General features: G+C 42.0%; 2 protein-coding genes and 1 pseudogene across 4 annotated transcripts; all 3 read left to right on the top strand.

Moving 5' to 3' along the window:
- The first annotated feature begins 9,398 nt into the window (after positions 1-9,398).
- RPL6 (ribosomal protein L6) lies at positions 9,399-15,619 on the top strand. 2 transcript variants are annotated; one of them, XM_060120798.1, is made up of 7 exons: positions 9,399-9,416; positions 10,368-10,592; positions 10,683-10,781; positions 12,609-12,752; positions 13,309-13,357; positions 14,381-14,565; positions 15,430-15,619. In XM_060120798.1, the coding sequence occupies exons 2-7, from the start codon at positions 10,368-10,370 to the stop codon at positions 15,580-15,582; spliced, it is 855 nt and encodes a 284-aa protein (XP_059976781.1). In that variant the 5' UTR covers positions 9,399-9,416; the 3' UTR covers positions 15,583-15,619. The 2 variants fall into 2 exon arrangements, with proteins under 2 accessions (XP_059976781.1, XP_059976782.1); XM_060120799.1 differs by lacking the exons at positions 9,399-9,416; positions 12,609-12,752.
- An 18,715-nt stretch (positions 15,620-34,334) lies between these two features.
- HECTD4 (HECT domain E3 ubiquitin protein ligase 4) lies at positions 34,335-225,279 on the top strand. 2 transcript variants are annotated; one of them, XM_060170214.1, is made up of 76 exons: positions 34,335-34,614; positions 82,966-83,483; positions 87,647-87,736; positions 88,399-88,529; positions 91,652-91,760; positions 92,431-92,569; positions 95,443-95,613; positions 105,629-105,821; positions 110,022-110,180; positions 115,428-115,541; positions 116,280-116,420; positions 120,671-120,903; positions 121,309-121,454; positions 122,277-122,347; positions 123,246-123,351; positions 123,947-124,067; positions 124,754-124,882; positions 126,890-127,014; positions 128,578-128,731; positions 129,190-129,290; positions 130,879-131,077; positions 133,193-133,312; positions 134,438-134,542; positions 135,619-135,782; positions 136,386-136,619; positions 137,617-137,809; positions 138,003-138,107; positions 138,577-138,665; positions 139,052-139,227; positions 141,684-141,819; positions 141,913-142,054; positions 142,144-142,310; positions 144,791-144,937; positions 145,621-145,805; positions 147,830-147,983; positions 149,092-149,372; positions 149,604-149,793; positions 150,752-150,833; positions 151,839-152,041; positions 152,746-152,881; positions 153,689-153,871; positions 154,338-154,502; positions 154,899-155,068; positions 155,978-156,093; positions 164,275-164,378; positions 165,550-165,711; positions 165,831-165,979; positions 166,266-166,345; positions 168,426-168,589; positions 171,019-171,256; positions 172,040-172,176; positions 172,665-172,791; positions 180,401-180,538; positions 182,109-182,245; positions 183,835-183,995; positions 194,745-194,926; positions 196,159-196,364; positions 196,651-196,781; positions 197,073-197,278; positions 198,894-199,073; positions 201,406-202,712; positions 203,722-203,929; positions 207,588-207,811; positions 207,901-208,052; positions 209,424-209,530; positions 210,244-210,367; positions 213,271-213,461; positions 214,583-214,729; positions 215,802-215,921; positions 216,584-216,739; positions 218,377-218,480; positions 218,733-218,954; positions 220,893-221,059; positions 221,344-221,539; positions 222,102-222,324; positions 222,896-225,279. In XM_060170214.1, the coding sequence occupies exons 1-76, from the start codon at positions 34,438-34,440 to the stop codon at positions 223,030-223,032; spliced, it is 13,257 nt and encodes a 4,418-aa protein (XP_060026197.1). In that variant the 5' UTR covers positions 34,335-34,437; the 3' UTR covers positions 223,033-225,279. The 2 variants fall into 2 exon arrangements, with proteins under 2 accessions (XP_060026197.1, XP_060026196.1); XM_060170213.1 differs by having other exon boundaries at positions 133,166-133,312.
- Positions 114,274-114,637, top strand: LOC132504383 (large ribosomal subunit protein eL36-like; annotated as a pseudogene).
- Positions 225,280-230,143: the final 4,864 nt, after the last annotated feature.

Raw genomic sequence — 230,143 nt, 5'->3', positions numbered from 1 at the left:
TGCTTCCCCAGTTTCTCCAGTGTTCTGTACACTCCGCAGCTAGAATGATCTTTCTACAATACAAATCTAGTCATGTCCTGTTCTATGAAGGAAGTTCAAAGCCTTTAGCACTGAATGAAGATCCTTCTGTTAACACATCAGGCCCTTCTAAAAGTGAACTATGCCTACCTGTTCAGTTTCCTTTACCTCTACTTCCTCACATAATCTGGCAGTTTCCAAAGGCCTCTGGCTGTTTCTTGTATACCTGTCTTCCAAAGTTTAATTCCTTCTGTCTGGAATACCCTTTAAACTCGTCTCCATCTGGAAAACTAAGTGTCATGCAAGATTCAGCTCCAACTCAACTAGCTCCTCTAGGAAACATTCACTGCGCACACCATTTGACTACTTCCTGAGAATAAAATAGAAACCCTGTCCCTGGGAATTCCCTGGAGGTCTTCATCTTTATATGCCCAGAGCCTAGCACAGGGCTTGGCATATAACAAGCTTAAGAAATATTTATTTAGATACACTTTATTTTAATTTCTCTCTCAGCTACAAAAACAACACGAGCTCCTTGAAACAGGTCAAATAAAAACAGTAATTTTCCCTGCTCTACAATGTATATAACCTCCCTTCTCCAACCCCCACCAGGGTTAATGGTTTGGTGTGTATCCTTCCACACTTTTCTCTATGCTTACATGAACCCACACACATATCCCACACCCACGCTCACTCAAACACGTAACATATATAGGGATATTTTTAATGCAGTCATAATATGTGTATATATTTATGGGTTCATAATATGTATATATTACACATACATATGTGTAATATGTACATATGTGTGTATATATGTATAAAAATAAAACTCTGTGATTTATTTTTTTCTCTTAAAATATAATGAACATCCCTCTAGACCAGCACTGATTTTCCAATACAAATATAATGTGAGTCATACATGTAATTCTAAAGATTCTAGTATTCACTCTTTTTTTAAAATAAATTTATTTATTTATTTTTGGCTGCACGGGGTCCTCGTTGCTGTGCACGGGCTTTCATCTAGTTGCAGCGAGCGGGGACTACAATTGTGGTGTGTGGGCTTCTCCTTGTGGTGGCTTTTCTTGTTGTGGAGCACGGGCTTTAGGCGCAAGGGCTTCAGTAGTTGTGGCACATGGGCTCAGTAGTTGTGGCTTGTGGGCTCTAGAGCGCAGGCTTAGTAGTTGTGGCGCACGGGCTTAGTTGCTCCATGGCACGTGGGATCTTCCCGGACCAGAACTCGAACCCGTGTCCCCTGCATTGGCAGGCGGATTCTTAACCACTGCGCCACAAGGGACATCCAGTACTCACACTTTTAAAAAGTAAAAAGAAACAAGTGAAATTAATTTGAAAAATATGTTTATTAACCCAATATATCAAAATAATATCGTTCTACATATAACTAATAAATATAAAAAATTGAGTTATTTTACCTTCTTTTTTTCTTGTTAAACCTTTGAAGTCCAGTGTGTATTTTTTTTTTTTTCTGTACGCGGGCCTCTCACTGTTGTGGCCTTTTCTGTTGCGGAGCACAGGCCCCGGACGTGCAGGCCCAGCGGCCAAGGCCCACGGGCCCAGCCACTCCACGGCACATGGGATCCTCCCGGACCGGGGCACGAACCCACGTCCACCACATTGGCAGGCGGACTCTCAACCACTGTGCCACCAGGGAAGCCCCAGTGTGTATTTTACACTTACAGCCAATGTGTAAAATCTCAGTGTGAACTGGCTACATTTCCAGTTCTTAATAACCACATTCGGCCGATGCACCCACTCTGGACAGAACACTGAGATGTAACCCAGTCTTTTCCATATCTGCATAATATTCCATAGTATGGATGTTCACTATTTAGTCAATTCCTGTGCTAGTAGATATCCAAGTTATTTGCAGTGTGTTTTTGTTGTTGTTGTTTTGGGTTTTCTTGATGGTGTTTGCATGAACTTCCTTATGAGAAAATTGAGTGAGGGAGTGAGCCATTATGTTGATCTTAATATTAACATTTAGGGAGGAGGGTTCGTGGCAAGAATCATGCCTTGTAGGCCACCCTGGGCGGTCTCGTCTTCCTGCAGTTTGTAGACCCTCAGGCTTAGGAGCTGTTTCAAGCACACAGCCTTGAGAGAGTAAGGTGTTCTTGAGGCCATCTGTACCAAATCCGTGACTGAACCCAGTGAAGACCTCTGTATAAACATTTAAGATTCTGGCATCACATGCGGAGACCTACTCTTTTAGCCACCAGCTGCTGGAGACAGCCTCGTAGACAAAGGGCTCCCAAGTCATCCTCTTATAGCTGAACAGCTACTGTAGACCCTCATAATCTGACTTCAGAATGGAGACTGCCACATTCACAGCCGTGCAGCTAACAGGGCCTTGGTGCTCCTGCTGGGTGTCAGGCCTGAGCCTCTGAGGTGGGAGAGGTGAGTTCAGGACACTGTACCACCAGAGACCTCCTGGCCCCATGTAATACCAAATGGTGAAAGCTCTCCCAGAGATCTCTGTCTCAACGCTAAGACCCAGCTCCACCCAATGGCCAGCAAGCTCCAGTGCTGGACACCCCATGCCAAACAACTAGCAGCACATTAACACAACCCCACCCATTAGCAGAGAGGCTGCCTAAAATCATAATAAGTTCACAGACACCGCAAAACACACCACCGGACGCGGCCCTGCCCACCAGAAAGACAAGATCCAGCCCCACCCACCAGAACACAGGCACCAGTCCCCTCCACCTTGTGTAGGAAGCCTACACAAGCCTACACCAACCTCACCCACTGGGAGCAGACACCAAAAACAATGGGAACTATAAACCTACAGCTTGAGAAAAGGAGAACCCAAACACAGTAAGTTAAACAAAATGAGAAGACAGAGAAATATGCACTAGATGAAGGAGCAAGGTAAAAACCCACCAGACCAAACAAATGAAAAGGAAATAGGCAGTCTACCTGAAAAAGAATTCAAAGTAAAGATAGTAAAGATGATCCAAAATTTTGGAAATAGAATGGAGAAAATACAAAAAATATTCAACAAGGACCTAGAAGAACTAAAGAGCAAACAAACAATGATGAACAACATGCTAAATGAAATTAAATATTCTCTAGATGGAATCAATAGCAGAATAACTAAGGCAGAAGAACGGATAAGTGACCTGGAAGATAAAATAGTGGAAATAACTATCACAGAGCAAAATAAAGAAAAAAGAATGAAAAGAACTGAGGACAGTCTCGGAGACCTCTGGGACAACATTAAATGCACCAACATTCGAATTATAGGGGTCCAAGAAGAAGAAGAGAAAAAGAAAGGATCTGAGAAAATATTTGAAGAGATTAGACTTGAAAACTTCCCTAATATGGGAAAGGAAATAGTCAATCAATTCCACGAAGCACAGAGAGTCCCATACAGGATAAATCCAAGGAGAAACACACCACGACACATATTATTCAAACCATCAAAAATTAAATACAAGAAAAAATATTAAAAGCTGCAAGGGAAAAGCAACAAATAACATACAAGAGAATCCGCATAAGGTTAGCAGCTGGTCTTTCAGCAGAAACTCTGCAAGCCAGAAGGGAGTGGCAGGACATATTTAAAATGATGAAAGGGAAAAACCTACAACCAAGATTACTCTACCCAGCAAGGATCTCATTCAGATTTGAGGGAGAAATTAAAGCCTTTACAGACAAACAAAAGTTAAGAGAATTCAGCACCACCAAACCAGCTTTACAACAAATGCTAAAGGAACTTCTCTCCTCAGGAAGCACAAGAGAAGGAAAAGACCTACAAAAACAAACCCAGAACAATTAAGAAAATGGTAATAGGAACATACATATCAATAATTACCTTAAATGAAAATGGATTAAATGTTCCAGTCAGAAGACATAGACTGGCTGAATGGATACGAAAACAAGACCCATATATATGCTGTCTACAAGACACCCACTTCAGACCTAGGGACACATACAGACTGAAAGTGAGGGGATGGAAAAACATATTCCGTGCAAATGGAAATCAAAAGAAAGCTGGAGTAGCAAATCTCATATCAGACAAAATAGACTTTAAAATAAAGACTTTTACAAGAGACAAAGAAGGACACTACAGAATGATCAAGGGATCAATCCAACAAGAAGATATAACAATTGTAAACACTTGTGCACCCAACATAGGAGCACTTCAATACATAAGGCAAATGCTAACAGCCATAAAAGGGGAAACTGACAGTAATACAATAATAGTAGGGGACTTTAACACCCCACTTTCACCAATGGACAGATCATCCACAATGAAAATAAATAAGGAAACACAGGCTTTAAATGACATTAAACAAGATGGACTTAATTGATATTTATAGGACATTCCATCCAAAAACAACAGAATACATCATCTTCTCAAGTGCTCATGGAACATTCTCCAGGATAGATCATATCTTGGGTCACAAATCAAGCCTTGGTAAATTTAAGAAAACTGAAATCGTATCAAGTATCTTTTCCAACCACAACACTATGAGACTAGATATCAATTGACGGGAAAAAAAAACTGTAAAAAATACAAACACATGGAGACTAAACAATATGCTACTAAATAACCAAGAGATCACTGAGGAAATCAAAAAATACCTAGAAACAAATGAAAAGGAAAACACGACAACCCAAAACCTATGGGATGCAGCAAAAGCAGTTCTAAGAAGGAAGTTTATAGCAATACAATCCTACCTCAAGAAACAAGAAATATCTCAAATAAACAATCTAACCTTACACCTAAAGCGATTAGAGAAAGAAGAACAAAAAAACTCCAAAGTTAGCAGAAGGAAAGAAATCATAAAGTTCAGATCAGAAATAAATGAAAAAGAAATGAAAGAAACAGTAGCAAAGATCAATAAAACTAAAAGCTGTTCTTTGAGAAGATAAACAAAATTGATGGAGCTTCCCTGGTGGCGCAGTGGTTGAGAGTCCACCTGCAGATGCAGGGGACACGGGTTCGTGCCCCGGTCCGGGAAGATCCCACATGCCGCAGAGTGGCTGGGCCCGTGAGCCATGGCCGCTGAGCCTGCGTGTCCGGAGCCTGTGCTCCGCGACAGGAGAGGCCACAACAGTGAGAGGGCTGCGTACCGCAAAAAAACAAAACAAAACAAAACAAAAAAAAACTACACTGAGGTATCACCTCACACGGTCAGAATGGCCATCATCAAAAAACCTACAAACAATAAATGCTGGAGAGGATGTGGAGAAAAGGGAACCCTCTTGAACTGTTGGTGGGAATGTAAACTGATACAGCCACTATGGAGAGCAGTATCGAGGTTCCTTAAAAAGCTAAGAATAGAACTACCATATGACCCAGCAATCCCACTACTGGGCATATACCCTGAGAAAACCATAATTCAAAATGAGTCATGTACCACAATATTCATTGCAGCACTATTTACAGTAGCCAGGACATGGAAGCAACCTAAGTGTCCAGCAACAGATGAATGGATAAAGATGTGGCACATATATACAATGGAATATTACTCAGCCATAAAAAGAGATGAAACTGAGTTATTTGTAGTGAGGTGGATGGACCTAGAGTCTGTCATACAGAGTGAAGTAAGTCAGAAAGAGAAAAACAAATACTGTATGCTCATACATATATATGGAATCTAAAAAAAAATAATAATGGTTCTGATGAACCTAGGGGCAGGACAGGAATAAAGATGCAGACATAGAGAATGGACTTGAAGACACGGGGAGGGGGAAGGGTAAGCTGGGACGAAGTGAGAGTAGCATTGACATGTATACACTACCAAATGTAAAATAGATAGCTAGTGGGAAGCAGCAGCATAGCACAGGGAGATCAGCTCAGTGCTTTGTGACCACCTAGAGAGGTGGGATAGGGAGGGTGGGAGGGAGACGCAAGAGGGAAGGGATATGGGGATATATGTATACATATAACTGATTCACTTTGTTATACAGCAGAAACTAACACAACATTGTAAAGCAATTATACTCCAATAAAGATGTTCGAAAAATAATGCAATAAATATAATATTTCACTTTCACATTTTTCAATAAAAATAATTGTAGTTTCTTCAAAAACTTTAGGGAGTTATTATTAATATTGTCAATATCATCCCCATTTTATAAAAAAGAAAACTCACGTGCAGAGATTTATCATAAGATCAGATAGCAAGTGATCCCCGGCTAGAAGGATAATACCCTTTCTGCAGCACAACTGCCTACTGGTTTTCTGTCTTTCTGTAGCACAAAGAGATACGATTCAATGTAAATGTATGCGTGACCTCGGCTAAGACATTTATTGTAATCAAGCCTCAGTTTTTTCATCTTAAAGTCCTACCTCATAGGAAAGTCGTGTTGAGGCTTAAAATGATTTAGTGTCTGCAAAAATGTTTACTTTGTAATTAATAAAGCACTGAACAAATTTATGAGCACTTTATAGTGGCAAAACCCGGTGCGTAATCATACCGTTTATAACAGAGTGATGATATTTTTCCCAACTAACGAATGCTAAATTTTGCAATACCTCAAAAAAACACAAGAGGGTGTTCATTATATTTTGATTTCAATGGCAAGTCATTTCACAAACATTTTGGGGCACTGACTATGTGAAAGTCTCTGAGATTGTCAGAATTTTTGAGGGGCTCAAGTAAACAATTCTGCACTTTATTCACTCTGATACGTTTTCTAAAGTTGCAGTTTCTAAGAGGTGTTTTGTTCAGGAAGCTGGACAAATAAAGGTGCCGACATTCCCAGTCTCAAAAAAGAGCTGTGCCTAAGCTTTTCCTTGAAAATATTACATGCATGGACAGTGAATAATCCTAAATGGGTATGAAATGGAGCAGGACCCTATGGTCCTTGCCCCACTTGTCCTCAGCCTGCCTTTTGTCTGTGGAAAACCTTTAGACAAAGAATAAGTTTAATCAGAGAAGTGAGAAAATGCAGAAGCAAAGAAAATCGGTCAAACAGGAGAAAACAATAGTAGTTTAGTCCGTAAGCAAAGTCAAGGACCTTTAGTTCCTTCTCAAAGACTACAGATGATATTCTGAGCCATATCCTGTGAGTGTCTTATAGATACTAAAACCCCCACCAGGTGGAAGAAGTTAACTACATGATGACCAGACTGTAGCCATGACATAAGCTGCCATGATTCCAAGAATTGGCCTCAAGAAAATGGGAACAAACCAGTCCTGGAACTGAGGATTCAGTGTACTTAAAACAATCAAGATGACACTGTTCAGACCACCGAAAACCCATTTCAAGATGACTGTCAGAGCTGATTGTGCTGTTTCTATATGTAGCCCCCTCCCTCAGCCTATAAAAACTCTTGCCCTTGATTGTCAGGGGTGGGTGGGGGCAAAGTCGGCCCTTTGGATAGTTCCCCCCTCCCCCTCCCCCTGCCCCGTTGTCGGCATCCAAAATAAAGCAAGCTTTCCTTTTCACTAACCTTGCCTCTTTAATGGCTTTTGAGCGGGGAGCAGCTGGACCCAATTTGGGTTACAGGTATAACATGCAGCCTATTAAGATCACACTCATCCTTAATCTGTATGGGAGGCAGACATGTTTAGAAGTCACATGTTTCAGCAAACGTGGCAATTCTGCCTTTACTATAGTCTGAAGGATCCCACTGGAATCTCTGAGGCTTTCAGAAGCATCTGATCACTATGTATGTATCCTCAGTCAACCAGAACCAGAAAAAGGCTACATGATTCCAGGGGACACGGAAACGATGGTTTGGATACATCAAGGTGAAAAGCTCTAGCCACCAGCAACAAATGGAAGAGAATGGAAAATTCAAGCCAAAAGATGTCACATTGTGTACATGTTACCTTAAGGACTTTGATGCAGTTAAAAAACAAAAACTATAAGATATACTGTGCTGTTTGTTTTGCAAAAGACAATAACTATTCTTATTTTTAATTCTAATATGAGCAAAGAACTCTCTTATTCACGTTCATTAGTCAGCTCTTTAATCTTTACAGACTGTTGATTAAGAGTGCACTCTGGGCTTCCCTGGTGGCACAGTGGTTGAGAGTCTGCCTGCTGATGCAGGGGACATGGGTTCGTGCCCCGGTCCGGGAGGATCCCACGTGTCGCAGAGCGGCTGGGCCCGTGAGCCATGGCCGCTGAGCCTGTGCGTCCGGAGCCTGTGCTCCGCAACGAGAGAGGCCACAGCAGTGAGAGGCCCGCACACCGCAAAAAAAAAAAAGAGTGCACTCTATGGATCAGATCCATGCTGTGGGCAAGTTACTGCACCTCTTTGAGTTCCAGTTTCCTCATAATAGTATCCTCTATAGAATTTTTGGGAGGATTAAATAAAATAAAGCAAGGCTCATAGAACAGTTCTAGGCACATAGCATACAGCATTGCTCTTATTTATCCCTAGTGTATAACTTTTAGCAGAATACTTGGCACATAGTAAGATCCCACAGGGTCCTGCTCCATTACATCATCCACAACCATGATGTACATGGTGATGCTGGTGGTGGTGACAACAAGAACTAACATTTATTTAGCCGTTACCATGCATCAAATACCATTCTTAGTGATTTTTTTTTTTTTTTTTTTGTGGTACGCGGGCCTCTCACTGTTGTGGCCTCTCCCGTTGCGGAGCACAGGCTCCGGACGCACAGGCTCAGCGGCCATGGTTCACGGGCCCAGCCGCTCCGCGGCATGTGGGATCTTCCCGGACCGGGGCACGAACCCGTGTCCCCTGCATCAGCAGGCGGACTCTCAACCACTGCGCCACCAGGGAAGCCCATTCTTAGTGATTTTATGTACATTAACTTATTTAATCTTCCCCCAAACCCTGTGAGGTAGATATGGTTATCTCCATTTTAGAAGTGAAGAAATAGAGTACAAAGTGGCCAGAAATGCTTGTAGAGGGAATAAACAACCATGCTCTTTGATGCCTCCATGCCTCTTGCATTTATTGTTCCAATTGACACTTTCATCTGCCAAATTTGTATCTATTCTTCCAAATCCAACACAAAAACAAACTCTGGTGCAAAACTTTCCTAAATCTCCCAGAAGAAATAACTTACAATTATTAATTTACCTGTTTGCTTTTCCCTTGAATGTGTGTTCTTCAGAACAGGAATATATTTTATTCATTTTAAATTCTAGCTTTTTTCCTATTGTATAGCACAGGTAAGCAAATATAAAAAGTTTCAACTTTATGCCGGTTCCCAAAAGTACTTTGAGAATTCTATTGGTCTATAAAATGAAGCATTTTCAGGAAAAAATTTCTCCACTTTCGCCTCCTATTGAGAAAATTAGCTCTGTTTACAGTACGAACGAGGAAAAACTACATTTCCCATGATGCCCCTGACCCGGAAGGAAGTGAGACTCGACACCTCCCGTGATTGCTTATAGACCGGAAGCCGGTGTCTTAGTTCTTTTTCCCATCTTGCAAGGTAAGAATGGCGTCCCGTCTCTGCAAGACTCTATTTCAGGATCCCAATCCTTCGCCATCTTAACCAGGAGGGTATCAAGTCGACAACTGCAGGGGTCGGACACGCTCAGGGCCATTTGGGAGGCCTCCCAGACCCTTCATTTCTCTCGCTTGGGTTTACGGTGGGGCACGAAGAGGGTGCTGTGGGGCACGAACAGTGTGAGGTGGAATGCTGCAGAGGCTCCGGGGCTCCGGTTGCTCGCCACCCTCCCGGGCTGGGGAAACAGGGCCCCTCCAGGGATTCGTAGCGGGCCAGTGGGGCAGCAGGGACAAGGGCGGCGGCGCGCGCTCTGTCTGAATTCGGGACCTGCGTTCCAAAAGACGACGCCGAGCTCGTCTCCGCCACGTTGTGGATTTGAGACTGAGCACAAGTGCAACTTTTCCCGTCTCCCGACGTCCGCGGCCGGAAGTCGCCTGCTGGGCTTCGCTTTTTTCAGTTTGGCCTGAGTTTGGGCCATTTGTGTGTGTGTGTCTTCGCCTCCTAAACGGAATTTCTTGAGTGAGACAGTCTGATAAGAGCAAAAGTCCTGAAAGCAAACGGTTTCAGGTTACAGCCTCGCTGCTTTCTGGCTGTGGAGATTGTTAAAGCTAAGTCTAGGATTTCTAATTCGTAAAACAAATAATGGAATAGGGACTTTTGACCTCTAAATATATGTAGCGAACAAATAATAGTTGTGAGATATATTCAAATCGTCAAGAATGTTATACGGTATTGGGGAGACAACCTAAAAGTTAACCATTTATGGATATTGTTGCAGATGTGTGGCGATTTGGAGGAAGGCCTGTATCTTATAGTGGGAGGGGTGTAAAGGATGGAGAAGGAGGACAAGGACTTGCAGTCTGGGAGGCCTGTCGATGTATAGCTATGAGATAATTGGTGAAATGCCTTTTTAAAAAATATATGTATTGGTAGATGGCGGGTGAAAAGCCTGAGAAGCCAGATACTAAGGAGAAAAAACCTGAAGCCAAGAAGACTGATGCTGGTGGCAAGGTTAAAAAGGTGAAGCAGGTTAAGAAGGGGAAGCCCCACTGCAGCCGAAACCCTGTCCTGGTCAGAGGAATTGGCAGATATTCCCGATCGGCTATGTATTCCAGAAAGGCCTTGTACAAGAGGAAGTATTCAGCAGCTAAATCCAAGGTAAGGGATGAGGGGAAGCCCTGAGCATTATGTCTTAACATTAAAACGTTTGTCTGCCTCTGACTTTTTGACGCATTTGTGTCCTACTAGGTTGAAAAGAAAAAGAAGGTGAAAGTTCTTGCTACTGTCACAAAACCAGTTGGTGGTGACAAGAATGGTGGTACCCGGGTGGTTAAACTTCGCAAAATGGTAAGATTTGGAGGAGATTGTAATTTGGGTGTTTAGTTGAAGCTTGAATCCTGTGAGGGTTATTTATTTATTTTTTGGCTGCATTCAGTCTTGGTTGCTGCTCTCAGGCTTTCTCTAGTTGCGGTGAGCGGGGGTACTCTTCGTTGCGATGCGTGGGCTTCTTATTGCGGTGGCCTCTCTTGGTGTGGAGCACGGGCTTCAGTAGTTGTGGCTCGTGAGCTGTAGAGCACAGGCTCAGTAGTTGTGGCGCACGGGCTTAGTTGCTCCGTGGCATGTGGGATCTTCCCCGGCCAGGTCTCAAACCCGTGTCCCCTGCATTAGCAGGCGATTGTTAACCCCTGTGCCACCAGGGAAGCCCTCCTGTGAGGATTTTTGTGTGTGTGCTCAGGTTTTAGAAGTGTATGTTTACCAGAGGATTATTAATGGAGGATAGTTCTGGGTTTGCAACTTCGCTTTATTATTTACTGTTCTTAAGTAGAGTTACTTTTCTGTGCTTTTGTTTCTTGTAAAATGGGAATAAAGTTTTGATTCACAGGGTTGTTGTGAGACTTACCATACGTAGAGCCTAGGGTGCGCCCAGACCTGTAGAACATTTGTCCACTAGAGTGGGTGTTTCTTGGCCCCTCTTTACCATGCATAAGACCCAGCGTTTTCTCTGTGAAAAATAAAGGTTTGCTCTGTGATTTCCATTATGGGACTATTGCAGATGTATTACACTCTTCACAGTTGAATATTACTGCACCAGAGGGAAAATGGCGCTTTGATTTCTTCTTGTCACAGGTTTTGTGAGCTGATTTTTCTATTAGGTATTAATGTTTGTGGTAAAAGAAGGACCGTCCACTAAAATGATACGGTTAGAAATAGATTATTTTGAGTTACTTGTCATAAGCGAAAGAGTCTTTGTGTGGGGTCTTTTTAAAAAATTAATTTATTTATTTTTGGCTGCATTGGGTCTTCGTTGCTATGCGCGGGCTTTCTCTAGTGGAAGAGAGAGGGGGCTACTCCTCGTTGCGGTGCAGGGGCTTCTCTGTGGAGCACAGGCTCGAGGCGCGGGGGCTTCAGTAGTTGTGGCTCGTAGGCTCAGTAGTTGCGGCTTGCGGGCCCTAGAGCGCAGACTCAATAGTTGGGGCGCTCGGGTTTAGTTGCTCCGCGGCATGTGGGATCTTCCCAGACCAGGGCTCGAACCCATGTCTCCTGCATTGGCAGGCGGATTCTTAACCACTGTGCCACCAGGGAAGCCCTGTGTGGGGTCTTATTTTTACAATAAATGAACTGGCAGTCTTGATCTAAACTAATGTCTATGGTTTTATACAATTTATTCTTTATGGATAAGATGGAAGTGATGCATGTTAATGTGAAGCATATGAACACACTTAATTTGAGTTGGAAAACAAGCCATGCCTTTTTTCATAACATACAAAATTGTGTCAGGCGTGTGTTTCTGGAGAAGTAGGGACCCCAGAGGGTCAGGGACCCCAGAAAAACTTGAGAATCACTGCTACACAACAGTATATAATGATAGCTTGCCATGTAATCTCTAAAGTTTGGTTTATTCCAAATTTACAAAGGTAACTTGCTTGATGCTTTCTCTCTGCTTGGACACAGCTCCTTCAGTTAAATGGATTCCACCCTATGTTTTGCATGTAAAGCTATTGAAGCAGTGTTGATCTTTTCTACCTTTAAAATATTAGAAGTGAAAATGCAGTAGTGTGAATAAAGTGGTTCAAGTAACTACAGGATTGTAGTGAAGGTTTCACTGACCTCACAACCAGCTCTACTGACTTGATTAGATTATTTAAATAAGTTGGACCTATGGGCTCTCTCCAGCCTAGGTATTATCCTACTGAAGATGTGCCTCGAAAGCTGTTGAGTCACGGCAAAAAACCCTTCAGTAAGCATGTGAGAAAACTGCGTGCTAGCATCACTCCTGGAACCATTCTGATTATCCTCACTGGGCGCCACAGAGGCAAGGTGAGCAGAGCATGACACTTGAGGTACCTGGAGTACTTGATCCTAATAAGTTTGTTCTCTGGATAGGATTTGTTTACCTGTGTGAACTGCAGTTAGTAGCAAGAGGTTCTGTGGGAGAGGTGAGAGTGATCCATAACAAAACCAACAACCCAGTCACTATCATAACGTGTTTAGTCAATAATAGACAATAACTTATTACCAATTCCTGTCGTTGGTTATACTGCTTGTTACAGGTGATTCAGATGTCCCTGTACCCAAAAATGTTTATGTATTTGAGTTAACTTCTTAGGATGGATTTGCAGGGATAGAATTACTGAGTTAAAGGGTACTAGTTTTTTTTTAATGTTAAAAGTAGTGGCTGCTCATTAAAAATCAAGCACACAAAAGTACTGCTCGTCACCCCTGTTATTAGTTTGGTAAGTTATTTCCAGAACTGCTGCACATATGCATATGTAGAAATTTCCTTTTTTACCAAATTTAGGAACCTGTGATTTGATTAATTCAGAAGTCAGTTTCTAATTTGTGGAACCATCTAGCATTTCTTTTTAATCTACAGAGGGTCATTTTCCTGAAGCAGCTGAGCAGTGGCTTGCTACTTGTGACTGGTAAGAAGATCCTTGGATTTAATATACTCTGAAATTTGCAGGTCTCCCCACCTTCAGTTTTACTGAGAAATAATTTATATGCATCACTCTTGGGAGTTTAAGGTGTACAACATGATGGTTTGATTTACATATATTGTGAAATAATTACTACAATAGGTTCAATATCCATCTTCGCATTTAGATAAAAGAAAAAACTTTTTTCCTTGTGATGAAAACTCTTGGGATTTACTCTTTTGAAGGTTGTATTTTTATTAAAAAAAATTTTTTTTTTAATATTTATTTTGGGTGTGCCTGGTCTTAGCTGTGGCATGTGGGATCTTCATTGTGGCACACGGGATCATTAGTTGTGGCATGCTTGTGGGATCTAGTTCCCCGACCAGGGAACGAACCCAGACCTCCTGCATTGGAAGCGCAGAGTCTTACCCACTGGACCACCAGGGAAGTCCTGAAGCATGTGTTTTTAAATGCTTGAAGTATACACTTTGCTCCCACCTAAATAGAAGTTTCAGTGTCATGAGATTCTTTGCCCTACTTCATTGCCTTATGTGCACGGGAGTTCTGAGGAAGCAGGTATTTAGAGTTTGCGTGGCAACGTATCACCAGGTATAACTGCCACCTAAAATGCAGAATGGTTGGCTACTAACTCCTAGGAATGCATCCTTCATAAGACTTGTAATTGGTCTGCCCTTGGCACCAGGATGGAGTTCCTGGATAGGGGAAAAGTGAACTGTTTACTCCAAAAAACAGTGCTCAGTTTAAATTTGTCCTCAAGGACCAGTGATTTTTGACCAATCTGTATAAGTGACTATGCTCTCTCCTAATCCGGGTAACTTTAAAATTTGAGGATGGGGGGAGCCTTGGACAAACTGAGATCTTGAAAAAAGCCTTGATGCTGACAGTAGAAAGCAGTTTGGAATTTCTTTGGATCCAGAGAAAAGTTAGAACTTCAACAGGTTTCTTCAAATCCAGTCAGTTCTTGAATCTTTGTATCCCCTTTCCCCTCACTATATTTTCCCCCCTTAGGGCCTCTGTCCCTCAATCGAGTTCCTCTGCGGAGAACACACCAGAAATTTGTCATTGCCACTTCCACCAAAATTGATATCAGTGGTGTGAAAATCCCAGAACATCTCACTGATGCTTACTTCAAGAAGAAGAAACTGCGTAAGCCCAGACACCAGGAAGGTGAGATCTTCGACACAGAGAGAGAGGTAAGCTATTTCTGTCTTTGCCTCTAATAGCTCTGGCTCTCCTACTTGGGAGTGAAAATAAACAAGGTTAAGAACTGTTGGAAAAAGAAAAGCTGTAAATAATGAGGACTATCTGGGAAATAATATTTTTCCAGATTCTGCTGATTATTTTATTTTTGGCTGCATTGGGTCATCGTTGGCTGTGCATGGGCTTTTCTCTGGTTGTGCCGAGCGGGGGCTACTCTTTGTTGTGGTGCATGGGATTCTCATTGTGGTGGCTTCTCTTGTTGCGGAGCATGGGCTCTGGAGCGCAGGCTCAGTAGTTGTGGCACATGGCCTTAGTTGCTCCACGGCATGTGGGATCTTCCCTGACCAGGGCTCAAATCCGTGTCCCCTGCATTGGCAGGTGGATTCTTAACCACTGCGCCACCAGGGAAGCCCAAGAGTTGCTATTATTATATTAAAAATAGGTTGTATTTCACAGCCCTCCGAGGAAAGAATTATCAAAGTTGACTTCTAGGGACTTCCCTGGTGGCGCAGTGGTTAAGAATCCACCTGCCAATGCAAGGGACACGGATTCGAGCCCTGGTCCAGGAAGATCCCACATGCTGCGGAGCAGCTAAGCCCGTGTTCTGCAACAAGAGAAGCTACCACAATGAGAAGCCCGCGCACCACAGCGAAGAGTAGCCCCCGCTCGCCACAACTAGAGAAGGCCTGTGTGCAGCAACGAAGACCTAACACAACCAAAAATAAAAATAATTCATTTTTAAAAATTGCCTTCTAAATATTCCTGGGATTGAGTACTTGTGATGTAGGATTTCTTAGTTAATGTGGAGTTTGGTACTTGTGCCCTTTTTTTTTTTAATGATTTTTCTTTTTCTTTAGAAATACGAGATTACAGAGCAGCGGAAGGTTGATCAGAAAGCTGTGGACTCACAAATTCTGCGAAGAATCAAAGCTGTTCCTCAGCTCCAGGGCTACCTCCGCTCTGTGTTCGCTCTTACAAACGGAATTTATCCTCACAAAGTAGTGTTCTAAACTTCTTACAAAGAACCTAATTAAATAATTGGGTCCATTTCCTTTGTGTCTTTTTTCTTTTTTTAATCTGCCTGAAGGTGTGGTATGGCTCAGCCAACTTGATGGGATGTTAGCCTCTACTAAGAGGAGTGGGATTGGAGGGGAGTGCTATCAGCTGCAGTGGAATCCCCTCTTTGGATCAACATCCTTAGCTTCCTAAGTGTCTTCTCAGCTTTTTCACCCGGCACCTACCAATACAAAGTCGTGGCATTTCCACAGCCATCACTGAACAACAGGTCAGTACTAACGGTACATGGATAAGAAACAAGTGTGGGCTCTCAGGCCACAAACTTTCCTCCCTTTCCATGACTTAACATCCATTTCTGCCCAATTCAGCCCCTCTCCATAGTCATTACTATTAGTTTCTTGTGTATCTAGTTTCTTAAAGCATACACAACAAATTAGTATAATTATTTACCTTTCCCTGTTTTTAACCAAAAACCCCATGTGCAGTACATGCTGTTATATAGATAACAAATGAATTTGATTATTCCATAGGAAGTGTCCATCTTTACTGCTGCATAGTGTAGTAGTGCATTCTATGGATATTTGGGTTTCCGTCATTTGTAATTATACTGGTTTCCCCTGCTATCCAGAAGTAGAGTATGCTTCTGAAACTTTTTGTAAGCCAAATGGCATAAAGTGAAGAAATTACCTTACGACACATCTTGCTAACAGAGGCATAAAATGGGATAAAACACAGATGCTCACAGTTCAAAGTGACGGCTCTGGATGCTGAGATGTCAGAGTGTAGTTCCAGGGAAGGAGCTTGCCGGTGCCACTCCCACTGCCCAGACATGCTGCCGTCTCTAGTGGCTCTCTGCAAAACAAAACCGCTCTTTTCCCCCTTTGCCTTTTTTCATAAAAGTGAAAATCTTGATTTTTTTCCAGTTAACAAAGACAGGTACAAATGAAGTTCTTTCGGTTAAAGCAAACTTTCAGAAAGTGCTGGGTAACAGTGCGATGTAGTGAGTAACTTGCAGTGTGCATACAGATGAGCAAGCATCAGGTAGGAAGTAGCTTTTTGCTGAGTCAGGATTTAGGCAGTTTTGGTAGGTGGTGCCAAACTGCCCTCCATGGAGGTTGTACCAATTTATACTCATGTATAAGAGTGCCCGTTACCCTACAGTCTCCCTAAAATGATGTGTCATTAGACATGGGTTTTTTAAGTTATTTTATTGATAATTTACATTTGGTAGAATTGATTTTTTGTGTGTGCAGTGCAGTGGCCTCTGCAGTTTGGGAAGCACCACCAAAGTTCCTTCCAAAAGTCAGTTTCCACTCCTAGTAACCACTGATAAAATTTTTGTTTTTCTAGTTTTGTCTTTTCCAGAACATCATGTAATATGTTCTGTGGCATAATATCTGTGACATTTGTTCACATTAATGGTTCAGTAGTTCTTTTGTCAGTCAGCATTCTATTGTATCAGTGTGTCACTGTTTATTCTAAAATAATACCCATTGAAAGATATTTGGGTTGTTTATAATTATTGGAGATTATGAATAAAGCCACTATTAACATTCACATACAGGGTGTTGTGTGGACATATGTTTTCATTTCTCTTGGGTTAGAATACTTACAAGTAGGATTGGCTGGGTTGTGTAGTTTAACTTTGTAAGAGTTTCAAACCTATTTTGTATCCCACCAGCAATGTGTAACAGTTCCAATTATTCCACTTCCTTCTCAGCACTGGCTATTTTCAGGTGGTTTTTTTTTTTTCAATTGAGATATAATTGACAAGTTAATTTTAGGTGTACAGCATAATTTGTTATTTGTGTATATTGCAAAATGATCACAATAAGTCTAGTTGACACCCATCACCATACATAGTTATAAAAATTTTTTCTTGTGATGAGAACTTTTAAGATCTATTCTTAATGACTTTTAAATATACAATATAGTGTTATTAACAATAGTGATCGTGCTGTACATGACATTCCCATGATTGTCTTTGTTAATTCTAACGGTTCCAGTAAGTTTGTACTGATAGGTATATAGTGATAAGTTCTGATGCATTTTTTGAAACAAACTCCAACTTCACTTCTGACTAAAGCCCCTTAAGTGGCTCCTTATCACTCTAAGGTTTGGCTCCAAAATTATGGCCACGAGTCCTGATTGGCCCATTTCTCCAGTCGACTCATTTTTACTCTGCCCCTCAACATATTAAGTTTCTTTTAGTTCCTCAAATTGGGCTGTTTTGCCTGCTTCAGAGCTTTTGCACACCCTGTATGTTGAACTGCCTTTCCCACCATGTGACTGGCCCCTTAACTAAATAGTAATGATAATTTGACTTGTCACGTAGGTTACCCAGGAGCAAGGAAACATTGCTCAGGCCAATGCAAGCATCTGGTCCACTTGACAGATGTATTACGATAAAGAAAAGGTATTTGTGATTTATCAGTGTCTGTGAGCTTAGGGCTAGAGCTACCTTCAGGGTGTTGAAAAATAAGGTTTCTGTTCGTGCAGATTCACACCAGTTCTTAGGTATATGCAAGGATGTTCATTGCAGCACCAAAGGTTCCATCAGTAGGGGATCAGTAGTTTACATCCATACGTTGGAGTATGATGTAGTGTTACAAAGAGTGAAGTAGCTGCATAAGAACTTGTGAAGGGACTTCTCTGGGGTCCAGCTGTTAAGACGCCGAGCTTCCACTGCAAGGGGCCCAACAGGTTCGGTCCCTGGTCAAGAAACTAAGATCCCACAAGCTGTGTAGCGCGGCCCCCCCCCCAAAAAAAGAAAACGACAAGATTGACACCCACAAAATATAAATTGTTAAAAATTCAGATTGGTAAGAAAAAGACAAATCTTGATAGACAAAAAGGCAATTCACAAAAGAAGACATATATTACTAGTATTTATGGAAAAAGATCTAGTTTCCCTAGTAAAGAAATGTACATTTAAAATGAGATACTGATTTTACCTATTAAGATTAGCAAAATATATTTTAACACGTCATGTTGTTGAAGATTTGTTGAAATGAACATTCATGAACTGTTTGTGGAATACAGATGGGCAGAATATTCAAGACAGCAACTTTATAATATGTATCAAGACTCCTAGGAATCTTGAAGAAATCACAAATATACAAAAAAAAAGTCATGTAAAGTACATAGTATCTCATTTTGATAAAAAAGATTATATGTATGTGGTAGATTGTAAAAATGGCCACAAGAAATCTTTCTGTACATTAAGCAGTGGTTCTCAACTTTTTTTGGTCTCAGGAGCCCTTTACAGTCTTAAATTATTAAAGATATGAAAGAATTTTTTATTTATGTGGGTTATGTCTATTGATACCATATCAAGACCAAATAATTATTAAAAGATTTGTTTTTAAAGACAACAAACCATTCCATGTTAATGAAATATTTTTGTGAAAAACATTTTCCAAAACAAAAATGAGAAGAATGGCATTGTTTTACATTTTTGCAAATTGCTTAATGTCTGGCTTAATAGAAGACAGCTGGCTTCTCATATGTGCTGCTACGTTCAGTCTGTTGCATTATCACATATTATGTCCTGCAGCCTCTGGAAACTATTCTACGCTCGTGAGAGAATGAAAGTGAAAAGACAATATCTTAGTAGCAGCATGATAAATGGATTTCACTTCATGGGTTCATTTTAAGAATCTCAGGGATGCTAAGGATTCCCAGATCATACTTAGAACCACTGCACTAGTCCCTTAGCAAGCAAGGTTCCAGAGGTGGAATCCAAATCTCTACCTTTGAGATGTCCTCCTTTCCAGTCTACCTGCTTCCTACAGCTCTGGCGCATCTGTGCAATGCTTGGGGCAGGACTGCTTGTTGCGGACAAGGCTGGGAACCTCATATTCATTCACCAGTTTGCTATAAAGGATACAACTCAGGAACAGCCAAATGGGAGAGAGAAGTAGGGCAAGGTAAGGGTGGTGCCTGGAGCACCATACCCTCTCTGGGTGCACCACCCTCTCAGCTCCTCTTGATGTGTTCACCGATCAAGAAGCTCACAAGTATTTATGGAGCTTAATCACCAGCACTACCACCCCTTCCCCACTTTTCCTTAAGTCTGGGTAGGGCTGATATTTCCAACCTTCTAATCCCTTGGTCTTTCTGGTGGCCGGCTAGGGGTCCCAACCCTAAGTCACCTCATTAACATAAACTCAGGTGTGATCAAAAAGAGCTCCTGGGGCTTCCCTGGTGGTGCAGTGGTTAAGAATCCACCTGCCAGTGCAGGGGACACGGGTTCGAGCCCTGGTCTGGGAAGATCCCACATGCTGCGGCGCAACTAAGCCCGTGCGTCACAACTACTGAGTCTGCGCTCTAGAGCCCGAGAGCCACAACTACTGAGCCCACGTGCCACAACTGCTGAAGCCCACGCGCCTAGACCCATGCTCCACGAGAAGCCACCGCAATGAGAAGCCCAAGCAGCACAACGAAGAGAAGACCCCGCTCGCCGCAACTAGAGAAAGCCCGCGCGCGGCAACAGACCCAATGCAGCCAAAAAAAATTAAATAAATTTTAAAAAAGAGCTCCCTATGAATAATAAAAGACGCTCCCATCACTCAGGAAAATTTCATGGGCTTTAGGAGCTCTGTGTCAGTAACCCAGGACAAAGACCAAATATATTTTTATCAGGTCTTTAACTTAATCACACCTGCCAAGTACCTTTTGCCATATAAAGTATTGATAATATCCACAAATTTGCGGGATTAGGACAGGGACATACTTTGGGACTATTATTTAGCCTACACCACCTGCCAAGCTCCGGTTACAAGGGTTTGGGGAGGGTTCCTGCTCCATTCCAAGGCCTGATTCTCACCTTTAGAAGCTCTAAGTGGCTTGTTTGTTTGCTTTTTGGCCACACCTCGAGGCTTGTGGGATCTTAGTTCCCGGACCAGGGATCCAACCCACGCCCCCCCCATTGGAAGTGCAGTCTTAACCACTGAACCGCCAGGGAAGTCCCCTAGAAGCTCTAAGTGTTGAACAGACCCCAGTGCTACCCTCCATGTATATAATTCAAAATAAAAACAGTGTCAAAGTGGAAAATACATGTAAGGAAAGGCAACCATGTTCTGAATTTCCCCATAGATTGTACAAGTATAAAGTTGGAATTTCTTTGGGAAAATAGGGTGTGGAATAATTCATTCAAAAACTATTCATTGAGTGCAGGTCAATTGAAAGTGGTGTAGAGGTTAAAGTTATAGCTTTGGGGGATCCAATGGACTTGGATTTGAATCCTAATTTTGCTGCTTATTCATTTACCTTTCAGATAATCAATATGCTAATAATGGCAAATGATGTGGTCCTATTTGCTAAGCAAAATATATACTTTTTTTTTAGAATTGTTTTATTGTGGTAAATTATATATAACAAAATGTACCATTTTAAACATTTTAAGTATATAGTTCAGTGGCATTAAGAATTTAATATAAGGACTTCCCCGGTGGTGCAGTGGTTAAGACTCTGAACTCCCACTGCAAGGGGTGCAGGTTCGATCCCTGGTCGGCGTACTAGGATTCCACATGCTGCATGGTACCCACGGCGTGGCCAAAAAACAAATAAAAAATATGAGAAAGTCACTAAAAAAAGTAAAAAAAAGTTTAATATGCAATATTTAATATATATGTATTTAAATATATAAGCATTAATTAATATATAAGTATTTGATTAAATAAGTATTTACTATATTTAAAAATACATTTAATGTATACAGTCTAACAAAAGAGACAGGCATCTAAATTTTTATTAATAATTATTTAATTGCAGTTAAGATAGGTACAACGAAGAAAAAGTATAGTGTGCAAAGAGATTGAGAAACAGGAAGATTTGTCATGTTTGGGGGAGCCAAGGAATTTCCCTATGAGGTAGCTGAGACCTGAAGGATGAATAGGAGTTTGCCAAGTGAAACAGGTGGGAAGTGCAATCTGGCCAGGGAACAGCATGTGCAAAGGCCCGGAGTAGGAACAGTTGAACAAGTGGTAAAGAACTGGAAAGAAGCCAGGGTGACTTTCTTTGATCAAGATTGACATTGGCTTGAGGTGAGGTAAAGAAGCAGATGAGGGGTGGGAGCAGGGGGCGCTGCAGTGGCTGCAAAAGGTGATACAACATTGTGAATTCATGTGTGAACTATTTTTGTAAGGCACCTTCAAAGTCATTTAGCACTAAGAAGGCTTTACAAAGCAGCTACTTTAAGCACCATGCCAGGCACTAGGGACTTAGGGTTAAAAACTCAGTGGCTGATAATAACAAGCATGTAGTGGACCCCTCCAGGGTCTGTGGGTTGGCTCTTCTTCAAGGATGAGATCTGCAGGGCTTGGCTCCAGGCTGGTGGCTCAGGCCTCCCCACATGTCCAATTCTGTGGCCAGCAGCTCCCGGAGTGTGTGCTTTTATTGACAGATGACAAATTGAACAAGAATGTTTGACCTCTGCTCACATCACGTCTGCTAAAATGCCATTGACCAAAGCACGTCACAAGGCCAAGCCCAGCTTTATGGGTCAGGGAAATTTACTCCACCTGCTCTGATGGGAAGTTTGGGAAAGACCCTGTATTTGCTTCCTAAGGCTGCAGTAACAAAGTATGACAAACTGGGTTGCTTAAAACAACAGAAATCCAATGTCTCACAGTTCAGGAGACTGGAAGTCCAACTTTAGGGTGTCAGCAGGGTTGATGCCTTCCAGAGGCTCCAAATAAGAATGTATTCTATCCTTCTCTCCTAGCTTCTGGTAGTTGCCCACCAACCTCAGTGTTTCTTGTCTTGTAGAAGTATCACTCCAATCTCTGCCTCTGTCATCACGTGGTCTTCCCTCTATGGCTCCTCTATATCTCTGTGTCCAAATTTCCCTCTTCTTAGACAAGTATCATATGATATCATGTATATGTGGAATCTAAAATGTGATCCAAGTAAACTTATTTACAAAACATAAACAGGGGCTTCCCTGGTGGCACAGTGGTTGGGAGTCCGCCTGCCGATGCAGGGGACACATGTTCGTGCCCCGGTCTGGGAGGATCCCACATGCCGCGGAGCGGCTGGACCCAAGAGCCATGGCCGCTGGGCCTGCGCATTCGGAGCCTGTGCTCCGCAACGGGAGAGGCCACAACAGTGTGAGGCCCACGTACCGCAAAAAAAAAAAAAAAAAAAAAAAAAGAAAGAAAACAGAAACAGACTCACAGACATAGAAAACAAACTTACGGTTACCAAACAGAAAAGGTGGGGGAGGGATAAATTAGGAGTTTGGGATTAGCAGATACAAACTCCTATATATAAAACAGATTAAACAACAACATCCTACTGTATAGCACAGGGAACTATATTCAATATCTTGTAATAACCTATAATGGAAAAGGATATGAAAAAGAATATATATATGCATAACTGAATCACCTTGCTGTACACCAAAAACTAACATAGCATTGTAAATTAACTATACTTCCATAAAAATAAAAATTAAAAAAAAATTATCATAAAAAAAATTTCAAGACTTCCCTGGCGGTCCAGTGGTTAAGACTCTGCACTTCCAGTGCAGGGGGCATGGGTTCGATCCCTGGTCAGGGAACTAAGATCCTACGTGTTGCGTGGTGTGGCCAAGAAAAGTTTTTTCTTCCTCTTCTTAGAAGGACACCAGTCTTTGGATTAAGGTCCACCCTAATCCAGTATAACATCATCTTAACTTGATTACATCTGCAAAGGCCCTGTTTTCAAATAAGGTCACATTCACAAGTTCTGGGTGGACACGAAGTTGGGAGACACTATTCAACCCCCAGTATAGTCACATAATAAAGGGTATGGATGTATGACTTTAATAAACGGAGAAAGTAAAGAATTGAGAACGCTTTCCAATCTACCACAAAGTTACAGCAAAAGCCCAGAAAAGGGAAAGCCCAGAAAAAGGGATGATATATGTGAACTCTAAGTATTTTAGCACATTCAGTAGGTGGAAAGGGGCTGAGGACTGTGAGAAGTGACACTTTTGCCCAATAAGAGCCTGATCCTGAAGATTTTGTGGGGACCCAGAGGAAATCAAGAGAGATCACTACAGGATTTTTTTAAATTAATTAGTTATTTTTTTCTGCGTTGGGTCTTTGTTGCTGCGCGTGGGCTTTCTCAGTTGCGGCGAGCGGGGGCTACTCTTCATTGCGGTGCACATGCTTCCTTATTGTGGTGGCTTCTCTTGTTGTGGAGCACGGGCTCTATGTGGGCAGGCTCAGTAGTTGTGGCGCACGGCCCACGGCACGTGGGAACCCATGTCCCCTGCATTGGCAGGTGGATTTTTAACCACTGCACCACCAGGGAAACCCCTCAGTACAGGATTTTAAAGCCAGGAAGTGACTTCATAATCACGCTTGCATTTTATTTTTATTTTTTAAAAAATTCATTAAAGGGCTTCCCTGGTGGCGCAGTGGTTGAGAGTCCGCCTGCCGATGCAGGGAATACGGGTTCGTGCCGCGGTCTGGGAAGATCCCACATGCCCCAGAGCGGCTAGGCCCGTGAGCCATGGACGCTGAGCCTGTGCGTCCGGAGCCTGTTGCTCCGCAACGGGAGAGGCCACAGCAGTGAGAGGTCCGCGTATCGCAAAAAAAAAAAAAAAAAAAAAAAAAAAAAAAATTCATTAAAAAAAGAATTTTGTTTATTTGGCTGCACCAGGTCTTAGTTGCAGCATGCAGGATCTTAGTTGCGGCATGTGGGATCTAGTTCCCTGATCAGGGATCGGACCCGGGCCCCCTGCACTGGGATCATGGAGTCTTAGCCACCGGACCACCAGGGAAGTCCCCACACTTGGATTTTAGAAAGATCACTCTAAATGAGGACTGGTTTAAGGAGGACAAGGAAAAACTAAAATACCATAGCAATGTGAACAGTGGCAGGAATCTGATCAACAAATTGATTTTTTTTTTTTTACTAATTACAACATTCAATGCAAATTTTTATGAAAAAGAAACAAGCTCTGATATAAAAATAAGTAACTTCCAGGGCACAGCCTAAAATAATCCTAAAATTGTGGGGAAAAACCCCCCACAAGTGTGATCCTGGAGTCCTAGTGCTGCTTTAGATTGAGTTCCTTCATGACAAGAATATTAAAATGAAAATATCCACCCGCAGATTCTCCTCCTTACATAACAGTTTCCTCCTCTGCACTTTTTTCAAGTTATTAGATGCACACATATGTAGTCCATATTAGTGTAGGTAAACTCCTGTGTTTTGATTTTCTTCATAGACTATTATTTCATAAATGTTTATATTGCTGTCAAAGTTTCTTAATTATCCTTTTTAATGGCTTCATACTATTTCATATAAATGTACATCATTATAAATAAATAGGCTTTTGAATACAACTGTTTTCTTTTGAATTATAGTTTCTTGCTCTGTTCTCCCACTCATTTTCCTTCCCTAAAACATCCTATTTCAGGGAATCATAGCTCCATCTCTGTTATGGATTGAATTGTGTCCCTTCAAATTCCTATGTTGAAGTCCTAACCCCCAGTACCTCAGGGTCTGATCTTATGTTATGGAGTAGGATTTTTACAGAGGTGATAAATTAAAATGAGGTCATTAGAGTGGCCCCTAATCGATAAGACTGGTGTCCTTATAAGAAGAGGAAATGTGGACACAGATCCGCATTGAGGAAAGACGATGGGAAGACACAGGGAGAGGACAGCCAGCTACAAGTCAAGGAGAGAGGGCTGAAATAGTTCCTTCCTTCACAGCCCTCAGAAGCAACCCACCCTGTTGATTATAGACGTCTAGCTTCCAGAACTGTGAGACAACTTTATGTTGTTTAAACCGCTCAGTTTGTGATACTTTGTTATGACAGCACTACCAAACTAAGAAAGTCTCCCAGGCAGATGCCCAGCCTTTAATCCTCATAGCCCCCCTCAGCCACTCCCTAAACTCCCATATCTTCTCAAGTGCTTTTGAATTCACCCACTTCATTCCACGCCACTAGACACTCACCTAAGCCCAAGTTCAAGTTCACGTCTGGATTCCTATGACAGCCCAAGTAGTCATCCAGCCTATAGGCTGAGCCATTCTCCACAAGGCAACCAGAGGATCTTTCTAAAATGCAAAGGCAAATAATAATAATAATAATAATAGTAAATTAAAAAAATTTTTAATAAATATGCAAAGGCAATTCTCTCATTCTCCTCAAATTTCTCCGCTGATTTCTCATTGCTCTTTCAGGAAAATTCCTTTAACATAGCTCACAAGCCCCTTCCTGATCAGATTCCTGCTTTCCTCTCAAGCTATTTCTCTCCAATCTGCACCCTATACCCTAACAATCTCTGCCCTTCAACTCTTCAGCTAGAAAGGGCAGCTTCTGGCACTAGTTTGGGGTTCAGAGGACTGGTTCCAGAATGAGCTTCCCTGGGTTCAGATCCCAGCTCTGCCTCTTCCTAGCTGTGAGAACTTCCTCCTTCAGTGCCTTGATGTCCCCATCTGTAAAATGGGATAACAAAAGTGCCTACCCCGTTTGGTTGTGGTGAGTATATTTGAAGCATCCCTGGCGCATGGGAAGTAACAAATATGAGTTATTATTCTTCTGGTCTCTAATCTACCCTTTTCTCTCTCACCTCTGAGATTTTGCACATGTTCTTCTGAAGCCCTGGAATACTCCTCTCTGCTAGGAGCCTTCCCCCACTTGATTAATTTCAATCATCCCTTTGGATCAGTTTGTGAGCCTCAGCACTATTGATATTTGGGGCTGGATAATTCTTTGTTGGGTGCAGGGGAGGTTGTCCTGTGGATTGTAGGATGTTTAGAAGCGTCCCTGATCTCTACTCATTAGATGTCAGTCGCATCCGACCCTAGTCATGATGATAATTATCATTTTCAGACGTTGCCAAATGTCCCCGGGGTCGGTGAAATAACCCCCAGTTGAGAACCGCGGCTCTAGCTCTTCTGTGCCCCTGCCCCAAGCCTCATCCCAAATACAGATCAGGTGCTCCTGGTCTGTACTCTCAACCTGTCCCATCACTGACAGGACTTCTTGCCCTGCAGCATATGTTCGGATTACTTGTCTTCTCCCCCATTAGATTTTAAGCTCCTTGAGGATAGGAGCTATGACTTAGTTATAAGAGCCTAGCAGAGAGTAGGAACTTAATAACTCCTTGTTTTGTTTTGTTTTTAATTTATTTTTTTAAAAATTTTTGGCTGCGTTGCATCTTTGTTGCTGTGCGTGGGCTTTCTCTGGTTGCGGCGAGCGGGGGCTACTCTTCGTTGCAGTGCGCGGGCTTCTCATTGCGGTGGCTTCTCTTGTTGCGGAGCACGAACTCTAGGTGCGCGGGCTTCAGTAGTGGTGGCACGCGAGCTCTAGAGCGCAGGCTCAGTAGTTGTGCCGCACGGGCTTGGTTGCTCCACAGCATGTGGGATCTTCCTGGGCCAGGGCTTGAACCCGTGTCCCCTGCATTGGCAGGCGGATTCTTAACCACTGTGCCACCAGGGAAGCCCCAATAACTTCCCTGTTATTGGATGAAAATTGGATGAAAATTTTCTATGGGTAAATTTCTAGGAGTGGAACGATGGATCAAAAGGCACGGTCCTTTTATGCTTTTTGGATACGTGTGGCCAAAGTGCTTTCCCCCAAAGACCATGCTGATTTAAAGTGCCACCAGCAATAGATGGTGTGTTTACCCCAGAACTTCACCATGCCTGGGTTCAAATGAAAATCTTTGAATTAATAGGTAAAAAATGGTGCCATATTTAATAATAGCTCATATGCATTGAGAGCTTCTTCATTCCAGGCATGGTGCTAATGGTCCTGCCTGTATTAACTCATTTAATCCTCACAAAAGTGCTATGAGGTCGGTACCATTACTATCATCCTATTTTAAGGTGGGAAAATGCAGCACAGATGTGAGGAATAAGTTGTCAAAGGTAACACACAAGGGAGGTAGGACCCAAATCCACGCAGGCCATGATTCAAGCACTACGCATCCTGCATTTCATGCAAATGCTTTTCTTTGGTTACTAAATCTTCCCACCCACCATCCTCACGTTCCTTTAGCTAACTCATACACACCAGTTACCAGCATTAAATGTGACATCATGGTGGTCATTTTGTAATGTGAAGAAATATCGAATTACTATGTTGTGAACCTGGAACTAACATAGTGTTGTAGGTCAATTATGTTTCCAAAACAAACAAACGAACAAACTCATAGGAAATGAGATCAGATTTGGGGTTATCAAATCTGTGGAGGTGGGAGTTGGAAATGGGGGTGGGGGAGAGGGAATTGGATGAAGGTGGTCAAAAGGTACAAACTTCCAGTTATAAGATAAATAAGTACCAGGGATGTAATGTACAACCTATTAATATAATCAACACTGCTGTATGTTATATATGAAGGTCGTCAAGAGAGTTAATCCTCAGAGTTTTCATCACAAGGAAAAGACATTTTTTCTTTTCTTTTGTTTGTATATGGGATGATGGATGTTCGCTAAACTCATTGTGATAATCACTTCATGATGTATGTAAGTCAAATCATTATGCTGTACACCTTAAACTTACACAGTACTGTATGTCAATTATATCTCAAAAAAACTGAAAGATCAACAACAACCCCCCCCCCAGGACATCCTCAGGGAACCTTCCTCATTTCTCAGATCAGGTCCCTGGACTTCTCATCCCCTTTGGAATTACTTGTTCCAAGTCATTTCCCCATCCTAAGCTTCTGGAGGGAGGGAAGCTGCCTTTTTCCTAGAGAGGAGTGCCAAACCTAACATTTTGCCAGCACAAAGTAGGCACTCAGTGAATACTGAATGAATGAAAACATAGAGTGTTTGCTTTTCCTCTTGTGCAAACTCTAAGATTGTGTCTTTTGTCCACTTTTCCTTTGTGAGGGCTACCGTTTTTTAATGTAAGTTTTTGTTTGCAGCAGGGAAGTGCTTGCAAATTTGTTAAGTAAGAATTGGAAATTCCAGTGCGGTACGGCCTCTGATGTCCACAAGGGGGCGAGAGAGGACGTGGCATCTTTCGGAGCTCCAAGGTGCCGATTCCTCCAATGACAGTTGCACGTCATGCTGCTTCATCGTTGGGCTTTTCATCGTTTAGCTTTTCATCAACGTGGAGGCTTGTCCCTTAAGTTACCGTAATCAAGGGAGCTCTAAGGAGAATTTCTCCCTCTTCATTTTCAAAAGCTTTTTCATCCGATTTCCTTTCTCTGCTGCCTCGTAGACTCACCTATGAGCTGACAGAATCTTCCTTGAAATAAATTTAAAAAAAAAGAGAAGAAAACAGGGCCGACCAGATCACTTGGAAAAAAAGATTTTGAGTAGGTGTGTGTGCTTACTCTTTGAGACTGTGATTAGTGAGATGGAAACACTCAATCTCCCCCACAGGTTCTGTCAATGTGTGTGCACGTATTTATTTAGCAGATGTAGGCATGTGTTTTTTTCCTTGGTGTTCTGAAAGGCTTTAAAAATTAACATGGCTGCTTTATTTAAAGCTATTTCAAGCTCTATTAAGGCTTATCAAGGACCACTTATCTCCAGGCTACACTCGCATTTTTGTGGGCCTGGTAAGGATTACAGACTCATTTTAGACAGTCAGCTGGTACAGAAAAGCCAGCAGAAGGGAGAGATATTGCAAAATCCCAGAGGGGCCCCAGCTTGAGCCAAGGCCAGTGAACACTGCGTCAGCAGCTGGGGCAGCGGAGAGACAGTCTCCATCAACAAGCTTGCTCTCTCCTGGGGAGATGCCTCCAAGGGGAAACTGAAGTCCAATCTACTCATAGCTCTTCCTGCTTTCTCATGCTTCCTCCAGAGGGTTGCCGAAGAAAATAAGTCATAAACCATAAACCTTTCCTTTCTATGATTCCATGAATGGATGTTTCCTGTGTGTACGGTGTGTGTGTGTGTGTGTGTGTGTGTGTGTGATCTTGACTAAATTTGGATTCTCTGCCTCCAGGCTTCCAGCATAGAGTTCTTTTGAGCAGGGACTTTCTTTGTCTTGCTGATCTGTTCTAGAAATTCCCAGTAAATGGTCTTTTTCCAGAGGGGGTTCTATAAATACTAATTCATCAGCTGCCTCATCGTGGTACAGTGGCAGCCATGCAGTCCTATGACTAATTAATTACTGTTGCTAAAATATTAAATAACTATTTTTTTTGGAGGTGATAAAAAGACTATTATTTTAAGGTTTTTCCATTTTACAGAAAATGGTAAATATTAACTCTATGTAGACTGTGAAAGTTTAGATACCTATATTATAATCCCTAGAGTAGCCCCTAAATATAATACAAAGAGATACTAGAAAGGCTAATAGATAAATTAAAACGGAATAATAAAAGTTTTTCAAATAACCAAAAAGAAGGCATCAAAAGAGGACCATAGAAACAAAACACAAAGGGACAAATAGAAAACAGCAAAATGGTAGACGTAAATCCAAGCATATCAATAATTGTATAAAATGTTAATGCCTGAGACACTAAAATTAATAGGCAGAGGATGACTGAGTGAATAAAAATAAGACCCTACTACATACGATGAGACATACATAGTAAATATGAACACAGGTGGAAAGTAAACTGTGGGACAATATATACCATGAAAACAGTAAGCATATCAAGACTAAAGTGGCTTTTTAAAACTTCAGATTTAAGTAACTATTCAGTATGCAGTCTAAAGACTTTCAGCCTTGGATATGTGCTGTTTTCATTAATTGAAGTGAAGGACGATACAGACTGTCCCCGACCTAGGATGGTTGGACTTATAGATTTTTTGACTTTACAATGGTGCGAAAGTGATATACATGCAGTAGAAACTGAATCTCAGATTTTGAATTTTGATCTTTTTCTGGGCCAGTGATACACGGTAAGATCCTCTCTCGTGATGCCAGGAAGTGGCAGCAAGCTTCCACTATAGATGAACAACCTATATACTTACAACCATTCAGTATCTATGCAACCATTCTGTTTTTCACTTTCAGTATAGTATTCAATAAATTACACAAGATATTCAATACTTCATTATAAAAGAGGCTTTGTGTTCGATGAGTTTGCTCAACTGTAGGCTAATGTAAGTGTTCTGAGCACGTTTAAGGTAGGTTGAGCTAAGCTATGATGTTCAGTGAGACTTTCTACTTTTGATATTTTCAGCGTATGATGGGTTTATCAGGGCATAATCCCATCATAGGTCAAGAAAGATCTGTACTTCTTCGGCATTTAGACTCCTGATCTTGAAATATAAACAATATGAGGAGGAGAATTTATTTTGAGCCACACAAGAAGGTTATTTAGATTCCGAAACCGGAGCATTCAAAAACTGATGGTTGCCGTTGGATTTGGAAGGTGTGAGACAAAATAAGGAAGCTGGGATTATAGAATCAGACAGACCTGGGTTCACATCTGAGATTTGATGTTTACTGTCTGTGAGATATTGAGTAAAGTATCCAACTGTGCATCAGTTTCCTAGCTGAACGTGGGGGTAATAATATCTCCATTCTGTACACCTCCCAGGATTTGACACCTGCTAGGAGCTTAGGAAATGCGTGTGGGATAAATATCATGAAAATGAAATTAACAGTCATTGTAAGGCACATGAGATTGTTGTAACAGTGCAAGGTATATGAATTACTTATTTGGGAGGGAGGCAGTACAGGATGGAGCCAGCTATGTGTTCAAATCTCAGTTCTGCCAATTCCTAGGCAGGTGCAAGTCACTTAATTCTGAGCCTCAGTTCCTTATAAAATGGGGCTATTAATGAATACTTGGAAGGGTAGTATGATGGTTATATGAGTGGAGACACTTTGACTCCTAGGTGTTCAATAGATTTTTTTTTTTTTTTTTGCGGTACGCGGGCCTCTCACTGTTGTGGCCTCTCCCGTTGCGGAGCACAGGCTCCGGACGCACAGGCTCAGCGGCCATGGCTCATGGGCCCAGCCGCTCTGCAGCATGTGGGATCCTCCCGGACCAGGGCACGAACCTGTGTCCCCTGCATCGGCAGGCAGACTCTCAACCACTGAGCCACCAGGGCAGCTCTTTTTTTTTTTTTGCTTTTTTAAAAAGTAGTGCATGCTCTAGGAGAAAACTTGGAAAACATTGCAAAGCCCAAATCACAAATCCTCCAGTCACCTACCTGTAAATGCACTGCTGAGATTCATCCAAATGTTATCAGACATGCTACCTTCCCTGTCTTTCCTTCTACACCTATAGTCATACATCTGTGTAATTTTTAAAATGCAATCATACAGTAAATACAATTAAATTTCAAAATTTCCTTACTATTTTAGCCTGACTTTTTCCATTCACCAATATATCATGAACTTTCACTTGTATTAATATTCTTCATAAACATTATTCTGAATGGCTCCATAATATTCCATGTTATGGATATACCGTTATTATAGTTAACCAGTCCCACACTGTTGGATATTTAAACTGATTATAATTTTTCCTCTTACAAACAATACTGAGCTGCACATCCTTGTATGTACATCCTTGACTATGGGTCTGATTATTTCCTTTGGACAACTTCTTCAAAGTTGAATTGCTGGATCAAAGGGTATGCACTTTAATGTTCTAATGTATTCATTCATTCATTCTCTATTAAAACTTTATTTTTTAGAGCAGTTTTAGGTTCACTGAAAAATCGAGAAAGTGCAGAGATTTCCCACATACTCCCTGCTCCCATGCACGCATAGTTTCCCCCATTTTCAACATCCCCTGCCAGAGTGGTACATTTGTTGCAGCTGATGAACCTAACTGACAGGTCATAATCCCTAAAGTCCACAGCTTACACTGTAGCTCCCTCTTGGTGTTGTATATTCTATGGGTTTGGACAAATGTATAATTTCATGTATCCAACATTATGGTATTATACATAATATTTTCACTGCCCTAAAAATCCTCTGTGCTCTGCCTACTCATCCCTATCTTCCCAAATCCACTAGCCACCACTGATGTTTTTATTGTCTCCATAGTTTTGCCTTTTCCAGAATATGACAGAGTTGGAATCATACAGTGTATAGCCTTTTCAGATTGGCTTCTCTAACTTAGTAATGTGCCTTAAAGTTTCTTCCATGTCTTTTCATGGCTTGATAGTCACTTCTTTTTATTTTTATTTATTTAAATATTTATTTATTTTGGCTGCTCTGGATCTTAGTTGCAGCATGCAGGATCTTTGTTGTGGCACTTGGGCTTCTTAGTTGCGGCATGCGTGCGGGATCTAGTTCCCCGACCAGGGATTGAACCCAGGCCCCCTGAACTGGGAGCTCGGAGTCTTACCCATTGGGCCACCAGAGAAGTCCCAGGTAGTCATTTCTTTTTAGTGCTGAATAATATTCCGTTGTCTGGATGTACCACAGTTTATTTATTTTATTTATTTTTAAAATAAATTTATTTATTTATTTATTTACTTTTGGCTGTGTTGGGTCTTCCTTGCTGTGTATGAGTTTCTCTAGTTGCGATGAGCAGGGGCTGCTGTTAGTTGCGGTGTGTGGGCTTCTCATTGCGGTGGCTTCTCTTGTTGTGGAGCACGGCCTCTAGGCACACGGGCTTTAGTAGTTGTGGCATTCAGGCTCAGTAGTTGTGGCGCATGGGCTTAGTTGCTCCGTGGCATGTGGGATCTTCCCGGACCAGTGATGGAACCCGTGTCCCCTGCATTGGCAGGCGGATTTTTAACCACTGCGCCACCAGGGAAGCTCCTGGATGTACCACAGTTTATTTACCCATTCACTTACTGAAGGGCATCTTGGTTACTTCCAAGTTTTGGCAATTATGAATAAAGCTGCTATAAAGTGCCCTATGCAGGGTTTTTTGGTGGACATATGTATTCAAGTCCTTTGATACCAAAGAGCACTTTATTATTATTATTTTTTAAGTATAAAAGCAATACAAAGATAATCTCACCTCAACCATTCCAGGCTGGTCCTACTTTGCGTGGCAATTCACATTAACAATTTGGTACTTATTCTCCCGCACATTTTTCTCTACACACATAGTTCTTTCTTGTTTTAGTAAAAGTGGGATGGCGGGCATATTTTTAAGGTGTATGTCAATCAGTGTTGAATACTGATGGAATATAACAATAGTTTTAACTCCCTCTCGGAGCGTTTATTAAGTGCCAGACACTGGACATCAAACACTGTGACCCATGCTTTATTCTCACCAGATTTTGAGCGCTTATTGGGTACTAGAATTTGTAGTAAATATGAAGCACCTACCGTGCACTTCTACCAAGTGCTTATGAACAAATGTGCAGCGCTTATTCTGCGCCAGATTTTTGCACATATCTCATTTAAATGTGAGAGTGAAAGTGAACCTCCAGGCTCTGCCCAGGGGCCCAGGGTGGGGGCTCTGGCGGAAGAGAGAGGAGTGCACACCTGAGCAGGTGGGAGGAGGGGAGGCGGTGCCCTCTTCTCTTGGTGCACTGCAGACCCAGGGCGCCCTCGAATCGCAAGGGGCGTGGGAGGTCACTCTAAGGGGAAGATGCAGTGGCAGGCGAGGCAGAGAAGGTCCTGCTGACCCGGCTGCCCCAGGTCTGCGGGGAGGAGGGCGGGGCCAAACGGGTGGGCGGGACCGGTATTGTCCGCTCCGCGGGGCATGCCGGGAGCTCCGCCCCCAACATGGCGTCTCACTGACAGTTGGCTGCCGAGAGGCAGAGGCGGATCTTGCTCCTCAGGGCGGCGGCGGCGGCGGTGGCGACGGGGCCAGGGTCTCCGGGGCCAGGGGTGGGAGGATGGCGGCTCGGACCTCCTAGGGCGGAGCTCCACGGGCGAGGCGGCGAGCGGGGTGCTGCAGGCGGGCGCGGCGGCTGCTGCCATGGACTGGTGATCGCGGCGGCTACTGCTCGCGTCTCCCCTGGCCGGGCGGCTGCTCCTCACCGCCAACCCCTCAGCCGGAGCCATGGGCTCGTCGGCGGCCGCGGCGGCTGCGGCGGCGGCGGCCGCGGACTCGGCGCAGTGGCTCTCGGTGAAGGAGGAGACCATCTTCCTGCACGACGGGTTGATCCGGGTCACCGACCTGGCCGAGCTGCCCAGCGAGATTCTCGGGGCCCCGGAGGCCGCCGACACCGACTTGGAGGTGAGCGAGGCTGCCCCTGGCCTCCGCCATCAGATTAGCCCACCCGCGCCGCATTCCCGGGGTCGGGCCCTCTCATCTCCGCTTCACCCCGACCCCGAGGCCCACGAAGGCTGCCCCAGCAGGTGTGTGTGGGCGCCGGGCAGGCAGGTGCGGGCCGCGCCGCGAGTCTGCAGACCACCCGCCTCCCTCCCTCCTCGGGGCCTCAATCCCCGCCGGGGATTTCATTTGTGGGTTCATTTTGAACGTTCCGACTACCAACATTTTATTAGACCATCACCCGGCACGGCCTTGAAGCCCCGAAGGAGCCGCAGCCGCCTCCCGGGCCCGGTCTCCCTTCCCCCACGGACCCCTTGGACGCACTTACAGGGCACACCCAGGCTGCTTAGCTTTGGAGACATTTTAATTTTAACGCTCTACACCCCCCCCCACCTCGTCATTCCCTAGTGCTGTGCGTGTGTGTGTGTATGTGTGCGTGTGTGTTTTGTTTGTTTTTCTCGGGAGAAGGTAGTGGCAGCTGCCGGTCCGCGATGGGCAATCCAGCAACTACTCCGTGTCGTGCCTCGGATTGACACGGGGCCTTTGTCAGGGAAGCGGGCAGTGTGGACAGCGAGGGGGATGCTACAGCGGCCCTCGGTGCGCTATCCGCAAGGGTCACGGGCGTTTTAGGCCGCAAGGCCTTTTTATGAGCTTGGGGGTCGCGGAGAAGCCCAGGCTTAGGAGCCGTGGCAGGTGCAAAAGCAAATCTCAGCAATTGTGCCGCTGGGTTTGGGGGCAGAAGGAAACCAAATATGCTGGATGGATGGGAACTTTCCACCGACTTCTCTTGGTTTCGTGTTTGCCCAGGGGTGGCAGTACTGGCAGGATCGGTTCATCGAGGCACTGCTCCCCCTCCACTTTGTGGGGTGACATTTTGATGTGTAGGTAGCATGGGGTGTCACGAAATTCTTGTCGCAAGGAGGACTCTCTGGGGTAGGGCGCAGAGAGGATGGCTTGTCTACTGGCTATAAACGGTATGCGAGGAATCTTTTGTGTTATGCGGTTTTGCGGGCACTTTGGCTTTCAGCACAACGAACATTTATAGAAATGGATTAAAACCCATTTCTATGTGTTTCTGGAAACGGCAGTGATGGGATCCCGTTGGCGGAGACATTTGGACGTGTCTGAGATGCGAATACGTTCCTCTATATTTTTGTGTATGGATTTGAAGTTGAAGTTGCGGCTGCGGCATTCCCATTGTGAACTCTTAATGACTTATTTTACAGTCTGACCACCAAAAAATAAGGCATGTGCAAATTGGTAGGGAATTCTGAACATGGAATCATAGTTTTATTATGTCTCATTTGGGCCTTTTCTATAAAAAGCAAGGTGTGTCTGAGTGTCTTATATGCTTAAAAACTCAAGGGGCATTATGCTATGATGGTGGAATCTTTTGATATAATTGGTTCTCTTGTATGTGAAATGAGGAAGGCAGATGCTCTTTGTTCCTTAGAGACAAAGTTCACAGATCCAAAATTTCCATATGTATGTAATTTATTTATTATTAAAAAGTGTAGGATTAGTTAAAAATACCTGAGCTGTTAAGCTGGCTTTCCTAAGATGTTTACTGTACAAATGTACTGAGTAGTTGTCAGGTATTTCCACAGATGAATGATTTAATAGAAAGAATCTCTCTGGCCTGGAAGATTTTTTAAAAACTTAAAAAAAATTTTCATGGTCTGACCTCTCAGAAACCAATATGTATACGGGTGATAAACATTTCTGAATGTAGTCAGAACTTTTTTCATTTCTTTCCATATGTTATACAGGCAACATAGTATCAGGAGAAATAGCTAAGAATGTTTTTGTGGCTGTTAGGTTTGTGTTTTGCATATTTAATGATAATAATATTGAGTAAGTGTATCCTATATGTCAGGCATTGTTTTACTAAATTCTCCAAGGGATCCTGGTTTAAAAAAGAGTGGGGAGGGATCCTGGTAGCTAAATATTGTTACCTGTTGTAACAGTTGTAAATATTGTACCCATGTACAGGTAAGGCAAGTAAGGTACAGAGCAGGTATGCAACTTGCTCAAGATCACACATAGTTGGAGAAGACAGCCTGGACTTTAACCCAGGTCTGTTTGGCCTCAAACATATCTGCTCCTAATCATAATATTCCACTACCTTCATGCATGTATGATACTCATATTTGTAATTGTTTTAAGTTTAATAACTGGGTAAAGATAGGGTAATAAACAGGTATCTTTATTTCCTTTCTAGTGACTTCTCTTTTTACATCTGAGGAAGATTAGAGGTTCATCAACTTTTTAAAAACTAACTTTTGAAATGCTACTACCCCTGTGAGGCTCTTCCAAGCCTCTCCTTCCACTGGACATCTGGGTGAAAGTGACCAATTTTTACAGGATTTTATAGTTATATAGAATCTTTCAGTTAACAATTTTGGATTAAGAAAGATGAGACTCAAACTGAGGTGACTAATTTATGATTGGCAACCTTAACGCGTAAGACTGCACTAGCTGCAATAGAGTCTCAGAATTTTAGAGCAAGGAGGAACCTTAGAGATACTTGTTTCCCTCATTTTAGAGAGAAGTTATCTGAGATCAGGAGAGGTTTTGGCTTGGTAGCATAGCTAGTTATGGAAGGACAAGTGACTAGACCCTGGCTTTCCTGGCTTTGAATTCCAGTGTTCTTTTCGCTATGTAAGTGCTGCTCAAAGATAAATGTGAATCCGAAAAAAGAACCCATCCTAAGAGGTAGATCAGCGTTAACTTAGCATTTTAATTTAAGCAATAGCAGAGAATTGGAATTAAAAATTTTCTTCTCAGTGAATTTCAGAGGGAAGGTTTTTTTGTTTGTCTTTCAGTCAATAGTGTTTAATCAACAAATTCATTAACAAGTGTTTGTGGAATTCAGAGGTGAGCTGAGCCCACTGTCGTGGGTGTTGGGGACATGGCAGGGGATAAAATAAAATCCTTATTCTTAAAAAAGCTTTTATTTTAGTGGGGGATATAGACGATAACAAATTGTCAAATATAGGACATGTGAATAATATGTCAAATGATAAGTGCTATGGAGAAAAGTATAGCTGGGTAAGAGGGATGGAGAGTAATGGTGTGGGGAAGGGTCTGTTTTACATACAGTGGACCGGAAAGGAAAGACCAGGATGGCATTTGACACCTGAAAGAAATGAGAGTGTACCATATGGCTACTGGGGGGAGCGCATCCCAGACAGAGGACAGCAAGAGCCAAGTCCCTGAGAGGGAAGCAACCTTAGCATCCTTAGTGTGGAGCTCTGAGCCCAGTAAGCAAAGGGGGAAAGGAGAGTGAGTGATAGGAGATGGAGGCCAGGTCTGCAGATCAAGTAGGGCCTTGTAGGTAAGGACTTTGAATCTACTTGAGCGGATTAAAGATGCAGAGTGAAGCTCTTTCTTGGCCTTTGAAATAGCTATCTGTATTTAATTTTATGTTTTTCGCAAAAAGTGAAAGCATGCAGGAAATTAGTTTTTAAGTGTTGAAATAAATATAAATTCAAGAGAAATAAAAAAGCAATAGCTCAAAAATGACAAATATTATTGAATTTTGCATTACATTTCATAGACTATTAGTCTTTTTAAAATTAAGGTAATTTACAAGAAAAAAGCATTAGTTTCTTTGTGGAAGTTCCAGAAGAATTCAGCTTCCTGTCTCATTTTTCTTTACAAATTCCAGGTGGGGACAGGCGTCATACATCTGGATGTTGATAGAGAAGCTAATTGACTTGCTCAAGGTGGCCAAGATATTTTTTACTCCGTAGTTTAGATTAATTTTGTACCCAAGCATTTTCGTTAGTGTTTCTCATCTTTCATTGTGTTTGTTTATAAGGACCCCCCACCACCCGCCCCATTCAAAGACTTGAACATGTATGTTCATGGCAGCTTTATCTGTGTTTGCCAAAAACTGGAAATAATCAAAATGTCCATCCACAAGTGAATGGATAAACAGGTGTGGTACATCCGTATAATGGAATACTAAGCAATAGAAATGAATGAGTTGTTGATACTGACAACTTGGATTTATGCTGAGTGGAAGAACCCAGTCATACAAGAGTGCATACTGTAAGATTCCATTTATATGATGTTCTAGGAAGTGTAAACTAATCTGTAGTTATGGAAAGCATCTGCTTTCCATAGACGATAACAAATTGTCAAATATAGGACATGTGAATAATATGTCAAATGATATGTGCTATGGAGAAACGTATAGCTGGGTAAGAGGGATGGAGAGTAATGGTGTGGGGAAGGGCTCTGTTTTACATACAGTGGACTGGAAAGGAAAGACCAGGATGGCATTTGAGACCTGAAAGAAATGAGAGTATACCATATGGCTACTGGGGGGAGCACATCCCAGACGGAGGACAGCAAGAGCCAAGTCCCTGAGAGGGAAGCATCCTTAGCATCCTTAGTGTGGGGCTCTGAGCCCAGTAAGCAAAGGGGGAAAGGAGAGTGAGTGATAGGAGATGGAGGCCAGGTCTGCAGATCAAGTAGGGCCTTGCCAGTGGCTGCCTGGGGATGAAGGCAGGCAGGAAGGGTTGGGAGAAAGGATTACAGAGGTGCATGAGGAAACTTTTGGGGTGATGGCAATGTTCCCTATTTTGATTGTGGTGATGGTTTCATGTTGTATGTATACATATGTTGAAACTCCTGAAATTGTACACTTTAAATATGTGTAGTTTATTGTATGCCAGTTATAGTTCAGTAAAACAAGCAAAACAGGCAGAAGCCCAGAATGCTTTACTGATGTGAAAAAGGCTCAATAGGTCTTTGGGTTTGTTTTTTGTTTTTAATCATGTAAGGGAAGGAACCTTTGGGTTTGGAGGTGATCAGCTTAAATAGTCAAGGCTTTGAATACTTATGTTACACTTAAGTGAAAGCTTTGAGGTGATATTTAAATTCATAAATGTTGATCTGTTTTCCTAGGAGGATACTACCACCTGTTTATCCTTTGGTCATAATTCTTTAGAAAGTGTTTAGGTACTTTTAGAGAATTCCAAATTCTAGATTTGGAAGAGTTAATGAATAAATGAATAAACTGCCTCTCTTCACTAACAGAATTAATTATCAGGTAATTAATGAGCACTAGAATAAGAGTCGCTGAATCTTGGTACAGTGTTCTGTGACCTCAGCAAATGGCTCAAAATTTCTCAGGTGAAAGAATATAAAAAAAGAATGTATATATGTTTATAACTGAGTCACTCTGCTGTCCAGCAGAAATTTGCACAACATGGTAAATCAACTATTCTTCAATAAAAAAAAAAAAAGAGAAAAAAAGTTCTCGGGTATGACTGGCTAGCTGTAAAGTTAGGACGAAGTATTTGAAGACTGTGGGAGGCAGTATTGCCTAGAGGTTAAAGTCAGGTTTAAAGAGTCAGACTGGGATTGAAACTCTAGCTCTGCCCGTGACCTTGGGCAAGTTCAATTACCTTTAATAATCCCTGGTTTCTTCCACTGCAACTTCTTTGTCATCATTGTCACCACCTCTACCACCACGAGGACAACAGTGTCAGCATATTGCATGCCAGGCTCTGTGCTAAGCACTTCCCACCCGTTATCTCATTTAATCCTCACTGCAACTTCATGAGGTTGGTACTATTGTCATCTTTATTTTACAAATAAGGAAGCCATGGCACAGAAGTGAAGTTGATGAAGGTCATACAGTTACTAGTAAAGCTGAGGCTGAAATAGATCTGTCTGATTCCAGCCCAGGGTCGAGGCTTCAAAACCATTGTTAGACTGCCTAGTCATCTGTAAGAGTGGGGTAATAATAGGGTTAATGTAAGGATTAGTTAAGGATGGTTGTGATTATGTACTTACAGTGTATGAACTCTCTTTGGAAGGTGCTGTGTTGCTGAGAAGTTATTTTATGTATATTCAGTTAGCTGCCCAGTGTATATGAAAGCAAAACTATCCCATCAACAAATTTTTTTTCCTAGTAGTGAATAGTGGAGATAGTGCTTTTTTGGTGTGTTTGTGATCCCTTTGGAATTTTCTTCCTTCCCAGTTTGTTTGGAATCTTGCTGGCAGATGAGATAATAGTCTTCATTTCAGTTTTCCTCCAATTGTATGCCTAGGGTCTTGCTAAATAAATCAGTTTTGATTATTATCTGTCTTCTTGGCTTCCATATTGGCTGCCATAAAATACCACCTGTTGGCCGGGGCTACTGGGGGGATTGTCATGCACCTGTTCTTTCCTAAGTCATATAAGGTACCTGTGGTGATAATTATGAAAGGACTGTCAGTTCCTGAAGGTGCCCCATGCTTTCTCCTCCCTCCACCCCTCTTTCTGGCTTTTTTTACAGTGGTGATGGTGGGGTGAACACAAGGAGTGTAGTCTGCTTTACAAGATGTTTAGTCAATAGTTGTAGACAAATGTAAATAACAGCAGGTGATCAGCTATGGGACAAATGCATAATTACTTCAGAAGGAGAGAAGACTGCAGAAATTGTATCACTATTACTTTGATGCTGCATTGTTAACATTTTTATGTATTCATTAAGTTCTTTAAAAACCAATACATAAATACATTCTTATAAAAAAATGCAGGTTAAACTGAAGTTCCTTTTGACTACCATCACTAGTCCTGTTTCCATCTACTCCCCACCCTGGTTAAATCAATGATAAATTTTTTTGGTATATTCTTCAAGACCATTGTTGAATGTGTATGTTTATGTGTGTGGTGTGGTGTGTGTGTGTGTGTGTGTGTACATAACACTTTTTATTATTTTTTCTTTTTTGCGTAATAGATTTGATTCTAGGGACTTCCCTGGTGGTCCAGTGGTTGAGACTTTGCCTTCCAATGCAGGGGGCGTGGGTTCAATCTCTGGTTGGGGAGCTAGGATCCCACATGCCTTGTGGCCAAAAAAACAAAACATAAAACAGAAGTCATATTGTAACAGATTCAATTAAGACTTTAAAAATGGTCCACATCAAAAAAAAAAAAGATTTGATGCTAGACATATCATTCTATAACTTGCTTCTTAGATTCAATGATATGTTTTGATTTTTCTATGTCTCCACATATAGATCTATTGCAATTTTTTAAGGGCTGTACAAGACTCCGGAAATACCATAGCTTATTTAGCCGTTCTCCTACTGATGAGTGTGTTAGTTTCCTGTTGCAATGCTAACACACTATTACAAACTTAGTGGCTTAACACAACACAAACTTATGCTCTTACATTTCTGGAGATCAGAAGTCCTAAGTGAGTCACATTGGGTTAAAGTCAGGTGTTGGCAGATCTGGTTCCTTCCGGAGGCTCTAGGGGAGAATGCATTCCCTTGCCTCTTTCACAGCTTCTAGTGGCCACCTGTATTCCTTGGCTTGTGGCTCCTTCCTCGAACCTTTAAAGTATATCACCCTCGTCTCTGATCTGTCATCATGTCATTTTCTCCTCTCACTGACTCCTCTTGCATGCCTTTTACAAGGACCCTTGTGATTACATTTAGAGCCCACCCGGATAATCCAGGGTAATCTCTGCATCTCAGGATCCTAATTTCATCACATCTGCAAAGTCCCTTTTGCCATCTAAGGTCACATTCACAGGTTCCAGGGATTAGGATGTGGACATCTTGGCAAGGGGGGGGTAGTGGTTATTATTCAGCTTACCACGATGGTTATTTTTGTTGTTTGAAATTCAGTTTTTCACTGTTAAAAATGGTCCTTCAGTGCACATCCTTGCATGCCTGTTTGTGCATATGTGGGAGTATTTCTCTAGAGCAGATCCTGAGAAGTAGAATTGCTGAGTCATAGGTGACCATTTTACATTTGAAGAGACACTGCCAAATTGCTCTCCACAGTGGCTTACGCCAATTCATACTCCCAAGTAACAGTGCTTGATAGGACCTCTTTCCCTCACACCCTCATAGAGACCATTTTAGAACTTATGGATTTGCTTAAATTTATCATTTGCTTAAGTCAATGGCTTTCACTCCAAAAGATCAGTCCAATAGATACAATTGGGTACCTGGACCTGCATGCCAAATCATGCTCAGCTGAAAGAAGCCAGGGTTTTCTGTTATTGCTGCCTGGCTGTTATCACTTCACTTCAGAGGACTTCTCTTGTGGCTTGATCGCCTTCGCCTCCTGGCATGTACTCATGTTAGTCAGTAATCCAGTTAATACAGACTATGTCCATATATAGGCAGGAGAGAACAACAACTTTGTATTCTGATGGTCTGGGGATGCTGCCAGAGGCCAGCAGAGCCAGGGAGCTGCCCACCCTGGGAAGAGATGCACTGGCCCCTGAAGTGTGTTCAGAGTGCATAGCATTTGTTAGGCAGACTATCTGGACTCAGATTGTCTTAAAATTTTCTCTCTTATATGCCAGTATAAGGAGTAATTCTATGTTTTTCTGACCTATATAGAAATAATTGATAGTTCATCATATATATATATTTTTTTGCGGTACGCGGGCCTCTCACTGTTGTGGCCTCTCCCGTTGCGGAGCACAGGCTCCAGACGCACAGGCTCAGCAGCTGTGGCTCACGAGCCCAGGTGCTCCGCAGCATGTGGGATCTTCCTGGATTGGGGCACGAACCCGTGTCCCCTGCATTGGCAGGCGGACTCTCAACCACTGTGCCACCAGGGAAGCCCAGTTCATTATATTTTTATGCTGTCAAAACTTTTTTGATTATAAAGAAGTAACACATGGATGTTGTAGAAAATGGAGAAAGCACTAAAGGTGTAAAAGAGAAAAGAAATATCCTTTGATTGCATTATCCAGAAATAGCCATATTAACTAATTTTTTTACTATTTCCTTCTTAAATTCACATTTATATATATTATTATAAATAAACCCAAAAGATTTTTAGTGTTTGGAGTGTCATTTTCTTCTTTTTCTTTTTTGCAGTGTTATTTTCTTGATAAAGTTTGGTAAATTACAAATTTGTGGTAATTATTAAAGTGTGTTTCAATCAACTATACTTCAATAAAAAATTTAAAAGCAGGGACTTCCCTGATGGCTCAGTGGTTAAGAATCTGCCTACCAATGCAGGGGACACGGGTTCGAGCCCTGGTCCAGGAAGATCCCACATGCCGCGGAGCAACTAAGCCCGTGAGCCACAACTGCTGAACCTGCGCTCTAGAGCCCGCGAGCCACAACTGCTGAAACCCACTCACCTACAGCCCAAGCTCCGCAACAAGAGAAGCCACTGCAATGAGAAGCCTGCATACCGCAACGAAGAGTAGCCCCCCGCTTGCTGCAACTAGAGAAAGCCCACACGCAGCAGCGAAAACCCAACACAGTCAAAAATAAATAAATAAATGAAAATTAAAAAAAAAATTAAAAGCAACAACAACAATAACAACAAAAAAGTGTGTTCTTACAACCTGTTATTATCGGCAGTTTGTAATTAAAAAGGATTTTTATAGTGCTGTTATAATTCCCCTCCCAATAATGTTGAATATTTGTGTGGAGCTTTGAGTTTATGAAGTACTATTAAGCATAGTTGTAGAATAATTAATTAATGTTCCATGATGGGACACTTTGAAGTGGACACAACTTGAATCCCTGGTGTTTCTACTGAAACCTGCAGTCGGCTGAATTACCAGGTCAGAGCACAACGTGTAGCAATTTTAGATTAACAACAAAGAGATACATAATTTGCAAACTATTTTATGCAAATTGTAGGTTTAGCAACACTAATAACTACAGATGTGTGGTTCAAGTAGTGGTTTTATACCAAACAAAATATTAACATTCAGCTTGTATTTGTAATGGATCTTTTCTGTGTTTACTGTATTTTCTTTGAGCTCTGTGGTTTGCTTTACTGATTTCAAATGAACCAAGTCTCATATAAAAGATACAGCTATTTACAGGACAGACTAGAAAATCTGGACCTCCTATTTCTATTGATATATTTGCTTTTCTTACTTCTGAAATAGAATCATTAAGAATGTTAAAGGAGAATCTATCAACATATTTTCATCAAAACAGTGGCCTATAATAGAATAATTACCTTCTTTATTTCTTGATACTGATTCCTTCCTGATCATCCAGTTGTGGTGTGGCTGAAAGACAACTTACTGGTTTGTTTAATCTAGAAAGGAGCAAAATGGGTGGTGGAAAGGTAAAAATACATTTGGGGAACTTTGGAGGGAGAATTTTTTTGGATGAGCTTATAATAAAAGTTTGCTTTCCCTCAGGGATTCTGAACCTGAATAGAATTCAGGGCGGTCTGTGAACTTGGATGGGAAAAATTATATGTTTATTTACACATACCTTTAGCTAGAACGCAGCATTTCCTTCTATTATGAATGTAGTCAACAAACTCTAGTAGTATTGGCAGTACCTGTGACCTTGTAACCAGTAGAAATCATAGATATTTTCATATCATATTACATTTGTTGAACATATCTTGAAATACTGTTTATGCTCATCTCACCACCACTTAGAAATTATGGCAAGTATTAGATCTTGTTATTCAATGTACTAATAGTGAAGTTCCTATGTTGATATCACAAATTTGTTTCTTAAAGTATTTTGGTACCTGTATTTTAGTATACTGTAATTGGTTTCTTATAATTCTGTGTATCTTGTTTTATGCATTTAAAAATGTAACTGGAGAAGGGTTGGTAAGCATCACCAAACTTGTGAAGGTTAGAGGCCCCTGAGATAGACTCTCTTTCTGCCAGCATCTCTCCCTTTTTTGGTCGAAGTTTGCTGACGACTAGCATAGTTTGCAATTGTTTGAAAGAAAAGTGAACCACATTTTGGAAAATCCCTTCTGTGGTAGAATATGTTATTCTTCTACAGTTTTTCCCATTATCTACTAACTGTAAGCTATTAGCGAATAATAATTTTCTTGGGTAATCTGATCTTTGCCCATTTGCTAAATGTGGTATCATTAACCAGGAAACTATTTTTCTTAAGAAAATTAAATACTTGCTAAAAAGTGACAAACAGTTCTTTTGAAATAGAACAATTTTTTGTTCACCAAATATTTTGGTTTTTTCCCCCTTGTCTGGTCAACTGAAACTATGGGAATAAAAATTCATCAACATACTTTATATTGGTATCTTATACTGCTATTAATGAACCGTTTTAAACAGGTGGCCTCAAGCAGTAACAGTTGGTATCCCAGGAGAACATTATTTTTCACGTTCGAAATTCATTTTGCTTTCATCTTCTCCATAGAGTACTGTTATGTGATTTTGGTTTCATTTATTGTTCAAATTGTTATTTTATGCTTGAATTGTCAAAGTTTAGCAGTTTTACTTAAGTAGCCACAAGAACTGTGCTGTCCAGTGGGTAGCTACTACCCACATGTGGCTATTGAGCCCTCGAAATGTGGCTCGTCAGAAGTGAAGTGTGCTGAAAGTGTAAAAGACACATCAGATTTTGAAGACTTCACACAAAAAGGATGTAAAATATCTCCCTAATAATATTTAAATGGATTAAATGTTGAAATGGTAATATTTTGGATATAATGGGTTAAATATGTTATTTAAATTAAAATATACTAAAATTAATTTCATCTATTTCTTTTTACCTTTTTAAATGTGGCTACTGGAAAATATTAATTTCCATATGTGTTTCACCTATTTCTGTTGGCCAGTGCTTCTGTATACGGAGGGCAGCAAGCTATGGTCCTCATGGTCATATCCAGCTGTCTGTTTTTGTAAATAAAGTTTAATTGGAACATAACCAGTACATTCATTTACATATTATCTGCCTTCATGCTACAATGCAGAATTGAGTATTTGTGACAGAGACCTTATGACCAGCAAGCCTTCCAGGGGCTTCCATATATACTATTTTCATTTCATCTTTTCAGTGGCTCCATGAGGCAGTAGAGGAGATATTTATTATTTTAGAAAAAAAGGCTTAGAGAAGCAAAATGATTTGTACAAGGTCATATAATTAGGACTCTTTCATTTCTTGAGTGATTTTCCACTATACCTCTGCTTTAGGTTGCACTTGATCTTAATAACCTATTGTCTCTGAGACAGTAGTTAATGGCAGCTATTTTAAATAAGAACTACGCAGCCCAGTCTACACGTGGCTGCCAGAGTAATCTTCCTAAAGCAGTTATGTTACTTTCTTGCTCAAATTTTCAGTGGCTTCCCATTTCCTGCAAAATAAAATAATAATTCAACGTAGCTATGCTTTGGCTCCATCTACCTTTCTAGTCTTATATCATTAATCCTTGCCCGCCCCCCCCACCTTTCCCCATGTTTTACAAACTCACCACATTTACTCCTACAACCTTGGTTTAAGGGGTTCCATTGCCCTGGGGTACCCCATCTCCACCTTTGGAACACTACCCTTTATCCTTCAAGTGGCAGATCAAATGCCACTCCTCAATGAAATTTTCATGATGCCTACAGTTAGCAGCAGTCATACTCTCTTCTGTATCTCCATAGCACTGCCTTATATATATTAAAGTTATTTATTTGCATCTTGATCACCCTTACTATATTATAAGCTCTTTGAGAACAGCCATTTCATATTGTATGTTGAGTACCTACTAATATAGTAGGAGCTCCAACTTTGGATATTGATTGAACTGAATGTTAAAAGGGGCATTTAAAATGTGTGAAAGAGTGTGATTTAATGAATTATATCATAAGTTGAGGTGAGGAAAATTTTTCCTCATAGGTGAGGAAAAATTCATTAATAGAGAATAAGAATAGATAGTTATTTTTGGTGAACTAAAAGTAGTTCCGGTGAGACTTTAGGAATTTTAATAATTGCAGTTATGCTTTGCATTTTAGATACGAAGAGAGAACACATCCCAACAGTTGTCGTAAATGTTGTTAATGCTTGAATGTGGATAATATGGGGTTAAGACCTTTGATTTTGTGTAGAGCGTAATGAATTTTGCGTAGAGAATGATGGATTCCCAAGAGATTTCTGAAAACCGCTAGATTAGAGGGAGTCAATTGAAAATACCTGGTTTTGCTCATCATTCGAAAAATCTTAATGAATTGGAATGAATTTTTGTTTAACTTAGTTGTTCTACAGTTAGGTAGTGAACTGGAGCACTGTTGTGTATATTTGGAACATTTTCATGTAGAGATTTTTTTTTTCAGGACTTTCAGTCAGCTGTGTCCATTTACCAGCTTTTATTGAGTGGCAGTGTCTTGAGGACTGAACTGTCACAAAAGTTATAGGATTTAGCATAATCTAGTTACTGATTAGCATAATAAGGCTTGTAGTCATAATTTAAAACATTACAAAATGCTTAAAATTTTAAAAACTAAAATGTTAGAATTTTAGAAAATTTGCAAAATGTAAAAACAGTATAAAGAAGAAAATAATATTACCACCTAGAGATGAGTTTAGCTTATATTTTAATGTGTTTCCCTTGAGACTTTTTTCTATGCATGTACACTTACACTTCTGTCTCATGTACCAGAGAATATAATTTTAAATACCTGCATAGATATTAAAGTCTGCATGGTGTTTCGTTATATGGATGTTCAATGATTTATTTACCCATTCCTCTATTGTTGGATATTTAGTCAATTCTGTTGAAAAGTTTTTAAAATTAGGGAAGTGGTTTTATAAATAGTGAGATTCTTCTCTTTAAGTATGCTACGACACACATGTATGACCATCTAGGTTTATTTACCATAAGTTAGAATGAGAAACTTCAGAACTGTGCCATAACTGTATAAATTGATAGGATTGTTTCACTGTTTAATTGTACATTTTTATATGCATAATCAAGTTCATATATCTGATCATGTAAGTAATACATAAATTACATGTGAAGTCTGTGGATTCATTAGGTGCTTTATTAAAAATTTTAGAAAAGCAACACATGGTTCAAAATTCTTAAGGTTCAAAAGGGAGTTCAGGGAAAACTCTACTTCTGCAGGAGAGAGTGGTTCCCCCCAGAGGTATTTAATGCACATAGAAGCTGATGCATAGCGGATATCTCTGGACTTCAGCTCCCACTACACCCACCCTCCTTCCCTTAACTCCACTACAGCCGTCTTGGCCTCCTGGTGTTCATCACAGGTCAGGCTGGCGGGTCCCAAGGGCTCCCTTCTTCAGGGCCGCTCTTCTTCCCTTTGGATGAAATTAGCTTCCATAGGGCAACAATCCACAAAGGTGATAGAAGTGGTACTTCTGAGAATATTAGAGTATGAAAAAATTAGAAACTTAACATATTAGAAAACAAAAATAGCCATATTACCAAGGGTGGCTTTAACTCTGATAGCAGACCAGTGGGAAAACTTTGAAACAACTGAAACAATGAATCTTTTCAAACAGATACGAACAGTTACATATGTGTAGCACAGTTCCAGAGAGTACAGATAGAAACCGTACTTTGAGTACCACCCGTAGCAAAGGAGACAGGACTTTTTAGTTCAAAGGTTCTCTGGTTGCAAGACTGTGTGGTAATTCCACATAATTGGGACATACAGCGTTACCCAGAACTAGAACGGTTCTCCCCAAATTCTGATCTACTGATTCACCTTTCTCTAAGTAGTTCTGTTTGGTGCTAAAATGTCACCCTTCCTGCTACTAGAGTCAAACAGGCACTTACATGATAAGCAACTATATATTTATCTTGCACAGGACTGGTTTTTAAATGTGTATAAAGTACTATATTTTATGGCTCTTTCTTTGCCTGTTGCTTTTAGAATGAATGTTAATATGTGGGACCGTACAGAATATCGGATTTAAAGAAGGGTGGTATATTGAGTCAGTGACAGATCTGGGACTTCTAAATGCAGGAGTCTTTAGGGCATGTGTTGACACAGAGGGCGAGCCCAGTGGTTAAGCCTTTAGGCTTCGGCATTGACACACATATCTAGCCAACTTTTGATCACCTGTCAAAACTTCCATTTCTTGGTTATATTTTAATCTTTTTTTTCATGACTTAGATTTAATTATTACTACGTCCAGTTTATAGAAACTGATTTGTTTGTAGGAGAGTTGCACCCCACCCTGAATGCTCCCAAATAAAAGCTGTGGTAGTTGCTGTTTATCCCTCTTACTCGGCTACATCTCCTCACTTTCGGTATCTGCCTCCCAGTTAAATTCTTATTCCTTTCTCTGAGCTTATTCTTCCCTCTTCTTATTGCCTGTCCTCTTTTAGTCACTCCACTGAGGTGACAGAAGTGGCTGTCATTAGGTCGTTTATTTGCTGGTCACATCACATCTTCAGCATTCAGAATCATAGAATTTGTGGGGCTGAAAAGGATCTTGAGATTATTTAATACAGCTTTTTTTTCAGAAGACACTGAGTTCCTTTAGCCTATTGTGGTCATTTACTAAGAGTTAGGAGACTTTGGAAAATTAAATAGGTTGTATATAGAGCAATGCTACTCTAAGTGTAGGCCACATACCATGAACTTTCATCCGTAACAAAAAGGTAAATACAGAAATTGAGAGTAAGCACTTAGAAACTTAATAACAGATTGCTAGACTCGTTTTATATCTGTTGAACGTAATAAAACTTGGGACTTGAATTTTGTGTCTTTTTTCACTTTTTTGGAGGTGCTAATTGATTTTATTGTATTTTACAAAACTTTTTTTCTACAATGGATTGGGAAAAACCAATCCTCCACCCAAGACAGTTTAAGAAGCACTGATACAGAATATCTAACACAATGTTTGGCACATAGTACGCTCTCAAAAACTAATAGCTTCCTTGTTTCTTAAAAGTTTGCATTTATTTTGGGTGAGGAAGCTAGAGATCTGAGTAGTAGATAAATGAAACATTACAGAAATGGGGTGATTAAAATCGACACTGCTTGTTTTCAAATACAAGCCACTCGGTTTTTTCCTTTTTAAACTTAGCCTATGCTTTGAAGAGAGATTTATACACAGTAGAACTGTAATATATATTTGCACTGATTCTTGGAGATACTTTATAACATTTAATGTGCTACTAAACCCTTAGCTCAGCAAGGGTGAAGGAACTTAAACTCTTTGGTAGCTAGTCATATCCATAAATATTTGAGTACATCATTATGCAGTATGCATATATCAATATTATCTCCTTGGATAAGGGAAGGAAAAGATCTAGTGAGAAGCACTGGGGCTTCTGTCAGTTTTCTCATGTCATTCAGCTTTTGGAAAGTACATAGTTGTAATATTTTTTGGCATTCCCATTTTGAAGCAATTTAATACCACATATAATAGCCCTTATATTTTTAGCAATCCTTGGCTACTTTTTGAAATTATTCTTGTCCTGATTTTTTAATTGAGTTAAATTGTAGTTAAACTTACATATGACACAGTAAATATAGACTATCAAAGGCTCTTAGCTTACTGTGGTTTACAGGTTTGAGGGACATTTTTCGTATTACTCAAGATCGTGAAACTGCCACTCCCTATTTAAGGATAAAGAAAGGTCAGTGACTGAGCCAAGTGACTCTCCTCAAATGTCACCCCTTTAAAAATTCTGTTTGTAACCAATAATCCTTAGAAATGAATCCCTTTGATTTATGCAACTTCATTTTGGCAAATTTAAAAAAACTATTTGAATGTTAAGAAACCTGAAAGGATTGCTTTTTGCTTGGCAATACCATCCACCTCCATATGATACCATACACATAATGTAATAGGACAAATCTTTATCCATATAATGGAATGGAATGACACATTAAAAAAATCCTATTTGGGCTTCCCTGGTGGCGCAGTGGTTGAGAGTCCGCATGCCGATGCAGGGGACACGGGTTCATGCCCTGGTCCGGGAGGATCCCGTATGCCGCGGAGCGGCTGGGCCCGTGGGCCATGGCCGCTGAGCCTGCGCGTCCGGAGCCTGTGCTCCGCAACGGGAGAGGCCACAACAGTGAGAGGCCCGCGTACCGCAAAAAAAAAAAAAAAAAAAAAATCCTATTTGGAACATCCTTAATCTTATGCTGATTTAAATGTAGAATAAATATTTGGTCTGTAGGGCATATCACATATTTTCGTTTTGAGCCTCGTTTTTATTTGGACAAGGCTTACTTTTTGGTTATTTCATGTCTTAAAAAAATTAATTTTTAATTGTTTTAAATTGAAGTATAGTTGATGTACAGTATTTTATACAGGTGTACAATATAGTGATTCACAATTTTTAAAGGTTATAGTCCATTTATATTTACAAAATATTGGCTATATTCCCCATATTGTACAGTATACCCTTGTAGCTTATTTCATACATAATAGTTTGTACCTACTAATCCCCTACCCCTATTTTGCCCCTTCCCCTTCCCCACTGGGAACCACAGTTTGTCCTCTATATCTGTGTGTCTGCTTCTGTTTCGTTGTATTCATTAGTTTGTTGTATTTTTTTAGATTCCACATATAAGTGATATCATACGGTATTTGTCTTTCTCTGTCTGACTTATTTCACTTAGCATAATACCCTCCAAGTCCATCCATGTTGCTGCAAATGGCAAAATTTCATTCTTTTTTTAAAATCAAATTCTTTTTTTAAAGATTTATTTTAAAAAATTATTTTAATTAATTAATTAATTTATTTATTGGGCTGCCTCGGGTCTTAGTTGTGGCATGTGGGATCTTTCATTGCGGCAAGTGGGCTCTTCATTGTGGCGCACGGGCTTCTTTCTAGTTGCGGTATGTGCGCTTAGTTGCCCTGACCAGGGATTGAACCCTGCATTGGAAGGTGGATTTTTAACCACTGGACTACCAGGGAAGTGCCTCAAATTCTTAACATCAGTGGTGCTTGAGACTGAGCTAGGATTTGAAATAACCAGCATATACCATGTTTGAGAGTAGTTTTGAAGTGATGACTTAAAACAATTTGAGATTTGAAGTGTCACTCCCTGGTTTTAGTAGGAGCATTTGAATAACACATCCAGGTTTTCCTCTCTTTCTGTTTCTTTTAGGAGTCAGGCTGAAGAACTTCAGAAGAAGAACCAGTATTATTAATCCTGTCGAGCACATATTACATTTTGGCAAATTTGGCTGATGAGATTAAAATTACCCTTCACATTTTAAAGGTTATAGTTCTATAATGTCATTAGCAAGCAGGTAGATCTTAGGGGGATAGGAAATGAATGTTCTTTTAGCCTAACTTTTCAAAGTCAAGGTTTAGAATTTATTTTGGCATTTTGCTTTGACGCATGAAAAGATCTGGTTGTAGTTTCTTAAAATAACTAAATTTATCTCTGTTCAGCAGTCATGTTGAAACTCAAGGAAGAGCCACATTTTGGAAAATATGAAAGACAAATAAGAAACTAGAGCTCTTTTAGTGGTATATGTTCTTCTGTGAGAGAGCCGATAAGCACTAAATAGTCTATAATATAGACTAATATATATAATAGGCTACTCTTCATTGCGGCGTGTGGGCTTCTCATTGCAGTGGCTTCTCGTTGTGGAGCACGGACTCTAGGCACGCGGGCTTCAGTAGCTGTGGCACGTAGGCTCAGTAGTTGTGGCTCGCGGGCTCTAGAGTGCAGGCTCAGTAGTTGTGGTGCATGGGCTTAGTTGCTCCGCGGCATGTGGGATCTTCCCAGACCAGGGCTTGAACACGTGTCCCCTGCCTTGGCGGGCGGATTCTTAACCACTGTGCCACCAGGGAAGTCCCTCCGTTTTTTTTCTTTTAATATTTATTTACTTATTTGGCTGCATCAGGTCTCAGTTGCAGCACGTGGGATCTTTGTTGCAGCATGCGGGGTCTTTTGGTGTGGCATGCAGGCTCTTCATTGCAGTGCGCGGGCTCAGTAGTTGTGGCAAGTGGGCTCTAGAGCGTGTGAGCTCAGTAGTTGCAGCATATGGGTTTAGTTGCTCCACGGCATGTGGGATCTTAGTTGCCTGACCAGGGATCAAACCTGCGCCCCCTGCATTAGAAGGCAGATTCTTAACCACTGGACCACCAGGGAAATCCCTAGATTCTTATTTATCGAGTTGTGTTCTTGGATATTAAGGAAAGACTTTGGCTAGTAGTTTATGTTTCTCTAGCAAGGAACTGTCGAAGGATTTTTGGGTCTTGATTTCAAGATGTTAAATGTTCTGAAAGAGTGAGTTTTTCTCCCCCTTTCTTAGATCATAACCCATCCTGTTTAAATTTCAAAACATAGTTCAAAAGCTTTGGAACTTTGAATGTATTTCTTACCATTAAAGTGAATCTAAATGAATTTTGTTTTGAGAATTTTATAAACCTACCTTGAGATAACGGGGAATAGATGGGGATTCTTGCTTTAAATCATAGTTTGGCAGCTCAGAGATGCCGGATGATCTTTACCATTTCCTCTTATCCTTTCATCAGAGTTTCTCATTGTTATCCTATCGTATTTATTTGAATGGATGCAAGTAAATAGCAGAAAGAAATCAAGAAGTGAAAGACCAGCTTGAATATAGCCTTATCATAAGGTGTAGTTTCTGTGCATATAGAAACTATATATTTCTATACCATCAAGAAAACAAAAATATCATCCTCATCAACTTTACAAAGTAAAATCTACTCTCAAAAGCTTGTTTACAAGCTTTTCCTATTTTATGTAGTCTAATATTCAGTGAGTGACAGTAATTCATTCATCTAACATAGTAAGGTGTTTTTGTTGGATGTTTCTGTTCCAGCCCTACGATTTTTAGGCTTTTCCATAGGCTTGCTAGCCTCCTATTATTCCTAGGCCAGCAAGGATTGTACCTAGTGATCTTATTTTGGATTATTCTTTTTCTTTTTCTTTTTCTTTTTAAGGGACCTCATGTGGCCAAAACTAAACAGATGTCTTATGTTTATTGGTGATTTTCTTATTTCTAAGTCATATTGAAACTATGACATATTTTAAGTTTCCTGATATATTTTAAGAGCTAGGCATTCTGTAAAATAAAAAACAAAAACCTACTTAGTGGGAAATTTCTCAGTTTCCCCATAACTGCATGTACATTTGTGAATGAGAGCCCCTCAGCCTACTTACTATCCACAGTGTGGTATGTTTGCTGAATATTTGTTAAATTGAACTAAAGCACCAATATATGATAGAGAATGGGCATATTAGACATGTACCTTATTTAGTCACATTTCTGAAAGGTAGCCAGCTATGGGTCATTCTGTCTTTGTTTTAAAGGCTAGGAAACTGAGGAACGGGAAGATGAGTGACTGACATACCTTGGATTAGACTTTTTGCCTCTTAAACACAGTAAGTGTGTCTTCTCTGTTAAGCTGTGTTACTGAGTAAGTATATATGATGGCCTTGGTAATGAAATCTTTCTTGTGAGTTGGCACAATTTAAGTCAGGCAATATAGCATAAAAAATATGTAAAAGTATTCTGTTATAATCTTTCATGATTTATCTGTAGCTTTTAAAAAAATAAATTTATTTATTTTATTTATTTATTTTTGGCTGCATTGGGTCTTTCGTTGCTGCACACAGGCTTTCTCTAGTTGCGGTGAGTGGGGTCTACCCTTTGTTGTGGTACACTGTCTTCTCATTGTGGTGGCTTCTCTCATTGCGGAGCACGGGCTCTAGGCACGCGGGCTTCAGTAGTTGTGGCGCACGGGCTTAGTCGCAGGCTCTAGAGCACAGGCTCAGTAGTTGTGGTGCACGGGCTTAGTTGCTCCACGGCATGTGGGATTCTCCCGGACCAGGGCTCGAACCCATGTCCCCTGCATTGGCAGGCGGATTCTTAACCACTGCGCCACCAGGGAAGCCCCTATCTGTAGCTTTAACGGGGAAAAAACCAACTAAACCTGCTGAATTAAAAACTTTCACATTTTGGACTTCCCTGGTGGTCCAGTGGTTAAGACTCCATGCTTCCATCTCTGGTTGGGGAACTAAGATTCCGCATGCTGTGCGATGCAGCAAAACAAAAAACTTTCACTTTTACCCCTTTCTCTAGAAATTTCTAGGTATTGAAGCATGAGATTCATTTGTATCCATCAGTTTGTCACTATGAATAGTCGATAGATCTAAAAGTCTCCAGAGTTGTCTTTGTTGGGGTACCTGCTTAAATAGTCCTCTTTCCTAAACCCCTCACCTGTTTTTTTGTTTGTTTGTTTTTACTATTAAAAGATTCTATAAATTGGTTACCTAGAGGAGAGCTCCGTGGCATTGTGAGCCATATTCTGAGATAGCAGAAGGAGGGCCAGCTGTACACCCTTATCTGTGTCCTGGCAGACACTAAACAAACTCCACCCTGGCGTATTTGGTGAGAAGTGATAGTGTGTCAGAGCTGATGATGACCTCTGGCCTCTCCTTGCACTGGGGACCTCTGTTCTCACAGGAAGCTTGATTTACTTTGGAAGCAAAGAGATTTGAGTTCTTTGTAAACACTGATAAAGTGAGGCAGGAGGGCTGTGCAAGGGCTGGCTACTTGATGCACCTACACAGAAAGCTGGGTTCAGATCATTTAGATCTGCAAGGTATAGAAAATAAACCCTTACCTGAATTGAACTGATGACTAGAACAGGAAACGAGGTGGCTGATAAATGAAGGTGATGATTTATGCAGCCATTCACACTCCATTGGATTTCTGACACAGGATGGAGCTTTTAGGAGACTGACAGGCCCTTAATGTATTGGGTTGGCCAAAAAGGTCGTTCGGGTTTTTCCGGAAAAACCCGAACGACCTTTTTGGCCAACCCAATAGATTGAACCACAACTTAGTATTTGGTTCCAACTGACTGAGCTAGTCATGTTAGCCCGAAGAGTTGATCCAGCCCTCTCACTGAAAGGTCTAATAACCAGGAGAGCAGAGGGTGGTGTGATGTGTGGCCAAAGTATTGGCATCATAAGTCAGAGCTGATTGCATGTGGACGTAAAAACTGAGGGTGTGTCTTGCTGACAGCCTTAAACTTTTAAAATTGGATTATTTTTTTATGATGAAATAAAGTCGTATTCACTTGAGGGATGCTGTAAAGATGTTTGATTCTTTTGAAGCCTAGAAAAATGAATCCATCCAAAAACACTAAAACATAAAGTTTATTAGATAAAAATATACTGAGAGATTGGGGAGGGCCTCTTCATTGGCTTCATATCCTTAATAAAGAAAAACAAAATAGACACTTTAAACCTCTAAGAAGCAAAGTCTGGAATTTGCATTAGACTGCTTAGAAGCTTAGGAGAGTATGACAGTATTGCTTCCTAAGTCAGTGAAATCAAAACAAGAAAAGTTACACAGAATAATAATTTTTTCTAATAACATATGCTGTTTCCTCAGAAATGATCATTACCTTCCTCCTTTCAGCATGTTGTGAGAATGGCATGTTTATTTTGGGTTTTGAGTCTAAAAAGACATTTGATACCAAAATTAAAAGTGCTGTATATTTATTACCAATAGCCTTTCCCCCCAAATAGAAACATTTTGAAATATAAAATAATTTGAGGTATTCTCAACATTATTGCTTTTCTAGAATTAAGTAGGTTTCTTTAGTCAATTCGTTTTTCTCCTTTGCACTCAGACCTTGCCAAAAATAAAATCTTCCTACACTTGCTCATCCAGTTTTACTCCATAACATTCCAGGCACTGTTTCTAGGAAAAGGTTGAAATTAAGAATAATGTATTTCCTGCTGACCATCCTGTTGGTACTGCCTCAGCTGAAGTCTGCGCCAATTTCTTTTGCCATCTGTTCTCAGCATGGATAAGTTGAGATTCATGCAACGAGAGAGAGAAGCAAAACTAAATGTTTTATCTGACTTGTCCCCAAGAAGCATGCCTTATCTTTGACAGTTAGAGTCTTCACTGGAGAATAACTTGACATGGAAATATCATGCAACAAACTTTTTAAAATTTATTTTTATTTTTTTATTTTGGCCACGCCGTGCGGCATGCGGGATCTTAGCATGTGGGATCTTAATTCCCTGACCAGGGATCGAACCCATGTTCCCTGCATTGGGAGCATGGAGTCATAGCCACTGGACTGCCAGGGAAGTCCCAACAAATTAATAAAAAAATTTTAAAATTTTTTGGCTGTGTTGGGTCTTTGTTGCTGCGCACAGGCTTTCTCTAGTTGCGGCAAGCGGGGGCTACTCTTCGTTGCGGTGCACGGGCTTCTCATTGTGGTGGCTTCTCTTGTTGCAGGGGACAGGCTCTAGGCATGCGGGCTTTAGTAGTTGTGGCACCTGGGCTCAGTAGTTGTGGCTGCAGAGCTCTAGAGTGCAGGCTCAATAGTTGTGGTGCACGGACTTAGTTGCTCTACGGCATGTGGGATCTTCCCGGACCAGGGCTTGAGCCCATGTCCCCTGCATTGGCAGGCGGATTCTTAATCACTGCGCCACCAGGGAAACCCAATCTAGTGCATTTCTTAATATCAAAGCAATCATAACTTGGTGCTGCAGTGATCTGAATAAATAAAAGATAAAGTTTTTCTACTTCAGTTAGAATGCTTGGTCTTTAAAAACATTCAACCTTTATGTTCACTGTACTCCACTGTTTTATCTCTGTGGTTTGTCCAAACTAAGAAGTGAGCTGTTTCTGCTCAAGCCTGGGGCAAGGACTTGGCAGAGCCAATGAAGTGACAGCCTGAAGAAGCTCAAGCAGGGAATTCTGTGTATTGTACACGTCATCCATATAAATGGAATGTGTTTATAGTTCATATGGCAAGCAATTGGCATGAGAGCGAACACAGCTTGGGCCAACATACTGTCCTTATGTTCTAAATCAGCAATTCTTAACACCTGCCGTGGGGCCCCCTCTCCTTCTGCCCCGAGCATCACTGTGTTAGGAAACCACGGTGACTGGGGTGACTGTGATGTATCTCTCAGCTCTGGAATAGAAGGAAGGTTGTGAATCGTAGCTCCAAGTTCTATCCACTAGGTGTCTGATATTATTCCTAATATCAATGTGTGTATTGATGATTAGTGGTAGGTAAGTGAAGTGCAGGTAAATTCCTCATTTTATCTGGCTTAGTATTTCAATCACTAGGTGATTCCCAGTCCTGAGTTTCATTTTTCAAAGAGCCTACTTGACAGATGCCAACTCATTTATCATCAGAGGTTTTTTTCAGCTTTATTGAAGTATGATTGACAAACAAGAGATATTTAAATTCAACATTTGTCCCCTGCATGAAATATAAATATATATTTTATATAATAAATGATACATATTTTTAGAAAAAGAAACTGAGGTAACAAGAATTTGGGCCCACAGGGATTGCAAACTGTAGTCAGAAGGTCAGATTCAACTACAAAAAGGTTTTGTTTGGCATTCAGAGTTTTACAAAATGTTTGAATGCCTTTAGGAGGAACTCGCATTTTCCAGTTTGTGGTGGACCTCACCATTGCCTGTATATATGTATGTATGAAATAATAATTCAAATAATTGATAACCTGTTTCTACTAGGAAGGCTCTTATTTAAGAATATGAAATTCCACATCCATATTTCATTTTCTCCTAGTTTCAAAAATGAGAGCAACAGAGTAGGTAGGTCACTGAACTCATTCTCCTGCTCCTTCCTCCTTTCCTCAGCCACGGTTTCCCCAGTTTGTGGTTGGGGAAAACAAGCCACCGGTGACTCTCATCAGAACACTTGCAGAGGCTGTAGAAATTCAGAAACTATGGCAGCCTCAATACAAAAGCTTTACCTCCTGCTTTATGTTATAAAGTAGTCATTTTCTCTGTTTGGAAACCCAAGAGTGGCTTCAATCAATAGACTGTCTTGGTTTTCTTTTGTTTTGTGTTTTGGAGAATGTAGTATCTGGCGTTTAAACAGTTCATAGAAATTAGGGCCAGTTTGTATGCTGAAATAAGCTTCATCCTAAACAGAAAGTTTGAGTGGTAGCAGAATGGATGGGTTTTCCAAGTTATAGCTGGTACGAATTACTGGGACACCTATTAAATATAAGATTTCCAGGTCCTCTGATAGAAGGTGTAGGGGGGTATGTTTTTTTAACTAGTGCTCAAGATGATTCTTTTTTTTCTTTTTATAAAATTTCTTTTTTTTTTTTAGCTTTGCTGCGTTGGGTCTTTGTTGCTGCACATGGGCTTTCTTTAGTTGCAGTGAGTGGGGGCTACTCTTCGTTGCGGTGCACAGGCTTTTCACTGCAGTGGCTTCTCTTGTTGTGGAGCACGGGCTCTAGGCACGCAGGCTTCAGTAGTTGTGGCATGTGGGCTCAGTAGTTGTGGCTCACGGGCTCTAGGGTGCATGCAGGCTCAATAGTTGTGACGCACCGGCTTAGTTGCTTTGTGGCATGTGGGATCTTCCTTGACCAGGGCTTGAAACTGTGTCCCTTGCATTGACAAGCAGATTCTTTTTTTTTTTTTTAACATCTTTTTTGGAGTATAATTGCTTTACAATGATGTGTTAGTTTCTGCTGTATAACAAAGTGAATCAGCTATATGTATACATATATCCCCATATCCCCTCCGTCTTATGTCTCCCTCCTACCCTCCCTATCCCACCCTCTGGGGGGACACAAAACACCGAGCTGATCTCCCTATGCTATGCAGCTGCTTCCCACTAGCTATCTGTTTTATATTTGGTAGTGTATATATGTCAATGCTACTCTCTCACTTCGTCCCAGCTTACCGTTCCCCCTCACCGTGTCCTCAAGTTCATTCTCTACATCTGTGTCTTTATTCCTTTCCTGCCCCTAGCTTCTTCAGAACCATTTTTTTTTTAGATTCCATATACATGTGTTAGTATACGGTATTTGTTTTTCTCTTTCTGACTTACTTCACTCTGTATGACAGTCTCTAGGTCCATCCACCTCACTGCAAATAACTCAATTTTGTTTCTTTTTAGGGCGATTAATATTCCAATGTATATATGTGTCACATCTTCTTTATCCATTCATCTGTTGCTGGACACTTAGGTTGCTTCCATGTCCTGGCTATTGTAAATAGAGCTGCAATGAACATTTTGGTACATGACTCTTTTTGAATTATGGTTTTCTCAGGGTATATGCCCAGTAGTGGGATTGGTGGGTCGTATGGTAGTTCTATTTTTAGTTTTTTAAGGAACCTTCATACTGTTCTCCATAGTGGCTGTATCAATTTACATTCCCACCAGCAGTGCAAGAGGGTTCCCTTTTCTCCATACGCTCTACAGCATTTATTATTTGTAGAGTTTTTGATGATGGCCATTCTGACTGGTGTGAGATGATATCTCATTGTAGTTTTGATTTGCATTTCTCTAATGATTGGTGATGTTGAGCATCCTTTCATGTGTTTGTTGGTAATCTGTATATCTTCTTTGGAGAAATGTCTATTTAGGTCTTCTGCCCATTTTTGGATTGGGTTGTTTGTTTTTTTGATATGGAGCTGCATGAGCTGCTTGTATATTTTGGAGATTAATCCTTTGTCAGTTGCTTCGTTTGCAAATATTTTCTCCCATTCTGAGGGTTGTCTTTTGGTCTTGTTTATGGTTTCCTTTGCTGTGCAAAAGGTTTGAAGTTTCATTAGGTCCCATTTGTTTATTTTTGTTTTTATTTCCATTTCTCTAGGAGGTGGGTCAAAAAGGATCTTGCTGTGATTTATGTCATAGAGTGTTCTGCCTATGTTTTCCTCTAAGAGTTTGATGGTGTCTGGCCTTACATTTATGTCTTTAATCCATTTTGAGTTTATCGTTGTATACAGTGTTAGGGAGTGTTCTAATTTCATTATTTTACATGTAGCTGTCCAGTTTTCCTAGCACTACTTATTGAAGAGGCTGTCTTTTCTCCATTGTATATTCTTGCCTCCTTTATCAAAAATAAGGTGCCCATATCTCCATTGTATATTCTTGCCTCCTTTATCAAAAATAAGGTGCCCTTTATCAAAAATAAGGTGCCCATATATATGTGCCCAGGTTTATCTCTGGGCTTTCTATCCTGTTCCATTGATCTGTATTTCTGTTTTTGTGCCAGTACCATACTGTCTTGGTTACTGTAGCTTTGTAATATGATCTGATGTAAGGGAGCCTGATTCCTCCAGCTCCATTTTTCTTTCTCAAGATTGCTTTGGCTATTTGGGGTCTTTTGTGTTTCTATACAAATTGTGAAATTTTTTGTTCTAGTTTTGTGAAAAATGCCATTGGTAGTTTGATAGGGATTGCATTGAATCTGTAGATTACTTTGGGTAGTATAGTCATTTTCACAATCTTGATTCTCCAATCAAGAACATGGTATATCTCTCCATCTGTTTGTATCATCTTTAATTTCTTTCATCAGTGTCTTATAGTTTTCTGCATACAGGTCTTTTGTCTCCTTAGGTAGGTTTATTCCTAGGTATTTTATTCTTTTTGTTGCAGTGGTAAATGGGAGTGTTTCCTTAATTTCTCTTTCAGATTTTTCATCATTAGTGTATAGGAATGCAAGAGATTTCTGTGCATTAATTTTGTATCCTGCTACTTTACCAGATTCACTGATTAGCTCTAGTAGATTTCTGGTAACAGCTTTAGGATTCTGTATGTATAGTATGATGTCATCTGCAAACAGTGACAGTTTTACTTCTTCTTTTCCATTTTGGATTCCTTTCATTTCTTTTTCTTCTTTGATTGCTGTGGCTAAAACTTCCAAAACTAAGTTGAATAATAGTGGTGAGAGTGGGCAACCTTGTCTTGTTCCTGATCTTAGTGGAAATGGTTTCCAGTTTTTCACCATTGAGAACGATGCTGGCTGTGGGTTTGTCATATATGGCCTTTATTATGTTGAGGTAATTTCCCTCTATACCTACTTGCTGGAGGGTTTTTATCATAAATGGTTGTTGAATTTTGTCAGAAGGTTTTTCTGCCTCTATTGAGATGATCATATGGTTTTTATCCTTCAGTTTGTTAATATGGTATATCACATTGATAGATTTGCATATATTGAAGAATGGCAGGCAGATTCTTTTTTTTAAAATCAGTTATTTATTTTTGGCTGCGTTGGGTCTTTGGTGCTGCGTGTGGGCTTTCTCTAGTTGTGGCGAGTGGCGGCTACTCTTCATTGCAGTGCGCGGGCTTCTCATTGTGGTGGCTTCTCTTGTTGTAGAGCGCAGGCCCCAAGCACGTGGGCTTCAGTAGTTGTGGCACGTAGGCTCAGCAGTTGTGGTTCACGGGCCCTAGAGCAGAGGCTCAATAGTGTGGCGCACAGGCTTAGTTGCTCCGTGGCATGTGGGATCTTCCCGGACCAGGGCTCAAACCCATGTCCCCGGCATTGTTAGGCATATTCTTAACCACTGCACCACCAGGGAAGTCCCGGCAGGCAGATTCTTAACCATTGCGCCACCAGGGAAGCCCAAGATGCTTCTTAAGATGTGTTGGAAACACTGGTGTTGTGGTTCAGAATGTGGGCTCTAAGTTTACAGACTGCCTTTTAATCCCAGTTCACCATTTACTAATGAAGTGATTTGGTCATTGGTTTAACCTTCTAAACCAGCCATTTTCCATTCATTCATTTATTTATTGAAGTATAGTTGATTTACACTATTTCAGGTGTACAGCAAGTGTTTCAGTTTTATATATATATATACACACACACACACACACACACACACACACACACACATACGTACACACACACACACACACATATATATATTCTTTTTCAGATTCTTTTCCTTTATAGGTTATCACAAGATATTGAATATAGTTTCCTGTGCTATACAGTAGGTCCTTGTTTTTTTATCTGTTTTCTGTATAGTATTGTGTATCTGTTAATCCCAAATTCCCAATTTATCCCAACTCCCCTAAACCAGCCATTTCCTTATCTCATGGGGACAGCACTACTACTTACCTGCCTCATGCTATGATTTTCCAGATTAAGGACCACAGTGAATGGAAACTTTTTGGCACAGCTTCTGGCATGTAAACATTTGGTAAATTTTGTAAATGTAGTTCCCTCACTACCAAACAGTTCTCTTCTGTGAGCTCCTGAACTACAGCTTTCTAGCGCCTTTAGGAAAGACATTTGCTTTCTACTCTTTCTAAAATAACTTCTTACAGAGAACTATATTCAATATGCTATGATAAACTATAATGGAAAAGAATATAAAAAAAGAATGTATGGGGATTTCCTGGTGGCACAGTGGTTAAGAATCTGCCTACCAATGCAGGGGACACAGGTTCGAGCCCTAGTCCAGGAAGATCCCACATGCTGTGGAGCAACTAAGCCCATGTGCCACAACTACAGAGCCTGCGCTCTGGAGCCCACGAGCCACAACTACTGAACCCACATGCCACAACTACTGAAGCTCGCATGCCTAGAGCCCATGCTCCGCAACAAGAGAAGCCACCGCAGTGAGAAGCCTGCACACCTCAACGAAGGTAGCCCCCACTCACCACAACTAGAGAAAGCCCGCACACAGCAACAAAGACCCAATGCAGCCAAAAATAAATAAATAAAATAAGAATGTACGTATATGTATAACTGAATCACTTTGCTATACAGCAGAAGCTAACAACATTGTAAATCAACTATACTTGGATTTTTAAAAGTGAAGAAAGCTTAAAAAAAACTTCTTACAAAAGTAATACATGTCCTCTGGAGAAAATTTGAAAAGGCAAAAGGAAGAAAAATATAAATTACTCGTACTCCATAATTTCATGAATTTACTTCCAGTCTTTGTAGACAAATGTTATAATGTGATTAATATATAACTAGTAATTTTCTTTTGTAAAGTACTTAATTGCCCTTGAATTGCTTATTTTGCTATTTACCTTTGTGTTTCTTATATCATTAAGGTTTTGATTGGTTAGTTTTTGTTTGTTCTTATAGATAGCGTTTAGAGTCTTGTTTATTGTTTTTATATTGTTTGATTGTTTGTGATTTTTTCTTAATGCAAAAATTTTGTTATGCAATAGGAAAAACTCGAGATAGTCCAGAGACCTACAGCCATTTTTGTTTCCAGCCTCCTTTCTTTTCTGTTATTACCTATGTGCCTCTGCTGTGTTGAGCTTTTTATGAACTCTGAGTTAAGCTAGGCTTGGAATTTGTATTTTGAACAGAGACATTGCTGTTTTGCTTAGTTTCTTACAGTGTGGCTGTTTACCAGGCCGTGTTCTTTATGCTGAACACTCATCCAAGTTGTTTTAGAAATCACAGGACCAGTTATAACTCCCCTGCAGTTTTGGGTTTACAGCTTCAGTTGTTTCACTAAAGCAGGACATTGTAGGATGCTTCTGTGGCTGTTGATTTTTCTCCATGAAGCCATTAAGAGTTGGAAATGCTTTGGAGTTAAAATTTTAAGTTTTCCCAAGAGTGAAAGTTCTACGTAAATGGAAATCAAAATTTATTACAGAAATTGAAGTGATCTGAAATTGCCTCAGGAATTCTTTGGAGAGATACTTAAGATTCACATTCAGCCCTATTCAAATCCCATTCCATTGTCCCCCTGCCATAATTGGCCTCCTCCAGGCATGTTCATCTCAGCTCTTAGCTTGTTTGTTCACGGAGCCTGAAGATGCTACCTTTAGAAGATGTGTAGTATTGTTTTTTTTTTAAATTAATGTTGTTATATGCATGTTTTTTTTTAAACATCTTTATTGGAGTATAATTGCTTTACAATGGTGTGTTAGTTTCTGCTTCATAACAAAGTGAATCAGCTATACATATACATATATCTCCATATCTCCTCCCTCTTGCGTCTCCCTCCCACCCTCCCTATCTCACCCCTCTAGGTGGTCACAAAGCACCGAGCTGATCTCCCTGTGCTATGCGGCTGCTTCCTACTAGCTATCTATTTTACATTTGGTAGCGTACATATGTCCATATATGCATGTTTTTGCAACTTGTTTTTTTCCACTCTGTGTATCTTAGAGCTTAATTCATGTATGTGTGTGTGTATGAATTATATATGTGAATGTGAACTATATTGAGTTATATATAATTGTATATGAACTGTGTATATATGAATATATGGATTATATATAATTATATTTTATATAATTCATTATTATATATAATTATGTTTTATATATACAAATTGCTTATTTATTTATATGAATTGCTCAGCTTCGTTCTTTCAAACTTCCTCACAGATTATTTAGCCTTTCTCCTGTTGATAGACATTTTAGGTTGATTCCAGTTTTTCTCCAGTATAATGTTCAATGTCTTTGTACCTCCAAATGTTTCTGAATCCTCACAGTGCTTATCAGTACTTTGTACATTGGAAACCACGTCAGAAATAAAGTTTGTTGAATTGAATTTGAAGAATGTGGATTTATTTATTTATTTATAAAGAGAATTCAGTAGTATTTGTCAAAGTAGCAGTATTATCAAAAATTTGAAGTACAGTTTTAAGAGAATGTCAGTATCACTAGCTACCTATATGCTCTAGGACATCATGCTAGTTGAACCCATTTACAACAAATCTATGTAACAAATATATATATATATATATTTTAAATTTTATTTATTTATTTATTTTTGGCTGCATTGGGTTTCATTGCTGCATGAGGGCTTTTCTCTAGTTGGGGCGAGCGGGGGCTACTCTTCGTTGCCGTGCACGGGCTTTTCATTGCGGTGGCTTCTCTTGTTGCAGAGCACAGGCCCTAGGCACATGGGCTTCAGTAGTTTTGGCATGTGGGCTCAGTAGTTGTGGCTCATGGGCTCTAGAGCACAGGCTCAGTCGTTGTGGCACACGGGCTTAGTTGCTCCATGGCATGTGAGATCTTCCTGGACCAGGGCTCGAACCCGTGTCCCCTGCATTGGCAGGCGGATTCTTAACCACTGCGCCATCAGGGAAGCCCAACAAAAATATTTTTAAACCTAGTTGGTGGTAATTTATTTTCTGTTAAATTTGGTCCAGCACATTTTCCGTGCAATAAAAAAAAAAAATTAAATGTATTTGGAAGTGATTTTGTCTATAGTTTTAAGAGTTTTAGTGAAATTCGAAAATTGCAGTTACATGATTTTGAAGAAAAAGAAGGAACCCCATTTTTCATTTTATCGGTAACCCCTGGGTAGCATGGAATGTTGTAAGTTAAATACACATTGCATTGATGTGGTAAATTGTAGTGTTTTTGAAATAAATTCCAAGATGTAAATTTTTTTTTTTTCAGTACGCAGGCCTCTCACTGTTGTGGCCTCTCCCGTTGCAGAGCACAGGCTCCGGATGCTCAGGCTCAGCGGCCATGGCTCATGGGCCTAGCCGCTCCACGGCATGCGGGATCTTCCCGGACCGGGGCACGAACCTGTGTCCCCCGCATCGGCAGGTGGACTCTCAACCACTGCGCCACCAGGGAAGCCCCCAAGATGTAAAATTTTTAATGCTTCATCTTGTTGTCTGTTTCATTGTTTACTAGAGAAAGGATTTCTTTGGTAAAAAATCATGTTGGAAAGAAAAATTGAACTTTAGATATTTTTTGATGTTTCAGGACGTAAGTATAACATGGTATAACTTGGTATATGTGGCTTTGGCAGCAAAAATTAATCAATCCAAAACCTCACAGAAGCAACTTCTGGCTGTTAAAATCCATAATGCGATAGGTCTTTTTCATGTGTTCCTCCTTTATCATATCTAGGCAAGGACTTAGTAACTCAGCAGTGATAATAAAAGTTGCATTAAGAGGGGGAATTTTATGTATTTTGCTGTCATAATTTATAAAACTCTTAGAAATTTGAAGTTGTAGGTTCCAGATAAAGGCCATAAAAAGTGGATTTTTTTCTTATGTTTTTCTGATCATGGGACAGGACCAATAGCTCAGCAATGAATCATCCGTATTTTAGATATCAAAAGTGAAGCTATAGGGCTTCCCTGGTGGCACAGTGGTTGGGAGTCCGCCTGCCGATGCAGGGGACACAGGTTCGTGCCCCGGTCCGGGAAGATCCCACATGCCGCGGAGCGGCTGGGCCCGTGAGCCATGACAGCTGAGACTGCGCGTCCGGAGCCTGTGCTCCGCAACGGGAGAGGCCACAACAGTGAGAGGCCCGCCTACCGCTAAAAAAAAAAAAAAAGTGAAGCTATAGATTTTGAGCCAATTTAGGTTTTCTAATGTTCAGATGAGAGGAAAATGGACGAGCAAAACTTTGGGGTTGATAGCCCTATGTAATTATTTTGGAAGAGCAATGTTTGACGTGTAAAATTCTCCAGAAAGTTGCCTTTAGACATAAATCTTTTTTAGCCACGAGTTTCTGGATTTGTCCCTGATTTGCTAAGATAGGAGTTGCATATCTAATATGTAATCTAATATGGTTAAGTATTTAATATAGTTAAGCTTTGTGTTACCTTTTTTTTAATAATGATTTTTTAAAAATTAATTTATTTTTGGCTGTGTTGGGTCTTCGTTGCTGTACGTGGGCTTTCTCTAGTTGCGGCGAGAGGGAGCTATCTTTGTTGCGGTGCGCAGGCTTCTCATTGCGGTGGCTTCTCTTGTTGTGGAGCACGGGCTCTAGGCGTGCGGGCTTCAGTAGTTGCGGCTCACGTGCTCTAGAGTGCAGGCTCAGTAGTTGTGGCGCATGGGCTTAGTTGCTCCAAAGCATGTGGGATCTTCCCCGATCAGGGCTGGAACCCGTGTCCCCTGCATCAGCAGGCAGATTCTCAACCACTGCGCCACCAAGGAAGCCCTGTTACCTTATTTTTTTAGTGGTTTATCCTTATACTCCTTGCTCCCTGCCCCCAACAGCATATTAAGTCTTAACTACAAAAGGTACATTTAATTTTAGCTAGCTGGTTAGTTTTACTGAACATTTGTTCTTTGCAGACTGAGGGAGACAGATGGATTTGAATTCTAAAGTGGAATCTTGATTTAGTAGAAAAAATAGCCAGTAAAGTGATAGACGAGGTTTCCAGGCAGTTTTAATTAGGCGCAGCTGTGAGCAGGAATTGATGAGAAGGGCAAGATTTCGTGGCATAAAAGATGCAGCATTTCTCATGTTTCTTAGAGGTATTTAGGGGTCAGCCATGGTTATCGGTAATTTTTACTGAGTAGTTGTTTGGTGCCTATTCATGTTCTTGCCTACCCCAGCCAAACAATTACAGGCTACAGGTTTAAAATTAATGTCTCTGATCTTATAATCAAAGTATGGATGACACTGATTTCAGCTTCTTTGTTCATGTTGACTAAAGAAGTCATTGGAAGTACTGATCTAGGAGTGTGTTTGCAAACGGTGCCTTATTGTGTCTATTGCTTTCTGTTGTTTGTTTTGTTTTGTTGGGCACGTATGTGCACTGTCAGGTAGCATCTTTAGTCATTTGCTCATTCAGTAAATATTTATTGAGCATCTGTCATGTAACAGGTTCTCTGGTGTTTGGGATACACTAGGGAACAAAATAGACAAAGTTGCAAGCCATAATGATAGAGTTTGAAATAAATTTGAAAAATGTTTTTCAACGAATATTAACTAATGTTATTGAGTGCTTACTACATGCCAGGTGCTGTGCTCTGTGCCTTATTTCAGGAGAAAGAATTCAAAACATGCTGAGGTTTTAGTGCAGAAGATAAAGAGATGAATGAATATAAGTATGCACCCTTGAGAAGTTTACGATCTATCAGAATCCCTCTGGTAACAATAATTATCTGTAGAACTTGTATTTTAATTGAGTATATGATTAGAATCCCTCCTGTGCACAATTCTGAGGATTGACAAATTTTGCAAACCGGGACTTCCTATGTCCCTAATGGGAGGTTGTTCCTCACACTCAATGTCAGGTGGCAGTAGTTAGGCTTATTGCATGCATTCAATCAAATGGTTACTATAGAGCAGTATTTTTTCACCCTCAGCTAGATGATTCTCTGCTGCGGGGGCTTCCCTGTACATTGCAGGATGTCCGTCCCTGGCCTCTACCCACTAGATGCCAGTAACACCTCTGTACTTGTAACGACCCAAAATATTTCTCGGCATTGCCACACATCCCCTGGGAGGCATCAAGAGTCTCTGTCTCCCTAGACAGTCTGCACATCCTCCAGGAGGCAGAGCCAACTGCAGCATCATCCAAAGCTTAGCTTGTGCCACCCGCTCACACTCTTCCTACAAATGGGAAGTGCTTGAGCTACTCACACCTGATACTGGGAGTACTCTCGTTAGACTGTGACCGTGTTTCTAGAGAAACCATTAAGTGCTTATCAGCAGTGGGGATAATGATCTTGGTCTGCTTTACAGAGCTAGAATAAACAGTGGGAATTACAACATTTTCATTATTAAATATATCATGAATTCAAATGGTATATATGGAAGGTATGTATTTTTGGGTAGAACTTTTGAATATATAAATTAAACTAAATTAAAAAAATATATTCTGTTATTCCACCAACCAGTTAAGAAATGGGTCCTTACCAATCCCTTTAAAGACCCCAGTGGCGCAGTGGTTGAGAGTCTGCCTGCCGATGCAGGGGACACGGGTTCGTGCTCCGGTCCGGGAGGATCCCACATGCCGTGGAGTGGCTGTGCCCGTGAGCCATGGCCGCTGAGCCTGCGCGTCCGGAGCCTGTGCTCCGCAACGGGAGAGGCCACAGCAGTGAGAGGCCCGCGTACCGCAAAAAAAAAAAAAAAAAAAAAAAAAAGACCCCTGCATGCTCCACAATTCAGCCCTCCCTCTCTCCCACGTAGGATACCACTATCTTGAATTTTGTGTTTGTTTTTCTTTTCTGTATTGTTTTATAGTATGCACACAACTCTAAACATTACAGAGCTCAGTTTTGTGTGTGTGTTTTGGTTTTTTTTTTTTTTTTTTGCGATACGAGGGCCTTTCACTGCCGTGGCCTCTCCCGTTGCGGAGCACAGGCTCCGGACGCGCAGGCTCAGCGGCCATGGCTCACAGGCCCAGCCGCTCCGCGGCATGTGGGGATCTTCCCAGACCGAGGCAGGAACCCGTGTCCCCTGCATCGGCAGGCGGACTCCCAACCACTGCACCACCAGGGAATGCCCCAGTTTTGTGTGTTTTAAGACCTTATTATATAAATGTAGTATGCCATATGTAATTCTTGTGACTTGCTTTATTTTCTGCTCCACATGTGTTACATGATTCTTCCATGCTGATGTGTGTAGCTGTACTTCTGTTTTCACTGCTGTGTAATTATATGAATACATCACAGTGTATCCATTTTGTTGATGAATATTTGTTTCCAGTTGTTTTTTTTGTTGTTATTGTAAACAATGTTGCTGTAAATATTCTTGTACTTGTCATCTGGTGTTAATGTGCAAGAGTTTGTGTAGGGAATTACGCAGGAGTGGATTGCTGTATTGTAGGCTATATGCATGGAGCAGGCTGAAGGATGGCCCCTAAAGATAATAGGTCCTAATACCTGGAACCTATAAATGTTACCTTATGTGGAAAGAGGATCTTTGCAGGTGTGATTAAGTTAAGGATCTTGAGCTGGGGAGATGATCCTAGATTATCAGGTGGGCTCTAAATGCAGTCACAAGTGTCCTTAATAGAGGAGAGGCCAACGGAAGTTACACCGAGTATAAGAGGAGAAGGCCCCGTGATCACAGAGGTAGAGATTGAAGTGATGTAGCCACAGCCCAGGATGCCAGCAGGCACCAAAAGATGGAAGAGCCAAGAAACAAACTCTTTCCTAGAGCCTCTGGAGGGAGTGCGGCCCTGCCAGCAACACCTGGAATTTGGCCCAGTGATACTGATTTTAGACTTCTGGCCTCCAGAACTGTGAGAAAATAAATATCTGTTGTTTTAAGCCACTAAGTATGGTGATTTGTCATAGCAGCCACCAGGAGCTAAAACATTCTTTATTTTTTTAATTTTCATTTTAACTGGACAATACCAATTGTTTTCTAAGGTGTCTGTACTAATTTATGTTTCCACCAGAAGTGTCTAAGAATTACTGTTGTTTCACATTCTTCTCAGTAGTTTGATTCTTTTGCATTTTACCAGGAGATTTTTCTAAGCAATTTTATAAAATGTAGTACAAACTTAAAAAAATTTAGTTCAGAATGCAAAAACAAACAAAAAACTACACTAATGAGAAGGTAAAAATGTTGATATTGAATACTGTAGTAATGTAGAGAAGGGGTTTGGTTAAATTAATACATATGCTACAGATACTGTGTTATATGTATTATTTCTCTTGCCTTGTCTCCTAACCACTAAACTTAATATTTTCTGCACACATTCTTCCTTCTCCTGAAAATAATCCAGTGATTCTTTGGTACTCATTACATGATTTGGCATGCTTTTTAGGTTTCTGTTTGGTTTGTTTCTGTTTTTACTCTATCCCATGTTAAATCTTTTTGGCTAAACATAAGTTGGTAAAATAGTATTTTGTGGGGGGAGGCAGTAACTATAACCTAGCTGCTCAGGAAGATAGTATATTTGTGCATGTATTTTGAGGGAACAGATGTTTAGTCATCAATCCCAGAAAATGTTATCATGCCCTTGTTTCATGAAGTATATTGTTTGATGATAAACATATTGCACATACTAACAATAATTGTACCTTAGGGATGAATTGCATTTGGCACTTTAAAAAGTAATTTTAGGGCTTCCCTGGTGGTGTAGTGGTTGGGAGTCTGCCTGCCGATGCAGGGGACACGGGTTCGTGCCCCAGTCTGGGAAGATCCCACATGCCGCGGAGCGGCTGGGCCCGTGAGCCATGGCCACTGAGCCTGCGCGTCCGGAGCCTGTGCTCCGCAACGGGAGAGGCCAAGACAGTGAGAGGCCCGCATACCGCAAAAAAAAAAAAAAAAAGTAATTTTAAAATGTATATCCTCATTTGATTAATTTGTTTGTTCTTTTGTTGTGCTCCTTAAGGGTAAGCATTTAAGCAAATATATTTACTTAGGAAACTAGATTAATCATAGTTGTTTTTACACAATTTTGAGAGTCTATTAGCAAAATTAAGTTTTTATTAAAGTTTCTATTAGCAAAATTAAGTGGCTAATTGAGGTGATTTAGCTAGTCTTTTTAAAGACTGCTCTCTTTAATAGAATCCTAGCATTTGAAGAAGAAATCCTTGTGTGTCATTTATATTACAAGAACTGTAATAAAGAGCCATCCAGTTTCTTCTTGATTGTGACCAGTGGAGGGGCTCTTAGAACCTCTTAAGCTTTTGGTTTTGGCAAGCTTTTTTTTAAAAAACACTTTTCTCATAAAAATTTGGAAAATTGCCCCAAAATATTGAAGTAGACAGAATTGCATAATGAACCCTTATGTACTCATCACCAACTTCGACAATTTTCAACTCATGGCTGACTTGTTTCACCTATGCTGCCACCTATTTCTCTTTCCCATATTATTCCCATATTATTTTAAAGTAAATCCATGACATCCTATCACTTTATCCATAAGTATTTCAACATGTATCTAAAAGATGAGGACTCCTTTAAAAAAACATAATCATAATATTTCATATCTTTAAAAATTAACAATATTTCTTTAATATAATTAAATACACAGTCAGCATTCACATTTCCAATTGTGATTGTGCTAATATTTTTAAAAGGTTGTTTGGATGAGGATATAAATAAGGATATAATGTTTTTTAAACTACATATTACTTCTCCTTCTCTTCTCTTTTTTTTTTCCTCTCCCTTGCAATTTATTTGTTGAAGAAAGTTGGTTCTTTGTCCTGTTGAGTTTCCTATGGTCTAGATTATGCTTATTGCACCCCCTTGGTATAGTTTAACATCTTTTTTCTGTCCTCTCTATTTCCTGTAAATTCATATTTGAATCTCACTTCTAGACCACAGTTCCATCATGTTTAAGTTTTTTTGTTTTTCCTTTATTTTTTGGCAAGATTGCTTTACGGGTGGTGGTGTATATTTTCATCATTAGGCACATAATGTCAGCTTATTTTTGCAGCTGCTAAAGCTCAATGCCTAGGTCTAGTACACTGAGATTGCAAAATGGTGATAGCCTGTCATTCCTTCATTTATTAGCTGGAATTCTTCTATACAGAGTTTTCTTTTATCAACTGTTTGCTTACCTAGGTGGACAGGTTATATAAGAAAGGCAGGGTAAATGATTGACTCTTTCCCTATATTAACCAGTTTACCAAAAATAGGGTTGGTTTGCCAACATCCTCCAATGGTGGGTTTTTAAAAAAATATTATAAATTTGTGGATTTAAATGTATTTGATGTGTTTCTGTCCATTGAACTTACTGTCCTTACTGGCTTGGCAAAATTATTGATTTTTAAAATGGACTGTCCTTTTTCCAAAGAAGATATGTGAATGACCTTATGAAAAGATGAAAAGCTTATGAAAAGATGCTCAACATCATTAGCCTTCAGGGAAATGAAAATCAAAACCACATGAGTTACCACTTCAAGCCCCCTTGGATGGCTCTAATCAAAAGACAGCTAATAACAAGTGTTAGCAATAATGTGGAGAAATTGAAATCTTTATACATTACTGGTGGGAATGTAACATGGTGCAGCCACTTTGGAAAACAGTTTAACAGTTCCTCCAAAAGGTAAACAGAGTTACCATATGATTTGGCAGTTTCACTCTTATGTTTTCATCCCTCTTGGTTATAAAGCTATGTCCATACAAAAACTTGTACTTGAATGTTCATAGCAGCATTGTTCATAATTGCCAAAAAATGGAAAGAACTTGTGTCCATTAACTGATGAATGGATAAATAAGATATGGTATATCCATTAAGTGGAATATTATTCAGCAATAAAAAGGAGTGAAGTACTGATACATACTACAACATGGACGAATTTTAAACAGTATGCTAAGTGAAAGAGGGCAGTCACAAAATACCCCTCAGTATGATTCCATTTCTATTAAATGTAAAGAAAATAGGTAAATCTATAGCAACAGTAGATTAGTGATTGCCTAGGGCTGAAAGATTTGGGGGGACATGGGGAGTGACTGCTAATTGGTACAGAATTTCTTTTGGAGGTGATGCAAATGTTCTAAAATTGTAATGAATGCACAACTGTCAATACGCTAAAAGCCATTGGATTGTATACTTTAAGTGGATGAATTTCGTGGTGTGTGAATTACATTAAAATAAGCCTTTTTATAAAGGTCATTATATTAAAAAAAAAAAAGGACTACCCAGAGTCATCCAGAGAGCCTGCTTTAGATGCAGATTCCGGGGTAATCCTAGACCTTTTGAAACAATGTTTATAATTGGATCCCAAGAATCTTTTTTGAAGAGTAAATACATCCAGGAATTCTGTTTGAATTATTATCAAGTTGTTTGTTAGGCTGTGCATCCCAGTAACTTCCTGTTTCTGCCTCTCCTGGAGCAATAAGGGACGAGAGTAAGTCTTCCTCTTCCACATGACAGCCCTTGAAACTTATGAAGGCAGCACCCCCTTCCAACTCACCTTTGTAGGCCACGCATCCCTAGTTCCTTACCATTTCTCATGTGACGTGATTGCCAGATTAGTCAAATCACCTCTTCTGGACACCCAGTCTGTTTAAGACCTTTTAAAATGAGGTACTTTGAACAGGATATTCCAGTTATAGTTTGCCCATTGCAGAATATAAATGGGATTATTACCTCCCTTGCTTCTGACACTGAAATTCTACTAATGTATTAAGATTATATTAACATTTTTAAAAATGGTGATGGCTCAAATGAAGCATGTGTTTAATTCAAACCTCCTTTACCCCACCCTCAGCACTCCCAGGTTTTATCTAGTTGGGTCTTCCTTTTAGGGTTATCTGGAAAAGTTCCCTTTCTTGGTGGTGACCTGGTCCAAAATAAGGAAGCATCTTTAATGTCCTAACAATTATTTAGCAGTTTCAAGTTTTTCAGAGCACTCCCTATACATTATTTCCTTTGACCTTAACAGTGTAAACCTGTCATTTTATAGATGTAGAAACACAGACTGAGAGAATTTAAGTAAAATGCATAAGGGGAGAGTTATTTGCAGAGGCTGGGCTAGAACCTAGTTTCCTTAACTCAGTGGTTTGTAATCTTGGCTGCACATTGCATTCACCTGTGGAGTTTAAAAAAAAACGAAAACGAAAACTAGGTTCCATCCCTAGATATTTTGAGTTAATCGGGTTGGGGTGGGACCTATTCGGTATTATTTAAAAGCTCTCAAGGCAGTTCTAATGTTTAGCCAGGGTTGAGCAACTGCCCTAACTCATATCCTCATGTTCCCTTCCCTGTCACATATATTTTCTTCATCTAATTGAAATAGTCTTACGTGGAAGAGGAAGAATTATTTTCCATTGCTCCAGAAGGCAGAATCACAATTAGTCCAAGTGAGAGAAGGTTACTCAGATGTACAGTGGGAACCAGGTGTACATCTTAAGAGAATTATTCTTGGAATTTATGTATCTTCTTATTCATTAATTTATCAAACTTTTATTTGCCAGACACTGTGCTAAGCTCTGGGGGTACAAATATGAATAAGACATGGTCTCCCCCTTTCAGAGCTCACAGTTGAAAGGGGGGACAGATTTAAATAACATTATAGTAGAGTGCGGTATGTGTTACACATATTGGGAGCTCTATAATTTCCTTCTTTGTTATATTTTTGTATTTGTAAATTGTCAACAGTGATTTTCTTACTAAGATATATTTATGCTAAGCATTTGGTGAATATGTCACAATGATAGTCTTTACATTAAGTACGTAATTCAAGCAATAACAGGTAAAGTTAGTCCTTGCATAGATATCTTTTTTTAAATACTCCTAATAATAAAATTTATAGTGTTGAAACCATTTTGAGAGTTCATTTCTACATCTTTCTCCGAATTTTATTTTGTTGATTACTAAGCATAGGAAGTTGATCTGTATTGGCTTTGTCAAGATATTGTGTTGGTGAAAAAAATGATTTTGTAACAGAGAAATTTTTAGATTTGAACTCTATGCCTCAGATCAGCTTTGAAGAATCACTCTATATACCACTCACTACATTTCCTTTATGGACATCATTTATTAAAAACAAATCATTGATACATTTCCTATTGAAATACCAGACACATTTATCCTTAGAGTTTGTATCTGACCCTCTGATAGAGGTATCTGACCCTCAGATAGAGGTATATCCTGGACAATACGGGAACACCAAAAAGTTATTCTGGGGAGGGGAAGAGGGAGGAAGAGAAGAGGGAGGAAATCAGAGTTTTTCAAAGTTGGCGGTGGAGCAGAGCTGGGTTCTGAATGATAGGTAGGATTTAGACTGAGTGGTATGGACATTCAGGCCACATCAGCAGGGAGATGGAAAAATGGGACCCTGATCATGGAACATGACAAAAGATGAAAACTGGGCAGGGACAGGACAAGATGGAACTTCTATGAAAAAGAATCTGAACAGTGATTTCTTATATGTGGGAGTCCTCAGAGTCCTAAAAATCCTGCTCTCAAAAGCAGTTGGACAGAGATCTGGGAAAAATCACCATGTGCTGGAGAAAGCTTTATAAGGGCTGAGCCACAGCTAATTAGTCTGGTGACAAGTCAGGGTCCACTCCTAGTTTTGGCACCAAGCTAGGGGCTAAAACTCGTGAGTTAAAGTGTGAAGTTTAATTGTGGTTATCATTTAAGACCCTTAAAGCCCCTTTTATTTTATTTTATTTTTTTAAACATTTTAAAAATTTTTATTTATTTTTGGCTGCATTGGGTCTTCGTTGCTGCACGCGGGCTTTCTCTAGTTGTGGCGAGTGGGGGCTACTCTTCGTTGTGGTGCACGGGCTTCTCATTGCAGTGGCTTCTCTTGTTGTGGAGCATGGGCTCTAGGCGCGTGGGCTTCAGTAGTTGTGGCTCGCGGGCTCTAGAGCGCACGCTCAACAGTTGTGGTACCCATGTGTAGTTGCTCCCCAGCATGTGGGATCTTCCCTGACCAGGGCTCGAACCCATGTCCCCGGCATTGGCAGGTGGATTCTTAACCATTGAGCCACCAGGGAAGTCCAAGACCCTTTAAAAAAAATAGGTGATGTTGAGAGTTTGAACATGTATTTCCAAGATTGGATAAGGTCATGCAGCTTCAGGGTCTAATTTAATTGATAAGGGATCCACTCTTGATTTAGGCTTTCGTTTTAGAGATAGAATTTCATCCTTCTATTTGTGATTCATTTACTTTGTTCACGTGAAATCTTTCTGATCTTTCAGTTGCCATATGCAATTCAATTTGGCCATGATTGCCATCTTCATAATGTAAAAATGGTAGGAAAATCTGTAGAAGGGTTTAAAAACTCACTCTAACATTTGAGAGGGTTTCGGTATTCTATAGACTCTACTGAAGTTTTGTCCTGGGCTTGTGAGTTTTGTCCTGGGCTTGTGAGTCTGGCCAGTTGATCTGCTTTGGAATAATCCAGGTATAAATTCCTTTTATGCTGACAGGTTCATATAATGAATTGAATCAGTTAATGTACCGTACTAGGGAGTATAGTAATTTATTTGGAGCTTGAGTGATCCTGAGTTTTAAATATCATTTCTTTTTGGAGAGTGAAACGTTTTATTGTTTACTGATAGTTCCCAGCATCTGTGGTGGTCTGTCCCATCCCACCACCAGTCCTTCAGTGAGAGAAACTGCTGCCAAAATTCAATAAATGGGACTAGTGAATTGATTTAAGGAAAGCACTTCCTATGGTACTTGTGATTGTTCTTTGTCAGATATGTCCCCCAAATGTTGATTATATCAATTGTGTCACTATTTGTTTGACTAGCAGTTATTTAAAGGTAGTGTTTGCTTCTGTAAAATACCAGCTCTAGTTAAGACTGCTTTTCTTCAATATAAACTATTCAACTTGTCATCACTATTTCTTTTTTTTTTAAACAGAGGAAAAAAACCCTCATGTTTCTATTACCACAAATACCAATGACATTTCAAAATTGAATAAGCATGTTTTACATAGTCCTTTTTATGGGGCATATACAGTTTGTTTTTTTTTTCCGGTACGCGGGCCTCTCACTGTTGTGGCCTCTCCCGTTGTGGAGCACAGGCTCCGGACGCGCAGGCTCTTCGGCCGTGGCTCACGGGTCCAGCCGCTCCACGGCATGTGGGATCCTCCCGGACTGGGGCATGAACCCGTGTCCCCTGCATCGGCAGGCAGACTCTCAACCACTGCGCCACCAGGGAAGCCCCATATACAGTTTTTATACTCCTTTTTATTGTGTAGTTTTAATTATTTTTTATTTATTGCATAATATTCCATTGTGATATGTTATAATTTAATTGAACCCTTCTGAATATTGAGATTGCTTCCACTTTTTCCACTATAATAAGACTGCAGTGAAAATCTCTGTGCATTTTTATTTCTGGAATGTTTCTTCAGGATAAATTCTTGAAAATGGGATTACTTTCTGTTTCTTTCAGAGGTAGGAGATAATATATCTTTTAGTGTCTATCTTGACCCTTTTAGAGGATTACATCTCTTCTATTCTGAAGAGCAAAGTAGATGGAAATTGAGATTAACATTTAGGGGAATATTGTAGTTCATTCCCTAATCTTGATTTTTCTACTAATTATTAGTCTAGTTAATTTCCTTATGCGTTTATACAGTATTCTCTATTACTTGAAAAGCCTCTATATTCTTATTCTCCCTACCATATTTACTTGAAATGCATGTTGGCGTTTTACATTTCTCATCATGGCTGACAGGTATATGTTCTGTGTTTTCCCAAATGAAAAAAAAATTGGCTAAAAGATGATCCTCTATACTTCTTTTTTTTTTTTTTTTGCCGTACGTGGGCCTCTCACTGTTGTGGCCTCTCCCATTGCGGAGCACAGGCTCCGGACGCGCAGGCTCAGCGGCCATGGCTCACGGGCCCAGCCTTTCTGCGGCATGTGGGATCTTCCCACATGGGAGGCGCAAACCCGTGTCCCCTGCATCGGCAGGCGGACTCTCAACCACCGCGCCACCAGGGAAGCCCTGTAGTTCTTTTTTTAAAAAATATTTATTTATTATTTATTTGGTTGCACCAGGTCTTAGTTACGGCAGGCGGGTTCCTTAGTTGTGGCACATGGGCTCCTTAGTTGCAGCTTGCAAGCTTCTTAGTTGTGGCTCGCTGGCTCCTTAGTTGCAGCATGTAGGCTTCTTAGTTGTGGCATGCATGTGGGATCTAGTTCGCTGACCAGGGATCAAACCGGGGCCCCCTGCATTGGGAGCGCAGAGTCTTAACCACTGCACCACAGGGGAAGTCCTGATCCTCTGTACTTCTTATGTCAAATATTGGAGTCTTGTTCAAAGCCAGATTTAGCTGGCAAAGAATATTTTGCCTACCTTCTCTTAGCTTTCCAGAATGATTGTTGTTTAGCTTAAAAATATGTATGTCATGTATGATAAAATTATATTAAGGCTACGAATTGCTTTGAGTGTCGTTCCCTTAATCGGGGTGACTTCAGCATTATCACCAAAGTACAGTTAGCAAACCTGTCTTCTGATTAAGGGTGACAGGGATCTTCCCTTTTCCTTAAATAGCCTTTTTCCTTTTTAAAGAAAAAGTATTAATTTTATAATGACATTACAGTTTTTTATCTTGGTCAAGAGCCATTACTAAGAGCAGTGGTTTTATATGAGGATCTGAGACAAATCATTTATTTAATATTCATAAATACCAGAATAGATCCTCCATAGCTGACTTACTAAAACCCAAAGGTATGATATCTTTATAAAATGATTTTAGGCCATGACCTTCAAACTTTAGAATTCTTAAAAACAGCAGCATATCAGACAGTTCTTAGTTTTCATAAGGCCATTGAAATGGATAATGCTGAGTAATCTAATGGATTTCTGAAAGCATAGTGTGCTTTAGTTACTGTTAAATCAATAAACATAACAGTCACTTAAGCGTGTATATTATATAATATTTGGTTAATTATATTATAACTCAAATCCTTTCAGAATATTTGTCTTTCAAGTGGAATGCCAAAAATATAACTGAAGTGCTTGTAAAAATAGAGCCATCAGAAAAATACAGAAGTATAGTATATATTTTTTCAGATAATCTTAATATTTGGCGTTAGCTACAGATTCTGTCATATACATCATTTTATGAACCATGAAGTATCATATTTCAGAAGCACTTATGTTTGAGATTGGTAATAAAACTAAATATCTGGGTTTAATATTACTGAATTGTTCTTTGATTCTTGTGTCCAATAAAAGCCTGTATTGAATTTTTTAGTAGTTGCTTCATATAACATAAGTTGCCGCTCAGCGTAGCATGAGTAAAAATGTATTTGGAGCACATATGTATTTAATTAATTAATTAATTTAAAAATAATTTTTTAAAATTAATTAATTAATTTATCTTTGGCTGCGTTGGGTCTTCGTTGCTGCGCCTGGGCTTTCTCTAGTTGTGGTGAGAGGGGGCTACTCTTCGTTTTGGTGCGCGGGCTTCTCATTGCGGTGGCTTCTCTTGTTGCAGAGCACAGGCTCTAGGTGCAAGGGCTTCAGTAGTTGTGACACGCAGGCTCTAGAGCACAGGCTCAGTAGTTGTGGCACATGGGCTTAGTTGCTCTGTGGCATGTGAGATCTTCCCTGACCAGAGCTCAAAGCTGTGCCCCCTGCATTGGCAGGTGGGTTCTTAACCACTGCGCCACCAGGGAAGTCCATATATGTATTTTATATCAAAGAGTTGTATTGGGTAGAGATCACAAAATCAGTATTGAAAAGCATTTAAAAAAATGCAACAAAATTTATTTGTTTAGATCTTCATACCTTGAGATGATCAAATTTAAAATTTTTTCATTTTTCACAACATTAAAAGTATCTCAGTCTTTGGTTGTTGATCGTAATGGTGGAAGCTGGTTACTGACTTTTTTGGGGAGCGATCTTAAAAAAAAAAAAAGATAATCTAGCTTCCTTAGATACAATTACTTAAGGGTAGATGGTTGCCCTTGAAATGTGATCGTTTTTAAAGGAATTTGTAGTTATTTTATCTGCTGTCATGCAAAAAATAATCAAAAGGGTAATTTGTGTTTGATGAATCGAGACAAAAGGGTAGGGGAATACAATTTTGTATGACTTGATGATAAAGGACATTTAATCAATCATTATTTGATACTGTTGTATTAAAAACTAAATTAAAATGTCCCTAGTTCTTATTTTTAATAATATGATTTGCAATATTGCTTTGCCCAATGATACCTAGTTGAATACAACCATAGCCTGATTAGAACTGTTTTAAATTTTATTTTAAAATTGTCATATGGTAGAATTGACCTTTTTTGGAGGAGTGGGTGTGCAGTTCCATGAATCTTAACACATGTATAGATTCACGTAACCACCAGCACAATCAGGATATAGAACAGTTTGTTTGCCTCCTCAAACTCCCTCATACTATCCCTATATAGTCACACCCTGCCTGTACCCCAGCCTCTGGCAACCACTGATCTGTTCTCTATCACTATAGATTTTTTTTTTCCAGAAAGTCATATAAATAGAATAATGCAGATGGAACCTTTTGAAATTGACTTCTTTCACTCAATAAAATGCCATTGAGATTCACTGAGGTGGTAGATATCACTGGTTCATTTCTTTTTATTGCTACGTTGTTGGTTGAAATTTTATGGCATTTGGATATTATTTCTGATCTCACACACTAGGACTGAAGTTTGAATTGGTTACTTTTTAAAACAATGAATATTTTTTCAAATCAGTTAAATGAGATACATACATAGTTAATTTTTTGAATTGGAATTTGTTTTCAAACTGAACATTTTTTCAGTTCAGTTTAGCGACTTGCATGTATAGCTAAGCTAGGCAGCTACAGGGATTACATTTCTCTGGAAGTTCTTGTTGTTTTATTGGGCTAACAGTTTTAAGGGCAAAATTTGAGATTAAAAAAAATATTTTGCAGTTTTATGAGAGAAATAAAGTGACCTATGACCCTTTAAAATTTCAGTGCCAATGACTTGACAGAATTTTTTTTGCTTTTATTCCAAGCCTCTCCCCACCCTGACTTTCTGGTCTACTGAGAACCAGACACCTCTGGCGCCTGATAATCTGTTTTAATGTGCTTGTTCCAAGAGTGGCCTCTTATTTGTTGGTTACAACAGTCTGTTCATTTTAACTTAGTCACACTTATATGCGTAAATTATTTGCATCATGAATTTAGTTTGATTCTTTATCTTCATAGCTGTTTCCTTTCCTAGTTGATTGAGGATTTAATGGTTTTATCATTTCCCCAGCTGCTGAAAATCTCAAGGAGGTCTCCTGATACTTGTATGTTCTTGGTGAGAAAATACGGGTGGATCCATTATCAGTGTGAACTGGATAAATCTATACCATGTTACCAATTGAAAGAGTGGATTAGCAGTAGTAAGAATGGAGTGTTCTCCAAAATCAAAGAATAATAAATAATCATTTATTAGTTGGTATATTAGATCTTGAAGATGAAACTTGTTCTGTTTTCACTGACAACCTACCTGGTAATAGAAGTTAGAGACATAGATTTATAACCTGAGCATTGAATAAATATTTACACCTCAACTTTCTAAAATAAGCTACTCAAATTAACTTTTGACCTCCACACTTAATTATTTTCATGATTTGGGTTCTAATCTCACTTTTAACAGGAGCATTAGCAGAAGTGCCAAGGAGAAAAATCTCTATCAGCAACCTGGCTTTGGCCACAATTAAAAGATTTTTTGATGTGGACCATTTTTAGATACCACTGGATAGATTTGCTTCCATAGATGAGAGCAGTGGTGAAAGCAATACATACCAACTTTTCTATTGGTTCTTTCCTTAGATTTTAACATTTGAAACCAAGAATCCGACGGAATTAGCAGAACGTTTGCGCTCTGTTTGTGGGAATCAGAGCAATGCGTATGCCCGCCTGCTGGAATACCGCCTGAACGCCTTGCGAGGACTGTGGAATGCCCAGCGCCAGCTGGCCTTGGAAGAACAGCATGAAAGGGAAAGTTCAGGTGATGAAGAAACTTTGGCCCTGCTCAAACGCCAGGGCTTGTTGCAGCAACCCGAGCAAGCTCCCTTCACGTCAAGGATGGGGCTCCTGCTGGTCTTCCCCCTTATTCAATCCCAGAGTAGAACAGACCCCTCTCTCTGTAACATAACTGCTGAGGTGCTATTGAACTGCCTTCGCGACTGCCAGCCTTTGAGCTTGACCAAGGAGCCTGCTGACTGTCTGAATGGAATCGAAACTTTGCTGTGCTCTTGGCTAGAGGAGACTTCTGACACAGGCCGACACATCCCACATAAGCAAAAAGAAAATGCTGCTGCTGCCCTGGTGGCTTTGGCATGTGCCAGGTAAGGAAAATCAAAGGTGCTAACTGGTGACCTTGTGATGGCTGCTTCCTGGGTGGGTGAGTGAATAAGAGGGCAAGCGTATTTGTTGGAAGTCTCAACATTCAGAAGTCCTTCTTCGTTTTCAGTATTGAATTTTGCAGCCTTGACAATGCATAAGATGCTTCCACCAAAACTTGGTACCAGGAGCTGGAGTTGAAACCCAAGTTCAAGTTTTTGCTTTCTGTTATACCATGATAACAGCTTAAACAGTTTAAAATGGAGAATCAGCACTTGCTATTGTCTACTCACCCTTAGATGGTTACTGTTTTACATCAGGTAGTTAGTAGAGGATGTTGTATCTGTATTTCTCCTGGAAGGACAGTCAAAAAATATGTAGAGCTTTTAATTTTTTTTTCCTGCATGTCTGTAAGGAGTATGTCAGTGAGTGAATGGGTTATTACTCACCTGGACTCAGTCACACAGACTTGGTCACAAATTATATTTCTGGACCTTGACGCTTGGCTCCATCAATTTAACTGATAGATCTCTCTGTGTGTAGCAAGATTTAATAGTGTACTGTCCTTCATTTGTAAGTTGATGTTACTGATGTACTGTCAATAGGAAATGTGCTTGGAGTTACTTTTCCAGGAGAGGATTTCTTACATTCTCCTGCCCAGTAAACTGTATGATCACTCTCACATATTTGTGAGAAAAAGTTTCACTACCTTTGCTTTCTTCTAACCTAATTGTCTAGGGACCAATTAGGACCACGGTCTGATAGATTAGTGTCACTAATCTCTCTCCCTTCATAATTTTTTCTTTGATTGAGTTATTCCTTTTGTTAGCAAAGAGAATGTGGAAAAGTTCTTCTTGGAGGATTATGAAGTTCCTAGCTTTAAGACTCCTTTCCCTATTTTTATGGTTTCAAAGTTGACCTTCAAATGGTTGAATCTGAAGCTATTTTTAAGGCACAATGGCACCAGCATTTATTGTCAGTTTCTTTGCCCTCAGCAAACTGTCATAGCCTAGTTTTAGATCCTTGAAGACTGTGGTTGATTATGGAAATCCTGACATGAGCTTAATTCTGGAGACATTATTGGGTGGTACTGAAATAAGTTTCCCTGTAAAGGCTTTATATTGGACTGATTTATTTTTTTTGGATATGCAGAAGACAGTTTTGAGCCCTAAATAGATTTGTTATTAATGCAAAAGTCCTACTTTGGGAAATTTTGCTTTTAGATAGTCCTATCTTTAGACAGATTTAGGATGTTTGGAATAATTATCAACTCTTTTTTTTGTGTGTGTGTGTGATATGGGGGCCTCTCACCGTTGTGGCCTCTCCTGTTGCGGAGCACAGGCTCCGGACACACAGGCTCAGTGGCCATGGCTCATGGGCCCAGCCGCTCCGCAGCATGTGGGATCTTCCCGGACTGGGGCACGAACCCGTGTCCCCTGCATCGGCAGGCGGACTCTCAACCACTGCGCCACCAGGGAAGCCCAATTATCAACTCTTTAGTTTCAAATGTTTTTAATGAACATGGGATCATAAAACTCACTTTTTTATTATGTACCCTAATTTAGTCTGAACCAAGAGAGAGTTATTGAAATCGCTTCAGGTACTTGAGATTCCAAATTCCGTTCAGCAGAAACGTTGAAATGAGTGTTTTTTATTTTCTTCTTCTTGGGTGTGTATTTTTGTTTTTGTTTTAGATGGTGCCTACATTATTGCTAATATTAACACCTTGTTCTAGACTTTATTTACCTCAGTCACGTACTTTTCAGTGTTAGATCATCTCCTTCAATGAAGTTATTTAGGAGCATATTATTGAACTTTTGAGATTGATGCTCTCAAAGACAGAACAGCGTTTCCAAAAAAATATTTTGAAGATGTTCATTCATTTCAACCAACTAACATTTATCGAACATATCTGATGTGCCAGGAACCTTGCTAGGTCTTAGGGAAATAATGACTCATGGTGACTCATGGTCTCTAATCTTACAGTTGAGTGGATTTCATTTTGTCAGTCATTATTGCTCATTTACCACGTGCAAGAGACTCTACTAGGCAGTGCGGATACAGCAGTGAGCAAGGTAAATGGTTCCTAAAATTGCAAGGTTTACATGAGACTGAGAGAGTCAAACAACTAGCAACAAATGCATATATAAGATAATTTCTGAGAGGGATGTTCACTGTAAGAAGACAAATCAGGATATTTTAATAATAGAGAATGACTTAAGTGGAGGTGGGGGCCAGCATTAGCTAGAGATACCAGGGAAGGCCTTACTGAATAGGAGACATTTGAGCTGAGGCCTAGATGATGAGAGCCAGCCAGCCATGCAAAAAAGCCAGTGACAGGGAGTTCCAGGCAAGAGGAGCAGCAAGTGGCACAAATCTGATCCTCTTTCTGTGCTTGGGGTAGGACAGCAAAGTGAGCAGGGTGGCTGGAATGCAATGGTAGCAGGAGACGGGCAGGAGATGAGAGTCCAGACCGTGTAGGGGCTTAGGAGCCATGGAAGGCGTTTCAATTTTACTATTTATTTATTTAGGCTGTGCCAGGTCTTAGTTGCAGAATGAAGGACCTTTTTAGTTGCAGCATGCAGACGTAGTTACAGCATGCATGTGGGATCTAGTTCCCTGACTAGGGATTGAAGCCGGGCCCCTTGCATTGGGAGCATGGAGTCTTACCCACTGGACCACCAGGGAAGTCCCTAAATTTTACTCTTAAAATCTGAATCTGGCAGCTAATAATATCTTATATTTGGTTTAATGTCTTAAATGTTCCATTGTGCCTTTGCCCCTTTCTTTTAACCTCGTTGTACCCCAGGGAGGTATCCTTATTGGACAGATGAAGAAGTAAAAACCCATAGGAATTTGGTAACAGGACTGAGATGGTGCCGCTGGTGAGTGGCAGAGCCGGGTTTCAGAGCCTGTGGGTCCTGACTCTCAACTTGTGCTTTTATACTGTGTCTCCTGCCTCCCTGCCTTATATGGTTCTTTGGTTTTGATTCTTTGAACACCAGAGATAGTGAAAGGGGCAATTAAGAGGAGGACTCGGGCTTCCCTGGTGGCGCAGTGGTTAAGAATTCGCCTGCCAATGCAGGAGACACGGGTTCGAGCCCTGGTCCGGGAATATCCCACATGCTGCGGAACAACTAAGCCCGTGTGCCACAACTACTGAAGCCCGTGCGCCTAGAGCCCGTGCTCCCAACAACAGAACCCACCACAATGAGAAGCCTGCACACCACAACCAAGAGTAGCCCCCACTTGCTGCAACCAGAGAAAAGCCCACGTGCAGCAACAAAGACCCAATGCAGCCAAAAATAAAAAATAAATAAAATTTTTTTTTTTAAAAAAAAGAGGAGGACTCTAGGCCTTCTTGGTCCTGTGTTAGGTATTCCATTTCTTTTTGGGGTTTAGGCACATGATACCTAGCAATTAAAGACTTGGCTAAGAGAATAAGGTAGCAATCTGAAGTCAGCCCATCTGATACTGGCGATCGTTTAGCTCAGGAAATGTTCTTGTGGTGATTTATACTTGGGATCTGGCCAGGTAAGTCTCGTGCATCTTAAAATCACCTTCTTTTAGATCCTGCTGACCAAAGTATAGACTTCCCAGAGCCTCAAGCTTTGGGAACCAAAAGGAAATTGGGTCTTAGTGAGCTCTGCAAGCATTACGGTCACATACTGCACAGCAGGGGAAAGCAGAAGGGACACCTCTCAGCACAAAGTATTAATTATTTGAATGTTTTCCTCTTCAGTCATATTTAATGTGTGAGATGTTTATGTAAAATGGATGAACTTAACAAAGAGATTAAGAAATTAAGCCTAGAAATACTGCTACACTTTTAAATATAACCTTTTCCTATGAAATATCTCCTTCAGCTAGAGATCAACTTGATGATGAAACAGTATCAGGCATAATAGCCACACATTCTTTGTGCTTGAGCTTTATGTTTTGAACTTTTATGTTAGGGGAACATTATTTACCTTTGAAAATACAAGAAGAATATCATAACTGGCATGGTAAGAATCACGTCTATTTTGACATTTTGTACAACATATCTACTGATTGGCAGAAGCAGACTCAATTTGGAAGCTCCCCGTGTGGTTAATAAAATTGACATTAACAACCTCATTTGACGTTTCAGTTGTGATGATTTTCTGTTCCTTCCTTTTATTTTTAGGGGATCATTGAAAACTTTTGTTCATACAGTCCATCTATTACAGAAGCAGACAGATCTAGGGTCCCTGCCTGTAGCCGACGTGCTGTATAGGTAAGTTGTCACTTTGGATCCTCACCCTCCTTCTACACAAGGGAGCCTTGTGCATAAAAGCTCTTTTAATAAGTAAATTGCTAAACTTTTTTTTTTTAATCAATTAATGACTCATTTTTAAATAGGTATGTTATTTTCATCTTAAGTAAGAATTTTGTTTCTTTCCTTCTTGGAAGGTGTTCCTAGAGCATGTTATTTTTCATTTTTTAATTTTTGTGGTAAAAAAAATGCAGTAGCTTGTCATGAATTCTTATTGTAGGTTTCAAGATAATAAGATGTTAAGGTATAAAGAAAAAAGTGAAAGTCATAATCTCACTACTCAAAGATAACCACTCCTAATGTTGTATGTGTTATATGTGTTTCCTAGTTCATACCCCTTTCTCTCCATCCCACCCCTTCTCTCTATCTCTCTCTCAGATATGTATACATGTAAAATATATGCATTTTACACACAGCTACAATTTTATTATAACATTTCCATAAGCACTACTTCGTAATTTTCTAATTTAAAAATACACGTATTGTTAATGTCTTTTCAGATGTATAGTATTTGTGTAGAACTATTTTAGTTTTCTGCTCTTTGAGATGTTAAGTAGACCTTTATCTTCTTGCTGAAATGGATAGTCTCGGTGTCTTTATGATTCTCTATCTCCCCTATTTAGGCTGTTGCTTTTGGAAGGGGGACCTGGATCCCCCTCCTGTTTGCTTGGTGGCAAACACATAGTATCATGGGGGTATGAAGACATGTTGCCTGCACCAGATAGCAACACTGGCTCCAGTTCTGAAAATAAAGGTAATGCAAGGGTTTTGGTCCTGTGATTGAAATTAAGATATGAAAAGAGTGGTTTTAGATAATTGTGGAAAACAATTTAGATATAACTCTGTATTCCTTTTAATTAAGAGCTCAAGGTTCCTATACAGGGTAATCATTGTCTGCTTTATCAGTAAAAGTATAAAAGCTGATACTCGGTGAGGTAAGAAAATGGATAGGTTTTACTATCGCAAGGGAAAAGGATCATCCGTACAGTCCTGCCAAGGAAGCATGAATTACTTAAATTCCTAGGTATTTGAATTTGGGCATGGGAGCCTTAAGTCCACGAATAGAGTATCAGGTCTTGTTGCCTGATGCTGTTGCTTTTAGTAACTTATTGTGTGTGTGTTGGTGAACCTCCTGTCCTACAAGCAAAAAAAAAAGTGTTCAAAGGAGCATGAATTGTTAAGTATCCCCTTTAAATAAAGGAGACTAGATTAAAATGTTTTTACAGTTTTACAGGTATTACATATCTGTTTATTCTATGATCTCAGTGAAAATGGCAGAAGGTCTCTGAAATGACCTGCAGTTAACTGACTTACCAGGTGAATTAGGCCTCTATTCGCTTGGTAGATGTACTGACCGGTGCCGTGGCACACAAAACCCATGAGGCCAGTAGGCTCTTCTTAGAGTCTGTGCATTGCTGCTCCCACCTACGGAGTTGCAGACTTGCCAAGAGTCTGCCTTGCTTCCAAACGTGTTTGTTATTGTAATTGGTACTTGTGATTATATCATTAAATATTACATAAGTGATAAAATAGGAATTTAAAAAACCCTAGGGAATTATTTACATTTAGAAATGGAAGGCTTTTAGGGCTTCCCTGTTGGTGCAGTGGTTAAGAATCCGCCTGCCAATGCAGGGGACATGGGTTCGAGCCCTGGTCTGGGAAGATCCCACATGCCATGGAGCAACTAAGCCCGTGTGCCACCAACTACTGAAGCCCGTGCGCCTAGAGCCCGTGCTCCGCAACAAGAGAAGCCACCGCAATGAGAAGCCCACGCACCACAATGAAGAGTAGCCCCTGCTCACCGCAACTAGAGAAAGCCTGTGTGCAGCAACGAAGACCCAACACAGCCAAAAAAAATTTAAATAAATAAATTAATTATTTTTTTTAAAAAATGGAATGCTTTAGAATGATTCAACAAAGCCAATCTCTAAGAAATTGGTATTCTCTAAGAAATTAGAGTGGGATTCAGAGTCTATTCTGCCCACCCCTTCTCACACTTTTGATGGGGACAGCTTTCCTAGGTAACTGTAAGGGAATGGGGTTCAGTCTAAGCAGTGGGCCATCCCCACACGTCTCATCCAGTGCCTGTGCCTTTTCACGGTCCATTGTTTCTTCCAGACAGTCATGTGAAAGTGGTGAGAGGAACAGAGGCAAGACTTCTGGATGTGAGTTACTATCTTCACTGACTCAACTAGAGTCAATAGGAGAAGCAAAAAGGCTCCAATGCCCAAGAAGTTCTTAAACATTATAGGTGGAAATTTATAAATTCATACAAAACCAAAACTCCTTTCTTTACTCTCTCCTTTTACTCCTTTTAGTATCTCCTTTGGAGTAATTTCTTACTGAGGATGATGGTATTAAGCTGATCTGTATGCTTTTCACTCTCTTGTACCTTTGGTTTTGCTCCTGGCTAGAGAATGTTTTTCTTATAAAAATTTAAAAAGTAGTCTTATTTAATTTTTAATATGTGGAAACATTCAACATACCCAGATGTTGAAAGCATACTACAGTAAACCCTGTATACCCATCACTCAGCTTCAACAAGTGTCAACTCTGGCCAATCTTGTTTTACTCTGTTACCTTGACTCTCACTCCTTGTCAGATCCATACTCAAAAGGCCTTGGCCTTAATCTAAAGAGTGATGAATAAATGTATATTTATAAGTTTTAAGTTAAAATAAAATGTTTAAGGAATGAAATTAATATTTTGAAAATGATTACCTACTTTTAACTGTTTTTTGAAGAACTAATAGGAACAAGTCTTGGTTATCTTGGATTAGTAGACTGAATTTTTAAGATAACCACATACTGAGTACTAATTTGAGTGCTGTTACACTGGATTTCTTATAATATGGCAAATAGTAGAGAAACTCCACTTAAACATAGTAAGTGGATTGATTTTGAAAATAAAAACAAAGTTTTATTTGTAAGCTCTCTTATTAAGGTAAATTCTCTAGAATATGTTAGTAAACCATTTACTATCATTCAGAGAGATACTATTTGTTTTAAGCTTGGGGAAGATACCCCTAAGGGTAAACATACTTGCTCTTTTTAAATAGAAATGATATTATACTTTTGTGCTGTGTCACTCCAGAAATTTAAAATTAGGATCTCTAGATGGAAAATCCACAAGGAGTAGATTTTAGTTCAATGTATATCATCAGTCTATCAACATAAAATCATTTGCCATTCATGGGGCCCTGGCTTTGTACCAGAGAGCACTGTGGGTGTTTACCTATGTTGTCTCATTTAACCATCACAGTAACTCTTGAGGTACATATTATCTTCATCTTACAGATGAAGAAACTGAAGTTCAAAGAGGCCCAAGGTCAACTAATAAGTGCCCCAAACTCTTAAATCTCACACCTTTTTTATTACACAATCCTTAGCGAAAGTATTGTATGCTTAGTCATTTCAGATTGGAGTTAGGAATGTATTTTTGCTTTTCAAAAAAAAAAAAGGAAAAAAAATCTTTGGCAGAGACTGAACCAGGTTCTTCTGCTAATAACTGTCTGACCTCTTTCCCTGATCTTGGTCTCTAATCCTACATGCATTTTGGAGTTTTGTTTTAGGTGTTCAAGCCATCTTCCCTGGAAGTCACGTTGAAGCACTTATTTTATTATTTTTATTTCTGGCAGTACTGTGCAGCTTGCAGGGATCTTAGTTCCCCGACCAGGGATCGAACCTGGGGACCGGCAGTGAGAGCACTGAGTCCTAACCCACTGGACTGCCAGGGAATTCCCAAGAAGCACTTATTTAAGAAATGGAAGATTATCTTTCATTCAGCCTCCTAATGGCTTTTTCATTCGAAAAAGCACGTTTATAATTTCATTAGAAAAAGCATGTATATAATTTACTTGTGAAAAAACGATTTCAGATGCTGACTTGGGACGCTGTGTCACGGCAGATGGTCTTTACCTGTATACTACTAACTCAGTTGGAAGAGGAGTAAGCAAATTGGGGTCTGGATTACATGGTACTCTCAGGTCAGTTGCATGGAACTTGCTGAATGATTTGGCTGGAACGTTTTCCTCATTACCTAAATCTGTGATGAAGACACCCGGGAGTGCGTGCTAACTCCCCATAGACTGATGAGTGACTAAACAAGTCTGAATGACTGGTTGTCTCTTATTGTCACTTTCTTTCTCTGGTTCTGTTAATGCATTTCAGCTTTGTTTTGACTCTATAAAGAGTTTGGTAGCCCTAAAATCATTGTTTCTAGCTTCTAGCCAGAAATTCCTCTGTGATCAGAATTTTTATATGAATGACTTCTCCATGTTGATAAATGGGTATTTTTCGAGTTAAGTCTTTTTGTTCTTGGATTTGACATTGGATCAGTGGTGATTTTTTTTTTCATTTGGGATATAAGATCTATGAATTGCTGCCAAAAGAAACCACAGTTTGAGATCCTTATGTATATTTAATTAGACCGTTTCCCCAACTTTTTCTCCTCTCCAATTTGTTGTGGGAAATTAATATTTGCCATAGTTTGTCAGTCTCAAAGTTAATATAATATGTTTATTCTCCTTCAGATGTTTTGCATACTTAGTTATTGAAAAGAAATTAGGAGGGAAATGTTGTTTTGTCTGTTGTAACTCATTGCAGGGTTTCAGACATGACCTGGTGACTTAGCCTGTATACCGTTTTTCCCCACAGAGGTTTTGTGTACTGCCGGAATGAGGAGCTGGAACCAGGATGGATTGCTTTTGGCAGTGGCAGTCTTCTCCACCGGCCTGTATCTTTTGACAATAAACCTCACTCTCTTTTCCAGGTCATTGACCAGAATACCCTTCAGGTAAACAGAACACCAAGGCTTTGTGTTTTATATTTTGGCGACAGTAAGGAATGTTTGTGACATCATCAGAAGGAATAATAACACAGCTGATATAGTTTCCTGCCGGAGTGACATCCTTTTAACTGTCATCGTTTGGGCATTCTGTTTTTTCTCTAATGTCTTAAGTTTTCCCACATGATCTGAGTGAATGTGCTCTCTAAGAGTTACTAAGGCCAACAAACTTTTTTTAGGATTAAAAAAATTTTAGAGAGTCAAAGATGGTATAAATCCCAGGTTTTTTTTTTTAACTAGATCTATTTTGGGAAGGCATTATCTCCCTATTCAATTTGTTCTAAACAGCCTTTCTGTGGGAATGGGAGCTTTGAAATGAGTTTAGATAAAAGCATTGTGCGCTTGGGATTGAGCTCATCCTTGGTGCTCTTAAAGCGCTCTGTGATGGCACTTGCTATATTATACTGAAATCGCCTGCTGTTGTGTCGAACTCCTCCCCAAGACCACACACACACCTTTAGGTCAGGACCCAGTCTTACTCATCTTTGTGTCCTTAGAATGTAGCACAACATTTGATTGATAATTGATAATAACAGTGTCTCTCTTTGCCAGGCTGTGGGTTTGGCAATTTACATACACTTCCTCTCCTTATCTGTGAGGTGTGACTACGGCAGTTTCATCTTACAGTTAAGGCACCTGAGGCTAGGCACGTTGTAAGCCCTCAGTAAGTGTTTGTCCTTCAATGAAGGAGTGAGCTTAGAGAGGTTAAGTATCTTGCCACACAATAATGGCAGCATGAGAACTTGAACCCATCTGCTCTAGAGTTTGAGCTCTTTATGCTACAACTTTCTGCCTTTCAACCAAAGTCAAACTGAACGGTTAGAGTTACTATCTGTGGAGTGAGTGCCCTGAGAGTAGTCACATCCAGGACTTAAGTGGGATGTTACATCTTTTCTTGTCTGTCACTCAACTGTGCCTTTCCTGGAGAACAGTCTTGCTCACCTTTGCATCTGCAGAGCACATAGGAGGTGCTCAAAAATTGTTTGTTTTTTTTTAATTTTATTTATTTTATTTTTGGCTGTGTTGGGTTTTTGTTGCTGCACGCGGGCTTTCTCTAGCTGTGGCGAAGGGGAGCTACTCTTCCTTGCGGAGCACGGGCTTCTCATTGCAGTGGCTTCTCTTGTTGCGGAGCATGGGCTCTAGATGCGCAGGCTTCAGTAGTTGCAGCACGCGGGCTTGGTAGTTGTGGCTCACGGGCTCTAGAGCGCAGGCTCAGTAGTTGTGGCGCGTGGGCTTAGTTGCTCTGCGGTATGTGGGATCTTCCTGGACCAGGGCTCGAACCTGTGTCCCCTGCACTGGCAGGCGGATTCTTAACCACTGCACCACAGTGGAAGCCCTCAAAAATTGTTAGATGAATAAAATAACAAATAGATGCCAAATTAACTTCATTTCTTATTAGTAATGCAGATAGATGAGAACATTGCCTGTTCTCATTTGAACAGGCAATTTGAAATAGCCTGGGGACTTAAACAGATGTTAAATCTTGGAACGTGGTTTACATTTGAAGTAATGTCAGTATCCTCTGTGCTTTTGCAGAAACTTTGATGCCCAAGAAAGCAGTGTTCTCACTAACTAGATAGGTGCGTTGGAACAATTTGTGGGTAGCTTAAGCCATTCAGTAGCTGTCAACTTTCTAGATGTCTTGGCATTACAGATTTCAAAGTGTGGTTATAGCAACTAAATGACTTTTTTAACTTTTGAGGTAGCAAAAACAAGTCTGGAAAAAAGTTCATATGAAATGAGTTCAGGGGTCTAAAGTAACCTTAGGAAAACTAGTGACCCACCCAAAGGGATGGAGTAACTGAAGGTCATTCTTACTGTCTCCTAAAGGCACCTGACCTTCTCTAATTATTTTTATTTGGGGATTTTCAGTTCTGTTTCTATTCTTGCATTTTTTTTTTTAAACCTAGTCAGCAGTTCTCTTGATTCTCATTTTCTCTTATTTTAAGTGCTTTTCTCTGGCAGTAAAAATTAGTATGTAATTGCACATTTAATATGAAATATGCAGAACTTATTCATTACACTGAAACTGAAAGATGTTTAGTATTAGAAACACATGCTTCATGTCTAATACAGAGAATGGGTGTTTGTCTTTTTCCTTCTGCTGGTCGTGGTGAATTTCAGTAAGCCCTCATGTGCTAAGTGAGGATCTGTGTGTACCTTCATCTCTTTACTCCTTCTCCCTCTTCTCTGCTTTCCCTTTTGTTTTTTTCTCACCTTTGCTTTTTTCCTTCCTTCCATAATTATTAATTTCTGGGTTAGACTCTGAATTAGGTGCTGGGAATATAAAGATGAATAAGATATAGTTCCTGTCCTTTAAATATACTTAAGCCTTAAATTTATATACTAAGGGAATTTCAGAAAGTACTGTTTCTCTAAAACTTTATTTTTTTCTTTTTTTTAACATCTTTATTGGAGTATAATTGCTTTACAATGTTGTGTTAGCTTTTGCTGTGTAACAAAGTGAATCAGCTATATGTATACATATATCCCCATATCCCCTAAAAAACTTTGTTTTTAATAAATGTTTGATAAAACACACATGCATAGCAGATTCAAAGTGTTTAGTAATACTTTTTCCTATTAAAATGTAATGGGAATTAATCTCAGGAATCTTTTAATCTATTGCATGGCCCATTGTATGAACTCTTATATTTCTGTCATATAATTTTCATATATTATTCTTAGAGGTAAATGTCAGTTTTATTTTGACCAGGAGGCCTATTGAATTCTCTTCTTGGACTTAATGGCATTAATGATGAACTGATAGAATCAGAATTTACATGTCACACTAATGAAGTTTTCCTCCCTTTCATGTTCAGGTGTGCCAGATGGTGCCAATGCCAGCCAATCACCTCCCTGTGGGCAGCACTATGAGCACCGTGCACCTTTCTTCAGATGGTACTTACTTCTATTGGATCTGGTCTCCTGCCAGTCTGAATGAGAAAACACCTAAGGGACATTCTGTCTTCATGGACATTTTTGAACTTGTGGTAAGTTTCAGTTTCTCATTTTATGTCTTTGCAGAGACATTTTTTACTTGCTTTCTTTTTATAATTGGTTTACAAAGGACCTAAGAAACTTGGAGTACTTCTACAGTGTGTTCACTCTTGCCTCAAAATTGACTTCTCTCTTGGATGTCTTTGAAGATTTCTTTGTTTGGAGTTGTATGACACAAATAAAGGCAAGGTTTTTGAAGGTTAATCTAGCAACAGAGTGGAGATAAGGATAGTTAATGTGTAGACAGTGGGCTTTTAAGTAGAAATGCTCATAAGCTTCTTGGAAATTTGGAACTAAATTGCACTAGCAAGATTGGGTCTACAGATGGATATTGGGAGTCCCCAAGAGAGATGACAGTTGATATTGTGAGAAGGCAGTCATTCATTCATTCATTAGATATTGGCTAAGTATCTACTGAGAACCAGGCATGGTGGTATCTAGGTGGTGGGAATACAGTGATGGGCAAGGGGGACAGGACCCTTGCTCAAATGGAGCTTGAATTTTGGCGGGTGGGTTGAGTTGTGGTGGTGGTGGAGAGACAAAACATTAACCATAAACAAGTGAACAGATACGTGGACAACATAATTTGAGGTAGTGAAGGAAAAGTAGTAGCTAACCAGATGAAGAAGTTGGGGAATAGGGAGGAAAGAACATAGTAGGAAAGGGAGACCACAAATGGAAAAGCTCTGTGGAGGGAGCGAGCATGTGTTTTATTGGAAATGACAGCGGGCCAGAGTGGTTGAGTGCAGAGAGAAGAGCTTGGGGCAAGGAGAGACTGGAAACCATGATGGTCCAGATCTGCACTGTCTAATATAATAGCTAGTAGCCACATGTGGCTATTTAAATTAATCAGAATTAAATACAATTAAAACTTCAGTTGCTCAGTTGCATTAGCCACGTTTCAAGTCCTCAGTAGCCACATGTGGCAGGCTAGTGGCTACCATGTTGAACATCAAAGATAGAGAACATTTCCATCATTGAAGAAAGGTCTGTTGGACAGCACTGGTCTAGATAATATTTGTAGAGACTTGTAAAGAAAAAATTGCCCCAAGCCAGGTCTGTGACAAAACCTTTTTATATAATGTAATTTACAACCTCCTTCTGGGAAGAAATTAGCATTCCTGAAGGAAAAAAAAAACACTGAAGCAATTTCTGATAAACTTTAATGGGGTTAAAACTTGTTCTGGGAAAGAAGTCATCCATCCTGCCAGTTAACTGTCAGTCTAGTAACCTTTAACTGTACATTCTTTTTTTTTTTCTATCTAGTTTCTCAGTATTCTCAAATCATTATCTTTTCTTATAAAATGTCTTAGCCAGAGTGAGTCTTTGAATTGATCTGCTAGAGATTGTACTACTAGAAGATGCGTTCATAATTAAATTGTTAGAAATGCCTTTTTTAAAAAGTTGTTTTTAAACAGACCTAACGAGCTAGTTAAAAGATTTATTAGGTCTTTGTCCTAAGAATAATGGGAAAACATCAAAGAATTCCCCTTTCCCTTATATGCTTTTGTTAAATTAAAAAATATCTATATCAAAGAAAAACATGTACATGGATTAAAACTTGAGGTAGCACATCTAGGCTCATAATGAAAAGTGAGAGTCTCTTGCCCCATCCCTAGCATGTTCCTTATAGACAGTTACTTTAATGGTGTCAGCTTTTCCTTCTTCTGGTGGCTGCTTTCATATTTCTAAGTAAAAGGCTTATATTGCTGTTTCTTGGTTTACTAACCCTATATATTTTGTGTGTGTGTGTGTGTGTGTGTGTGTGTTGTTTTTTTTGTTTTTTGCTGTGATAGATGAGCATTTGGCTCAGTTCATCCGCCTTTCTTTCCTCCTTCTTCCTAATGTATTTATTTCATTCATTTTAATTCCTCTTTGGAGGAGAATATCTTTGTAACTTATAGTTAACCTTTTATTACTTGTTCCTCAGCTCTAGGTAGTAGTAGTGTCCCTTCCTGCACGAACCCGTGTCCCCTGCATCGGCAGGCGGACTCTCAACCACTGCACCACCAGGGAAGCCCTATTCTTCTTTTTAAAATATGATGATGGCATTGTGATTATATAAGAAAATGTCCATATTTTTAGAGATGTGTAGTGAAGTATTCAGAAGTGGAATTACATGATGTCTAGGACATGCATTATTTATTTTTAAAAATTTTTACTGGAGTATAGTAGATTTACAGTGTTGTGTTAGTTTCAGGTGTACAGCAAAGTGAATCAGTTATACATATAAATATATCCACTCTTTTTTAGATTCTTTTCCCATATAGGCCATAACAGAGTATTGAGTAGAGTTCCCTGTGCTATACAGTAGGTCCTTATTAGTTATCTATTTTATATATAGTAGTGTGTATATGTCAGTCCCAAGTCTGGGATATGCTTTAAAATGCTTGAGCAAAAATAGATGGGTGGGTTAAACAGATTTGGCCGTATCTGGTTAATAGTTGAATCTGGATGATGGATATATGGAGGTTCACTATACTATTCACTATTTTTGCATTTTTGAAATTTTTCATCATAAGATAAAAAATTCTTAAGCATCACCGGCCACTAGTTTAGCAGCTTCTAAAATGCTGACTTGGGGGACTTGGTGGTCCAGTGGTTAAGACTTAGCCTTTCAGTGCAGGGGGTGCGGGTTCAATCCCTGGTCAGGGAGCTAAGATCCCACATGCCTTGCGGCCACAAAAGCAAAAACATAAAACAGAAGCAATGTTGTAATAAATTCCGTAAAGACTTTAAAAAAATGGCCCACATCAAAAAATATATTTAAAAAATAAAATAAAATGCTGACTTGGGAAGGTAAACATATATATCTATCTGGCTTTCTGCCTATGGTACTTTCACAGAAGGGAACACTGTGTAGCCATTAAAAAGCATGGGGCAGATCTGCATCGATTGAAGTAGATTAATTTCCAAGTTATATTGTTTACTACAAAAAGCTAGGTTCAGAGCACTGTGTGTAATCACTACCTGCTGTATGATAAAAGTTGTGGCTGGCGGGGAGGCGCGGATTCTCTCTGGAATTGTCCTTCTCCTATGATAACAGCTCTCCTCTCTCAGTGGATCACTCACCACAGCGTACAAATACATGAGAGGATATCCAGCCTTGAAAAATCAAAACCAACTCCCTTGACCCACACCCGCCTCCACTCCCCTATTCTTTGGCTCCCATTTACAGCAATATGCTTAAAAGAGTTTATTTTTACTGTTCTGTGTTCTTTCCTCCCATTCTCTCTTGAACCTGCTCCAATCAGTTTTGTATCCTCATCACACCACCAAAACAGCTCTTCCCGAGTTCATCAGGGACTTCTACAATAGTCAATTCAAGGGCAACTCAGTTTTCTTTTTACTCGACCTTTTAGCAGTATTTAACGTGGCTTCACCCCCTCCGCCATTCTTGAAAAGGTTTTCACTTGGACTTTGGGACACCCATAGGACTTCTCCTGTCACTGGTTGTTCCTGCCCAGCCTGTCTTCCCTACCTCTCAATAGTCACGGGCACCAAGACCTATTTCCAGGACCCTTTCTCTCTATCTGCTCTTACTCCCTTGTTGATCTCATCCTATCTTGTAGCTTGAAACACACCTCTATACAGATAATGCTCAAATTTGCTCCTCAGCCAAAACCTGTCCCCTGAAGCTCTAGATGCGTATTGATGTGGATGGGTGTTTGTATATGCACAGAATATGAGACTTTTCCGGTTGGAAGTCTGATAGTTCCCTCACGCTAGACATGCCCTCTACCAAACTCATGATTTTACTCCAGACCTGCTTCTCCTGCAGGCTTTCCCATTTCAGTTCATGGCATCTGTGTCCTTTCAGTGCTGGCCAAAGTCCTTGGTGTCCCTCTCTATTCCTCTTTCTTTCCTTCCCAAATTCCATGTCCAGTCATCATATGCTGTCTGCTTTACCTTCAGAGTGTCTCCCAAATCCCATTCACCTCTGTAAAGGTACTGTGTGATTTGGGCCCCCTCTCACCCAACTCTAGCCACACCTGGTCTCCTTGCTGACATACAAACACACTGAATGTGCTCCCCCCTCTGGACCTTTGTGCTGGGCTGTCATCGCACAGGTAACCAGATGGCTTGTTCTCACTTATTTTAGGTCTCTGCTCAAATATCACCTTATCAGAAAGACCTTTCTGACAATTCTTTATAAATTATTTTATGTAAAATATAATCCTGTCCCTCCTTATCCCTTTTACCTTGCTTTTTCTTTGTGGCTCTTATTACTGCCAGTTTATTTGCTTATTTATTGACTGTCTCCCTTGCCTAGAATGTCAGCTCTAGGGCAGGGATTTTGTTCTCTTTTATGGACTGCTGTGTCCCCAGCACCTAGAACAATGTGCCTGGCACACAATAGGTGATTACTAGATACTTGTTGAATGAGTGGAAGCATCACAAGAAACTGGAAACATTAGTTGCGTCTGAGGAGGGAACGTAGTGGGGAAGGCATTGCTTTCCACCATTCATCTTTCTATGTGTTTTAAAAGTTTAAAAAGGGGCTATAAAAAGTTAAATTTTGGGGACTTCCCTGGCAGTCCAGTGGTTAAGACTTTGGCTTCCAATGCAGGGGATGTGGGTTCGATCCCTGGTCGGTGAGCTAAGATCCTACATGCCTTCGTGACCAAAAAACCAAAACATAAAACAGAAGCAATATTGTAACAAATTCAATAAAGACTTTAAAAAAATTAAATTTTTATAAAGTTTTATAAATTTTTATAAGAAGGAGAACTTGGTTATTAACAGCATTGAATTCTGTTCAGAAGTCAAGATTGAGCCTGAAAGAGGTCTTTTGAATGGAGAATATGGAGGCTATTGGTGGTAGCCTTAGCAAGAGCTGTTGGGGAGGGTAAGGGGTGGAAGCCAGATGGAGCTGGCTGAGAAGTGAGGTGGAAAAGATGGTGGTGAAGAATAGATAATTCTCTCCAGACGTTTGCAATGAAAAAAGGAGAGAAATCAGCGGGGAGGTAGTGGAGTAGACTGTGGGGACATGGAAGTATTTTTAACTTTGCTTTTTAAACCTTAAATTATTATTATTATTTCTTTTATGTTTTTATTGGAGTATAATTGCTTTACAATGGTGTGTTAGTTTCTGCTTTATAACAGAGTGAATCAGTTATACATATACATATGTTCCCATATCTCTTCCCTCTTGAGTCTCCCTCCCTCCCACCCTCCCTATCCCGCCCCTCCAGGTGGTCACAAAGCACTGAGCTGATCTCCCTGTGCTATGCGGCTGCTTCCCACTAGCTATCTACCTTATGTTTGGTAGTGTATATATGTCCATGCCTCTCTCTCGCTTTGTCACAGCTTCCCCTTCCCCTTCCCCATATCCTCAAGTCCATTCTCTAGTAGGTCTGTGTCTTTATTCCTGTCTTACCCCTAGGATCTTCATGACATTTTTTTTCTTAAATTCCATACATATGTGTTAGCAGATGGTATTTGTCTTTCTCTTTCTGACTTACTTCACTCTGTATGACAGACTCTAGGTCTATCCACCTCATTACAAATAGCTCAATTTCATTTCTTTTTATGGCTGAGTAATATTCCATTGTATATATGTGCCACATCTTCTTTATCCATTCAGCAGATGATGGACACTTAGGTTGCTTCCATGTCCTGGATATTGTAAATAGAGCTGCAATGAACATTTTGGTACATGACTCTTTTTGAATTATGGTTTTCTCAGGGTATATGCCCAGTAGTGGGATTGCTGGGTCATATGGTAGTTCTATTTGTAGTTTTTTAAGGAACCTCCATACTGTTCTCCACAGTGGCTGTACCAATTCACATTCCCACCAGCAGTGCAAGAGTGTTCCCTTTTCTCCACACCGTCTCCAGCATTTATTGCTTCTAGAGTTTTTGATGATGGCCATTCTGACTGGTGTGAGATGATATCTCATTGTAGTTTTGATTTTCATTTCTCTAATGATTAATGATGTTGAGCATTCTTTCATGTGTTTATTGGCAGTCTGTATATCTTCTTTGGAGAAATGTCTATTTAGGTCTTCTGCCCATTTTTGGATTGGGTTGTTTGTTTTTTTGTTATTGAGCTGCATGAGCTGCTTATAAATTTTGGAGATTAATCCTTTGTCAGTTGCTTCATTTGCAAATATTCTCTCCCATTCTGAGGGTTGTCTTTTGGTCTTCTTTATGGTTTCCTTTGCTGCGCAAAAGCTTTGAAGTTTCATTAGGTCCCATTTGTTTATTTTTGTTTTTATTTCCATTTCTCTAGGAGGTGTGTCAAAAAGGATCTTGCTGTGATTTATGTCATAGAGTGTTCATGTGTTCATAGAGGTCCATCTCCCCCTTCACCTGATGGGTTTATTATTTCCTTTAAATTATGATCTGGCTGACTGAGATGCCCTTCATTCATCCTTCCTGTGTTAATCCAGTGCCTTGTCTGGGTAGCAGGGTAATAAGCCTTTGTTTTCAAGGTGCTTACATTAGAGTGTGGGGAATGAGTAAGAAAGGAAACAACAAGAACAAAATAATTTCAGCAAGTGATAAATGCTGGGGAGAAAATAAAACAGGATAATGCGATAGAGAGTGAGGGGGCATGGAAGTGGGGAGCCGCTCCAGTTTGCCTGGCAGATAGGGCCATTCTGAGGAAGGACATTTGAACTGAGACGAGAATGATGAGAAGCAGCCATCCATCCTTCCAGAGAGGGCAACCAACCATCCCCGTTGGCCTGGGCCTGAGAGATTTCTTGGGACATGGGACTTTCAGTGCTAAAACCAGGACAGTCTCGGGCAAACCAGAACTAGTCCAGTCCAGGAAGAGGGATCAGCAAGTACAGGCCTAGCGTACAGGCATTTTGGAGGGGCGACAGAAGGCAGTGTGGCTGAAAGTGTGGTGAGAAAGGGGGAGCAGAGGCAGACCAGCCGGGGAAGTCAGTGGATGTTGGACCCTGTGGACCTTACCAGTAGGTTGGATTTTATTATAAGTGTGTTGGGAAGCTGCTGCAGGGTTTCAAACAGGGAAGGAGATGGTTTTATTTACATTTGTAAATAAATGGCTGGTGTGTGGAGAGTAAAGCATATGGGGCCAAAGTGGAAATGGGGAGACCAGTTGAGAGGCTGGATGGTCATCGGGCTTGAGGTGCTTGGGCCAGGAAGGGAGCCAGAGGGAAGCTTCTCATCGTTACTAACTCTGTGCTGCTTCTTACTCCTCCCAGGCTCTTCCCCTCCTTTCTAAATCAGTAGTAGCTTTTTCATCCCAAAGAGCTTCTTAGCTAAGTACAGAGGTTCCCAGATTTACCACTTGGGCACCAAAGCCCAGTCCTCCTTGCTTCTCACAGGCGCTTTATCAGGTTTTCTTTTCAGTATTTTCGAAGTACTTGAACACAATGATACGATTTTTTTTTCTTAAGCTATCTACTGTCTTTCTCATAGGGCTAGTCTGGGTAATGCTTCTGAATGCCAAGTGATTGCTTTTTATCTGGATGCCTTTGAAGGGTCATATTTAGAGTCGTGCAACATAACTAGAGCTATACTTGGTAAAGGGTAATCTAGCTGGGGTGTGTGTGTGTGTAAAATGACGTGGTAAGATGTGGACGTGTTAAATTTTAGGCGACAGAAGGCTGCTGCAGTCGAAATGCTGGGGAGTGGGAGGCAGTTGGAGAAGCGGCACTAGATCTCAGTAGCAAGGCTGGGTCTGTATATAGAAACGTGGGAGCCACCTCGGAGAGCTGGTATTGGATTTGGGCCAGGGCACCGATTTGTTTACTCAGCAAAGCTTCGAGTATTTACTGCGTGCCTCTGAGTGCTAGAAATGTTATGGTGAACAAGGCAGGCAGGATCCCGGCTCTCAGGGAGCCAGTATTCAGTTGGGGCGGGGAAGGTAGAAGGTCAAACAATCAATGAATTAATGAGTAAAATAATTTCAGAGAATGGTAAATGCTGTGCAGATAAAACTGGGTGATGTGCTCTGGCTTGTGGGGGGTGGGTGGGTGGATGGAGGAGATTCCTCTTTAGATTGGTAATCATAGGAGGCCTCTTTGAGGCGGTGACATTTTACCTGAGACCCGAATGATGGGAAGGAACCAGCCACACATAGGAGGATCTAGGGACAGAATGTTTCAGGCAGAGGTCTTAGACACCAGAGGCTGGGTCTAACTCTAAGCAAACTCCCATTTAGGTAAGTGGAGATGGGAACCAGCAAATAAGAGGAGAACAAGGAGGGCAGGAACTATCTTGGCTTTGCTCATTAGAAGAGTCCCTTACACATAGGTAAGTGTTCATGTTAAAAAGAAACAAACTGGGATTGTGTTCTACCACTGAGACTGAGGAAGGACAACCTTAAGAGTTCTGGCAACCGTGGCACAACCTACACGGAAGTCAAGAAAAAGGTTGATTTTGGTTCTAGGTTACTCTCGGCCCATCAAGAATGTCCACTTGTTAGAGGGAGCTGAGTTAAGTAGCTGCAAAGTGTTAAAAAGCAGAGGGGAGGAAATAGAAACAGCATTTCGAACTCTCTAAGAAACTCATTCCCTTACCATTTGTGAATGTCTTGTAAAAGCCTCCCCCCACCAGGTCCAGCCCTTCCGGGAACCTCGCCTGGCTGTGCTCCTCAATTTGCTCTCTTTCTCTTGCCTCTTCTCTGCTACCACCCTTTCACTTTGTACTTCTTTTTTGTTTTTTTATTTGCTTCTGGAAGCCTTGCCGCTTTATACTCCTGTTCTCTCTTATCTCTAGTCCTGCCCACCTTCGCTAGTGGCATCTGTTTCTGAGACTGCAGCCAGATCCAGGAGCCTGGGTCTGGAGGGGGCAGTGGGTACAGAGGCTGCATGAGATACATTTGGGACATTTGATAGTGAGTGGGAGTGGTGAAGAGGGATGGTATTGCAATGGGCCACCAAGGTTTTGTTTAAGATCCCGGAGGCCTGTGAATGCCTGACACCAGGAAATCAGAGAGGGAGACCTTGAGCGTGAAGGGGCAGATGGGAGATAACTGAGGGAGCAGTTAGAGAGGAGGCAGAGTGCTTCTTCCTTAAATAACATGAGGTGAAGTGCTTCTTCCTCTGGGTTAAGAGGAAAGGAATAGGGCTTCCCTGGTGGTGCAGTGGTTGAGAGTCCGCCTGCTGATGCAGGGGACACCGGTTCGTGCCCGGGTCCAGGAAGATCCCACATGCCGCGGAGCGGCTGGGCCCGTGAGCCATGGCCGCTGGGCCTGTGCGTCCGGAGCCTGTGCTCCGCAACGGGAGAGGCCACAACAGTGGGAGGCCCGCGTACTGCAAAAACAAAAAAGAGGAAAGGAATAAATGAGGCTGAATACAAAGATTCTTGAGTGGGAGCAGCTTACAGTAAGTGGTCTGGATCTTTTTAGCAATAAAGAAAGCCAGGTGGTCTGCTTAAAGCCAAGCTCAAAATTTGGTGAAGGAATTTTGGAATCACCACTCCAGAGATTTTTCTGGGGAATAATCAAGTGATGAAGGAAGAACTGCCAAGTACCAGCAAGGATCCAGTTGAAGCTGGCGTATATTTTTAGCAGACAAAGTCTGCCTTTCTCCACGATTGCTCTGCCAATACCCAAGCAGCTGGGGCTAGTGTTGACTGCTGTTAATACAGAGTTTGGATTTTAGCCAATTATATTTCAAGAAGACATTATCCTCATAGTTGTACTTAGTGGTAAATCAAGATCTGATTGACTTGTTTTCCTCTCATCTTACTTGTACCTGTCAGAAGTTTGTAATTAGTGAGAGCTGCCTGTGGAATTCAATATAAGGAATTTTAATCAACAGCCTTCCATAGAACCTATTAAACTTAGCTCATTACTTTTAAAATCTGGGCTATTATGAAAAATGAAAGCTCTCAAACTTCTTGTAGCCTTCCTTTTGTTCTCAGTTTCTGTAGAGCAGTTAGGTTTTGAGGTATACACCTACTCAGGTACAATTTTGGGAAATGTTTTTGAGTAACCAGATGACAATAATACACTTCTCAAGTAAAAATTTGCTAAATGAATGGAAACAGATATCATTTAAGGACCTCTTTTTCTTTAAATATTAGGTTGAAAATGGTGTATTTGTAGCCAACCCGCTTCAGGAACGCACAATTCTAATGAGAAAAGAGGGCGAATCTGCAAAAAGCATTAATGAGATGCTTCTGAGCAGACTTTCACGCTACCGAGCCTCGCCATCCGCAACGCTGGCTGCCCTTACCGGCTCCACCATCTCCAACACCCTGAAAGAGGACCAGGCAGGTAGGCTGCCCTTCGCTTTTTCAGCTATATATATTTTTAAGACCTTATTTTTTAGAACAGTTTTAGGTTCGTAGCAAAAGTAAAGGAAGGTGCAGATTTCTCGTCTACCTCCTGCCCCCACACATGCACAGCCTCCCTTATTATCAACATCCCCACCAGAGTGGTCCGTTTGTTACAACTGATGAACCCACCCTGACACATCATAATCACCCAGAGTCCATAGTTCACCTTAGGGTTCACTCTTGGTCTTGTACATTCTGTGTGTTTGGACAAATGCATAATGACATGTGTGCATTATTATGGCATCATATACAGTGCTTTTATTGCCTTAAAAATCCTCTGTGCTCTACCTGTTCATCCCTCCCTACCCCCCAAGCCCTGGCCACCACTGATCTTTTTATTGTCTTCATAGTTTTGCCTTTTCCAGAATGTCATGTAATTGGATTTATACAGAATGTAGCCTTTTCATATTGGCTTCTCTCACTTAGTAATATGCCTTTAAGATTCCTCCATGCCTTTTCATGGCTTGGTACATTCAGCTTGTGATTAGTGCATGCTGCCTGTGGAATTCAGGCAATACTTGTTATTGAGCATTTACAGTGTGCCATACAAAGCACTTTGCTTTACGTAGTTCACCGTTTTTAATGTCCTTCCAGTCATTTTTCATTTTTTTTAATTCCAAGCTAATACATACTGTTGGCTGTGGACATGAATTAGCATGAATCTGTAATAATTCAAAGCAGCTCTGTGTTTAATGGTAAATACCTTATCATTACTGTTAGTATAAACTGTTTTCACATTTAGCATCTGCTTCATGAATGTAAAAAACTCATTTAGCATCATCTTCACTAAATACATTCTTTTTTTAACATCTTTATTGGAATGTAATTGTTTTACAATGTTGTGTTAGTTTCTGCTGTGTAACAAAGTGAGTCAGCTATATGTATACATATATCCCCATATCCCCTCCCTCTTGCATCTCCCTCCCACCCTCCCTATCCCACCCCTCTAGGTGGTCACAAAACACCGAACTGATCTCCCTGTGCTATGCAGCTGCTTCCCACTAGCTATCTATTTTATGTTTGGTAGTGTATATATGTCAATGCCACTCTCACACTTCATCCCAGCTTATCCTTCCCTCCTCCCCCGTGTCCTTAAGTCCATTCTCTACATCTGCGTCTTTATTCCTGTCCTGCCCCTAGGTTCATCAGAACCATTTTTTTTTGACTCCATATATATGTGTTAGCATACGGTATTTGTTTTTCTCTTTCTGACTTACTTCACTCTGTATGACAGACTCTAGGTCCACCCACCTCACTACAAATAGTTCAATTTTATTTCTTTTTATGGCCAAGTAATATTCCATTGTATATATGTGCCACATCTTCTTTATCCATTCATCTGTTGCTGGACACTTAGGTTGCTTCCACGTCCTGGCTATTGTAAATAGTGCTGCAATGAATATTGTGGTACATGATTCTTTTTGAATTATGGTTTTCACAGGGTATATGCCCAGTAGTGGGATTGCTGGGTCATATGGTAGTTCTATTTTTAGTTTTTCTAAATACATTCTTGACCAAGAAAATGAGAGGCAAATCTTCCACAACAGAGGTTGCTTTTTCTGGAATTTGGCATTTAGTGTTTGCACTTTAATATTTGAAAATAGTATGTTTACAGAGTTTGAAAGTGAAAACAATATAAAAGGTATATGCAGAGAAATCTTACTCTCGTGTCCTGGTATATTCAGTATTTGCCCCACCCTACCCCCTATAGGTAGCTCTATTTATTAGTTTTTGTTTATCCTGTCAGAGTTTTTTAATGCAAAGAGAAATTAAATTAATTTAGAAAGACAAATTTATGTATTTTTATTGTCCTTCTTTTCTCAATAAAAGGTAGCCTTCTAAACACACTGTTCTGTACTTTTAAAGCAGAAATTCTTCATGGGGATAAGCCTTTCAGAGGTTCATAAATATGCTCTCCCAAAGTTTTAAATAACATATGTATCATCGTAATTTTTATCAGATGTTCAAGGCCATTTATGACCCCCCCAAAGTCAAGAACCATTATTCTTGAGGAGTTTTCATATTACATACCAACTACATGAATTTATAACAAATCATGACCTGTAGTAAAAGATCAGGCTAGAAAAAGAGCCATGTATAGAAAAATGAATCTGAATTAATATATGTTTAATGAACTTAATGCAGTTTTATGCTTTAATCCTTTTATATATTGAAATGTTAGGAAGAGAAAATATTTGTGATTAATTCATTGTGAGACTATCAAATTTTAAATACTTATTAGTCCGTATTAGAATTTAAGGATAGTATGTTATTTCCACAGGTCTCCATTGTATCAAATGCAAGTAGGGAATTTATTAATAGTTGTTATAACTTGGGTATGTGGATAATTTGAATTATAGGAAATAGTTTGTAGAGGACAGTCCTATTACCTAAATAAACATTTTCCTGACAAGCTGAAGGCTTGATCTGGATTTGTCCCTTGGGAGAAAATTGAATACTAGCCTGCACAATAGAAATACTAAAAGGATGTTTGTTACATAAGAAAACATGGGTGATATCAGAAAGTGGACTCAGAAGGCAAGGGTATATTTAGAATCCTGTGAAAACTGGTATCTGTAACTCTAAACATGTGATTTCGCTCATACTTTTATGCACATTCTCTATGTATTCATTTAACCTGAGGTTGCTACATAAAAATTCACCAGTTATAGGCTAAGTGAACTTTTGACAATTAATTCAACATTCAGCGGGTCTAGGATTTTTAATTCTGTGATAAACTAATACCTATTACCATGTTAATAAGAGTATGTATATTAAAAACATCTTGGTGAAAACCACGATTGTGTGGTTATGCTCTTTGTGTGGTTATGCTCACAAAGTTGCTAGTTTTTCAGTTGTTGCCCCTTTTGGGTTTCTTACTTATGGAAATTTATGCTACTGGATTTATGTCCTAAATGAAAAATATACTTGTTGGCGGCTTGGAAGTTTAAAAAATGGAGCTTTTTAGAACCACAGGCATTCAAAGCAAATGACAGATTCGGTTTCACTTGTCTAATTTTTCTAATCTAAACCATCTAAAGATAATTTTATGTCTATGTAGGCAGTCATATTTTATACCTTGACAGCTTCCTAGGTAAAGCACTCTTTCTGTTGCCATCGTCAATCTTCACTGGACTAATATATAGAAAATCGTTAAATTCACCCTACATTTTCAGATCTGCCAGTGAGTAAGGGAAATTAAAGTACATTTTATACCTCTTGATTAGATACAATAATTATTTTCCTAATGATAGTTTATGTCACTGACCCTAAAAAAAAGAAAATACATCATGGGTTATAAATTCTGTGGACATAAAGTTATTTTGTGATAGACATTGTGAAAGCTTTTATTAACTAGTTATGGGTTGAAATTTCTAGTAGATTCCATGTTCAGAGCTGTTTATAATAAATTTAATATCACAAACCTGTTAATAATTTGTTCTATATAAAATGAAAAGATCTCTACTGGAGCACAGTTTCCTAGGGGGAAACATAAACAGTAGGATTCTTCTTTTATTTTGAGATTTAGTCCATGTGAGGGTTCATTCTTTTGAAAGATCTTTATGTTATTTATTTATTTATTTTAACATCTTTATTGGAGTATAATTGCTCTACAATGGTGTGTTAGTTTCTGCGTTATAACAAAGTGAATCAGCCATACATATACATATATCCCCATATCTCTTCCTTCTTGCGTCTCCCTCCCACCCCTCTAGGTGGTCACAAAGCACCGAGCTGATCTCCCTGTGCTATGTGCTGCTTCCCACTAGCTATCGATTTTACACTTGGTGGTGTATATATGTCCATACCACTCTCTCACTTTGTTCCAGCTTACCCTTCCCCTTCCCCGTGTCCTCAAGTCCATTGAAAGATTTTTAAAAGACATAAGGACATATTGAATACTGGGAACACCTTTGAGAAATGTTCAGGTCATGTAACCAGGAGGCTTGGGACCAGGCTGTGGAGACAGAAGATCATTATTTTGCCCTTAGCTTATTATTTCTTGCTCTGTATTTTGAGTCTGAGTATATTATTGTTAGAATTGGGGGCCCCTTTGTTATACTCTAATTTGGCTTGGTAGTCAAATTAATCTGTGTGTCAACTATTTCTGCTCACCATTTTCATTCCTTTTTACCAGCGAATACTAGCTGTGGCCTTCCTCTAAAAATGCTTCGGAAGACGCCCATTTACACCTGTGGTACATACTTGGTGATGCTGGTCCCACCTCCAGGGGGATCAGGCAGCTCTGCTACCCGGTCTCTTTTTGGTGGAACAAGTGGTTTGTCATCTTTAAAAAGTAAGTGAACTTTATTTGTGGCTCTTTTCCCAATTTGTCCCTAACTTTGAAATTTAAGGTTTTTCCTAATAGTGATTTTACACTTGCTCTGATTACAGATGCTCTTTGATAACAACAAAAAACCTTATCAGTATAGTTATAGGCTAGGAGGAATTAAAAATAGAATTTTTGAAAGTGGTATAATAGTACACTTCTGAAAACTATTGTCCTGTAAAATTACTAGAAATAATAATGAGGTCAGGAAGATTTTAGGAAATAATCTGTTGCCACTTTATTTACTGACACTGCAAGAACTCTACCCACTGGAGAGCTATGAAAATACGTCTGTGAAATACCTCCATTTTAGGACACATAAAAATGTATATGATACAAAATAATATATGCAAAAATTCATTACTGTTAAGTGTGTTAAGTGTACATGTATATATTTTTTATGTATTTCTTTTTTTTTAACATCTTTATTGGAGTATAATTGCTTTACAATGTTGTGTTAGTTTCTGCTGTATAACAGAGTGAATCAGCTATACGTATGCCGCCGCATAGCACAGGGAGATCAGCTCGGTGCTTTGTGACCACCTAGAGGGGTGGGATAGGGAGGGTGGGAGGGAGACGCAAGAGGGAGGGGATATGGGGATATAAGTGTACATATATTTTTATGAAAGAGGGAGGCATACTATAGTAATTAAAGCAATGTGATTTTGGCTTCAGAGTGGACAAATAGTTAAATTGAAAATAATATAGGGCTTCCCTGGTGGTGCAGTGGTTAAGAATCCGCCTGCCAATGTAGGGGACACAGGTTCAAACCCTGGTCTGGGAAGATCCTACATGCCACGGAGCACCTAAGCCCGTGCGCCACAACTACTGAGCCTGTGCTCTAGAGCCTGTGAGCCACAACTACTGAGCCCGTGTGCCACAAGTACTGAAGCCCATGTGCCTAGAGCCCATGCTTTATAACAAGAGAAGCCACCACAATGAGAAGGCTTCACACTGCAATGAAGAGTAGCCCCTGCTCTCCGCAACCAGAGAAGAGCCCTTGGGCAGTAGCAAAGATCCAAGTCAGCCAAAAAATAAATAAATAAATAAAATAAAAATAAATCAATTAAAAAAAAGAGAAAATAATATAGAATAAAAAAATGTTCCTTTTACATTGCCATTTTCTGTCTTTCTTACCTTAGGGACCTCATTTAACCCCTCTGAGCCTCAGTTTTCCCATCTGAAAAAATAAAAGGCTAATAGTATCTCACATCATTGTTTGGTGATTATATGCAATAAAGTATGTTAGAGTATTTCTAAAAACAAAAACAAACCCCAAATATTCCTTTTATATATGGTAACACCTTTTTTTTTAACATTCCTTTTTTCCTTAAAGTTTGTTTAGGCACATAAAATTAAAATGTTTTAAAATCAGTTTACTTATTTTCATTTTCCAAAATTTCATATTCTGTCTTTTAAAAATAATTTGCTTTTTTTTTTACATCTTTATTGGAGTATAATTGCTTTACAATGGTATGTTAGTTTCTGCTTTATAACAAAGTGAATCAGTTATACATATACATATGTTCCCATATCTCTTCCCTCTTGCGTCTCCCTCCCTCCCACCCTCCCTATCCCACCCCTCTAGGTGGTCACAAAGCACCGAGCTGATCTCCCTGTGCTATGCGGCTGCTTCCCACTAGCTATCTATTTTACGTTTGGTAGTGTATATATGTCCATGCCTCTCTCTCGCTTTGTCACAGCTTACCCTTCCCCCTCCCCATAATTCCATTGAAGGATTATATTTCACATTTAGATGTTTAAAAAAGCATTTCTTACCCAAACTTTAACCTGCAGATATAAATTTAACCTCAACAGCTTAAATAAAACCATTTATCTAGTATCAACTTAACTTTTAGGCCATTTCAAGTAGTGCACGTGTTTGGGATTTAGATACTGATAACAACTCCAAAACTGTTTTGTCTCTACTTTTTAAAAATTTATTTAAATATTTATTTTCTTTATTTGGTTGCACCAGGTCTTGGTTGCAGCAGGCGTGCTCCTTGGTTGCAGCTTGCAGGCTCCTTAGTTGCCGCTGGCTGGCTCCTTAGTTGCGGCCAGCAGGACCCTTAGTTGCAGCCAGTGGGCTCCTTAGTTGCGGCTCGCTGGCTTCTTAGTTGCGGCACATAGGGTCCTTAGTTGCAGCAGGCGGGCTCCTTAGTTGTGCTCGCAGGCTTCTGAGTTGCAGCTCGTCAGCTCCTTAGTTGTGGCATGCGAATTCTTAGTTGCGACATGCATACAGCATCTAGTTCCCTGACCAGGGATGGAACCTGGGCCCCCTGCATTGGGAGCGCAGAGTCTTAACCATTGCGCCACCAGGGAAGTCTTTTTTGCTTTTAGAATCAAATGGGTTAGACTTTTTCTCAACAGCCTGTTTTCTCTAATATGTGACCAGGATGCCTCCTTTAGCCCTCGGGTAAATGATGTAAATTTACTACTCACTTCAAAAACAAAAAACAGCTTTATTGAGTTATAACTTACATACCATAAAATTTACCCCTTTAAAGTATGCAGTTCAGTGGTTTTTAATATATTCAGAGTTGTCCAGCCATCACCACAATCTAATTCTAGAACATTTCCATCACTCTAAAAAGATACCCCATACCCATTAGCAGTCAGTCCCTTTATCCCCCCCTTTCCCCAGCCCCTGGCATCCACCAATCTACTTTCTGACTCTATGGATTTACCTATTCTGGACTTTTCAAATATATGGAATTATACAATATATGTGCTTTTGTGACTGGCTTTTTTTTTTTTTTTTTTAAGCGTAATGTTTCCAAGGTTCACCCATGTTGTAGCACAAATCATTACTTCGTTTCTTTTTATGGCCAAATCATACTTGATTGTATGAATATAATCCATTGACATTTGAGTTGTTTCTGCTTTTTGACTGTTTTGAATAATGCTGCTATAAACATTCATGTACAAGTTTTTGCGTAGACATGTTGTCATTTCTCTTGGGTATATGTGTAGGAGTAGAATTCTGGGTCATGTGGTACCTGTATGTTTACGCTTTGGAGGGACTGCTAAACTGTTTTCCAGAACGGCCGTACCATTTTAGAGTCTCATTAGCAATGGCTCCAATTTTTCCACATCCTCTCTGACATTTGTTATTTTTCTTTTTTTTTTTTAATAGCTGTACTCCATAGTGGGTATGAAGTGGTATCTCATTGTGGTTTTGATTTGCATTTCCCTAACAACTAATGATGTTGAACATCTTTTCTTGTGCTGATTGACCATTTGTATATGTTCTTTGGAGAAATACCTATTCAAATCCTTTGTCCATTTTAAAATTGGGTTATTTGTCTTTTTATTCACCATTAATCATCTGAAACTCTTTTTTAGTCTTTTTGGCATGGTTTTTTCCACTCACCTGAGATTAGCCCCATTTGATTAAAACAGGCCTTCACGGTGCCATTTTTTTCATGAGGATATAGCTTACCCAGTGATTCTATTTTAGACCAACAAATAAATAAATGCTTAAATTTCTTCTATGTCCTGTTCCACATTGATCACTGTGGTGGCTACTCAGTGAGTGGGAAAAGTGGTGCTTGCCTTGAGGAGCTCATAGTCTGGTTGGGAGAAATGATGCAGGTGTGTGAAACAACTAGAAAATGATATACAATGCTGTATCACTGCCTGAACCATGGGGAGCAGATGTAAGTGCTGCAGAATCAGAGGAAGAAAGGATCATTGTTGAGTGGGGTAGAGGGGAGAGATTTCATGAAGTTTTGAGTTTAAGTCATGAAAAATGGCTATTATTCATATAAGTGGCCACATAGGGGAAAGGCATATGCATGGTAAATACAATGAAAAAGAGATTTGGAGAAGACCATTTTTTGGTGTGCAGGATAGAACAATAGAAAAGAAACAAAGAGTACAGTTTAGATCATAGCTCAAGTCAGGCGTGATGAGAATCCGGATTACTAGGGTGATGGGAATAAGAAAAAGGAACTTGAGAGACAGTGCTAGAATTTTCTGTTGGAAAGTGGGGAAGAAAGTTATATCAATAATAGCAGCTAGGCCCTTCTGCCATGGCAGCCATTGAAGAGCAGCCGCCATGGCTTCTTGCTGCCCCATGGCCGTGGGCCTCAACAAGGGCCACCAGGTGACCAAGAACATGAGCAAGCTGAGGCACGGCCCTGCAAGATGTGATCCAAAAGGTGTGTGGCTTTGCCCCTTAGGAGCTGCATGCCATGGAGTAGCATGCCAGGGTCTCCAAGAACAAGCAGGCCCTCAAGTTCATCCAGAAAAGGGTGGGGACATACATCTGTGCCAAGAGGAAGCAAGAGGAGCTGAGGAGTGTCCTGGCCGCCATGAGGAAAGCAGCAGCCACGATAAAACCTTCTCAGGAAAAAAAAAAAAAAAGCAGATCCTTGATATATTTAAACTCATTTAATCTTCACAATAACTGTATAAAGTAGGTAACTTTTATTATCTCCACTTTACACATGGGGAAACTGAGAGGTTCGATAAATTTCCCAGGGTCACACAGAAGTGGTAGAGCTGGAATTCAAATTCAGAATCCTAAAGCTCATGCTTGTCATCACTACACTTCCCTGTGTTAAGGGAAAAGGCTGAAGTGTTTCCAAGTTTTAGAGCCAGGGCTTGGAAGGATAGCAACTAAACATCCACTAACCTGTTTTAAGCACCAAATATATGTAAATATTGTAAATATTTCTTGTAAATATTGTTACCTTGTGATGTTAATAATCATAACCCCGTTTGCAATTACCCTTTTGACAATCTATCTTGAAAAAAACCTGTATGTAAAAGTTGCCATTTTAAAAACACTTTCAAAAATATGGTTCACCGTATTGGAAAAGGCTTTATGACAGTTTTCTTTTTGTGGTCTTAATGTGTGTCTTTTGTCTCCTCATTGTTACCACTGATAGACAACCAAAAAAGATGTGAATTTTTTTTTTTTTTTTTGGCGGGCCTCTCACCGCTGTGGCCTCTCCCGTTGTGGAACAGCAGGCTCCGGACGCGCAGGCCCAGCAGCCATGGCCCACGGGCACAGCCGCTCCGCGGCACGTGGGATCCTCCTGGACCGGGGCACGAACCCGCGTCCCCTGCATCTGCAGGCGGACTCCCAACCACTGCACCACCAGGGAAGCCCAAGATGTGATTTTTATAAAGTCTTGTTAAGAGGCTAAAGTTTAAGCTAACCATCATCTTAAGGCTTATTAAACAGCTTAATATTTGTTTCTGAAGTCCTAGCTTCTAGCTTGGTGTATAATATTTCGGATGGTCAATTCACAAGTCGTGCCGATCTCATAGATGCTGCTGGAAGCTCATTGGGGCGTGGTGCTCTTGTACCAGGATTGGGTAAGAAATAAATGCCCACATTTATTTTCCTTGGAAAATTCAAAATTTAAGCAATTTCTCTTAAAAACTCTTGCTAGTTCTCTATGGTATTCTAGTTTCCTTGAAAGAATTTTTTTATGCTACTCTTTAATTGTGAGGATTAGTATAAGAAATTGTCATATGTGAAATTCCTCTGCATAAATTACTATTGAAGATACTGTCCATTAGGTTGTGTAATGTTGTCTATAACAAATTCTTCTTGAAGTTTATGCCATTAAAGAGGTTTATTTCCCTTGAGGGATTAGTATACTTCTTATTGTTAGAAAATGAGCATTATGTTAGCGCATTGGATTTTCTCTTTGCCTTGGCACCTAGGGAGCTCATATCTAAGTTTTGGGCTCAGTTACTAAGGCTTTTACTGTGTGTTAATGTTAATTAGTCCTGTTGTACCTGGGTTTTACTGTAAGCCACTTAAATCCTTTTTGGAATTAAAAAGGTCACATGTAAGTCAGTTACTAAAAACTTTCTATTCCATGAGGCTTATTCCATTCTCACATACGAGTTAAGCCGAGTAGACATTGAATCCTGCCTTCCTACTGAGCCCCAATCTAATGCTTTGCCAGCATTGGGGGGATGTGGGATGTGGCTTGCCAGCACTGGGGAGAATCCTTGCCCTTTCATTCTTTAGCACTGCTTATGAGAAGTATGTATCAAGCAGTCAATGGTATGATAGTTGAATAAAGGATGTTCTTTTTGCAGGTGCCTGTTACGATACAGTGAACAACATGCTATGGACATGCTCGAATGACTATATCGATCAATGGTGTAATCCTGGGAATCAGGCCTTCCATTACGTCTGTCAGAGACTTGGAGTCAGCCATATCATCACTGAGCCCAAAGGTAAGGTGCACTCATAGTCCTACAGGAAGAGATTTTTCCCCCATGAAATAGGAGAGAGTACAGCAGCATTAGTAAGTGGCAACATAGCCCAAGCAGCAAAATGTGTCAACAGCCTTCCCTCTTTGAATTTAGAAACCTAGAATTCTTATTATCTGATGGGTTTATGATTAAGTAAATACGTGTGTAAATAAATAGAGCTTTTGAGGTGGTCCACAGACTTTTTTAAAGGAAAATTGTTATGTCCCTTCTGAAATTGTCAGAACTTTGGGACAGAAGTTCGTTCTTTATTTGTACTTGGTGTGGGATTATATATGCTGTTATAATGTTTTGTATTAATAACAACTTACTTATACACAGACTTACAATTTTGGTAGACTATCTGGTAAAGGACCTTTATATTTGTTAATATTAAGATTCTTAATATAAGTTAATATTAACGTAAAATCTTTTGACTTCAAAGTCAACTATAGTGGTATATATGGTGTAGTGAGTAGCTCAGCAAATCCTCTCCTGATAAAGCGTTGATAAAATGGACTGAATTACCAAAAATAACTATTTCTATAAAGTTAAAATGCCAACTAAAAAAAAATTAACTATTTCTAGGCTCTGGAAGTTGACCAAAGGCATATACCAAATTGAGATGCGGTATTCATAAAAAAAAAACCTACTGAACTTTGGCTAAGAACAGTAGAAGTCTGTGATGTTCTTAGCTGCGGACACTCCTGTCCCCTACCTTAAGCTCGGTCAGTGCAGTAATTCCATCAGGGTGGGGCAGATCATGGAAGCCAGCAGCTTGGCTGCCAGAAGGGGCTGACTGATTTGGAGCAGAGCATGGAAAAAAACTCACACACAGCAGCAATGTCCGTAACAGTAGTGGTCTTGGTGGCAAACAAACAGCAACAACCAGTGGCTTAGCTAGCCTGAGGTTGTGGTCCTGGTTAGGGCAAGCATCGAACCAGCAAACTAGCCAGAAATTTACTAGTGAGATGTGGGTAGTGAGAAAGCTACAAAGGGCCTTTGTAAGCTCCCCAAACATCTGCAGAGAAGAAGCCAGAGAAGGCCCAAGCTGTTCACACAAGCCTGGCTGAAAATGAGCCTGCATACACATGCAGAGATTTGAGAGGGCCCACAGAAGGTGAAAAGCACAGAATAGTTTAAAACTGCCTAAACTTTGATGTGCTTCTCCCAGAAAACGTGGCTCCATCCAGGGTGGAAGTATTACTGGCTCAGGGTGTTTGAGCACAACCTCTGACTCAGACAAGGTAACCACTAGGAAGGCAGGCTTAAAAATAAAAATGACAATAATAAAAATAAACAAATGAAAGAAAGTAAAAACGAAAATAGAAATAAGAATTTAAGAAAACAAAGTGAGCGGAGGAGAAATCAGTAGCTAAACACTGCAGGCAAAACTCAGATATTAGACTTAGCAGATGAAGACTCCAAAGCAGCCTTTAGAAGTAAATTCAAAGAACTAAAGGAAACCATGTTTAAAAGATTAAAGAAAAGTATGATGACCATGATTAAACAGAGAATTTCAACACAGAATTTATTTAAAAAACAAAAAAAAGACAAAAGAACCAGTTGGAAATTCTGGATTTGAAAAGTTCAATGACTGAAGAGAAAAAATCACGGGAGTAGCTCTATAGCAGATTTGAGATGGTGGGAGAAATAATCAGCAAACTTGGATATAGATGGATAGAGTTATCCTATCTGAAAAATAGAAGAAGACACTTTTAAGGAATACCAGTCAGATATTTTGTAGAATTTCCCTCAGTTTGCGGTCATCTGTTGTTTCCTCCTTTAAAACTGAGGTTATAGATTTGGGAGAAGAATACCACAGAGGTGAAGTGCTTTTCTCATTACATCATATCACAGGGTACATGATAGCAACATGACTTATTACTAGTGATATTAAAATTGATCACTTGGTTTAAATGCCAGCTTTCTTCACTGCAGAGTGAAGAAAGCTTCTTCCCCTTCCATATTCAATTTGTTAGAAGCAAGACATTAAGCCCACACTCATGGGAAGGGGAATTAAGCTCCACCTCCTGGAAGGAAAAACATCAGAGACATATGTTAATTACCACAGTAATTAATATTTTGGAGGAGGTGATACTTTGAGACTTTGGAATTATCTATTAGATTTTCTGTTTCTTCTTGTGTTTGTCTTGGTAGTTGTGTCTTTCTAGAAATTTGTGCATTTTATCTAAGTTTTCTTTTTTTTCTTTTTCTTTTTTTTTTTCTTTTTTATTTTGCGGTACGCGGGCCTCTCACTGCCGCAGCCTCTCCCGTTGCCGAGCACAGGCTCCAGACGGGCAGGCTCAGTGGCCATGGCTCACGGGCCCAGCCGCTCCGCGGCATGTGGGATATTCCCGGACTGGGGCACGAACCTATGTCCCCTGCATCGGCAGGCGGACTCTCAACCACTGCACCACCAGGGAAGCCCTGAGTTTTCTTATTTGTTGGCATAAAGTTGCTCCTAGTATTATAATTAGTTTAATTTTTATAGGATCAGTAATAATTTCTCTGCTGTCACTCTTGATTTTGGTATTTGTATAAATTTACTAAAAAACATTGTTTTGTGCACTTAGAATGGGTGAACTTCATGGTATGTGTAAATTGTATCTTGTAAAACAGCAAAAAAGAAGAAATTTATATATTGTGACTCCCTAATTATTATCTCCAAGCCTCTTGCTTCAACTCCAGTCTATGTATTTGTCTCTACTTGGATATCTAACATCTTCAACTTAACATGTCAAAAACAAACTCCCTGTATCTCCCCCCTACAAATCTACACCTACCGAGTCCTCCATATTCCAGTGTATGGATCACTATTCTTTCATATGCTCAGACCAAAAAATTACAGTTATCTTTGACTTTCTTTCTCTAATACCCCACATCCAAATGGACATCAGCAAATCCTGTCAGCTCCCATCTTCAAGATGTATTCCAAGTCTAACCATTTCCCTCTATCTCTGCTGCTACAACTCTAGTCTAGGCCATCATCTTCACCCAGATTATCATAGTAGCCCCCTCACTGGTCTTCCTATTTCCCCTGCAGTCGCCCTCCTCCACCCTGCTTAGGCTTACCTCCACACAGCAGCCAGAGTCTTTTACAATATACATAGTCAGATCTGTCACTCTTCTGCTCAGACACCTCCACTGGCTTCCCATCTAACTCAGAATGAAATTTAAAGACCTCAGTTATTTGGGTAGATCCCAAAGCTACCTTTCAAAAAGTGTTCGGTGAAGACAAACAATACTAACCTGAATTCTGTTGTTGTGAGATCAAGGACTCATAAAGGCACAGAAGAGAGGGGGACCCAGCCAGGCCTTAGGGTTAATATGCAATTGAAAAGTTTAGTTTTGGCAGGGTTTACCTTCTGATAGGTTTTCCTTGAGTCCTTTCCTCATAGCTCACGGTGCCCACAATCCTTTTGCAGCTCTAAGGTCACCCCACCCAAGCCTGACTCTCCAAGGTTACCTACTTTCTTGTTTCTTTTATGCAGTTCATTTCAGCTGGTTTAAGGGAAAAAACAATCTTTTTTTCCTGTACTTTGCCTGTTTAGATTATTTTCACCTCCATTCCCTGAATGTCTATAACTATCATGAGGCATTTATTGTTATATAAGAGGATGCTTGTCAATTCTCTTTAACCAAGGTTGAACTGATGTCTGTCTAGGCTGTGGTAACTAAATGAGATCAAAATGTGTAAAATATTTGAGGTACCATGGGAGGAGATATCTCTCGGCTGGAGAGGGTGGTGGGTGTTACCAGAGAGGAGGCATAGAAGATGAAGAGATTTTTCTAGAATAGTTACCACCATGGGATCTGAGCTGAGATGGCTTGAATTCAAATCCCAGCTCTACCACTTAGTAGCTGTGTGACCTAGGGCGAGTTACTGAACCTCTCTAATTCTTGAGTCACTCCTCTACAAAACAGGGCTAAAATAGTCTAAGTTGATAATGATATTGTAAGGTAAAGCATGTAAAGCATTCAGCCCATTGTCTAGCATATAGAAAGGACTCAAGAAGTGGTAGCTACTTATGCTCTTTAAAAAAATGGAAATTCCCAGGTGTTTTCACCCCAGCATTCTGTGGCAGGGAAAAGGGTTCTCCAGCAGTAGTGGGAGAGATTGGAGGCAAGATAGTCTCTTCTGGTGTGCGTGCACCTTTTGCAAGTCAGAGGTATGTTCCTTGGTGGCCACCCAGAGATGTCTTTCCTCACTGACTTTCCTTTTCATCTTCTAGAAGAGGCTATAACCACGAATGAGGTTATAAACCAATTATTGCACCATGTTGGTGCGATGTGCATACACCAACTCAATCTTCTTGCTACCAACCCCAATCTTCCAATCACAAGTGTCTTGGGCAAGCAGCATCCAATTGAAGCACACCATCTTAGCAGTATTTGTGACATTATGGAGAAGGCCATGGTTAATGGAGACACCTGTATCATACGCTGCATTCTCGTTGTCTTTCAGGTAAATACACTGTTTTGAGATAAATAAAATAGAGAAAAAGAAACACAAACCTTGGCTTCAGTCAGCTAATTTCTACCAGAAGAAAAATGTAATAACATTCCTGTTTTGCATCTTACCACATTCTAATCCTGTAATTAGAATTATCATTATATTCCTAGCACTGCAGTTAATGGAGTATTGCTATATGTACTGATAGCTCATTGCAATTAATATATGTAAAATATTTACTATAATTATACCATTACACAGTAGAAGCGATTGTCATTAAAAATCCACCTGGGTATTTATTCATAAGAATAACTAGCGTGAAAAAAAAAAGGATAACTAGCGTGTTCTTTCTTCATAGGGATAATTTTATCCCCAGTAGAATTAGCATTTTCAGATATACCCCTTATGTTTCTGTAGGTGGTGTTTAAATTTTTCTTCAGCCCACAAACTGAAAGGAATCGAGACATCATTCGACGGTCGGGGTTGCTTCTTTGGCAGTTGTTGATGGCACCAAAAGATAAAATTTGCCCTGAAATTCAGAAGGAAGTCTGCCTTGCCATCAGGTAATCAGCACCTGATTTTCTCAGTGCTCTCTACAGAGGGCTTCTCCTGCACTGCATTGTAACTTTCCCTTCAGACTGGTTGCCTGGATGTCTCTTATCCCATCCCACAGTCAGGACCTCATGTGTAGAGGATAATTTAACTGGAGAGAAGTTTGTGGCCCCACTCCCAGAGGACTCAGGCTGTCCATGTACATACACTCCTCATCTCACTTTCGGATCTTAAAACAAGACCAGAAAAAAATCCCTTTAAATAGATATTTTGGTGGTTTGCAACTGGATGTTCTTCTCATATGGGTCAAAGTGTGGCAAGGTGGTTAAGAAGCAGGCTTTGGCAGCAGATCGACCTGGATTCTAGTTTTTGCTCTGCCACTGACTTCCCAAATGATTTTTTGGCACATTCTGCATATAGCTGGTTTGACTACATCGACTTTTTTTTTAATTAATTTTTATTGGGGTATAGTTGCTTTACAGTGTTGTGTTAGTTTCTGCTGTACAGCAAAGTGAATCAGCTATACGTATACATATCTCCCCTCTTTTTTGGATTTCCATACATTGACTTTTTATAGCTCAATTCTCTTTAACCAGTTCTGCATCTAGCCTCAGATAAGTTATCATTTTGGTAATTCACAAATATGAGAAGGAGAGGGATACTGTTTATCAGGGAGGTCATTGGACTACATCACAACAGTGACTTTAGTTTCAGTTGCTTTCTTAGTGGTGAAACTGTACTCAAACTGGCATCTTTTAATAAAAATTTAAATATTTAGAATTTGGATTTTCTAGAACGTGTTTAAAAGCTTTTCGACTTTTCTGTCATTTCAGCTCTGGTTTAAATATCTTGTACCCAGGTGAAACTGAAATCAATAACTTACTTAAGCTGGTCTTAACAGAAGGTGAGAATTATCCTTTAATTACCCTTGAATAAACAACCTTTTTTGTCCCTAAGGAAATGACTGAATTTTATTTTTCTTCATATCTGTTGGTCAACGTTATTTTATAAACTTCCCTCTTAGGACTGCTTTTGCTGCATCGCATAAGTTTTGGGTTGTCATGTTTTTGTTGTCATTTGTTTCTATGTATTTTTTGATTTCCTCCTTGATTTCTTCAGTGATCTCTTGGTTATTTAGTAGCAGATTGTTTAGCCTCGTGTGTTTGTGTTTTCTACAGTTTTTTTCCTGTAATTGATTTCTAATCTCATAGTGTTGTGGCTGGAAAAAATGCTTGATATGATTTCAGTGTTCTTAAATTTACGGAGGCTTGATCTCAGTGTTATTTTTAAAATGCACATATGCCAACACTTAAACTAGATGGAAAGCAGAAACCATGTTCTATGCATTGTCAAGTTTTATAAACCTCTTTCTATCCCCACTGTGTAGCATAATGTACCTCACTGTAGATGTTTAATGAACATTAAAGATAATGATTTCTTGGGATTTCTAAGCCAGTTTTTTCCCCACACATTAAAATCCAACTTTTAAAGTTAGACTCAATGACAATGACAAAATTCACCATGTTAAAGACACCCTGCATTTATAAGCAATATTAGTTTGAGGAATTAGAAATCACACTTCCTGAAATGTCAAGACAGTAACTACACTTAAATCAGGATGTACTGGTTAAAGAAAGTCTGACTGATTGTGATATAGTTTTTGCTGCTGTTGTTTGTGTAAGTACATATGCCTGGTGCCCCTAGGTTGTCGACAGTCTGCTCATTTAAAAACTTTTTTTAAATAACATCAGTTTTCTAAGTGTAATTATCAAGGTAGTTTATGGAGCTTTGTTCTGTGTTAGGAGAGAGAAATAGCGGCCTCTCCCAGCTGCGGGATGTGATCCTAACCAATTTAGCTGAACAGCTTCAAAACAACCGATTTGGCAGTGAGGAGGATGATCATTACAGGTGATGTGATGTCATGTTATTCACTGCTAGCCTTTTCTATGTGTTTTTCTCAGTAATTAATTTACAGTTAAATGTGTTTGATCAACTTTAGTCTCCTATAATATCCTATATGATAATTGGCGTGTTAAGTCTAAACTGTGGATCAGTTGAAAGATAATAAATCCCACAGTTGCCCTAAGAAATGATAATAGCACATTTCAGTTTAATGAGTAAAATAACTTGAGCCTGGAAGAAGGGTACTTAGCAGAAATAACAGGTGGAGCTTCTTTAAGAAATCTTGGTGGAGGGTGTCATCAAATTGCTGGTCTGTGAGAGAGGGTGAAGGTGTGGTTCGAGCTGGTGAGGGGAAGAAGGTGTGTCTCTCAAGCTATTTATAAAATACTTGAACTAGGTGCTTAAGTACCATTGTGTTTCCATAAATTTGATTTAGATAATATACCTAGTTGTTAGAATCATCACTGAGTAAGATGGTTTACTTAGAGAACCAGTGAATTTTGTATCTTCTATTTGTCATCTTGTACCCATTGTATAAATTTTATCCTTTTATTATTAAACCATTAGTATCTTATTGTTACATTTTTCCTGCATTTTAAAGACTAAATGACGAACTTTTACACTACATTCTGAAGATTGTTGTACGAGAATCCTGTATCTTAATCACCAAGTGCCAAACTGTCTCTAAAGATGATTTTCAAAAACTCCTTTCAACTGTGCCTGTAAGTAAAAATGTGTTTAATGAAAGCAAAATTATATCAAGTTTCCCTGTTTTCATTTTACTGTGTTGAAGTGTGTGTGTACACACATACTTTGCAAGGACAGACTTAATTGATGAAAGTCAATGAATGACTGTGCTTGTCTTAGAAATGTAGAAAAGACAAATCCACTTCAAGTACTTTCTCGAAAGACTTTATTCCTCCTGCTTAAATGTCTTGGTGCGATAAATTGTTAGACTGAATTTGGATGTTTTCATTGTGTTTAAAATACTGGGTGGGGATTTCCCTTCTATTAATTTTTAATTTAACATTGTTTTCTAAACCATCAGTATTTTACAGAGACTGATAAGAAATAAAAGATTCTTTTAAGGGTTTGGGTAGAGTCTTCTCTCATGGAGATGCATGTGAGGGGAAGAGTGGGTAGGAAGAATTAATTATTAAGAGGCAAAAATTCAAGTATTGGAGTGATTAGTGAGAAATATGTAGCAGAAGGCAGAAAGTTATGGTAAATGTGTCAAATTATGTATCAAAAGCCATGTGGAAATAAGTCACCTGAGAAACTAACTTGGTCTGTTTTCTGTACTTTCTCTTTTGCTTCCCTTGTCGAAATCTTTAAAAAACATGAGGATTACATGAGCCCTTCTTTCAGTAGGGTTTAGGTCATTTAAACGCCCTTATTTGTATTAAAGGCTGCATCCTCCTGCCTGCGCTATCTGATGGCAGTTCAGAACCACCTTCTCAGTAACACTGTTTTGATTAAACCTGATGAGAATGATGACAGTGACAACTCCTTGCAGGGAGAGACATTGAAGGTACAGGTAAACACCAAGCTTTATTCTAACGATGCTTTCTACCCAGTGTGTAAAGCACAGCTTAAATGGCTAAATTTCTGTGTATTATGACGTCAGATTTCACCATGTGGCTTATATTTTTGTGCGAGGTAATATTAGGTTGCTCATTTCATAGATTTTTATGTCACTGCACAGTGGTTACCATATTTGTGACACTCTCATAATGTGTTATCCACGTGCTCCTGTCAGTCTTTTTGTGCCTTTGTTTATTTTCATCTCTTTTTAAGAATTATAAAATACGGCACTTACAAGTGATCTCATACGCACCTGAAAGTTTTATATATAAATATATATATATATCTGTATGTATATGTATATATGTATATAGATATAGATAAATCAGGGAGCATAACATTTTAAACAGTTTTGACATTTTGGCTGGTTTATTATGTCCTCTTGATTCAAATAATTTTAAAAGGTGATAATTTTCTCACAATCCTTATGTTGAATAATTTCTGAACCTATAGTTCATTCCATTTTCTATAATTATTTTTAAGTTAGCTTCTGTGTAAACTCAATAATTTGTTCCCACATGGCAATTTATAGCAATCCACAGATTTTTTTTTTTTATAGCCGTGGTTGTTATAATTTTGACAGATGCTTGAGGCTGTTGTTTGCATTGTTCTTCAGAATTTTATCTTTGTGGGAGAATTAGAGAAATCAATAACTTGATTCTTCCTTAAAATGTTGACTAAAACACACTGAAAAATTAACTAAGGAAGCCATAGTTAAAGACAAAAGCCACTATAGTTTGCCCTTTTCTTACCCCTTTTATGCATATATACTATATAAATAAGAGATTTTACATACCTGCTAGTTCATATTTATGGGTTTATCTCATTATGTAATCCATTTTTAAACAGGCAGAAATACCTGAATTAATCATTTAAATTGCTGACACTATTTATTAACTTATCTTGCCTTAGTTTCCTAATCAGTAAAAAGGGGCCATAACATCTCCCTTGTGAGGCTGCAGTGAGGATTAGAGCTGAGGCCTGTGCAGTAGCTGGATGTGCTGTTGCCGGCATGTAGTCAGTAGGTGAAGGCCGATAGGATTGATTAGTATGACTTAAGCCATGATTTTTCTCGTCTAGTCAGTTCAGAATTCCTTTTCTCTTAATGATAAAAATATCTAAATAATACCCCAAAAAGACTCCAGAAAATTCCAACAATGAAAACCAATGTTTTTTATTTGAAAGGTTAAATGTTATAAGTTCTTAATTAACCCATGAAAGGAAATACTCTTGGTAAAGGCAGAGTAGGCTGGCTTATCTAGGAATTCTGGGAAAAATAAAAGATATAGATTTCACCTAAAGGGTTAGTCTGGTTGTATTTTTTTTTTCCCTAATAGAAAATAACTGTAAACTAAACATTTCTATGATCTTAACTAGTGTTTCTTAACACATTATTTAGTATTTGTACTCCCGTGAACTCTCCAATAGTTATTTTTAATGTTTAATAGCCTGTAACTGCCTGCTACTTTAGTTGAATTTTTTAACTTGCCTCTTTTCAAGTGTAATGGTTTAAATCATTAAGTAAAAAGGTCACTTGTACTGTTTCAGAATGTTGTGTTTTTGTCTCATTTTATTCACCGCCTATACATGCGCCTTTTACTGTTCTGTTTTTCTCTTTAGCTATCCTCATACCACCCAAGGCAATCTTCCACCTGGACATTTTCTGGGCTGGCCACCGGGAGCTCTCTTGTGCTGGAGGGGATGGGAGAAATGCCTTTTCTCCTGGGGACTCGGTGTGCTCCCCGTGAAATACTGCGTATTTCTGTCAGCACTCCAGACCTTAGCCTCCCAACTCAAATTGTTACTTGCCATCCTAGCGGAACTTACTGCTTTGGGCTTATTCTGGCCACCTCATTATTTAATTTGGAAATGCATCATTAAATACATCATTTCATGTTGTCATTGTAAGTGTATATTCATCACAAAGCTTAAAAATAATTTTATGATATTTTCTACCTAGGAGCTAAAGGTCAGTATTTTGGCTCTTGCCACCCAAATCCTGACTGGATGTGATGAAGTGTTGGAAATGCTACAGCAGGTCACAACTGCCCTCATAAATAGTGACATAGCTGACCGGGAGCAGAGGTGAGGAAATGGGTTGTGAACTGTGACCTGCTGCCATTCAGGAAGAAGAATTTGCTTATGAAAGGGAAATCTTTTAGAAGAGAACATCAAATGTTCATTTAATATAGAGGGATCTTTGTGAGAACAGATTGAAATGGCAAGTGTTTCAAAGCCAAACACAGTTGAACTTTCAATTAATGGTGCTTTTAGGTGGGACTGGGCTGACAACCACGATCTAAGGGTAGCAAGGTAGTGACAGACCCATCGTCTCTGTCACTTGGGTCTTCTACCATCAACACTCCCAAATTGGCCTTTCCTTTAATTATCTAACTCAGCACTATGTGCACTTAGTTCCCTTATGGTAAGTACTTTAGGGAGGTAGAAGTGACTTAGTGATACAGATAATTAACTGCTATGCAAAAGACGACACTGACATGATATCTCAAGATTTTACGGTAATTTTATTTCTCCAAATACAGGAGTAATCTATGTATAGGGTAAACTTCTCTTTCCTGGTATTAAAGCTCTTTCTCCATACTCCCCATTAAAATTTCTGCTGTGGTTTGTTGTCAAAGATGAGTTACATCCTGTGTTCATTGATGATTTCAGTGTTGAGATACTGATCTGAAACAATCATGCAGTGTGTTTTTCCTCCAGTAACCCTGTCTGTCCCATGTCCCTGTTTCTCGCCTACTCCCAGAGAGTAGGTGGGCAGGTTGGAACTGAGAACAATATAATCCAGAAAGGTGTTGCACTGGGGCTTGTTAGGACATGTAAGGTTCACTGCTGGCACGTGGTGCAGATCTGCCCTGGGGAGGAAGTACAGTCTGAGAGCTGGGGAGACGTGGGGGTTGTTTCCGGTTCCAGCCCCAGTACCCTAAGCAGTTTTAGAGAATTTACATAACACACATGTTTCTTCGGGTGAGTCATATACCTTAATTCTTCTAGCAGAGGATTGGGATATTAAGAGTGTGATTTTAGGTGATCATTTCATAATATACACATATATCAAATCATTAATTGTACACCTTAAATTTATACAGTGATGTTAGTTATATATCAATAAAACCAGGAGGGAGAAAAAGAACGTGATTTTAAAGGCAGATTAAAAATCTGCCTGCCTCTGTCCCCGACAGGAACCAGTTTCTCTAGGTCAGAAGTGGGTATCGCTGCTCTGGGCAGCTGAGTCAGTGTTGTAGCCATTCACTGGCTCCTTATCAGAGACTTAGTGCAGCACTGTGACCTGCAGCCCCAGAGGCAAGGAGACTTGGCAGGTGGTAACTAGAGTAGCTGTTTGCATTTTAGAACCCATTTATAAAGTGCTTCGAAGGTGCTGTGAAATGCACCATGTAAACTTTTTGGGGGGCAAAATCACAGGTTGGAGGTGAAATCTATTACTAGATTTCTGTTCTCTCCCTGTCCTTCATGGTAGGTGGGAAATTTGTAGACTGAATTGCTGTAAAGGTAAGTGCTTAGCTAGTTTAAGGAGGTGCAGTTTAAGAGAATTTGTCAGATAAGAATGATAATAGTTTCTTTACATGCTTGGGAACTGCTTAAGCTGTGTGTTTTCTTGAACTTTCGTAGGTTAAAAGGCTTGGAACAAGTTACTAAGGCTACTATGCTCGGTCACCTTCTTCCTGTGTTACTGACCTCCCTGATGCATCCAAATTTACAGACTCTGACCATGGCCGATGCCCTGATGCCTCAGCTAGTGCAGCTGGTACTTTATACCAGTCAGGTATGATCCTAGGCGTGCCAAAGTGAACTGCTCTTCAGGAGCAGGAAATAAAGCGAAATAAAGGTGGAATGAAGAAAAACACTGTGTCGTAAAAATAAGCTGAAATATTAAAGGAAAACATTTAATTTGTTTGACTGAATTACTTACTGCAATCTTTTAACAAATACTGATTGCCGGTCAGCTGTAAAAATGCTGTCTACGATGCAGCTGAGATCCTTTCATTATATTTAGTCTCCTGAGCCCTTGCTGGATATTGGTAACTAATATAAATGATATATTCCATTCCAGTGTTAAATAAAACAATATTAAGTGGTCTAAGTAGCAAAGCATTTCTTAGTGAAAGAGAGCAGGCTAGGATTGTAAAAAGATGATTTAAGTGAGAATTCTGAGTTTGGCTGTAGTACCATCCCAACAACTGACAAGTAAGCACTTTAGGACATGATGATTTTGTGTTTCAGACGGCTTTGCTGCTCAAAACCCAGTGTCCGGTTTTTGCTGAGGTGGGCTGTTCCCCATGTGGTGCATCAGACCAGAAGGGCAGGCTGTTCCCTGATGAGAGGTAAGGGATGCTGCTTCCTTGCAGGAACCTCTGCCACGTTTTCTTCTGGCGAAAGCCTAGTACTCCTTTTACAACAATGATTTTTCTAACTGGGAAAAGAAGGAGACTTCAGGGGCAAAATTTTACAGATAATTAGAGAATTGCTTTGGAGATTATAGGAACAGGTTAGAACAAATTTCCCCACAGATCAAGAGATTAGTTCAAAACTGAAAAGTTCTCATATACAAATAATGGAGATGTTTGACTTTGGCAAACAGTTTGACAGTTTTTTAAAAAGTAAACCTACATCTACCATATGACCCAGCTATTCCACTTCTAGGTATGTGCACAAAAGAAAAGAAAGCACAGATTCTTTGTGAAGGTTCATTAACAGCTTTAGTTAGAATAGGCCAAAACAAGAAACAACTCAAATGTCCATCAACAAGTAAAGGGGTAACACACTGTGGTATAGCCATACAATGGAATCCTACTCAGCAATAAAAAGGAATGAACTACTGATATTTTCAACAACACAGATGAGTCTTAGAATACTTATGCTGAGTGAAAGAAGCCAGAGCCACCTAAGAAGTACAAACTGTATGATTCTATTTATGTAAAGCTCTAGAAAATACAAAGTAATTTCTAGTGAAATAAAGCAAAGAAGTGATCACCTGGATTACCAAGAGGATGGAGGAAACTTCACAGGTGTAACATATGGCCAAACTTACCAAATTGTACACTTTAAATATATGCCACTTATTATATGTCAATTACATCTCACTAAAGCCGTCTTTAAAAACATTGATCAGAAAGGAAGGACTTCGAGTTTCTCTAGAGCAGCGTGCTGTCCAGTTGAGCTTTGTGCGGTGATGAAAATTTGTATCTTTGTTGTTCGATGCTGTTGGCCACGGCCACGTGCTGTTACTGAGCACTTGCTATGTGGCCAATGTGAACAAGAAACTGAATTTTACACTGTGTTTCATTTAGATTCAACTTAAATGGCCACATTTGACGAAGTAGCCCCCACATTGGATAGCGCAGAGCTGAAAGGGAGTAAGAGAAATCCACAAGAGCTAAGTTTAGGATACAGGAGTTTGTATTCCACAGTCTTGGGCTGTGAAGTCCTTGAGAGTTCAAAGACAGTAGAGAAGAGGACCTTTGAAGGCACTTTAGTAAAAATTATAGTAAAAGTAGTCATGCAGTCTCATGGGTTTTTCAACAATTGACATTTAGATATAAACAAAGGAAACTTTACAGGACACTTCCTGTGGGATTTGGAAAGTGGCCAATCTTAAAGGTCCTTTAGAGTATCTTCCCCCCCCCACCCCCTACCCCCGAGGAATTTTAAATGAGAGTTGGCAAGATCTTCTCCTGGATATGAATTGGGATTCCCCCTTGAAAAAAGGGGGGGAAAATGCAAATATATTGTCTAACAAAGAAAAAAGAACCTTAGATACAGGAATGTTAAAAATGTTTCTGGTTACAGTGCTGTCATACTGTATGTTGTGGAAAATTAGAGCAAAATTTCTTAACCTTTTGTATTTTATTGTGTATACATTTTCCTTTCCTTGCTGTTAAGTTCAATCACTTTCTCTTTGTCTGGTTTTAGAATGCTGGAAGAGAAGGAAGAGCCAGGGTTTCTCACTGGTTTAAAGATTCCTGCTCCATGGGCTGCTGGGAAGACTGTGGAAACAGTCCATCCTGTCAGAGACAACTATAAATTTAAAGAAACTGTCCATATCCCCGGAGCTCGCTGCCTATACCTTAGATTTGATAGCAGATGCTCTTCACAATATGACTATGACAAAGTAAGCAAGAACTGATTTAGTATTGGTTTCACCTCTAATAAGCTGATTTCTTAGATGCTTCTTATTTTTCTTTGCTGCTGGTCACCATTCTTGACTTATTTCTGTCTGCAGATACCTCTTAGGAGAGCTTCTTAAGATAATGCCTTGAAGGGTAGTGACTGGGGGAGTCAGAGCCAGCACCTCTGCAGTCTGAGAACAGTGTTTTAATGATGTGTTGAAAGTGGACTTTTGTAAGCTTTCAAAGATGTAGATCCAAGTCAAAGGAAATTTTCTTTTCCATGCTGTTTCACTCTTGCCTTCCCTCGGTGCTTGGAATTCCTGTAGATGTGGGTGTCCACTCATCTAAAAAGGTCTTACTGCCCAATTCTTGGGGCTTCTCATGTATCTTTTGGGAGAAGGTGGCTTTTTAGAAGGGTTTCAGATGTGCCTAGGATCTGGTTTATATTTATTTAAATTATTTGTTCTTCTTTGCCATTACCTCAGGGCCCACATAGATTTTGAGGAAATATAGTTTCCAACCTAGTGGCTGAACAATTATAAGTAAAAGGAATCATGTTAGGGGTTGAAGTATTTTCTTCTGTCTCTAATTGTTGCATTGTAAACCATCGTGTTGAACTTACAAGGAAAGGCTAATGAAATTGTGATGTGTAATGTATAAGAACAACTGAAGGATCGTCTGATAGTGTTTTATGTACACAGGATTTTTTTTTTGTAGATTGTTAGCTATCTTGTCTTTTTCTCTGAACTATAAGGGCAAATGGTCTTAAATCCCATCAAGGGAGAGTTTTAGGGTAAAAATAGGGAACTTCTTAACTGTGTATACTGAGATGGTGAAACACATTATTGGGCAAGTTATAGAATCCTCTTTCCCCTTATCTTTTAGGGTAGTGAATATTCCCAGATGTCTGGAGGGGTTTAAGACTTGCCCCTCAAACTCTCACCTTAGCTGGAAGCAAGAGAATTTAGAAAATTCTTTAGTGGGCCTTTCAAAAAATATATCTCCTGGCATCAGTCTTTCCCACTTCACAGCTCCTGGCAGTAGCTACCCCCATTTCCTACATTCAAATAATATGACTGTTTAAAATGGAAATGGAAGAGGTTGCCATTTTAGAGGGTGTCATTTTGTTTCTCCTTTAAAAAACAGTAACTTGCATCTTCTGATGTAAGCTAACCTCCACGTGCTGTAGACATTAGTGTTAAATGTGGACTACATGGACGAAAGTAACTCTTACTTTTCCAGTGGTCCCTGGCTGGTGTCCCCCAAAGGTGCAGAAGGGTAAGAAATCACAAAATGATTAAGCATCCAGGGCTAAAAGTGCAGCTTTTAGATCCAAACTGAGCTCAGAGGTGGTCACAGTGTGCAATACAAGACAGAATTAGGTATTTACAGAAGCCAGAGCCTTATTCTTCCTATGAAAGTATTTGAGTGCCAAATGATGTCTAAATGTTTTTTCCTCCATATTAGAAAGTTGGTTAATTGTATATAAATGAATAGCTTTCATTGAAGAAAAATATTGATACATGAAAACTGACCCAAGAAGAAGCAGCCCCCTTTCTGGCCCAAATTTGTGTCATTTCTTTTTATACCATTAAGCAACATTCTAAGAATATATGGCTTATTTTCAATTTGTTGCATTTTTAAAAAATCCTTATTCATTGAATTTTTTTTTTTTACTTTCATTTTTTATGTTAGATATAACCATCTTGCCATCTGTATTTGTTCACTTTATTAATTTTGGGGAGGATTTAAGGGGGCAAACTATACCTGTTATTAATGGGCTATATGTCATTACTTAGGATTAAAATAGCTACTTTTAAAAATACATATAATAGCTGAGTATAACTATTTTAATGTGAGGTCCCCAAGCCAATTAAATTGCAGTAATATTTGATACTACTCTGTGGCTGCCCTGTAAATACCAATGGCTGGTTGCATCTAAACAAGTATCAGTTATACTTAAAAAAAAAAAAAAAATCGGGAAATATTAGTTATACTGACACCAGTGCGTGGTTATAAATGTATTTTTAAACAAACATTTTTTTGCAGCCTTTTTATTTGTAGATGTTGTTTTTGTTTTTCTTTTACAGTCTAACAGTATATTTTCTGTTTTGAAGTTGGTGATATACGCGGGGCCTAACACAAACAGTAGGAAGGTTGCTGAGTATGGAGGCAACACACTGGGATATGGCAGCCGTAGTGTCTTAGGAACTGGTTGGCCGAAAGACTTGGTGAAGGTATGGTATCCAGGCACATTTGCTTCCTAGAAAAGAAAATGAACTTGCATTCCCCGTGGGCCCAAGTATTAACTCTATTTCTAGAAGACATTTGCCACGGGGGTTTTGTTGAGGTGGGGCTACCTCGGTAGGCCTGTAAACTCACTACTTTGTTCAGAATGACCCTCCTTTCACTCGTAAGGCATCAGACCCCTATCCGCTCCAGAACTTGTATCTATCTGTTCCATAGGTTACTCCATGGGCTGAGGTTGTCACAGCATTTCTTTCCCTGTCCATTGAAAGGACTGCTAGTTCTTCCCACTCACTTATTCTCTAGACTCCCTTATGATGGGTGTCCTAGAACCATAGGGCCATTGCCGTTTTAAAATGTGGAATCAGTGTTTTCAAATGAATTGGGGCCTTTGGAGCAAAAATAACTATCCATTCTCAGACTGATGAGATTGGAGCCATGCTTTGTAATGTGGGCCCTTGAACTATAACATATCTACCTAGAATATGAATATGGACTGAAATGCCCACTAAAACCTGAAAACCTCTCCAGAGTCTGCTCCCAGAGCCTTTATCTCACATATATTATGTACCCTCTTTAATTCAGCCATAGGCAGCAAGTTACCTCCAGAGGTATAGTCCAGATGCGTCCAAATCTGGATCAGCACAATACTTTTAATTGTTCTCTGATTTCCTGCATTTTGTTTCTTACTCATGGTATTGATTCAGCAATACAGAGCAAAGTCTTTCATCACTCTGTGTTCTTCAAGCTAATGGCTATTTGCCCACCTTATTGGCACAAGTGAGGTGGTGAGATGGAGGAGGCGGAGGGCAGAAAGTGTAGAAATCTGAGGATTTTATTGAAATTACGTTCAAGATTTGATCTTTACTCTGATCCTGCTATTGGGCAATCGTGGCCATTTCACAGATGCCTCATTCCCAAAGCTACCTGGTCAGGAGAGACAGCTGAAAGGTTGGCATCCAGATGAGAGGGGATGGAATTTGAATCAAAAAGCGAGTGAGAAAAGAAGTGAAATGTTGGCTGTGGTCCTTCTGAAAGTAAATCTCTGAAATTCATTGCTCTCTTGAAAATTGTGTCTTGTTTTTAAAGTGCATTTTCCCCCCTTAAATTTTAAGGTGGAAGGAGATACAGTCACCTTCTCCTTTGAAATGAGAAGTGGCCGTGAACACAACACTCCCGATAAAGCTATGTGGGGCTTTGCTTGCACAGTTCGCGCTCAGGTACTTGAATCTAACCACTGCTGTGGGCATAGTGTACTTTTTCCTGTGTGCCTTGGTTATGTACATCATATTTGCCTTGGAAACGAGGCAAAATATGAGCTGCTGTTTCATCCATCTCTTCCATTTGGCAGCAGTAGACCACTAATAGAAGTAGTAGTTGTATGGACTAAAACTAGCTGGGACCTAAAATCAATACAGCACCACAGAAAGAATCCCTTGCTAGGGGCTCCGTCTTCAAAGCCTGGAGAGGTGGTCTGCCTCCAGCATCTTTCCAGAGGGTGAGGAAGACTCGAACACCTGGTAGAAGTGAGCCCTTGGATTCTGGGTTTTAAGAGTAGTAGAATCGGATTATTTTTATTCTGTTCCCAAAGGCTCTTCTTGCTAGTCTAGATCTGTCTCTGCTTAATTACTCATGTTACACTCTGTATATAGGTTTAATCTACTCCTTTTAACAGTACCAGTTACCTTCCTCCCAGGAATCTATTTAAATAAATTAAATCTATTTAAATAAATTAAAACGTATTTTCAGACTTGGCGGTTGCTTAAGTTTAACCAAGCCAAGGATCTCTGGAGTGGGATTATCTGCTAGAATGTAAGCTCCATGAGGGCAGGCCTCTTTGTTTTGTTCTCTGCTTTATCTCAGGCACCTAGAACAATGGCTGGTACACAGTAGGCACTCAATAAATATTTGTTGAATGAATTCAATGTAATCATTGACAGCATCTTCGTTCAAGCACAGAATGGAGGTGACAAAATGAAATAGTGATTTATACCTGGATAGGTACAGCAGAGAGGAAGCTATCCAAAAAATCTTGCATGTGATTTATGCTGTTTCTAATATGGAGTCTTACTGACTCTTCTGTCTCCAGAATTGTGTTGAGACTTCACTCTGTGGTCATTCCAGTGCCGCCGTCTATCTACTCATGGTGTTGGGTGCTGTCTCTGTGTCCCGTAGCAATGATACTTGATACTGCTCCATGAGCCCCTGTGGTTGGGGACAGTGCAGTGTGGTGCAGCGCAGGTGAAGTGCTCCTCCGTGTAACTGACCAGTCTGGTTTGCCCTGTCTGCATTGTAGGAGTCTTCAGAGGATGTGTCGGGAGGCTTACCTTTTCTGGTAGACCTGGCTTTAGGTCTGTCTGTGTTAGCTTGTTCTATGTTAAGAATCCTATACAACGGACCAGAAATTACCAAAGAAGAAGAAGCCTGTCAGGAGCTGCTGCGGTCCAAACTTTTACAAAGGTAAGAAAAGGCTCAAATTGGACTAGTTTTGCTCGCAAAGGAAAAAGGACTTTATGTGGAAAACTACTTTTAGTACATTTCCCAGCTGATTGTGCCTACTGCTTGCCAATCCATGGGTTGGATACCATGGGTATCGCTGTGTCTAAGAAATAAGATGAAGATTACATCAAAGTGCCTTGTGGTCCTTACTTTACTAAGTTTGAAATTACACCCATGATCTGTGTAAGCTTTTCTCCAACCCAAATACTGTATACTTAAATTAAAGAATCCCCAAAAGGATGGGAAGATGGACAATAAAGCAAACATAGCAAAGTGTTCCTTCAGGAATCTTGGCTGTGGGTATATGAGTGTTAGCTGTGTAATTCTTCCAACTTTTCTGTATATTTAAAAGTTTTCATAATAAAATGTTGGGGAGGAGGTAGAGTCCCAAAGATGGGGTTTCATATAATGCTTATTTTTCTTTAGCCTCTGGAGGAGGTTTGATGAATAAATACTTAATACATAATGTGATCCTTCAAATGTTGAATATCGATATATCTGCAAACTTCAAGTAGCTTTCCAGATAGAAGAGGAAGTGAAGAATCTCTTCTTCTTTATGTTCAGGTGCCAGTGGCAGGTGGAGGCCAATGGTGTGATCTCCCCTGCCCTTACTCCAAGCCCGTCTCCACTGCCTCTGACCATTGAGGAAGACAGAGAATTCACTTACCCCTCTGACGTCCTCGTGCCTCCTGTTGGAAACTACTTTGACCTGCCCCGGATCAGGCTGCCTCCAGGAATCATGATAAAGCTCAGGGAAATTTCCGGGCGTGCCAGACCTCAATTTAGACCAAGTATAAAGTATGTTGCTATACAGCACTTTATTTTCCCAATGAAAAAATGTTTAAACAAGCGAAGGGGGTGTGTTTCTTCTTGTAGTCTAGCAGATGAACCTTTCATTTTACATGTACTTGATGAATGTTAACCAGGTGCTCTGGAGAGTACCCCCAGGTGGTGTTCCAGGTCGGTGGGTTAAAAGCGTGGGCTCAGCAACGTTAGTATCGCCTGAGAACTTGTCAGTTCTTGGGCCCCATTTCACACCTGCTGAATCAGAACCTCTGAGGATGGGGCCCAGTAGTAATCTGTGTCTTGACAGGTTTTCCATATGATTCTGATGCATGCTAACATTTGACAAATTCTAGGTTTTTCTCAGGTGGTTTGACCTTCTACTTGAAGGTAGTCATCAACTTTGGTTTCCATAGGGTCTAGAGACATTTCTTTATTTTCAACGCCTGGAGAGATGGTAATCTTTAATCTAGAATGTGAGGTCTTGCAGTTACCAGTGTCTTTGTGGTATTCTAGCTTAAAGTTAAGTCTGTTTTGCAGGCCTCTGCTCTGCCTTCTGAGGCAAGATTGGCCATTTCAGAGAGAAGAATTTGAAGAATAGATGAAATTTAACGTGAAAAAATACAAAAGCACCATTGTTTTCAGCCCAACATCCATACGCCCAAAATACTACCAGCCATAATACTGCATAAAATTAATTGGCAGATACATCGTGCCAAAGATCTTTTATTAAGCTCAGACCTATTCCAGCTCTAATATAACACCAGCTCAAAATATACAAATCATAGAAAATGAAGTCTGTTTAATTTTGATTTTCAGCTTCATTGGCCAATGTCAGTTTTATCAGGTAAATATATCAAATTATTGCCAACTTGTAATAAAGAAAGTGTGGTGAATATTTAACATACTTAAATCAAAGCGTACACTCTTCCATCTATAAAATACAGTATTGGTAAGTTGAGAACTTACCAATTCTAGTCATATAGCTGACTGGTTTCCCTTGTGATCGCAGAGAAGTAATCCAGCCAGACGTGATGGAGGAAATGGTGGTATCATGTGTCATTAAGCACTTGAACTTGGTTGATGCACTGCAGTCCCTAATAAATTTCCAGTATCAAGAAGAACATGCTGAGGAATATGATTTATTGTGTAAAATCATGGGAGAGACATTTAAGAAACTCAATGCCATGGAGAGACAGCTGCAGGTAAGTGAAAGTTAAAACATTTAGATGTCTCTTATAACTGTGGGAGATGACTTCTTTCCTAGAAATTTAATGAAGTTTAAAAAGTGATCTGAATTTTAAAAAGATTATTGCAACTAAAATTTCTGAATTTACAGATTGCATTTGTTTTTATTTTGCATCTAGTTTCACGTTGTTTTATATTTTAATGTGTCAGAGTGTTGCAGAATTGGAACAGAAATGGCAAAGTGAGGTTGATGATGCCACACAGGGGAAACTGGAGAACAACATGCCTTTCTTCTATGATTACCATTTTAATGAGGTGAGCAAGCTGTATGACTCATCACTGGGGCATTGCTATTTGTAGTACAATGGTATATACTGTGTGCGTAGAGATAACATCATTTTTAAAATGTTGCATACCTTGAAACATATCCATTGTTTAAAAAGGGTTAAATAAGGTTGATTAGATTAGCATGTCAATGATACAAAGAATAAGTTACTCCTTATTAAGTTTTATAAAGCAGTTATCATCATTATCAAATTCTGCTTTCAAGCCTTTAAAGAAAAATAAAAGAGTTATAAGCACTGAAGAAATCCCCAGAAAGTAGTCATTGCCATTTTTAATCATTAAAATATCAAATAGTAACTTACAAATGTGCTTCTGGTGTAGAAATATGGACCAAAGGTGGGTTTTTTCCCTGAAATTTTCTGTTCCTTTTAACACGTACAGTAAAACTCAGTTTTTGCAGATTCTGCATATGATCTTTTCTTGATTTTTCCTTCTTTAGAACAAAATGAAAGAACTAGAACTTTTGTGTTCAATGAAGGAAGTCTCCTTTGATGGAAATGATCTTGAAAACATGGTCCTGTCTCTGAGGTTAGTGATGTTAGTAACTGTGTAAAGCTAATTTATCACTTTGATGCTCAAAACAAAATGCAAAGATCTCATCTCTTAACAGATATTTTAAAAAATATTGTGCATTCAACTAAATATTTTAGAGTTGGAACTTATTTGGTATTTGGAAACTTTGATTTTAGCCTTCAGAAGTTAGCAAATAGGCACTTGAAACTGGGCAAAAGGAACTAAAACTGGCCACAGTTCATAGCACGGCTCTCCTCGGATGGGGAAGGGGGAAGGCGAGCAATATTTATCAGATTACTTTTGCTTAGGTTCCCCTCTATCTTCTCATATCCTTTGTAATGAAACACTTTAGTTTTGGTAAACCAGAGGACAACTAAATGCACATCAGTCTTTCTTTATAGGGAGAAGTTCCTACAAGAAGTGAATTCTCTTATTCAGAAACCCTCGCACCCACTGGCTAAAACGAAGACGTTAGTGAAGAGTCTAATGAACCGAGCTGAGCTGTTGCTGCACGTCACCATTGCGGCCCAGTCCGGCCTCACAAGAAGCATCTCAGGGACCCCCGCAGAAACACCGGGTACTGCTGACAGCCAGCCCTGAAAGGCTGTCTGCGCTAGTCTGTTCATAAAACATACATCAGCTGCTTTAAAAAAAAAAGAAAAAGAAAAGAAAATCACTCTTGTGTACTCGTAGAAAGGAAAAAAAGGAAATTTCAACTTTTTAATTTTGCCTTTTACTTTTTCCAGCCAAGAAGTACTTTTCATTGAATTCATGTGGTGTTTTGTGAGTCATCTGAGCATCAGGGGTGCCTCATCATTTGCCTTGTTTAGTTTTGAGGGGAAGCATCTAAGGAGCCCAATAACATGTATTTTTATAATCCCAGTGCCCCTCATTTTTAGATTATGGATTGCCATTTTCATAGTAACATATAATTAGTCAACATTGTGAATCCTGGAATGCATCATATTTTTCTCTTTACTTGAAGCTGAGTTTGCATTTCCTCTTTAGTAATTATGTGGAACCTTCTAGCATGAATTTCCACTATTAATTTTTTTCCTGGTCACATTCTTTTTTAAATTATTTTATTTATTTATTTGTGGCTGTGTTGGGTCTTCGTTGCTGCGCGTGGGCTTTCTCTAGTTGCGGCGAGCAAGGGCTACTCTTCATTGTGGTGTGCGGGCTTCTCGTTGTGGTGGCTTCTCTTGTTGCGGAGCACGGGCTCTAGGCATGCAGGCTTCAGTAGTTGTGGCTCACGGGCTCTGGAGTGCAGGCTCAGTAGTTGTGGTGCATGGGCTTAGTTGCTCCGTGGCATGTGGGATCTTCCTGGACCAGGACTCAAACCCGTGTCCCCTGCATTGGCAGGCAGATTCTTAACCACTGCGCCACCAGGGAAGCCCTCCTGGTCACATTTTAATTGCTAGCCTGAAAACGCATTTCTCAGGGAAATCAACGAGTCTTCTTACTTAAGCCAGATCCACACACTGGGCAGAGCCCATAATAGCAAGTGTTAATTCTTACCCTGAGAGAAGAAGTCATAAACATGTTCTTTTCTTCTTTTTTTTTAAAAATTTATTTTATTTATTTTTATTTTTGGCTGCGTTGGGTCTTCATTGCGGTGCGCGGGCTTCTCATTGCAGTGGCTTCTCTTATTGCGGAGCACAGTGCGCGGGCTTCAGTAGTTGTGGCGCACGGGCTTAGTTGCTCCGCGGCATGTGGGATCTGCCTGGGCCAGGGCTCGAACCTGTGTCCTCTGCATTGGCAGGCGGATTCTTAACCACTGTGCCACGAGGGAAGCCCATAAACATGTTCTTAAATGAAAGACTCCATGTTGTCTAGACCCATTGCCCGATGGACACTGTGGAGCAAGTGAACTTGTTTTCATCCCATCTGATTGCCCAGGGCTCCTCTCACTAGGGAGAGAAGTCTAGGATGACTCCCAGGTTTCTGACCCCAGTAATAGGGTTCCCCTGCAGCAGGGGAAGCATGCCAAGTGTGCAGTATGAACACATGCTAAGATGGTCAGCTACACCATGTCCCTGGCCACATTAGCCCGTGTTCATTAAAGGTCCCATGAAAGACTTACCCACTCAGTAAGCCTGGTGGTGCTTTCCAAGAGGCTTTTGGCATTAGAGATGATGAACCAGTAGTTTCCTAAGAGATAATGTCCTCAAAAATTATAATTTTTTTAGATTGAAGCTATCTAACCATTTTTAAGACAGATTCAAAATGACCTCAACTTTCTTAACATCTTTTTTTCTTTACCTGTCTTCACATGCAGTTTTGTCTGCTTCCATTAAAGTGTTCCTTTACAAAACAACTATTTCCTTGATAGAAATGTATATCTTATAGGAAGGGCTGGTCAGATTCTAGCTAAAGTGTGATATTTACTCACATCAACTATGATCAAAGCAGAGGTATCACCAAATGGCAGTAAGTCAGCTAAATAAAGCCAGCATTAAAGGGGGAACAAAGGCCATCTCTAAAAAAGGATCTGGATTTATTTGAATTAAGATTTTTTGCTTCCAGAAATTACTTTCTCTGTCTTCTCTTGCTTTTAGGAATGCTTAATACTAAAGTTAACACTGATGGTTTATGAAATTAAATGAATTTTTCAGCCTTTCTTTGGAAACCCAATTTGATAAAAAGAGTTTAGTTTTTCAAGATAAAGTAATTTTTAACCTTGATATTCGAGGTTTTAAACCTCAGTATTCAAGGTTTTAAAAAATTGGCCTAGGGAATTCCCTGGCAGTCCAGTGGTTAGGACTCTGCACTTTCACTGCTGAAGGCCTGGGTTCAGTCCCTGGTTGGAGAACTAAGATCCCACAAGCTGTGCGGCACGGTGCCCCCCGCCCTCCCCCCAAAAAAATTGGCCTAAAAATCATCTGTGTGCTGTGCTAGCTGGTTTGGTGGCTGAACTGGAAAGCAAAGATACTCTTAGACAGTTCGGTGGTTCCTTGTTACTTTTCGCTGTTGCTGCCATCCTTACAAATAGGATAGCAGATATGTCAACGTTCTTCTTCCTTTCTGTTCCAGCTTGTAAATCAGCCTCCGAAACAAAGGTGATATCTCATGCTGTGCGGCAGCCTGTTTTTCTTCGCAGCATGTCGGCTCCTTCTGACCTGGAAATGATTGGTAACGAAGATTTGGAATTTACTAGAGCAAATCAGAGGTAAATAGCTAATGGCCAAGGTCGGATTCCCACCTGCGGCTGAGTGCTGTCATCGCAACACACTCCCTGAGCGGCTTTCTTGTTTGGCTGTAGGCGGCGCCACGTGACCAGCCACCGCAGCAGCTCCTTCACGCTCCTGCAGTCATTGGCCATCGAGGACAGCAGGGATAAGCCCACCTACAGCGTCCTGCTGGGGCAGCTGTTTGCTTTCATCGGCACCAACCCTGACCAAGCTGTACGTCACGTTTTGCCGACCACAGGTGGATAGCACAAGGGGTTGTGTGACAGCAGGAGTCAGGTGTACTTCCTTTTCATGCGTTTCAGGTGTCCAGCAGCAGCTTTCTTTTGGCTGCGCAGACAAGGTGGCGGCGGGGAAACACTCGCAAGCAGGCGCTGGTGCACATGCGGGAATTGCTGACGGCTGCCGTGCGAGTTGGGGGAGTGACACATCTTGTGGGTCCGGTGACGATGGTCCTTCAGGGAGGACCCAGGTCAGTTGTTTCTGTTAGTTTATACTGTCCTGTCTGGAATGGGCAAAAGCCATTCCAGAGATTACTCTTGGAGCAAGATCTTAGATTTTAATGTTTTCCCATAAAATAATATACTTTAACAAAACTGGTACAGGATTTAATTTTAAAAATTCAGCACATATAACAGAAAGTAAGTCTCCTTCCCTTCCCTTCCTAAATTCCACTCTGTTCATTAAGAGCTTGTTGTATCAACTCTGCATACGTAATAGCTATTTCATTCTCTTTGTATGCTTAAGTGTGTATGTGTATGATTTTTTTAAAACTCAATTCAGATTATATTACACAGGCCTTACTGTAATCAGTTGTTTTCCTCAATATATCTTGGATATCTGTGTCTTTTCATGTTAATATGTATAGATCTGCATTATAGCTTTTAAGAACTTCATGGACCTCAGTTGTATAGATGGTTATATTTTATTTAACTCATCCACTACTGATGGACACATAGGTTCATTTATTTATTTATTTTGTGGTACGTGGGCCTCTCACGTTGTGGCCTCTCCCGTTGCGGAGCACAGGCTCCGGACGCATAGGCTCAGCAGCCATGGCTCACCGGCCCAGCCGCTCCGCGGCATGTGGTATCCTCCCAGACCGGGGCATGAATCCGTGTCCCCTGCACCAGCAGGTGGACTCTCAACCACTGCGCCACCAGGGAAGCCCTAGGTTCATTTATTGTTTCTTTCTCTCTTTCACTTTCCCTCTCCTTCCTTTCTTCCACCCTTCCTTTCTTCCTTCTTTCTGTTTTGGTTTCCTTTTGCATTAACAATAGTGCTGTAGTCAACAACCTTATATCCCTATATTTTTGGTGCTTATTTTTACTAGATCAAATTTCTTTTTTTTTTTCTTGAATTTATTTATTTATTTTTGGCTGCGTTGGGTCTTCATTGCTGCACACAGGCTTTCTCTAGTTTCATGGAGCGGGGGCTGCTCTTTGCTGCGGAAGAAACAAAATTTTAGTTCTTGCTCACATCCATTGCAGGTCTGTCTTGGCTCATGGTAATCACAGAGAGCTCAGGACAGAGGAGGAGACCACCATCTCGAAAGCTTTCAGGGCCCTTGTCAGAGCTCTGGCTCGTTGGCCAGACTAGTCACATGCCCACCCAACCGCAGCGGTGCCCAGAGGCGTAGTGAGTAACACTAGTGACTGCCACAGCTTACTTCCAGAGTAGTTTCTCTGTAACACTGGCAGCATTATTCCTTTTTCCCTCATTACATTTCCCTCATGACATTATTAATGCCATGTGTCAGACATCTAAAAAAAAATGCAGAAAATCCCAAAGTATAAAATAAAAATGACCTGTAAATCTAGCATCTTAAAATAAAACCTATTTATGTTTTAGTGTATTTGTTCAGTCTTTAGTCTAACCGTAGTGATCTCCTATAATGTTTTTAGTGCTCGGATAGCACTGCATCATATCCCTGGACCTTTTTTAAGCCAATTTCCTATTTTTAAGCCTTAGTTTTTATTTATTTTTACTATTATAAACAATATTATGTTGTATATCTTTGTAGATAAGTCCGATAGTTCCAGTTTTCAACTAACATTAATTGCCATAGAATCTATCCCAGGTTGTGTTTTTACATTGGGAAAGTCTTATTTCCCAACAGGATTCTCACATTCTGCTCATAATCAGAGTACGAACTTGCAAAGGACGCTTCGCTAGTTTATTTGTGTCTTGGTTTTCTCACTAGTGCAATTGTATTTACAGTATTCAGTGCTGCATGGAATGTCGTAGCCATGCCTCAAATGAATGGTTTCATTATTAAATAAGTTTGGGAAATGTTGGGTGCCATTCTCTTGCTCCTAGAGATATGAAAGACTTTAACCTTAAAAGGTTCTGAGTAGTCCTGCAGTGAGGAACCCAGCTTACCTTTACCTAACGTGGGATTTCCCAGACTTTTCTCTTTTTTTTGGCTGTGTTGGGTCTTCATTGCTGCACACGGGCTTTCTGTAGTTGTGGCGGGCGGAGGCTACTCTTCATTGCAGTGCGCGGGCTTCTCATTGCGGTGTCTTCTCTTGTTGTGGAGCATGGGCTCTAGGCGCACGGGCTTCAGAAGTTGTGGCACACAGGCTCTAGAGCGCACGCTCAGTAGTTGTGGCACACGGGCTTAGCTGCTCCATGGCATGTGGGATCTTCCTGGGCCAGGGGTCGAACCCCTGTCCCCTGCATTGGCAGGCGTATGCTTAAGCACTGCGCCACCAGCGAAGCCCTCCCAGACTTTTCTTGAGTGTGGGCGTTGTCTTTGAGGCACACTTAGAAATCCTGCCCAACAGCCTTCTGTGATCCTGCAGTTTGGGAAACACTGATCTCCAAGATTCCTTCAGTTCTGGATTCATCTAGACACTCTTGGGTTTCTCAGAAGAACTCTCTTGCTCTTGTGTTCACTATCGCCGTTCTTGACATGGTTGAGGAAGTCTGAGCTTTGGTTCTGTTCCCTAGAATTGAAGAACTAACCTGTGGTGGGATGGTCGAGCAGGTCCAGGAAGCCTTCGGCGAGACCATGACTTCTGTTGTCTCTTTGTGCGCCCGTTACCCTATCGCTTGTGCGAATAGCATCGGACTCTTATGTACTATACCTTACACCAGGTAAGCAAGGAAATGCTTTTTATTGTTAGTAAGGTACACCACAATGTAGTTGATTAAACAGAAATATTTTTTAATTAAAAAATTGGATTTTTTGGTTTTGATTATCCAGTGACACTATCACTCTGATTAAATGAGCTTGTCTCCTGACAGACACTTAAAGTTACTATGTAAATTCCTTATTGTTGAGTTCCTGCATGATCAAATGTGGATCCCCATTAGGGATTATATTACAGTGTCAAAATGGAGAAGTTTGAAGGAAAGAAATAGGTCCCTAGGAAATTATTTATATACTGAGCAAAATTTTTTGCCTTTGCACATTTATTTCCTCTCTTAGTTACTTGATTAATAGTTTGAAAATGTCAAGAATTCATGAAGTCATTCTTTGAATCCCCTTATGATAAAGTATGTAGTTTTTTTCTATTATGGTAACCTTGTGTTGATTCCATCGATTTTTACTTTGCTGTTGTATATGAACTAACCAGAACTTGACGTTCATTATTTATGAAGGAAAATACTCATTCTAAAAAATTTCTATGTTGAGTTATACATTGGTATCCTAAGTTGTGGACAAGAAACTATACTGACATGTTTTATGACCCTTTGATAACCTGAATCTTAAGTGAGAAGTTCCTAAGGGCTAATCAGTTATATTTCTTTCATTCAACCCTTTCTGCCTGGCCCAGGAGTGAAGAGAAGTGCCTGGTGCGCAGTGGCCTTGTTCAGCTCATGGATCGACTGTGTAGCTTGAGCAGTCAGACTGAGTCCAGCTCCAGTGAGAAACAAACCAAGAAGCAGAAGGTGGCCACCATGGCCTGGGCAGCCTTCCAGGTGCTTGCCAACCGCTGTGTTGAATGGGAAAAAGAAGAAGGTGAGAAGCAGGATTCCTTTCTAGAGCTCATTGATTTCTTCTATTGATGTGTTTATGTATTAAGTATTTGTGCTGGATGGGGGAAAGAAAAGCTATATTAAATTACATAAGTAGATTGGCTGAATCAATTATGTTATCATGGGAGCCTCTTCATCGGCATGGTTCTATGAAAATTTACTACTCTATGACAGTAAAGAGTATCCTAACCTGGAGGACATTATGCTAAGTAAAATAAGCCAGACACAGAAAGACAAATACTGCAGCCATCTCACTTATATGTGGAATCTAAAAAAGCCAAACTCATAGAAACAGTAGAACAGTGGTTGCCACGGTTAGGGGGCGGGGGAAATGGGGAGATGTTGTTCAAAGGGACAAACTTTCAGTTATAAGATGAATAAGTTCTGGAGATCTAATGTACAGCATTGTGATTAGAATTAATAATACTTTATATATACTTGAAAGTTGCTGAGAGAATTAATCTTGTGTTCTTATCCCCTCCCACACACACAGAAAGGTAACTATGGGAGGTGATGGATGTATTCACTAACTTGATTGTGGTAATCATTTCACAATGTATATGCATATTAAATCATCACGTTGTACATTTAAAAAATTCACGTTCTACAATCTGAATATATACAATTTTTATTTGCTAATCATACCTCAGTAAAGCTGCGGGGGTGGGGAGGAACGATAACCATCTGAAAGGAGTACAGTAACCCCAGGAAATTGAAGACATCTTTCATTTCCTTTTTGTCAACACTGCTAACGGTGTCCGAATAAATATTTTTATGCAATGATTTTCCAGTTGCACTTTTGAGGTGCTATTTTCAGATTATATTTTCAGTCACCAATCCAATTTAAAAAGTAAACTTGAAGGATAACTTCTCCATAGTATCCCAGGTATATAGCTTGTTTATTTATTCATTCACTCTGTGTCTTATTGTCCTGAGAGCCAGGCATAAGATGAATAAGGCATCGTTCCTCATCTTAAAAAATATGGTCCAATTAAAAATAAAGATGCTGTGATGATCCATGTAAAAAAAAAATATATATATATATATATATATATATATATATATGGTCCAGTGGGGGAAATAGACCAATGAACAAATAATTACCGGGCAATCAATGCCATGATCAAGGTGCACACAAAGTGCTATGGGAGCATAGAGGTCCCTACAGACCAGCTGTGCTAGGGATCAGGCAAAGCTCCCCAAAGAAGGTGACATGTGAGTTCTTCTTGAAGGATAAAGAAGACTTCTAGGTAGAATGAACAGTAAATGGCAAATAATTTTTGTGGCCTTTACGAGAGATGTTTGGGGAAGGCTCTGGAACTACAATGAAAATAGAAAGACCCCAAAATGTCTTTTATTGTGTTTGAGAAGAGGTAGGGTGTGAGTTAAACATCAAGACGTTTTCCAAAACAGAAACAGACTCGCAGATATAGAGGGCAAGCTAGTGGTTACCAGTGGGAAGAGGGGTGGGGAGGGGCACTATAGGGGTAGGGGACTAAGCAGTACAAACTATTGTGTAAAAAATAAGCTACGAGGGTATATTGTACAACATAGGGAATATAGCCAATATTATATAATAACTATGAATGGAGTACAACCTTTAAAAATTACGAGTCACTGTGTTATGCACCTGTAACTTATATTGTACATCAACTGTACCTCACTAAAAAAAAAAAAAAAAATCAAGATATTTTCATCACAGTAAAGTGGTGATTCTTGCCTGTCAATCAAAGTATGTTTCTGGGTTTTGTGTGGATGAATTATATTCAGTTTTAATTAAGAGGAATGTCTTTCCCCAACACTGAATCATTTCTCAAGTTACTGTTACCTTGTTTATGTTCAGTTGTTATCTAATGAGGAGACACTAATTGGATGGCTAATGAAATACTCAGCAGGTTAAAGGAAAATTGGGCGAAGGGAGGGCTTTAATGCAGGCTCGCCACACCTGCAGACTCGCCATGCCTTCCTGGAGCTTTCACTGCGCTTCTCCTTTCTTGCACTCTGAAGGCGGCTCCACAGACGCTGTGCACTCAGGTCTGGCCCGTCAGGTGTCCAGCCTTCTCACTAACCACCTCGCCCGAGCGACAGAGAGCTGTGGCAACCAGGCTGCCGGGAACGATGCCCTCCAGGACGTCCTGAGTCTTCTCAATGACCTCTCGAGGTAAGGAAGGCCCAGCTGGGGCTTCCCTGGTGGCGCAGTGGTTGAGAGTCCGCCTGCCGATGCAGGGGACACGGGTTCATGCCCTGGTCCAGGAAGATCCCACATGCCGCAGAGCGGCTAGGCCCGTGAGCCATGGCCGCTGAGCCTGTGCGTCCGGAGCCTGCGCTCCGCAACAGGAGAGACCACAACAGTGAGAGGCCCGCGTACCGCAAAAAAAAAAAAGGAAGGCCTGGCTGGAGCTGTGGGAGGAGGTGGCTTTTCCTCTGAGTGATTTGGCTTCCTTTGCGGGTGGTTGTCTTTAGAAACATCTTACTAGGCCATCCTGATATGCTCCTGCATCAAGAAAAATAGCAGAGGATGAAGTCATTGAAAAATAGCATTTAGTTCCAAAATAAGAAAATTATTTAGGTGAATATCTACATCATAAAATAACATATTATCATTTGCTTCAATACTTGACTGGCAACAGCTGCTAGCCTTTTGAGTCAATACAATTGCATTCAGTAACCAAACATCTTTACCTTCATTATAGCAAGATTAAAGGATAATCAGCCAGGACCTGTAATTAATTCGCCTTCTCATGCTGTGTCTTTAAAAGAAGATACTCTATGGAGGTTTAATCATGTGTGAGCTGTGAGGCCCACAAAAGCTTGTCCACATAAGGCTGCTTATTCTTTGGTTTCTGCTGAAATGTAACAGGTTCAGCTGTGGCAGATCCCAGACTCTTGAGGCCAAGCACTGTATGATCTCTGGTCTTGAAGCACTTCTTAAAAAGGAATGAAAGAGTAAACTAAAAGCCTCCTAGCTTGGGTTTCTAAGTCTTGGTGTTCTGTGAATCGTGCTGAACTATAGGATCTCAATTAAATAAACATCAAGTATCAGAAAATATTCAAAAATCTTTTAAAGTATTATTGGTCAATTATGAGCTTTCATCGGATGTTTACAAAAACCCTTAATTCTCCTTCATAAAAACGTATTGCCAAATCTGTGTCGTCCTCATTAAATATGAAGTCATCAGTTTGTTCAACCTCATCTAGGGAACTTCTGCTTCTGAATTTCTGTAGATAACATTCTCAGCATTGTGGACCTTTTCTTCCTCCTTTTGCAGGAGTCACATAGGTAAAGCCATCCTGAGCCAGCCAGCTTGTGTGTCCAAACTCCTCTCCCTGCTGCTTGACCAACGCCCGTCCCCAAAGCTGGTTCTTATCATTCTTCAGCTGTGCCGGGCGGCACTCCCGCTGATGAGCGTAGAAGACTGTGGGAATGTGGAGCTCCCACCCTGGAGCTACTCTGTCCCCTCCCTAAACAGCGAGCAAGAGGATCCCAGCGACCCAGCGTCCAAGATCGCCTCGTTGCTCTTAGCAAAGCTAGCAGATTACGTGGTCCCAGGTGAGTAGCCTCCTGGACGGAAGACTGGCACTGAGGCGCTCACTTCCTGTGGACGGTCAGACCGAGCTTTCCCTTGTCCACAACTGCAGCTGTGCTTCCTGTGATAAAAGGGAGAGAGAGCGGAGAAGGGACAGAGCGGGAGAGAGGGAGGAAGAGAGATTCCAAAGCCAGTGCTTTCCTTATACAGGGGAGCCGCACAAACAACTTCACAATTTTTTTGTTTGCTTAAAGGATGTCAGACAGTCCTTTCTCCAACCGCTTCCGAACCTGACACCACGTTGACAAAAATCAGCCCCAAGAGTTCCTTAAAAGGAGATAAAGACCCTGGAGAAGAGAGTGAAGCAGTGGATGGCAAGCTCTCTATCTTTATCCACAAGCGGGAAGACCAGTCATCCCATGAAGTTCTCCAACCATTACTAAGGTGATGATTGTAATAGCTATATGCCATCAAGCACTAGCCATGTCGCAGGCACTGTGCTGAGTAAGCCCCTTACAGGTATCAACTGTCTCAGCCCTCTTAACACCCCTAAGAGGTAATCAATGTTACTATCATCTCTGTCATTACGTATGGAGAAACTGAGGCAGAGCTGAAATATAAAAGCAGGTCCCTCTGATGCAGAACCCAAAGGTACTGTCTCTCCAGACCCAACAGAGTGAAAATCCTGTTGAGAATGTATCATTTGTGTCCTACGAGGAGTCTATAGTGTGACCTGGGCTTTGAGAAGGAATAATGCAGTTTGGTTTTCAGTTATTGGCATCCTTCAGCCGTCAGTAAATTTAGGGATACCATTGACTGTGAGGTGAAGAAATAAGAAACTTTTTTATAGCTTTATTTAATCGAAGGATGAATGGTATGATTGCTCAACAAGGAAGTAAAAATATATAATTACTGTCCAAAGTTTACAAATCTACAGGGCCCTGTCAGTGGAATCCAGGACAACGAGAAGATCCCACAGAGCACAAGGGAATTTAGGAGAGGTGTTTATGTCTCAGATGGAAGAGTCCTCTCTTCAAATAAATGATTGAATGATGGTGTCATCCTCATAATTGGATCCCTTGTCTGCCATCATGGCAACCGAAAGCACTACTAAGCGTGGTCAGGGCAAGTCAGCACATAGATAAAGAAACTTCCAAGGAACATTCCTGGGCACTGTGAAACGTCATAGTACAAATTTGGTGAAAGATTTTTTTGAGAGCCAGGTTTAGGAGGCAGGGGAAGCTGAATTATTAGAAAGGAAGATCCAGTCATTCACACCAAGGCAGCAATCCAGGCTGTTGTTAAAATCCCCTCACTTTGGGATTTAGATCACTCACTGAGGCCTCCCCCACCTGTGACCATGCCTGTAAACTCATTGCCTCTCTCTGCCTTCCCATTTTAGTAGCTCAGAAGGACGGCCCTTCCGACTTGGTACTGGTGCCAACATGGAGAAAGTCGTGAAAATGGACCGAGACATGACAAAGGTAACCCCAATATGAAGGAACCCGCTCCGCCAAGACCCACAGTCGAAGAACATATGCCAGGCTTCAGGTTTTCAGGAGAAATTTTTTTTTAAATTTCAAGTTACCACAGGGTGAGAAATTGAAGACAGTGGCTTAACTGAGGCCATTTTCAAGAGAACTAGTCAAAATCAGTGTATCATTAACGTTAAAATGTAGAAGAGAACTCTTGGTTTTGACCTAGAAATTTTCTTAGCTCTGTTAAGAAAGTTCTACAGCCTAAAAATACTTTAAAAGTGATCAAAAAAAAAAAGTGACCATAGGGTGAAAGGTTAACAGAGTAATAATAATAGATAATAAGAAATAAAGACAAAAAAGCCCGTGAAAATGTAAAAATATGCTCAGGTTCACAGATTACACGATAAATAATTAAAGGGAGGTAATAAAACAATAGTAGTGTATCATCTTTACCTGTCGCACTGATAATGTTAAGATCGATGGTACCCATTATTGCCAAGGTGAGGGTAAATAGGCATTTTCAAGTATCCAGAGACAAGCCTGTCCTTGGCAGTTCTGTTTGTAAAAAACAAAATAGAATCTGTGTACCCATAAATAGGGGATTTGTTAAAGAAATTATTACATTCATATAATGAAATACTGTACAACTATAAAAATAATCAGGTAGGTCTAAATATATAGACATGGATATTCATGATATTTTATGGTATCAGGTTCATATCAATGATCACAATTCATGATGGTTTGATAACTGATAAAAAAGAAATCAAAACTGCGTAGCGTGGCCTATGATTATGTATGTCAGAATCTGCATGGAAAAAATTCTAGAGGACTAACAGTGATCTCTGACTGGATGAGGACAAAGGATGTTTGTGGAGATTTAACTTTCTACATATAATATTTTAATATATGAATTTATAAAAATGAGCCTGGATTAGGGGAAACAGATTTTTTAAAGTATAGTGCTGAGAAGAGCAAAAAGAATATGAATGTCTTCAATCTGATCCCCAGGGTGGCTGCTGTGAGGTGATTACAGAAGAGGCAGCAGCTGCTCTGCGAAAAGCAACCAAGTGGGCACAGTCAGGCCTCATCGTCAGCGTCGGGCCACCCGTGGAATCGCTCAACCCAGAGACTGTGAGTGGACTGTCCACAGGGGACAAGAAGAAAACCGCCCAGACTTCCATTTGCCGAGAGAGGAACTCTGAACTTGCCAGGTAAAACCTTTCACAGGGTGGAAGCTGTCTGCACTCTTCTCAGACTTACTTTGTAAAGGATTTGTTTTGAGGGTTTTAATTTTATATCCTCCCCTTGACCTGCTGGAAATAAGGACTGAGGGCTTAAAATACCCATCCGTTGTAGTAGTTGTTCTCAAAGTCAAGTCAGAAAGTGATGACCATCCAGGTGGATCCGAGGTTGTGAGGGACAAATAGGGAGGCCCTCCGGGCTGAGTGGACATCTGTGGCTGGAGGATTGTTTTTTTTTTTGAGAAAGGCCACCACCAGGAACACCAGCTATAGTTTTTTTGAGTAGCGGAAATAGTAAACTGTCCTTGCTGCCTTTACTTCATCCAAACGATACTTGTCACCATCCCAACTGTACACAGAAGCTTCTTTCTAGTTGGAGGAAAGATAAATGCGTGTTGCCCCTGGGAAGTTTGTGTGAGGTTCTGTGCTTGCCAGCCAGAAGCAGATGTAGTGTAGGTCTTTTCCTTGATCACAATGGTTTATACAGTTAAAGGTTTGAGGTCCATTGTTTCCAAGGCTTCTTCAGTTACCAGAAAGAATGGGAGTCACTGAAACGCACTTTTTCCAGGATTTATAACTAGAAAATGTTTGCATCTGGTGCCAAGCGTGAAGCCACTCGTCTGCCTTATTCACCATCACTGGGCACTGACACCTTTCCCTGTTGACACTTGCAGGACCGACCCTGTCCGACCTTTCATCAGTGGGCATGTGGCAAACAGCATGGCCGCAGAAGTGATCGCCTTGCTTCACAGCTTGCTGATGGCGCCTGAGTCAAATGCTGCTCAGATATGGACCACGACAGCAGAGAAGGCTAGTACGCTGTTGCTGCTTAAAAGAGGAAGCAAGACAGAAGTTAATGTTCTGTTCTAGCAAAGGACATTCTAACAAAGAGAGAGTTCCCAAACTGGCCAGATATACTTGTTAACTGTATTTCCCCTGAAATTTGCTTTGATTCAGTAGCTTCAGCTCTGTTAACCCACATCCCCTTTCACTGCCAGTTCTGATTTCACGGAAGGCAGGCTAGTGTTCTCAGGAAAAGAATGGCACTCCTTGTTTCTCCTTCGTGCTTGTATTCGATTGGTACTAACATGAGGAAATCATGCGGCCTTGGTTCATTGGATTTGTTAAGTGTACTTACTAGGTCCTAAGGAGGCCTCTGTGTGATTTACACTCCCTGAGTGCTCTGTCAGTAATTCATCTTTACAAACAATAGTTCAGTTTCCTGAAAACTAGGGTTTGGTAATCAATTTCCCTTTTCCCAGTCATTCGTGATATGAACACCTTATAACGTGTCCTAAAGGTACTTGGGTGTTGGGATGTAGGTAGTATGCTGTTATGGTTTTCCTGCAAATAAATTTTTGCTTTAGTTTAGGGGTTTTATTAACAGTGTTTGATTCTCCCATATTTTGAGGTTGTGTATTTCCAGTTCTGTCCAATCACGTAAGGCAGATATGCCAAGAATGTCAGTGGTCATACCTGATAATTATTTCACCCCTCTCATATCCAGAGCTCCTTTAGCACATGGGACCCAGGCACTGTTGTAGACACTGCATCATGCTTAGTATCAAAACAACCAGAGCTTTATCTCCCACTGCATGGGCTGCTTCTTACACTTAGGTTCTGTCTCGTGCGCTGATGTACATTCCACAATTGGGGAAATATGCAGAAAGCATTCTGGAAAATGGCAGCAGTAGTGGCAGAAAACTCGCCAAACTTCAGAGAATCGCCCGCCAGGCTGTCGCTGCACTGTGTGCACTTGGAGGCTTCAAAGAGACAATCAAGATAGGGTCTGAGGTTCAGGTAACCAGCCACCATTTTCCCAAGTCATCGCTTTCCCTTGTATATAAGTCCATTGATTAATTGCTCATTTGTAAGACAAGTATCATCCACCCAGTTGGACAAAAATCCTTGTTCCTTTAAGCTAAGAAACTCGTGGCTTCTAATCCACACTATGCTGCCGATTAGTCAGATATTAGTACAATACCGTGTAATGTTAACTACAATACTTGTGTCCTGTGGTGGTGGTAATATTGGCAGTATTTTAGAATTGAAAGTGTGAATTTGTATCATATTGTGATCACCTCGATGTAAGGTTTTAGGACCTATTATTTTAACTCATGTTCAGGGCTTGGTATCTGCGTTATAAGAAACTATTACTGTAATGCCGGTAAGGACAGCTGTAAGTTTCCTCTTCCCACTTGTCACATCAGATAATTGCTCACACCATCAGAGCTGGTAGGTAGTGCTAATCCCTCTGTGTCTCTAGGTTTTAGGTAGAGGAATATCAGGAAGCGTCGGAGTAGTGGCTTCTATCAATGAACAGGAAGGTATAGCTACAGTCAAATTCCCACCCATAGACTGTAGAAAGACGTCGCAAGCATCAGACACACTGACTATTCCATTGTCTAGACTTTGTGTTCCAAGATCAGAGGTAAGGTGATTTTTAAATGCATCTTAAAATGTTACTGCAGATGGTAACCGTACTGTAATGAGTAATATGCACATACACAGTACAGAAGCACAAATACTTGGTTTTCTTAAATTTTGCTTGTGACGTGTATTTACCTATTGGGCATAATCATTTAATAGTAACATTTGTGTGGAAATTTTTACCTGGATGACAAAATTCATTTCTTTGGTTTGGAATATTCCACAGTGTATTGTATGTTTAATTGTTTGGGTCTAGCTTGCAATTCTGTATGGTGATTTGATTCTTTTTAACTGAAATTTTGAGAATTAACTCCAGATGATAATAACACCCTCATTTCTTATAAACTAACTACTTGAATTTAACTTTTTGCCATGCCCCTCCCCCCACCGCCATCAGGCATTGCCTCTTCATAAACTGTCCATTACTGAGAAGGTAGTACAGGCAGTCCAGTCCATGTTGCTTCCTCAGGAGGGAAGTCTCTCTATTCATACCTCACTTCCTGCAACAGGAGATGGGTCAGCTCCTGTGATGGCAGTCGTTCGGCTCCTGGCTGAAATAAGAACAAGGTGAGCACCCTCCAAAGATCCCCTAATGTGCTGAGGTGGTGCAGGCTCAGAGACAGGGGTCCTCCATGGGCCCCTCTGCACCAGGCTTAGTGGGTCCGCAGCGTGAACTTCATGCCAAACTGAGTAACAGAAACTATCCTCTTGTGCTATGTTTACTACAGTTTTTGTTGCATTCCCCTGTTTCTGCACTTTGAAATAAAGTTTAGCTGTTTCCCTAAGAAAGTAAATAAACAAAATATGATTGATATATAGAGCACATACATAAGGTTCCACTGATCTGCTTTGGTTAAAGAACTTTGTCCTGTCACAGGAATTCTTCTGCAGCTTTGCCTTTTTTAAATTGGTTCGGACCACATTAGTACCTATCTGGTCCATCTGCTTTCCAGACTGCTGAGGAGAAAATTAGGGAATGCTCGCAAGTACTGGAGTTGGAAAGAAAATACATTTATTTACAATGAAACAACAGCAAGTTTCTTTTGACAATGAAACTTGTCAGAAAGTTCTAATATGTGTTTTGAGTTAGGTGAGAGAGATCAGCATACAGATTTCCCAAGCGTTTGGACCTCTCTTGTTCCCAGAACATTAATATTGCCCATGGAGCGCCGGTTAGGAAGAGCTGTTAAGAGATGGTGCTGATTTCTCACCTGGCACTTGGTGACTTCATTTAGGGAGGTGGCAGCCATTTTTCCCTTTTCCAATTGTCCACGCAGTGTCAGCAGTTACTATGTGGGGGAAAAGAGAAGTTATATACTTCCCAGCCAGTCCAGCTCAGAAAAAAAGCAAGAGGAATGGGGAGTTTGAACCTTGTTTAAATTAGAGGATAAAATTGATTGAAATGTTTTTCACAGTTGACTTTTTAGAGAATGACCATTGATGACTTTGAAATATTGTAAATCTTTTAACATTAAGAGCATGCCTGGTCATGGCCCAGCTTTTAGAAGACAGCTTATTTTGTGAAGAATTCATACAGCAGTGTCCAGCAGCTGTTGAAGTTCTCAACCTAGTAGCCCAGGAATGCAGTGCTGGTAAGTACCTGTTACTTTCCTTTCTACCCTATTGTCTTAAGTTTTGTCAGCACATTTATAATTTGATAATGGAATGTTAACTGTTTTCATGTACACATCCAACAGCTGAACTCTAAACACAACACTTACCACAATTTACTTTCATTTCAGATCTAGAAATGTAAATAAAAACCTTCAGTATATGCCAACTAGGAAATCAGCATTTTTCAATTTAACTTTAGGACCACTATGTCAGAGTGTTTTCTTTTCCCCATTCATATTAATTAGTTGCCTTTATTTCTCAATTAGAATTATGTATGAGCTGTCCTTAGAGCTGCAGATACTTTCTGACTATTGTCATTGGCCACATTTGAATTCAGAATCAAGAATTTGCACTAACATCCATCTTTGTGTGTGTGTGTTTATGGAAAAGTTCAAACAAATACAAGAATAGAGAGACTTTTTTAGTATAATGAACCCTCACGTTTCCATCATCTAGTTTCAACAGTTATCAACTCATAGCCAATCCTGTTTCATCTACGCTGCACCCTCCTGGATTATTTTTAATCAGATTTTTAGATATTCCTTTATTTTATCCATAAATAATTTAGTATGTGTGTCAAAAATAAGGACTCTTAAAATAACCACAATGTCAGTATCACATCTAAAAAATTTACAGTAATTCTTTAATATTATTAAATATCTAGTCAGTGTTCAACTTCCTAATGTTCTCATAAAGTAATACTTGTTTTTACATTTGTTTATTTGAATCAGGATCCAAATAAAGTTCATCTATTATAATTCATTGCTGTCTTTTAAATCTCTTTTTTAAAAAAATTCCCCTCAGTATCTTTTCTTCCCTTGCAACTTATTTGTTGAAGAGTTTCCCACAGTCTGGATTTTGCTGATTATATCCTGTGGTGTCATTTAATGTGTCCTTTGGTCCTCAAATTTCCTGTAAATTGATAGTTGGCCTGGGTGTTTTTTAAGTGAAAATTTACCCTTTATCCCCAAGGACATAGTAGGACTGTAAATGTAATTGTTCACAATTAGATTAGCATTTCTCCAATGCTCTATTACTAGCATTTTCATAAACTGTAAGGAAGAAGTGGATATCCTTCCCTTCCCTAATGGTTTTAGTTTTATCCTTTTTTTTTTTTTTGGTCATTTCTGTTATCTATATTATTTACTGTCTCTCATGCTGTTTGCTTTTTTTCAGTAACTCTCTAATCTCTTTTCTGTCCTTAAATTTTTATCCTTTTTCATGTGGCAGTGATTTCTGTTGGTTTGTTTTCACTTTTTGTCTTCATTCTGTATCTGTTTTACTTCTCAAATCTCCTTCCCTTAATAAGCATGGTTCTCTGGAGCCAACAACTGTTAAAAAAAACCTCAGAGAGGGACTTCCCTGGTGGCGCAGTGGTTAAGACACCATGCTCCCAATGCAGGGGGCCTGGGTTCGATCCCTGGTCAGGGAACTAGATCCCACATGCATGCCACAACTAAGAGTTGTCCTGCCACAACTAAAGAGCCAGTGAGCTCTGAGGAGCACATGTGCCACAACTAAGGAGGCTGCCTGCCACAACTAAGGCCTGGTGCAACCAAATAAATAAATAAATAAAATATTAAAAAAAAAAAAACTCAGAGAGACCCCAAGAAAAGGGAAAAAGAACAAAAGAAAAGGAGCTTGCTTTCTTGGGTGAACTTACTTATGCTAAATACTTGCTTATAATTTACTTTTGTACTTACGGTATGTAGTTCCCTGCCTCTGCTTTCAATATTCTTGGCTTAGATTGCATCCTAAGACTTATTTGACTGATTTTAGCAAGCATATAACTTGCTGAATGAATCACTTACTATTCTATAGGACTCTTTCTGGGTATCTTTTATATATTTTATGGAATAAAGGGGTCTTACTCTGTGAAATTAACTTTGGTACTTAATGTACAAGCCAGGAATCGTAATAATTTAGAGCAAATGGTTTTAATAATAACCCACTAACCCATTTTTTTCTGTGGAAAAGAACCCTGTGGTAAGAAAGAGTTGGAAAGAAACATGGGGGAAGTTCTTACTAATTTTTACAAAAGAGAAGACTATGAGCTTATACATTAGCGATTTATATTCTAAAATACTGTCCTATGTCAAGTGCAACAGTCCTTAATAACTCACTTATTAGATTATCAGAAAGAACTCTGAGGTTAAATGTAGATATCCAAGTTTGCTGATTCCTGAGTCATTTACCTGTATTTAAACAAAAACAAAAACAGGGCTTCACTGGTAGCGCAGTGGTTAAGAATCCGCCTGCCAAGGCAGGGGACATGGGTTCAAGCCCTGGTCCGGGAAGATCCCACATGCCGCGGAGCGACTAAGCCCGTGCGCCACAACTACTGAGCCTGTGCTCTAGAGCCTGTGAGCCACAACTACTGGGCTCATGTGCCACAACTACTGAAGTCCATGCACCTAGAGCCCATGCTCCACAGCAAGAGAAGCCACCGCAATGAGAAGCCCGCACACCGCAACGAAGAGTAGCCCCCGCTCGCTGCAACTAGAGAAAGCTTGTGTGCAGCAACGAAGACCCAATGTAGCAAAAAAAAAAAAAAAAAACCCATATCTGAATTACTTTTCAACACAGTAGTGGATTCTTTTTTTTTTCTTTTTAATTAATTTATTTGTTTTTATTTTTGTCTGTGTTGGGTCTTCATTGCTGCATGTGGGCTTTCTCTAGCTGGGGTGAGCGGGGGCTACTCTTCGTTGCGGTACGCGGGCTTCTCATTGTGGTAGCTTCTCTTGTTGTGGAGCATGGACTCCAGGCATGCGGGCTTCAGTAGTTGTGGCTCACCAGCTCTAGAGCACAGGCTCAGTAGCTGTGGCACATGGGCTTAGTTGCTCCACAGCATGCGGGATCTTCCCAGACCAGGGCTTGAACCCATGTCCCCTGCACTGGCAGACAGATTCTTAACCACTCAGCCACGAGGGAAGCCCCAGTAGTGGATTCTTATAGCCTGCTAGGGAGTCAGAGCCTGTGCTCAGAAGAAATGCTGTTTAATAAATTAGATCCAAAGTGGTGGGTAGAGGAGAAAGAATTCTTCGATTATTTATTTATTTATTTATTTATTTAATTTTATTTTTTTTGGCTGCGTTCGGTCTTTGTTGCTGCGCACGGGCTTTCTCTAGTTGCGGCGAGCGGGGGCTACTCTTCATTGCAGTACGCAGCCTTCTCATTGCAGTGGCTTCTCTTGTTGTGGAGCACAAGCTCTAGGCACGCAGGCTTCAGTAGTTGTGGCACACAGGCCCAGTAGTTGTGGCTCGCGGGCTCTAGAGCTCCGGCTCAGTAGTTGTGGTGCATGCGCTTAGTTGCTCCGCAGCATGTGTGATCTTCCCAGACCAGGGCTCGAACTTGTGTCTCCTGCCTTGGCAGGTGGATTCTTAACCACTTCACCACCAGGAAAGTCCCTGATTTTTATTTTTTAATGTATCAAGATTTTAAAATTTCATATGTGAGAGTGTCATAAAATGTATATGTGATAATATATTGATTCTCTAAAATGAAAAAATTTTCAATGAGTTTCTTTTATTATTTTACTTCATCTGGGATGAATTAAGCCACGGACTTGGCCACTGTAATGTTAACTCACTCATAGCTAAATTTTATAGCTTCTCTAACCCAAAGAAAAGAGTACCTAATTCCATTTGGTCTAGGAAGATAGCACTACAGAGCTTTTTCTCATAAAGAAATATACCTGGGGACTTCCCTGGTGGTCCAGTGTCTAAGACTCTGGGCTCCCAATGCAGGTCCGGGTTTGACCCCTGGTCAGGGAACTAGATCCCACATGCCACAACTAAAGATCCCACAGCTGTAATGAAGATCCTGCACGCGGCAGCGAAGATCCCGCATGCCGCAACTAAGACCCGACGCAGCCAAATAAATAAATAAATACTAAAAAAAAAAGAAAAAGAAAGAAAGAAAGAAATATTCCTGGGGAGTTAACTGGATCCCTTGGTTGAAACAGCATAGGAAATAGATTGTGAAACTGAAGAAGAGACATATAGAAACCGAAAAGTTCTCAACTTTTTTTTTATACTCTTACAGATAGCAGAATCTCTCAGATTTCCTTTTCTCCCTCCTTCCTAAATGTACACATTCCCTGAGCCAGAGGTTCTCACACTTGGAAAGTTTGTAAGAATCTCTGGGAGGCAAGTTTAAAATGCTTTCCAAGCTCCACCAAAAAGTTAGAAGTCAAGGGTGGGCCTGGGCAGTGTGATGCAAGTGGCCCTCACAGCTCACTTGAAGAAACTGCTCTAAGTTTTGCCTTGACCCACCTTCTTTGCTTTATCTGCCCTTCCTTGTGCTTTCATGGCTTCTGCTGTGGGCAGTCCTTCTCTTGAGGTGCAGGCCTGGTAGCTATTTTTCATAGAAGGAACCCCCCGCAAGCCCCAGCCTCATGAATATACCACATTTAAAACCAAAGTCATCATTTACTCTGGAATCCACTCTCCTTTCCGAATTCCCTATTCTTGGTTATACTCGGGCTATTGTTGACCCTCAGACACTGAGTCCTTCCACATCCAATCAGTTGCCATATCTGATTCTTCCTTTGAAATGCTCCTGAAATTTATCTCTTTTCTGTTCATCTCCACTACCAGCTCTTTAAGTCGGGTACTTTTTATCTCGTGTTTAGGCATATGCATTATTCTCCAAACTTTTCCTTCTCGCACTTTGTATTTTCCCATTGTCATCACAGTTACCTTCCTGAAGCCCCGATTTGAGTGGCTGCTTGTCAGGTGCATAGAGCTGTCACTGAGAGGCTGGCTTTCCTAAGTGCAGTTACTACTGTTAAGTTGTCATTTGTAGATTGGAATGAATGTACAGCCGGGTCTGGCACTTACTTGTTACTCTGGCGAAAGTACAATACAATCAGCCTTTTCTTTCTTGAATTTGTAGCTTAGGAGCTTTTTATTCTCATACTAGATGCTATAAAAATCTCCTCTTATGTTAAGCCTACTTCATGGCAGACATGCCTCAACTCTGCCAAACAGCCCCCACTCCCTTCCTTCTTCCTAAGAATTGCTTTTCCCTTATTATTTGGTCTGATTCCACCTATCTGCATTGAAGTATCTCCATGACACTTGTTACTGGTTGCTTGTAAGGACACTGCTGCAGATGTTATTCACTGTATCCTCCAGCATTCTGTGTATCAGGTCTCTCAGAATAATTTTTAAGTCATTTTAACAAAAATAATTGGAAAATGTTTATTAAAAATAATTGGGCTCTTTATGAGTAGCCAGTTTTACATTTATGTAATGGACTCCACAAATCTATAACTAAATCGTTTCCCCCTCTTTGGTTCGTCTATTGGCAAGCACAGATCTAGACTTGTGTCCCTGACTCCCAGGTGTAAATAAAGAACACTAGACACGTACCTCATGGCCTGGCCTCACTCCTGGCTCCACTTTGACTATTTTATCTTTGATCACTGTCTAATCCATATCATTGGATTATATTAGGTGTCTTAAGTGTCTGTAGGTACTAGGTATGTCAATAAATCTTTCTTGCAACTATCCTAAACATATTCTGTGGTTTACTTTTATTAGAGTACATCTTATTCTTCCTAAGACATCTTTTTAAGTTGAAATATAATTTGCATACCACACAATTTACCATTTTAAAGCGTACGATTCAGTGGGTTTTTACATTGGGCTGGCCAGAAAGTTTGTTCAGGTTTTTCGATAAGATGTTACAGAAAAACCCTATCGAGCTTTCTGGCCAACCCAATACATTCAGAGCTATGCAGCCATCACCACTAATTCCAGAACATTTATAACCACCCCCAGCGAAGAAAACCCTCTATATTCTTTATCCCCACCCCCTTCCCATAGCCCCTGACAACCGTCAGTCTACTTCCTGTCTCTATGGATTTGCCTGTTCTGGGCATTTCATATAAATGGAATCATATAGTATGTGTGTGGCCTTTTGTGTCTGGTTTCTTTCACTTAGCATAATGTTTTCAAGGTTTGTCCATATTGTGGCAGGTATCAAGTAGTTCATTACTTTTCATGGCTGAATACCTTTCCATTGTATGGATAGACCATTTTGTTTATCCATTGATCAATTTATGAATACTTGTGTTGTTTCTAACTTTTGGCTATTATGAATAATGCTGCTATAAACATTCATATACAAGTTTTTGTGCATATGACTATGTTTTCAATTCTGTTACATATATATAGGAGTGGAATTGCTGGGTCTTACAGCAGTTCTATGTTTTAACTTGAGGAACTGCTTCCTTTTTTGAGGGACCATTTTCGAAAGTGGCTGTGCTTATTACATTCCCACCAGCAATGTATGAGGGTCCCAGTTACTCCATACTCTAGCCAACACTGGTACTGTCTTTTTTATTATAACTAGCTTAGTAGGTGTGAAATGGTATCTCATTTGCCTTTTCCTAATGACCAATGACGTTGAGCATCTTTTCACATATGTATTGACCATTTGTATATCTTCTTTGGACAAATATCTATTCAGCTTTGCTGCCTGTTTTTAGTTAGGTTATTTGTCTTTTTATTGTTGAGTTATAACAGTTCTTTATATATTCTAGGTATACTTGTCCCTGATCAGATATGATTTATAAGTACTCCCTCCCATTCTGTGGGTTATCTTTTCACTTTCTCAAGTGTCTTTTGAAGCACAAAGATTTTTTTTTTTTTTTTTTTTTTTTTTTTTGCGGTACACGGGCCTCTCACTGCTGTGGCCTCTCCCGTTGCGGAGCACAGGCTCCGGACGCACAGGCTCAGTGGCCATGGCTCACGGGCCCAGCCGCTCCGCGGCATGTGGGATCTTCCCAGACCGGGGCATGAACCCGTGTCCCCTGCATCGGCAGGCGGATTCTCAACCACTGCGCCACCAGGGAAGCCCTGAAGCACGAAAATTTTTCATTTTTATGAATCCAGTTTCTCAAATTTTCTTTCATTGCTTGTGCTTTGTGTATCCTATCTCAGAAACCATTGCCTAATCTGAAGTCATAAATATTTATACCAGTATTTTCTTCTAGGAGTTAGAGTTTTAGCTATAGGTTTTTTAGGTCTTTGATCCATTTTGAATTTTTGTGTGTCATGTGAGGTATTCCTGAGACATCTAACTCTTGACTATTCTAGAGTAGTGTCACAGTGCCAAGCCATCCAGAATTCCCTTCCTTCTCTGCTTATTGAAATTCTGACTTTTCTGAGATCTGATTATTAAGCCTTTCTAGCTCCTGGAATGAAGTCACACCTCTGTGCCTGTGTTTGTGTCTTATGTCACATAATAACACACTCTAGCTTTGCACTATGTTCTTTATTGTATGTGTGTATGCATATACATGTCTTATCTCTCCCAGACCGGAGACTTCAGCTCGTATTAACTTTGTATTTTCCAACATCTAGCACTGTGCCTTGCTCATAGGAGATGTTCAGCAGGTTATAGACTTTTAGAAAATCAATTTAGATGATAAGAGTAATAGTTTTTGGGAACTTCCCTGGTGGCGCAGTGGTTAGGAATCTGCCTACCAATGCAGGGGACATGGATTCGAGCCCTCGCCCAGGAAGATCCCACATGCCGCGGAGCAACTAAGCCTGTGTGCCACAACTACTGAAGTGTGCACGCCTAGAGCCCGTGCTCTGCAACAAGAGAAGCCACCGCAATGAGAAGCCCGTGCACCTCAACAAAGAGTAGCCCCCACTCGCTGAAACTAGAGAAAGCCTGCACACAGCAACGAAGACCCAACACAGCCAAAAATAAATTAAAAAAAAAATAGTAGTTTTCATTTAATAGATGATAATAAGAGCTTTCATTTATTGAGTGTTTGCCCTGTGCCAGGGACTTGGCTAAAGGCTCTACTTGTGTTATTTTAGCTCATCTTCACAGCCACCCTGTGAGGCACAGGTACTATTATTACCCCTATATTGGAAGTGAGATGGTAAATATCAAGTAATGGATCCAGATTCTGAATCCAGGCAGCCTAACGCCAGAGCCTATGCACTTGACCCCATTGCTTTGCTGCTGAGCTACACATAGTAGACAAAGATGTCTCAGGGTATTTGCTCTTTTGTAAGAATTTGAATAATCTTCTTTTGTAAGCATTTTATTGCTCTGACCCTACTCCAAAAGAGTTGGAGCCCTCTCAGGAGTTGTAGGACTTATTTTCACATATTCAATGTCTCCCCCTCCAGGAGAGCGACTGGCAGTTGTGGAAGTGCAGTGTGAACGGCTGAGGATGCTCTACCGGGACTGTGCTCGGCCCCCGCCACCTCCACTGCAGGCTGACCGGAGACAGGTGAGCCCTCTGCAGTGTCCCACACCTGCTGCCTGTCTGCAGCACGCGCCTGAAGAATTACAGAATGCCCAGCAGCATGTTAATGGCACTGAGAATGGGTGTTTGCAAAGCCATTTGGAGGTGTATGCTCTGCAGTGACATGCTCTCATCCTTGAATGTCAAAGCACATTGATTTGTCATTCTGAATATCGAAAGATTATAGCAGGGGAGCAGAACTCATTGATTTGTAAATAATTTCTATGTTATCAATAACAGAAAAAGAAAACGTTTTTGAAATTAGATCTGTAGTTCATCTCATAATAATAAGTATACATAGAGAGAAAGAGTGACTAAAAAGCCAAAGTGGCACAGAGAAAGTCAGCACTGTGTGATATCACTTACATGTGCAATCTAAAATATACAACAAACTAGTGAATAAAACAAAAGAAAAAGCAGACTCGGGGGAAAAACAAGTTACACTGGGGAGAAAAAAAAAAAAGCAAAAGAGGCAAAAATGTTCAATATTGGCATTCTGTGAATGTTCTTAGCAGCATGATTCATAATAGCCGAAAAAGAGAAACAATGTAAATGTCCATCAACTGATGAATGAATGCGTAAAATGGGTATATTCATACAATGGAATATTATTCAACCTTTAAAATTAATGAAGTGGTAATACATGCTACAATATGGATAAACCTTGAATCATGCTAAGTGAAAGAAGCCAGTCACAAAAGACCACATATGGTATGATTCCATTTCTTGTAATGTCCAGAGCAGGCAAATCCATAGAGACAGAAAACAGACAGATAAGTAGTTGCCAGGGACTGGGAAGGAGAGAAGGATGGGAATTGACTTCTAATGGGTACCATTTCTTTTAAGGGGGACAGGAATGTTCTAAAATTAGATTGTGGTGATGGTTGCACAACTCCGTGAATATACTAAAAACCATTAAATTGTACACTTTAACTGGGTGAATTGTACGTTATATGAATTTTATCACAAAAAAATCAATGCATCTAGGTAAGAGTATACAAAAGTTGCTGTATTCTTGCAGTTTTTCTGTAGCTTTGAAATTATTTCAAGATAAGAAAGTTAGAAATCTGTAAAAGAAGAAATGTCACTTGAAATCTCAACATCTCCATTTTGTGTTTGCAATTCTATTGAATGAGGGTGTCTTTCCCCAATGCAGCCCAAAGAGATTACGTGGAGCCCCTCACGAGTATTTCCACCTGTCCGAGCCTGCATGTTCTCATCGCACCTCACTTCCGTCACCTTCCTTGCTGACCCCAGCGCTGGGGGCGGTCTGCCCCGGGGCACATTTATCTATGCCACCTCACCACTGCCCATTCAGGTGAGAAATCACATGACATACTGTCTTCTGCCTCTTTCCTTCAAATGTGAGAGAAAGAGGAAGTTCAAGGGCCCACAGTGAGCCCTCTGATTGTCTGCGCACTTCTTGTGTTTCTTCAGGCCCCATCTTTCTACTGGGAAATTGAAATTGTTTCCTATGGAGATAGTGATGATGACACTGGACCAATAGTTTCCTTTGGCTTTGCTACAGAAGCAGAGAAAAGAGATGGGGCTTGGACTAATCCAGTGGGCACTTGTCTTTTCCATAAGTAAGTGACTACTAACACTATTATTAAAAAAAAAAAAAAAAAAAAGTAGTGGATGTGGGTGGGTTTTTTTTTTTTCATGTGGGTGTTTTAAAACTAAATTAATATCATTTTAATCTCTACTCTAAAAAATGTAGAAAATACCAGCTGGAAATATACTCATATTTAGTGAATGAGAATAGCTCTTAGGATTTCTCTTCTGATTACTCTCATGCTACTGTTCACTACTTACCTTCCTCTGTGTTGACTGATTAGCCTTGTCTTTGACTTCTCTTTGTTTTTTTCACAGCAATGGCCGAGCCGTGCACTACAACGGCTCCAGTTTATTACAGTGGAAGAGCGTTCGCTTAGACGTGACTCTCTCTCCTGGTGAGTGCGGTGGGAGTTTTTTTTTTTAACCCTGTGTATTTCTGTTGTTCCCAGGTCTGGGTCAAAATAGGTTAAAATTAATGAAACTTGGCAACTGAAAACGGACACTGTCTTCCAGTGAAAATGAAATACTTGTCATTGTTGTCCCCTAGTTTACACAAAACCTCTCATTTTATGAGGCACTGTTATCATTAAAGGCTCCATCTGGTAACTTAGGAGTCACATTGACTTTCGTTCCTCCATCATCAGAAGAATCTGAGATTTTGCTTTTCTCCAAAATTTGGTCTTTTATCAGCTTTTCATTGATGAATAGCTTGAAAAAAAACCCTCTACCAGTCGCCTTGAGGCACTCAAGAAATTCATTATCAATAGGTAAAGATACATGCTGTAGACTTTGCTCTTGGTAGCCTAAACATCTCGTCCAGCTTCATCACATCTTCTGCCCAGATGTTTCGGTCACATAGTCAATTCAATAAAAAGAAAATCTTTCCCCTCTTCTTTTTAAGCCTCCATATAACTAACTTCATCTGTAATAGTAGATGAATTGGGATCAGTCCTACCTGCTCCAGAAGTAGCAAAATATAGACACTGTCCTCTTGACATTAGAAGCAGCCAAACATGTTGGCTACTTATTTTCAGACAGTACATCTTAGCATCATCTCTGATAAAACTGAAATTATTAAGTATAATAGATGATCTTGGATGCTTGCATAGGGGTTAGTAAGTCACTGAACCCAATAGATAACTTCTTGTAGCAGTCTGGGGGGTAATTTTGCTTATCCTTGAGGGAGCTGTTTATTAAATTGCACTTTTCCAGTGAGCATGGTATTTTCAGTTATGGTCAAGTTATGCCTTGGAAATTACTTCCTGGCAAGTTGTTTCTCTCTTACTTTATGGAGAGAACTCTGTAATCTCAGCTGAGTACTTAAGTGCTTTAAGCACAAAGCGAGGGGTAGTAGAGACAGCAGGGGATCCATAGTGGGCGTTCTGTTCGTTTGTTATAGTCGATTGTTATTTTGTTTGATCATACTTCAGTTTTTGAGAATATTTTGGACCAGACCTCAAGCAAACATACTACCCCTTTCTCAGAGAAATGTGTCTGTGTGGGAATAGGAATCAGGAACCCACTTATTACAACAGGATCCCAATCTCTGTACCAACACTTTCAGTGTCTGTTGATCAGCAGATACTCTTTGAGCATCTCCTACATGCTGGGCCCTCTTCTGGGCCCTTCGGGTGCCATAGTGAACACTGACAAGTCCCCAGCCATTGGGAAGCCCAGCCTAGTGGTTTCAAAATCATATGAGACTCTGATCAAAAACAGAATCACAGAACTTCATGCGCTTATTGGAGAGTTTACAACAGTTTAATTTTAAAGCTACGTGTGCTAGCACCTTGCCTGAGACAGCCTCTAATAGTGCTGATGTGGTGGATATGGTCCCCTTGGTTCTTTAAGTTCCACCACAATATCTAGTCACTTCATCAGAAAACAGCTTGGCTTATATGATCTTCGCTTCCTGCAAAAATGCCTTAAATACATGTAAGTAAGGGGACAGAATGTGATTTAATGGTGTATGTTTAGCTTACATTGTAGGTTGAGTTTAAAATTATATTTTTTTAGATCCTTTCTAAGTCTTCTGCAAACTTACTGAGAAAATATTACCTTTTTACCTTTATGCATAAGTAATCTGGTACATGTCAAAAGAGAAAAACTTGTATTCCTGTATTAAAAAATCATCCCCCTCCCAAAAAAAAAATCATACCCAGTGTTTTCCCTTTTTGTCTTGGCTGCCTGGAAAATAAAAGCTAAATTTAATGTGTAATTGTGGTAAGTAACTTAACCTCAGACACTAGGTATTTTTGTTCTTCTAAACAGAAATTGTTTATTTCTATTGTGTTACTCTCTCTATATATAAATACAAGGTACTCCATATCTTTTTCACCTGTGACTGATGGCATGAATAAATAAAAGCCAAGATAGTCAATGATATGTAGTCTCATGCCAGTTGCAAATTGAAAGTTTAGTTAATAGTCAATAAAAGGAAAAAAAAAAGTGTTTCCGTCCTGTTCTCTGCCCTAGGTGACGTGGCAGGAATTGGCTGGGAGAGAACCGAGGGAACGCCTCCTCCTCCAGGGCAGCCAGCCAAAGGCCGAGTGTACTTCACATACTGCGGGCAGCGCCTCTCACCGTATCTTGAAGATGTCTCGGGTGGGATGTGGCCTGTGGTTCACATTCAGAAAAAGGCAGGTTATCTTTTTGGGAAAGGAAACAAAATTCTCCTCATTAATTTATTCCATCAAGAATGGAAAAATTAAAGACACCAAACGTGGCCTTGTTGACGTAACATGTGGTACCTGATAACAGAAGGAACCACAAACAAACCTGAAGAAGTGGGTCCTTCCTTTGCATTGAACCTGAGTGCTTAACTGCTTTGACTTCCTTTTGGCAGTCTTTCCAAAACTACAATGCAAGGAACACTAGTGTTCTTTCCAATGGCAGTAAAATGAGTCTGTCATTAAGTAAGTTTTGAACGTGACCGTCTCGGGTCACTTTAGTATGTCAGAAGCTCAGAGGAATCCTTCGGTAAAGATTCAAAACTTCAACTTTATTTAACCCAGCATCCCTGCACATATACTTAATCATGGAACTCTTTTGTTTTTAAAGGAGCATCTGTTAACAGTTAATGTTCTGTGAAACATTACTATTCACTACACGGCGGTAGCTCCCAAGTCCTTATCTCCAGCCCAGATCTCTCCCTAAATTCCAGACACAAATATTCAGCAGTCTAGGCAACATTTAGAAATAGATGTTCCATTGGCATGTCAAAGTTAACATGTCTAAGACTGAGCCTAACTCTGCCCCATACCCTAACCTGCTTCTTCCCTAGCCTTCCTTGTCTTGGGAAGTGGCACCTCCATCCTTACAGTTCTAAGGCCAAAAACCTTGGCATCCTTCTTGACTTCTTTCTCTTTTCCTCCTGCTCCACATCCAGTCTGTCAGCAAACCTTGTTGACCCTACCTTCAAAATGTATCTGGAATCTGACCACTTAAGTCATGGCCCAGCCACCCTTATCTTCTGGGTAGCATGTTACAATATTCTTCTATCTCCCTTCCCTACCAGCCCCTTAGTTCTTGCCCTTTTACACATCTTTTCAACACAGCAGCCACAGTGATTCCTTAAAAATGTTGGTTAGATCATGTCACTCCTCTACTCTCAACAAGTCAGTGGCTTCCCATGTCTATGTTGTAAAAGCCCAAGTCTTTATAATGACTTAGAAGATCTTGTAGAATCTGGCCCTGTACCATGCCTCTGATAGTAGCATCTTTTCTCACTTTGTGCAGTGAATTAAAGATGTCAATAATTTAAGGCAGCCTGTTCTATTCATTCATTCAGCAAATATTTATTGAGTACCTGCTATATATTAAGTAGTGTGCTAAGCTCTGGACATATAATAACAATGAGCAAAACAGATATGGTCTTTGTCTTCATGAAGTTAAAACCAGTTGGAGGAGTCAGACATTAGTCAAACATTTGCATAAATATATATGTGTATGTATATAATCACAAACTAATAAACACTGTGTGTATCAGTCAAGGTTCTCCAGAGAAACAGAACCAATAGGACAGGGGGACTTCCCTGGCGGTCCAGTGGTGAAGACTCCATGCTTCCACTTCAGGGAGCACGGGTTCCATTCCTGGTCGGGGGAACTAAGATCCACATGCCACGTGGTGTGGCAAAAAACAAAACAAAAAAAACACCCCACAATAGGAGCTATATATATATATATATATATATATACACACACAGAGAGAGAGAGAGAGAGAGAGAGAGAGAGAGTGTGTGTGTGTGTGTGTGTGTGTGTGTGTGTGTGTAGACAGAGGTGGGAGGGGAGATTTATTTTGAGGAATTGACTCCTGTTAGTATGGAGACTGAGAAGTCTCATGACCTGCTGTCTGTAGGCCAGGGACCCAGGAGAGCTGGTGGTGTGATTCAGTCTGCGTCCTAGGAGGGCAAGAGAAGATGGGATGAGATATCCTAGCTCAAGCAGTGGTGCAGGGAAAAAGGGTTTAACTCCTCCTTCCTCTGCCTATTGTTTTATTCAGACCCTCAACGGATTGGATGGTACCCACTTACACTGGGGAGGGCCATCTACTGTGTCCACTGATTCAAATGCTAATCTCACAGACACACCCAGCAATAATAATGTTTAATCTAGCACCCCGTGGCCAGTCAAGCTGACACTTAAAATTAATCATCACAATATGATTGAAAATTGTAGACTTTGTGGAAGCAAGTACCAAGCAAATCTGATCACATCCCCATTACCCTGAAGAAGTGATGTTTGAACCAGGTCTGGAATATTAACCAGTTTAAATGGACAAAATTGGAGGAAAGAAAGTTCCAGGTGAAGGGAACAGCATGAGCAGTGGCATCAGGTAGAAAGGAACAGTGCTGGAAACAAGAACACTGCGTTTGAGCAGCAAAGAGCATGAGTGCCAGGCGAGGGGCAGTGGGGGCCGTGCAGAGCTCGAAGCGCCTGTGTCCACAGGTGCACCAGCCCCTCTGCCTGGGTTCACAGACTCTGCCATGAAGTTCACCTCGAGGGGTTAGAAATGAATGCATAAATAAACCTAAGTCCTTTCAAGTCTTTTCTTTGGTCTCCTTTCCAGAACACCAAGACGCGAGCTAACTTTGGCTCCCGCCCATTTGCCTATGCTGAAGGGCAGGCCCACCGCAACGCTGCCGACCTGTGCACCGACCTGGCAGAGGAGATCAGCGCTAACTTCGAGGCCCTGCCCTTTGCCATGGCATCTGACAGTGACAATGATGCTGGCACCAGTATTGCATCAGATCCGGGCACCCACGGGCCACCGTGCCGGATTGCTGCCGTGGCCACTGCTCAGCAACGTAAGCCACCTCCTCCCAAGGCCCCACTGCTTCCTGGGAATGCGAATGCTGTTAATTCCATAAATCCATTTAACTTGGACATACCCCAGTGCCCACTGGTAATGGGGTAACAGGCCCGTACAAACAAAATGGGGAGCAGGAGGAAGCATGGCAGGCTAGAAAGCGCATCCCCCACATACAGGAAGCCTGCCCGCAACTCAGGGCCAGCAGAATATTGCCACATGGAAATGCAAGTCTGAAAGATTGTCTACTTTTATAAGACAGCTAAGAGCCCCAGAATTTTACATAAAATCTCCTAATTTTAAATGTTAATCGTTTTTTAAACTTTTTAAAAACTGAAGCCATCAAAGAATAATAAAATGTTAATTGTGGAATCTAGGTGATGGATGTATAGGTGTGCACTAAAAGACATTCCTGATAATTTGAAAAATTTTATAATAAGATTGAATAAAAGTGAGCTTCCCGAAATGAGATGTCTGCAGCCATATTTGGCCTTTGAGATACTGGTTTGAAAATCATTTTAAGAGTCTGTCTAGTTCTTTATCATGATGAAGAACCTTCCAAAGTCTTCTCTGAGTTGAATGAATTATGCCCATAAAAACTATTTTAAGATTCCCAAATAGGAAATGATAGATGATTAGTTATTCCTTGATACTGAGCTTTAAAATTTCTCCAAGAACTAAGAGTCTTTCTATCACACAAATTAGGAGAATCTGGTCTGTGCAAGGGTAAGAAGTTCATGTGCTCTTGCCTAGAATTCACTGTCATTGTGCTTTGTTACAGAATATGATAGTGACACTTCCTGTCATTATAAAGTAGAGCTCAGCTATGAGAATTTCATCACCTCTGGCCCAGACCCCCATCCGCCCCCCATTGCAGATGACGAAAGTGATGACGATGATGACGATGACATCCCACAGGTAAGAGCCCCACTTAAGAGCGTTTGCTTAGCTCCCTGGTGACCAGGACAAGCCACGAGGAATATTTTGATCTGAGCGTGCAAGGCTAGAGTTGTTACGCTTTCGGTTATGTCATTGTGTTGGAACAGTGGCTCTGGGGTATTCATTTTTCTAAACCACATATCAGTAGCCATATCTGTTTGGTTCTATTGCCCAGTAGCGATCCGGATGTTAGAGAAATAAAGTACTTTGATAGTAATTCAGCAGTAAAGTTGTGGATCATGTGAAGTGTTTATATGGCTTTAGGGGGAAAGGAAGAGCTTGCCCCAGGCCATCTGTTGCCTCCCCTGGCTTCTGAGGGTGTAGTTAGTTTGGTGGTCTGCACGGTGTGTTTCTGTCACTGGCATTTGAGGGTGGTGAAGACCTCAGGGTGAGAGCTGTAAGTCAGGGAAGGACTGATTCTTGTACAAGGCGTTCCTTCCCTGTTCACGTTTGCCTTCTCCTTCCAGGAGGACCACTACGCTCTGCTGGTGAAAGCATGGGAGACCAAGGTTTTTCCTACTATCCGAAGACGCTTCCGCAATGAAGCAGAGCGGAAATCGGGCCTGGACCAGATAAAGGGTGCTTTACAACTAGGTCTGGTGCTTTATGTTTTCCTAGGGAACTCACTTCATGACTTGAAGAGATGTGTTTAGATGAAACTCAGGATGTAAATCAGAAAAGAGGGGCTCATCTAAAGTTGGGCCAGACTTAACAATGTCTTCTACCTGGGCCTTTACTGAACTCTATGGTCTTTTGCTTTCTTTGCTAGGCTTTTCTTTGCTTGTCAGTTTGACTCAGTATTTTGGGTTGATGGGCTGCTAGAATGAAGCTGGCATGGTTATACTAGGAAGCTGGATGGCCTGATGGTTAATAGCTTGGGCTCTGAAGTCACACCTGTGCTGTTTACCAGCTTGGTGACCTTGGGGGAGTTACTTAACCTTTCTAGACTTCCCTGACCTTTCAAATGGAATCAATAATGGTAACCACCTCATATGTATATGAAAAATTAACAAGTTAATACAGATAAATCTTTTAAGAACAGTGTCTGGCATATGGTCAGCATTCAGTTAATGTAGTTCTAAATGTCACAGTAACGATGATGGTGAGATTTTTCTCCCACTGGGCACATAGAATAGTGCAAAGTTTGACTGCAGACAGTGGATTGTTAGGGAGTCTTAAGTGTAGATAGCTGATTTCTGTTTTCAGGCTTCTCATCTGTGAAACACCTGCTTTGGGGGATGCAGAGATGCCTTTTCCCAAGAGGTACAGCTGCCCTTCCAGTGGAGCATCAGTTGGGTTTTCTTTCATCATTGTGGCAGTCAGAGGTGGTGTAAGGAAATAGTATTTGCTCTTTCTCCTCTTAACTTTTGTCCTGACTGAGACTAGGAACAAATAAGGAGAAGAACCACCAAAAGACCTTTATTTCTTGACCAACTGATATACCGAATCCCTGATTCCAGTGATAGCTGAGTAATTCCTTTTTCTCAGATTGGTGTCAGGACTAATCTGTGTGTGTGTGTGTGTCTGTGTGTGTGTGCATGTGTATATATATGTTTTTTTTTTCTTTTATGCTTTCTGTCCCCAAGGCTAAGACCTATGACAGTGGAATGATCGTGTTTATACTTAACCTGTGGGAATAGCCACACATCCTATGACATGGTGTAATTGCTTTCTGCTCTTATCAGAGCCCTCTTTTAGCTGCCGACCCAAACCAGGACAGATAATTAATATTCTTTTTTCTTCTGTCCTAAGGGTTTCAGGCAGCGGGAGCAACATTAGGAAGATCCTCGGGTGGGAGTCAAGTTGTGTGGTTGAGGGAATGGCAGCGAGGCCAAGCCAGTGTCTCTGAAGAGGAGAGGGTGAGGGGGGAGCAGCAGGAAAGAGATGAGAGGAAGCAGGGAGAAGTGGCAGCCTCAGCAAGGACTTTGGATTTTTTTCTGTGTAAAATGGGGAGCCTTTGGGCGGTTTTAAACAAAGGAACAACGTGATCTGCTGTAGTAGATCCTACAGATAGAAAATTCGTTCGTCTCTGTTCACTCTCAACATCTGAAAGAAAATGCCCTTTCAGACTGCAGAATAGACCTCACCTTGTTTTCAGATAACTTTCCTTAATCAGTGTGATGCCTTGAAGCACCAGAGCAGGTCAGTGGCTTTCAGAGTTAGGAGGCTTTGTTTCAGTTGTATTTATTCAGTCAGCGGTTCATCCACTTACTTATTCACACATGCAACACATGCCTCCCAGGGTCAAGCCATTTGCTAGGGATTAAGGACTATCCTGCGAGCAAGACACAGATGCTTCCTTCTCCCAGAGCTCACATCCTAGTGGGAAATAGGTAATGAAATGACGCACTACGTTGTGGGAAGGGCTGTGCGGTTGATCAGGAGACCGCCGTGGGTATAACTGGGGTGCCCAGTCTAGCTTGGCCCCTCTCACAACATAGTATTGAAGCCGAGACCTGGGGCTAATTCAGCAAAAGCAGTGCTGTGTTTAGAAACAGGAGGCACTAGCTGTTGAGGGAGACTGGTGCTTCTTGCTGCTCCGGGAGAGTAGGAAAGGGAGAAAGAGTCTTTACAGTATAAGTGTGGAAAGCTCTTGTATATGATCATGGGTTACTGTGCCTTTATTTTCACATAAGTTCTGCTTAACTCAGGATGTCTCTTTCTTTTACCATTTGGTCCCAGAGCCATCCTGAATGTCTGTGGCCAAGTGTGCCTTCTCCTTCTCTGCTCCCAGTTTGCAGGAGGGAAAATGTGGACAGCACAGCAGGAAATTTGATTATCCAAATGTGGCTGCCAGACCAGAGCCAGACCGATGACTCCTGGCCTCCTGAGTCACCCAGAAATACCTCTGGCCTCTGACACAGTTGCCAAGGCGTCTTCTCGGGACCCATCCATGTGGCCATGGCAGATCATCTGAACTATGTTAATTTAAACATAAAATATTTACTTTTCAAACACAGTCTCCTTCAATATAACCGGGGCAAAGGCTGAAACGAGAACAGGGAGATGGCTCTAGTGCTCAAAGGACGAACTCTGTGAGGGTGGGTCAGCCTCCTGTTGTCAGGACCCCAAGAAGGGCAATGAAACCATCTCGGTGCTGTGCGTGCTTTAATTTCACATTCTCCCCATAGTCCCAGATTCCTGCTTAGTAGACAACAGAGTATTTTTTTCTCCTATCCCAATTCCTCTGGAAAATGTTGTAAAAGACTATTTTTCCATAATCTTCTGATATCAGGCCACAGTTCTTTATTTTTTCCAATCTTTTGAAAACTTTTTATTATGTGAAATTTTTTTTGATTGCTCAATATTTTTATTAAAAAATTTTTTTAACATCTTTATTGGAGTATAACTGCTTTACAATGGTGTGTTATTTTCTGCTGTATAACAAAGTGAATCAGCTATACATATATACCCATATCTCCTCCCTCTTGCATCTCCCTCCCACCCTCCCTATCCCACCCCTCTAGGTGGTCACAAAGCACCGAGCTGATCTCCCTGCGCTATGCGGCTGCTTCCCACTAGCTATCTATTTTACATTTGGTAGTATATATATGTCCATGCCACTCTTTCACTTCATCCCAGCTTACCTTTCCCCATCCCTGTGTCCTCAAGTCCATTCTCTACGTCTGCGTCTTTATTTCTGTCCTGCCGCTAGCTTCTTCAGAACCTTTTTTTTTTAGATTCCATATATATATTTGTTAGCATATGGTATATGTTTTCTGTTTCTGACTTACTTCACTCTGTATGACGGACTCTAGGTCCATCCAGCTCACTACAAATAACTCAATTTCGTTTCTTTTTATGGCTGAGTAATATTCCATTGTATATATGTGCCACATTTCCTTTATCCATTCATCTGTCAGTGGACACTTAGGTTGCTTCCATGTCCTGGCTGTTGTAAATAGAGCTGCAATGAACAATTGTGGTACATGACTCTTTTTGAATTATGGTTTTCTCAGGGTATATGCCCAGTAGTGGGATTACTGGGTCGTATGGTAGTTCTATTTTTACTTTTTTAAGGAACCTCCATACTGTCCTCCATAGTGGCTGTATCAATTTACATTCCCACCAACAGCACAAGAGGGTTTCCTTTTGTCCACACCCTCTCCAGCATTTATTGTTTATAGATTTTTTGATGATGGCCATTCTGACTGGTGTAAGGTGATACCTCATTGTAGTTTTGATTTGCATTTCTCTAATGATTAGTGATGTTGAGCATCATGTTTCATGTGTTTGTTGGCAATCTATATATCTTCTTTGGAGAAATGTCTATTTAGGTCTTCTGCCCATTTTTGGATTGGGTTGTTTGATATTTTTGATATGGAGCTGCATGAGCTGCTTGTAAATTTTGGAGATTAATCCTTTGTCAGTTGCTTCATTTGCAAATATTTTCTCCCATTCTGAGGGTTGTCTTTTAGTCTTGTTTATGGTTTCCTTTGCTGTGCAAAAGCTTTGAAGTTTCATTAGGTCCCATTTGTTTATTCTTGTTTTTATTTCCATTTCTCTAGGAGGTGTGTCAAAAAGGATCTTGCTGTGATTTATGTCATAGAGTGTTCTGCCTATGTTTTCCTCTAAGAGTTTGATGGTGTCTGGCCTTACATTAATGTCTTTAATCCATTTTGAGTTTATCGTTGTATACAGTGTTAGGGAGTATTCTAATTTCATTCTTTTACGTGTAGCTGTCCAATTTTGTCAGCACCACTTATTGAAGAGGCTGTCTTTTCTCCATTGTATATTCTTGCCTCCTTTTTCAAAAATAAGGTGACCATATGTGTGTGGGTTTATCTCTGGGCTTTCTATCCTGTTCCATTGATCTATATTTCTGTTTTTGTGCCTGTACCATACTGTCTTGATTACTGTAGCTTTGTAGTATAGTCTGAAGTCAGGGAGTCTGATTCCTCCAGCTCCGTTTTTCTTTCTCAAGATTGCTTTGGCTGTTTGGAGTCTTCTGTGTTTCCATACAAATTGTGAAATTTTTTGTTCTAGTTCTGTGAAAAATGCCATTGGTAGTTTGATAGGGATTGCATTGAATCTGTAGATTGCTTTGGGTAGTATAGTCATTTTCACAATCTTGATTCTTCCAATCCACGAATATGGTATATCTCTCCATCTGTTTGTATCATCTTTAATTTCTTTCACCAGTGTCTTATAGTTTTCTGCATACAGGTCTTCTGTCTCCTTAGGTAGGTTTATTCCTAGGTATTTTATTCTTTTTGTTGCAGGGGTAAATGTGAGTGTTTCCTTAATTTCTCTTTCAGATTTTTCATCATTAGTGTATAGGAATGCAAGAGATTTCTGTGCCTTCATTTTGTATCCTGCTACTTTACTAAATTCATTGATTAGTTCTAGTAGTTTTCTGGTGGCATCTGAGAATCCATCAGAATCCATCATCCATCAGAGAATCTGGTGGATTCTCTATGGATAGTATCATGTCATCTGCAAACAGTGACACCTTTACTTCTTTTCCAATTTGGATTCCTTTTATTTCCTTTTCTTCTCTGATTGCTGTGGCTAAAACTTTCAAAACTATGTTGAATAATAGTGGTGAGAGTGGACAACCTTGTCTTGTTCCTGATCTTAGAGGAAATGGTTTCAGTTTTTCACCATTGAGAACAATGTTGGCTGTGGGTTTGTCATATATGGCCTTTATTATGTTGAGGTAAGTTCCCTCTATGCCTACTTTCTGGTGGGTTTTTATCATAAATGGGTGTTGAATTTTGTTGAAAGCTTTTTCTGCATCTATTGAGATGATCATATGGTTTTGCTTCTTCAATTTGTTAATATGGTTTATCACATTGATTGGTTTGCGTATATTGAAGAATCTTTGCATTCCTGGGATAAACCCCACTTGATCATGGTGTATGATCCTTTTAGTGTACTGTTGGATTCTGTTTGCTAGTATTTTGTTGAGGATTTTTGCATCTATGTTCATCAGTGATATTGTTCTGGAGTTTTCTTTCTTTGTGACACCTTTGTCTGGTTTTGGTATCAGGGTGATGGTGACCTCGTAGAATGAGTTTGGGAGTGTTCCTCCCTCTACTGTATTTTGGAAGAGTTTGAGAAGGATAGGTATTAGCTCTTCTCTAAATGTTTGATAGAATTCGCCTGTGAAGCCATCTGGTCCTGGGCTTTTGTTTGTTGGAAGATTTTTTTTTTTTTTTTTTTTTTTTTTTTGCAGTATGCAGACATCTCACTGTTGTGGCCTCTCCTGTTGCAGAGCACAGGCTCCGGATGTGCAGGCTCAGCAGCCATGGCTCACGGGCCTAGCCGCTCTGCAGCATGTGGGATCTTCCCGGACCGGGGCACGAACCCGTGTCCCCTGCATCGGCAGGCAGACTCTCAACCACTGCGCCACCAGGGAAGCCCTGTTGGAAGATTTTTAATCACAGTTTCAATTTCAGTGCTTGTGATTGGTCTGTTTATATTTTCTATTTAAAATATACACAAAAGTAGAAGAAATTATATAATGAATCTGCATTACCCGTCACCCGACTTCAGGCAATTTTCACCGTATTGCCAAATTCATTTTACTGCACCTCATACCCTCTACCTTTTGCTGATTATTTTTTACAACTTTATTTAGATACAATTTGTATCCTATAAAATTCACTCATTTTAAATGTGGAGTTCAATGAGTTATAGTAAATTAACAAGTCATGCATCATCACAGTACAGTTTCTGAGCATTTTCATCAGCCCAGCAAGCTTCTCCAGTGTCAGTCTGATGTCAATACCTGCCCTTACTCCCAGTCCCAGTGCTTTTTCTGGATAATTCATATAAATTGTCCTATGATATGTAGTTTTTTGTGTCTGTCTCCTTTTACTTAACATATATTTCACTAATGCTGTATTATGTACCAATATTCTGTTCCTATCTATTATTGTTATTATTACTTGGCCGAACTGCGCAGCTTATGGGATCTTAGTTCCCTAACCAGGGATCAAACCGAGACCCCAGCAGTGAAAGCGCTGAGTCCTAACCCTTGGACAGCCAGGGAACTCCCTGTTCCTATCTATTATGTTGTGGCTTTTTTTTTTTTTTTTTTTTTTGCGGTACACAGGCCTCTCACTGCTGTGACCTCTCCCGCTGCGGAGCACAGGCTCCGGACACGCAGGCTCAGCGGCCATGGCTCACGGGCCCAGCCGCTCCGTGGCATGTGGGATCTTCCCGGACCGGGAAATGAACCCGTGTCCACTGCATCAGCAGGCAGACTCTCAACCACTGCGCCACCAGGGAAGCCCCTCCTATCTATTATGAAGTAGTGTTGCTTCGTATGCATGAACCACATTTTGCCGCCAGGCCACATTTCTTGTTATTCTCTCTGACACTTCTTTCTCTACACATCCTCCTCTAAGGGCAGCCCCCTTCTTCACTGTGCTCAGAAAATTGCTATGCCTTTTCATTACAGCAAGGCCAGCAAAGAAAGGAGCGGTAGATAGTGTGATAGAGATAAGCCTTGTTTAAAAGCAAATGCTGTCAACGGGTGTTTTTTACCCACAGCTTCTCAAGCCGTGTGTGTGGGGCAGCAGTGGCAGCCACCCCTCTGTCCTCCCCACAGTGCTGTTTTCTTCAGGGCCTTGGACATTTATTTACTTGGCTTATTAATTAATTGTGGCTGTTGCTATTGAATATAATGATGTCTTCTCCCTCCAAGTAGGAAGGACAGAGCAAATTCCAGTACTGGATAGAAGAAGTTGATGAAGCTCTCTGTCTCTGTTAAATAAACAACATGTGTTTGTTGTAACAATAATCAAACACAGTACAAAAATACATAAACTAAGAAAAAAACACTACCCTCACTTTCTTCTTTCTCTCCATTTGTCCTATAGTTTGTTCTCTTGACTTAACTGAAATGAAATGACTACATAATAACGTACCATCGTTTTTAACCATTCTCTGTCGATGAATACTTTCATTATTTCCTTTTTTTGTTGCTTTTATATTTCCCAGCAATTCTGCAGGGACTGTTCTTAAACCTTTACACACTTGTGCTTGTATTTCTGTGGGAGAGATTTGAGAGATGCCTAGAAGTAGGGCATTGAGTATTTTAAACTTGACTGACACTGCATAATTACCATTCCCAAAAGGCTACATACTCCCACAAATTCCCCTTATCTCTTCATTTTGAGTATGGGTCAGTGTCATGATTGGACTGAAGATTGTGTGCTCTTCGGAGAGTTACCAGTTCTGTTATATTTTTTAGGCATGGTGGATATCGCCCGGCAGACGGTTGAATTCCTCTACGAGGAGAATGGTGGCATCCCAAGAGACCTTTATCTTCCCACCATTGAAGACATTAAGGATGAAGCAAACAAGTTCACAATTGATAAAGTTCGAAAAGGTTTTGCTTCCCCCCCTTCCTTCACCTATTAAACTTCCTCTGAAATGAGAAGTTGCGTTTTCCCAAGCATGAGTTTGAGCCAGTCAGCTGCTGGCTCTTCTAGGGTGACTCTCCTTACTCTGGGTGATGTGAGCTCTTCCAGGCTCTCCCATGTGCGGCCCTAGGCTTCCTGGTGGGGCACAAGTAGAAGCTGTCTGGCCTCTGGGGGCCTCTTCCACATTCCCAGAACCACTCACATGAGCAGGGTGAGATAGGGCACTTTAGAGAGAAGTGGGGCGTGGGTGGAGGATTGCAGATAGGCCTCTCGGGCTTAGTCCTGGCTGCCCAGCTAATAAACCATGAATATGTGGTTGTACTGTGCTTTTTGGAATTTTATACAATGTATTTATTCATTTGATTAAAAATCTATTGCATATCTTGAGGAAATGAAAATACAGAAAAGCACAAAAAGGAAATAAAACAACTCATTATTAGACCTTCACAAACATCATGGGCAGGGGCAGGCATATATATTTACTTTTCTTTTTTAATTCCTCTTTTTAGAGAGAGAATTCACATACCATAAAATTCACCCTTTTAAAGTATACATTTCAGTGGTTTTCGTATATTCACAAAGTTGTGCAACCACCAAACCATTGCCTCTAATTCCAGAACATTTTCATCCCCCAAAAGGAATTCTGTACCCTCCCCACTCCCCATTCCTCCTTCCTACTAGCCCCTGGCAACCATTGATCTACTTTCTGCCTCTATAGATTTGCTTAGTCTGGACGTTTCGTAAAAATGGACTCATGCAGCGTGCAGCCTTTTGTGTCTGGCCTCCTTCACATGGCATAATTTTTCAAGATTCATCCCTGTTGTAGCTCCTGTTGTTACTTCCTTTTTATGGCAAAAATAATATTCCATTGTATGGATAGTACCCCATTTTGTTTATCCATTCGTCAATTGATGGACACTTGGGTTCCTTCTACCTTTTGGCTATTATGAATCATGCTGCTATGAACATTTGTGTACAGGTTTTTGTGTGGACATGTTTTCATTCCTCCTGGGTATATATGTGGGAGTGAAATTGCTGGGTCATATGGTAACTTTATGTCTAACTTTTTGAGGAACTGCCAGATGGTTTTCCAAAGTGATTGCCCCATTTTACATTCCCATCAGCACATAAGAGGGTTCCAATTTCTCTACATCCTGGCCAACACTTACTATTGCCTGTTTTTTGATTATAGCCATCCTAATGGATGTGAAGTGGTATCTCATTGTGCCTTTGACTTGCATTTCTCTAATTAATGATGTTGAACATCTTTTCATGCATATCTTTTCTCTTTAGAAAAATGTTTATTCACATTTTATGCCCATTTTTTAATTGGCTTGTCTTTTTATTGTTGAATTGCCCGAGTTCTTACAACACTTTGTTTTATTATCTTCCGGACTGAGCCATGTTCCTTTTGGGTTATGGCTAAACTGAGGGTATTGGTAAATGCCGTAGAGTTATTTTAGACCCTAAAATATAGGGTCCCAAAATAATAATGGTACTTGCTGCTGAAAAAACTTTTCCCTCTACCCTCCTCAGGTCTCACAGTAGTAACCCGCTCTCCAGACAGCAATAACGTAGCCAGCAGTACTGTTGGAACTGCCCTGCCAAAATTTGCCATCCGAGGGATGCTGAAAACCTTTGGGCTTCATGGAGTTGTCTTAGATGTTGATTCAGTGAGTGAACAGCCTTTTATATACACTGAGACTTTCATGCCCAGACTCCAAATACCTTAAAAAGTGATTATACAGATAGATTATTCTTCAAATTAGGGATAAAGAAACCAGGCTGAGTGCTGTCATGACAGATGACTTGCCTGAGATTTTCTCTTGGGCCCAGATCAGCGCTGATTGTAGAACGTAAGCTCTTAACTCTCAGTGCTGTCAGCACCTTCAGACCATGTTGCTGCTGCCGTTTTTTTCCATCAACCATGTTCAGGCTGCCCCTACCTTATATCTACCAAGTTCCAAGGGAAAATTCTCCTGTTGGCCTTGATGAATGGATGATCTGTCATTGTCATGATTGTTATACAGACTCAAAGAAATAGTTTTGTGATTTTGATCATGTCATCCTACTGGTTCTCGGAGCCTCAGCTTCCCCGTCTGTAAAATGAGTGTATTAAACTAGATCAGTTGTTTTCTTCTCAGCTTTGCAGAGCCCTCTCATGGGGCTCAGCAAGGTTTAAGGTGGGGTGGGGTGGCAGGGGGGAAAGAATAGAAGAGAGTAAGGGCCAAGCCGAAGCTTTCTTCTGAAAACGGAGGCCTTGAAGGCTGTGACTACATAATCCTTAGGTTACATGCACATGCTTGCATTTCTGTTTCCCATGCAGGAAAAACTGATGAAGTAATACACAGATCAAGCCTAAGAGTCTCAGATATAGAAGTATCTATCACCACATAGATAAGCTTTGGTATCTGTCTGTCTACGGATACAGATAATGTTAGGTATCACTAATGCTTTGAAATTGAAAATTTTACATCTTCAACTGGCTACATTTTACCAGAGTATAATTTAGATCATTATATTTTTAAGAGAGGCTGTTGGCTGGTGATTTACTAAGGTGAACTTTCAAGTAGAAAATTCCATTAGTAATACTGTTAATCTCCCACTGCCTTCTGAGACAAGCTCTGATTCTGGTTATCAGAAAGTACGTAACTGACAGTATTTTTCAGCAATGGAAACGTGTGAAAGGAAAATTAGAAAAATAGACATTTTGTTAAAGTAATAATTCTGTTATGTCTCAAGTGGTTTGATTCCCTTTGTTTCAATAGTAGTCCCTAAATAAAGATTACATTGCTATTGGAATCCAGAATGCGTATTCATGAGCTTACATTTTTATTTTCCTAGCAATAAAATGGAGCGATCAGACAGATTCCCTGCTTTTACAAAATTATTAACATAAAAACAATGAACATAAATTTTACCTGGCAACAATGCATGTTGAACTGTTACTTGAAATATACCACTCTTCTCTTTAAATTTCTAACTCATGATTACATTGAAGTTCTTTAATTTATTGTACCAATTAAAATTTTCCAGCTGGTATGAAAAAACTAAATACACTATCCAGATATCTTTGAACTTTTAGCCTCAATCAGTGACATGAAACTAGTATTTACTGCTATAAAAGTTTGGTCTTATATGTATACATATGTATTTTAAAACTTGGGGAAAAAAGTCAGTGCTCAAAAAACAAATAAATAAAAAGAAATAAATTTTAAAAAATAATAAAAAACCAAATAGACATTTCCTTTTTCTTTTGTAGGTAAATGAATTGGTGCAGGTAGAAACATACCTCCGAAGCGAAGGTGTGCTGGTCCGATACTGGTATCCTATTGATATGTTGGAAAGGCCCCCAGCAGGCTACCGAAGGACTGCCACCAATGGGCTGGTCACCCTGGACAATACCAACCTTCAAATTCACAGGTAAGGGAATGCCCTGGCAGTCCAGTGGTTAGGACTCCGAGTTCTCACTGCCGAGGGCCTGGGTTCAGTCCCTGGTTGGGGAACTAAAATCCCACAGGCCATGTGGCATGGCCAGAAATTTTTAATAAATAAATAAATAATAAATTCACAGGTAAAATTGAGCACTTCTTTCTAGCAGGTCACAGAAATCCACTTACTCTGTTTTATCACATGTGCCATTCATTGTTGACAAAGAAGGCTTTTCTTTCAAAGCTAAGAGAGAGACAGAGGCAGCTAGTAAAGATAACAGCGAATTGCAAGAGTTAGGAAGAACAGTTGCAGCATCCAGTATCACCTGGCCTGTGCCATGGATACTCTGCTGTAAGTTGGGGGTGTTGAGGGGTGTCTGGAGATTTGAAGAACGTGGAAAAGTTCTAAAGTATAAACCGAGTCGAGAAGACACAACTAAGAGGAGTCCAGGCACTGTGTGAGCAGCCAGCTCATTTCTGTTAAACTAACAAGGTATTCCTTGAGTGCTCCTTTGTGCCCAGCGCTTTGCGGGGGTCTGAAGAGACCTGTGCCTGCCGTCTGTGGGTTAAATCCTAAAGATCTGGCAAAATTCCCTCACATGCACCTGCAAATTCCTTCTTTCAGTCATAAAAATTCTTGCAACAATTCAGAAGAAAATATAATGATAAATGGAGCTCTCTAATAAAACTTCCCATAAACTATTTTTCATACTGTTCATCCAATAGCATTGTAACTTCTCATTATATTGTCAATTTTGAAGCAACTTGAGTGTATCTCCAGCTTAGACCTCTCCCTGGAAAACCAGATGGACGTATCCAACTGCCTCCTTGCCATCTCCACTCAGATGTTTCACCGCCCCATTTGGGTGGTCGTAAGTTCAAGTTGACAATCAAATTCACAAGACCCAAATAGGCGATACTTGGCACTAGCTTCACCTAGAAAGATCCAGGATGGGAAGCGTGGCGTGCCACAGGGAAGTGTCGTGCATACATTTCAGCAGGAGTCATAGTCATCCACACAGAAGTTCAAAGGCTATTCTTTGACCCCACCCACCCACCCAGTGACAACCCAGGTGTGAGGGATAGACTTAACGTCGCTGTGTTCACGTGATGGCTGAGAGCCCCATGTCCCAAATAGAAGCTGGTATCTTTTGTAACAATTCCACAGGCATAGCTTCTAGGGATTTCTGCAAGAGGCAGGCCCAGTTAGTAAGAGTCACCATTTTCTGGAAAGCCCGAAACTGTAGCTTCCCACCAAGAGCACTCTTTTTTCAGTCCTCCCAGTGCAGCTTGCCAGTTGGGGGTGGTTTTGACCATAAGCAACATGCCTGGTAATATTGCTGATATTCAGGAGTTCCCTGGTGGCCTAGTGGTTAGGATTCCCAGCTTTCACTGCCATGGCCCAGGTTCAGTCCCTGGTCAGGGAATTGAGATCCCGTAAGCCGCACAGTGCGGCCAAAAAATATATATACATGCACGCGCGCGCGCACACACACACACACACACACACACACATACATATATGGCTAATACTACTTTTGTCAGGTTTTTAGAACTGAGCTGAAAACAAGTTAACCGAAGTCAGCTCTTACATGGACAAGGCTAATCTAATAGGTGCCTAAAATGTCGCATGTGAGGTGGAATTCAGGCCTTCTTCTCCACCGGTCTTTCCACATCTGTGAGGGGTGCCCAAGTCACCCTTTGTCCTCACTGCCTCATGTAACCAATCGGCAGGTCCCATTGACTCTTCCTCCAAAGTACATCCCAGGCTGCTTCTCTCCATCTCCGCCTCCACCACACTGGTCTAGGCTTCAGCTCTCCCTTCTCTCCACAGCAGCCGAGTGATCTTTTAGAAACACAGATCAGATCATTCATCTCTCTCCTCTAATTCAAACGTTCCCATGGCGTTCCACTTCCCATGGAGTAGAATTCAAACCCTTAACCTGGCTCGCCAAACCCTCCCCGAGCCTGAGAGTCTATCTGCTTCTCCCAGTGTACTCTCCTTTCGCAGTTTCTCTCACACACCAAGCTTGTTTCCTCCTCAGTGTCTCTGTATATGCTGTTCCCTCTGCCTGCTAATGCTTTGCCCAGAACTTTGCATGGCTGTCTCATTCTTTTTTATTTTAAATTATATTTTATTTATTTTTTATATAGTAGGTTCTTATTAGTCATCCATTTTATACACGTCAGTGTATGCATCTCAATCCCAATCGCCCAATTCATCACGCCACCACCCCCAGCCCCCCACTGCTTTCCCCGCTTGGTGTTCATACGTTTGTTCTCTACATCTTTGTCTCAATTTCTGCCCTGCAAACTGGTTCATCTGTACCATTTTTCTAGGTTCCACATATATGCGTTAATATGCGATATTTGTTTTTCTCTTTCTGACTTACTGCACTCTTTTTGACAGTCTCTAGATTCATCCACGTCTCTACAAATGACCCAATTTCGTTCCTTTTTATGGCTGAATAATATTCCATTGTATATATGTACCACAACTGCTTTATCCATTCATCTGTCAGTGGGTATTTAGGTTGCTTCCATGACCTGGCTATTGTAAATAGTGCGGCAGTGAACATTGGGGTGCATGTGTCTTTTTGAATGACGGTTTTCTCTGGGTATATGCCCAGTAATGGGATTGCTGGGTCATATGGTAATTCTATTTTTAGTTTTTTAAGGAACCTCCATACTGTTCTCCATAGTGGCCATATCAATTTACATTCCCACCAACAGTGCAAGAGGGTTCCATTTTCCCCACACCCTCTCCAGCATTTGTTGTTTGTAGATTTTCTGATGATGCCCATTCTAACTGGTGTGAGGTGATACCTCATTGTAGTTTTGATTTGCATTTCTCTAATAATTAGTGATGTTGAGCAGCTTTTCATGTGCTTCTTGGCCATCTGTATGTCCTCTTTGGAGAAATGTCTATTTAGGTCTTCTGCCCATTTTTTGATTGGGTTGTTTGTTTTTTTAATATTGAGCTGCATGAGCTGTTTATATATTTTGGAGATTAATCCTTTGTCAGTTGCTTCATTTGCAAATATTTTGTCCCATTCTGAGGGTTGTCTTTTCATCTTGTTTGTGGTTTCCTTTGCTTTGCAAAAGCTTTTAAGTTTCATTAGATCCCATTTGTTTATTTTTGTTTTTATTTCCATTACTCTAGGAAGTGGGCCAAAAAAGATCTTGCTGTGATTTATGTCAACGAGTGTTTTTCCTGTGTTTTCCTCTAAGAGTTTTATGTGTCCGGTCTTACATTTAGGTGTCTAATCCATTTTGAGTTTACTTTTGTGTATGGTGTTAGGGAGTGTTCTAATTTCATTCTTTTACATGTAGCTGTCCAGTTTTCCCAGCACCACTTATGGAAGAGACTGTCTTTTCTCCATTGTATATCCTTGCCTCCTTTGTCATAGATTAGTTGACCATAGGTGTGTGGGTTTATCTCTGGGCTTTCTATCCTGTTCCATTGATCTATATTTCTGTTTTTGTGTCAGTACCATATTGTCTTGATTACTGTAGCTTTGTAGTATAGTCTGAAGTCAGGGAGTCTGATTCCTCCAGCTCCTTTTTATTTCCCTCAAGACTGTAGGTGTCTTTGCCAATAGCTTTGGCTATTCAGGGTCTTTTGTGTCTCCATACAAACTTTAAGATTTTGTGTTCTAGTTCTGTAAAAAATGCCATTGGTAATTTGATAGGGATTGCATTGAATCTGTAGATTGCTTTGGGTAGTATAGTCATTTTCACAGTGTTGATTCTTCCAATCCAAGAACATGGTATATATCTCTCCATCCGTTGGTATCATCTTTAATTTCGTTCAACAGTGTCTTATAGTTTTCTGCATACAGGTCTTTTGTCTCCCTAGGTAGGTTTATTCCTAGGTATTTTATTCTTTTTGTTGCAGTGGTAAATGGAATTGTTTCCTTAATTTCTCTTTCAGATTTTTCATCATTAGTGTATAGGAATGCATGAGATTTCTGTGCATTAATTTTATATCCTGCAACTTTATCAGATTCATTGATTAGCTCTAGTAGTTTTCTGGTGGCATCTTTAGGATTCTCTATGTATAGTATCATGTCATCTGCAAACAGTGACAGTTTTACTTCTTCTTTTCCAATTTGGATTCCTTTTATTTCTTCTCTGATTGCCATGGCTAGGACTTCCAAAACTATGTTGAATAATAGTGGCAAGAGTGGACATCCTTGTCTCGTTCCTGATCTTAGAGGAAATGGTTTCAGTTTTTCACCATTGAGAATGATGTTTGCTGTGGGTTTGTCATATATGGACTTTATTATGTTGAGGTAGGTTCCCTCTATGCCCACTTTCTGGAGAGTTTTTGTCATAAATGGGTGTTGAATTTTGTCAAAAGCTTTTTCTGCATCTATTGAGATGATCATATGGTTTTTCTCCTTCAATTTGTTAATATGGTGTATCACATTGATTAATTTGCATATATTGAAGAATCCTTGCATCCCTGGGATAAATCCCACTTGATCATGGTGCATGATCCTTTTAATGTGTTGTTGCATTCTGTTTGCTAGTATTTTGTTGAGGATTTTTGCATCTATATTCATCAGTGATATTGGTCTGTAATTTTCATTTTTTGTATTATCTTTGTCTGGTTTTGGTATCAGGGTGATGGTGGCCTCATAGAATGAGTTTGGGAATGTTCCTTCCTCTGCAATATTTTGGAAGAGTTTGAGAAGGATGGGTGTTATCTATTCTCTAAATGTTTGATAGAATTCACCTGTGAAGCCATCTGGTCCTGGACTTCTGTTTGTTGGAAGATTTTTTTTTTTTTTTTTTTTTTTTTTTTTTTTTGCAATACGCGGGCCTCTCACTGTTGTGGCCTCTCCCATTGTGGAGCACAGGCTCCGGATGCGCAGGCTCAGCGGCCATGGCTCACGGGCCTAGCCGCTCCGCGGCATGTGGGATCTTCGCGAACCGGGGCACGGACCCGTGTCCCCTGCATCGGCAGGTGGACTCTCAACCACTGCGCCACCAGGGAAGCCCCTGTTGGAAGATTTTTAATCACAGTTTCAATTTCATTACTTGTGATTGGTCTGTTCATATTTTCTATTTTTTCCTGGTTCAGTCTTGGAAGGTTATACCTTTCTAAGAATTTGTCCATGTCTTCCAGGTTGTCCATTTTATTGCCATAGAGTTGCTTGTAGTAGTCTCTTAGGATGCTTTGTATTTCTCCGGTGTCTGTTGTAACTTCTCCTTTTTCATTTCTAATTTTATTGATTTCAGTCCTCTCCCTCTTTTTACTTGATGAGTCTGGCTAATGGTTTATCAATTTTGTTTATGTTCTCAAAGAACCAGCTTTTAGTTTTATTGATCTTTGCTATTGTTTTCTTTGTTTCTATTTCATTTATTTCTGCTCTGATCTTTATGATTTCTTTCCTTCTGCTAACTTTGGGTTTTGTTTGTTCTTCTTTCTCTAGTTCCTTTGTAAGTTTAGATTGTTTATTTGAGATTTTTCTTGTTTCTTGAGGTAGGCTTGTATAGCTATAAACTTCCCTCTTAGAGCTGCTTTTGCTGCATCCCATAGTTTTTGGATCGTCGTGTTTTCATTGTCATTTGTCTCTAGGTATTTTTTGATTTCCTCTTTGATTTTTTTTTTTTTTTTTTTTTTTGCGGTACATGGGCCTCTCACTGTTGTGGCCTCTCCCGTTGCGGAGCACAGGTTCCGGACACGCAGGCTCAGCGGCCATGACTCACGGGCCCAGCTGCTCCGCGGCATGTGGGATCTTCCCGGACTGGGGCACGAACCCGTGTCCCCTGCATCAGCAGGCGGACTCTCAACCACTGCGCCACCAGGGAAGCCCCTCCTCTTTGATTTCTTCAGTGATCTCTTGTTATTTAGTAACGTATTTTTTAGCCTCCATGTGTTTGTGTTTTTTACGTTTTTTTCCCTGTAATTGATTTCTAATCTCATAGCGTTGTGGTCAGAAAAGAGGCTTGGTATGATTTTAATTTTCTTAAATTCACTGAGGCTTGATTTGTGACCCAAGCTGTGATCTATCCTGGAGAATGTTCCGTGAGCACTTGAGGAGAATGTGTAATCTGCTGTTTTTGGATGGAATGTCCTATAAATATCAATTAGATCTATCTGGTCTATTGTGTCATTTAAAGCTTGTGTTTCCTTATTAATTTTCTGTTTGGATGATCTGTCCGTTTGTGTAAATGAGATGTTAAAGTCCCCCACTATTATTGTGTTACTGTCAATTTCCTCTTTTATAGCTGTTAGCAGTTGCCTTATGTATTGAGATGCTCCTATGTTGAGTGCATATATATTTATAATTGTTATATCTTCTTCTTGGATTGATCCCTTGATTGTTATGTAGTGTCCTTCCTTGTCTCTTGTAACATTCTTTATTTTTTTTTTTTTTTTTTTTTTTTTTTTTTTTTTTTTTTGCGGTACGCGGGCCTCTCACTGTTGTGGCCTCTCCCGTTGCAGAGTACGGGCTCCGGACGCGCAGGCTCAGCGGCCATGGCTCACGGGCCCAGCTGCTCTGCGGCATGTGGGATCTTCCCGGATCGGGGCATGAACCTGTGTCCCCTGCATTGGCAGGCGGACTCTCAACCACTGCGCCACCAGGGAAGGCCACATTCTTTATTTTAAAGTCTATTTTATCTGATATGACTATTGCTACTCCAGCTTTCTTTTGATTTCCATTTGCATGGAATATCTTTTTCCATCCCCTCACTTTCAGTCTGAATGTGTCCCTAGGTCTACAGTGGGTCTCTTGTAGACAGCATATATATGGGTCTTGTTTTTGTATCCATTCAGCAAGCCTGTGTCTTTTGGTTGGAGCATTTAATCCATTCACATTTAAGGTAATATCGATGTGTATGTTCCTATTACCATTTTCTTAATTGTTTTGGGTTTGTTTTTGTAGGTCCTTTTCTTCTCTTGTGTTTCCCACTTAGAGAAGTTCCTTTAGCATTTGTTGTAGAGCTGGTTTGGTGGTGCTGAATTCTCTTAGCTTTTGCTCTGTAAAGCTTTTGATTTCTCCATCAAATCTGAATGATATCCTTGCCAGGTAGAGTAATCTTGGTTTTAGGTTTTGCCCTTTCATCACTTTAAGTATATCATGCCACTCCCTTCTGGCTTGTAGAGTTTCTGCTGAGAAACTCTGTTAACCTTATGTGAGTTCCCTTGTATGTTATTTATTGCTTTTCCCTTGCTGCTTTCAATAATTTTTCTTTGTCTTTAATTTTTGCCAGTTTGATTACTATGTGTCTCAGCGTGTTTCTCCTTGGGTTTATCCTGTATGGGACTCTCTGCGCTTCCTGGACTTGGGTAGCTATTTCCTTTCCCATGTTAGGGAAGTTTTTGACTATAATCTCTTCAAATATTTTCTTGGGTCCTTTCTCTCTCTCTTCTCCTTCTGCGACCCCTATAATGCGAATGTTGTTGTGTTTAATGTTGTCCCAGAGGTCTCTTAGGCTGTCTTCATTTCTTTTCATTCTTTTTTCTTTATTCTGTTCTGCAGCAGTGAATTCCACCATTCTGTCTTCCAGGTCACTTATCCGTTCTTCTGCCTCAGTTATTCTGTTGTTGATTCCTTCTAGTGTAGTTTTCATTTCAGTTATTGTATTGTTCATCTCTGTTTGTTCTTTCATTCTTCTAGGACTTTGTTAAACATTTCTTGCATCTTCTCGATCTTTGCCTCCTTTCTTTTTCCAAGGTCCTGGATCATCTTCACTATCATTCTTCTGAAGGTTGCCTGTCTCCACTTCATTTAGTTGTTTTTCTGGGGTTTTATCTTGTTCCTTCATCTGGTACATAGCTCTCTGCCTTTTCATTTTGTCTATCTTTCTGTGAATGTGGTTTTTGTTCCACAGGCTGCAGGATTGTAGTTCTTCTTGCTTCTGCTGTCTGCCCTCTGGTGGATCGGCTGTCTCATTCTTGTCATTCAGATCGCAATGAATGTGTCACCTTTCCAAAAAACCCTTGCCTCACCATGTAAAGTAAGCCCACAGGAGCACATTGTCATAACACTGTATTTTATCAGTACTTCCCTTCCAGAACCTGATATTTTTGCTATTTTTTTTAATTTGTTTATTGTGTGTCTCCTCCCTCTAGAACATAAGCTTCCTAAAAGCAGATGCCTTGTCTGATTCTTTGCTAGAGCTCCCAGTGCTTAATCTGGGCCCTGGCTCACACTGTAGACTCCACATATTTGTTGAAAAGGATCCCCAAACATATGTGCTTGAATATCAATATGGTACTCTTAAAGTTTTTAAAAACTTCTTTAATAAGACTTTCAGTCATATTTTTGGCAAATTTCTGTGATAGATGAAACCTATTGACTGTTGACTAGCAACTTAGAGAAAAGGCAAGAAAGTGCTTCGCAAGGTTACAATCAGGCTGCAGATGTAGGACATTTACAGTCAGTATTAATGTGGTGATCTCGGTATTGGGAGAAATATGAAATATGCCATAGATTTGTTTGATCAATACAAGGATGGAATTTCTGGTCATAGTACGGGTTTTCATCAGAGGTGTACTCAGCCTAAAGTGCTCACGTGGGTTTGAGAGAGGACTTTAGAGAATGAAGAGTCGGGGGGGCTCCTCAGCAGAGACTTCAGGGACGTTAACAGTCTGCAGAGTCGACCAAAAATAATCTCACTCCAGCTTCATCCTGGCAACTTGTGGCTTTGCAATGTGAGGAGAGAGCTGGGGGGAGTCTGTAGGGCTTTCAGCTTTCATAGTCAGACCTCATCTGTTTTGCTGCCCTGGTCCTCGTGAGCTGTGCTAGTACTGTCAACAGACAAACTTCTGAGGAGGGAAGAAGCAGGTGGAGTTGGTTTGTTTTAAATTCTGGCGCAAGAATATTACAAACTGGTGGAGCCAAGAAAGAAACCACCTAACATGCACCATCTTAGCTGGTTTCTTTTTTGTCTTCACTTTATATGATGGACCAGCATTACCTTTAATTTGGGTCAGTAGGTAATATCAAGTGACCCCTGTTGGCTCCGAGTGGGTTTAGACCTAGACTTTATAGACACAAAAGGGCTATTTCTTTTATTTTTTTTAACTTATTTTTTATTGAAGTAGAGTTGAATTACAATGTTAACTACTGCTGTACGTCAAAGTGACTCAGTTATTTATATTTTTATATATATATATATATATATATATATATAAAAAACGTTCTTTTTCATATTCTTTCTTCCATTATGGTTTATCACAGGATATTGAATATAGTTTCCCGTGCTATACAGTAGAGCCTTGTTGTTTATCCATCCTATATATACCAGTTTGCATCTGCTAATCCCAAACTCCCAATCCATCCCTCCCCCAACCCCCTCCCCCTTGGCAACCATCAGTCTATTCTCTATGTCCATGATTCTGTTTCTGTTTCATAGATAGGTTCATTTGTGTCATATTTTAGATTCCACATATAAGTGATATCATATGGTATTTGTCTTTCTCTTTCTGACTTCACTTAGTATGATAATCTCTAGTTGCATTCATGTTGCTGCAAATGGCATTATTTCATTCTTTCTTACTGCTGAGTAATATTCCATTGTATATATGTACCACATCTTCTTTGTCTGTTCATCTGTCAGTGGCCATTTAGGTTGTTTCCATGTCTTGGCTATTGTGAATAGTGCTGCTTTGAACAGAGGGGTGCATGTATCTTTTTGAATTATAGTTTTGTCTGGATATATGCCCAGGAGTGGAATTGCTAGATCATATGGTAACTCTATTTTTAGTTTTCTGAGGAACCTCCACTGCTGTTTTCCACAGTGGCTGCACCAATTTACATTCCAAAAGGGCTACTTCTAACTTGCCTTCTTGATTAAGTGCTTACTACCAGTAGAATTTTTAACTATGGTGATAAGCTAATAAAATACAGGGAGACTCCCCTATGCTTAGTATTAGCTAGATTAGATTCTTTACCAAGAGATGCATTTCTAAATGAGACCTGCTTAGTCACTAATGAGCTATTATTCAAGGTGAATGCCAATCACTTCATAAATTCATCACATAAAAAAAAAATGCCCACACTGAAATTTTTATAATAGCTTTACAGAGATACAATTCACGTACCGTGTAATTTACCCATTTAAAGTATACAGGCCAACAATTTTTAGTATATTCACAAAATTCTGTAACCATCATCACTCTCAGTTTTAGAGCATTTTCATCACCCCAAGAAGAAACCCCACACCCATTAGTAGTCAGTTCCCCTTCTCCTGTCCCCTAGCTCAACCCCGCCAATCTAATTTCTGTTTCTATGGATTTGCTTAATTCTGGACACTCTATATAAATGGATTCATAATATGTGAGCTTTTGTGTCTGGCTTCTTTCACTTAGCACAGGGCTGTCCAGGTTCATCCATGTCGTAGCACGTGTCACTGCTTCATCCCTTTTTATTTGTGAATAACATTCCATTGTATGGATTTACCGTGCCTCAGTTGTTGGACATTTGGGCTGTTTCCACTTTTTGGCTACTATACGTATGCTACTGTGAACACACGTATATGTGAGTCTTTATGTGAACATATATTTTCATTTCTTTTTCCACGGTGGTTTTTGAGTTGGGAAAAATCAAACATAACTAAATGTGGCTTTTTGTTTAAAACACAAGTGTCTAACTTGGAGCACAGAGCATGAGGCCAGAGAAGCCTGAGATGTGGTCCTTCCCCTTCAGCGGCCCGTGGCCCAGCCCAGTGTGGAGGCTGGAGCGTCAGAGCTCAGCGCCTGTCCCCTGCCCTTCCCTTGCAGGGAGCTGCTGCGCTGCGAGGCCGCACTGGCCAGGCTGTACTGCCGCATGGCCCTGCTCAACATCTTCGCCCCCAAGCTGCCTCACCTGTTTACCCGCCTCTTCCACATCCCTGCCATCCGGGACATTACCCTGGAGCACCTGCAGCTGCTGTCCAATCAGCTCCTCGCTCCTCCCCTCCCAGGTAAACCTCGGCTTTGCCGCTCTCACTGCAGAAATTAGGCCCAGGATGGAATAGCCCTGAGGGTGAGCTGGGCGCCAAGCAGGAGCTGTGCTTAGTGTCCTTGTTCTCCACATGAGCAGGGGGAGGAGTCCCAGCACAGGACCTTTAGACTTAGTGTAGATAAACTGCACGAAAGATTGCAGCTGTCTTTGCAGTGCTTTCTCACTCTTTGAAAAATCTAAGTGTATTAGACGACATATTTAGTCATTAACCTATTAAGCATTCATTAAGTAAACTAATCGTGGATCAAGGAAAATGAAGTCTTATTTATGAAATGTAGTCACTGTACTGTTGTCACAGACATTCTGTTTGACGTGTAAAGACGGGAAAACGTTCCTGCCGTCAAACGCCGCCAAAGAGACCTAATTGATTCATCGTGACCTCAAGCGGAGCTGTTTTAATGGGCCAGCCTGTGTGCATCTGCTCAACGTGGGGCCCTTGGAGTGTGGGCTGATGCTGTGTGTTCGCTCCCTTGGTGAATACTAAGTGATGACTCTGCCCTCAACTCAGTTGAAGACTGAAGGGCCTCTTCTGTCTTCCTCTGGCACCTTGGCCTCCAGCCTGCTTCCCTTGACCTCCTAGCTACTAAGATGGGAGCAGGAGTGAGAGGGCAGGTGGCATTCTAAGCATAAAGGACATCTCTCACAGCCATGGGGTCCCAGCCAGTGCCTGTGTGAACTACATCTCCACAGGCCACTTAAGCACATGGGGTCCAGTGGCCCACCCCAAGAAATTAGAGGCTCCAAAACAGACCTGAAAAGCTTTAACGTGCTTGTGGAAGAAGCTTTGCCACAGTGGCTAACACTTGCTTTATAAACTCCACTCTGAGCTACTCCAGTGGTTCCTTGGTGAAACTCCAGGTTGGCCAGGGCAGCCGATAGGTCAGGCTCTGGGAACCCCTGAATCCAAGCAGCTCCACTTCTATCTGCTTAGTAGACCTGGGCTTCAACTCAGGTTTTTATTTTAGACAACAGTTTTGTAGCTTAAAAGAAAGCAAAAAGTTAAAGGCCACCGAACTCCTGAATCCCCCACCCCCTGCAGTATCTGACTGGTAACGTCTATTATCCAAGACGTATGTCCAAGCGAACCCATCCTGGTTTTCTGGACAGGATGCTCCTGGCTCGTTACTCAGGATCTCACAGCCCGTGGCTGCTGCTGTTCTTGTTGACTTGTGTTTTCTTTCCTGTCCCCAGACGGCACCATCAGCTCCAGCTCCATCCTCCTGGCACAGTCCCTGCAGCACTGCATCCACTCCCAGAACTGCTCGGCCACGGACCTCTTCTACCAGGGCAGCTCCCAGACAGTGAGAGAGTGGCTCAACGTGGCCATCACTCGGACTCTGCACCAGGGTGAGGAGAGCCTGTTGGAGCTGACGAAACAGATCTGCTCTTTCCTGCAGGTAAAAGTCCAAAGTTCTGATGTCCCTAAATTGGGGTTACAGGTTTCAATTGGAAATCTTATTGGCTGGCTGAAAATGACACTTTCTTCCCCAAGCCCCACTAGTCTGCTTTTCTTCGCAGCTCCCCTCCCCTGTCCCATCCGTGGTGTCCTTCCTCCCAGAGGGCTTTTTTGTCCTCCTGATCCTGTTACAGTGTATGCATTGGCTCTCCTTTGCCTGGGAGCTGGGAAAAGGAAATGCTCTCTTGTGTTTAACCCGTGGCTTTCCCTGTTAAATGTCTCTGCAGACGGCACCAGAGCAGTTCCCCTCCGAAGAGTTTCCAATTTCCGAGTCCAAGGTCAACATGGACGTCAATTTCCCCGGGGCGGCTTTTGTCGTAGTATCTTGCAAAGAAAGTCAGTCTGGATTCCGCAAAGAGTAAGTTGCCCATACTGTAGAAGATGGTGATGGGGAGAGAAAAGTAAGACAGATTCTGGTGCAATTTACAGAAGAAAAAAACTCATTGCTTTTATTCTTTAATGCATAGTGTACTTGAACATGATTTACAGTTCTTCCCTAATTTCCATGTTTTGGAAATTAGTCTATGTAAAGAATGACCTTCTAAATGTGATGGAGGTGACTTACGTGTGCCCAGTTCTCACCACCCCCTCACAACAAAGTGTTTGTTGACATGGTTGGACTCTGCTCACACGCATTCCTCCTACTCAGCTCCTCTCTGTACAAGGCGCCGTGGGCGCGGGTGCTTGTGTACGGGCTGGGCCACAAAGTGAAGCGAAATGGCCAGCTAAACCTCATCGAGGCCATCTGTTACCCGCGGGATGCATCTCCGGCCAACACGGGGCTCACGCCGCCTCCCACCACCAACCAGTACCCTTCTGTGATCCTCTCCACAGACAAAGTCCACATCAAACTGGGTAAGTCTCTGAATTAGCTCCCGGTAAAAAGAACAGCTTTGAAGTCATTCTCTGCTTTCCTTCTTTGTGAAAATTGAAAGGATTTTCTACCGTGCTGTGTTCCAGTTTCCTATGGGTAAAGAAAAAGACTGCTTGGGGCAGTGTATTTCAGAGACAGTGGATTAAAAGTTCTCCCTTTCCTGCCAGGGGAAGACCTGGCAGATGCTGCCCAGACTACAGTGGGGATTTCCTTTTCTTTCACAAGCGTGTGCTGTTCAGAATGATCTAAATAGAGCAGTCCCATCATTTAGCTGTAATAATCCTGGCTGCCCTTCAAGTTCTCATTAAAACTGAATTCTCTCAGGTATAATGTGGCTCCCTGAGGCACGGGCCTCAGTGATCATCTGCTCCCCGTGTCAATGTTAAACAAAGCCTGGTGGTGGCCAGGCTGGGAAGCCCAAGTGGTCTTGTCTCCTTGGCGTCCTTTGTTAAGCCTCCGCAGATTTAGATTTAGATGAGGTCTCCATCTCTGTAAATCCTGAAGCTCTCGCTGACTGTCTGCTTTGTATACTGGAGCCAGCTGACTCTGTTTCTGAGTCAACACACAGAGGAAGGGAAACCTAGTCTCAGACTTGCACTGCACGTCCTTGGCATGTTGGACAGGAGAAGATGGACACATGTTTGTTAGAGACAATTATAAAGATGTATTTGAACTTTCAGCCAAAATTGGGCCTTGGCTTCTGCACAGCTCCAATCCTGGAGACATTGCATCCTTAGGGAATAAAATGAAAGGACATTTCTTAAGGTATTTGGTCAATGCTAAACAAGGTTATGATCTCTTTTTATTAGGGTCTATTGTTTTCATTGTATTTTGCCTACACTGTTTTTTAAAATTTATATTAAACACAGAAGATCTCTGTTTTACCTGTCATTCCCCAAATAAACATTCACCCCAAAGTACAGGCCAGTCAACATGGTTCCTCCTGAGCCGGCCAGAGACCCCTGGTACCCCAGCTTATGTCTGACCAGTGCTTGCAGAGGGGGTTGGGGTGCGGTGCAGGATGTGACAGGGATCAGACCTCAGGGTCTTTCTTCTCTCATCGTTGGCAGCTTCGGTCAGATTCAGGCCATGACAATGACCGAAGGCAGTAAAAGAGAATTCTGGTAGTTCCTGAAGTCTGGGGGCCCCCCTGCTGGTCCACTCTGTAAATCTAAAGTAAGCTGATGCTCCCATGGGATTGCAGCTGCACCAAAGGGCTGGTTATTTCTTTACCAGGCTGGGACCATTCCAGTGAAGCATCTTTTAAAGTCTGACTTCCTATTTCCATGCCAGGTCATCAGGCTGGTTGGTATCTGACTGACAGGGAGATGTTTATCCTTCCCTGTCCCCACTGCTGCCCTTTGTCCCATTCTCACACCAACAGGTGGACTCCTTGGAGGATGTCCTCCGCTCCTCCTGCGCCTGTGGCTGACTCCGTCTGGAGTGTGGGGAGTGACATTTCCTCTCGCCCCCAGTGCATGAGTGGACAGGCTTTCCGGCCCTGTTTCTCTGCGCACACCTGGCAGGTCTTTATCGCAAGCTTGTTTTGATCGGGTGCTACCAGTCATGAGCTTTCCTTCTGGGTGCTTCTTTTAGGGGTGTCTCCCCCTCCCGGAGCCGTGCTGGTGTTACACTCTCTGCCCCTTGAGTTCCCACTGGCGATGGCCTTCGCAGAGCAGCTGCTGTCCTGGAAGTCGGAGGATGGCGAAGGGAGATCTGAAGATGAGCCTGACACCATCCCGACGTCCGTCCTCCTGCAAGTGGTGGAACTGCTCGGTGAGGCCTCCCTTCCCTCAGGATCAGGCTGGTGGAGCTGGCCGGGTGCCTGGGGAAGGAGCTGGCTGGTGCGCCTGGGGTGGCCACAGTGGCCTGGGTGGTGACAGCTCTTGTCAGCTTGTTGTCAGTTGGGCTTGGGGAATTGAGTGGAAACTGTAGCCTAGACTTCCAAATCCATGATTTGCAGGGTACTTTCATTATTTTGAGGGGTGGCATGTAACTGGGAAAATAAGATTAATTTTATCATACTTTACTTTAAAGCACTAACATATGCCATTATTGTAACTTTGATTCTGTAACATTGTTCACTTTCATACCACCCTTCACCTTCAAACATTATGACCTCACAGCACCTGAAAGGTTACAGAGAGATGGCATTGTAGCAAAACTCATGGAATGGTAAACTTAAAGAGTTGTGAACTTAGCATATAAATTTACCTCAAAATTTTTCTAAATATTGAGTTTTAATTAATGATATGTCTGCTTAAGTGGTTAGGGATAAAAATACTGATATCTGCAACTTATTTTGAAATAATCAAAAACTAAGCTGCGTCTATGGATGAACAGAGGGATAGATAGATGTGTAATAAAACAAACACAGCTTTGTTACACATGTAGTAATGTTAATGGTAGAATCTAGGTGGTAGCATCCAAATATTGACTGTATAAGGTGTTCAACTTTTTTATATTTTTGTATTTTTTCACAAATACAAAATGTTGGTGTTGGAGGGAAAAACATGTTGGCGGACTCAGGTGCCCTCAGGGGTCAGGGAGATGATGTAAGTGAGAGGAATTCGAGAGAGAAGTGGACCCAGGACCTCCAGGGAACTGGAGGGCACGTGTCCTGTGGGGCAGCCACTGAGCCCTACTACTCATTTGCGGTGTAAGAATGTGGCCCTAGTCCTGCCAGATACTGTCACTTTTTATTTCAAGAAAAGCCAGAAATCTAGATATTGATGTGAATTTCCCAGTTTCTAAATGTTGACAACTAATTCACATTCTTTAAAACACATTGGGCAGGGGGTTGGAAGAGGTGAGCAGGGAACCACTGGCTGTGGGAACGAGATGTATGTGGCTGGTCTCAGCTCTCGGGCCACCATTTGCAATTTTGGTGGAGATTTCTCTCCAAGGCCGTCGTCTTCCAAAAATGTCCAATGGCAGAGGAAGGACAACAGAGAAGGAAATAGGAGCACATGAGGGCCTGGCCTTAGACCCCACTGGCCTTTATTCCCTGTCAGTGGCTCCATGAGCACCATGTCCCGTGACAGCCATGAGTTCATTACCAATTAGAATTATCAAAACAGCATCACCCGAGACCAGTCAGCCTAGTCCCCTCCTTCGTGGGTGCTGGGCCTAATTGGGAGTCTCGGTAAGTCAGCCAGACCTGGCCGTTGGGACTCCCTGTCCACAATGTGACTGGGGATAGAAGACACGCATCTGGCACGAAGGGGACCTTGGCACAGACGTGTGGCCCAGGGTTGTTCTAGACAGTGTTTCCTAGACTTCAGTCATTCTCATGCCACCTTTATGTGATTTCTGCCACGTCTACAAGTCATGCCTATCACCATTTATTGATTTGTTTTTATGGCAATGAACTCCTTTCTCCTTTTTTTAAACTTATACTGAATTTTAAAAGGAACTTTATCTTGCTACTTTAAACAGAAAATTCGTATCCCTTGCCATAACTAGAAGATACTTATAAAATTAAAAAGTTAAGCAGTTACTGTTAAGAAATTCTGGCTAACTACTGTTCCCTGTCAAAGGCTCTGGGTCTCTGGGCTATTCTCTATTAAGAATATTCTAGCCCCAGAGTGAGGCTTTCTTGTTGACAAAATCAGGACTGAAAGAGGAGTTTAAAAGGAATCATTTTTCCGTGTGTATTTCTGAGCTATCTGGTAAAATTGGATTGTATGCCCCCAGTAGTGAGCATCCCATGGTTCAGGAAACATTATGCTAATGATTTGTCACCAACCTGCTTAATAAGTTTATGAGAAAGAAAACAATGATTTCAGGGTCAGAGCTGTAGAAGCTGGCTCCATGCGGTCACCTGCCACAGGGGTGTAGGCCACCGGCTCTGGGGCCAGCCTGCCCGGTTCTGCCCTATGAGATTGTGTGACCGTGTGGCAGCCGTGTGAGTCCTTCAGCTCTTTGAGCCTGCGTTTCTTCATCTGTGAGATGGGGATGAAGGATGTAATGTTTGTTTCACGCGGTCGCTGTGAGGGCTGCCTCCATTAAAGTGCCTTAGAACAGTGCCTGGCACATAGTAAGCTCTGTATAGGTGATTTTTTTTTTTTTTTTTTTTTTTTTTTTTTTTTGCTTTCATTCACCTCAGGAAACTTCCTGTGGACCACAGACATGGCGGCCTGCGTGAAAGAGCTGGTTTTCCACCTCCTGGCAGAGCTCCTGCGCACAGTGCACAGCCTGGAGCAGAGGAAGCACCCTGCCGGCCTGTCCTCGTCCATCGCCCTCCAGCTGAACCCCTGCCTGGCCATGCTGATGGCCCTGCAGTCGGAGCTCCACAAGCTGTACGACGAGGAGACGCAGAGCTGGGTCTCGGGCAGCACGTGCGGTGGCTCGGGGACCGTGGCGGCCGCCGACCAGGGCAGGTTCTCTACGTATTTCCATGCGCTCATGGAAGGGTGCCTGGCGGTGGCCGAGGTGACCCTGCCTACCAACATGAGTGTCACTGCCAGCGGGGTGACGTCGGCGACCGCCCCCAACCTCAGCGACTCGTCGTCCTCCTCGTCGTCCTCCCCAGGACAGACGCCACAGAGCCCCAGCCTCCTGTCCAAGAGGAAGAAAGTCAAGATGAAGCGGGAAAAGGCCTCCTCCTCTGGGAAGCGCCAGTCCTCGCGCTCAGTGGACTCGGACCCCACCGTGCTGAGCATCGGGGGTGGCAAGCCCGAAGACATGCTGTGGTTCCACCGCGGCCTGACCTTGCTCATCATCCTCCGGCACCTCACCAGGAAGGACCCGCAGGGGCTGGGTGTGACGAGCGACGCCATCGCCGACGCCTGCCAGGCCCTGGTGGGTCCCACCGCCCATAGCCGCTTGCTGGTGATCTCTGGGATCCCCACCCACCTGGACGAGGGCATCGTCAGAGGCGCCATCCGCAAGGCCTGCAACGCCCACGGCGGGGTCTTCAAAGACGAGATCTACATCCCCCTGCAGGACGAAGACCCCAAGAAGCCAAAAGACAAGGCCGAGGGCGGTGATGGGAAAACTGAGCCAGAGAAGACCCTTGGCTTCCCCAGCACAGACAGCTTGGAGGTCAGCACGTCCCGCAGCCCGACCCCCGCCATGAGCATCAGCGCGTCTGCATCCACCAGTCAAGCCTCCATCTGCAGCTCCCAGGGCATCTTGCAGACGGTCAGCGACGTCTCCATGGAACCGCTGCCCTCGGGCCTAGAGCTGCCCATCCCTGCGGGCTTATTGGAGCCCCACGTAGTGTCCAGCCAGGAGAGCCTGGACGTTTCCCTATGCAGCACCAGCAGCCTGGGCAGCCTTGGGAGCCTGGGGGAGCCACTGGACAACGCAGAAACGGCCTCAGTGTCAGACATGGGCTCCATGTACACAGTCACGTCCCTGGACAACCAGCCCCTCACAGCACGCCCCATCAAAGGCTTTGCGGTTGTGGAGGTAAGCACCTCACGCCTTGGCAACCACTTAAATCATGAGCGGTTAGAATCCCCCAGGCCTCTTTAAGCCTTCCAATATTATTTCCAAGGGACTAAGTAATAGGTGACATTGGGGCACTTAGCAGGCTCCCTGAGGCAGCTCTTGGAAACAGCAGTGATCAATCATGTTGATTATCTGTATTTGAGGTCCCATCTCTTGAGTGTGATAGCAAGTCTGTCAGGAAGTAAATACAGTTCATTGCGGAGTGTGGGAGGGGCTCCAGGGGCTGACCTTTCCTGATGGTTGAGCATCATCGAGTGTTTTCCAACTCAGGCCCCAGTGGCCTCTTTTTGAGTGGCTTTGGGTTGTTTTAACCATTGCCATTGGCAGGAGGGATCCCCACTGAGCAGGGAGAGAACAGACTTGCCGTTCTGTTCGGAGTGATTCTGAGTTTCAGATGCTGCGCGTGTTGCCAGATTACATTTCCACTTCAAGATCCCATGTGTTTTCTGGGCCTCCTTGTTTAGAAATCCTGCAACCTGTGTCTTCCTGCCCCCTGTGTAACGGGAGTCGGGTGCAGAGTAAAAACCATCCTCGCCCTTATTAGATATGGAGGGGAAGGCACTAGGAGGAGAACTTGCACCCCCTTGCTCCCCACCCCACGGGCTCTGACAGGAGAGCTCAAAGATCCAGGGGTTGGCTTCCTCCCAGAATCTGTCCACCTTCTCCCTGCGGATTTTCTCGGAGCCAAGCGTGGACTTGAACCCCCGGGGCATCTGCGTAGAGCCACAGACCTGACCGGGGTTTAGCGACAGAGATGTCCAGTTGAGCTGTTCGCCTGCAAGTTACCACTTTCGGCACATACAAGAGACTTTGCCGGGAAGCCCAGCTTGCCCCGGTCAGGCCGTGCTCCCAATGCTGAAGACAGTAGAGGGTTTCAGGGACAGACGGGAGGGAAAGAAAGTTCATACAGCTAGCTGAGTGACTGGTCTCTCCACTCAAATCCTTACCCTTTTCCTTGTTCACACAGATCAGATCCCGAGCCAAAATCGAGAAAATCCGAGCGAGTTTATTTAACAATAATGACTTGATTGGTTTGTCAAGTTTGGATGGTGAAGATGAATTGATGGAAATGTCAACGGAAGAGATACTCACTGTGTCTGTAGTAAATCAGAGTTTGTTTGATACGCAGGGGAGCCCAGGGTTAGAAGATTATTTCAATGATAAGTCAATTAAAGGTAGGTTATAGATTTTTTTTAATTAATAGACTTTTTTTTAGAAATTTATAGGAAAAAACCTGAGCAAAAATCATACCCATCTTGGGACTTCCCCGGCGGTCCAGTGGTTAGGACTCAGTGCTTTCACTGCCACAGGCCTGGGTTCGATCCCTGGTCAGGGAACTAAGATCCCGCAAGCCACACAGCACGGCCAAAAAAGAAAATCATACCCCTCTCCATGTCCTGTTTTCCCTGTTTTTAACATCTTACCTTAAAGAGGAGCTCTGGGGGTCAAAGATTTAAGAAGTGACTCAGGGAATGTTGGGAAGATGGTTCACTGCTTGGTTAACAGAAGGTGCGTTGTGTACACGATGTGAAGAGAACACTGCTGCTCCCCCAGGAGAGCCGTCAGGGCTCTGAAGGCCAGCGGGCAGGCCCTGCCACAGGCCCCCCACACCAAGCCCTCAGGTGCTCCTGTTTCCTGCCACAGCCTTGAATGTGGGCTTGCATTCAAGCTGCTTTTTTCCTTTTGTCTAGTCAGGCTTCCCCTTGTTTGAGTTCAAGTGTATTTATTTTGTTCTGTCCTCTAGAGCTAGAATGTACCATGTACATTGCTGGTAATCATTTAGTCAATATGCTTGAGGACAGCTAACACCTCGCCCTTTAAAATGAATTCTTGGGGAAGAACCGATTCCGGTTCCTTTTTCACAAAAGTCCCACTTTGTCATTCTGGTGGCTCTTATGTGGGGGGACCCTACCCTGTCTGGCTTCCCCACTTCTTCTGTTCAGCCAGGACCCGGGCTCTATCGAGGCCCCACAGAGCTGGACCTAGCAGATCCTGAGGCCAAGAGCTCACCCCCAGCTTCGCTTCAGAAGCAGCAGCAATTTTTCTCCTTTCTTTTTATAACTGTAGTTCTTTGTGTTGTTGTCTTTATTTTGCATCAGTCTCTCTCAAATTTTTAAATTTATGTTTTTTCTAACTCTTTAATATTGTTTGAAAGTTCATAATAGAGTTGTTGAGTTTGTTCTGTTTTATGTTTTCTGAGGACAGAAATGTAATATTGAGTATGGATTTTGTTGTTGTTTCAAATTATTATCCCCCAGTCATGAAATTTTGAAATACTCCCACAGGGCTGGGACCAGAGTGAGGTAAATGAGGCCACAGAATTTAATGGGGCTCCAAAACAACTCAGTAATCTAGATAAATAATTATTTTAATATAATACTTATGAAAGTCAAAATTAATGCAAAATATCCATGGTGAACAAACTGTTAAAATTTTAAATAAAGACAGGATCAGTATTAATGATTTTTCCTTTTGCATCAGGCTTTAATATGGCTCGGCACAGTACTCTTAATATTTCACTCATCATGGGTTTCTTGTATTAATTTTGATTTTTTTGAAGGACCACGTTACAATGTGTATCTTGATCTCTGAGTTTTTTGGGACTCTTGTGCGTGAGGGGCTGCCTCTCTCTCCTCGCCCTGTTTTCAGCCCTGTTCCCTTATTGTTGAGTACGGTGCTCACTCGGCTCTCAGCTCCCCACGTGGGGGTGGCTAGTGTACGATCTGTGGGAACCCTGGGGTCTTTTTCTGCCATAATTAATGCTTTGCCAGTCTTTTCATGCTTTAATCCAAATTTAGTTCTAGCTCCTGATTGTATTATGGTCAAACCTTCCACGTAAGATACTCAGTCTTTTGATAACACATTTGCCACGTTACAGCCACACGCATTTTGCTCAAGACTCTTTAAGTTGTGGTTCTACTGAATCAGCTCTTAGATCTTGACCATGCCTTCCACACACCTGTCTCCTCACCCTCAGCCCAGATGCCCAGGGGACCTTTGTGCTCTGGCTCCTGAAGCCCGGCCTGAGCTGGGTGTGCCTCTGGAGGGCCAGACCGTCAGAGAGAGGGGATGAGGAGGCTGCGCAGGAGGACAGGGTGTGATGAGCAAGTCAGTTCTGCCCGCAGGTGGGGGCCCTTGGCCACGAGAAACATGCAGATGCAGTGGAACATCCTGTTCCACTGGGAACATTCCTGACTGGCCCCTTAGGAAAGGTGAGAGCATCTTCTGGAGTGCTTATTCGGGGACCAAAAAAAACAAGTGTTTTTTTTCTCGTGCTCAGGGACAGTTTTCTTGTATCTGAGAGAACTTTCTTTTCCACCTGCTGGCTGGGCCAGGTTTCAAATGCATCCTCTAATAATAACTATTGAACAACTTGTACTTTGCACTAAAAGTACTTGCAGCCTCCACATCCTCTTGCTCCCTGGGGACTATCCATCACAGACATGTTGAAGTTAAGGGAGGTTCAACCTCCATGATAAAGAGACCCTAGAGTACAGTAACTCAGACCCAGTGGAAGTTCATTTCTTGCACATGTAAGAGTCCAAGGTGAGCCCTGAGGTCTGCCATTCGGGGGCTTGTTATCTCCACGCAGCCAGTGGTGGGGATGAGTGCAGAAGAGAACATGATCTCAGAGAAGCAGCAGTGAGCCGTGGCGTGAAGTGAGATCTTAGTTCCCTGCCCAGGAATTGAACCTGGGTAGCCTGGATGAAAACCAGGAATCCTAGCCGGTGGACCAGCAAGGGCTAGAGGCTAGAAGCAAAGTTCCCCTGGCCCTCACCCCCATTGAAAAACGTGTTTCTCAAGGAGGCGAGAACTGTAAAAACAGGTACAAAGTTTATTATTGGGGACACAGAACAACAACAAGTGGGAGAACACACAGAGAAACAGTTTGTTGAGTTGACAGAAGCAAGGCAGAGATGCACACCGGGAGAGGAAGGGTGTGGGCGTCCTCCCTAATGAGGAGGAGCCCAGTAAAGAGGCGGTGGAGTCATGCATTATAGGGCAGTTCTTCGGGTCTTTGTTTACCTTTGGCCAATTACCTGGTTTCTTTTTCCACACTCTGCCCTGCCCTAGGACCCTCCCCAACAGGCGTGCGCAACTTTTTTCCAAGATGGGTTCCACCCCAGAGGCCTATGGGAGGGCCTTGGCATCACATATTATGGGGTGGTGCCCCTTCCTTTTTGAGCCCCAAGGAGCCTTTCTGTGCATGTGCAATGTCTCCCTTGCCCCAAGGATGGGAAATATATTATGTGACCTCTTGATCTTTACTCAGAACAGCGTTTAGCTCCTCTCTGTCCCGGCCATAACTGTTACCTCAAAGTGTCCACAGGAAAGAAAGCCTGGCTATTTACCCTGTTCCTGTTGTTATTTCTATTTCGAAGTGCAAACAGGAGGCTGGTTCTAAATAGCTAACCTGGAGCCCACCTATCTCCTGTCTCAGGAAATGCAAACAGGGGGCTAGTTGCAAGTGTCCAGCCTGAAGTCCATCTTTTTCTCGCCCCAAGAAATGTAAACAGGAGGCCAGTTGTAAATGCCTAGCCTGGAGCCCATCTGTGTCCTGCCTGAAGCAGACTGGCCCAGGAGGGGCCCACGTCACAGGGCCGCACCTCACAGCACCACACTTCACGGCAGAGAAGGCTGGGCGTGTAACTGAGGTGTGCGTGCAGAAAGGGGACACCAGGTCTCAGCGGACAGCTCATCATCACCACTAACCACCCATTACCCACTTTCAAAAATAAATCATTGATGAAAAGTAAATCAGATGCTGCAGGGCTTATCCTGACGTAGCGTGTTCACTGCAGAACCATTTGCCCTCCCTCCATTCTATAACAGGTGAGAAGCTGGTGCCCGGGGCCAGAGAGGTGCTGACGGAGATATTTAAGAGCTGCGCCCACTCAGAGCAGATGCTGAGCCTGACACCAGCAAAGCCCATCAAAGTGTCTGACATTTATCTCAGCAAAGAGCAGATCAACTCCCAGACGCCAGGCAACCTCCTCCACCTCTTCTTCACCAATGTTCGGCCCCCCAAAAAGGTGCTGGAGGACCAGCTCACCCAGGTAGCCACCCCATCCCCACCGCACCCGTGCTGGGCCTTGCGTGCCCCTGGGGCTGAGTCTGAGCCCCGCCCCCTTCCGGTGCTCCGCAGATCCTGAGGAAGTACGGCGTGCCAAAACCCAAGTTCGACAAGAGCAAGTACAGCAAGGCGGGGAAGGAACAGCACCCCGGGAAGGTGGTGAGCACCAAGCGGCCCATCACCAAGCCACCCGCCAAGGACAAGACCGTGCTAAACAGCGTCAGGTGGGTGACCGAGGAGCTCGGAAGGTGGGCCGGGCAGGGGGACGCAGGGCCACCTCCTAGCAGGCTTCCTGGGAGGCTGTTGGCACCTTGGGGGAGCCAGACATCTGGCTCTTCTCTGCTCTGCTGCCGGGGTCCTTTTCGCCCTTGCCTTCGTCAGCTGGAAGAGAACGTTTCGTTTTACCCGTAAGGATAGTAAAATCTGGACCATGCAGGCTGGAAAGCAGACCAGTCTGAATTAATAAAACATCTAAAATGTACAGAATTGTTTAAAAAGTCTAACTTCTTTTACCCACACAATAATGCACAGTTATTGTAGAAAGACTGTAAAGTGCACCCGTGCATATTGGAAAACACTGAAATACCCCCAACATAGCAACTGCTTTTAACATTTAAGTGCAGAATGTTTTATTTGTGCATACGTATTATCTTGTTACATTGTAAATGGCCAAACTAGTACAATATTCAAAAGCATATGCAGTGAAAAGCCACTCCTCTTCCTCTCCATCCTTAAGCCTCCCAGCTCCTGTCCCTGAGGCTGCAGTGTCACTTTCGTAGCCTTGCAGAACTGTTCTGGGTGTACACGAGCACGTGTACACGTACCCAGAGGTCGGGAACTGTACAAAATGCCTGTACCTTGCTGTTTCTGTTTACTCCTGATCTTGGAGATGATTCCATATCAGCACAAAAAGAACTTCCCCTGTTCCTATTTTAAAGTAGCTCCATAATATTCCATGTGTGGATATGCACACATATTTAGTAGAATTTTCTTTAGAAACATGTTTATGACGCTCAAGTTGAAATTCAGGTAGTGAAGTACTACGGAGCAGAAGTCTCTAGAGGACTTGTTTAAGTCGTCAGAGAAAAAAGTGTCTTAAAATTTTATTAATTAATTATACATAAACGGGGCTTTTGAGTCAGCACTGTCCCATAGAGCTTTCTGTGACGATGGAAATGTGCATTTCTCTGTCTGTGCTACTCACCACAGTGGCCACTAACCACGTGGCTGCTGAGCACTTGAAGTGCGGCGAGTGCCACCAAGGAACTGGACTTGTAACTTTAATCAATTTAAACTTAAGTAGCTACATCTGGCCAGTGCCTGCTTCTTGGACAGCACAGCTCTGAAGTATGTAGAAAGAATGTTTGAAAAGTGTCTCTTCGAGATTTTCCACATTTTAAAGCATCAAATTGTCCTCATAATTTGCTCAGGAAACTTTTCTTGGTCAGAACAAAGCTGATCTTGACCCCCGCCCTGTCTGAACCATCAGCTGTAGTTGGGGGAGGGTGAACGAATGCCTGGTGAGGTTCTGCATTCCCCCCACCAGGAGGAGGTGTGGGCGTGAGGAATTCTGATTCTGGTGCTTTGGTCTACAGCAGGACTGCCTTGAGCGAGAAGAAGCCCACCGTGAAGCCGAAGTCACCGGAGAAGAGCAAGCCGGACGAAAAGGACCCAGAAAAGTCACCCACCAAAAAACAAGAAGGTGAACAAGCAACTTGGGCCTGATGCGGGCTTGGGGCTGCTTCCATCCTAGAGATGGCGGCGCAGCCTGGGATCCAGCCTCTTTGCTTTTCCCTGACCGCCTGGCTCCCTCGGGTTTTAGCTTAGGCAGGGCAGCCCTGCCCAAGACACGGAAGACATCCCTGGCCAACTGCGATTATTGCTCCAGGACTCCATCTCTGCTGACCTGAACTGATGGAGGTTAGAATAGCAGCTCCAGAAATACCATACTCCCAAGGGAAGAATAGATGATTGCGATTGAAAGTAAAGATTGATAATCTGCTCAGAAATTTTCTTCCAGAAGGGCACTTACCTGGGACATTAGAACCTTATCTTCCTAAAGGCCCGAGCAGACTTGGAGAAAGCTATTATTGTCACAAAAATTGCTTAGTCAGTCGGGAATGTTTCTGAGATACAGAAAGACAAGACTGGGGGGAAAGCGCTGCACCACTTGGTCACCAGCCCGAGGAGGTGAGGCAGCAGCTCAGACCCGTCAGGTTGGGGGTTATGTGTGTCCTTGAGCAGTCGGGTGGAGACAGTCTGTTAACAGACCCTGGAGTGACGGCAGGAGACGGGGGGTGGGGGTGGGGGTGGGGGTTAGATGAATTGGGCCCTGAAAGAGAGGGTGCAGTGGGAGCATGTTGTGGGACCCCCACTTCTCACCGATTCCTAACACTGTGAACACTTTTCCATCAGTCCCTGAGGAAAAGTACCTGACATTGGAAGGATTTCACAAGTTTGTTATTGACCGAGCCAAGCAAGACATCCGTAGTGTCTGGAGGGCGATTTTATCCTGTGGTTACGATCTTCATTTTGAGAGGTAAGAGGCTGTCAACCCAGTTGATACCTTGTGTAAAAATTGTTCTCAGAGAGAGTGGCACGGACATATAGACACTACCAAATGTAAAACAGACAGCTAGTGGGAAGCAGCCGCATAGCACAGGGAGATCAGCTCGGTGCTTTGTGACCACCTAGAGGGGTGGGATAGGGAGGGTGTGAGGGAGGGAAACGCAAGAGGGAGGGGATATGGGGATATAGGTATACCTATAGCTGGTTCACTTTGTTATACAGCAGAAACTAACACACCATTGTGAAGCAGTTATACTCCAATAAAGATGTTAAAAAAAAAAAATTGTTCTCAGCTACTAGACGCTTCCCCAAGCAATTACTCCCAGGGAAGCCATTCCATCTGGCCTGTTTTTAATGCCTATTGAGTTATTTTCCAATTTTTTCTAATGTTTTTTTTTCAATATTTTTATTTTTATACTTTTTACATCTTTATTGGAGTATAATTTATTTTTACATCTTTATTGGAGTACAATGGTGTGTTAGTTTCTGCTTTATAACAAAGTGAATCAGTTATACATATACATATGTTCCCATATCTCTTCCCTCTTGCGTCTCCCTCCCTCCCACCCTCCCTATCCCATCCCTCTAGGTGGTCACAAAGCACTGAGCTGATCTCGCTGTGCTATGCGGCTGCTTCCCACTAGCTATCTATTTTACGTTTGGTAGTGTATATATGTCCATGCCTCTGTCTCGCTTTGTCACAGATTACCCTTCCCCCTCCCCATATTTCCTAATTGTTAATGTGGATTTTCCAGCCTGTTTGAAACAGTGTTCTATAGAACAGAAATTCACTGTCTCGCAGTTCTGGAGGCTGGAAGCCAAGCCCAAGATCAAGGTGTCAACAGGGTTAGTTTCTCTGGAGGGCTCTCCTTGGCTCACAGACGGCCACCTTTGTGCTGTGTGCTCAGGTGGCCCTTCCTCTGTGTGCCTGCATCCCTGGTGTCTCTTCTTCTTCTTATGAGGACAACAGTCCAATTGGATTAGGGCCCCACCCTGTGACCTCATTTAACCTAATGACCTCTTTAAAGACCCTGTCTCCAAATACAGTCACATTGGCGGTTAGAGCGTCAGCATATGAATTGGCGGGAAGGGGACATTTCAGTCCCTAACAGGGATGATTTCTTATTCCAAAGAATCTTTTTTCTTTGGACTCACATATTCTCTCCCACTCTCCATTGCCCTCTCTCACTCCCAGGCAGGAGCACAGCAAGGTCACGAGTCACCAGGTCTCCAGGGCCAAACTAAATATGGTTTCCCCTTTCTAGCTGTAAGTGAATCCCAAGCAGGCAAGATGTCTGCAAACCAAAAGAAATCTCCCTGCTCTCGCCCTCTGGCTCTGCCACACACAGGCCTACACGCCCGTTCCCACAGCAAGATGTACTGGGCCTCAGAGAAGGAATGGCTGCCAGAAGCATGCTTTTTTAAAACCCCGTTTTCAGAGTTGAGAAATTGTTTACTGCTTGGCACCAGCACTTTGTACCTTCATTGAAGGCTCAGAGTCGATGCCCAGATGGGCCTTGGATCATGGTGACAGGGCCAAGTTCTTCGACTGGTTTTAGAAACCAGTAAGAGACACGACTTTGGGGGTTTTCGTTAAAAGCAGAATCACCTATTTTGGACTAGAAACTGCATTCCAAGTGAAAAGGGGACAAATTGGACTGCAAATTAATTCCAAGGTGACACATTTGTAACAGCTGTAAGGGCTGATTCACGTGTGTTATGGGGCCATGGTGATGACACATCCAGCCTGGAAGAGGGGATCACCTCCTGAAGGCGCTAGGTCTCTCTGGGAGCACTCCTAGGGTAGGACAGAGGTGGCCTGCAGTGACGAGAGCCTGGCACCAGGCTCCACCACCTCCCTGAGACAGGACCCTCTGCGCGATGCACCCTGTGTGGCATGTGACCCCCCTCGAGGTGCCACAGGTTCTGGAACGAGAGGCACCTGTCCACCCACCTGCCTGCCTGCAGGCCTTTCTTGGGTTAATAGCTCAATGTAGAATAAGGACACACACACTCGATAAAAACCTCATGCAGTATATTCAAACACAAAGGAGATTTCCTGTGATTCTGTGCCCAGGGGTAATCACTTGGAAAGGTTTCAGTAAACACCTCTCCCACCATTTTTCCAGGCGTAGATGTTTTCAGCACTGTAGCGGGGAGCAGACAGGAAATAGTGTCCTGCAGTGTGCTTTTTTCATTTTTCCACGTCATTTGATACTGTTCTACCAGATGACTTTTAACGGCTGCCGAGCAGTCCGTTCTTGGGGGTGGTGTAGCTTATGGCTGATGTTGCTGTAGCAAGGCAGCCCTCACAAACACACCTTTGCCTGCCTGCTCAAGGAGCCGCGTAGGGGAACCCTGGGGTGGGATCGCTGGGTAAAAGATGACGGCTTCAGTAACACCAGCAGCTGGCATGTGCTGTGCCCTCGGAAGGGGCGGAGCACCGTGCTGTGTGCAGCACAGGTGTCCTCTCAGTGACTCCTCCTGACAGCGCGAGGCTGTGCTATCGCCAGCTCCATTTCATAGATGAAGAAACTGAGGCTCAGGAAGTAGGTGTGCTTTGTAGCCTAGATTTCACCCAAGGACTCCAGTGCCCCGTCTTTAACCCTAAAGCCCTGCTGCCTACAGACAGCAGGGAGGCACGTGGGGATGCGTGTTGCCATCCCCTCGGCCTGCTCAGCTTGTTTCTTTAGAAAGGAGCTTTCCCCTCAGGACAGGCAGTTCCTCTGCAGTCAGCACCTTGGCTGGGCACCAAGAAATGCCTGGGAGGCGAGGCTGTCTTATAAAGGTCCTCCGGGAGCTGGGACGTGGCCGCGGAGGAACCCAGCAGTCCCCCAGCGGCCGCCGCCCCACCTTGCCTCTCCCCGCCCCCAGGTGTGCCTGCATCGACGTCCGGCACGCACACAAGGCCTCCCGGAAGTGGACCCTGGAGATGGACGTGGCGCTCGTGCAGTACATCAACCGGCTGTGCCGCCACCTGGCCATCACGCCCGCGCGGCTGCATCCCCACGAGGTGTATCTGGACCCCACAGACGCCGCCGACCCCAGAGTGGCCTGTCTCTTGAGTATGTGGCCCCAGGGGGATGCCTTTCAGGGTCCTCCCCCTGGACCGCCCTGTGGGGGCCTGCCCCATGACGGCACGGGGTGGTTTAGAAGGACTAGATGCCCTTTCTGTGCCCATTACAAAAATCCCTAGGAACACCTGCTGTGAACAGGTGGGTATAAAAAGGAGAGAAAGATGAGAAGTTGTGATTGTGGCCAAATTAAAGTTTGTGAGGCCTTATTATGTGCTCCTCGCAACCAAGCCAAGCGGCAGACACAAGTGCGGTGGCTGGGAGGCGAGACCCCTGCCGCCACACCCAGGCCCCTGCCTAGAGGCCGCCTCGGATGCCAGGCTGGCGTTGGGGGTGAGACGGGGTCAGGGCAGTCTGGTAGCGTGTGTCAGAGACATTAGCCTTAATTACAAGACAGCAGCATGTTTGTATCAAAAGCTAGGAACGCACACAACAACAACGCGCACACAGAAACGGCCATTCTCCGTAAATCCACCCCTGGAGCATAAGCCCTGTCACACGCAACAGGCCCTGGGCCGGCTCCGGTGCTGCAGTGTGTGCGCGCCTCGGGCCCCGCTTAGCCTGCTCACCCTCACTCAGCCACAGTCCGAGCCCTCGCTCTCTTGCGGATACCGCGACAGTGAACGTGGCCGTGAACTGTCCCAACGTCAGTCTCACGGTCAGAGAGGAGATGTACGTGAGGGCAGACAAGTAAAATTCAGTGTGCCATGTAACAGTCTCCTGGTTTCAAGGCGTGAGGTCACACCACGAGGAGCTGGGGGAAAGGTACACAGGACTCTACTTTGTTCTGCAACTTCCTATGAGCCTGTAATTACTTCAGAGTTAAAAGTTAAAAATCAAATGGTACGCAGCCCCGGCACAGCCGCAAAGGCCGGCTGAGTGGACCCTCAGGTCCCCTCCGAGCCCGGGCCTCGCCCTCTGCTGCTGCTTGGCACAGGCTCAGGGAAGCCGGGATCTCTCACTCACCAACAGCCTCTGGGTTCCAGGGATAAAACCCACCGCGGGAGCCTCCCTGTCCCTCCCTGCGACCAGGCCACCTGCATCGTTCACAGACGGAGAGTCTCGGCCTCGCTGGGCCGAGCCCCCGCCTGACCGCCCCTCATGCCCTGCAGATGTGCCCATCGAGAGCCTGCGCCTGCGCTTCGCCCTGCTGCAGTCCCTGAACACCACGCTCGAGACCTTCTTCCTGCCACTCGTGGAGCTGCGCCAGACGCCCATGTACACGCACAGCATCGCGGCCCTGCTGAAGGAGGCCAAAGGTCAGTGCCTGAGCCTCCTGGGCCTACCCCGATGGGTGGGGTTTCCGGCATCACCTGGACTCCTGCAGCTGCCCAGGGCCCCACCTCCCCCACCCCCAGCCTGTCCTTGGACACGTGAATCTTTTCTGGAGCAGTGGTTCCACCCAAGAGCAGTTACTTTAATTATGCTCTGAAGAAAACAAATATGCTCTGAAAAACTAAATTTACTAAAAGAGTTTTCAGATTATTTAGAAATACATAAATGTAAAGCTCTGACTCACTAGCTGCCCCCAATGTTCCTGCATCCCAGAGACGACCATCACTAACAGATGAGTCTGTCCTTCCAGACTTTTCTATTCACATACATATAGACACACACATTTGCCTTTTTTTTTAAATCAAAAACTGGGTATCAGGCTTCCCTGGTGGCGCAGTGGTTGAGAGTCCGCCTGCCAATGCAGGGGACATGGGTTTGTGCCCCGGTCCAGGAAGATCCCACATGCCGCGGAGCGGCTGGGCCCGTGAGCCATGGCCGCTGAGCCTGCGCGTCCGGAGCCTGTGCTCCGCAATGGGAGAGGCCACAACAGTGAGAGGCCCGCGTACCGCAAAAAAAAAAAACAAAAAAAACCTGGGTATCCTCTTATACATTCTGTCGTGCACCTCTGCTTCACAGATCTCTGCCTGTCGACACACACACCCTCCTTGCCTTGCTGTCCACAGTGTAGGTGTCCATGTCCTTATTGATAGACACTTCCGTGGTTTTTATTTTTTGCTGTTTCAGAAGTGGCCACAGAAACCTCCTTATTCTTTATGTATTTGGGTTTGTATTCCTGCAAGCGAGGCGTCTCGTGGGCATGACAGGGTCCAAGGGTTTAATCCTGCGTTCACATTTGGGTGGTGGCTAACTAATCACCCTCCAGTGGAGCGGGACCTCTTATGCCCCCAGCAGCACATCCCCCCAGGGGCCTGCGGGCTGTCCCAGAAGAGACTGGACGGACCCACAGGGGACAGTGTGGCCCCTGCCAGGCCTCGGGGTGACTGGGAAGGAAGGGAAGCCACCCCATCCCAGCCTCTACCGCATTCCTCCCTCCAGGGCTGATCTTTTATGACACGAAAGTGACCGTCATGAATCGGGTGCTGAACGCCACAGTGCAGAGGACAGCTGACCACGCGGCACCGGAGATTACTCTGGACCCACTGGAGATCGTGGGAGGTGAGATTAGCTACACAGACCAGAGGATGCAGGCAGCAGTCCTTCAACTAGTTGATTTCTCGCACATAAGAGAAGGTTCTAGAAGTGAGAGTCCCGGGCTGCTCTGACATCCCTCATTGGCGTGGGTGCTTCTGTTGCCCTGCTCTACGTCCCAGCCTGTGACGTCCCCCTCCAGTCCCTCCCAAGCTCCCAATCCAGGCAGCAGAGGGAGGGGGCATCAGCGGCACAGGCCGCGCCTCAGTGCAGGGGAGGTGGGCTTCGTTCTGGCCATGGACATGCTAAAATCAGGGCTCTAGCACCGAAAAAGCGGGGAGGCTAGATATTGGGGAGGCAGCCAGGAGTCTCCGCCACAGCCTGTGAACGGACAGATGTCGGGAGGGGCACGTGAGAGGAGCCCAAGTGCGGGGCCTCCCCCGAGACACGTGGAAGGATGGGAGGGGCTGACCACGTGGAGAACAGGGTGGGGGGTGGTGGAGGGTGGGGTTGGGGGGCGGGCTCCTCGAGGGACCCACGTGGCAGACGTGAAAGATTGAAGATGTTCCAGGAGCAGAAGGGAGGCCGTGGCTGCCCCCAGCAGGCCGGGGCCTGGCCATGCGGCTCTCCTGTGCTGGGGTGCAGGGGATGGCCACCCGGAGGTTTTGGCACTTCCTCTCTCGTTCCAGGGGAGATCAGAGCCTCTGAAAACTCCTACTTCTGCCAGGCGGCCAGGCAGCTGGCCTCGGTGCCATCCTCCCAGCTTTGTGTCAGACTGGCGAGTGGCGGTGACCCCACCTATGCCTTCAACATCCGCTTCACTGGGGAGGAGGTCCACGGCACCAGTAAGTGGCCCCCGCAGGCCCTCCGTCAGCCAGTTCAGGGTGAAGGCTGTGTTTAGAATGTAAACATTCCTGGGGTTATTTTCAGCCTAAATGGCCCAATATCTTACCTGTTAACAAGAGTCAAGCCACATCCTCATTACCCTGCTCTGCACAGAAGCCAGGACTGCCCCCAAGTGACATCTGTCCAGGCTCTCCAAACCCAGCCCCCCTGGACTTGCCCCTGTCCCCTGGGGATGTGGCACCTGCCGCTGGCCCGGAACTTCAGCCCAGCACTGTCCAGGCTTGGGGACCGGGCTTCTGATCAGTGCTAGGAGTGCGTTTCTTGCTGAGGAGAGACGCCCTCAGTGTGGATTGGACTTCTTTTCCAGGAAGAGCCCTTGGCTGAGGGTTGGTTGGGCCAAAAGCTTGTGTGTGTGCCCCATGAGAGACAGGTGTCTGGGGGGCCCTTGATCAGAATGGCACATCCTGCCATTTCACGCTGCAGGGAGGAGGAATGGCCGCTCAGAACATGCTCCTGCGTGGTCCTTTCAGTCCGTTTAGCCCAGACGTTCAGGAAATGCGCTGTTTGGGAGAAGACAGTTCTTTCACTGGGCGCGCGGGGAGGGGAGAGCTCTTGGGGCAGCTCTGTTTCCCATTCCCGCCCTGATCATGGGACACTTCCCGCAGCAGCCTCCTTGCCGGCCAGTGCCGTGGCATCCTCTGGGCACATCTCGGAGGCTCTCTGAGAACAGCTCTGTTCATTGAGATACCAGAACGTGCCAGGCCCAGGCTCAACACCTTACGCTCCTCATGACACCAGCACTGTCCCACTTTACAGGCAGGGAAACTGGGGCTCCACCAAGTTAAGTAGCTCCCCCAAGGTCAGCAGCATCACTGGGGTGCAAACCCAGGTCTGTCGGATTCTAAAGCCCAGCCCTTGGCGGCTTCAGCAGGCGGGAGTGTCCTGCTTCTCCGTGGAAGCGGCCAGGCCCTGACATCTGTCCCCAAGCAAGTCCTCCGCGAGCACAGCTGTCCTCAGTGCTTCCTGACCTGAGGACACTGATAGGATGCATGAGGAAGGGCAGAGGAGACCCAGCCATAGAGAGGAGTTTTGCAAGAAACCCAAAGGCACATTTGGAATGGCAGTAGGAGAGGAGCTGATCATTGTTGTTGCCCTTTGCGTGTGTCTGTGTGTCCATCCATTTATTTATGCTCTCACTGGACACACACTGAGCCCTGGGCTTGGCAGGAGGCAGTGCTGAGGAAAACATGGGGCCCTGCTCTTGGCCCAGCGCAGGGGACGGACACGGGTCCCACAAGCCCTTGTATCGGTGTCAGCTTGCAGCTGTGAGAAGTGACCCTCGTAGGATCTGCCTTTGATCTCGTTGAATCCCTGGAACTAGCCTGGGAGGTGGGTACAGTGACTGCCCCCATCCGCTAGGTAGAGGTGCGGAGGCTGGCTCCGTCAGAGAAGTGATTCCCCAGGAGCCACGCAGCTAGTTAGTGGCCCCACAGATTGGAGCCCGGATCTCCCAGCCCTTGGGCGGGTTCTGTTTCCACCCACCAAAGCCGCAGCCCAGGGGCCAGAGAAGTTGACTTCCCGGTGGGGACAGGGCCTGCGGGCAGGGTAGGCTGATAGGTCCCCATCTGTCCTGCAGGCGGCTCCTTCCGCCACTTCCTGTGGCAGGTGTGTAAAGAGCTGCAGAGCTCCTCGCTCTCCCTTCTCCTGCTGTGCCCCAGCTCAGCCGTCAACAAGAACAAGGTAAGACGCGAGGCCTGGGCAGCCAAGGCTGGTGGCCCAGCGGTCGGCTCCCTGAGGGGCAGGGGCTCGGCTCATGGGTGCGCGTCCTCATTAGCTCTGAGCCCTTTCACAAGCCTTCCTGGTCTGGGCGGTGCTCTTGCTGCTCTGGCTGGACATGCTTCTGCCTGCCGTGGGTCCCGTGGGCCTGGGACCCATGTTCCTGCGGGGAGCAGAGGCCCACGTCAGTCACTTCACCTCTGCCTCCACTTCCAGGGCAAGTACATCCTGACCCCAAGCCCCATCACCTACGGGGAGGAGCAGCTGCTGCACTTCCTGGGCCAGTTGCTGGGAATTGCGATCCGAGCAGATGTCCCTCTTCCCCTGGACCTCCTGCCCTCCTTCTGGAAGACACTGGTGGGTGAGCCCCTGGACCCTGACCAAGACCTGCAGGAAGCAGACATACTCACCTACAATTATGTCAAGAAATTCGAGAGTGTAAGTGAAAAGCCCACGTTTTCTGGGGGACAGTGGGGCCCGGAGCAGTGCCCCTGGGGCCCTTATTGCCACCCCATGGCCACTGTGTCCCCACCTGGGGACTGACTGCCATCTCTTGAACATTAGGCTGCATAAGGCATCTCTGCTAGCCAGGCTTGTCTCAGGGGGACAGGAGCCTCAGTCTTCCCTCCCTGCAGACAGCAGCAGCCCAGGGGTGACTTAACCAGCCTGCTGGGCCTCGTGAGGACACAGGAGTGAAGGGTTCCCGGCAGCTAAAGGAGTAGAAGTGTTGGGTGGGAGGTGCTCCAAGCAGAGCCAGTTTCACTTTTAAGAGCTTGGTTTCAGAGTTTCACGAAGAGCACAGGAGATCAACTCTTGGGTATCACCTAGGCAGGGCGCTGGGAACGGAGCTCTTCCTCCCTCCCCTGTGCCTTGGGACACACAGAGATAGTGAGATCACAGCAGTGTCCGACCGTTCCCCTCCACACGCAGACCAGCCCACCTATGGTCGCTGCTCAGGCTGTGGTCAGGTCCGTCCATTGGTTCGGCAGAGTCGCTGAGGGCAGGCTGGGCTCACGTCTGTTGTCAGGGAGCTGCCCCGCTGCTCTCCGTTTATGTAAGGCCCACGCTGGAGGGCTGTGTTCAGAAGCCCTCACAGTGAGGCCAGGAGGGAAGTGAGGCTCAGAGCGGTGGGCTGGCCGGGAGCAAAGCCACTAGCAGAGCTCGGGTCTGGCCAGCTGGAAAGCCTGAGCTTTTTGGCCCACACGCGCTCCTCAGGTTAGAGACCATCCCGGCAGAGTGTGGAGGTGGCCCGTGATCCAGCCCTCCCCGAGGCCGGCGGCTCTTGCTCACCGGGGGGCAGACTTTGTGTCAGAGGCCTTGCGAGGCTGCTCTCCAGGGGACATCTGCTGAAGGAGGGGTTGGCCGATCGGCCTCCACTGGCCAGACTTGAGGGCCCTCGGAGGGGCCTCGTTGCCAGGCTTTCCGTAGTCCCCTTAGCTGCCACTTGAGGGAAGCCAGCGCACGGGAGCAGCAAAGCCGGGGTCCTGGACAGCAGTTGGCTTCTCAGCGGAAAGAGGGCCGACGATGAATTGTTTAAAGGGTCAAAGCAGGACGCCCTCCACGGGCTGGGGATTTATGAGTAGCTGCCAGGCGCTGCTCTGAGAAGTCCTCCCGGGGGCGTGGGTGGCAGCAAAGGCCTGAGGCAGGCAGAGGAAGTAAGACGGCGTCCAGGCAGACCATCCAGCCAAGGCTTCTGTCTGGAGGGGATGAGCAAGGCCCCAGAGGGTGCTGGGAGACAGAACCGCCCCGGGAGAGGCGGGGGAGGCACATGAACCAGAAAGAAATGCCCTGAACTTCTGTCGGGGGTGCCTGCCTGCGGCCTTCACTGTCCCGGGCTACAGGCTTGTTCTCCCCTGGGTCAGATCCCGTCCTCTCCTCGGTGGCCCAGCATGCACGTCAGTGGGCCAGATGGTGGAGGGGGTAGCCCGTGTACCTTCCACAGGTAGAATTAAGTCAGGGCTCTCTGGTGACAAGTGACAGAAACCCCAGGTCAAACCAGCTTAGGAAAGAAATTTTTTTTAGTGATTTGATCTTAAAACTAAAAGTACAGATATAGATTGGCTTCAGACAGGGTTGAATCCAGGTGCTCCAATGATGTCGTCAGTGAGTGATCTCAAGATGGCCCCAGCAGCACGAGGTGCACCGCCTTCAGCCGTGTCCACACCAGTGAAAGAGGGCAACTGTAATTTGGGTCTCATTGGCGAGGCCTCGGTCACGTGCCTAACACTGAACTGATGGCAAGGCTGGCAGGCCAGGCCACAGTAGCCCCCACCCGAACAATGACCGACATCTGCCCAACTGGGGAAGAGGTTCCCTCTTCTCAGGGCCTGGGGAGCAGGGCGGCAGTCAGCCCCGCCCTGCCGTGCCTCCCTCCAGATCAACGACGAGAGCGAGCTGGAGGCCCTGTGCGCCGAGATTGCCTCCCAGCACCTGGCCATCGAGAGCCCCGACGGGCCCAGTAAGCCCTGCTGCCGGTTCACCTACCTGACCATGGCGGGCGAGGAGGTGGAGCTGTGCAGCCGCGGCCGGCACATCCCTGTGGCGTGAGTGCGTGGGGGCCTAGGTCAGGGGACCGGCGGCTTCCACTGGGGGGAGGGTGTGAGGCAGGACGGTGGGCGCCAGGAAAGATGGTGGAGTATCTTCAGTGGAAGGACTTTATTCAGAAACAGCAGGTCTGGGGCTGGTGACACCCAGAGCAGGAGAGTTCACTGAGCTGCCAGGCCTGGGAAATCCGGGTAACAGCCTGGGGGCCTCTGCCCGCGTGGGTGTGGCCCCCAGGCCCCGGAGCAGCCTCCTGAGCGTCGCATCTCACCCACGACCCCCGCAGGTGGGAGAACAAGGACATCTACGCAGCAGCCATCCGGAGCCTGCGGCTGCGGGAGCTGCAGAACGTCGAGTGTGTGACAGCCGTGCGCGCGGGCCTGGGCGCCATCATCCCCCTGCAGCTGCTCACCACACTCAGCCCGCTGGAGATGGAGCTGCGGACGTGCGGCCTCCCTTACATCAACCTCGAGTTCCTGAAGGTCGGTGGCTGGGCCGGCTGGGCTGACAGGCATGTTGGCAGTGGCCTGTCATGTCTTAGTACTTCCTGGGCCCCAGCACTCTGTCCTCCTCACATGTGAGAGGAGCTGTGCTCACCCCTGTCTCATTGCTGTGTAAACTGAAGCTAAGACAGGTTACTTACCCAAGGTCGCCCAGCCAGGAAGTGGCAGATCCCCTGCCTCCCGAGTTAAGCCACCAGCCTGAGGTGAAGCCCCCTCCACTGTTCAGCCTGGCCCGCTTTTGCCCATGCCAGCTGGGAGACCTTGCCCAAGTGACTTCACCTGTAATGGGAAGAGTGACAAGACCTGCCCGGCGGGGGTCAGTGGGGTAATGTATGGAGAACCCCTGCTGCCGGGCCTAGCGCGTAGGCCACAGTCACACAGACAGTGTGCCTTTGCGGTCCTTGTCATCATTGTAACCTCCCTGTGTCCTGCAGCCATCGATTCCCTGCTGCACCCTGCCCCGGGATTGGGCCCAGCCTTGTCGGGGGGGCACTGGGTTAGAAGCCCAGGCCTGCTCACGTCTGCGACCTTTCTTCCCCAGGCCCACACCATGTACCAGGTGGGCCTGATGGAGACAGACCAGCACATCGAGTTCTTCTGGGGGGCACTGGAGATGTTTGCCCAGGAGGAGCTGTGCAAGTTCATCAAGTTCGCCTGCAATCAAGAGCGCATCCCGTTCACCTGCCCCTGCAAAGACGGGGGCCCCGACACAGCCCATGTGCCCCCATACCCCATGAAGATCGCCCCCCCGGATGGCACAGCAGGTACTGGCCTCCCCTGGTCATGTTCCAAGTAGGGACACATGGGCCCCGTTTGGAGCTGGGGCTGCTAGGCCCTGCATGAGGGGGGGAAGAACAATGGAGAGGGACCCCGAACACCAAGGCCCAAATGTAAATGAGAGAGGCCAGGGGGTGGTGGGGTGGGCTTGGGGCCATGTGCTTCCCAAACCTGACCTTCGCCAAGTGGCAGTATAGGCCCGACGCTGACGTGTCTTCTGAAATTTTTAAAAGCTTAAAATCCAGAAGTGTTTTAATTTTCCAACTTTTAAATGCAGCAAAATTAATTTAAAAAATCAAAACTCTTTGCCGGCCAGACAAACCTGCCTGCGGTCAGATTCTGTCACGGGTCAGCCGTTTGGTACCTGTGCTGTACAGCAGCTGTGTATCTGCCCTTTCCTCCTCCAGAATCCAGCCTCCCAGGCCCTCATCCCCCCGACTGGGCCTTGGGGTTGACTTGGAGCAGCCCAGAGAGGCAAACCTGGAGGCAGAGGGTCCAGCCAGGCCTCCCTGGGATCCAGTCCCGCGCTCTAACGCTGGCCCGATGTCTCTCCTACAGGTTCCCCAGACTCTCGCTACATCCGAGTGGAGACCTGCATGTTCATGATCAAGCTTCCCCAGTACTCCTCTCTGGAAATCATGCTGGAGAAACTTCGTTGTGCCATTCACTATCGCGAAGACCCCCTGAGTGGCTGAGGGGAGGGAGCCCGAGTTAGGCTGTCACCAAGGCACCGCTCTGCTGGCTTAGGAAGCCTGCCACTGCGAGCACATCCCTCCGGGGCCCTGCGTGAGGAGTTGGCAACATTTTGCTTTTCCGAACCTTTGTCCACATTCCAGGACCTCCTGGAAGACTTAACCTTATGTATTTGTACGTTTTGTGATGGGTTGGTTCTTTTGCTACCTATTTGTGGTATGTTTGTAGGATAGTTTAGTTCCCAGACAGCTCCTGTCTCATTTGATCTTCCTGGACATGTTCCTTCGTGGCCACCAGGTTCTGAGGCTGTGAGGCCCCAGTTGGTTCCACATCATAGAACCACCCAGCAGGAAGCTGGTAGTGAGATGCCCTTGGCCCACAGAGCACCTGTTCTTTCTGCAGAGCGTCTTCACAGACAAGTGTGTGGCCAGCCCTGCCCCTCCGCCTTGAGCTGGAGTTTCTCCTGGACGTGGCTCCTGCAAGCCTCCTTCCATCTTGAAATGGTTGGGCCAGTTACCCAAACCTGGGAGACACACACAGGGAGCTTTACGTGTTAATCTTCCGGCTTTAGACCCTTGTCCATGGTCTGGGTTTTCCTGAAGAAAAGCCCACAGTGGTTCCCCCGTCCCTTCCCACCCAGATAGCCCTCTCTGCTGTCCGACTCTTCTGGGCCCCGGTCCGACAGTTTCCCACTGAGTGCTGCCCAGGATTAGAAGACCAAAGGGTTCCTCCTTGACCTTAGTACGCAGAGCCAGGCCAGGTGCGTCCCAGCTCAGGAGTTGAGAGGACCCCTGGAGCTAGAGGGACAGTGCTCAAGTTGGGCGCCTTTTTCTGAGGCTCAGAACAGGAAAGCACATGACTCAAGCCTGCCCCACTTTTGTACTCAGAAACGTCCCTTCCTCACTACGGTATTTGTGATGTGAGGAGCAGAGGAAAGGCTACACCCCATTTTAAAAAGAGCTGTCTGAGGTGCTCTGCTCAATTCAGGGCCTACTGCAGTGACTAAGACCTTCAAGTCCAGATGGAGACACCAGGGTCCTTCTGCCCCTCTGGCTGGGCCCACGTGGCACCCCCTCCCCACCCCATGTGAGTGTGTGCCAGGGCTGAGCTACTGCAGCCCACCTGCGGCCCCAGTGCATTTGTGCCCTGAGTAGGTCTTTGTCCACTGGTACTTTGTTCGAGAGCAGCACATGCCATCTTGCTGGACACTGTCATTTTGGGCCTTGCCAGTTCTCACAGAATCACATCGCTGTATTTATTGTATAATATTGTGAATATTGGAAGTTCTGAGTGAGTGCTGTCTAGAAGGCTTTGGCGTGTGAATGCTGGTGGTGAGAGAGGATTTGCTCCTCCCTTTTCTGCTGTGGCCCTGGCCTGCTGGAAAGGTGTGTGGATTTTAGAGTTAGAGGCGTTAGCATCCACCTCCTCTGTGTTCTTCTTAGGAAATGAATTAAGGACCATTATAGAAAAGATTCCCTGACCTAAGGAAAGGATAAACCTGGATGAATTGTTCCAGTTGCATCAGTTACATTTGATGCAGGATCAGTCATGTCTGGAGGTGCCTGCAAGCAGTTTCCCTAATTGGAAGGAATACGGTAGGCCACTGCCTCCTGGGGGCCACAGCCCCCTTGACTGGGGGGGGGGGCGGGTCACGCCAGGATGTAGTCCTGACAACAAGGATCCTCTTATTTCATTTCTGCATAATGAAAGAGCCTTTGGATTTACTAGAAGTGGTTTTTCCTCCCTGTATTTTTCCATCTTGGTCCCCCCCCGCCGCCCCCATCCTTCCCATCCCTTGAATGGACTCAGAATTGTCAGCTACCTCCCCAAGAGGGGTTTGGAAAGCTTCTGTTGGCCCATCACTTGACTAGATGACAGCTGTGAGTAAGATACCTGCTGCTAACACGACTGCTTCTCCCAGAGAGCACATTGAGGTCCAGACAGATCCAAACCTTGGCCCTAAAAAAATGTGTGCTGTAAAGTTACTTGATGTATATTTATTATAATTATTTATGGTTGCATCTAACAAACTTTTCATTCAATTTGATGCTATTTACACCATTGCTGTGTAAAAGAAGCTCATGACAGGAAAAGTCACACCAATAAATAACCTTCATCTAATTTTGATTTACCTTAAGAGTTGTGTGATCATCTACTCTTGCTGAGAAGATTCGAAGGCCAACATGCTTGGATGGCTCTGATACTTGAGGGTCGCCAAGAAGCTAGGAATTAAAAGTATTTCTAATTATTATGGTCTCTTTACACTTGATGTGGTTCTTACTCCATTATGCTTATAAACTACCCCTTGCCCCCCACTCGACTCCTTATAGTCTATGGTTTTCATACAGAAAGTCTGATTAAAGGGATGGAAATCCAAGGTCAAAGGTAAACCTAACCCTGCAGGTTCTGCCCACTCCTTGTCCTGGAGCTGGTCTGTACTCTTGTGCCAGTGTGAGGATTCTCCTCAAGTGGACTGTTGCACTGGAAGAGTCTGGGCCTCTCTTAGACCACGTGTCCTCCTTTGGGCACAGGCAGTGGATTTAGAACTACTTTGTGCAAAAGGAAATACAGGGAAGCAGTAAAGACTTAGCTCAGAACTACTATCCAAAATCAGTGCTCTGCCCTCTTCTTGCTGTCCCGTGTCCATCCTACACATACCCCCCCACCCCCCGCCACATACACACAGAACCAAAACACACTGTAAAGGGAAAGAATTGGAGGCCTCATGTGCCAGGGAAAAACAAGGACTGGAAATGCATGTAGGAAGCAGAAATTCAAGTCCCCACCACCCTGCAGAAGGCTGGAAGTTATATTCTGGAGAAACTACCAGAGATGCTCAGGGCTCCAGCCCCTGCCCCCACCCCACCCCAGGCTCCTACAGCAGGCTGGAAGACCCTGCCCTGAACTAACCCAGAGGAAAAACCTACAGATCCTGCCAGCCTGGGCTCTCCAGTGAAAATGCCAGCCTACTGTTCAGTGAAAGTGAATGGTGAAGAGAGCTCATCACCTTCAAGTGCCTCACTCTTAAGTATATACAGATAGCCCAGAAACATCAGAGGTTTGTGGAAAAGTACAGCATAAAAATACCAAAACAAAAATAAACAACTCCCAGGAAATAGTACAGGGAGTAGAACAAGATATCCAAGAAACAACTAAGGCGCAAAGTGTAAATATTGTGTCCATTAAGTAAGGGGAGGAAAAAGGCTGTGAGAGAAGATAAAAAACATTAATTTGGAAATTAATATCAGAAATAATATGATAAAAGGATAAAATTGAGGAAATCTCCCAGAAAGTAGGGCAAAAAAACCAAAAGAGAATATGAAGGAAAATAAAAAATGGTCAGTCTAAGAGGGCCGACATCCAACTATAATTTGGAAATCTGCAAAGAAAGAACACAGGAGAGAAATTACCAAAATAATAACACAAGAAAATTCTGAAAAACTCAAGAGGACATGAGTTTCCAAAGAATCTATACCAACATACAACATGGGGAAATTTCAAAACACCAGATAGACACCCTAAAAAGCTTCAAGGGAAAAAACCGGTTACATGCAAATCAGAATGGCATCAGATTTTATAACAATCTAGAAAGTAATGCTCTCAAGACACTTCTAATTCTAGCTAACATTGATAAACAGAAACCAAACCTTACCCTCCCTTCTAAAAAAAACAAAAAACCTGACAAATTACCATCAGACAACAGGCATGAAGGACAGAGACCTGAGAGAAGAGAAACAAATGTGGTGGGCCCTACCACTGCCTCTGCTTACAGTTGGGGCAGAGTTGTCAGCAGCAAAGGGAGGAGAAACTGAGGGTGGAACCCAACAGTCTCCCTGAGATGAGAAGTCGAGGCATCCAAGTAGACCAAAGCAGCTAGTTTACAGGGCAGGGTACCAAAAAGGAAAGAGTTATACAGAGAGCGAGCTCTATAGATCTGCTGAGAATGCCACTCAAGTGTTCACTGAGTACTGATAATCCCATGCATGTAAGGAAACTGCCAGAGGCTGGGGAAAGAACCAGCCAAAAGGATTAGAGCTGTCAAAGAACAGGAAATAGTTCCTTTTCCCAACAGCCAGTGTGGAAAACACAGTTTATGGGGCATCAGTTTTGCTTCAGTAGCGGAGCAAAATTAGCCCTAGGCTACTCACTGCTCAGGTCCCACTTAATAAAGCTTAAAAGTTTGATCTAGAAGGATCAAACTGTTTCCAAGTAACTAAGTATGAGAAACAAAGCTCAATATTTATAGGAATACAAAAATACCCAGCACCAAAATAGGTAGAATTCAGAATATCTGGCATCCAATCAAAACCACCAAACATACAAAAAATCAACACAAGAAGACCCAGAAAGTACACAAATGATAAATTAGTGACCAGGGGAATTAAAACAGTTATTATAACTACATATTAAGTAGCGACCTGAGAAATATAAAAACCCAAATTTAACTTCCAGAGATAAAAATTACAATGTCCCAAATGAAAACTACACTGGAGGAATTAACAACAAATCAGACTACAGAAGATTTAGTGAACTTGGAGACATATAGAAACTATCCATCTGAACACAGACAAAAGAATCCAAAAAAGTGTAAAGAGTACCAATAAGCTATGGGGCAACTTCATGTGGCCTAATATATACGTAAATTTAATCCCCCAAAGACAGGGAAAATGGAGAAACAAACAAATATCTGAAGAAAAAATGGCTGAAATTTTTCTGAATTTGGTTGAAAGCTATAAACTCAAAGATGCAAGATGTTTAATGAATTTAAAGAAGCAAAGAAATAGGTAGTAGTGATGGTTGCAGAACAATGTGAATGTACTTAATGCCACAGAATTGTACAAAGGCACATTATAACCAAGTTGCTTAAAATCAGTGATAAAGTGAGGAGACAAGATGGCAGAGTAGGACTTGAGCTCACGTCCTCTCACTTACAAACAAAAATCACAACTAACTGCTGAATAGCCATTGACAAAAAAAGACTCAAACCTACCAAAAACTATATTCTACATCCAAAGACAAGAAGCCACAGCGAGGTGGTAGGAGGGGCACTTTCATGATATAATCAAATCTCATACCCATCAGGTGGGTGACCCACAAACAAATATAATTACATCACAGGTTCTCCCACAGGAGTGAAAGTTCTGAGCCCCATGTCAGGCTCCCCAACCTGAGGGTCTGGCATTGGGAGGAGGAGCCCCCAGAGCATTTGTCTTTGAAGGCCAGTTGGGCTTGAGTGGAGGAGCTCCACAGGACTGGAAGAAACAGAGACTCCACTCTTGGAAGGTGCACACAAGGTTTCACGTGCACTGGAACCCAGGGCAAAGCAGTGACTCCATAGGAGCCTAAGCCAGACCTACCTGTGGATCTTGGAGGGTCTCCTGGGGAGGCATAGGTCAGCTGTGGCTCACTGTGGGGGAAAGGACAACTGTGGTGGAGGCCCCAGCCAATATTCATTGGCATGACCTCTCCCAGAGGTCACCATTTTGGCACTGAGACTTGGCCCCACCCAACAGCCTGCAGGCTCCAGTGCTGGGACACTTCAGGCCAAACAAGCAACAGGGCGGGAACACAGCCCCACCCATCAGCAGACAGGCTGTCTGAAGTCGTCCTGATCCCACAGCCATCTCTAAACACACCCCTTGATACAGCCCTGCCCACCAGAGGGACAAGACCCAGCTCCACCCACCAGTGGGCAGGTACCAGTCCCTGCCACCAGGAAGCCTGCACAAGCCTGGACCAACCTTACCCACCAGGGGGCAGACACCAAAAGCGAGAGGAACTACAATCTTGTTGCCTGAGGAACAGAGGCTACAAACACAGAAAGTTAAGACCAAATGAGAAAAATATTTTCCAGATGAAGGAACAAGATAAAATTCCAGAAGAAAAACTAAGTGAAGTGGAGATACGCAATCTTCCTGAAAAATAATTCAGAGTAGTGATAGTAAAGATGATCCAAGATCTTGGAAAAAGAATGCAGGCACAGACAGAAATACATGAAATGTTTAACAAAGAGCTAGAAGATTTAAAAAACAAAGAGAGATGAACAATATAATAACTTAAATGTAAAATACACTAGAAGGAATCAGTAGCAGAATAAATGAGGCAGAAGAGTGAATAAGTGAGCTGGAAGACAGATTGGTGGAAATCACTGCTGTGGAACAGACTGAAGAAAAAAGAATGAAAAGAATGAGGACAGTCCAAGAGACCTCTGGTATAACATTAAATGCACCAACATTCACATTTCTCTCTTCTCCCAGAAGGAGAAGAGAGAAAGGGCCTAAGAAAATATTTGAAGAGATAATAGCTGAAAACTTCCCTAACATGGGAAAGGAGACACTCAAGTCTAGGAAGTGCAGAGTCCCATACAGGATAAACTCAAAGAGGAACACACCAATACAGGTAGTATTCAAATTAACAAAAATTAAAGAAAAAGAACTCATATGTGGAATTTAATGTTTTTTAAATAATATAAATGACCTTATTTACAAAACAGAAACAGACTCACAGATTTCAAAAACAAACTTATGGGGCTTCCCTGGTGGTGCAGTGGTTGAGAGTCCGCCTGCCGATGCAGGGGACGTGGGTTCGTGCCCCGGTCCGGGAAGATCCCACATGCCGTGGAGCGGCTGGACCCATGAGCCATGGCTGCTAAGCCTGCACGTCCGGAGCCTGTGCTCCGCAATGGAAGAGGCCACAACAGTGAGAGGCCCACGTACCGCAAAAAAAGAAAAAAAGAAAAAACTTATGGTTACCAAAGGGGAAACATGGAGGGGGCGGGGATAAATTAGGAGCTTCAGATTAACACACACACACACTACTATATGTAAAATAACAAACAAGGACCTACTGTATAGCACAGGAAACTCTACTCAATATTCTATAATAACCTATATGGGAAAAGAATAAAAAAAGAATCAATATATGTATATGTATAACTGAATCACTATGCTGTACACTTGAAATTAACACAACATTGTAAATCAACTATACTCCAATAAGTTTTTAAAACAATTAAAGACAAAGAGAAATATTAAAGGCAACAAGAGATGGGCTTCCCTGGTGGTGCACTGGCTGAGAATCCACCTGCCAATGCAGGGGACATGGGTTCGAGCC

The sequence above is a fragment of the Lagenorhynchus albirostris genome, chromosome 14 (genome assembly GCF_949774975.1).
Source record: "Lagenorhynchus albirostris chromosome 14, mLagAlb1.1, whole genome shotgun sequence".
NCBI lineage: Eukaryota > Metazoa > Chordata > Mammalia > Artiodactyla > Delphinidae > Lagenorhynchus > Lagenorhynchus albirostris.
Note: the sequence above shows the minus strand (reverse complement) of the source record. Positions and strands in the feature narration are given on the sequence as shown.

What these genes read in the sequence shown, in the direction of transcription:
- HECTD4 (XM_060170213.1), top strand. Translation starts at nt 34,438, where the DNA reads ATGGGCTCGTCGGCGGCCGCGGCGGCTGCGGCGGCGGCGGCCGCGGAC. An exon ending in GTAGCCGACGTGCTGTATAG is followed by an intron (nt 87,737 to 88,398) that starts GTAAGTTGTCAC and finishes TCCCCTATTTAG; the next exon opens with GCTGTTGCTTTTGGAAGGGG. An exon ending in AGATCTGCTCTTTCCTGCAG is followed by an intron (nt 196,365 to 196,650) that starts GTAAAAGTCCAA and finishes ATGTCTCTGCAG; the next exon opens with ACGGCACCAGAGCAGTTCCC.
- RPL6 (XM_060120798.1), top strand. Translation starts at nt 10,368, where the DNA reads ATGGCGGGTGAAAAGCCTGAGAAGCCAGATACTAAGGAGAAAAAACCT. An exon ending in ATTCAGCAGCTAAATCCAAG is followed by an intron (nt 10,593 to 10,682) that starts GTAAGGGATGAG and finishes GTGTCCTACTAG; the next exon opens with GTTGAAAAGAAAAAGAAGGT. An exon ending in CTGGGCGCCACAGAGGCAAG is followed by an intron (nt 12,753 to 13,308) that starts GTGAGCAGAGCA and finishes TTTAATCTACAG; the next exon opens with AGGGTCATTTTCCTGAAGCA.